General features: G+C 44.7%; 3 protein-coding genes across 14 annotated transcripts in view; all 3 read left to right on the plus strand.

Annotated features, from left to right (window-relative positions):
• The first annotated feature begins 9,418 nt into the window (after positions 1 to 9,418).
• ACSBG2 (acyl-CoA synthetase bubblegum family member 2) lies at positions 9,419 to 56,787 on the plus strand. 4 transcript variants are annotated; one of them, XM_068130080.2, is made up of 14 exons: positions 9,419 to 9,503; positions 24,673 to 24,749; positions 27,900 to 28,126; positions 28,247 to 28,335; positions 38,138 to 38,258; positions 38,493 to 38,573; positions 39,834 to 39,983; positions 40,598 to 40,771; positions 43,529 to 43,710; positions 43,828 to 44,061; positions 46,175 to 46,392; positions 47,282 to 47,421; positions 55,305 to 55,551; positions 56,454 to 56,787. In XM_068130080.2, the coding sequence occupies exons 2-14, from the start codon at positions 24,695 to 24,697 to the stop codon at positions 56,552 to 56,554; spliced, it is 2,019 nt and encodes a 672-aa protein (XP_067986181.2). In that variant the 5' UTR covers positions 9,419 to 9,503; positions 24,673 to 24,694; the 3' UTR covers positions 56,555 to 56,787. The 4 variants fall into 4 exon arrangements, with proteins under 4 accessions (XP_067986181.2, XP_067986182.2, XP_067986180.2 ...); XM_068130081.2 differs by having other exon boundaries at positions 9,459 to 9,533; XM_068130079.2 differs by having other exon boundaries at positions 9,475 to 9,575.
• Positions 56,788 to 64,777: 7,990 nt separating this feature from the next.
• On the plus strand, positions 64,778 to 178,846 carry PIK3C3 (phosphatidylinositol 3-kinase catalytic subunit type 3). 7 transcript variants are annotated; one of them, XM_068130082.2, is made up of 25 exons: positions 64,778 to 65,177; positions 70,711 to 70,899; positions 76,976 to 77,119; positions 81,117 to 81,270; positions 101,202 to 101,288; positions 106,903 to 106,998; positions 107,463 to 107,534; positions 111,910 to 112,014; positions 115,510 to 115,602; positions 119,691 to 119,876; positions 120,430 to 120,587; positions 127,331 to 127,406; positions 127,746 to 127,813; positions 129,852 to 129,957; positions 137,542 to 137,658; positions 137,833 to 137,970; positions 138,245 to 138,373; positions 140,089 to 140,158; positions 146,891 to 146,955; positions 149,550 to 149,634; positions 150,553 to 150,627; positions 153,277 to 153,445; positions 169,274 to 169,364; positions 173,075 to 173,200; positions 178,095 to 178,846. In XM_068130082.2, exons 1-25 carry the CDS (start codon positions 65,110 to 65,112, stop codon positions 178,107 to 178,109), a joined length of 2,682 nt encoding a protein of 893 aa, XP_067986183.1. In that variant the 5' UTR covers positions 64,778 to 65,109; the 3' UTR covers positions 178,110 to 178,846. The 7 variants fall into 7 exon arrangements, 5 of the variants coding, with proteins under 5 accessions (XP_067986183.1, XP_067986185.1, XP_067986184.1 ...); XM_068130083.2 differs by having other exon boundaries at positions 64,844 to 65,177; positions 127,334 to 127,406; XM_068130084.2 differs by lacking the exon at positions 173,075 to 173,200 and having other exon boundaries at positions 64,834 to 65,177.
• Positions 178,847 to 189,156: 10,310 nt separating this feature from the next.
• Positions 189,157 to 210,525, plus strand: part of LOC137436191 (uncharacterized) — a 153,582-nt gene continuing 132,213 nt past the window's right edge. For 2 of the 3 annotated variants that reach the window (XM_078765940.1, XM_078765942.1), the window contains exon 1: positions 189,157 to 189,326. The gene's annotated coding sequence lies outside the window, so the exon portion shown is untranslated. The remainder of the gene's footprint in view (positions 189,327 to 210,525) is intronic. The other variant, XM_078765941.1, reaches the window with a different exon arrangement.

Here is a 210,525-nt window from a genome sequence, read left to right on the forward strand (position 1 = left end):
CTCGGCGTGGAGCCATCCAATGTCCCGATCTCGACCTGCCGGCACGTCTCAACAAAACGTGGTCGCCATGACGACCCTTTCTATCGGGCTGCCAGCTCCGCCTAGTGGAGCCTGGACGCGGCCGTTCAAAGCGAGGCCCGGCACGCACCGAGGGCCCGCTTCGGCTAAAAGTCGACCTGACCTTTAACCCGTGTAACGTCGATGCTTCACCTGCATGCTTACACCCCGCAGCCCGTTCCTTGCTCATACATGCAGCTGTTCCCATTCTCCTTGTACCGTTCCTTACACACCCAGGTACACCCATTCCACTCACAGCCTTGGTCACACACCTGACCACCGAACACTTTGGCACACATTCGTTGGTCGCACACCTCACCAATACACCTCTTCGAGCCCCCTCCTCGGTCACCTCCTCTGTGACAATCACAGGTGTGCCCTCATTCGCACACCCAACCACGTGCCTCACCACCAACTCCAGCGTGCATTCCCACTCACGCTCTACCATTCCAGGTGTGCATCCTTCCATCCCAGGTGTACATCCTCGCTCACCTGTCACAACTAACTCACGCTCCTTGTCACTCTCACTACTCTCACCTCCATTCTTGACAGCGCACTCACCCTTACTCTTGACAGCGCACTCTTTCCCCAGGCACCTGTCCGTTACACACCTTTCTCGCGCACACTCTCCCGTTACACCCTCTGTAACACTCACCACAGGTGTGCATTCTTCCTTACTTTTGACAGCGCACTCTTTCCCCATGCACCTGTCCGTCACACACCTTTCTCGCGCACACTCTCCCGTTACACCCTCTGTAACACTCACCACAGGTGTGCATTCTTCCTTGCCTTTGACAGCGCACTCTTTCCCCATGCACCTGCCCGTCACACACCTTTCTCGCGCACACTCTCCCGTTACACCCTCTGTAACACTCACCACACCGCGCTTCCATGTGCTCCCTCGCACACGCGCTACGACCGACTCACTCTCGCCAGCACCCTCACTACTCCTTGGCACGCACTTTTTCCTCACACACCCCAGAGTCGGACTTTCTCGCACACCTCCTCTTTCGCACACCAGACCTGTCGCACACTTCACCAACGGCCTCTCACGAACACCCGGGTCCATCTCGACCCCCAAGCTCCTTAAATCCCCTGGCGCATCATACGCACGACCATATTGGTCACCACTTACACCGGGTCCTCTTCCTCTTCGCTTCTCCTCCATCACCTGCGAATCCCTCATCCGGTTAATGAGCACATCATCACGATCCAAACACAGACTTTGGACCAATTCTTTTATCTCCTCTTTTATCTCTTTCTTATCCCCTCTCCGTCGCTTCTTAATTTCGTTCATCCCTTCTTCCACTTCTTCTAATTTGTGCTTCACTTCTTTTATTCCCCGGTACGTCTCCTCAAGCTCGTCCTCCAAGGCTACCTTGACCGTTTCCATGTGCGTCCTCACCTGCCGGTCCTTCGTCTCCATTACCTCTATCACCTCGTCCAGCCTCGTTGTCAGTCCCTCACGTACCATCTGACATTCCCTCTTCGTCGCTACCAAGTCATCTTTTAGTTCTTTCTGTGTCGCCTTTAAACCTCCTAATACCGCAGTGTTCCTTTGAACCTGCTCCACTAACTCCGTTTGTCCCACCGTCAGCTGCTCCACCTCCTGCGTCAGGTCCTCTATGCCCCCTTGTAACTTTACAGTCCCCTTTCTCACCTCCTTCTCCATGTGCTCCTTACAGTGCCTCACCTCCTCGCGCACTCCTCCGACCTCCTCACTCACTCCTCTTCTGATCTCCTCTCCCATCACTTGCATCTCCTGCCCAGATGCCACCCTCATCTGCTCCATTTCCTCCCTGTGAGCATCCAGTTTGGTTTCTACCCCCATTCTGACCCCCTCTATCTGCTGCTCCATTTGTTTAACTTCCCTTTCCGCTTGGTCCCTCATGTCCCTCAATTTGCCTTCCATACTGTTTTCTAACCCCTCTAACCCATTTTTCACTCCCTCTATCTGATTCTCCTGGGCAGCCATTCTATTTTCTACCCCCATTAACCCATTTTTCACTTCTTTTATCCCGTTGTCTAACCCCTCAAAATTATTGTCTAACTTCCCAATTTTCTTGTCTAACTCCTCAAAATTATTGTCTAACTTCCCAATTTTCTTGTCTAACTCCTCAAAATTATTGTCTAACTTCTCACCGGTACCCCTCGCTTCGTCCCTCATTACCCCCATTTGGTTTCCCATTACCCCCAATTGCTCACTCTGAGCATCCATCCGGCCCTCCAATCGCTCACTATTCTGGGCCATAAGGGCCTTCATTTGTATAAAAAAAAGTTCCAATCTTCCCAGCGGCGCTACTTCGGTCGCGGGCACGGTGACCAGCGAGGCGCCTTTTTGCGCGCCCGAAGCATCGTGCGCGAGAGCGCCATTTTGTGCACCTGCTACCCCAGCTGTTTCGCTCTCCTCATGTCCCTCATGTCCCTCAATTTGGTCCTGGACCGACCCTGCTTCACTCTCCCCTACCGGACCCCAGCCGTCTTGATCCGCCATAGCGCGACTTGCAAAATTCGAGTTTCGTAAAACAAAACAAATTTCGGCCGCTCCAAATTTTGACCAAATTTTTTTTTTTTCCTCTATTCGTTTTTTTTTTTTTTTTTCAAAATTTGGTCGGGCCTCGAATCTCACTCCCGACACCAATTGTTACAGACACGACTTTGATGTTAAAGTGGGCCGAGCGGAATGGCCGTCGTGTCCGCACAAATTACCCGACTATACTCGACGTTGACGAAGTCGCGCGATGCTGACTCAATAAGAAAAAGAAGACACCCGGCTGGATCACAATAACACAATACGACACCAGGGGTTCAGTTCTCAAGACCTCCGGAGGAGGTTATATTAAGGCGGAAGGTTAGATTACAACTACAAGAGGGACAGCATAGAAAGACAAGCACTTAGACACAATCTTATATTATTCCCAACAGACGACAGATAAACGGGACAAGGCTGACTCACACGGGGATTGATGGCTAGGAAAGGCAGAATCGATCGCTCCAGGTGCACCTGGGCTCAGGGCAGGATCACGTACGGTCCAGTTTAAGAGATGCGGTGGAGGTATTGCAGCGCTCGAGGGGTGGCGACTTCTCTCTCCAGGCTGGGGGCGCATTTGACTCAGCGCTCGCAGGTGGCTTTCCTTCTCCAAGCTGGGTGCGCATCTGACTCAGCGCTCGCAGGTGGCTTTCCTTCTCCAAGCTGGGTGCGCATCTCCTCTCACATCCGGCGCGGGGCCGCGTATATCCGGCGGGGAGTGACACGCCCTCGGCTCGTTAGCTCCGCCTCGTGGAATCGGCACGTTGCTTCTCATTGGGTGCGTGCGGGGGGTTTACCAGGCTCCGCCCTTGACGAGGAGCTGACAAGGAGCCCCTTCGTGGTAACCCCGTGGAGCGCATGGTCTATGGCGCTAATCGAGCCGGTGTGAGGACGCATCCTCCCCCGCTCCGCCGCCATCTCCTCTGTTGTTGTTGTAATTGTTGGGGAAGAAGATGGAAGGAGGTATGGGAAAGGTCCTAAACTCACTACTGATGCCATATAATCACATTCTGGTGCAACGAAGAGTCATAATTAATGGAGACGAGGCCTTAACTGACATAGAATAAGAATAACTAGGAAGATGTCCGAAAGTTGTCTACGTGTGGTGCGGTGGACCTGGGCACGACATTTAATGGGGGAATAAGGGGAAGGTCGGCTCTACTGATTGTTATTTACATGCAATGGGACTAGGGAATGGGGGATCGGGGAAAGTTGGGGAGTATTGGAGAAAATAGGGGAATATTTACAAGCGGATATGGAGGCCAAATTCCATATTCGCAACAATATATATTTCTTAACAGCAAAAAAAAAATTCCAGGAAGAGTCGAGGTAGCGGTATATTGCCGATACACTGCCCAGTTTAATATGTTTTGTCTGATTAAAATGATTCCAATTTTCCTGTATGTTTGGATTCTTTTAAAGAGACTTACTTCATTTTTTTGTTTTAAGTGGTGAAGTTGCTTCAATATTTGGCTATGTCCGTCAAAAATGAAGAAACTTTCTAACCCACTATTTAATTCTAATGGGCTCTAAAGGGTAATGCTGATGGGTTTCATTCATTTCTAGGCTTTTCCTATTTAGTATTTAAAATGCCAAACAAACATTCCTTTGGATGCTGGCGTGATTTTCTTTCTCCGAGGAGCGTTTCCATGTTTTAGGGTGGGACAGACAGACAGCATTAGCCTGTTGTGTATACATTAGTGGGGCACCCGTCGGAACCAATGGGCAGAGACATGTATGACATTTGGACGTCTTGAGTTAGATGCTGCATGCAGAGTTTTACAAAATGGATACTGGCAACTCGTTAGATCCAGCAATGATGTGATCTACAAAGTTTATTTACTTTTGATAACGTGCATACATGTCCATGCACATGGGAAATACAGTGTGTCATGTGTAATTCCAAGTTCGGTGAAATATGACATCTCAAATCTCTACCACCTCAACCCCCAACCCCCCACCCATTGCACACAGTGCATATGGGAAAGGATCGAACACGGGGGGGAGAGAGAGGATCGCACACAGGGGGGGGGGGAGAGGAGGGAGAGTGACACTTCTACCTTGACTTGAGAGGAGAGAGGGGAGAACCCACCTTGACTGATTTACTGATGTTAATTTTTAAACTGAAACATCGAATACACTTCGCTTTACAAATTAAAAATTGATTACTATTTTTTATTTAATTCCATCGTTCGAAAAGAGTTAACTCACCTTTAATAAACGACATATATACCCTCGGAAAAAAAAAAAAAACGTTTAATTACACCGGTTGGATCCCGAAATTCAGTTTTCATTTGCTGTAGTTTTACTAAGTAATAAATAACATTCCCGAGTAGGGAACCCGACCCTCTCTCTCCTTTCCCACACTCTCTCGTCTCTCCGTCCTCATACCGTGGCCGACCAGATCTATTAAAAACAATTCGAATGGATTTTTTTGCCAATAAAATGCAGATATTCGTTCGATTTTTCTCACCTTTTGCTCCAACCGAGACTTAAACCATCTTAGCGACTGCAAAAAAAAATAATTAAATCAGATGGTGAATTAGAGTCCAGATAGGCTATGAGCCAAGGGGGTTGGTCGGTACCATACAGATGGAGTAAGGCTCATTGTGATTGTTAGCAAGATATATGTCCCTAGATATGAAAAAAAGTGATAGCAGTGTATAACTCTCGGCCATCTCTGTGTTATCACCTGAAATATTATTATACGCCCGCTTCGCTTCGCCAAAAAATGTGATATTTGCTAAAATTGGAATAAATATGTTTTTAAGGACCACAGAGTGCCAATAATTTGCATACTGGATGCCAACTAATATAGTAATAGAAAATAGAACATTTGTGGGGGTTATTTATCAAATTTTTGATATAATGACAAAAAATATGTTAAATTTAGTGAAAAAGTGGTCGAAATCGCTTCGAGTTCAGAATTCACATTGCACATTTTTGTCAATATTTCAAAAATGAAAACTCCCAGAGTAACATTTGACCCCTCAAAATCTTCGCAAAGAACCACTGCATTGGAATATATCATTACTTTGTAATATGGTGGTTGTTTGGGGCACATATTTTGGCAAAGTTCAAAATATGTTCAACCATACCCCCTAACCGTTCAACCAACCTGACTGAAGGTTCCTTGCGAAGATTTTGAGGGGTCAAATGTTACTCTGGGAGTTTTCATTTTTGAAATATTGACAAAAATGTGCAATGTGAATTCTGAACTCGAAGCGATTTCGACCACTTTTTCACTAAATTTAACATATTTTTTGTCATTATATCAAAAATTTGATAAATAACCCCCACAAATGTTCTATTTTCTATTACTATATTAGTTGGCGTCCAGTATGCAAATTATTGGCACTCTGTGGTCCTTAAAAACATATTTATTCCAATTTTAGCAAATATCACATTTTTTGGCGAAGCGAAGCGGGCGTATGATAATAATATTTCGGGTGATAACACAGAGATGGCCGAGAGTTATACACCGCTATCACTTTGTTTTCATATCTAGGGACATATATCTTGCTAACAATCACAATGAGCCTTACTCCATCTGTATGGTACCGACCGGTCAATTTGGGGGGTCTGGCTCATAGCCAAAGATAAAGCATTGAAAGGGTCTGAATGGACTTCATTAGCTCATCCCCAGCGCGAGACAGAGTTTTGTAATCGTGTGCGTGCGGCTGTCTCGAATAATTTTGTGAAAAGGTGAAAGGTCACCGACGCCTAAATTCAATTTCCATCCAATTGACCTGAAATTGTAATTTACCATTCGAGATTGTCATGAAATTTTCAGGAAAGATTTAATGAGAATATGGAAAAGAAAAATGAATATTGTCAAAAGGTTAAAGGTCAGCATCACCTAAAATCATCAATTTTCATCCAATTAACCTGAAAATTCAAAGATTTGCATATTGGGTCACAGAAATGGTTCACCAATCAAAAGGTCGAAGCTGATTTTTTTTTTTTGATCCAATGGACAAAGGTCAAGGCTGCATAAAATGGTCCATTTTCATCGAATCGATTTCAAATTTGAGCTGGGTTTGCATATTGGGTTACAGAAGCTTTTCAGGTGAAAAGGTCAAGGTCGCAAAATAGTAAAGCTTTCATTTATTTAAGTTTAGCTGTTTTTTAATGTTTAGCAGATGGAATAAGTAGTCTGAACACAGTGTATGCGGACGTGCTTTCCATTTTCAGATGTTTCATGTAAAATGCATTTTTGTCCAAAAACGCGAACTTTCATCCAATTTTCTTCCCGCTCTGTGCAACCAAGTGTTAAAAACTATCTTGACGACTGAAAAATGAAATCGGATATTTCATTGGAGTTTAGGTAAAGCTGTGAGAGTCAGAAAGTTCGAGCCCTTCGAAAGAAGCTTATAAGGCCTCAGCTATGCAGAGCAAACAAAATGGTGGAGATTTGTTTTGGTGAAGCCCCTACCCCGAACGGGTGAAGCCCTACCCCGAACGGGTGAAGCCCCTACCCCGAACGGGCGAAGCCCCTACCCCGAACGGGCGAAGCCCTACCCCGAACGGGTGAAGCCCCTACCCCGAACGGGTGAAGCCCTACCCCGAACGGGTGAAGCCCTACCCCGAACGGGTGAAGCCCCTACCCCGAACGGGTGAAGCCCCTCCCTGGACGGACAGACAGACAAACCGGAGGAGAGCATCATAGTGCAGTTACAATAGAATAGATCGCTTTGTTTTCCACAAAACAGCAAATTGAAATTTATGTAAAAGCTCCAATGTTTTCCAAATTAACAATAATGCTGAAAAATTAAACGTGTTTATCAACAATGCAGAGATAGGGATATAGGGAGGGATACACAGAAGGAGAGACAGGGATATAGGGAGGGATACACAGAGGGAGAGACAGGGATATAGGGAGGGAGAGACAGAGATATAGGGAGGGAGAGACAGAGGGAGACAGGGATATAGGGAGGGATAGACAGAGGGAGAGACAGGGATATAGGGAGGGATAGACAGAGGGAGAGACAGGGATATAGGGAGGGATAGACAGAGGGAGAGACAGGGATATAGGGAGGGATACACAGAGGGAGAGACAGGGATATAGGGAGGGATACACAGAGGGAGAGGCAGGGGTATAGGGAGGTAGAAACAGAGGGAGAGACAGGGATAGAGGGAGGGATACACAGAGGGAGAGACAGGGATATAGGGAGGGATACACAGAGAGAGAGACAGGGATATAGGGAGGGATACACAGAGGGAGAGACAGGGATATAGGGAGGGATACACAGAGGGAGAGACAGGGATATAGGGAGGGATACACAGAGGGAGAGGCAGGGGTATAGGGAGGTAGAAACAGAGGGAGAGACAGGGATAGAGGGAGGGATACACAGAGGGAGAGACAGGGATATAGGGAGGGATACACAGAGGGAGAGACAGGGATATAAGGAGGGATACACAGAGGGAGAGACAGGGATATAGGGAGGGATACACAGAGGGAGAGACAGGGATATAGGGAGGGATACACAGAGGGAGAGACAGGGATAGAGGGAGGGATACACAGAGGGAGAGACAGGGATATAGGGAGGGATACACAGAGGGAGAGACAGGGATATAGGGAGGGATACACAGAGGGAGAGACAGGGATAGAGGGAGGGATACACAGAGGGAGAGACAGGGATAGAGGGAGGGATACACAGAGGGAGAGACAGGGATAGAGGGAGGGATACACAGAGGGAGAGACAAGGATATAGGGAGGGATAGACAGAGGGAGAGACAGGGATATAGGGAGGTAGAAACAGAGGGTGAGGCAGGGATATAGGGAGGGAGAGACAGAGGGAGAGACAGAGATATAGGGAGGGAGAGACAGAGGGAGACAGGGATATAGGGAGGGATACACAGAGGGAGAGACAGGGATATAGGGAGGGATACACAGAGGGAGAGGCAGGGGTATAGGGAGGTAGAAACAGAGGGAGAGACAGGGATAGAGGGAGGGATACACAGAGGGAGAGACACACAGAGGGAGAGACAGGGATATAAGGAGGGATACACAGAGGGAGAGACAGGGATATAGGGAGGGATACACAGAGGGAGAGACAGGGATATAGGGAGGGATACACAGAGGGAGAGACAGGGATAGAGGGAGGGATACACAGAGGGAGAGACAGGGATATAGGGAGGGATACACAGAGGGAGAGACAGGGATATAGGGAGGGATACACAGAGGGAGAGACAGGGATAGAGGGAGGGATACACAGAGGGAGAGACAGGGATAGAGGGAGGGATACACAGAGGGAGAGACAGGGATAGAGGGAGGGATACACAGAGGGAGAGACAGGGATATAGGGAGGGATAGACAGAGGGAGAGACAGGGATATAGGGAGGTAGAAACAGAGGGTGAGGCAGGGATATAGGGAGGGAGAGACAGAGGGAGAGACAGAGATATAGGGAGGGAGAGACAGAGGGAGACAGGGATATAGGGAGGGATAGACAGAGGGAGAGACAGGGATATAGGGAGGGAGAGACAGAGATATAGGGAGGGAGAGACAGAAGGAGACAGGGATATAGGGAGGGATAGACAGGGATATAGGGAGGGATAGACAGAGGGAGACAGGGATATAGGGAGGGATAGACAGGGATATAGGGAGGGATAGACAGAGGGAGACAGGGATATAGGGAGGTATACACAGAGGGAGAGACAGGTATATGTTGAGAGAGACAGCCTCACCTTGACTCCTCACACACCTCTGATGTCGGTCAATAATGACGTTAGATTGAACGAACGTAAATAACGAATGAATGAATGAATGAATCGTATAATCTGACCCGATTTTACGGTTTAACTCATTCTCACCACGCACCTGACCAACCATTCAGGCAGGTAATTACAATTCGCTACACCTGTATGATCACGTGCTTCTGGCTTTATTGCTGTCGGTGAGAGATCTCGGTCCAGGTGAGAATCTTTGCTTGTCGTGGTGAACAGGTGGGCGATAGCGCGGTGTTGCATCGGTAAATCTTGTTGGAGGTAAATTTAGTAAATACTTTAACAAGTTTATCTTTGTTCGTGAATGTTCGTACGAGGTTATCGAACACGAGGTACCTGTGCTCGTAGGTATTGGAGTTATTCTTCAATGCAGGTGTCGTTTTCCTATCTTGGGGTTTTGTTTGTGCAACTTTGTACCAAAGCGATTTGGAGACACCTGGACCAAGTTTCCGTTTTCAAAGTTGTTTATCTTGAGTAACACCTGTATGGTGTATGTTCATGGTACCTTCGATGTGTTATTTATTTATTTTATTTGTTTGTGCGGATTTCGATCTTTGACCCTATTTTGTGGATTATTGTGTAGATTGTTCACCTTTGGTCCGATAGTCGAGGTTGCCTGTGGTTTACCTGTATTCTGATCGTGGTAATACACGAACCTGCTCGTCGGCTCCTTTGGAATTCTCTTGATGGGGGAAACTTTTGAGTAGAATTTGGGGATTTAAACTAGGTACAGTATTTTGGGTTGATATAAACTGGGTACAGTATTTTGGGTTTTAAACTGGGTACAGTATTTTGGGTTGATATAAACTGGGTACAGTATTTTGGGTTTTAAACTGGGTACAGTATTTTGGGTTGATATAAACTGGGTACAGTATTTTGGGCCGATTTAAACTAGGTACAGTATTTTGGGTTGATTTAAACCAGGTACAGTATTTTGGGTTGATATAAACTGGGTACAGTATTTTGGGTTGATATAAACTGGGTACAGTATTTTGGGCCGATTTAAACTGGGTACAGTATTTTGGGCCGATTTAAACTGGGTACAGTATTTTGGGCCGATTTAAACTGGGTACAGTATTTTGGGCCGATTTAAACCAGGTACAGTATTTTGGGCCGATTTAAACTAGGTACAGTATTTTGGGCCGATTTAAACTAGGTACAGTATTTTGGGTTGATTTAAACCAGGTACAGTATTTTGGGTTGATATAAACTGGGTACAGTATTTTGGGCCGATTTAAACTGGGTACAGTATTTTGGGCCGATTTAAACTGGGTACAGTATTTTGGGCCGATTTAAACCAGGTACAGTATTTTGGGTTGATATAAACTGGGTACAGTATTTTGGGCCGATTTAAACTGGGTGCAGTATTTTGGGCCGATTTAAACTGGGTACAGTATTTTGGGTTGATTTAAACCAGGTACAGTATTTTGGGTTGATATAAACTGGGTACAGTATTTTGGGCCGATTTAAACTGGGTACAGTATTTTGGGCCGATTTAAACCAGGTACAGTATTTTGGGTTGATATAAACTAGGTACAATATTTTGGGTTTTAAACTGGGTACAGTATTTTGGGCCGATTTAAACTGGGTACAGTATTTTGGGTTGATTGAAACTAGGTACAGTATTTTGGGTTTTAAACTGGGTACAGTATTTTGGGCCGATTTAAACTGGGTACAGTATTTTGGGTTTTAAACTGGGTACAGTATTTTGGGCCGATTTAAACTGGGTACAGTATTTTGGGCCGATTTAAACTGGGTACAGTATTTTGGGTTGATTGAAACTAGGTACAGTATTTTGGGTTTTAAACTAGGTACAGTATTTTGGGCCGATTTAAACTGGGTACAGTATTTTGGGTTGATTTAAACGAGGTACAGTATTTTGGGTTTTAAACTAGGTACAGTATTTTGGGTTTTAAACTAGGTACAGTATTTTGGGCCGATTTAAACTGGGTACAGTATTTTGGGTTGATTTAAACTAGGTACAGTATTTTGGGTTGATATAAACTGGGTACAGTATTTTGGGTTGATTTAAACTGGGTACAGTATTTTGGGTTGATTTAAACTAGGTACAGTATTTTGGGTTGATATAAAGTGGGTACAGTATTTTGGGCCGATTTAAACTGGGTACAGTGTTTTGGGATTTAAACTAGGTTCTGTGTTTTGGGATTTAAACTGGGCACGGTATTTTGGGTTTTAAACTAGGTACAGTATTTTGGGCCGATTTAAACTGGGTACAGTATTTTGGGTTGATTTAAACTGGGTACAGTATTTTGGGTTGATTTAAACTAGGTACAGTATTTTGGGTTGATTTAAACGGTACAGTATTTTGGGTTGATTTAAACTGGGTACAGTATTTTGGGTTGATTTAAACTAGGTACAGTATTTTGGGTTGATTTAAACTGGGTACAGTATTTTGGGTTGATTTAAACTGGGTACAGTATTTTGGGTTGATTTAAACTGGGTACAGTATTTTGGGTTGATTTAAACTGGGTACAGTATTTTGGGTTGATTTAAACTAGGTACAGTATTTTGGGTTTTAAACTAGGTACAGTATTTTGGGCCGATTTAAACTGGGTACAGTATTTTGGGCCGATTTAAACTGGGTACAGTATTTTGGGTTGATTTAAACTGGGTACAGTATTTTGGGTTGATATAAACTGGGTACAGTATTTTGGGTTGATATAAACTGGGTACAGTATTTTGGGTTGATTTAAACTGGGTACAGTATTTTGGGTTGATTTAAACTAGGTACAGTATTTTGGGTTGATTTAAACTAGGTACAGTATTTTGGGTTGATATAAAGTGGGTACAGTATTTTGGGCCGATTTAAACTGGGTACAGTATTTTGGGTTGATTTAAACTAGGTACAGTATTTTGGGTTGATTTAAACTAGGTACAGTATTTTGGGCCGATTTAAACTGGGTACAGTATTTTGGGATTTAAACTGGATGCTGTGTTTTATGATTTAAACTGGGTACAGTTTTGGGATTTAAACTGGGTACAGTGTTTTGGGATTTAAACTGGGTACAGTATTTTGGGCCGATTTAAACTGGGTACAGTATTTTGGGCCGATTTAAACTGGGCACGGTATTTTGGGCCGATTTAAACTGGGCACGGTATTTTGGGCCGATTTAAACTGGGCACGGTATTTTGGGCCGATTTAAACTGGGCACGGTATTTTGGGCCGATTTAAACTGGGTACGGTATTTTGGGCCGATTTAAACTGGGCACGGTATTTTGGGCCGATTTAAACTGGGTACGGTATTTTGGGCCGATTTAAACTGGGCACGGTATTTTGGGCCGATTTAAACTGGGCACGGTATTTTGGGCCGATTTAAACTGGGTACGGTATTTTGGGCCGATTTAAACTGGGCACGGTATTTTGGGCCGATTTAAACTGGGCACGGTATTTTGGGCCGATTTAAACTGGGCACGGTATTTTGGGCCGATTTAAACTGGGTACGGTATTTTGGGCCGATTTAAACTGGGCACGGTATTTTGGGCCGATTTAAACTGGGTACGGTATTTTGGGCCGATTTAAACTGGGTACGGTATTTTGGGCCGATTTAAACTGGGTACGGTATTTTGGGCCGATTTAAACTGGGTACGGTATTTTGGGCCGATTTAAACTGGGCACGGTATTTTGGGCCGATTTAAACTGGGTACGGTATTTTGGGCCGATTTATAATAATCTATCTATAATTCCAGTAATCTCTGTGTGTCTGTGTGTCTGTGTGTTTGTCTGTGACCGCTGTTTCTCGACAACCACGGGTCCGATATACTTGAAACTTGCCAGGTATATTGCTGGGGACCCGAGGATGTGCCTTTTCAAGGTTTGAAATTAATCGGACAAGTACCTACCGAGCTATGTCCAAAAAACGCTTCAACCAATCAGAGAGCAGCGAGCTATCACGTGTGCCGAACCGTTAATGCAATGCAAGCGTTAATGCGTTAATGCAAGGCTTTTCTTTTTTTCCCTCTTCTCTTTCTACTTTTCCTTGCGATTAAATTGCAAACAGCCAAAATACGTTGGCGCTAATTGAATAATTGGCCATTAACACTAAAATAATCGTAACTGCGATATGCCAACTTCCGGACAGTGCAGCCTTCCCTGTTGTTGTTGTTTGCAGCAGCTGTTTGCAGCAAGGCAAGGCTTTTCTTTTTTTCCCTCTTCTCTTTCTACTTTGCCTTGCGATTAAATTGCAAACAGCCAAAATACGTTGGCGCTAATTGAATAATTGGGCATTATGTTTTACAACTAATAAAAACGAATTTGCGATTCATTCGCTTTCCTGCGCGTTTGTGTACGCGATGGCGATTTCTTTACCAAACTCCGGAAGCCGTTCGCTTTGGACCGAACCATTGCATGTAAATAGAGGGGGGGGATTGTCACCACTCGCAAGCCGTTCGCTTTGGACCAAACCATTTCATGTAAATAGGGGGGGGGATATAATTTTAGATATATATATAGTACGGGCATGCCCTAGTAATAATAATTCATTTATTTTGTATAGCGCTTTTCCAGAAGCCCAAAGGCGCTTTGACAGAGTGGAAAACATAATGCATAACAATACATGAAAACAATACTTCCATTATACTTCCGGGCAAAAAGACAAGAATCAATAGGGAAATATTTAAAGCAAAAGGAGGGAGAAGGAGAAGAGATAGTCAGGGGTTAAATGCTGTGGGTTGAATGTTGAATGCAGCGTTGAACAGGTGGGTCTTTAGTGATGTTTTGAATGTGGTGAGTGAGGAGGAGTCTCTGATGGTGTGAGGTAGTGAGTTCCAGAGGGTGGGAGCAGCGATGGAGAAGGCCCTGTCCCCCCAGGATCTGAATTTGGTCCGGATGGAGGGGGTCAGGAGGTTGGTACCAGCAGAGCGGAGGTTGCGGGTGGGAGTGTGTCTGGAGAGGAGGTCAGCCAGGTAGGATGGGGCCAGGTTATGGAGGGCTTTGTATGTCAAGAGGAGGATTTTGTACTGGATTCTCTGGGGGATGGGGAGCCAGTGAAGCTTGTAAAGGACGGGGGTGATGTGGTCACGGGTCCGGGAATGAGTGAGTAGACGGGCAGCGGAGTTCTGAATGTATTGGAGTTTATTGGTGATTTTTGAGGGTGAACCATAGAGGAGGCTATTGCAGTAGTCCAGACGGGAGGTGATGAAGGCGTGGATGAGGGTTTCTGCAGCCGTGGAGGAGAGGGATGAGCGGAGACGGGCAATGTTTTTCAGGTGAAAGAAGGCTGACTTTGTGATCTGTTTAGTGTATTTGTCGAAGGAAAGGGTTTGGTCAAAGATGACGCCAAGATTCCGGATGTGAGGGGAGGTGGATACTGGGATACCGTCGATGTTGAGGGCAAAGTTATGGGTGGATTTTGTGAGCGTTTTTGGGCCAATGATTATTTCAGATTTATCACAGTTAAGCTTGAGGAAGTTGATTTGAAGCCAGGATTTTATTTCAGTGATGCAGTTTGTCAGGATAGAGTGGGTGTCGGTGGAGACGGACTTGGTGGAGATGAAAAGCTGGATGTCATCGGCGAAGCAGTGGAATTGGAGACCATGACGGCGGATTAAGTGACCGAGCGGGGACAGGTAAAGGATGAAGAGGAGGGGGCCAAGAACTGAACCTTGGGGGACACCTTGGGGGAGGGGAGCAGTGGGGGATTTGCAGTTATTGATGGAGATGAACTGGCATCTGTCAGAGAGGTATGATTTAATCCAAGAGAGGGCAGTGCCGGTGACGTTAAAGGTGGATTCAAGTCGGGTGAGGAGGATAGTGTGATCGATGGTGTCAAAGGCAGCGCTGAGGTCGAGGAGGACGAGAATGTTGAGGTTGCCAGCGTCAGAGGAGAGGAGAAGGTCGTTGGTGATTTTGAGGAGAGCAGTTTCAGTACTGTGGTTGGAGCGGAATCCGGATTGGAATGTTTCATACAGGTTATTGGCAGAGATGATGTTTGAGTTGAGTGGCTACAGCGCGTTCCAAAACTTTTGACAGAAAGGGTAGGTTGGAGATGGGTCTGAAGTTGTTTAGGGTGTCAGGGTTTAGACCAGGTTTTTTTAGAATGGGGGTAACAGCAGCAATTTTGAGGGAAGGTGGGACGATGCCTGTAGACAGGGAGGAGTTTATTGTTGCAATGATAAGTGGAGAGAGAGCAGGGAGGGAGGCTTTGACAAAGCTGGAGGGGATGGGGTCAAGAGTGCAGGTGGCAGTTTTCATTCCTATGAGGAGTTCAGAGAGGTCAGTAGGAGAGATTGGGGAGAACCGAGACAGGGGATGGCAGGACAAGGGGGGGCAGGTGGTTGGAGGGGGAGCGGGTGCGGCGGTGGTCAAGCTGTTGTAGATGTTGTCAATTTTGCGTTGGAAGAAAGAGAGGAAGGAGATGCAGTTGTCTACTGTGAATGACTGGGTGGTGGTGTTCAGGGGGCGGAGGAGTTTGTTTATTGTCGAGAAGAGTGCTTTTGGGTTTCCGGAGCCAGAGTGGATAATTTGAGAGTAGTAGGCAGAGCGGGCGTGGGAGAGGGCATCTTTGTAGTGTTGTATGTGGTCCTTGTAGGCTTGGGAGTGAACTGAGAGACCCGTTTTATTGCGGAGTCTTTCAAGTTGGCGAGCACGAGTTTTCATCAGGTGGAGTTCAGGGGTAAACCAGGGAGCAGAATGGGTGAAAGAAACTGTTTTGGTTTTTACAGGCGCAAGCTGGTCAAGGCAGGAGGAGAGAGTGTGGTTGTAGTAGTCAGTGAGGTCGGAAGGGGTGTGGAGGTCAATGAAGGGAGAAGTGGACATTTTTTCAGAGAGGGTGGATGAGAATGAGGTAGGTGAAAGAGCGTTTAGCTTACGGAAGTTGATTGTGCGATAATGCCTTGGTGTTGGGGCGGGGATGTTGATGGTCAGAGTGATGGCTAAGTGGTCAGAGGGTGAGGTCGGAGCCATAGAGATGGTGCAAATTTAATCCAGTGGAGCAGACAAGGTCCAAAATGTGACCATGGATATGGGTAGGAAAGTCGACATGTTGAGTGAGGTTAAAGCAGGTGAGTAAATCAGTGAAGTCAGTGGTTATTGTGGAGTCAGTGGAGTCCATGTGGATATTGAAATCACCAAGGAGGAGGATTGAGGGGGAGAGGGAACATAGCTGGGTCAGAAAGTAGGAGAAGTCAGACAGGAATGATGGGTGTGGTTTGGGAGGGCGGTAGACGACAGCCATGACTGACTGCGTGTGACCAGAGAGTTTTAAAGCCAGGTGTTCAAATGATGGAGCAGATGAGATGGAGATGAGGTTGGTCTTGATGTCTTGACGGTGGATAACGGCAATTCCACCACCTCGGCCCTCCGAGCGTGGTTTATTGACGTAGGAATATCCATTGGGTGTGGTGAGGTTGAGTGTGTAGTAGTCCAGAGGTTGTTGCCAGGTTTCGGTGAGACAGAGAAAGTCCAGTTTGTTATCCAGGATGTATTCGTTCAGGATGAGGCATTTATTGTTGAGGGACCGGGTGTTGAACAGGGTGAGCTTGATGTTGTTTTGAACAGCAGGGATGAATTCAGGTGATTTAGCCAGGGTTCGTAGGCAGGAGGTGCGATCGTGTGGGTTGCTGTGACCAGGTGCGCTGGGACGAAGAGTGAGAGTGCGCTGAGCTGACCAGAGGACGGGGATGGAGTGACCTGATTGCAAATAAACAAACTTGCGACCGGAGCCACGGTGAATGTACCTGGGTCGTCGGAGGAGTCCATTTGATTTGATGGCAGAGATGCATGATGGGGTGGAGCGGGTATTGAGCAGAAGAAGCCTTGCGGCGGAGTACTTCAGAGCCATGCCAGGCAGGAGCGATGGGACGAGTACGAGGCCAAGGTCGAGGAGGCAAAGCGGCAAACGCAGCGGCAAACGCAGCGGCAAACGACTGCAGCCGCTAATCAAGACCACAGCGGCAAACAAGGCCACAAGGCCACCAAGACCACAAGGCCACCGGCAAACAAGGCCACGGCCACAAACAACGGGAGCGGGCCTTTCGATTCCGTATTCCGTACCATCAAAAGCAGATTCCGTTATCCAGCCGGAGAACACGCGGCACGTGCGGGTGTGAAAAGGCAGGACAGGTGTGAGATGTCAGGTCAGAAAAGTAGAAGCAGACCCTGTACATCCATCCAGTCGGAGAAGCGGCGAATATGCAACGCCAGCGTACTCTCGCAACCGAACCCGGAAGTCGATTTAAACTGGGTACGGTATTTTGGGCCGATTTAAACTGGGCACGGTATTTTGGGCCGATTTAAACTGGGCACGGTATTTTGGGCCGATTTAAACTGGGTATGGTATTTTGGGCCGATTTAAACTGGGTACGGTATTTTGGGCCGATTTAAACTGATTCAGACACAAGGTTGCTGACTTCCCCCCACCCCCCCCCCCACTCCTCTCAGCAGATGTAGTCTAATATCTGCTCCAATTGAAACAGGTCCATCACATCTGTTCTTAAAATTGACTTCCTGTTTTTTTTTTTTTTTTGTTTTTTTTGTATACAAGATCGAGGCTCGTGAAAGAGCGAACATTAATCACACAGAAAGACAAACAGACACATAAAACAAATAACATCGGGAGCGGTAGACAAGATGGGGAGAGAGGGGGAAGGACACAAACACAACATTTGAGAGCAGGGACCGAGAGACATGGAGACATCGAGAGATCTGTGGGAGGGAGAGGGCTTTGGGGGGGAGGCATGTGAAGGGGGGGGAGGCATGTGAAGGGGGGGGGGGTGGGAGAGGTATAAACATATGGACACTGCCAGGATTTCCAGGAAATAAGTTGGAATTTCAAACAAGGTGGATCTGGGGTGAATTAGTGGGGGTAGAAAAGATCAAGGTTATGGATGGGGGAAGATAAGAGATGGTGGTGAACAGCTGTTTTAAAGACCTGGAGGGAGGAGAGGGATTGAAGGGAGTGTGGGAGTTTGTTCCACAGGCGGGAGAAAAGAGGAATGAAAGAGTGAAGGTGAGCAGAGAGCCGAGATTTCGGCAGTTTAACCATCAGAGGGTTGCAGGCAGATCTTGTGCGACCTGTAGGAATATTTGGGGGACAGAGCACAGAGAGCTGGGGGAGCAAGGCCGGAGAGGAGTCGGTAGAAGACAAAGACCACCTGCCTGCGGTGAGTGAGTGAAAGGCCCTCAGAGATAGCTTCATCGCGGGAGATTCCAATGATTTTGAAAGCTTTGGATTCAACAGCGTGAAGCCGAGCCAGGTGTGAGGCAGGAGCACCAGCCCATAGGGGAGAACAGTATTCCATTGAGCTGCGGATGAAAGCCTTGTAAGTGGTGAGGAGCTCAGGTGTGCCGAGGAAGGACTTCGCACGACGGAGGATGCCCAGTCGGCGACTGGCTTTGGAGGCCAGCTTGGAAATGTGGTTTTCCCAAGAAAGATCATGGCAGATAGTGAGACCCAAAAGCTTGAGTGACAGAACTTCTTGGAGAGGATTGTTGAGAAAGTAGATGGGAGTGTTGTCCAGTCGATCTTTTCGGAGAGACATAGTAAGAGAGTGAGATTTGGCAGGATTGAAAGACATGTTCCACTTGTTTGACCAGTCTGTGATTTTGTCCAGGTCTTCAGAGAGTGAGGAGGCTGCAGACTGCCGATCTGAGGGAAGAGGAATGGAGCGGCAGAGAGTGGAGTCATCAGCAAAGAGATAGAGAGGATTTTCCAGAGAGTCAGAGAGATCATTGATAAAGACCAGAAAAAGCACAGGGCCCAGCACACTTCCTTGGGGAACTCCAGCCTGAACAGGAAGGGGAGATGAGAGAAATCCATTCAGGGCCACACGTTGACTACGACCAGAGAGGAAGTCCGCAAGCCATGCATGGAGATTTCCATGGATACCATAGGAGGAGAGTTTGGTGAGCAGAGCTGGGTGCCAGACCGTATCAAAGGCCCTTGATATGTCAAGGGAGACAGCTCTGATTTCCTGTTTGGCATTGAGGACCTCCATCCATTGTTGAGACAGCAGAAGCAGCATGTCCAGAGTAGAGTGACCTGGTCTGAAACCAAATTGATGATCAGAGATCAAGCCATTGGAGAAGAGGAAAGATTTCATATCCGAAGCAATGATGGATTCCATGACTTTGCTGATAATTGGGAGCAGGCTGATTGGTCTGTCGTTGCAAGGATCTGTTTTTGCACCTTTTTTGTGTAAAGCGGTAATGTTAGCTGATTTCCAGGATGCTGGCAGATGACCTTGAGCAAAAGATAGGGTGAAAAGAACAGAGAGAGGGTGAGATAGAGCGGCAGAGCAGGATTTTAAGACCCGTGGGCTGATGCCGTCTGGTCCAGTTGCAGAATCAGAGTCGAGGTTTGACAAAAACTCCTCCACCTTGTCAGGAGAGAAGGACACAGAGTCCAGGAGCAGTTGGGTTCGACTGGGAAAGGTGGGAACAGGGAGAGATGGGTTTGGGACTAAGGATTTCGAGGCGAACACAGAGTTGAGGCATTCGGCTTTGTCACGTGCGATGTCAACTGTGTGGCCATTTGAGGTAAGGGAGGGGATGGAAGGGGAACAAACACCAAAAACGGATTTGACCAGATGCCACCAGGATTTGGAGGAAGGAGACAGGTTTGAGAGTTCATTCTTGAGTGAGGAGAGATAGTGCTTCCTGGCACTCCTGAGGGTAGACACACACACTTGTTCCGAGCTTGGTGGAAGGAACTGAGATTTCCTTCAGTTGGATTAGCCTTCCAAGAGGCAAAGGCAAGTTGCTTCAGGGCAACTGCCTCACCACAAGATTCAGTGTACCATGGACGGGAGGAAGGGTAAGACAATTGAAGGCGAGATGGGATAAATCTGTGCATGAGAGAGATCAGTTTGCTTTGGAAGAATTCCCAGGAAGAATTGATGTCAGAGGCAGTGGAGATGGGAGACCAATCCAGACGATTGATGGCTGCTTGAAGACCGTCGCAGTCGGCCTGAGTGAAATGCCAGACTCGTCGACGCTGTGGAGGCTCTCTGAGAATGGCCAGAGAGATGTCCACTTTGACAAGCACATGATCAGAAGAACCGATTGGAGCAGAAGAAGAGCAGCAGACATTAGCAGGGAAGTTTGTCATAACCAAGTCTAGAAGAGAAGATACTCCATTGGCTGAGATCCGGGTCGGGAAATTGACAGATTGTGTCAATCCCAGTGAGTCACAGAAGTCCTTTGCTGAGGTGCCATGACTAGTGAGAGAGGAACCCACACCCAACCAGGTGGCATGATGACAGTTGAAGTCACCACATATGAGGAAGAGAGACTTGGGATGAGTGGATAGAAGTTGGTCCATGTTGTCCGACATTGAAATGTAGATGGAGTCATCACTGTTTGGGGGACGGTACAGAACACATATGAACAAAAGGTGGGAGCGGAGAGGAAGCCGTAACCAGAGGTACTCCTGCGGGTGAGGAGGAAAGAGAGCAGTGCAAGGAGAGTGAGGAAGAGAGTTTTTGACAAAGATAGCCACCCCACCACCAGGCCGAGGCTCAGGTCTATCATACCGGAGGAGGGAGTAACCAGGAAGAGATATTAAGGAATCAGAGACATCTTGAAGGAGGAAAGTCTCTGTTAAGCAGATCAAGTCTGGATTGTCAGAAGCAACCTGTATGGAGAGATCAGTCAGGTTTGAGCGAAGGCCCCGGATGTTTGAGGTCCATACCGTTAATGAAGAGAGAGGGGGAGCATCGGGTACAGGTCGGGTACGGCATCGGTTTTCTACAATTAACTAATTTCTCTGTTTTTGAAACAAAAAAAAAGTTTATTCCATCCCCAAACCTTTGTCCATCTCAAAGCAGGTACTCTTGATGTAAGGTGAGACGAGCATGAAAACATCCTCATTGAAGGCAAACACTACCGGTACCTGCTGATTGTAAGGTACATTCTCTGCAGCTCAACCATTGTGCATTTGCCCGAAAAGGCCCAACATTGGTCACCAGTGATCCAACTTCTCTAGCGTCACCAACTTCCCAATCCTAGTGGAAGGTCGTCAGGTCTCTGGTACCGTTCACATTCCTCTTTCATTCCTTTCTTCCTGAACAACGATCTTGCGGATGCTTTGAGGAGGCAAAACCATTAATTTTTTTGGTCCTTTCACCGCCAAACGTGTCGGTGATCTCTCCATTCAAGAACAGTGGAGGCTATTGTCGCCGACTTGGATCACTACCTGCTCTGACTCGCTAATTCGAGCACTACCTGCTCTGACTCGCTAATTCGAGCACTACCTGCTCTGACTCGCTAATTCGAGCACTACCTGCTCTGACTCGCTAATTCGAGCACTACCTGCCCTGACTCGCTAATTCGAGCACTACCTGCCCTGACTCGCTAATTCGAGCGCTACCTGCCCTGACTCGCTAATTCGAGCGCTACCTGCCCTGACTCGCTAATTCGAGCACTACCTGACCTGACTCGCTAATTCGAGCGCTACCTGCCCTGACTCGCTAATTCGAGCGCTACCTGCCCTGACTCGCTAATTCGAGCACTACCTGCTGACTCGCTAATTCGACCACTACCTGCTGACTCGCTTATTCGAGCACTACCTGCTCCGACTCGCTAATTCGAGCACTACCTGCTCCGACTCGCTAATTCGAGCACTACCTGCTCCGACTCGCTAATTCGAGCACTACCTGCTCCGACTCGCTAATTCGAGCACTACCTGCTCCGACTCGCTAATTCGAGCACTACCTGCTCTGACTCGCTAATTCGAGCACTACCTGCCCTGACTCGCTAATTCGAGCACTACCTGCCCTGACTCGCTAATTCGAGCGCTACCTGCCCTGACTCGCTAATTCGAGCGCTACCTGCCCTGACTCGCTAATTCGAGCGCTACCTGCCCTGACTCGCTAATTCGAGCGCTACCTGCCCTGACTCGCTAATTCGAGCGCTACCTGCCCTGACTCGCTAATTCGAGCGCTACTTGCCCTGACTCGCTAATTCGAGCGCTACCTGCCCTGACTCGCTAATTCGAGCGCTACCTGCGCTGACTCGCTAATTCGAGCGCTACCTGCGCTGACTCGCTAATTCGAGCGCTACCTGCCCTGACTCGCTAATTCGAGCGCTACCTGCCCTGACTCGCTAATTCGAGCGCTACCTGCCCTGACTCGCTAATTCGAGCGCTACCTGCCCTGACTCGCTAATTCGAGCGCTACCTGCCCTGACTCGCTAATTCCAGCGCTACCTGCCCCGACTCGCTAATTCGAGCGCTACCTGCGCCGACTCGCTAATTCGAGCGCTACCTGCGCCGACTCGCTAATTCGAGCGCTACCTGCCCTGACTCGCTAATTCGAGCGCTACCTGCCCTGACTCGCTAATTCGAGCACTACCTGCTGACTCGCTAATTTGACCACTACCTGCTGACTCGCTTATTCGAGCACTACCTGCTCCGACTCGCTAATTCGAGCACTACCTGCTCCGACTCGCTAATTCGAGCACTACCTGCTCCGACTCGCTAATTCGAGCACTACCTGCTCCGACTCGCTAATTCGAGCACTACCTGCTCCGACTCGCTAATTCGAGCACTACCTGCTCCGACTCGCTAATTCGAGCACTACCTGCTCTGACTCGCTAATTCGAGCACTACCTGCTCTGACTCGCTAATTCGAGCACTACCTGCTCTGACTCGCTAATTCGAGCACTACCTGCTCTGACTCGCTAATTCGAGCACTACCTGCTCTGACTCGCTAATTCGAGCACTACCTGCTCTGACTCGCTAATTCGAGCACTACCTGCTCTGACTCGCTAATTCGAGCACACCATGGATAATTCTGCTCCTTCTGCAGCAGGGTGAATGGATGCCCTGCATCACGTGATTGGTTAAGGCCATTTCTTTGGAGATCTCGGGCCTTTAACGCTGTCTGCCATAAAGCTTTGTTTTCCCCATTTTGTTTGGGTCTAGTACAAGTGGTGGTGTTTGGGTCTAGTACAAGTGGTGGTGTTTGGGTCTAGTACAAGTGGTGGTGTTTGGGTCTAGTACAAGTGGTGGTGTTTGGGTCTAGTACAAGTGGTGGTGTTTGGGTCTAGTGCAAGTGGTGGTGTTTGGGTCTAGTACAAGTGGTGGTGTTTGGGTCTAGTACAAGTGGTGGTGTTTGGGTCTAGTACAAGTGGTGGTGTTTGGGTCTAGTACAAGTGGTGGTGTTTGGGTCTAGTACAAGTGGTGGTATTTGGGTCTAGTACAAGTGGTGGTGTTTGGGTCTAGTACAAGTGGTGGTGTTTGGGTCTAGTACAAGTGGTGGTGTTTGGGTCTAGTACAAGTGGTGGTGTTTGGGTCTCGTACAAGTGGTGGTGTGTTTGGGTCTCGTACAAGTGGTGGTGTGTTTGGGTCTCGTACAAGTGGTGGTGTGTTTGGGTCTAGTACAAGTGGTGGTGTGTTTGGGTCTAGTACAAGTGGTGGTGTGTTTGGGGTCTAGTACAAGTGGTGGTGTGTTTGGGGTCTAGTACAAGTGGTGGTGTGTTTGGGGTCTAGTACAAGTGGTGGTGTGTTTGGGGTCTAGTACAAGTGGTGGTGTGTTTGGGGTCTAGTACAAGTGGTGGTGTGTTTGGGGTCTAGTACAAGTGGTGGTGTGTTTGGGGTCTAGTACAAGTGGTGGTGTGTTTGGGGTCTAGTACAAGTGGTGGTGGTGTTTGGGTCTAGTACAAGTGGTGGTGGTGTTTGGGTCTAGTACAAGTGGTGGTGTGTTGGGGTCTAGTACAAGTGGTGGTGTTTGGGTCTACTACAAGTGGTGGTGTGTTTGGGTCTCGTACAAGTGCTGGTGTGTTTGGGGTCTAGTACAAGTGGTGGTCTGATTTTTCTGTATGACGAAGTCAGGTGTCCCTTGATGTCGCTTCCCTTCATGAGGTGTACAAGGCGCACCCATAGGCCCCATGTTGTGCTTTATCCGTAATCGGCCATGTCTGATTATTGTCTTGAAGACTTTATCTGACGTTTACATCACTTTGTGAAAGACCAGGTACCGTTGAATCCCTTTTGTCAGACGTGTCCAACATGAGCTGCTACTCAGTTACTCGACCTGAAGTCCCAGCTCTCGTTCGGATCCTTTCCTATTGGTCCCCTCCAGGCCATTGTTGGATTTTATTCATCTCTTCTTCCTGTATGCACACCTTGTTCTGTACACCTGGTGCACTTTCCCAGTTCTTCCGTGACCTGTTTACATATTTATTTATCTTTAATGATTTCGTATTTATTTATTTTTATACACGTTTTATTTATTTGTGGTTTGTGATTTCTGTGTAAATGAAAATTTGCTTCCCTGTGGTCATGTATGCAGTTTTTGATATATAAATATTGATGTATTTAATTTTTTTTCTTTTAATCTTCCTTCCCAATCCCCCTTCCCCTCCCTCCCCCCTCCCCCTCCCCACTCGTTGCCTTCCCAGGATTAAATATCCAAACCTTGGCATGAGCTTGAATGAACCTGTGAATGATTTTCACATGAATAAGGACGAGCAGTCAGGTGTGTGCGCACCATGACCACTGATGGTAACCTGTGCTGCATCGTGTACTCGCTATTTAATCCAAGTTCGCATCTTGTAAGGAATTGTTTTATTACACAATATTGTCCCCACGTGCTTTTTGGAGGGGAAAAAACAAAAACCGGGGGACATTGTAATGTTTGTGCCATCAGATGGCATGACGAACACTTATGGATCGATTTTGTTTATACTTTGCACAAAGACGATACATGGTGGTTTACGTACGCACATAATTTTGTTTAATGATGCAATCAAAGATGGCCGACTACAACGACACACAACAGGCATTTTAAGGCCATTTTCCCTGCTAGAGCAGGGGTTAGCCTTGCGGTCCCCATGACGATCTTCTCCATTTTGCCCTATTTTCTGCATCTCTCCTTGTTCACCCCCTTGCCCGCATTTCTTCTTCCACCATCTTTAGCCAAGTCTTTCTCGGTCTTCCCCGCCCTCAACTTCCTTCTACATTCATTTCCATCCTTCCTCAACACATGACCAAACCGACTGGCGGGAAAAAAAATTAATCCCCAATGTTGAACACGTTTTCAACCATTTCTCAGACATGCATTTACTGATCAAATTTGGCAAACAGATAATGAATCATGGCTTGCATATGCACGCAATTTTATTTTCCAGATCGGATCAAAGATTGCTGGCTGGTAGCCATTTTTGTTAAACATGTCCCATTTCTTGGACATGCATGGTCTGATTTTGTTCAAACTTGGCAAAAGGTGTGCGCTTGGCTCTGCCTGTGCGCTTGGCTCCGCCTGCGCGCCTTGCTCCGCCTGCGCGCCTTGCTCCGCCTGCGCGCCTTGCTCCGCCTGCGCGCCTTGCTCCGCCTGCGCGCCTTGCTCCGCCTGTTCTGACCAAAGGTTGCCAATTGGCGGCCTTTAACTCGGTACAGCAAAATTACTAAAACCACGGTGGCTGTGACCTTGTTGATGTGTTAATTGTAATTATACATGGTGAATTCTAAATTCCTGCTATAACTACTGCTGGGAGAACGATGGCAAAACCCCCAACAAACCCAGGCCGAGAAACAGTTTTGGCAGAATGAATGTTCTAAACCATTATATATACATATATTGTTGTGGATCTGTCGCCGGCCTTCTCCCCTTATCAAGGGGGGATTAGTCCCCTTGTCTTTACTAACCTGGTGCGACCCGAGACCTATTACGGCCCTTCCGGACAGCGCTAAATAGGGTTTCGGGACCAAATTCGCCGTTACCTAAATACTAGCGCTGCCCTGAAAGCGAGGAGACAAGCCTCGCACGAACCATGTGTGTTGATACACCGAGCGGTTGCGTACACACGATCCACTCCGTTTAGATGGTGGAACCCGATTCAAGCGGTTTTATTTGTACCACGCTTGGTCAATGGAGAAATCACGGGTAGATCGAATCAGAAAGGAAGAACAGGTTTATTTACACTATACACAATGATTCAAGAGCAGAGACAGAGCAAATCCTTAAACAGTCTTACTTGATACCCAAGGACATGGGCCCATCACACGCACACGCACACGCACACGCACACGCGCACGCACACCACACGGATGGCAGGACGATGTTCACCAGCACGTCCAGGGATGGCTTCCGTGCAGCTCTCTCTCCGATCCCCGCACGTCCCGTGTAGATGGAAGGAGAAGGCAGGAGCACGTAGTGTCGCCTGAACGGAGCGGGTTATCACGGGGCGAATGGTAGGGAGTGGACTTTGGCACGACTGGTGGTTATTCACTTGCGGCTATGGCTGCGCTTACTCGCGTGGCTGGGAATAGCGCAATATGCGTTACCGGCACGTCTGGCTGCGCCCACGTACTTTGTACAGTTTCAACGCCTCTTCTTCTCTCTCTCTGCGCAAGTCCACAAACAACGCGCGTATCCTTCTGCAAGTCCTTTGCAACGTGCTTATCCTCTGCAAGTCCTTTCCTTTCGCCACCGCCCGTTCAAGTCCTGCTGATAAGTCCTTCTCCCGACAAGTCCTTAAGCAAAACCCTTCAAGTCCTGTTCTGCTTCTAAGTCCTTTTGAGGGCTTTGCGCAGCGGCTTATATAGGCACGCCCCGCGAACCTTCTCAAACTCACCAGACGTGCCTCACCACGCCCTCTCATGCCATGCCGCTAGAGCCCTGATTGGCTGGTGGCTCTTACCGTCATCGCCTTCTGCCGCTCCCAATCTCAATGCAGCCACCACCCTTTTTAGGCCTACCTCGTGTTACTCGACTAGTGGGCAGCCAATGCTTAACAAACTGGATCAAACCCTAACCCTAACAACCTGGGAAATCGGTGCAAGTAAAGCCTATTTTCCTGTCTTTGCACAACGCAGGCACTAAGAGGGGAAATGGCCTATTCTTACACATACTAAGACATAACTATACTACAAATGGGCCTAGATGTTGCTCGTGTGACTAACTATGGGGGGGGGGCAAACCTTTAACCTTTAATGACTTCAATGTGCCAATCTCAAAACCGCAGCAAAATATATAATATCCAATCTCAAAACCGTAGCAATATGTGTATATATATATAATATTGTACTTATTTTGCACTTTGTTCCTTGGTTTTTTGTTGTTTTTTTTACGAGTTTTTTTTTCATTTTTTGGGGGGGAATGTTAATCTGTCTTTATAAAGCAACTTTTAGTGTATGTATTGTGAACAATTGTCAAGTTGTACAGTATTTTTAGTGTTTTTGAACAATTGTGAAGTTGTACAGTATTTTTAGTGTTTTGAACAATTGTGAAGTTGTACAGTATTTTTAGTGTTTTGAACAATTGTGAAGTTGTACAGTAGTTTGAGTAGGAGACCTTTAAGAGTGATTGATTGTGGTGAAGAGCAAAGGGTCCACATAGTATTAGAAATGGGGAATGTTTGGTGTGCACCATTCATGGTAAAATGAGGTTTTAAAAGTTGGGTGGAGATGAACTTTGAGGCGATAGTTTTCTTGCTTTGAAGTCTATCTCCAACTCTTAAACCTTATGCTTCCATTTACGATGAAGGTTTAATGATTTAAAGCTATTTTGGGCAATTCAAGAGGCAAGTTTTTACATTGATAGCATTGACCTTGAGGTATTGAAGGGGAAGATTTACTCGTTTGCTTCGATATGAAGAAGGAATCTAATTTATTGTTTGTTGTGTAGATTTGCCCTTGTGGACTTCGGCACCTCATGGAGCGGTTAAATTACGAATGGAGGAAAGTGGGCCCCGATCTATCACACCTGTGACTATTCATGAACTCTTTCAGCGAGCTGTGGATGCACATGGAGAAAGTGCTGCACTTGCTTGGTTGGAAAATGGTACCTGGGAGAATTTCTCTTTCCGGCAATACCAGCAGGAATGCAGGAAAGCAGCCAAGAGCTTCCTAAAGGTTGGAATCCTTGTTTTGACCCTGTATCCGCCTCGCATTGACCAAATGTTGGAGTTGACAATTTAGTAAACCATCTTGTACCCTCTTCCCCCCCCCCCCCCCCCCCCCCCCCCCCAACAGCTGGGGCTGGAACGCTGTCATGGTGTTGGCATTTTGGGATTCAATTCGCCCGAGTGGTTCATCGCAGCCATTGGAGCCATTATGGCCGGGTGAGATTTGGGGAATTTGTGTTAAATTGAGATTGACTCCAGAATGTCATTCCACTCTGACGTGTAGCACTTTGTATTTAAAATTAAATAAGCAAGTATAATAATTAATGGTGAGTTAATGGTTTTGCAATATAGAAGACTAGCAGAAGTACCCGGAAGGGAAGGGGAGGGAAAGGGGGGGGAAGGGAAGGGGGGGGGAAGGGAAGGGGGGGGGGGAAGGGAAGGGAAGGGGGGGAAGAAGGGAAGGGGGAAGGGAAGGGGGGGGGAAGAGGGAAGGAAATGGAGGAGAGAGAGAGGGAGAGAGGGAGAGAGGGAGGAGGGAGAGAGAGAGAGAGAGAGAGAGGGAGAGAGAGGGAGAGAGAGAGGGAGGGAGAGAGAGAGGGAGGGAGAGAGGGAGGGAGAGAGGGAGGGAGAGAGAGAGAGAGAGGGAGAGAGAGAGAGGGAGAGAGAGAGAGGGAGGGAGAGAGGGAGAGAGGGAGGGAGAGAGGGAGAGGGAGCTTGGTTAGCAAGACTCGACCGACTCGCTTCGCGGATCTCGTTTGTTTTGAACGTGTCCCAGATTTTAAAAGCCAGACAACTGTTAAAATGCCATTTTGTGCGGCAATAAACCTTCAATCGGTTACGGAAGGGTTGTGGAAAGACATTTCACAGACGTTTCCCAGCTGGTTCAAAGACGTTTAATTTGTATCGCACAAAACACGATCACAGAAAAGGTGAAAAAACGCAATCGCTTTTCACTCTGAATTACGTGCGACGGAAATCACCATCGAGTGCCAACCAAGATGGCACCCGGTAGCTGCATCTCCACCTATGTGGTGTGAATGGCAATGGTCATTGATTCGATATATTTTCCGTTCAATGGTCTGGCGGCGGGGATGGAACATCACGTGATCACTGAGCGAATCAGCGCGCTGCTCTGCCACCGGCTCAGATTCCGTGTATAATATTCCTCGCTGAAATGCGCTGAGGTAAATATGAATAAAAAAATATGGATCGTCAAATATTTTGAGGTAGGCCATGTTCGTCCCAGGCTCAATGTCTATGCCAAATATCAAGCATGTGAGCCTCTCCGTTTAGGAGTCTATCGGTGACATTGCACACACACACACACACAAACTGTGTTTTATATATATAGATTGTGGTCTTTTATGTCTGAAATCCCGTGGCTAAAAACACCATAACAGGAAAAATGATTCCTTTTTATTCTTGTGCTCTTTGAAAGGGCAAACGAGAACGGCATTCAACATTGATCAATCGGCCTCCACCCACATTATTACATCATTATAATACTTGTATCGAGTTTGATTTAAATCCATTCGGCTGTGCAAGTTCACGTTTTTACCTGACACCTTTGACCTTGGAACCCCCAAAATCTAAGTTTATCTTTACATTATATATATCTGTACAAAGTTTAAATTGCATACCTTTAGCCATTCTCAAGTTGTAGACTATTACAGATTTGACCTTTGAACTCATGACCCCAATATCTAATCTGTTCATCTTTACATCATTATGCATAAGTGTACCAAATTTGGTCAGAATCCCATCACTGGTTCATAAGTTATCGTGGTAACAGAATTTTTTTTTTAACCTAACATGACCTCTTTCCTGTGACCTCGTGACCTCAATCTAATCAGTTCATCTTTACCTCATTATACATACCTGCACCAAGTTTGACTAAGATCCCTTCAGCCGTTCTCAAGTTATCGCAGCAATGAAAACCTGAAAACGCAATGGCTCCGGCGGTGGAGGCATAAACACAAGATATTCCTTAACACCAAAGATATCGCAGAACATCCTCTGTTCAAGTTGGTACCTTGGATCATTTTTCACGATGGAAGTGCCGATCCTCGATTCAAATTGGATAAGAATGATTTTCCTACCGAGATGGACCAGATCCATATCGCCGTCTGAGACCCCACCCTCTCAGAACCCAACACCCCCCCCCCCCCCCCAGTCGGTTTGCTCTCTCGCCCCACAGATCCTTTTCATCTTACTGCTTTTTCTTTTCTCGATGTTGGCAACTTTGCAAATGGCTTGGTCCAAACAGAGTGGGTATGGGACGATTAGCGTCCGCACAGATAGCAACACGCGTCCCGTGTGGTGATTGCTTGGGCTCGAGCCGCCCCCTTACAAAAATGTCCTGTGGAAATTACAAAAAAAAAACCACAGGAACTTACCACACACAATTCTTGTGGTTTTTTTCGGACATTTTTACCACAGGAATTTCTGTGGTACATGTACTTTCTGTGGTAAACATTTGTGTGGTAAACATTTGTGTGGTACAATTGCTGTAGTAACATCGCTGTGCTATTTCTGTTGTAAAACAATTCCTGTGGTACTATTTGTACCACAGAAAATGTCGTGCAACTGCCGAAATTAATATCGGCGGTCGCGGATGCCGATCGCGAAGGCTTTAACTTCCGAGGCGAAAACTCGATGGTGGATTCCAAAACCAAAAGCACCCAAGCGTGCGGGATGGAGGGGAACGGCGCGATCCCTGCAGCCTTAACTGTTAAGATCAACCACCCGGAAAACTGCGTTCAGGAATATATAAAAATAATACAAGGGTTTATTGTGAAAAGCAAGGACAGGAAAATGCATGCGCCGGTAAATCTATATCCTAATCGGGATCCCGCACACCAGATATCAAATACAAGACGAGGGGGATGAAATACGAAAATAACACGTCTTTTATGTAAAGTGTATTCGCGGATGCGGCCTTATCTCGTCTTTGTCGTCTTGGGGGCTGCCATCCAACACCGCTCCGTTCGGCCTCGATCGCACACCACGAGGTCCCTCGCTCCAAGTGCACAAGGCCTCGCTCAAAGTGCCACGCGTCCAACGCAGGCCAGCGGCTCCACATGATGTAGATTCGAACCACAGTCCTCTCTGCAAACTCAACTCTCTGGATCAAAACCAACTGCCTCGTATCAAAACCAAATGCCCAAAAGGCATTCGGCGCTCGTTTATCGGATCTCGCTCGCTCAGGATCTCGACCGCGCTGCTCAACTCAACTCGGGCTCTCTATCAGGCTGTGAACTGCGAACCAACTCGTGCTGTGCAACTCGCTCTCCTGCACCAACTCGACTGCGCAACAACTGCTCAGGATCGCACCGGGACTGTCGCTCTTCTCAGGATCCAACTCGCAACTCACTGCCATGAATGTCACTCAACTGCCAGTCCTACTCAATCTACCTGTGGGCACTCCACGCTCACCTGTACACATGCCATTCCCGCTGCAATTCCCAATTTGCCTTCCCCCCATTCCGATTCGCATTCTGCCACCTTTGGCTTCTCCTGTGCCCTGGCAGCACCATTCGTTCATCCTTCCCTCAATTTATTTGTACATTCATCAATTATACTTCCCATTCCTTCAATTTGTCCCTCCAATTGATCACTCATACCTTTCATTCCTTACCTACATTCATTCCCCTGGGACTCCATCTTATTTTTCATTTCTCCCATCTTATCATTTATTCCCCGAATTTCGTCTAATTTCCCAACTGGCTATCGCTCACTGTTCTCCCTCATGTTATTTTCCATCCCACTTTTCATTCCCTGCATAAACTTCATTAAGGCCTGTAAATCCATCCGGGCCTCCTCCGTGGAGGGAATTCCTTAAGTTCCAACGCCATCCTCTAATTCCCCCATTTCCGGCTCACTCCCTATAAGCTGACAGAAGCCTCGCTATGCACCTCCATTTCGTCGACCTCCGACATCCGCTTTTCGGAAGGTCGTTTCCCGCGCATGTATTTTACTTCCAATACAAATTTAAGTTTGTCGAAGACGCGATATCGCGCTTCGTATGCCCAATCGGCTATACAAATGTCTCCGCCTCGACTACAAAAATTTAGGTTCCAAATGCTGGGTGGGGTTTTTCACCCAGCCGGCGTCGACTCGCTACCTCCGGACAAAAAAATTTGTCCGCTAGGTTCGAATCCCTAACTCCTGACACCAAATTCGACGTTCCTTTCCTGTAGTCATTTACCACAGGGAATCATGTGGTATTCCTGTCATACCGAGACCTTTTTCAAAATCTTGTGATTCATGTGGTAATTGGCAATACCACAGGACATTTTTGTAAGGGCCATTTGGGTAGCGGGTGAGTCCCAGCATGTCACATAGCCGGCTGATTTCCGCTGAAGCAGTGGTGCCTGCCTCAGCAATTTGCTTTATACCTGCCTCGGCAAATTTTATATACATACACACATGCATACACACATGCATACACACATGCATACACACATGCATACACACATGCATACACACATGCATACACACATGCATACACACATGCATACACACATGCATACACACATGCATACACACATGCATACACACATGCATACACACATGCATACACACATGCATACACACATGCATACACACATGCATACACACATGCATACACACATGCATACACACATGCATACACACATGCATACACACATGCATACACACATGCATACACACATACATACTGTCGTGCGACTCCGGTTAACACCAGAGACCGCAGATAGGCCGAAACGGTTTTATTGGCGGCGACGACCAACACGGACTCTACTATGGACGCGGGAGGAAGAAGGAAAATGGAAGGCTGCGGTAAAAGCACTTAACTTCAATGAACCCACGGTAGCTTCGATCCTGCAGGGAAATTAATTCAACAGGGGATGAAAAATAATACAAGGGTTTATTGCAAAGAAACATAGGGACAGGAAAACGCGATACTATTGTTACGGGGTCCCTCTCTTACCTCTGGTCTCGGTAGACCTCCGAACCCCGAGAGGGTCCCCAGCAGAAAGATGTTATCCTTGGTTGAAATCTAGCAAATAATGAAACCCTCAATGGAACCAGCAAATGAAAGTCAAATCAATAATGCAACCACACCCGGTTATAAACAAACAATAATATATTATAAATCACACCGAGCCATACCACAATGGGGGCAACCACCCCTACTTTCAAATCTTACGATGATATCCTTATCAAGCCCCTTAACCCCAAACTCACGGCACCTCCCCAATGGCTCTGCACCCCTCCAAGGTGAAGTCCCAATGTCTGTGCGCTCCCGCGATCAGGGAGTTGAGGCCCGATGGTCAATTGAGGCGCAGGCGAGCGAGACGACCCCGAGGTCACGTTGTTCAGCACCCAGCAACAGTGGTGGAAAGGAACCTCACCAAGACACGCTCCAACGTACACATTGCGGTTCAATCCGTGAGCCTCCGTATAATTCTCACGTGCCCGTTCTGGCACAGCCGTCCCCGGAAAACCACCGGGGAATAAGGTCCAGCCGACACGACCAAAACCGGTTCACTGCTGGTTGCTCGCGTGGCGAAGATGGCGGACGGCTTTCCTTCGAACCTGGGCTTTGAGGCCAGGATCCTCGAACCTCAATGAGGATACCCGACGACACAGGCTCCACGCACTCCGGCGATAACTCTCATCGCCCGAACTTCCCTTCAAGGACACAAAGTTCACTCACCCTGTACGTCGAACACTCGGTCCAGAGCTTCAACAACGTCTGTTTCACGATCTCCGACCGCCTCTTCTTCTTTGCTCCACCTCTTCCGGTCACGATCCGGATTTCCGGCCACATTTTACCAGCAGCGCTTTTAAATCTTTTAACTATAATAACCCTTTCCCTTCAACCACAATCACCAGAATACTTCGAATCAACAACAATAATCATAACAACCCTTAGGGCCGAATCCGTAACACTATATAAAGTTCCTAGATTGGGATCCCACACACCAGACAGACACAGGAATGGATTAAAGGAAAATAATTGTCGTGTAAAATGTAATGGGGATTGGCCTTATCTGTCCCTCGTCTTCAATCTCCGGCGTGGAGGAATCCTCCGCCCGCCTTACATGCGTCGCTAGGCCCGTTCACAGCACCGAGCCTCGCTCCCACACAAGCACCGCTCCAAGCACCACGAGGTCGATCTTCACACACGATCGATCTTCACACACGATCGATAAGCCGACGCAACCAGGGACAGGATTCTCCATTCAAGATCGCACCGGGACTGCCAGGGCCAGGAATCTGCCAGAGCAAGAGCCTCGATGTCCTTCGGCGTGCCCTTAAATAACCTTCCCGCGGTGGTGACCTCAGCCCTGGCGCACCACCCAATCATTGCCCTTCCCCGGCTGGAGGTCCGCACCTACTGCGCTGCCCCTTCACTCGTTCCCTGTTCCGTGGTCATAGCGCGTGGCACTCGATGTGGCTCGGCCTGTCGGAGGTGTAGTTGGTGGTGGCCATCATCGGCGGTGCCTCGGCCTGGTTTCCTTGCATGTTCGTCTTTCAATGTCAGGGAAGGGAATTATTTAGTGTTGCACTAGGGACCTAACTACATGTCTGTTGGTGTGCATTGCCCTAAGGGACAAAGGTTTGGCTACCAGGTGTGGACACACAGGGGCGCTACTCTTTAATCCCTACGCAATGTAGCACTCGAACATCCTGGTATGCTCACAGGTATACTCTTAACCGACAAAACGCCTACACATGAAACTTATTACAGGTCAGTTTCCTTACCGCGACAGACGAATACCTACCTACAGATCTAGCTGGCTCGACATATTGAACACACACACACACACACACACATGGCATTTAATATGGAATATTTTTTTTGTGGGGGTGAACTTACTTTTCAAGATGACTTAAAACCAAAAGTTCATTGGAATTATGTTGAAATTATTCTAGATTTTGTTAGTGACCTTTAAAAGAAACAAAAACCACATTTGACATTTCAAAGCAAATAAATTGATCCTTGAAAGTGATGTAAACCGATATCGAACTCTATTCACGGACAGTACTGTGTTAAACTTCTGTACGTTTTCCAGAAGTATCTCTATTTTGCACATTCGCCAAAAATTTTTTTAACAAAAACAAAAGTTAAATTACGACTGGGATTACGGACAGTAAAATTACAGTTCAGTACTTCGTGTAACCCCCACGAGCATTCAGGAGAGCACGTACACGTTGAGGCATGCTGTTCACGAGATTTGCCAAGGTTTGGACAGGAATCGCTTGCCATGCAGTTACAATAGCCTGCTGCAATTCACGCACAGAGGCAGGCTGCTGATCCAAGTTGTCGATTTGACGCGTTAATTCTGCCCACAAGTTCTCTATCGGATTCATATCCGGGGACATGGCAGGCCACTCCATATGCTCTACACCATGGTCAGCAAGAAAGTGTTGGATCATGCGAGCATGATGAGGCCATGCATTGTCATCTTGGAAGACAAAGTTTCCTCGAAAGGCTGCACGAACAAATGGAAGTAGTTTCTTCCAGAATGGCCCTGTGTTTGAACTGGTTCAGGTTTCCATTCAGAACAACCAGGTCAGTTTTGCCCCCTGCATGAAAAGCAGCCCAAACGGTCACCCCACCACCTCCAGCTTGGATTCTTGGCACTATACACTCTTCGTTGTAGGCTTCATGCACTTGTCAATATGGCCGCATCCGAGTGCGCAGACGATAGACCAGAAATCTAGACGTTTGACTGACGATCACGTGATTCCAGTGTCCTGGCTGCCATTGACGGTGCTCTGGCCCACTGCAATTGGTGCTGGCGGTGTTGGTTGGTCAGACGTGGCTTTCTCAGGGGACGACTGGCACTATAGCCTGCTTGAACCAGTCATTGGTTGACTAGTCTTCTGGATCCAGCCACATTTGTCAGTTGCTGCCGCTCAGCCTAAGCCGATTAGTTGACTTTGTACGGCCATTGCGGACTAACCGGTGCAGCTGGCGATCATTCCTCCTTGTGGTTCTGCGGGGATGTCCTGACCTTGGTGTTGGAGTAGGGACACCCCTCTGAGTATTTCGTTTCAGGATCTTTGACACCTGACCTTGAGTGATGCGATGCTGCTGAGCAATAGCACGCTGTTTCATGCCGGAATTTCGTAAAGCCACCACTAAATGACAAACAGCATTGTCGAGTTGACGGACCATCTCCAGGGGAAGTGGCAATAACTTTTGTCGACGTGCAGCAGTTGTTTTCCACTAATACAGAACGCAACAACCCTTATATACCCAATTGTGAAGCCAATCGTCAAATGTACCTGTCCGTACATTTTGTCACGCCACCTGTGATGTAATCCTGTTATTGACTTATTGCTGCGACAGACAATCAGTGACATGGTTCTTTTAACAAAAATCACTGAAGCGTAAAAGAAACTCACCAGATTGATATACTGCGTTCAGAAAGTAAACCCAAGTCAAGAAAAAAAGAAAAAAAAATTCCATATTAAATGCCAAGTCTGTGTATATATATATATATATATATATATATATATATATATATATATATATATATATATATATATATATATATATATATGGATGGGGGAAGATAGATGGTGGACAGCTGTTTTAAAGACCTGGAGGGAGGAGTGGGATTGAAGGGAGTGGGTGAGTTTGTTCCAGAGGCGGGAGAAAAGGGGAATGAAAGAGTGAAGTTGAGCAGAGAGCCTAGATTTTGGCACTTTAACCATAAGAGGGTTGCAGGCAGATCTTGTGCGACCTGAAGGAATATTGGGGGGGACAGAGCACAGAGAGCTGGGGGACCAAGGCCAGAGAGGGGATTCGGTAAAAGACAAAAGAGATTCCAATTATTCTGAAAGCTTTGGTTTCAACAGCGTGAAGCCGAGTTAGGTGTGAGGCAGGAGCACCAGCCCAGAGGGGGGCAACAGTATTCCATTGAGCTGCGGATGAAAGCCTTGTATGTGGTGAGCTCAGGTGTGCCAAGGAAGGACTTCGCATGACAGAGAATGCCCAGTTGGTGATTGGCTTTGGAGGCTAGCTTGGAAATGTGGTTTTCCCAAGAAAGATCATGGCAGATAGTGAGACCCAAAAGCTTGAGTGACAGAACTTCTTGGAGAGGGTTGTTGAGAAAGTAGATGGGAGGGTTTTCCAGTCGGTCCTTTCGGAGAGACATTGTAAGAGTGTGATTTGTCAGGATTGAAAGACATGTTCCACTTGTTTGTCCAGGTCTGCAGAGTGAGGAGGCTGCAGACTGCCGATCTGAGGGATGGGGAATGGAGCGGCATTGAGGAGTCATCAGCAAAGGGATGGAGGATTTTCCAGAGTCGGAGAGATCATTGATGAAGACCAGAAATAGCACAGGGCCCAGAACACTACCTTGGGGACCTCCAGCCAGAACAGGAAGGGGAGATGAGAGAAATCCATTCAGGGCCACACGTTGCCTACGACCAGAGGAAGTCCGCAAGCCATGAGTGGAGATTTCCATGGATACCATAGGAGGAGAGTTTGGTGAGCAGAGCTGGGTACCAGACCGTATCGAAGGCATGTGATATGTCAAGTGACACCTCTGATTTCCTGTTTGGCATTGAGGACCTCCATCCATTGTTGAGACAGCAGAAGCAACATGTCCAGAGTAGAATGACCTGGTCTGAATCCAAATTGATGATGAGATGAAGCCATTGGAGAAGAGGAAGGATTTGATGTCCGTATTTGATCATTTTACACTGAACGGAAAGGTTGTAGGGAGGGCATGGTAATTCGCATACGACTAATATGACGGCCCAGTGATGCCTTCAATGGTTGGAAGAAATATTGTTTTGTCCAAATGAAAATATAATTTTCCTTTACATTTGGATTAATTTGAAGCATCCCCCCCCCCCCACCCCAAGGAGTTTCCTGTGTTTCAGGGTGGGATAGACACAGATGGTATTAGCGATCTTGTGTATATGATTATTATGTTCAACATTGGGGGAGGCAGTGCCCGAGTTCTCGGCTTGTAAATGTTTGGGTCACGACGATGGATTTTTCTCTTAGGGGTTTTGCTGTTGGGATATACACGACCAATTCTCCAAATGCTTGCTTGTACATCGTTGATGACTGCCAGGCCAATGTGGTGGTCGTGGAAAATGACAAGCAGTTGAAGAAAATTCTCCAGGTGATTGTCACGAGTCTCGTTCACAAGCACCGACGGTATAATAAGCGTGCACTTGTAAATGAGGATAGGGCATCAGTTTGCTTCCAAAGGATGAATTTAAGGATGTTAGTATTTATTTACTTTCCCACACCGATCACTTTTCTCTTGGTCCTGAGCTTGATGGATTTGATTTCGGCATGAATTGTGCTTGTACTGACTTAATGAATTTTTCCATTGTGGCTAATTTATTTTCAGGTAAAAGATAAACTCCCACACCTCAAAGCAATTGTGCAATACAAGGATGAGTTGAAAGTTCAGGAACCAATTGTGTACACGGTACGTCAAACTCAAATATTGTTGCCATGGTAATGCAAAATGCCTTTGATGGGGGTGGGGGGTTGTTTGTAACAAAAATTTCGAAACCGATTTAGGGGAATAATTTCTAATCTCAGCCCATTTCTAATCAAACCATAATCTAATCCGTTTTAGGGGAATTATTTATAACTTGCTGAAACCCGTGGAACATCCACGGAAGGGAGGATGTGGTGTATGGATAGAGTGTACCATTATGGATGGCATAGGGGATTTGCTTGTCCGAGTAAGAGTTAGGAAGAAAGATGAGAATGAAGAGTGCGTATATGAACAACGTGTTTATTGCAATCTACTTAAATGACAACGCTACGATATACTTTTGAAAAATGAATGGATTCGTAATAGGAATCGGCATAGCACCACTCTGGGATTGTCCACTCAGTGGACGGCTTGCTGTCGCCTTCGACTGTCCAATCAGCGGACGGCTTGCTTCGCCTTCGCCCAGCAGACGCCAATACGATGGCGTCGTAAGATGGCGTCGTATCGGCAGTTAATCGGATGCTTTTGGGCCACAACGTCGGCTAATTCAGATTTTTCGAGTATGGCTGTACGTGATAAACAAAGAGCGTGGTTCGTAGATCGTAAATCCATTAGTGCCGTGGGGATCGGGTCACTGGGTGCGGCGTAAAAGGGATAACAAAGTCGAGTCCTTACGGTATTATTATATAGATCAAACCCTAATCTAAGCCGATTTAGGGGAATAATTTTTAATCCAAGCCAATTTCTAATCGAACTGATTTAGGGGAATAATTTTTAATCCAAGCCAATTTCTAATCGAATCGATTTTGGGGAATAATTTCTAATCTAAGCCCATTTCTAATCATACCCCAATCTAAGCCGATTTTGGGGAATAATTTTTAATCTAAGCCCATTTCTAATCAAACCCCAATCTAAGCCGATTTCGGGGAATTATTTCTCATCTAAACAGATTTCTAATCAAACGATAATCTAATCCGTTTTAGGGGAATTATTTATAATCGAACCCTAATCTAAGCCGATTTAGGGGAATAATTTTAAATCAAAGCCAATTTCTAATCAAACCGATTTAGGGGAATAATTTTTAATCTAAGCCGATTCAGGGGAATTATTTATAATCTAAGCCGATTTCTAATCAAACCCTAATCTAAGCCGATTTGGATTTAGGGGAATAATTTCCCTGAATATGGGACAAAGATTTATTATTATAAATATAATTTATTATTTGTTGTTTTTTGCCCTTTACAGTGGAAAGACTTTCTGAATCTCGGTGAAGATGTGCTTGACTTGAAGCTTGATGACATCATTTCCTCCCAGAAGGCCAATCATTGCTGCTCACTCATCTACACTTCTGGAACAACGGGCACCCCGAAAGGGGTCATGCTTAGTCATGATAATGTAGGTGTACTCCTGTTTGTGGGAAATGGAATTTTGATGTTTGTCGGAACAGTCGTTTTTGTTTGTATAACATGATCTCTGGTTCTTGGAGTAGCTGGTACATGACATCGGACAGACTCGTCAAACCGTCAGGTGAATTGTAGAATGACAGACGGAAACACGTGGCATCTCGACATGGGTTCTCCACAACCTTTCCCAGGAGTTCAGATGAGTGTGGTCTTTTTCCAAGGGTTGTGGAAAATCTAAGACAATTTGTTTTCCTCCCTCAAAATGGCTCTTTCCAATTTTGAACAAGAACAAACATCCTGCGCGTAAAAGCGAATTGTAGGAATGCGACCGACTCTGGACAAAGGTGTGAAATGTGATGTTTGAAGCTACTCGGCAGTCGAGCGATTACTCGTTTTGCAGGTTTGAGTCTCAGGAATACTTTTGTTCACTCGATTTTGAACATTCAGGGTGAAAGTTGACCTAAACTTCGAGGTCGAGGAAGCATGGTGACCGAAAGATGACCTTGGTTACCTGCATGGTTTAAAATAAATAAATGAAACACTTGCTCCACCAGCCTTCACGTTTGGGGGGGGTTACCTGCTCAAGTTTTTGATTTGTACATGCAGTTAACATGGACGGCAGAGATGGTTTGCAAGACCGCAGAATTCAGGGAAACCGAAGAGCCGGAGATCGTCGTGAGTTACCTTCCTCTGAGCCACATTGCAGCGCAGATGATCGACTTGTGGATCACGATGAAAGTCGGTGCTGTGGTGTACTTCGCTCAGCCTGATGCGCTGAAGGTGAGGCGGAGGACTATATTGGCGCAGGTCTTTTAAACAATCGGATTGTCCTATCGTTTTTTGAAGCTTTTATTTGCATGTCTGAAGTTTGAGGATGTGGTTGTACAAAGCTTGTACTGTTTGCAACTCTGACATTGTTTGGGTGCTCCTTTGATGGGTTCAAAATTGGAAATGAGGGAAATGTGTCAGAGGTGGATCTTAGATTATGTATAAGCACGGATTGTTGGTTTGTCGTACTCGTACAAAATCTTCATCCATGTGCAGCACAAGGCTGTGGGGAAGCATTATTGGCTGAGGACGCAGCTGTGCTGCAGTGTAATTTGTTCAGGATGCTGGTGATAGCTCGCCTACTTGTCACAAAGGTCACCGTGGGATCTTTAATGTACATCAACCCATGCTGGCAGACCCATGCTCCCAGTGTCATGTCCATCGATGGCACACATTGACAAATCACCGTGCCAGTGAAACTCGGACGACATTTTATAGCTGGGTTGATTCAAAGCCAGGCTAGACACCTTGAAGGTGACTGTACCTGTACAAAACACTAATATTACTTTTTTCTTTTTTGTATACATGATCGAGGCTCGTGTAAGGGCTAACGATCACAAAAAACCAACTGACACAAACTTATAATAAAGGGACTGGGAGACAAGATGGGGAGAGGGAAGCACACACGTACAACAGTAGAGAATGGAGATCTGGGGGGGGGGGGGGGGCGAGGAGGCATGGGAAGGGGGGGGGGGGAGGTAGGGTGTGACGTATAAAACAAATGGACACTGCTGGGACTTCCAGGAAAGAAGTTGGTATTTCAAAAAAGTAGATCTGGGGTGAATTAACAGGGGTAGAAAAGATCAAGGTTTTGGATGGGGGAAGATAAGAGATAGTGGTGAACAGCTGTTTTAAAGACCTGAAGGGAGGAGTGGGATTGAAGAGTGGGAGTTTGTTCCAGAGGTGGGAGAAAAGAGGAATGAAAGAGTGAAGGTGAGCAGAGTCTTGATTTTGGCAGTTTAACCATAAGAGGGTTGCTGGCAGATCTTGTGCGACCTGTAGGAATATTTGGGGGACAGAGCACAGATAGAGCTGAAGGAGCAAGGCCGGATAGAAGTCGATAGAAGACAAAGTCCACCAACCTGCCTGTGGTGAGTGAGTGGAAGGCCCTTGGAGTTGGCTTCATCGCAGGAGATTCCAATGATTCTGAAAGCTTTGGTTTCAACAGCGTGAAGCCGAGCAAGGTGTGAGGCAGGAGCACCAGCCCAGAGGGGAGAACAGTATTCCATTGCGCTGTGGATGAAAGCCTTGTATGTGGTGAGGAGCTCAGGTGTGCCAAGGAAGGATCTCGCACGACGGAGGATGCCCAGTCAGCGACTGGCTTTGGAGGCCAGCTTGGACATGTGGTTTTCCCAGGAAAGATCATGGCAGATGGTGAGACCCAAAAGCTTGAGTGACAGAACTTCTTGGAGAGGATTGTTGAGAAAGTAGATGGGAGGGTTGTCCAGACTTTTCGGAGAGACAAAGTCAGCGAGATTTGTCAGGATTGAAAGACGTGTTCCACTTGTTTGACCAGGCTGATTTTGTCCAGGTCTGCAGAGTGAGGAGGCTGCAGACTGCCGTTCTGAGGGTTGAGGAATGGAGCAGCAGAGTGGATTCATCAGAGGATTTTCCAGAGTCAGATCATTGATGAAGACCCGAAAAAACACAGGGCCCAGAACACTGCCTTGGGGAACTCCAGCCTGAACAGGAAGGGGAGATGAGAGAAACCCATTCAGGGCCACACGTTGACTATGACCAGAGGAAGTTCACAAGCCATGAGTGGAGGCTTCCATGGATACCATAGGAGGAGAGTTTGTTGAGCAGGGTGGGGTGCCATACCGTATCAAAGGCACGTGATTTCCTCTGTCGTTGAGGACCTCCATCCTTTGTTGAGATGGCAGAAGAAGCATGTCCAGAGTCGAGTGACCTGGTCTGAAACCCAATTGATCAGAGATAAAGCCATTGGAGAAGAGGGATTTGATATCCAAAGCAATGATAATTCCATGACTTTGCTGATTATTGGGAGCAGGCTGATTGGTGTGTAGTTGCAAGGATCTGTTTTTGCACCTTTTTGTGTGAACAGGTAATGTTGGCTGATTTCCAAGCAGATGGTAGATGACCTTGACCAAAACGGTGAAGAGAACGGAGAGAGGCTGTCAAAGTGGCAGAGCAGGATTTTAGGACCCGTGTGCTGATGCCGTCTGGTCCAGTTGCAGAATCAGTCGAGGTTTGACAAACTTCTCCACCTTCTCAGGAGAGAAGGACAGAGTCCAGGAGCTGCTGGGTTTGACTGGGTAAGGTGGGTACAGAGATGTGTTCGGGACACAAGATTTTGAGGCAAACAGAGTTTAGGCATTCAGCTTTTTCACGTGTGAAGTCACCTGTGCAGCCATTTGAGGTAAGGGAGGGGATGAAAGGAGAACAAATGCCAGAAACAGATTTGGAAGAGGGAGACAGGTTTGAGAGTTCAGTCGAGAGTAGAGAGATATTGTTTCCTGGCTCTCCTGAGGGTTGACACATGATGGAAATGTGGCATGTATAACAACGCAGGGGTGACCTTGAGGTTTTGGATTGGCACGGTGTTTTGTGCCCTTCTAGCTCGAGTAATGTTCCTGCGAGTAAAATTCCTGCAAGTTCCATGGCGGTTTGAAGGATAACTCGTGGGATGTTTTCATTCTCATTTGCTTTGTCATTGGTTGTCAATGATGTAACGTGCTTGTTCTGCAGGGGTCTTTGGTCACAACCTTGAGGGAGGTTCGTCCCACTGCATTCATGGGTGTTCCACGTGTCTGGGAGAAGATGATGGAGAAGATGAAAGCTGTCGGAGAGCAATCGGGTGTAGTCGTACGGCTCATGTCTGCATGGGCCCGAAATTTAGGACTTCAGGCGAATCTGAGTGCAATGGACGGGTATGAGATGCTGAGACGTGGTGGACGGGAGGTTTGGCATCGAAGGCTAACTGATGTTTGAATCGGTAATGGTGGATATTTGGCCATTCATCCCGCGTGTTTGTGGCCATTTTGCAGAAAGCCGTACACACCATGGGGTTGGACATTGGCGAGCTCACTGGTGTTCCGTAAGGTGCGTGAGGCACTTGGCTTGGACCACTGTACACGCTGCTACACAGGAGCCGCTCCCATTACGCGAGACACGTTGGAGTTCTTTTTGAGCCTGAACATTCCTGTGTACGAGCTTTATGGAATGAGTGAGAGTTCTGGGCCTCATGCTGTCTCCATTGACAAAGCTTACAAGATGGCAAGGTTGCATTTTTTTTTTTCCTACTTCACTTTTAAACGCTTTTGTTACTGACAAGGATTGAATGTTCCATTGTTCAACCAGTGATTGTAGTATGGAATTTCGACCATTCTGGGAGCACGTCTCTTTTGGATGAGGAATGCTTGACATTTTGTACCCAATTGTGAACCCTCCAAGGTACGATTTGGTGCTGTCGTCTTTCCCCCTCATCTGCCTGAGTTTAATTTGTTCCTGAATTTGAATGTACTGGGGTTGTGGGGTGGGGGACTTTTTATTTATCGCTCTGAATCTTCAGGAATTTAAATTTTGAGTTTCCTTTAAGTTCAATACCTGCAGAGAATAGTTTGAGTAGTGTTACCTTTGCCAATCATGGACTTTTGTACTCTCAGCTGTTCTGCTTTCGGTGCGTCCGTGCTCCACAATGTGCAGACCATGTTGCAGAATTTGATCTCGAAACCGAGTTTAATTCGTCATCTTACCTGAACTGCAGTGCCCCAGAGTCTCATATCGAAGGGTTCAAATTGTCGTAAAATATTCCTGTTGCCTTTGTTCCTTCCTTGAATATTGAATCCGCTTGGAGTAGGAGGAAGGTGTGTGTGTGTGATTTAAGAATGAAAAAAGTAGTTCTTCTGAAGGATTCGTATTGATGGGAGGTTTCCTTCAATGTTGGGGAAATGGGCCTGTATGATCAGGGTAAGGAAGTGTTTTTTTTTTGTTTTGTTTTTTAATAGTTAACTGTTGACAGAGCAGCAAGCAGCTGATGGTGATGTTTGTAAAACAGGTGGTTATCTACCTTTGTTTCACCATAAAGCAACATGTTTGGCAATTGTACCAATTAGTTCTCCTGAAAATTATCCATTAACAGCAGAAACCAAAGCTTTGCGCAATTTAACATTTCCCAATAATTAGTTTTATATTTGCTTTATGGAGATGCTTATATTATACATGACCCACTTTGATTTCAGGTTTCATTACAATTGCTGTGGAGTAGTGAAACAGGTATACACCACTAATAACCTCCATTCACCTTCGGTGGAGGTAGTTTTCATCCCTGTCTGGTTGTTGACGGATTTGGACGAAACTTGGACAGGTTAAGTCGGTCACACAGACGAAATGATTAGATTTTGGTGAATGTCTGAATCTGAGAATGAAGTGATTCGTCATCATTGAAAGAGGAGACTAAAACAGATTGTACAGCATGACGTCTCACGTTGTGGACGAAACCTGGTGGACAGGTTAGTTGTGTGCCGAAGATGAGAATATATATATTTTTTCAAGTGATTCTTCATTGAGTGAAAGGGCCAAAAACTATGTGCAGCACAATATTTGACAAAACTCAGTGCGCGAGTTGGGTAGGTGACGAGAACAAGCCGATCAGATTTTGGCATATATTGGCTCCATATTCGGCCTACAGGTGGATACAAAACGTAAATGTTCACCTGGCGGAGGTTTGTGCTGTACCGACCCTCGTTCCCCTCGCCAGAGGAGAGGGTATTGCATTCGAGTCAGTTTGGCCGTTTTTGTTTGTCCGCACAGAATAAATATGATTTTTCTCTGCAACCGTTGGTCCGATTGACAGGAAATTTTCACCATGGGTGCAACTCCACCTGTATAAATTTAATGATAATTATGATATGATATAGGTCACGTGGTTCGGCCGCCATCTTTGAAAATCGAAACTTTGCACCGCTATCTCGGAAAGCGCTGAATAGAAAAAATTGTGACATGGCTCATTGTAAAGAACACTCCATGGGGAATAAAATATGTTGTCATAGGTGCCTCCATTATGACGTCATAATTCGACAAGTACAAAACTTCATCTGATCAAGATAAAATTTCTTGAGCATAATCTCGGAATAGTTTAGAAAAAAAAATAGTCATCGTTTAAGTGGTTCGGCCGCCATATTTGTTTTAACACAAAAGCCTTAAAAACCACAAAATACATCCTGGCGAGGGTTTGCAATCTCCGATTGCTCTTTTTATTGTTCTTGTTTATATCTGTTACCTGCTTTTCAATTTGTGTTGCTTCCCATCTTTATGCAATAATGGAGTCCCAACCTTCTCGCATTGCTTGCTTATTGGTAACACGTGCCCACCTGTCGTGTGCCGCATCAGCAGCTGTGGAAGAGAGATGACTGGCTGCAGCACCAAAATTGCAAATTGTGATGGAGAGGGCAATGGAGAGGTGTGCTTTTGGGGCCGCCATGTCTTCATGGGCTATCTGAACAGGGAGCAAATGACGCAGGAGTCGTTGGATGCAGATGGATGGTTGCACTCTGGGGACATCGGCCGGCATGATGACCAAGGCTTCTTGTACATCACTGGCCGTCTCAAGGGTGAGCCGATGAATGTGTCTGTAAACCAAGAAGTCTGAGTTCGTTTATCAGGTGGGAAGTAGTTTTGTTACAATTTGGAATTTTAAATTTCTACTTCCTGTTGTATGCATGTTTTTAGCCTTCCGGTGAGGTTCTCAATGGAAGCCTATTGTTCTTGTAAGGATGATTATTCTCATTTTGTGGAGACTATTCCGAGAAAACCGTTACAGCTAAACTTTAACTCATAGATATCAATGCAACTTAATAAATCATTATTCTTTTTTTGTATTTTGACTTGCATTGGCTGCCATTGCCTATGACGTCATAAACTTTAATCATCTTCTCCAGAACCGCTGAATAAGTCGATGCGAAATTTTACAAATATGATTGCCGAGCCATGGGATAAGTTTGCAAAAAAACAAAACCCATCGGTCATGTGGTTTGGCGGCCATATTGGATTTAAAAATCTACTTCTCCCAAACTGCTTATCCGATGGATGAAAAACTTAACTCCTGTTAACGTTCCGAGGGGAATATTTGCAAACTATGACGTCAGTCATGTGGTTTGGCCATAATCTTGGATTTAAGGAAAATCTTTAAACATTGTTTTTTCTCCAGAACTGCTTGATGGATCAAAATGAAACGTCATACATAAGATGGACTACACATGAGTTTTTTTTTTTTGTTTTTTTTTTGCGCAAACAACGACAGTCATCTTGGATATAAGGAAAAAATATTTTGAAAATCTATCTCCAGAACCGCTTAACTGATCCAAACCAAAATATAGATATGATTGCCTACCCATGAGGAAATTTTTTGGAAAATATCAGTCAGATGGTATGGTGGCCATTTTGCCTGGAAGCCTATCACTGCTCGCCGTTCTAGTTTATTTTTATAATTTTTTTTTGCAGAAATCATTATCACAGCAGGTGGAGAGAACATTCCTCCTATTCCTCTTGAAGATGCAGTGAAAGAGGAACTTTCATTAGTGAGCAACGCCATGCTGGTTGGGGACAGGTGCAAGTTCCTATCCATGCTTCTCACGCCAAAGGTAAGCTTGCTTAGTGCTCCGAGCCCATTGATTTGAGAATACTGCATGGGCTTGGCTCGAGCAATAACAACATGCAGAGACTACTAGGCCCAGTAGGAGTTTTGTGCTCAACTTGCTCTACAGTTTTGGGGAAATGGACTCAAAGCTGCTGCCACAAACTCTCCCATTTGCTTTTGCTTGCTCGGTCCGGTTTTCTGCTGCTCTTCTTCTGCTTTTGAATTTTATTTGCTGCGAATGAGTTCATTTGGTTCATGTAGTTGTGTACTCCCTCGTGTTCGAGTTTTTCCTCACCGATAAATCTTTTTGTTGAGCTTACAAGAAATGACTCGTTTTTCACCACATGATTCATTTACCCTCATGCTTTTTGAAAAATAAACGGGGGTTAGGGGGCGGGTGGGGCATAATTGCAATTGGCGTCTGTCCGACTTGTCAGCCAAGCGGTTGTGGAGAAATTTACCCAATAATAGAGCAAACCTATATGGTTCGCTATGTATGTGTTTATATGTGATGAAAACGGCTTCTTCTTCAAATAAATTACCACCCTCTTAAATAACCCTCTTAATTGCGTTAAGACTGCTGAGACCCCTCAGACCTTTGACGACCCTTTAATTCCACGAAGACTCCCAAACCCAACATACCCTGAAGACCCAAAGCACCCCCAAAGCACCCCAAAAAGACCCCTGCAGACTCAAATGACCCTGAAGACCCAAAACACCATGAAGACCCAAGAGACACCGAAATGGTCAAAGCCTTCCCCTCTGAAACGATGTGTGGTGAGGAGTGCGGAGTGCCCTGAGTCACGCTAGTTTACCCAACTTGGTAGTTTTGATTGCCACATGGCAAGATGATGCAACAGCAGTTGTAATAACAGAATAAAAGAAATGCAATTGTGGGCACAAACTTTTTTGATGGAAATTTATATGCAATAAACATTGGGGAGGGGTTAGGGGGTTTATCATGAAATTTAACCTTCTTGGATTTTTCACAGGGGGTGGGGACATGGGATTACATGGTCAACCAAGCTGCTCCTAGACTGTCCTTCTCTCCTGACAAGGTGGAGAAGTTTGTCAAACCTCCACTCTGATTCTGCAACTAGACCAGACAGCATCAGCCCACGGGTCTTAAAATCCTTCTCTGCTGCTCTTTCACACCTTCTGTTCTCTTCACCCTCTTTTGCTCAAGGTAATCTTCCATCAATTTGGAAATCGGCCAATATTACCGCTTTACACAAAAAAAGAAGCACAGATCCTTGCAACTACAGACCAATTGGCAATTGGCCTGCTCCCAATAATCAGCAAGGTGATGGAATCCATCATTGCTTCTGACATCAAATCTTTCCTCTTCTCCAATTACCATCTTGGATCATCAATTTGGATTCAGACCAGGTCATTCTACTCTGGACATGTTGCTTCTGCTGTCTCAACAATGGATGGAGGTCCTCAATGCCAAACAGGAAATCAGAGCTGTCTCCCTTAACATATCACGTGCCTTTGATACGGTCTGGCGCTCTGCTCACCAAACTCTCCTCCTATGGTGTCCATGGAAATCTCCACGCATGGCTTGCGGACTTCCTCTCAGGTCATCGTCAACGTGTGGCCCTGAATGGAATTCTCTAATCTCCATTTCCTGTTAAGGCTGGAGTTCCCCAAGGCAATGTTCTGGGCCCTGTGCTTTCTGGTCTTCATCAATGATCTCTCCCACTCTCTTGAAAATCCTCTCCATCTCTTTGCTGATGACTCCCCACTCTGCTGCTCCATACTTCATCCCTCAGATCGGCAGTCTGCAGCCTCCTCACTCTCTGCAAACCTGGACAAAATCAGACTTGTCAAACAAGTGGAACATGTCTTTCAATTCTGGCAAATCTCAGTCTCTCTGGAAAGACCGTCTGGATAACCCTCCCATCTACTTTCTCAACAATCCTCTCCAAGAAGTTCTGTCGCTCAAGCTCTTGTGGCTCACTATCTGCCACGATCTTTCTTGGGAAAACCACATTGCCAAGCTGGCCTCCAAAGCCAATTGCCGACTGGGCATCCTCCGTCGTGCGAAGACCTTCCTTGGCACACCTGAGCTCCTCACCACATACAAGGCTTTCATCTGCAGCTCAATGGAATGCTGTTCTCCCCTCTGGGCTGATGCTCCTGCCTCACACCTAGCTCAGCTTCACGCTGTTGAAACAATCTTTCAGAATCATTGGAATCTCCGGCGATGAAGCTAACTCTGAGGGCCTTTCATTCACACTGCAGGCAGGTTGGTGGTCTTTGTCTTTGACCCACTCCTCTCTGGCCTTGCTCCCCCAGCTCTGTGCTCTGTCCCCCAAAAATTCCTCCAGGTTGCACAACATCTGGCTGCAAGCCTTATGGTTATAAAATAACCACCTTTAGAGGCCTTTTTTCCCCACAAAGCAGGGGTTGGCCTTTTTTGGGGACCGTGGTTGTTGTTTTTGGGTCCCCTTTTTGAAGCAAGGTTTTACGGCCGGATGCCCTTCCTGACGCCAACCCTTTTTGCCGCCTTTTTACGACACAGGAATTACCAGTGAACTGGTACTCAATTTGCCGACCTCGGAAGGATGACAGGCTGAGTCAACCCCCCTGGTGTTAATTCAGCGATTGACCGGGATTCGAACCCAGGATCCTAGGATCCTAAGCCGGCACCCTAGCCGCTCGCCCAACACCAGGTCCATTATGGTTAAACTGCCAAAATCAAGACTCTCTGCTCACCTTCACTCTTTCATTCCTCTTTACCTCCGCCTCTGGAACAAACTCCCTCACATTAATCCCTCTCCTCCCTCCCTCCAGGTCTTTAAAACAGCTGTTCACCACCATCTTATCGTCCCCTATCCAAAACCTCGCTCTTTTCTACCCCTGTTAATTCACCCCAGATCTGCTTTTTCATTTTAAAATATATAAATAGAGTTCTTTCCTGGAAGTCCTGGTCGTGTCCATGTTTTATACCTCTCCCACCCCCACCCCTTCCCATGCTTCCTGCTCTCAAATATTGTATTTGTGTGCTTCCCTCTTTCCCCATGTTGTCTGCTGCTCCCTTTATTATGTTAGTGTTTTTTGTGATTAATGTTAGCTCTTGCACGAGCCTCTATCTTGTATCCAAAATAAAAACAACAAACACAAAAAAAAAAAACTTTTTTTAATTTCAAAAATTAAACGAGTAAGTACTCGGCATTGCATGGTGGGCTGGGGGGGGGGGCGGTGGGAGGGAGGTGGAGTGGAAAGATATACTACATATGTTTTGGAGGGGGGGGGGGCTTTGACAGGCCCCTCCGTTTTGAGGGAGGGGGTGGAAGGGAAGGAGGAAATATTTACCTGTGCGTAGAGTGCTTCAACGTCTGTTCCCCAAGTGAAAATGGAAATTGTAATACTCTGGCACCAACACCAGGTGGCGCTACACATTTGCATCGACAATTTACACCCCCACATGAGGCCGGGTCCACATAGCCTATGTTCCTCCTCCACCCCCCCTCCCCCCAACACATTTGTATTTGTACCCCAAGTGAAGTATAAAAACGTTTATCGTTGAGTACCCAGCGTTTCTCAGGTGAAAAAGAAACATTAACATATTTGTAATGAGGGCAAATATAATGGAAAAGCAATTGAATCCAAATTGGAATCGATCACAAATATCAAATCATCATTTTATCTTTTCATTGAATATATGCTGCTGAATGTGCCGTTGATCACATTTGAGTTGAGTATGGTGTTATCCAGGTAAAGACTTGCCACCAACTAGGTAGAAGGTTTTTGTCGGCAACCGCCCAGGGTAGTAATACTCCCGTCCTGACTTGGGAGTGTTAGTGGTGCCCGGAACCATCTTGCACTCAATGTAAGGATTGCTGGGCTTGGTCTGTCTCGCACAAGCTAGAGCTACATCGGGCTAGCTTCAATCTTCTTCGCAAACAAACATCATACACTTTTCTTCTCTTATTTAAGGCCTGGCCTCTGAGGGCTATATAGTCTGGAGCCTCCAATAAAAAATAATAATAACAAGTACACATACATTCAAAGTACACCGCCCCATGCCAAATAATTAAATATCCTACAGCGCGGCATTGCCAGGGCGCCTCCGGCGCCCGGCAATACCGCAGTGCAGCTCATTGAGGCTGTATTGGGAGGGAGAGGTGTACACTAATTGATTGATTAATTGTATAATTAAAATCAATAAAATATTATCACAAAATATTTTCATAATCAATTGGCTAATCGCATAACTAAACCACTAGTGCTTCATCCGAAGGTGTATCTTTTAGAAATTTAATTAAGTCATTTATAAAAAATTAAATAATTAATTGATTACTCAATAAATAATTAATCGATTAATCAATAAATAATTAATAGATGAAATGATTAATCAATAAATCAAAAATATCCTTGATAGCCACATCACTTGGTCACTCATGTCCAAATATTAGCTTCCCAGCTCAAAAGGTGCCTGAGATATTGGCCAAATGAGAAAGACAATAAATAAATGATTAATAATGAAAATAAATAAATAATAATCATAAAAAAAATTAAATTATTAATCAATTTGGTCAGAGAACACATAAACTACCACTATTTCATCAGAATCTAACTTAAAAAAAATTTTTTTTTTTGTCATTAATCGAATAATTAAATAATTAATCGATTAATTAATTAATAAATCAAAAATATCCTTTGCAGCCAAATCACCTGGTCATTGACATGTCCAAATGTCAGCTTCCTAACTCAAAAGGTGCCTGAGTTAATGGTCAGAAGAGAAAGGAAATTTGATTAATTAAATAAGTACTTAATTAATCGCTAATAATTAAATAACTCCTCAATTTATTGATTAATCAAAAAACAAAAAATACCGTTTTTGACAAAGGACTTGCTCACTCTTGTGCCGAAATTTCAGCTTCCTAGCTCAAAGGATGGCTGAGATATTGCCCGGACAAACAAACAAGAAAGAAAACAAGTACACATACATTCAAAGTACACCGCCCCATGCCAAATAATTAAATATGCTGCAGCGCGGCATTGCCGGGGCGCCTCCGGCGCCCGGCAATACCGCAGTGCAGCTCATTGAGGCTGCATTGGGAGGGAGAGGTGTACACTAATTGATTGATTAATTGTATAATTAAAATCAATAAAAGATTATCACAAAATATTTTCATAATCAATTGGCTAATCGCATAACTAAACCAGTAGTGCTTCATCCGAAGATGTATCTTTTAGAAATTTAATTAAATAAGTCATTTATAAAAAATTAAATAATTAATTGATTACTCAATAAATAATTAATCGATTAATCAATAAATACTTAATAGATGAAATGATTAATCAATAAATCAAAAATATCCTTGATAGCCACATCACTTGGTCACTCATGTCCAAATATTAGCTTCCCAGCTCAAAAGGTGCCTGAGATATTGGCCAAATGAGAAAGAAAATAAATAAATGATTAATAATGAAAATAAATAAATAATAATCATAAAAAAATTAAATTATTAATCAATTTGGTCAGAGAACACATAAACTACCACTATTTCATCAGAATCTGTAACTTAAAAAAAAAAATTTTTTTTGTCATTAATCGAATAATTAAATAATTAATCGATTAATTGATTAATTAATAAATCAAAAATATCCTTTGCAGCCAAATCACCTGGTCATTGGCATGTCCAAATATCAGCTTCCTAACTCAAAAGGTGCCTGAGTTAATAATGGTCAGAAGATAAATGAAATTTAATTAAATAAGTACTTAATTAAACGCTAATAATTAAATAACTCCTCAATTAATTGATTATTCAAAAAACAAAAAATACCGTATTTGACAAAGGACTTGCTCACTACTGTGCCGAAATTTCAGCTTCCTAGCTCAAAGGATGGCTGAGATATCGTCCGGACAACCAAGAAAACAAACAAGAAACCAGAGTGAAAACTGAGTACTCTCTTTCAGCGTGCGTCACTGCCGAGCCCCCTTCGGTGCCCGGCAATGACGATTTGCAATGCCTGGAGGTGGCATAGGAAAGGAGCGGTGTACAACAAGTACACATACATTCAAAGTACACCGCCCCATGCCAAATAATTAAATATGCTGCAGCGCGGCATTGCCGGGGCGCCTCTGGCGCCCGGCAATACCGCAGTGCAGCTCATTAAGGCTGCATTGGGAGGGAGGGGTGTACACTAATTGATTGATTAATTGTATAATTAAAATCAATAAAAGATTATCACAAAATATTTTCATAATCAATTGGCTAATCGCATAACTAAACCACTAGTGCTTCATCCGAAGATGTATCTTTTAGAAATTTAATTAAATAAGTCATTTATAAAAAATTAAATAATTAATTGATTACTCAATAAATAATTAATCGATTAATCAATAAATAATTAATAGATGAAATGATTAATCAATAAATCAAAAATATCCTTGATAGCCACATCACTTGGTCACTCATGTCCAAATATTAGCTTTCCAGCTCAAAAGGTGCCTGAGATATTGGCCAAATGAGAAAGAAAATAAATAAATGATTAATAATGAAAATAAATAAATAATAATCATAAAAAAATTAAATTATTAATCAATTTGGTCAGAGAACACATAAACTACCACTATTTCTTCAGAATCTGTAACTTTAAAAAAAAAATTTTTTTTTGTCATTAATCGAATAATTAAATAATTAATCGATTAATTGATTAATTAATAAATCAAAAATATCCTTTGCAGCCAAATCACCTGGTCATTGGCATGTCCAAATATCAGCTTCCTAACTCAAAAGGTGCCTGAGTTAATAATGGTCAGAAGAGAAATGAAATTTAATTAATTAAATAAGTACTTAATTAAACGCTAATAATTAAATAACTCCTCAATTAATTGATTATTCAAAAAACAAAAAATACCGTATTTGACAAAGGACTTGCTCACTACTGTGCCGAAATTTCAGCTTCCTAGCTCAAAGGATGGCTGAGATATCGTCCGGACAACCAAGAAAGAAAACAAACAAACAAACAACCAAGAAAACAAACAAACAAGAAACCAGAGTGAAAACTGAGTACTCTCTTTCAGCGTGCGTCACTGCCGAGCCCCCTTCGGTGCCCAGCAATGACGATTTGCAATGCCTGGAGATGGCATAGGAAAGGAGCGGTGTACAACAAACAAGAAACCAGAGTGAAAACTGAGTACTCTCTTTCAGCGTGCGTCACTGCCGAGCCCCCTTTGGTGCCCGGCAATGACGATTTGCAATGCCTGGAGATGGCATAGGAAAGGAGCGGTGTACAACAAGAAAGAAAGCAAGAAAACAAAGTGAAAACTGAGTACTCCCTTTCAACGTGCGTCACTGCCGAGCCCCCTTCGGTGCCCGGCAATGACGATTTGCAATGCCTGGAGATGGCATAGGAAAGGAGTGGTGTACAATATACCAACCACTTCCGGAATTTTGATTGAATCTGATTTGTTTGATTTGTGTTTTTAAATGTCTAATTGTTTTATATTTATGCGTATGTGTACTTGTATATAACTGTCATTAATCAAAAGCTTCAGCACTTCAGTGATTTCTTATTATTATATAAAAAAAAAAAAAAAAAATTATACCCCCCCAATATATATATATATTTTTTCAAATGTTTCAAAAAACAAACACTCCCAAGCACTTACTGACACCCCTGAAAGTATGACGAAGATCCGTTCCGCCATCTGAGAAATGGCCACAGACAGACACCTGACTTTCATAACTTGCACGTACTAAATTAAATATCCTATGACTCTATCCTTGGGCAATTGAGTTAAATTTTATTTATGTACATCTTTGGGATGACGAATCATGACTTCATTTATTTTTTATTTATTTCAGCAGCAAGTTTGAAATGCTTTTTTTTTTTTTTTTTTTTTTTTTTTTTTCTCCTTTCTTTCAGTGCAAATTGTCCTCCGAGTCTGGAGAGCCTTTGGACGAGTTGAGTTCGGATGCTCTCCGATTCTGCCATGAGATTGGCAGCGGTGCAACGAAGCCTTCTCAGATCGCTTGGGGTTGTGACCAAGCGGTGAATTTTGCCATCAATCAGGGGATTGGTCAAGTGAATGAACGTTCCACTTCCCAGGCGCAGCGGATCCAAAAGTGGGCTTTGTTGGAAAAGGACTTCACTGTTGTTGGAGGAGAACTTGGTAAGAAGCTCCGATTGTTGACGTATTTTACTCCTAACTGCATTCGCATCGATTTGGGTGTACCCGTGGACTAAAGTTTACCTCTGGCTGTTTCCTTCACCATAGCGATAATGGAAGAAATTATTCAAATGAACATTTAACAAAAATAAAACTATTAGTGAAGTATTCACGTTTGACGAATAAGATTCAAATGTTAACGTTTTTAAAATGAATATTTCTAATGTCAGTTTAACCCCAAAATCAGACACTATAATGGGGCCGCATCCCTCAATTATGGGGCTCAAGACCATTGAATGATGACTTCCATTAATTTCTCAAAGTGAGCAATGTATAAACAATTTGAACATGACCTACAACGCTCATCCCCTGGAAAAGCTGCCAGACAGGAAACAAAATAATTTGCTGTCCACACCTGGTCCACACTAAATCTTCACCCAAGAATGTCTGAAACGTGCTCGTGGATTTGATGAGGGACTCTACTTGTCAGCATGTTGTGATGCCATCACTTATGGTGACTGCACAAGAACAGTGGGGGTTTGGAATTGTCATCCATGAATTCATGTCTTGAGTGTTTGTCAATATGTGACCTGAGGTCCCTGTGGTACATGTCATCTGTTGGGTTACTCTGTACAGTGATGGGGTAAAGTGGTGTGTGGTGTGTACGTACTTTATTATCTATACCACCTGTAATTTACCTGTATACTTTTCCATCTCCACAATCCACATGTATTTAAATGTAAAAGCTCCGTCCCATTTTAAGGGACTTGTCAGTTGTCTGAGGACTTGCATCCTTGTTTTAAGGTTTATTCACTCCGAGGCCTGCTCGAGTTTCAAAATGTCGGTTTTTGATTTCCACAAAGTTCGATTTGATGAAATATTTTAAAGTTGCCATTTTGTTTCAGGCCCCACGATGAAGCTGAAACGACCGGTTGTGCTCAAGATGTATCGAGATGTTGTCGACAAATTTTATGCCGAAGCAACTGCTCCGAGCACCCCCAACTAGCTTCTCCATTTGAAACGTCCATCTTTGTCCATCGACACCTGTGATTTGTCATGGTGACCTTTTGTTGCTCTGCCCTTTAAATCTGATATACTTGTGTTGAGGTTTCCGCAGCACATTTTGGTGTTTACGAGTGAATTTGAAGCTTGTTTGAGGATCTGTCCCTGGTTTGTGCTTTGACTTGTACCGGTACCGCACTGAGGCTTGAGCAAATAAAATGAGATTCCTGGAGTAAATCCCCACTTGTCATTCCATTGGCTTTGAGAATTTAATTTTTCTTTCCATTTAAGATTTCGTTTCCGTTGATCAATACATCTGACTGTCAATGTCCTGGTTCCATAGTTTGAGATGGAAGTGCATAAAATGCAGAATTTGAGGCCCAGTCATTGGACGGCTTGCGTTGCTCAGTTTGTGAGGCACAGAGTCTAACCCTGTGGAGGAATGACAAGTCAAAAGTGATGGAAATACAGATAAAGGTAGATGGTGAAGAGTAAGAGTTAAAACTGCATATACATTTAATTTTTGTCAAGAAGATCGGGTTAGTTTTCATTTTATCGCCAAAAGACCGTGCAATCATTTAATATGATTATTTCATTATTTAGTCAGATGGAGTGGACTGATAATGGTGTACATGGACCACGTGACCAGAATTTTGTGGAGCGTCATGTCGTAACTAAGGGGTATATAGGCCAGTGTAAAGGATTCAGGGTACGGCTTATTGTTGTGGTGTATTCGGGAGGTCAACGAGTTCCTCGTGTGTGGGGCCCCCCATATAATGTTGCGTGACCGAGCGGAGTTATCGTCCGAATCTTATTTTATAACGGCCACTATTCCACCTTGTCGGGTCGGCTGGAGGAATATTAATTGGAGGCTGGAGGAGTAAAAAAAACAAAATAATAATAATTGAAGGAACCGGCCTGGCGAGGCCCGACGTTCGCCTAGTTATGGCAGGAATTTGTCCATGGTGCTGGCAATAGCTCGCCTCTTTGAAGGACACCGTGGTATCTTTAACGTCCACCAACCCTTGCTGGCAGATGGGACTCCCAGTTTAACGTCCATCGGAAGGACGGCACCCACATCGAGATGGTCACCACTTTTCCTTGAATTCCCAATGCGGTCAAACCTGTCTGGGAACAGCCTTTTCAAATCGTCCACGGAATTCACCTTGTTGGGCTGTTATTTGTGGCCCAATAGTTTCGGAATCCTTGATGCTGGAGGTGCAGCCTTCAGCAATGTCTTCCGTTCAGCAATGCTGTTTATGGTGACGAAGTTGAGCCGTTCACATGCTGGTAGTCCAGGTACTTAAACAACATAGAACTTGTATTTGAACCAATCTGAGTTTATCGACACGAGCTTGAGGATTCCGTGACGCTTGATTTCACTGCCATTGTAAGCAGTGAGCTTGGTCCCACCAAGCGGAGTCAGTTTTGACATCCATTTGTTTCCATACATGGCCTCCACAATACGCGTTGGCAAAGTATTCCCTGACGCACCTGTATCCACTTTCAACTGCAGTTTGTATACACCTTTCATGTCGGGGCATACAATGTGTACACCATCCCTCGTCTCCATACATCGTGCAGATACCCTGATCACGTGAAACGGCTTGGTGTGCCCACGTGCGTCAATCACCTTCGTAACTCATCGCCTTCAGTAAAATACCCCAACACTTCATTCACCGAGGTCCCATTAATTATTGGTACTTCCCCGAAGCATACCTCTCAACTTGCTTCTGCTGACGTGATCCTCTTCCACCCACTGCAGGACGGCAGCTCCACTCGTATCCATCAGCGTATCTCGTGCTTCTTTTGGGATTTTCACAACAATGGGCCCAGTGTCCCAGTTCACCATAATACTTACAATAATCATTGTATGCTGGGCAGATGTGATAGTCCACACTTTTTGCACTTTTGTCGATGTGTCATGGCATTCACAGACGATGAAGGCCCTTCCATCTTCTGCAGGGCCTGCTTTCCGATTACCATTGCTTCGTACTTGCGTCCCTCACTTAATACCAGGTTCATGTCATACCGGACTTCCTGGTCGAGCAGATGCTTTTGAAAATCATGTGGGCTGCTCACAACAATCAACTCGATAATCCGTTCCGAGAGTTCTGCTTCGGAGAAATTGCACAACCTTCCCTTCTGTCACCACCGGTTGATGAAATCATCCATGGACTTCTTGCTGCCGGAATCTCATTTCCAGCCGGTGAATCAACGTTTACATGGATGTCCAACTGATCCTCGAATAATTTATATAATTTATTCGGATCCTTTTTGTCATCCTCACTCAGTCGATGCATTGATCCGCCGCAGTCTTTCGTCTCACACAGTAATCTGAATCTTGATGGCCTGCCTGGCTTTAGTATCGACGCCCTCGTCCGACAGAACCAAGTTCATTCGTTGCTTGAATAACTTGAAGGTCTCCGCCAACTCAGAGCTGGACCAGTCCATTGGCGGGAACTTCGCCATGTTGGAAAAAACCATGGAATGTGCTGCCGTGGTAATCCACCATGGTCCAAATTTGGGAAAGGAAACGAGACCGAATGTCAAATTGCTTGGAGGTCTTCAAGATCCTGCCGCTGTCACTATGCAGTCAGGTCAGGACACTGCTTTAATCAAGTTGTTTATTAGAGACGATGCCAAGCTATCATAGGCCTTGCCGCCATCATGGCTTCACACAACGGACCCCAAAGCCACGTCCCCAGCCGACACTCCGCCGTGTACAGAGCCAATCACAACAGAACTGCCGATGGCGTCACAGCTGACACATTTTTGCAAGGCCCCGGTACCTCAAAATGTGGCACAACACACCACACCACTGATTATAATTAACACTAAAATGAGGATAAGAACTGCAGCGGTCACAATTGTGAACAAATAAAACAAAATGGGGAAGACAATCTTGTGCACCTCAAATAAGAACCCTGACACGTGATACTGCAGTGTGGTGCTGGGCACACACGTAAAATAAAGGTAGGCCACAACGCTTTGGGTTAGGCCGAGCTCTTTATTGCTTGCTTACTAGTCAGCACTGCCGTGCTCGGCTGCGAGCATGTGTGTATATCCGGAGGCCACGCCTCACCTGGGGCGTGGCCGAAACCCACTGGTGCGCGGAATTACATCACTGCGCCAGCGAGCCATCGTGTCCGCCACACGCGCCCCCCCAGAATTCTCGCGCACCTGAAGGGTCAGTTTGCGGGGCAACCGGATGACCCTGCCGAAGCGCCCGCTGGTGGCACCGGGGATGCCGGGATGCCATCTGGGATGCTTCCGGCGGCATCCGGGATGGGTGCAGGGCAGGGGGGTGGCGTGACAGCGGTGTTGGGCGGTGCCGGGGGTCCGCCCACCGGGGGGCGGCCCCGACGTGGGGGCAGAGCCGCTGGCGGGGGGTGGTCCAAGTCCAGGTGGGCCGGCTTGAGGCGGTCCACAGAGACGCGGTCAGGAGTACCGCCGATGTCCAGGGTGAAATGCTTCGCCCCGGTCTCAAGCACGCGGAAGGGCCCGTCGTACGGGGGCCGCAGCGGTGTCTGGTGGGCGTCGTGGTGGACGAACACGTACTCCACCGTGCGAAGCTCCGGGGCGACGTGCGTTGGCGGGCAACCGTGGTGCGCCGTCGGCACCGGGGCGAACCTCCGGGCGGTCTCCTGCAGGGCGGAGCACTGCTGCGCCACGGCCCATGGTGCAGTGGAGTCGGGGAGGAACTCGCCCGGCACCCACAGCGGTTGTCCGAAGACCAACTCCGCCGCGGATGCGCGCAGGTCATCCTTGGGCGCCGTCCTGAGGCCCAGCAGGACCCAGGGGAGCCTGTCGACCCAGCCGCCGTCGCGGAGGCTGGCCCGGAGCGCGGCCTTCATGGCGCGATGGAAGCGCTCGCACAGGCCGTTGGCCTGGGGGTGGTAGGCCGTGGTGTGGTGCAGCTGGACGCCGAGCCCCCACGCTACCGCCCCCCAGAGCTCTGAGGTGAACTGGGGGCCGCGGTCGGACAAGATGTCTGAGGGGGCGCCGAACCGGGCAACCCAAGTGGCGATGAACGCCTGCGCGACGTCCGCCGCCGTCGTTGCTGCCAAAGGCACGGCCTCCGGCCACCGGGTGGTGCAGTCCACCATGGTGAGGACGTGGGTGAAACCCCGCGAGGGGGGCAGAGGTCCCACCAAGTCCACGTGAACGTGGTCGAACCGACGTTCGGGCACAGGAAACGGGGCCAGCGGGGCCTGGGTGTGGCGGTGAACCTTCGCGCGCTGGCACGCGAGGCACATCCTGGCCCAATCGCGGACGGCCTTCCGGAGGCCATGCCAGACGAACTTGTCGGCGACCAGCTTCTGGGAGGCCTTTGTGCCCGGGTGGGACAGGCCGTGGATGGCGTCAAAAACCCGGCGCTGCCAGCCAGCGGGCACGATGGGGCGAGGCCGGCCGAGGGAGACGTCGCACAAGAGGGCCGCGCCCGCGCCGGCGAACGGTACCTCAGTGACGCGGAGGTCCGTGACGGCAGTCCGAAAAGCCTGGATGGCGGGGTCGGCGGACTGGTCCGCCGCCATCCGGGCATAGTCGATCCCAAGGTAGACTGCGTGGGCGACGGACCGGGAAAGGCAATCCGCCACTGGGTTGTCCTTCCCCGCGACGTGCCGGATGTCTGTTGTGTACTCGGACACGGCCAAGAGGTGATGCTGCTGCCGGGCCGACCACGGCTCGGCGACCTTGGCCATCGCGAAGACCAGGGGCTTGTGGTCGACGAAGGCTGCGAACGGGCGGCCCTCGAGCAGATGGCGGAAGTGCCGGACCGCCAGGTGGAGCCCGAGCAGCTCGCGGTCGAAGGTACTGTACCGCCGTTTGTGCGGGCGGAGCTGCCGGCTAAAAAACGCCAGCGGCTGCCAAGCTCCCTTCACCCATTGCTCGTGCACCGCGCCCACCGCGTAGTCCGACGCGTCAGTGGTGAGGGCGATCGGTGCATCGGGCGCCGGGTGCGTGAGCATGGTGGCGTTAGCCAAGGCGAGCTTCGCGCCCACGAATGCTGCGTCCATCTGCTCGGTCCAGGCAACGTCGCCTTTGCCCGGCTTCCCCCGGAGGGCCTCGTGCAGGGGGCGCAGGAGCTGGGCGATGCGGGGCAGGAAACTGTGATAAAAGTTCACCATGCCCAGGAACTCCTGGAGCCCCTTGATCGTGCGGGGGCGCGGAAAACCCCTGACCGCCTCCACCTTGGCCGGTAAGGGGATGGCCCCGTGCCTGGTGACGCGGTGCCCCAAAAAGTCGATTTCGGTGACGCCGAACCGGCACTTGGCGGGGTTGATGATCAGGCCATGCCGGCCCAGGCGTTCGAAGAGCGTGCGGAGATGGCGGAGGTGCTCCTCACGGGACGCGTTGCGACGAGGATGTCGTCCAGGTAGACGTACACGAAGTCCAAGTCGCGCAAGACGCTGTCCATCAGCCGCTGGAACGCCTGGGCCGCATTCTTCAACCCGAAGGGCATCCGCAGAAACTCGAAGAGGCCGAATGGTGTGATGACGGCCGTCTTCGGTATGTCCTCCGGCCTGACGGGGACCTGGTGGTATCCGCGGATGAGGTCCACCTTGGAGAAGAGGGACATTTTCGCCAACCGGGCGGAAAAGTCCTGGATGTGAGGGACGGGGTAGCGGTCGGGGGTGGTAGCATCGTTGAGGCGGCGGTAGTCTCCGCATGGCCGCCACCCGCCGCCGAGCTTGGGCACAATGTGCAGTGGCGATGCCCATGCGCTGTTGGAGCGCTAGACGATGCACAGCCACTCCAGCATGGTGAACTCCTCCTGCGCCATGGCGAGCTTCGCCGGGTCGAGGCGGCGCGCCCGGGCGTAGACCGGTGGCCCGACGGTGGGGATGTGATGCTCCACCCCGTGCTTGATGGCCACCGCCAAGAAGGTGGGCCGCGTGAGGGTCGGGAAACTGGCGAGGAGGCGGGTGAACTCGTCCGCTGCCGGAAGCGTGCAGACCAACCTTGCCGGGACCGAACCGCTCAGCAAGCTGCTTGGCGAGCCGCTCGGTGAACCGCCCAGGGAGCTGCTCAACGAACTGCTCAGCGCGCAAGCGAGCGAGCTGAAGGTTTCGGCTTGAACAAGGCGTCTGTGCCTCACGTCCACCAGCAGCCCATGCGCACAGAGGAAGTCTGCTCCGAGTAGGCCCATGGGGACACTAGCGGTAACGAACGTCCACTGAAAGCGCTGCCTCCCGAACCGCAGCGAGAGACAACACTTCCCGAACGTGCGGATGGGCGTGCCGTTGGCGGCAAGCAAAGCGGGGCCCTGGCCCACAGCTTGCCTGTCGGACGCGGAGGCGGGGAGGACGCTCACCTGCGCTCCCGTGTCGCACAAGAAGCGACGACCCGAGGAGGTGTCTGTTATGAACAGAAGGCTGCCAGTATGGCCGACGCTCATGGCAGGAAGCGAGCGCCGGCCTGGCCATTTCCCGACCTGCCAAAAGTACAAGGCGGGCGGCAGGACCTGGCCTTGTGGCCGAACCTGGTATGGAACTGGCACCAGGTCTGGCCCGGTGGTGGTTGACGCGCCGGTCGTGACGTCGGTGGTGGGCGGGGCGTGGCGGCGGCCACGCGCGGATCTGCCAAACCTACGCCGTGTTCGGGAGGATCCGAACGCCATGCCACGCGGCGATCCGCCAAACCTACGCCGTATTCGGGAGGGTCCGAATGCCATGCGACGTGGCGATCCGAACCACTCGCGTCGTGCTCGGCGCCGGGATCCACGACGGCCGTGCTATATGCCGGCCGTGCGTCGTGGGCCGCAAAAAACGTGTCCGCCTCCCTGGCCGGGGCGCGCGGTTCCGTAATGGTCGAACCGGCGAGCGCGAGTCGCAACTGTACAGGTAGCTGGCGGAGGAAGAGAGCACGGAAGAAGAAATCCGCGTGGCCGTCGCCGAGCAGGGACAGCATGTAATCCATGCGGGCGGACGGTCGTGTGTCGCCGAGTACGGGAAGGTCCAAAAGACGTTCAGCGCGGTCGGCCTCTGTGAGGCCAAACGCGTCGAGGAGAAGCCGCTTGAGCGCCGCGTACTTGCTCTCCGGCGGGTGCTGGAGGAAGGACACGACTCGGGCGGCCACGCCGGATCCAAGGGCAGCGACCACGTAAAAGTACCTCGTGTCGTCCGACGTGACGCCCAGGAGCTGGAATTGGGCCTCGGCCTGTAGAAACCAGGTGTCGGCCTGCGCTTCCCAGAACTCCGGTAGCTTGATCGTGAAAGCGTTGGTGGCCATAGCGCGTTCGGGGAACAGCAACGGCTGAACTAGTCGGAGGTCACCAGTGTAGTGTGGTGCTGGGCACACACGTAAAATAAAGGTAGGCCACAACGCTTTGGGTTAGGCCAAGCTCTTTATTGCTTGCTCACTCGTCAGCACTGCCGTGCTCCGGGCTGCGAGCCCGCGTGTATATCCGGAGGCCACGCCTCACCTGGGGCGTGGCCGAGACCCACTGGTGCACGGAATTACGTCACTGCACCAGCGAGCCATCGTGTCCGCCACAATACCATTATTATTGCACTTCACCCGTTGTGGTTTATTTATGTCAGGAAGCTATGAATTAATCTTAAAAGATGAGTTCTGGCATCCAATCTCAGTAACTCGTCAATTCGGGACTTTCGAAATGACGTGTGAATGATAAACGAGGCGTTTCGCGCATGCGCTGTGTGTGCGCTTGAACAGCTTGCAAAGCGGTTGATACGGAACGACTGTTTGGAAATCGATAGCAAGCGGCTTGCTATCGGAACACATTTCATCGGTGAGGCAGCTGTTAGCGTCCAGCGACCAAGCATTTGGGCCCTCATGGGAGTGCAATGACGGCGGACAAATGGCTTCAATCATGGGAGCGCAAAGATGGCGGACAAATGGCTTCAACTCATGGGAGCGCAAAGATGGCGGACAAGTGGCTTCAACTCATGGGAGTGCAAAGATGGCGGACAAATGGCTTCAACTAATGGGAGCGCAAAGATGGCGAACAAATGGCTTCAGTATGTGGACGGTGTATTAAACATTAAGATTTTAAACAATTATGCAATGCCCATTGCAAGGGACACCGAGAGCACTGCTGTTTAACCTATGAGAGGAATCGGGATTTGTTGTTAAAATCTGCAGACATTTTATACAGGTACCCTCGACTCTGCAAATCCGTGATCAAATTCCCGGAACAAATTGTTCCGGCCCGGTGGTCTATTTGTTTCTTCGTTCTGAAAATTTGGTTTCGAAGCCTCGCAGCTCCAAAGACGTCATTATTAATGGAAGAAGAGGAAGAGTACGCCCTCAGCATGCAGTTGGCGGCATTCAAAACAGGAAGCTTTCGTCGCACAACTTCCGGATTCTGTGTTATTTGAGCTTCCGCCGATTACAGTGCTTGTAACATGCGGCTCTTTCGTTAAACTCATTATAGATTATAGGTGACCTCGTTTAGATGATTTAGTCGCTATCAGATGTGAGAAAGAGCTTGAACACCGTGAGGACGAATATGCATCGGGAGGGTGACGATGCCATTGTAATTACCAGATATTTGTGCCTGAAGTAATTGACGCATCTTTGAAAAGCGACATCATGGCGGAGTCGAACAAGTTTGTGTACGTGTACAGCTGTGATTTGGACCTGAATGTGCAGCTGAAGATGTGAGTAACGACGGGAGATGACGAGGATTGAATGAACAGCTTTGAACGCTCTTTGGCCGGATCCTTGGTGTAAAATATCATGATAATGATGATGATGATGATCCCTGCTCGTGATCGATCGATCTACATCTCGTGTGGTTTTGACCACTGAGTGCGTCGGTTGCTTTTAAACTGCTGTTCTGGTGACGTGGATGTTGTATCTCTGGAATGGCTGTCGCGGCTCGGTGTGTACTTGGTCGGTACCAGATAGACACGATCTACAGTATTACACGTCGATATGGTGTCTTGCAGCAGTTGCAGTATTGCAATGTTACATGTATGTTATGTATGAGAGAGGGTTTTAATCCGGAGTGGAGAGTGGAGAGTGGAGAGGAGAGTGGAGAGTGGAGAGTGGAGAGTGGAGAGTGGAGTGTGGAGAGTGGAGTGTGGAGAGTGGAGAGGAGAGTGGAGAGTGGAGAGTGGAGTGTGGAGAGTGGAGTGTGGAGAGTGGAGAGTGGAGAGTGGAGAGGAGTGTGGAGAGGAGTGTGGAGAGGAGAGTGGAGAGTGGAGAGTGGAGAGTGGAGAGTGGAGAGTGGAGAGTGGAGAGTGGAGTGGAGAGTGGGAGACAGAGACCGAAGTGGTGAAGACACGGGAGGGAGAGAAGAGTGGTAGGGAGAGGGGAGTGAGGGAGGAGAGAGGGAAGTTACTTTTAAAAGCTTTTCCCATCACTTGGGACAGGTACTCTTCCTAGTAATTATTTTGTGTGCTCCTTCCGTGTCCTTCTAAATTTTCGAATCTTAAGGATTCCTCTGTAGAATAATAAATGACACTTTTAATTGCCATATTAAGCTCCCATTCCCACCTAAATCTAGAAAGAGGGCTTTTAAGACCGGAATCCTTGGTTAAACGGACACAAATTTTTATTTTTTGCTCACCTGGAACGTAGTTCCGGGAGCTTATGGGATGGCACGTCCACTGTCTAGGTCGGCAGCCCAGAGCATTTTGGTCAAACGAACAAGGCACCAATATCCGAGTACAGAAACATTTATTGTGTAACCTAACATATTCAGATATGGATGTCTGCTGGGGACGCCCTGATGCGTGGGGCCCCTGGGGCCCAAAGAGGGTGGGCAAATAATGGGCTGGATCAAACATTTGGGGTACCACATGAAACCAAGTGGAAATCAACAGGTACATCTCACAGAGCACAGAGTGACCACCACCAGACAAATTTGCCTCTGCATCGGCCCCCCCCAGACCCCCCTTAAAGGGTCCCAAAATTTGGGCTGGATTAAACATAGGAGGTACCACATGAAACCAAGTTAAAATGAACAATTACACTCTACCAAGTATAAAAAACCCATCGCCAGACAGATTGTCTGCTGCATAAGGCCCGCCAGACACACCCCAAAAGTTGACCCTGGGTGCACTGTGGTAGAATTGGCCTAGAACATATATCAAAAGTACCACATGAAACCAAGTGGAAATCAACAGGTACATCTCACAGAGCACAGAGTGACCACTGCAAGAGACCCCCTAAAAAGGGTCCACAAGTTTGGGATGGATTAAACATTGGAGCTACGACATACTATACAACCAAGTTAAAATGATCAATTACAATCTACTATTAAGTACAATATATCTATCGATTGTCTGCCACATAAGGCCCGCCGGATCCCCCCCCCCCCCCCCCCCCCCCCACAAAAGGGTTACAAAATTTGGGCTAGATCAAACATACCACGTGAAATCTATTTTACATGACATCCAACAGAATTTACAATATATATGCTTAATGCATCCAATGAGTAGATCACTATCAGAAAATCCTTATGATTCTTGAGAGGGTTTGATCTCTGTTTCACTTTCCGAGTCATCACTCCAAGCATTTTCGGAATTTGAATCATCGTCAGACACATTAGCAATATCTTGTTGGTCACTCTCGAGATCCTCTATACTGTCCTCCTCTTGTTCCCCTTCCTGGAAAAGATAATCTGGCAGGGCAGGTCCCAAGAACCAGTCTGGGGTATAGCACCCGTTCTTTTCCTTCCATCCGTAGTTCACAGTCTTCCGTAGTTCACGTATGTGGGTGTATCTATCGCCTAAACTAGTGGCTATTGCCTGGGTTGGTACAGACTGGTTTGGGATGGAGCACTTTTCAACATATTCTCCCTTATCTGATCATGAGTGAATGACGTGTGAACAGGCAATTTATGCCACTGCCTGCAAGTTCACTGACAAAATTATGTACACAATTCTAAAATATTGGGAAGAGTATTGTTCCACCCAGAAAAATGGAACACTTCAATCGACCAAATAAAACTAAATGCTGGGGGAACTCGCTCAAGGCTCAACATCTGAGGATCGAATTACACGGGGAAGAAATAATAGGGACAATGGTATATAAGTAACCTCAAAAAAAAAACAAAAAAAAAACAAATTGCCAGAAAGGAACGATTTGAGAACTTTAAACAAAGAAACCCACGAATGGAATCAGCACAGCTAAACCAAAGCACGAAATATTGTCAAATGCAGTAACAAAAATAAAACTCTATAAATGTAAACTAAGCATGACTAAACCATGACTAAACACAGTACCAAAAAAAAAAAACAAAAAAAAAAAACCACCTTTAGAGGCCATTTTTCCCCGCAAGCGGGGGTTGGCCTTTTTCGGGAACTGTGGTTGTTGTTGTTTTTCGGTCCCCTTTTTGAAGCAATGTTTTACGGCCGGATGCCCTTCCTGACGCCAACCCTGTTTGTCGCCTTTAACGACAAGCAGGGAATTACCAGTGAACTGGTACTCAATTTGCCGACCTCGGAAGGATGACAGGCTGAGTCAACCCCCTGGCGTTAATTCAGCGATTGACCGGGATTCGAACCCAGGATCCTAGGCCGGCACCCTAGCCGCTAGCCCAACACCAAACACAGTACCAAAGATAGTTACAAATTAAAATCAAAACAGCATTAAAACCAAGTCCAAAACAGTAAAACCCACTTGAAACAACAGTTGAAGCTGAACAAATGTCTGTGGTAAAGCATACGAAACGATCCTTCCTTTGCATCGCCAAGCTGCTGTCTAAATGTATCTACACACACCGTGGAGGTGACTGATCACACTGCCTTGGCCAAGGTCACACAAGAGGCTCCATTGTTTATTGAGATTCCCAATGTGTGTAGATGCGATCAGTAATTGATTCAGGGCATTAAGCAAGCTCATGGTAACTGGCCTTCGGAAAGTGAAGGTGGCAGGGTGCGGTGTTTTCCTTATTTAACATTGTACTTTACTGGTAACAGCTGATAGGAGTCGGAATGAAACGTGTTTAGAATTCAGGATTTTTGGCTAATGGGAGTTTCATGTATTGCTGACCTATGAGACTTGATGACACATAAATGGTATTGGGACCTCCATCCACTCTCCAAATTATCATGAACCTACGAGAAAACCTGTAGTACAGTGTAACTTGCAAAGCTGATAATACCGCCCCGTCTTGGTTCATATTGTTTAGTCTTGTTGTTTGTTACAAAATAGCTGCTGTTGACTTTCAGTCACAAGCAGAATAAAAGAGTGTTGTGTTCCTGGAATATTTTGTCCAAGACTGGTTAAACAACCTAAGTCGACCAGGTAGCCTAATTGTGCAAAAGTGCACATGCCTAGCTGAGCATAGCCTAGCCTAGGCCTATATTATATAGTAGACCTAATTCTACCCCCGCTAATTTCGGTCCCCTTGTGTTTTATACCTCTCCCCCCCCCCCCCCCCCTTCCCACGCCTCCTCCCCCTAAGCCCTCTCCCTCCCACACATCTCCCTGCTCTCAAATGTTGTGTTTGTGTGCTTCCCCTTCTCTCCCCATCTTGTTTTCCGCTCCCTCTTTTTATATGTTTTGTTTGTCTGGTTGATTTGTTTGTGAAATAAATGTTAGCTCTTCCACGAGCCTCGATTCAGTATACAAAAAAATAAATAAATAACGACCTGCTTTCATTATCTGATCAGATACATTTAGTCACAAGAAACAGTTCCATGCCATTTCCATGACTTTTTAACAGTAGGCCGAATCTATTATGCCATTATTCTATTTTACATGTAAGTTCATAAGCCTCAATTTACTTACATTCATCTCGAAGAAGATCCTTCTATCTTTAACAACAAGACATGACCTTGACCATTGTTGACTCTCAAAGCAGACGTTAAAAGCTCTGCTGCCACCGATGTTTCATTACACATGCTGTGGCGGCCTCTTTGGAAGTGCAGACTCAGATTGTCTGGTACTCTCTATGCAGAGGCAAATTTGTCTGGTAGTGGGCATTCTGTACTCTGTGAGATGTACCTGTTTATTTAAACTTACTTGCAATTATACCATACCATAGTGTCCACGGGATCAACTTTTGGGGGTGTCTGGCGGGCCTTATGCAGCAGACAATCTGTCTGGCGATGGGTTTTTTATACTTGGTAGAGTGTAATTGTTCATTTTAACTTGGTTTCATGTGGTACCTCCTATGTTTAATCCAGCCCAAATTTCGGGACCCTTTGAGGGGGGTCTGGGGGGTCCTATGCAGAGGCAAATTTGTCTGGCGGTGGTCACTCTGTGCTCTGTGAGATGTACCTGTTGATTTCCACTTGGTTTCATGTGGTGCCCCCCTCTTTGGGCCCCAGGGGCCCCACGCAGCAGGGGGTCCCCGGCAGACATCCATATCTGAATATGTTAGGTTACACAATAAATGTTTCTGTACTCGGATATTGGTACCTTGTTCGTTTGACCAAAATGCTCTGGGCTGCCGGCATAGTCCGTCAGTCTGTAAACACTTGCAACTTCTCCGAAACTGCTGATGGGATTGTGACCAAACTTGGCAAAAATGATATTTATGTTGCAACTCAAATTTGTTCACATGAAAAAAAAATCGGGGTCAACGTGGATCCAGGTTTGACCCCCAAAATAGGAATTTGCTTTTTTCCCTGAAACTACACATACAATTCCAATGAAACTTGACCACAACATTCCGTTCATCACCCACGATGAACCAAAGTTTGTTAACAGCATTACAAAAATCTGTTTCTTAGGGGGCCAGATGGGGTTGTGGGTGGGGGGAGGAGAAAGAGAGGGTGAGTTGGGAGAAAGGGGGTGTTTGCCCCCCAAAATATGTATTTTTTAGTTTATTTGTTTAAAGTCTTATGATTATGTTGGTGTGATTCTACATGCCGTCCTGTCTTCGAGCAACCATTGACATAGGTTTAAAATACCTCTATGCAGTGTGGTATACTGCTTTATTGTACCAGGTGAGTGCCGAGGGGTATTGCCCCTATTTTTATTATATCACAGCAGGAACCGCTAAAGCTCGGTTGTGGTTTTTGTTGTTGTTCTTCTTCTTCTTCTTCTTCCTCTTCTTTTGTTCTTAGTCTTTTTCCTTTCCAACTTCTTTGTGTGTTACACACACACACACACACACACACACACACACACACACACACACACACACACACACACACACACGACGCATCTCCTAATATGTCACCCCTCGGTACACCTTTTCGACCTTGTTCATGATAAATTTATATTTTTCAGAGGGAGCTTGGAAGGAAAGCGTGAACAGCGGAGTTTCAAAGAGCTGCTTGAGGATCCAATGCTGAAATTCTCGGGCTTGTATCAAGAAGGATGCTCGGACCTCTATGTAACTTGCCAAGTGTATGGAGATGGTAAATCCCTGGGATTACCAATACGTACCTCTTACAAGGCCTTCAGCACACGATGGAAGTATGCTATAAGCACTTGATGTTAATCATAACAATTTCCTATATTGGTAATATTTATGTTCACCATATACGGACGCGTGATGATTCGACACCTGCCAATTCAAATTGATTTATTTGAATAAGGCTCTCTGTTCTCCCTGCTCACCAATTTGAATACCAAAACATTTGAAGAGGCCTGGCTTCTTTGTGTTTTTGTTTTTTTCCCTTTTTGTTGCAGCTATCACTTCGACTGTATACAGCATATGGTAAGTGACACCACATATATTCATGTATGCTACTTTACTGTGCATTCAAATCGGTGAGTCTCGGTATGGAACTCAAAGTAATTCATGACGACATGAATGAATGAACAAACTAATCGATCAATTTTGCAAATTCAAAGTAGTGCCCATTTTTTATATATTTTTTATTTTTATTTTTGTAAACAAAATTGAGGCTCCTGCAAGAGCTAACACATAAAGGCTCGTGTAAGAGCTAACACATAAAGGCTCGTGTAAGAGCCAACACATAAACGCTCGTGTCAGAGCTAACGCATAAACGCTCGTGTCAGAGCTAACGCATAAAGGCTCGTGTCAGAGCTCACACATAAACGCTTGTGTAAGATCTAACGCATAAAGGCTCGTGTCAGAGCTAACGCATAAAGGCTCGTGTAAGAGCTAACACATAAAGGCTCGTGTCAGAGCCAACGCATAAACGCTCGTGTCAGAGCTCACACATAAAGGCTCGTGTCAGAGCTAACGCATAAAGGCTCGTGTCAGAGCTCACACATAAACGCTTGTGTAAGATCTAACGCATAAAGGCTCGTGTCAGAGCTAACGCATAAAGGCTCGTGTAAGAGCTAACGCATAAAGGCTCGTGTCAGAGCTAACGCATAAACGCTCGTGTCAGAGCTCACGCATAAACGCTCGTGTCAGAGCTCACGCATAAAGGCTCGTGTCAGAGCCAACGCATAAAGGCTCGTGTCAGAGCTAACGCATAAAGGCTCGTGTCAGAGCTAACGCATAAACGCTCGTGCAAGAGCTAACGCATAAACGCTCGTGTAAGAGCTAACGCATAAAGGCTCGTGTCAGAGCTCACGCATAAATGCTCGTGTCAGAGCTCACACATAAAGGCTCGTGTCAGAGCCAACGCATAAAGGCTCGTGTCAGAGCTAACGCATAAAGGCTCGTGTCAGAGCTAACGCATAAACGCTCGTGTCAGAGCTCACACATAAAGGCTCGTGTCAGAGCTAACGCATAAAGGCTCGTGTCAGAGCTAACGCATAAAGGCTCGTGTAAGAGCCAACACACAAATGCTTGTGTAAGAGCTAACACATAAAGGCTCGTGTAAGAGCCAACACATAAAGGCTCGTGTAAGAGCCAACACATAAATGCTTGTGTAAGAGCCAACACATAAAGGCTCGTGTAAGATCTAACACATAAAGGCTCGTGTAAGAGCGAACACAGTAAGGGTTGTGTAAGAGCCAACACATAAAGGCTCGTGTAAGATCTAACACATAAAGGCTCATGTAAGAGCGAACACATTAAGGGTTGTGTAAGAGCTAACACAAAGGCTCGTGTAAGAGCTAACACATAAAGGCTCGTGCCAGAGCTCACACATAAAGGCCCGTGTCAGAGCTAACGCATAAAGGCTCATGTCAGAGCAACACATAAAGGCTCGTGTCAGAGCTTGCACATAAAGGCTCATGTAAGAGCAAGCACATAAAGGCTCGTGTAAGACCTTGCACATAAAGGCTTGTGTAAGAGCTAACACATAGTCACGTGAAAAAGTAAGTACACCCCATGTAAAGTTTTGACTATTTCAACATATTTCAACATACAGCTATTTGATCTTCATTTCAACAATATTGATAGATAAAGGTGATATAATATAACAAATATCATGAAACATTTACATTTTGTAGTCCATTGTATAATTTAAATAAACATAAATGCAAATTTCGCATGTGGAAAAAGTAAGTACACCCTTGGCTCTCATAAGTGGTATTGCCCCCTTTGGCAGAAACAACCTCAAGTAGGCGTTTCTTATAACTGTCTACCAGTCTCTGACATTGACTGGGAGAAATTTTTGCCCACTCCTCCATTCAGAATTCATTCAGCTGTGCGATGTTTGAGGGGTTCTTGCATGCACAGCTCGTTTCAAATCCCCCCACAACATCTCGATGGGATTTAGATCCGGGCTTTGACTTGGCCATTCCAGAACCCTCCATTTCTTTCTTTTCAGCCATTCCTTGGTGGATTTACTGGTATGTTTAGGGTCATTGTCATGTTGCAAGGTCCACCTTCGGTTGAGCTTCAACTTTTTGATAGATGGCCTCACATGATCCTCAAGCACCCTCTGGTACAATGAAGAATTCATAGTGGACTCTATGATGGTGAACTGCCCAGGCCCTGATGCAGCAAAGCTGCCCCAAACCACAATATTTCCACCACCATGCTTTACAGTTGGTATCAGGTTCTTGTGGTCAAATGCTGTCTTTGGTTTTCGCAAAACATGTCTTCTGGTACTGTGGCCAAATAGCTCTACCTTTGACTCATCTGTCCAGAGCACATTGTTCCAGAAGTGCTGGTCTTTGCTGAGGTGTTCACTGGCAAACTTTAGTCTTGCCCTGATGCTCTTTCTGGACAGCAAAGGTTTCGTCCTGGCACACACACCTCCATGTAGATCAAATTTGTGCAGCCTCTTTCTAAAGATAGACTCGTGCACTTTGACATCAACAGTGGCAAGAGCTACCTGTAGGTCCCGTGATGACATTCTGGGGTTCTTAGAGACTTCTTTCAGCATCTTGCGGTCTGCTCTCGGGCTGAACTTGCTGTGGCGGCCTGGCCTGAACAAGTTGGCAGTTGTTTGGAATCTTCTCCACTTGTAGATGATCTTCTGGACAGTCGAATGATTGATTTCAAATTGTTTGGAGATGTTTTACAATCCCTTCTCAGACTCGTAGGCATCTATAACCTTCTTTCTGAAGGCCGCACAGAGCTCTTTTGATCGAGGCATGGTGACGCCACACACTTCAACAACAAAGAGAAAACCAAACTAAATGTCTGAGGTTTAAATAAGACAGGTTCCTCCAAGATCCTCTCTAACGATGTTCGAATCATTTGCACCTGAGCTGGTGCACCTGATTCTAATTTTAGGTATTTGAAGTAGTGATAAATGTCGGGGTGTACTTACTTTTTCCACATGCGAAATTTGCATTTATGTTTATTTAAATTATAAAATGGACTACAAAATGTAAATGTTTAATGATATTTGTTATATTATATCACCTTTATCTATCAATATTGTTGAAATGAAGATCAAATAGCTGTATGTTGAAATATGTTGAAAAAGTCAAAACTTTACATGGGGTGTACTTACTTTTTCACGTGACTGTAAAGTCACCCACCTTCCTCTATTTTCTAGAAGCCCAGGAACCTAAACCCCTCATTACCACACAAAATTGGTGTTGACTATTGTGGTTTTAGTTATCGTGATATTTCCCAGGAATGTTACCCCCGCGATATTTTATGGTTTACTGTGTTGTAATTTTTAAATGCTAGTTATATTTAGTGTGTTGTAATTTTTAAACGCTATTAACATTTACTGTTATTTTTTAAACGGCAGTTACATTTGCTGTTTAATAATTTTTAAACGCTGGTTACATTTACTGTGTTGTAATTTTAAAATGCTAGTTATATTTAGTGTGTTGTAATTTCTAAACGCTATTAACATTTACTGTTATTTTTTAAACGGCAGTTACATTTACTGTTTAATAATTTTTAAACGCTAGTTGCATTTACTGTTTAATAATTTTTAAACGGCAGTTACATTTACTGTGTTGTAATTTTAAATGCTAGTTACATTTATTGTGTTGTAATTTTTAGACGCCAGTTACATTTACTGTGTTGTAATTTTTAGACGCCAGTTACATTTACTGTGTTGTAATTTTAAATGCTAGTTGCATTTGCTGTGTTGTAATTTTTAAGCGCCAGTTGCATTTACTGTGTTGTAATTTTAAATGCTAGTTACATTTACTGTGTTGTAATTTTTAGACGCCAGTTACATTTACTGTGTTGTAATTTTAAATGCTAGTTGCATTTGCTGTGTTGTAATTTTTAAACGCCAGTTACATTTACTGTGTTGGTGTTGGGCTAGCGGCTAGGGTGCCGGCTTAGGATCCTAGGATCCTGGGTTCGAATCCCGGTCAATCGCTGAATTAACACCAGGGGGGTTGACTCGGCCTGTCATCCTTCCGAGGTCGGCTAATTGAGTACCAGTTCACTGGTAATTCCCTGTTTGTCGTTAAAGGCGGCAAAAAGGGTTGGCGTCAGGAAGGGCATCCGGCCGTAAAACATTGCTTCAAAAAGGGGACCGAAAAACAACAACAACCATGGTTCCCGAAAAAGGCCAACCCCCGCTTTGCGGGGAAAAATGGCCTCTAAAAGTGGTTTTTTTTTTAGTTACATTTACTGTGTTGTAATTTTAAATGCTATTAACATTTACTGTGTTGTAATTTTTAGATGCCAGTTACATTTACTGTGTTGTAATTTTTATACGCCAGTTACATTTACTGTGTTGTAATTTTAAATGCTAGTTGCATTTACTGTGTTGTAATTTTAAAGCGCCAGTTACATTTACTGTGTTGTAATTTTTAAACGCTATTAAAATTTAGTTATTTTTTAAACGGCAGTTACATTTACTGTTTAATAATTTTTAAACGCTAGTTACATTTACTGTGTTGTAATTTTTAGACGCCAGTTACATTTACTGTGTTGTAATTTTTAGACGCCAGTTACATTTACTGTGTTGTAATTTTAAATGCTAGTTGCATTTACTGTGTTGTAATTTTTAAATGCCAGTTACATTTACTGTGTTGTAATTTTTAAACGCTATTAACATTTACTGTTATTTTTTAAACGGCAGTTACATTTACTGTTTAATAATTTTTAAACGCTAGTTACATTTACTGTGTTGTAATTTTTAGACGCCAGTTACATTTACTGTGTTGTAATTTTAAATGCTAGTTGCATTTACTGTGTTGTAATTTTTAAACGCCAGTTACATTTACTGTGTTGTAATTTTTAAACGCTATTAACATTTACTGTTATTTTTTAAACGGCAGTTACATTTACTGTTTAATAATTTTTAAACGCTAGTTACATTTACTGTGTTGTAATTTTTAGACGCCAGTTACATTTACTGTGTTGTAATTTTAAATGCTAGTTACATTTACTGTGTTGTAATTTTAAATGCTAGTTGCATTTACTGTGTTGTAATTTTTAAACGGCAGTTACATTTACTGTGTTGTAATTTTTAAACGGCAGTTACATTTACTGTGTTGTAATTTTAAATGCTAGTTGCATTTACTGTGTTGTAATTGTAATTAAACCCTAGTTGCATTTACTGTGTTGTAATTGTAATTAAACGCTTGTTACATTTATTGTGTTGTAATTTTTAAATGCCAGTTGCATTTACTCTGTTTTGTTTTTTTTGTTTGTTTGTTTTTGCGCTGTGCATAGGGCCAAACTATCAAACACATGACAAGTTTCCCTGTTTGTCTTTCTAACGACGTGAACTTATCAAAACGACCATTTTCTCATTCGATTCGATTCGATTCGATCACAGAGGAGATCACAAGATGCTGTGAATGCATAGCTGGAGTTTTCATTTTTGGAAATGTTATGAAAGTGCAGTCGAGGTTGAGCTGTTGTGATGTTGCAATTCATAGGTTTGTGGCATTCATTCTATTCTGAATGAGTGCTTGTTCATAAGGTTGACACGTATGTTAACTTCAGCTGACGGGTTACCAGCAAGATACCAAGAGCCAATTTGATGGTGTAATTTAAAATTTTAAAGCAAACGATGAATTATATTTTGTGTCAGTGACGGGGTTGGGAGTGACAGGAGGGGGGGGGGCCTTTGGACCTGCAGGTAAATGCTTACAAAGAAGTTGGAAGGTAATTTTGAGTCATCTTGTGTTGCATATTTTTAGGAAACCTTGTATGTGTGGCACTGTGACGATCATGCAGAGAACATATTAATTTGTTTGTGGCTGCAGAAAATTTTAATTCCCCATTCATAACTGTTGGCTGCAGCTGGAACGAGTGGATAAAACTGCCCGTGAGATATGCTGACTTGCCGAGGAATGCACAGTTGGGCCTGACAATATGGGACAGTTACGGACCAGGCAAAGCTGTGCCTGTGGGAGGAACAGCGGTTTCCCTTTTTGGCAATTTCGGGTTGGTTTCTGCGTCTTCTGGGGAATATGTTTAATGTGTATTTTAAAAAAAAATCTTTGCAAAGAACCTGCTCCTTCAAGATAGAAGCTGCTCTCACAGTAGCCTTATTTGCGAAACATTTATTTGACAAAGTTGTGATAAACTACTTTCCATGTTGGACTCTATTTGAAAAATGATTTTTGATGCAAATTTGATTCGAAAAGGTGAACTCAAGAATCGGAACAAAAATGAGGCTAAGAGAGAACAATTCAAAAGTAAAGTGTGAAATGGGGTCGTGGTTGATTGGTTGGTTAAGATTTTCCTTAACCCTGAGGTCTTTAATATTTTGGACTTCTTTATGGACCAATATGCCTCTTTCACATCTGAATTTCTTTGTACTTGGGATACGTTAGTAACCCATGGTACCAGAAAATTGTCGGTCTTTTTATTAAATGTTTAAAATGATGTGAATCGTTATTGGATTGGTGAAGTCAAGCAGAAAAACGATAATTAAGTAATCTATGCTATAAAAGTGAATTTGTGCATTTATATATTTGTTTGTTTATTTGTTTGTTTATATTTGCATACAAAAAATTATATATGTTTAAATAGTTTATATATGTTTATACATTTATTTCAAAAAATAAAAACGACTGAACCACATCCAGTATAAGGCTACCCCAAATATGGTGTCTGTCAGGGTAGCATACCTGTGCGAGGGGGTTCAGGGTGGGGGGAAGACCCCGATTCTCTCTTTGTAAATCTGCATTGTATAGCGCCATCTGGTGGTATTCGGTATTACAAATAATCTTGTATGAAGAAAGTTTAAACAACTTGATAACGTGTATTATGGTGATGTTGAAATGTCAATGAGAATAATTCGAAATTTTCAAAAAGTTTCATTTCACTCATTTTAAGCCGAGGTTCAAACCAAAGCGTCCAACATTGAACTTCTCAGCGAAGCGGAAGTGATTTTTAGCTCACCTGGAGCAAAGGTCAGGGGAGTTTAAGCAATGGCACGTCGTCAGTCCATCAGTCCGTCCATAAACACTTGAAACGTCTTCTCCGAAACCGCTGATGGGATTGCGACCAAATTTGGCACAAATTATATTTGTTGCATTGTGACTAAAGTTGTTCATGGCATTAAAAAAATCGGGGTCTAAGGGGGTTTACCGGGGTCAAAGTGGATCCAGGTTTGACCTCCCAAAATAGGAATTTGCTTTTTCTTCTGAAACTACACACACGATTTCGATAAAACTTTATCACAACCTTCATCACCCGTGATGTACCAAAGTTTGTTCACGGCAATAAAAAAAATCTGCCCCATTGGGGGTCTATGGCGGGGGGTGGGGCTGGGGGGGGAGTGGGTCCAGGTTTGACCCCCCCAAAATAGATATTTGCTTTCTTCTCTGAAACTACACACACGATTTTGATGAAACTTAACCACAGCCTTCACCACCCATGATGTACCAACTTTTGTTCACAGCATTAAAAAAATCTGCCCCTTTTGGGATCCACGATGGGTGGGGGGGAGGGGGGGGATTGCGTTGCCCCCAAAATAGGTATTTGCTTTCTTCTCAGAAACTACACATGCAATTCTGATGAAATTTCACCACAACCTTCATCATCAATGATGTACCAATGTTTGTTCAAGGCATTGGAAAAATTCGGGTCTGATCAGGTGCACGGGGTGGAAGGGTTGTCCCCCAAAATAGGTATTTTTTTTGTTTGTTTGTTTAAAGTCTTATGATGATGTTTATATGATTATGTTAATATGATTCTTCTAGCAAGCATTGAAATTGGTTTAATATACCTTTAGTCAGTGCAGTATACTGTTTATTCTACCAGATCAGCACCAGAGGAATTGCTACTATGTTTTTTTTTTTTCTCACGCCACGTATAAGCAGCAAGGATGGTTGAGTAAGGTGATGATGGCTAACTTCCAGGGAGATGGAAGATAACCTCTCATGTTATAGAATGAATAGAGCAGAATGTTTGTGAATTCCACCATGTCTTGTTTTGTTTCAATTCATCAGCAATGCAATGGGTAAAAATGCTGAGTCTCCTGTAAATATAAACAATATCTGAATAGTTTGTCACCAGGATGCCACATCAGCCATTGCTGCATGCATCCTGACCAACAGGAAATGCCTGTCACATTATTAACCTGTCTATGATGCACAAAAAGTTCTGGGATCTGGCAGGAAATTTAGGTTCAACAAGGAGCTGAAATTCTAGGTCTCCTGCCTGTTCGGTGGTTATGAGGAACAGATCTCTGTAACATGAAATTGAAATCTTAAATGTTTTTATTTTTGAAATACCACGTACACAAAAGTATATCATGTAACTCAAGAATCGTGTAACCTGTAACCTGTAATCCACATCGACCTGTAACCCACATCGACCTGTAACCCACATCGACCGGTAATCCCCATCGACCGGTAATCCCCATCGACCTGTAACCCGCATCGACCTGTAACCCGCATCGACCTGTAACCCGCATCGACCTGTAGCCCGCATCGACCTGTAGCCCGCATCGACCTGTAGCCCGCATCAACCTGTAGCCCGCATCGACCTGTAGCCCGCATCGACCTGTAGCCCGCATCGACCTGTAGCCCGCATCGACCTGTAGCCCGCATCGACCTGTAGCCCGCATCGACCTGTAGCCCGCATCGACCTGTAGCCCGCATCGACCTGTAGCCCGCATCGACCTGCAGCCCGCATCGACCTGTAACCCGTATCGACCTGTAACCCGCTGTTACGTGCTCCTCCCCAAACCCCGGTCACGGTGTACCTCCAAGCCCCGAGAGGAGTCACGGCAGAAATATGTGTTATACTGTATGTCAAAGATCAATGGTGAAACCACACAAATTGTTACCAACAAACAAGTATTGTATTAAGGTCACACAAGAATAACAGTACAATAACAATAATAATCAATTGTACAACCAATATATTATTCCTATGATGGTACCATAAGTTTCGTACAATATAACTCGCTGTGCTCCAAGTGAGCGAAAATAACATTCCCAATATCTCTGTCCCAGATTCAAACCAAAGTCGATCCACGCTCCAGTGATCGTCAGAACGATGTTGTATCGAGACCAGAATCCCGCTTGGTTGACAGTCACACTGCCAAAGATAGGCAAAAGTGTCCTCAAGAGGCGGCTGGGAAATCACACCTTCGGGTATGGACGTTCGACGGCTCCCAATCGGCGAACCGCAAATTCACACTCAAAATCCACGTTACACACACACACACCAGGTTAACGTCTGGATGCGGTGAAATGGTTGAAGCGAGGTGAAAAACCTGGAGCGATGCAAAATCAGGCGCAAGGCAAAATGGCCAACGGTACGTTCTCGAGACGTAACGGCACTCCAATGATTATCTTCGGAATCAACCGTAAAACCTGTCACGCAGGTTTATCTGTCACAGCGTTAACAACTCTGTCGCAGGAATCCCTTTCCCAGGAAACCCAAAGCTCACTCGTGACCCCCGTTCGCCAGCGTTTGTTCAAGACCTCCAAGCAGCTTGGCTTCTTCTCCACCTTGCTCGCTCCGCCTCCTTTTCCTCTTTTTTTTCTTCCTCGTCCGGTTCCCGATCCGGTTTCCGGTTTCTTTTAAAACACGAACTCTTTTTTTACCTTTTGTAAACAGTTATCTCTATTTCACCTAAACGATAACAATAATAGTACATGCAACCAAAAATGTTTGCAGTGGATGAGAACCACAACAACAGAAGTGACAAATCCGTAACACCCGCATCGACCTCTAACCCGCATCGACCTGTAACCCGCATCGACCTGTATCCCGCATCGACCTGTAATCCACATCAAATTGTATGGTTTATGGTGCTTTTATTTTGCTGTTGAAGTATTTATTTCTGATGTAAAAGAAAATCTAATGCAGTTTCATTTCGTGCCCTTTTAATTTCCTACTTTTATTTCCTTTTTTTTAGTTTTCTGCTTTATAGTAATCCATTACATTTTCTCCTGTTTCTTTATATGGCTCTGTCCAGGATGTTTCAACAAGGTATGCATGACCTGAAGGTGTGGCCAAGAGTCGCAGCAGATGGAGGAATTCCAACCCAAACTCCTGGGAAGCCAGAAAATGAATATCTGTCTGCTGAGAACCAAGGACCAGGACAAGGCCATATGAGCAGACTCGCTAAGGTAATGGCATTGTTGTAATATAGGTAACACTCCTCATTTGTTGGCTTGTTATGTTTGACCTTTAAAGGCTGCTACAATTGACTGTTAATGGTAGGATCAGCAATGAATGAACACTTGATAGTTACTGAAGATATTTTTTTTAAAGAGGGTGAAACGGATCAATTAATACAGGTAATATGTAGCTAAAAGTTTTATTTACTACTGTTTTTGCAACAGTTTGACATTTTTCAAATGTGACATTATAATACCTTTATAATACAGTCGTGGCCAAAAATATTGGCACCCTTGCACTTTAAAAAAATAACTCACAATTTTCTCTAAAATAAGTTGAAATTGATAAAAGTATTCGGTCTCCACAATTCTTTATTTCACTGTTAATGTTACAGAACCTTTGTTTTTGATTCAGAACTTAATATATCCTTTTAAATCAGAAAATAAATTGAAATGGCATTGACACAATTATTGACACCCAAGACTTAATATTTGGTAGCACGGACTTTGGACAAAATAACTGCAGTCAATCACTTCCTGTAGCCAGGAATGAGCTTCCTCCACCACTCCACTGGCAGTTTGGCCCACTCTTGTTGTGCAAACTGCTCCAGTTCTCCCAGATTTGAAGGGTGCCTTCTCCCAACTGCTGTTTTCAGATCTCCTCACAGGTGTTCAATGGGATTTAGATCTGGACTCATTGCTGGCCACTTCAGAACAGTCCAGCGTTTTGTCTTGAACCATTCCTGGGTGCTTTTTGTAGTGTGCTTGGAGTCATTGTCCTGCTGCAAGACCCATGACCTTCGACGGAGACCCAGCTTTCTGACACTGGGTTGAACATTGTGCTCCAAAATGCCTTGGTAATCTCCTGATTTCATGATTCCATGCACACATTCAAGGTACCCAGTACCAGAGGCAGCACAGCAACCCCAAAACATCACTGAACCTCCTCCATGTTTGACTGGAGGGAACGTTTTTTAAATTTTTTTTTAAAGGCTTCATATTATTTTCTGTAAACATAAAGATGATGTGCTTTACAAAAAAGCTCTAATTTGGTCTCAACTGTCCACAGGATATTCTCCCAGAAGGATTTTGGCTTATTCAGGTGTGTTTTGGAAAACTCCAGTTGGGCTTTTTTATGTCTCTCTCTCAGCAGTGAGGTCCTCCTTGGTCTCCTACCATAGAACCCCCTTTCATTGAGTTGGCGACGGATGGTGCGAGTTGAAACTGTCGTACCTTGTGTCTGAAGATCACCTTGAATCTGTCTGGCAGTTGATCGAGGTGCTTTATACACCATTCGAACAATCCTTCGCTGCAATGTTCAATCAAGTTTTCTCTTGCGGCCACATCCAATAGGGTGGTTTTTAGCAACAGGCAAAAAATTTTTAAAGTTATTTTACTCCTAACCTTTAATTTTTTTGTTATTGAGGTAACAGTTCTGCATGTGAAATATTTTTTCAATAGATCAGGTTTTAGGGGTTGCACAGTGACTCTTGGTTGCCAGCCACTCATTGTTGCCTGATGAGCGTTGATTTCCTGCAATCGGGAAACTTTTTGCGATGTTCTGTCACAACTTGAAGCAGATACTGGGTTTGCTGTTCATCCGTTGTCGGGAGACGATTGTACTCTTCAATGACAGCAACTGCATACACAAGAGTACAGCTGTGCTGTATTCAATTAATTTAAAAACAACTTCAAAATGTGCAATACATAGCAAGGTCATAGGTCAACTGTAATGATCAAAATCACAAGTATAGCAGTGGAGAATAAATATAATTAACTCCAAACATTTTTCGAGCCAAATATGTGAAATTGCAAAGTCCGTGTGCAACCCCGAAATTTAGTCCAAATGGCTTTAAAAAATGTTTTCATACATACAATTTTTTTTAAGTGTTAGGAGCATGACTTTTCTAACTTTCATTTTGAAGAACCATCCTAACGTCCAGGGAAGGTTGGCTGCAGTGCCATGGGCCTTAAACTTCCTTATATGGGAAGGGCCATGTGCCATGGGCCTCCTCACTCACCACATTCAAAACATCACTCAAGACCCACCTGTTCAACACTGCATTCAACATTTAACCCACAGCATTTAACCCCTGACTATCTCTTCTCCTTCTCCCTCCTTTTTGCTTTGAATATTTCCCTATTGATTCTTGTTTTTTGCAATTGTTTTTATGTTTTGCTATGCATTATGTTTTGCACTCTGTCAAAGCGTCTTTGGGCTCCCTGAAAAGCACTATATAAAATAAATGCATTATTATTATTATTATTATTATTATAACATTGTGTACGGTGGACACAGGAGCATCAAGGTCTCTGGAGATTAACTTGTAGCCTTGAGATTGTCCATTCTTGGCTACAATCTTGTGTCTGACCTCCTCAGACAATTCTCTGGTTTTCTTTCTTTTCTCCATGCTCATTGCGGTACACACAGTGACACAAAACAGCAGAATGACTCCTTTTCTCCATTCAAACTGGTTGAATGAGTGATTAGCTCACCTGAAATGAAGTTCAGGGGTCTGAATATTATTATTATTATGCGATAAATAATAATATTATGCGATGGCTCGTCGTCGTCCGTCCGTAAGTTCGTCAGTCCATCCGTCCATAAACACTTGAAACTTCTTCTCTGAAACCGCTGATGGGATTGCGACCATATTTAGCACAAATTAATTAGTTGTATTGTGACTAGAGTTTGTTCACGGCATTTAAAAAGTCGAGGTTTAAGGGGGTTTACCGGGGTCAAAGTGGATCCAGGTTTGATTCCCCAATATATGAATTTGCTTTTTTCCTCTGAAACTACACACACTATTTTGATGAAACTTGACCACAACCTTCATCACCCGTGATGTACCAATGTTTGTTCAAGGCATTAGAAAAATTGGGGTCTGAGGAGGTATATGGGGTTGGAGGAGGGGAGGTGTTTGCTCCCCAAAATAGGTATTTTTTTTTTGTTTGTTTAAAGTCTTATGATTATGTTAGTATGATTCTACATGTTGCCCTGTCTTCTAGCAAGCATTGAAATTGGTTTTAAACACCTTTAGTCAGTGCAGTATACTGTTTATTCTACCAGGTGAGTACCAGGGGTGTTGACCCTATGTTTTTGTTTTGTTTTGCTGCAAACCAAAGAAATACACACGTGGATACCAAAATATATATTTTCATTTCAACAATTTTTTGGAAGAAATGGTGCATTATTTGAAAAAAGTGCAAGGGTGCCAATATTTTTGGCCACGACTGTATAATTCCCGATAAAATGTGACATTATAATACCTTATTATATAATACCTTATAAAATGTGATATTTTAATACCTTGTAATATAATACCTTATAAAATGGACATTTTAATAACTTGCAATATAAGACTGTTGTGGTTCTGGAAGTGTACATATCTGATTAATAAAGGTTAAAGGTTCTGCCCCCATAGTTAGTCCACATGCAACACGTAGGTCACCTTAGAACGTTAGTTATTTCTTAGTATATGTGAGATAAGGCCATTTCCAATAGTTATCATCTGCGTTGTGTAAAACAAATAAGAGTAGGTCCCGTTTCATTGTGCCTCCACCCTCCAAATTCCACCTCGTTGGGCAGAATCCATCCCGCGCCCCATTTGACAACTCGCAGTTTGTTACGCTTGGGATGCTCGCAGTTGTTACGCTTTGGCTGCCAGCAGCGTTTGCTGCTCTTGGTTTGCTGGTTTGCTGGAACTAGCCCAGCCACGAGGTAAGGCCCAAAAAGGGGGTGGAGCGGCAGCGAGGCTGAGATCGGATCGGCAGCAGGAGGGACGGTAAGGGCCACCAGCCCATCAGGGCTGAGGCGACATCGCCTGACAGGGTGTGGCTAGAGGTTCGAGAGGGTTGGCTGAAGCGGCGCTATATAACCGTGAGCGCAAAGCCCTTCGAGAGAACTTGAGTTATGAGAAGTGAGAGGCGCTCGTGAGGTCACAGGACTTGAGTTATGAGGAGAGACGCGCTGTGACAAGTATTGAGAAGGGAGAGGTCTGAAGGACTGATGCGACTGCAATCATTGTGCAAGGTCGATTGGGAAAGGCATCTTGGTGACATCATTGTGAAAGCATTGCTGGAGCGGCGCATTGCAGAGGACTTGTGGAAGTGGCGCATTGTATCGAACTATACCGGGAGCGCGTATAAGGCGCCGGTACAACTATTACGTACCCCAGTGTAATCGCCCAGCTTACCGATCCTCCCTCCCTCCCCCCCCCCCACCCACGTAATTGTCTGATCCGCGCCACCGACACGCGGAGATCTTGCCTGCCGTCTACCATCTTCACTGCCGTACGAGTCGGGGACCGGAGCGAGCTGTGGACGCCATCGGTGGACCCTCAACCCGACCATCTACAACCCCCGTGTGAGTGAGTCTGAGAGTGTGACTGAGTGTGAACGGGCCCGTGTCCAGGGATAAGTTAAGACTGTTATAAGGCTGCCCTGTGTATCTGCTTCTTCTTCTTCACTGTACATTGCTTCTTCTTCTTCCATGTACAAAGTGTGTAATAAATTACTTGTTCTTCCTGTCTTTCCTGATTCGACCGTTTTCGTGATTTCTCAATTGGGTAAGCGTGGCACGATTAGGAACCGCTCCAATCGGGTTAGTTCCTGTTAACGGCCCGAATCGCGGCTCGCTATCGCTCGGCGTGTCCACTGAAACCGTGGTTTGGGTTATTTCCTTGCTTCACGGCCGGTGTTAGTACTTAGGTAATAAGAATTTGGCTTACAACCCTATTTAATGCCGACCGGAAGGAATGTGATAGCCCCGGATCGTGTCGGCTAGTAAAAAGACAAGGGGATTAATCCCCCCTTGGTAAGGGGAAGGCCGACGTTGGAGATCCGCAACAATACCTTATTAAATTTGACATTTTGTAATACCTTCTAATATAATACCTTCTAAAATGTGACATTATAATACCTTCTAATATAATACCTTATACAATAATATCTTACAAAATGTGACATTATATGCCTTATAATATAATACCTTACAATATAATACCTTATAAAATGTGACATTATGATACCTTCTAATATAATACCTTTTAAAATGTGACATTATAATACCTTATAATATAATACGTTATAAAATGTGACATTATAATACCTTATAATATAATACCTTATAAAATGTGACATTATAATACCTTATAATATAATACCTTATAAAATGTGACATTATTTTTCCTTATAATATAATACCTTATTAAAAGTGACATTTTATGATACCTTATAATATAATACCTTATAAAATGTGACATTATAATACATCTATATTATAATAGCCGTAGATGATTCTGTCTGTCTGTCTGTCTATCTGTTGGGTGTCTGTCCGGGGTGTGGCTTACTCGGTTTGCAGAGTAGCTCCACCCATAGCTCCACCCATTCTGGGAGTGGCTATAAACAAATATCCACCATTTTATTAACTCGCATAGCTTTGAGTCCTGTTTTGTAGGCCCGTGGTGTCTTGCTCTCCCCCAGTTTTATTTCAAATCAAATTCGATAAATCATTTCATTTTTCACAGTCGCTAACATAGTTTTAGACTCGGTTGAAAAAAAACGGGAAGAAAATCCGATGAAAGTTGCCGTTTATAGAACGAAATGAATTCTCAAAGGCCTGTAACTTCAAGGCCATTGAGTCTCTCTCACGCCTTTATCTCCAATCTAACTCACCATATGATTTCATTTTTATCGATGGTTTTACTTTTAGACTCGGTGTCAGCAATAATTGAGAACAATCCACACACGCGGGAAAATGCAGAGATATATTTTTTAAAATCGCGTCATGGTGTATCATACACCGCCCAACATGACACCGCCGGCAATGTGTCGATATATATTAAAAATTCGCTTTTGCTTTTCCGTTATGATATATTACTATTTCGTTTGATGATAGTCGTCACAAAAACGTCAACAATGATGCCGACATATATTTCTTCGTTTTTATTTCATTCAACATATTAGCCGGAAGTAAAATATGTTTCAGGAAATTACCGAGAGATATTTCTTCGTTTTTTTTATTAGTTATGTGCGCATACACTTTAAATAGGTTTATTTGAAATCTTTAATTTTCCACAAACATTCCACACACGCGGGAAAATGCAGAGATATATTTTTTAAAATCGCGTCATGGTGTATCATACACCGCCCAACATGACACCGACGGCAATGTGTCGATATCTATTTTAAATTCGATATATCATTTCATTTTTCACAGTCGCTAACATAGTTTTAGACTCGGTTGAAAAAAAACGAGAAGAAAATCCGATGAAAGTTGCCGTTTATAGAACGAAATGAATTCTCAAATGCCTGTAACTTCAAGGCCATTGAGTCTCTCTCACGCCTTTATCTCCAATCTAACTCACCATATGATTTCATTTTTATCGATGGTTTTAGAGTCGGTGTCAGCAATAATTGAGAACATTCCACACACGCGGGAAAATGCAGATATATTTTTTAAAATCGCGTCATGGTGTATCATACACCGCCTAACATGACACCGACGGCAACGTGTCGATACATATTAAAAATTCGATATATCATTTCATTTTTCACAGTCGCTAACATAGTTTTCGACTCGGTTGAAAAAAAACGGGAAGGAAATCCAAAGAAAGTTGCCGTTTATAGAACGAAATGAATTCTCAAACGCCTGTAACTTCAACTTCAAGGCCATTGAGTCTCTCTCACGCCTTTATCTCCAATCTAACTCACCATATGATTTCATTTTTATCGATGGTTTTGGACTCGGTGTCAGCAATAATTTAGAACATTCCACACACGCGGGAAAATGCAGAGATTTATTTTTAAAAATCGCGTCATGGTGTATCATACACCGCCCAACATGACACCGACGGCAACGTGTCGATATATATTAAAAATTCGCTTTTGCTTTTCCGTTAAGATATATTACTTTTTCGTTTGATGACAGTCGTCACAAAAACGTCAACAATGATGCCGACATATATGTCTTCGTTTTTATTTAATTCAACATTATTAGCCGGAAGTAAAATATGTTTCAGGAAATTACCGAGAGATATTTCTTCGTTTTTTAAAATTAGTTATGTGCGAATACACTTTAAATAGGTTTATTTGAAATCTTTAATTTTCCACAATATAATTTACTTGCCATTTATCATTTGATGATTACGAGACAAATTCCTCTTGAGGATCGTGACAATTCATGCGCTGCGTGGAAACTTCTATTTCCAAAATGAATGAGACGATCGATGAAGAACGCAGACTTGAACAGGATGCAGCAAGAAAACGAATGAGACGGGCGAACGAGTCCATCGACGAACGTCAATGCAAACTTGCGGGGTCACCCGTGGGAATCCCACGGGCATGGATGTGTGTGACATTTCGACATATTGAGTTAGATGCTGCACATTCATTTTTACAAAATGGTTACTGGCAAGTCATCAGATCCAGAAATGGTGTAAAAACCACCGTTTAGAGGCCATTTTTCCCCGCAAAGCGGGGGTTGGCCTTTTCGGGGACCGTGGTAGTTGTTGTTTTTTTGTCCCCTTTTTGAAGCAATGTTTTACGGCCGGATGCCCTTCCTGACGCCAACCCTTTTTGCCGCCTTCAACGACAAACAGGGAATTACCAGTGAACTGGTACTCAATTAGCCGACCTCGGAAGGATGACAGGCTGAGTCAACCCCCCTGGCATTAATTCGGCGATCGACCGAGATTCGAACCCAGGATCCTAAGCCGGCACCCTAGCCGCTAGCCCAACACCAGAAATGGTGTCATGAACACAATTTATTTACGCACAAGCACAAAAGCAAGACGGGCCGATTTCCGATTCCGACGGGCCGACGGGCGAGACGGGCCGATTTCCGATTCCGACGGGCCAATTTGGAGCAAGAAAAAGAACGAGACGGGAGAAAAAGGAGAGAAACGAGACGGGGAAAGCCGATTGGAGAGGCGAGTGAGGCGCGATTGGAGAGGAGTGTGAGGCGCGATTGGAGAGGAGTGTGAGGCACGATTGGAGAGGAGTGTGAGGCGTGATTGGAGAGGAGTGTGAGGCACGATTGGAGAGGAGTGATTGGAGGGGAGTGTGAGGCACGATTGGAGAGGAGTGTGAGGCACGATTGGAGAGGAGTGTGAGGCGCGATTGGAGAGGAGTGTGAGGCGCGATTGGAGAGGAGTGTGAGGCGCGATTGGAGAGGCGTGTGAAGGATTGGAGAGGAGAGGAGTGTGAGGGATTGGAGAGGTGAGGGATTGGAAAGGAGAGGGATGTGAGGGTTTGGAGAGGAGAGGAGTGCTAGGTGGAGAGAGGAGAGTGTCAGGTGGAGACAGGAGAGTGTCAGGTGGAGACAGGAGAGTGTCAGGTGGAGAGGAGTGAGGGGTCACATATTATGTGAAATAAATAAATTGTGTTCATCACACCATTTCTGGATCTGATGACTTGCCAGTAACCATTTTGTAAAAATGAATGTGCAGCATATAACTCAATATGTCGAAATGTCACACACATCCATGCCCGTGGGATTCCCACGGGTGACCCCGCTAGTTATAATATAATACATTATAAAATGTGACATTATAATACATTATAATATAATACCTTATAATATGTGAGATTATAATAACTTACAATATAATACCTTTTTCACATGTGACGTAATAATACCTTGTAATATAATACCTTAATAAATGTGACATTTTATAATACCTTATAAAATAATACTTTATAAAATGTGACATTATAATCTTACTACAATTCACCAAATGTCTGTCCGTTTGAAGGTACCGCAAAAACGGCTCAACCGATCGCAACGATATGTTGGGTGGGTAAGCCTAGTACCCCCTGGAGTAAAATAGGCTATATTGTTTTTCCAAGTTTTCCAATTTTACAGTTTTTCTAAACACTATGGAATAATATTTACCGATATGAACAGTGATGTGGCTTTTGTTGAAATTCTACGTGCCAGGAGAGAGTAGATCGACTCCTGACGAACTCTTCCTATATAAACGTGCGGCTTCGAAGTAACACAGCAGCGTGTGCAAAGCGACTGAGAAACAGGTGGAGCGGCCACTTCCGTGTTACAGATTCGGTGTGCACTCTTCACACATAAACGTGCGACTGAGAAAAATGTGTAGCGGCCGCTTCCGTTTTGCAGAATTCAATCGTTTTTCAAAATGGGTGCCATGTACTGTTTAGATTTTGATGACTTGCGTGTGATATGACTCAACGGATGTTTATATGAATCGTTTAAAATAAAAAAAGCCTTCAATTTCTGATATTTTGCCTTTTCATTTGGCCTTCCCAATTGAAGCCCCGCCCGTAGGGCGGGTACCGTTGCTAGTACCTTATAATATAATCATGTAACATTATAATACCTCGTCATATAATACCTTATAAAATGTGACATTATAATACCTCATATTATAACACCTTGATAAATGTGACATTATAATACCTTATCATATAATATCTTATTATATGACATTATAATTCGAACCCCTGGTGTTGGGCTAGCGGCTAGGGTGCCGGCTTAGGATCCTAGGATCCTGGGTTCGAATCCCGGTCAATCGCTGAATTAACGCCAGGGGGGTTGACTCAGCCTGTCATCCTTCCGAGGTCGGCTAATTGAGTACCAGTTCACTGGTAATTCCCTGTTTGTCGTTAAAGGCGGCAAAAAGGGTTGGCATCAGGAAGGGCATCTGGCCGTAAAACATTGCTTCAAAAAGGGGACCAAAAAACAACAACAACCACGGTTCCCGAAAAAGGCCAACCCCCGCTTTGCGGGGAAAAATGGCCTCTAAAGGTGGTTATATTTATTATATCATATAATATCTTATAAAATGTGACAAAATGTGACAATGAAATCCTGAATGGATTTCTCTCATCTCCCCTTCCTGTTCAGGCTGGAGTTCCCCAAGGAAGTGTGCTGGGCCCTGTGCTTTTTCTGGTCTTTATCAATGATCTCTCTGACTCTCTGGAAAATCCTCTCTATCTCTTTGCTGATGACTCCACTCTCTGCCGCTCCATTCCTCTTCCCTCAGATCGGCAGTCTGCAGCCTCCTCACTCTCTGAAGACCTGGACAAAATCACAGACTGGTCAAACAAGTGGAACATGTCTTTCAATCCTGCCAAATCTCACTCTCTTACTATGTCTCTCCGAAAAGATCGACTGGACAACCCTCCCATCTACTTTCTCAACAATCCTCTCCAAGAAGTTCTGTCACTCAAGCTTTTGGGTCTCACTATCTGCCATGATCTTTCTTGGGAAAACCACATTTCCAAGCTGGCCTCCAAAGCCAGTCGCCGACTGGGCATCCTCCGTCGTGCGAAGTCCTTCCTCGGCACACCTGAGCTCCTCACCACTTACAAGGCTTTCATCCGCAGCTCAATGGAATACTGTTCTCCCCTATGGGCTGGTGCTCCTGCCTCACACTTGGGTCGGCTTCACGCTGTTGAATCCAAAGCTTTCAAAATCATTGGAATCTCCCGCGATGAAGCTATCTCTGAGGGCCTTTCACTCACTCACCGCAGGCAGGTAGGTGGTCTTTCTGTCTTCTACCGACTCCTCTCCGGCCTTGCTCCCCCAGCTCTCTCTGTGCTCTGTCCCCCAAATATTCCTACAGGTCGCACAAGATCTGCCAGCAACCCTCTGATGGTTAAACTGCCGAAATCTCGGCTCTCTGCTCACCTTCACTCTTTCATTCCTCTTTTCTCCCGCCTGTGGAACAAACTCCCACACTCCCTTCAATCCCTCTCCTCCCTCCAGGTCTTTAAAACAGCTGTTCACCACCATCTCTTATCTTCCCCCATCCATAACCTTGATCTTTTCTACCCCCACTAATTCACCCCAGATCCACCTTGTTTGAAATTCCAACTTATTTCCTGGAAATCCTTGCAGTGTCCATATGTTTATACCTCTCCCACCCCCCCCCCCTTCACATGCCTCCCCCCCTTCACATGCCTCCCCCCCTTCACATGCCTCCCCCCCAAAGCCCTCTCCCTCCCACAGATCTCTCGATGTCTCCATGTCTCTCGGTCCCTGCTCTCAAATGTTGTGTTTGTGTCCTTCCCCCTCTCTCCCCATCTTGTCTACCGCTCCCGATGTTATTTGTTTTATGTGTCTGTTTGTCTTTCTGTGTGATTAATGTTCGCTCTTTCACGAGCCTCGATCTTGTATACAAAAAAAACAAAAAAAAAAAAAAAAAAAATTTTTTTTATAATACCTCATATTATAACACCTTGATAAATGTGACATTATAATACCTTATCATATAATACCTTATAAAATGTGACATTATAATACCTCATATTATAACACCTTGATAAATGTGATATTATAATACCTTATCATATAATATCTTATAAAATGTGACATTGCAATACCTTATAATATAACACCTTCTAAAATGTGACATTATAATACCTTATAATATAATACCTTCTTAAAAGTGACATTTTAATGCCTTGTAATATAATACCTTATAAAATGTGACATTATAATACCTCGTCATATAATACCTTATAAAATGTGACATTATAATACCTTATAATATAATACCTTATTAAAAGTGACATGCCTTATAATAGTGACATGCCTTATAATGCCTTATAATATTCTTGCGGATTTGAGAATCATGTGTAATTGTTGCAAATATCACTCTGTGTAAGTGTAATGATTCCTTGTAAATACCTCCGTAGTGTAAAGGTCAAAGGTCGTCCTCTTAGTTAATCCATCGCAAGCATGTAGGCCACCATATACCCTTCTAAATAGTTATTTCTTTATTCTATGTTAGTATAAGGCTCTGTTTCCCATTAGTTGACTCTGCATTGCATCGAATTGAAATAAGATAGATCCCCTGTCAATTGCCCAAAACCTCCATTGCCATTCGCATTGTCAGCGCCCTTGCCTCCATTACGCACGTGGTCAAGCCTCGGAGAAGAAGGGGGAGGAGCTACATTACGGGCGTGGCCCACACCTCGTCATCAGGAGGTGGAGCCAGGAAGCCCTTGCGCCCAACCAGGACTCGGTGGGCACGTCTTGGTAAGGTGTGGTCATGGCTTGGTAGGGCGTGGCTAGATAACCCCCAGCGCGACGCCACGACGAGGGTCGATTGAGGAAAAAGAGACTATTGAGGAAAGAGACGATTGAGGAAGCGGATGACCGAGGAAGCTTCCACGAACCACTGAGTAAGGAGTCCACCGCAGCGGAATCCACCGCAGCTTTTGACCACGGCAGCTTTGAGCGGTGACGGCAGTTGCGGCCACGAAGCAACGTCGCCGTGCGGAGACGATTGAGGAGGGTTGGCGGCTGCTCACCTCGAGCCGTGCGATCATACCAACCACCCGCATCCTTCCCGCCTTGTGATCCCACCTCCTCGTCCGTCCAGCCATCCACCTCCTGCCATTCATTCCTATCATTCCCCGTGTAAGTCTGATTGTCGTCCGTTCTTTATGTTGTCTGGGGTATAAGTTAAGCCTGTTTAGATAAGCTAGTATTGCACTGTGTCTTCTTCTTCTGTAAATTATTTTCGTATTTTTCCTCCTCCTTGGTTTCTTTTGACTTGTAAATATTAGTAATAAATTATATTTGTTCTTCCTTACCTTCTGATTTCCTCACATCCGTTTCGTTTTAGTGATTTCCCCATTGAATACCTGTGGCACGATTTGGCCAACGTTTAGAATCGGGTCGAGTGAATGCTAATGGTTCGAGCCGCGGCTGCTAATCCGCTCGGCAATTAACATCTTGTCTGCGGTCTCGGACGAGGTTGCTCACCTGCCTCCCTGGAGGGAGCTGGGCAGCTTCAGGACTCACGTCGGTCAGTCACAAACAAGGGGATTAATCCCCCCTTCTTAAGGGGAAAAGGGGCCTACGGTGAGATCCGCAACAATTGGTGTCAGGAGTGGGATTCGGACCTGAAGTGCGCTTAGCGCACTCAAAATTACGAGTGGCCCAAAATTATATTTTAAACACATCCAAATTTAAAATCATGCAATGGATGGTCAAGGCGATCGGGTGCCGGTGGGTGAGTTAGAAGAGGGGTTAGAGTCGACACAGGACCCCAGGGAAGTGTATATGGGGGAGAGAGAGAGGAGGAGAGCAATGGTGATGTGGTAGCAGAGGTTTCAGGTGCACAAGATGGCGCCCTCGTGCACGTGGTTGCAGAGGCACAAAATGGCGGCGCTGCGGCAGCCGAGCCCGCGGCACTGATGAAATTGGACCTCTTCATGGCGCAGATGATGGGGTATATGGCAAAAATGGCTGAAAAATCCAGCAGAGAAATGGAACAAATGATGGAAAGGAATAGTGAGCAATTGGGAAATCAAATCGGGGGATTAAAAACGGACATGGGAAATCGAATCGGGGGGCTAGGAGCCAAATTTGAGGGGCTAGGAAGCAAATTGGAGCGAATCGGTAAAGTTGGGGACAGAATGGGTGACAGCATACAAAAATGTGGGGAGAGCATACGGAAATGTGGGGAGAGCGCACAAAAATGTGGGGAGACCATGGATCGCATGTTGGGCGAGGGGGTCCCAAGGGTGCACGACGAGGTAAAGCAGGTCGAGAAGTGCTGGTTGAGCGAGGCGGAGAAAAGCGCGGGTAAAATGACTGGTATAGAGATCACGACCCGGGGTATGGAAAAGCCGGCGACCGCTGAAGTAGAGGGAATTTTAATACAGCCAGTGGTCGTCGAGGTGAGTAAAGAAAAAGTAGTGGGAATTGAAATTGGAGAGACCGGGGGCTTAGAAAAGCACTCGCGGCAGGGAGGAATGGATAATGTGCAAAGTCCGTGCTCACACCTTGATGCTGTGCTTAATCCTTGTAAAGATTTGCAGGTGTTGGTGCAGGGAGGAAGAAGAACCCCGAAGGTGAGTCGTGCTGTATATGGTGCTAAGAGGTTTTTCGGCAGAGTGTTTGGCGCGAAGAGAATTGTCGTGCGCTTGGGATCGCGAAAGCACCCGGGTGTTCGTGGAAGGTCCTTTGTGTGCTGTGTTAAAGCGAATGGCACGCGTGTGAGGAAAAAGTGTGCGTCAAAGAGTGAGTGTGTTATAAAGTGTACGGAGTGTGACACAGAGAGTGAGAGCGATACAGAGTGTACGTGCGAGGGTGAGAGTGACCCGGAGAGTGAGTTGGTGGAGGAGCGGGTGTGAGAATGCACGCTTGGAATGGTTGAGAGTGTGCGAAACGCACACCTGAGTTGGTTGTGGCGCGGGTGTGGGAGAGCCCATTGAAGCGCGTGAGTGGGTGGATGCAAGAGTGCACCCCCATGAGTGGTACGGAATACGTACCGAGGGAGAGTGCGCAAGACGGTGCTCGAGGTGTGTTAAGGAAGTGTGCGAACGGCGAGTGTGCGTGAGAGGTGTGGTGTGTAACAGGGAGTGCGGTGGTGAAATGGACGGAGTGTGTGGAATGTACGGGCGGCGTTGGAACGCCGGGTTTGGTGAGTGTGAAAAGGGTCGCGTGTGCGTGTGAGCATGTGAGTAAGGCATTGACGTGGACCGGAGCAGCGTTTAGGGCGACGGATAGCCGAGGCGAGCACTCGGGGTCGGGGCGCGGTGCGCTTTGTTGGATGCGAGGCCCGGCGCGGATCGGTGCCGCGTCGCTTCTCTTCGAAGCGTCGTTGCCGATTCAGGCCTGGCCCCGCCACGCACGGTCGAGTCCGGGCCTAGCCGGGCAAGGCGACCGGTCCGGTTCAAGGACAGATAAGAGGGATCGGAACGGCGCCCCCTTGCGGGGGCGGGGTTCCGACCGGGCGAGATTGAGCCATCGGGCCGGAGGCCGCAAGGATCCGCGTCGAGATGGTGCGTGGAATCTCGGCCCGACCAAACCGTCTCCCCTGAACCGAATGCCGGACGGATTCAACCTGCAGGCGACCAAACCACCCGAATTCATTGCTCGGCTTTGCGAAGCCGAGTTTTAATGATGTAACGACGCACCGAGGCTCAAGTTAAAGGACATTTGGTAGGGATAGGGAATTTGTGATTGGCAAAAATTTGATTGGCAACTGATTGGTAGAATGATTGGCAGTGATTGGCAAATTTTGATTGGTTGGTTTGATGGCAAAATTGGTAATGGGAGATGCCCGATGTGGTGGGATGGCAACTCTGCCATCCCTCACAACAATGGGGGCACATGAGCGCCAGCTATGGGGTTTGGCAGTGAAAACTCGCTGAGGGAGGGTTAGGATAATGTATAGGGACCGAGAGATGACCATAGGTAACGGTAGAGGTAAGTAGCGACATTGGACAGATAGTCGGGGACATAGAGAGGTTAGAATGGTTGTTAATGACGTGGGATGTGCTTAGTTTAAAGGGAAGACGGGGAGCACCAAGTTAGCAGGAAACCAGGTAGATCAGATGATGCCGTGTGTGTGTGTAAAAGTGTATTTAGAAGTGTATTGTGAAAAGTGTGAGGTGATTGTGAGTTGTATTGAGCGTGGAAGTGTATGGAGCAGTATATGAGGAATAATTGTGATTGTGCGTTTTATTGTATTGAATGAAGAAGCCTGGGAGGAAGGAGGGTGCAGGAAGCACCAGGTGTGATGGCACAGGTGTGCAAATACAGGTGTATGGAGAATGGTTGTGTGGAATACATGGAGTATGGAATATATGGAGTATGGAATGGATGGTGTGGAGTGAGTATGGTGGAAACTGTGGAGTGGAGTGGATGGTGCGGAGGTGTGAATGGGGGAAAAGTGGACCCCTATCACTAATACCCGGGGAGAGTAGTTTAAGAGTTGGGTAGAGGGAGTAGGTAAATTGTGGTTGGATATTGGCATCTGTGGTGCGTGTGGAAGAATGGTGTTTGGATGGGTGCATTAGTGTCATGGAAATGGCTGGGCGTGTGGCCTGTTAGTGTGTGTAGTTAAATGGGCACTCCGCCACTGTTAGGATGTCGGCCAGGTCAGGCCGCAGGTGGGCTCTGGGAGGCGGTAGAGTTGTGAATGGGGCCCGAGGATCCAGAGGACGGACCCGGGTAGCCCAGTGCCAGAGAGGGCACCGAGTGGGGAGAGCGCCAGAGGGCCTTCCCCAGGTAGATAGGTTAGGGTAAGGAGCAGGTAAGCTCGGAGGCAACTGCAGTGGTGGAGGTGTGCAGGTGGGTAGACCTGCTGGGAGAGCCACACAACCCAGTCCTGAAATTGTGCAAAGGCACAGGGAGTTGAATCGGGGGAGTGAGACCCCAAATTGAGGAAGCACCACAGTTTGGACAATGGGAATTTGGTTCTTAAAACCGCATAGAGTGTAAGATGGCCAATGGATTGGCAGGGAAAGACCCCGGGTAGTGTAAAGTGTGTTAATGTCATTTAGAAGGTAGATAGGATTGGAATCTCCTCGCACCATCTACATCCACTCACCTGAGGTGACAAAACTCCACACCGTGCCATGGTTTGTTGTTTTTATTATTTTGGTGCAAATGTTTTGGATTGTGAAACGCATCATGACGTGGGTGTGACATTGTGTTGATGTTCCATCTCTCCCTCCTTATGAGGGTTGATGATGAATTGGGGATGGCAAATTTTGGATTAATGGGATTGTGACGAATTTGGTATAGGGGAAATATGGGGAGGACGAGACGTAGTGACGGATTTGTAAAGGTGTAGATTTTTGTACATACGGGGGTAAGGGGCAAGGGTCGAACAGGTGACGGGTGGGGTGACGTACGATAGGGACGAGCTTTTCTCCGCTCGGTCTCCAGACGCACCTCACCTTGCATTGCCTTTATTGATGTGTACCCTTGTGACCTTACCCCTCGCTAACCTGACCTCTCTGTCTTCCTTCCCCGACCCATGGATCGTGCTCTCTGGGCACTAAGGGGAGCGTGCGGGAGTCCGCCATTGTGTGCCCGAACCCCCGCAACCAGCTGCTTGCATCGATGCACCACCTATGGACCACATGTCTGTGGCTGAGCACCACTCATGGACCCCACGGGTTGGGGCATGGCCCCTCTGCTGGGACCGGCCACGATGGCCCAAGATCTTGCTTGCGGACCTCGGTGACGTGGCACCTATGCCACACAGGTGAACCACTCATAGTCGGCCCCTGTGGGCCATAAATAAAAATGGACACCGTTCTGTGCTTTTTTTTACGTCCAAATAGGCCGCCAGCAAGAAGATGAAGTTGACAACATCAGGAAGAACAACGGCCAGCAGAGGGAGCCGAAGAGCAAAACCACCATCAGTTTGTTTGGTTTATTTATTATGGAACTGTAGTGACTGGTGCGTTTATGGTGCTGTATGGGGCTTTCTGGTGCTTTATGGTGCTCTTTATTGGTGCTGGTGCGTCGATGCAGCGCAGGCTGTCTCCTCACCCCCAAAAGAACAATCGCAGGTCCTGGGTTGCATTTTGTAAATACAATCAGCGTCACTTGTAAATAATGCTCCCCACCGTACATGTTTAGTTTGAGAACCATTCCGAAATTCGGTTATCCTGTGGGCGTGAATCTGTTAGGTAGGGTGCAATGCAGCAGAGGGACATACTTATTTGTGTTTTAAAACTGTCACACTCAGGGTCAGGTTAATTGTAGAGGGAACTACACCTACGTGCCACACTAAGTAAAGTTTTATAGGCCCGGGATGTGCCTCGAGGATGAGGGTGCAGTGTTGCGAATTTGAGAATCCTGTGTAATTGTTGTAAATATCACCCTGTGTAAGTGTAATGATTCCTTGTAAATACCTCTGTAGTGTAAAGGTCAAAGGTCGTCCTCTGAGTTAATCCATCGCAAGCACGTAGGCCACCATATACCCTTCTAAATAGTTATTTCTTTATTCTATGTTAGTATAAGGCTCTGTTTCCCATTAGTTGACTCTGCATTGCATCGAATTGAAATAAGATAGATCCCCTGTCAATTGCCCAAAACCTCCATTGCCATTCGCATTGTCAGCGCCCTTGCCTCCATTACGCACGTGGTCAAGCCTCGGGGAAGAAGGGGGAGGAGCTCCATTACGGGCGTGGCCCGCACCTCGTCGTCAGGAGGTGGAGCCAGGAAGCCCTTGCGCCCAACCAGGACTCGGTGGGCACGGCTTGGTAAGGTGTGGTCATGGCTTGGTAGGGCGTGGCTAGATAGCCCCTAGCGCGACGCCACGGCGAGGGTCGATTGAGGAAAAAGACGCTTGAGGAAAGAGACGAATGAGGAAGCGCATGACCGAGGAAGCTCTCACGAACCACTGAGTAAGGAGTCCACCGCAGCGGAATCCACCGCAGCTTTTGACCATGGCAGCTTTGAGCGGTGACGGCAGTTGCGGCCACGAAGCAACATCGCCGTGCGGAGACGATTGAGGAGGGTCGGCGGCTGCTCACCTCGAGCCGTGCGATCATACCAACCACCCGCATCCTTCCCGCCTTGTGATCCCACCTCCTCGTCCGTCCAGCCATCCACCTCCTGCCATTCATTCCTATCATCATTCCCCGTGTAAGTCTGATTGTCGTCCGTCCTTTATGTTGTCTGGGGTATAAGTTAAGCCTGTTTAGATAAGCTAGTATTGCACTGTCTTCTTCTTCTGTAAATTCTTTTCGTATTTTTCCTCCTCCTTGGTTTCTTTTGACTTGTAAATATTAGTAATAAATTATATTTGTTCTTCCTTTGTTCTTCCTTAAAATTTTTTTTTTTTTTCCTTACCTTCTGGTTTCCTCACATCCGTTTCGTTTTAGTGATTTCCCCATTGAATACCTGTGGCACGATTTGGCCAACGTTCAGAATCGGGTCGAGTGAATGCTAATGGTTCGAGCCGCGGCTGCTAATCCGCTCGGCAATTAACATCTTGTCCGCGGTCTCGGACGAGGTTGCTCACCTGCCTCCCTGGAGGGAGCTGGGCAGCTTCAGGACTCACGTCGGTCAGTCACAAACAAGGGGATTAATCCCCCCTTCTTAAGGGGAAAAGGGGCCGACGGTGAGATCCGCAACAATATAATACCTTATAAAATGTGACATTATAATATCTCGTCATATAATACCTTATAAAATGTGACATTATAATACCTCGTCATATAATACCTTATAAAATGTGACATTATAATACCTTATAATATAATATCTTATAAAATGTGACATTTAAGATGTTTGGGGGAAGTATGGGGTGAAAAAAATAAAGACAAGGAAAAAAGCAATACAGTGAAAGAACGAACGTAAATAACCAACGAAACGATCGCTGAGGAGACAGGGAAGCCTTGAGGGACCAGGCCCCAAACATGGCTCGAACAAAACGACTATTACATACAGGTATGCACGATTTACAAACAGATCTTACTAGAAACACAGTAGACATATACACAGTAAAATAAACAGTAGAGATTTGACAAAAACACAAACGGGAAAATACTTAACCTTGATGACGTGGAGAGCTTTGAAGAAGACTACACCTCCGGCGGAAGCGGAAGTGATGTGAGGTGGGAGAGATTTACCAGCGGTGAAGGGACTTTCAGGCCACCCTGTACAATAACAGGACATTTGGGAATATTGTGTTGGCCACTTGTCAAAGCGCCTTTTATTAATCCTTCTCTTTATGTTGCTGCTAATCTACGAGATGTATGAAGCAGGACCGGTTTCTTTGCAAAACAGATCTGAATATACAACTGTTGTCATTGTACCAGGTGGCCTGAAAGTTCCTTTACCCATCCCCAGTAAAGCATTCATTCTTAAACTATTTAAATTTCCAGGTTTTATTGTACAGTACTTATAATAATTAATCAGTCATCGTATCTTTCTGTATGTGCTCCATCATTCTCTTTGTACCACCAGTGAGGAGGGGAATACGGAGGGAGGTGCCAGAAATTTAGCAGGGGTAAAGTGACTTTCAGGCCACCCTGTACAATGCTGCAGGTGACCTTAAAGTAGTATTATCGAAGAACTACTCCTTTAAAATGCTACTGGTGTTGAAAACTGTTGTGTTTAGGAAAAATGTTTTGCATCACTAATGCTCCGTGAATGGCTCAACACGTGCATTGTGCTTTGTGAATGTGTTTATGTGCAGTTGACAAAGGCTCACAGACAAGGTCACATGGTGAAGGTGGATTGGTTGGACCGATTGACCTTCCGTGAAATTGAAATGATCAATGAGGTCAGATCTTACAATACGATATTGTTTACCAAAAGGAATTGGAGGTTAATGAAGGTGTTGATTCGTTAGTTATTTCATGATGAATGTTAGCATAAGCCATTTTGTATTGACAGCTCCAGCAAGACCCTAACAACTCACCCTAGTCCTCTGTGTCTGTCTCTTATCTACTTTTTCCCTCTGTATGTAATGTTGTTAATCCTTCTGTCCTCCTATTTTCTCACTTCCTAATGTGGCCTCGACACAAACATAGTGGGTCCACATGTAAAATGTTCAGTGTGCTGTACCAACATGGGGAGTCTGCCTGTCATCTGAGGAGAAACTGCGTTGTGCTGAGCGACCCATGCGAGTTGGGTGCGAAGCGCCGTGCAGTTTGGGAAAGGCAGGCAGGCAGGCCGGCAGGCCGGCCAAGCAGAAATAGGCAGGCAGGCAGGCTGGCCTCTGTTGGAGGACAAGGTTGCACAACACTACACGACACTGCGCTGCACTACGCATCACACCGTACCACACTATCATACTGACCATCCTCCCCCTTCTACTCTCCTACCTATATCAAAATCAGCACCTGTCCGTCGACGTTCGGCCCAAGCCAATTGGCTCCACAACATTAGTCGGTCCATACTCGGTAGTTTGCACGGCTGCCCCTGATTAGACAACATCAGGTGAGTATGAACCGAGGGCATGATCCCCGGTTAGGTTGGCAACGTCACCTCCAGGTAAACGGTGGCAGACAGTGGACCCTGTGAGATTTGGCCTTCTGATTGGCGTTCATGGCTTCAGGACCAGTAGTTGGGAGGTGCCTTCCCGGGCCCGAAAAGTCCCCTCATGGTGAACCCCGAAACCTGGGACCGTAACAATATGTTAGTTATTTCATCGTAAATGTAAGAATAAGACATGCTGAAATACCCCCTTCACCTTCTCCCCCATAATTATCCCTTGTGGATGCAGGTATCGCGGCATGTGGTTTGGCCTCTCACTCATGTCTCGTTCTGCAGAGTCTATCTCTGCTGGGTCACAGTTAACCTATTGGGGAGACTGACTCCCATTACAACAGAGACCACTGAATTTTGATATGAATTTGTAGGGTTTTTTGAAAGCATCTGCGTTGCCTTAAAATGGCTTAGGAAGAACAATATAAAATTAATTTAAACTAGAAAGCATATGAAAATGCAAAGCCCGTCCACTTTGTATTCGGAATACTTCTTCTGTATGTTAAACATGACAAAAACAGCTAAAAGAAAATACAAAAAGATTGACAAATTTAGGCGGCCATGACCTTTTGACCTCAAAAGCAATCGGCTTCAGTGACCCAAAATGCAACCCCTGCTCAAATTTCAAATCGATAAGATGGAAATTGACGATTTTGCGACCTTAACCTTTGACCTTTTGATCTAAAATAACAATCAGCTTCTCGCTTTTGATTGTTGAACCAATTTGGTGACCCCCATATGCAAATTTTTAACATTTCGCGTTGATTGGATGAAAATTGACGATTTTATGTGATATTGACCTTTGACCTTTTGACCAAATTATTAATTTGTCTTTATTCTCACAATAAGGCTTTGTTGAAAAATTGATGATAAAAGCTCTAATGGTAAAAAAGCTATGGCTCGAACAGACACAAGTGAATGCAAAACCCACGGGGGACAGGCTAGCAAGCAGCAGGTACTCTTGGTCCCTCACCTTTTGGGTGGTTTGAGGAATAGATCTGTGTAATATGAAAGCCAGTCTTTGAAAAAGACTTGTCAAAAGTCAAAGCTTGACCAGTCTTTGAAATATCCCATACACAAGCAAAGTTACCGAGATGTTTGCCATGGCAACAAAATTCAGCCAATCACAGCCATGATCTAGTCAGGTTGAGATAATGTCCTGAGGAATACATGTATGCAATATGAAAGCAAAATGTTCAACGGTTTTTGATATCGCGTACACAAGAAAGCATGGACGGATGACCGGCCATGGACGGATGAACGGCCATGGACGGATGAACGGCCATGGACGGATGACCGGCCATGGACGGATGACCGGCCATGGACGGATGACCGGCCATGGACGGATGATCGGTCGGATGGAGCTCATTTTAATGTCCTCCATCTCCGATCTTGTCCGAGGGGAAGGAAACAAAAATTACAGTCGTCTTCGGGCCATTGCTTTATCCCCATTCTTAATTATTTCCTTTAGCTTCTTTCCCCTTTTAGCATCTTTAGGATAGCAACACAGGGGTGCATAACACAAACTGGAATGTAGCTTGGCTGAATGGCATTCCCTTGGGTCCAAGGAACATAAAACACCAACCTGCCAGTTTGGAGCGGGTTTCGCTTTAAAAGTTCTCACTCTGCAGTGTCACAGGTATGTTGGATTTAGTTAAAGTTGCTTTTTTGATGCGAAATTTGAGAATTTATTTGATTGGGTTATAAATTCAGAACCCTCCTCATTAGAAATTTTTATCTTACAATATTTAATCTGCAAAGAAGGATGGTGGATGAAGGTATTGTACATGGCAGGTGAAGATAAAGAGAATAGTTGGGTGGACAAATAGTCTAGAAAATGTTTTATTTAGTTACGTTTCGTTTTTACCTCTGCTACCGAAGGTGGACGGAGGTTATGTATTCACCCTTCTCTGTCTCTCTGTCTGTCTGTCTGTCTGTGAGCAGGGTATCTCAAAAGGTTGTGGACAGATTCAGACGAAATTTGTTGGACAGGTTTGGTCTGTGATAAAAATGAAATGAATCGAGTTTGGTGAAGATCCGGATCTGGATCCGAGAATTTTTTAAAACTGATTCTTCACCATTGTGTGATCGGGCTAAAAACAATATATAACACATATCCCAAAAACTTTTTGACGGATTCGGATGTTACTTTGTGGACATGTTTTGTGGTGTGACAAAGATGCAAATATTTGATTTTGGTGAAGATCCGAATCCGCACCCGGATACGAGGATTTAAAAAAACTTTTAGTTGATCTCTCCTAATTGAGAGATGGGGCCAAAATCTTAGCTCTTAGCTCTTTCACGAGCCTCGATTCAGTATACAAAAAAAGAAAAGAAAAAAAAAGAAAAAGATATATAGAATGATACTTCAAAAGGTCGTGGATGACGTGATAAAACTAGGTGGACGAGTTGGTTAGGTGACAAGAATAAGCCGATTCGATTTTGGTTCAGGCCCGGATGCAGATCCAGCCTATCGGTGAGGTACAAAACACAAACTGTTCAACCTAGAGGAGGTGTATGATGCCTACCAAGTGGCCATTCTAGTTTGTTTGTTACTTGCGAAAATCGAAGATTTTTCAAGTATATTGGTTGGTGTTGTGCGTTGTTCTGCCTGCCTGATTGTCTGTTTGTCTATGTCTGCATGGCTGTATGTCTGTATGTTAGTCGCCTTCAGGTCACAATTTTCAACTGATCTTCACCAAACTTCACCAAATGGTAGAGTTTGTCATAAGCAAGACGCCTATTGTTTTTTGGATCAATAGGTCAACATAGGCCAAAGGTCACCATCTTTGTCAAATTTCTGAAATCCTCAATTTTCATCCGATTGACTTAAACACCAGTTATATTTAGGTCAACATAGGCCAAAAGGTCAACATAGGCCAAGTTTCTAAAATCCTCAATTTTCATCCAATTAACTTGAAATTTGAAGAGGATTTGCATATCTGGTCACTGAATTCAACCACCAAGTATTTTTGAGGTCATCATAGGCCAAGTTTCTAAAATCCTCAATTTCCATCCGATTGACTTGAAATCTGAAGAGGATTTGCATACCAGGTCACTGAATTCAACCACCGATTATTTTTGAGGTCATCATCGGCAACAACTTATTTTAGGGATTTCGCAAGTATCGTGGACATGTTGCTTCTGCTGTCTCAACAATGGATGGAGGCCCTCAATGCCAAACAGGAAATTAGAGCTGTCTCCCTTGACATATCTCGTGCCTTCAATACGGTGTGGCACCCCGCTCTGCTCACCAAACTCTCCTCTTATGGGATCCATGGAAATCTCCATGCATGGCTTGTGAATCTCCATGCATAGTTAACGTGTGGCCCTGAATGGAATTCTCTCATATCACCTTCCTGTTCAGGCTGGAGTTCCCCAAGGCAGTGTTCTGGGCCCTGTGCTTTTTCTGGTCCTCATCAATGATCTCTCCGACTCTCTAGAAAATCCTCTCTATCTCTTTGCTGATGACTCAACTCTCTGCTGATCAATATCTCATCCCTCAAATCGGCAGTCTGCAGCCTCCTCACTCTCTGCATACCTGGACAAAATCACAAACTGGTCAAACAAGTGGAACATGTCTTTCAATCCTGACAAATCTCATACTCTTGCTATGTCTCTCCATAAGGACCGTCTGGATAACCCTCCCATCTATTTTATCAACAATCCTCTCGAAGAAGTTCTGTCACAAGTTTTTTGGTCTCGCTATCTGCCATGATCTTTCCTGGGAAAACCACATTTCCAAGCTGGCCTCCAAAGCCAGTCGCTGCCTGGGCATCCTCCGTCTTGCAAAGTTCTTCGTTGGCACAACTGAGCTCCTCACCACATACAAGGCTTTCATCCGCAGCTTAATGGAATACTGCTCTCCCCTCTGGGCTGGTGCTCCTGCCTCACACCTAGCTCGGCTTCACGCTGTGGAAACCAAAGCTTTCAGAATCATTGCTATCTCCCGCGATGAAGCCGATTCTGAGGGCTTTTCACTCACTCACCGCACGCAGGTAGGTGGTCTTTCTTTCTTCTACCGACTCCTCTCCCGCCTAGTTTCCCCAGCTCTGTCTGTGCTGTGTCCCCCAAATATTCATCCATGTCTCACAAGAACTGCCAGCAACCCTCTTATGGTTAAACTGCCAAAATCAAGACTCTCTGCTCACCTTCACTCTTTCATTCCTCTTTTCTCCCACCTTTGGAACAAACTCCCTCACTCTCTTCAATCCCACTCCTCCCTCCAGGTCTTTAAAACAGCTGTTCACCACCATCTCTTATCTTCCCCCATCCAAAACCTTGATCTTTTCTACCCCCGCTAATTTACCCCAGATACACTTTTTTGAAATTCCAACTTCTTTCCTGGAAGTCCTTGCAGTGTCCATGTGTTTTATACCTCTCCCACCTCCCCCAAAGCCCTCTCCCTCCCACAGATCTCTCGATGTCACTGCTCTCAAATGTTGTGTTGGCTCCTTCCTCCTCTCTCCCCATCTTGTCTACCGCTCCCCTTATTATATGTTTTATGTGTCGGTTTGACTTTTTGTGTGATTAATTTGAGCTCTTTCACGAGTCTCGATCTTGTATATAAAAAAATAAAAAATGAAAATAAAACTTCAACAGACTGGAGAAACATTTCTATATGATGCATTGTGGAAGAAAAATTTTTTTGTTTGTTTTTTTTTGTCATTGTTTTGCCAAAGGCTGCCAAATTGTCGTTGTTTTTCCTCCACTATACTTGTGCAACCTCCATTGTATGGGAATTGTACGAGGAAATGCAACACAACCATGTTTAATTTGTCCTTTTGTCGTGTTTTTAATTTTGACATTCTGTCGTATTTCACGAGATAATTGTTGGAACTTTTTGTTCATGAATACAGCTACGGTTGCTGAGTTAAACTGACATGATGCCTTTGGTTGCATTACAGCGAGAGAAAAGAAATTCCAGCTACATGTACTTGATGGTCGAATTTCCAAGTGTGCGCTATGGGGATGTGGATTACTCGGTTGTTTATTATGAAAAGGTACTCATTATGTTGCGCCGCAATGACGTCATACTTTATTTCCACTTGTTCCTGTCCTTTCTTGCTGATCAATACTTTTGCGTAATTTGTTCTGATTCCCTTACACCATCTTGTTGTCTTCACAACGAAGTTCCAGCTCGGGAACATTTTACTTTATCCTTTCCTGCTTTCGTGTTGTGCTTGATCACCATTTTGCGTGCCCAGACTCCTTGCTAACCACATCCCTTTAAACATCACTTCATATTGCTCATGTTAGTTACATTTCTAACAGAATTCTCCGAGATGAATCAATCATGCTATTTAAAAGTATATTAGAAAATTTACCATGATAGGGCATTTCATTCAGCATTGTAGCATTTTGGCCTGCAATTCTGCACGTTATTGTCGTTTATACTTCAGTATTGCAATGACTTAGTAAATTCATTGTTTTGTATAAATGAGCCTGACTTGCATTTTCCTGGTAGGAAGGTGATGAGACCATTGAGATTCTTCTCAGTCCGGAGATTGTGAAGGTATCAGATCCGCAATTGGGCAAGGTATGTGACTTCCTCCCTTTTTTTTTTTTTACTGTATGTGATGCTTCTCATGTGCTCTTCCAAGGAACTTCAATGCAGGAGGAGGCCATTATGCCCATAAAATCCTGCACTATGATTGCCAACATATGGTTGTTTGTCCATGATCTTCTATCCTTATTTTAATGCTGAGCATAAACCAAGGAAGCAGCACATACTATTTCTTCAGTCTTTGGTATGACTCGGCCAGCGTTCTAACCTCTAACCTCCCAGATTTAGATCACACATGATCAAACCATTACACCGCTGAATTTGGGTTCCTTCACCTTTTGAGTTTCTTCTGTTTGCACAAGATACACATTAACAGGAGTATCTTTCCATGAAATTTGTCATTGACTACCATATTAAACATTGCTCACGAGCAGTATAATTTGGCCGAGGATGAGGCCGTTTATTCCTGATACGTGAAACACCCTGACCCCATACCTGCAGAAAATGCATTTTTTTTGGAACGCCGGCCGCGTTTTCCATCCAATCGTCATTGAACTTTGTTTGAAGCTGGTTTTTACCATTGCACACATTTCTCATTTGGTCAACTTGATTGTGGGATGGGTTTGAATGCCATTAAATACAAGTTGATGAGTCTTTCCTTCGTGTTGGGAAAGGAGGTGCACAGAGCACACTGCACAAGTGCAAGCACATCGTCGACACTTGCCACTAGAAATGGTTCGAGCAAAAATTTTCTGAACCCAAACCAAAAGAAGTAGGAAAAGGCAGGAATCCCAAATCGATTTCCTGAAATTTCCCAGAATTCCTGGGGAACGATTTACCAGGAAGTAACACCAACTTGGGCTCTATTTCTTTGAAAGCTTTTCTCAGCTGAGGCTGGAGAAAATGAGGCTTGCACCATCTCTAATTTCTATCATACATGGCGTGTCAGTGATGTGGCACAATTGCTGTAGGCGTGACGCAATAGACGACATAGAAGATAATGAACACTAAAATATTATCCTGAACTTTGTGTTAACCGGAACTTTCAGGAGAGTCCTTTCTCATCTCATTTGCACAAGAGCCTCGGCTGACGTTACACAACATGGTCAAGGATGGTTGTGAACACCTATTACTCATTTAATAGTGATTTATATGCATCTCAATGCCTGTTATCATTTGGGTAGGCGAATATAGTGAATTTCAGTATTACTGGTAGACTTCAGGCAATACTGCTTTAATTGTAGGACATTCTTCAGACATTAAGGGTGTAGTACTGGTGAAAAATTGAGAAAACTACATAGGTACCTTTGAGAGGCCTTTACACAAAAACAAAGTCAAGTTAATATCTAATTTTCAGTTTTTCTTGAAAGATATAATCTTGGCTTTAACTCAGACCAGTTTCAACGCTTCTTTGCCATATTACATGCATATAATTTGCATAAATTAGACCATCAATAAAAAACAAGGAAAAACAAAGAACACATTTCTACTTCTATCTTCTATGTCACCTGTCATTCTTTTCACACAAAACTTGGTACATGTATTATACATGTGTTACTCTACTACCTGATGAGAGGATTTTGTGAAATTATGTCAAATGTTCACTAATTAGCTAATTATGCCAATTACCAGATAAAACTTGGTTGTCCTTCAATAAATCCACAATGGCTACTCCTATAAACAAAAGCCTTCATCATTTTAAAGGAAGTGATATTCTGAATATCCTGTCCAAATTTCAGCCCAAAAGAATGATGCAAATTAAAGTTATAACAAATTTCATGCATGCAAAATGCAAAATATTATATTGAATTGAATTGAAATTTGAATTTTTCAATATTTAGGGGTACTTCTATGGCCTCTAATAGCATGATTCTTGTTTATAAGACGATAAGGAAACTGTTCAGCTAAAAAAAAAAATCAAAAAAAAAAATCACCTGTTCACCAGTACTACACCCAAGGGAAACTGAACCCAAAAAAAAAAAAAAAACGCTTTCATTTTCTGTGCATAAAGCATACAGTGCCTTCAGAAAGTATTCACACCCTTTGACTTTTCACATTTTGATGTTGCAGCCTGAATTTAAAGTGGTTTAAATTGAGATTTTTTTTATCACTGATAAAATTAATCTGATATCACTATAAATATCACTGATATCACTATAAATATCACTGATAAAACTGATGAAAAATAGTGATCACTGATACCACTCTATGGGGAAAAATGGCCTCTAAAGGTGGTTCTTCATACACATAATACCCTATAATGTCAGTGTATTTTCTTTCTTTAGACATTTTTACAAAATAATTGAAAACGAAAAGCTGAAATGTCTCGAGTCGATAAGTATTCAACCCCTTTGCTATGACACTCCAAATTGAGCTCAGGTGCATCAATTTCCTTTGATCATCCTTGAGATGTCTACAACTTGATTGGAGTCCACTTGTGCCCAATTCAATTGATTGGACATGATTTAGAAAGAAACCCCCCTTTCTATATAACGTCCCACAGTTGACCGTGAATGTCAGAACAGAAACTTTCCAAGGAACTGTTCATAGAACTCTGAGATAGAATTGTGAGAAGGCATAGATCTGGGGAAGGGTATAAAACAATTTTTATAGTGTTGAAAGTTCCCAAGTTCCCAAGATCACAGAGACCTCCATCATTAGGAAATAGAAAGAATATGGAACTAACTTGCCTCTTCCTAGAGCTGGCCGTCCAACCAAACTGAGAAACCAGGCAAGAAGGACTTTGGTCAGAGAGATGACAAAGAACCCAAATACCATTCTGACAGAATTAAACAGAGTTCCTTGGCTGAGATGGGAGAACCTGCGGGAAGGACAACAGTCTCTGCAGCACTTCACAAATCCAGACTTGCGGGAGAGTGGCCAGACGAAAGTCTCTCCTGAGAAAAAGGCACATGACAGCTTGCCTGGTGTTTGCAAAAACGCACATGAAAGACTGAGAGCATGAGGCAAAAGATTATGTGGTTTGATGAGACGAAAATTGAACTCTGTCCTGAACACAAAGCGCTATGTCGGGCAGAAACCTAGCACAGCTCATCACCCATCTATCACCATCCATACCCTGAAGCATGGGGGTGGCAGCATCATGCTATGAGGATGCTTTTCAGTGGTCGGGACTGGGAGACCTGTAAGAATAGAGGGAACAATGAATGGAGCCAAATATAGGGAAATTCTTGAGGAGAACCTGCTTCAGAGTGCAAAAGACCTAAGACTGTGGTGAAGATTTTTGTTCCAACAGGACAATGACCCCAAGCATATAGCGAAAGCAACACTGGAATGGCTTCAGACCAAGAACATGAAAGTCCTTGAGTGGCCCAGCCAAAACCCAGACTTGAATCCCATTGAGAATCTGTGCAAACACTTGAAGATTGCTGTTCACCGATGCTCCTCATCCAAACTGACAGAACTTGGCAAATCTGCAAGGAAGAATTGGAGAAACTCCCCAAATCAAAATATGCAAAGCTGATAGTCATAAGGGGTGTTGCAAAACATTTTACCTTTTTTCCCCCCGAGAACCCGTTACGTTTGCTATTTTAACGTGCATCAAAGGAAGCTTGCCAAAGGAAGGTAAAGGAAGGTAAAATGTTTTGCAACACCCCTTACCCAAGAAGACTCGAAGTCGAAGCTGTAATAGTTGCCAAAGGCATTTCTATGAAGTATTGACTTAGGGGGTTGAATACTTATGCAAATTAGATATTTCTGTATTCCATTTTTAATTATTTTGTAAAAAAATTATATAAATAAAATTCCAAATTCTAAAAATGACCTGTGATGAAACCGGTGTGGCAGCTGAGGGGAGCGGGTGGCATTGGGCTTTTCATGTATGTGTCATATGTAAGAATGTCTGCAGCTGTAGAGGAAAAAAATGGGGGGATATGGCACAGTAATCGTCTGCCACTGTCTGTCACGCTATCTCTCCTTAGCTATTGTGCAGAAATTCACCAAACTTGGTAGTTATGAATTATGATCACGACATGGCAAGAAGGTGCAATAACTATCATTTATCAGAATGGTGTCAAGGTACTTCTCATTGTATGTATCCCATATATATGCAATAAATTAATTATTATTATTATTATTATTATTATTATTATTTTTGGCTCCACCCCCTGGGGCATGGTCAATTTGTCAAATGCAATTACGGGTGCACTTTGAAACATTATTTATGAATTTTATGAATCTGTATGCAATCAACATTGGGGACGCATTAAGTATGTAACGATGGATTATTTGTTTCAATTTGATGGCGGTTCATCCTGGGGGGGACTTTTTGCCATGTTTCAACTTTTTTTTAGGTGGAAAGCGTGGGGATTTGCGATGGCGTGCCATCGACTTCACTGTAGTTTATGCTCTTATTCAAATTTACTTGATATATTTTTGTGCTTGACAGGAAAACCTTGTTGAAAGCAAACACCACAAGCTTGCGCGCAGCCTCCGTTCTGGCCCTTCTGACCATGATCTCAAGCCCAATGCTGCCACTCGTGACCAGCTCAATGTACGGCCTGCACATTCACCCCAGTCATGTCAATGGTTTTTATCATTTTATCAGAACCCCATTTTATTGTACAGTACACCTCCCCTCCCTATTCCATCTTGAGGCACTGTACAACGTCATCGCCAGGCCTCGAAGGGGGCCTGGCAATGACGTGCGTGCTGAAAGGGCATACTCGGTTTTCACTCAGTTTGTTTGTTTGTTCGGGTGATATCTCAGCAATCCTTTCAGCTTGGAAGCTGAAATTTGGTCACAATAGTGAACAAGTGCTTTAGAAAAAACTGTAATTTTTTTTTTGTTGACTTGTTTTTGTTGAAAAAACTTGTTTAGAAAAAACTAACAAGTGCCAGGAGGAAACCTTTGCTGTCCAGAAAGAACATCAGGGCAAGACTAAAGTTTGCCAATGAACACCTAGGCAAAGACCAGCACTTCTGGAACAATGTGCTCTGGACAGATGAGTCAAAGGTAGAGCTATTTGGCCACAGTACCAGAAGACATGTTTGGCGAAAACCAAAGACAGCATTTGACCACAAGAACCTGATACCAACTGTAAAGCATGGTGGTGGAAATATTATGGTTTGGGGCAGCTTTGCTGCATCAGGGCCTGGGCAGCTCACCATCATAGAATCCACTATGAATTCTTCATTGTACCAGAGGGTGCTTGAGGATAATGTGAGGCCATCTGTCGGGAAGTTGAAGCTCAACCGAAGGTGGACCTTGCAACATGACAATGACCCTAAACATACCAGTAAATCCACCAAGGAATGGCTGAAAAGAAAGAAATGGAGGGTTCTGGAATGGCCAAGTCAAAGTCCGGATCTAAATCCCATCGAGATGTTGTGGGGAGATTTGAAACGAGCTGTGCATGCAAAAAACCCCTCAAACATCGCACAGCTGAAAGAATTCTGCATGGAGGAGTGGGCAAAAATTTCTCCCAGTCGATGTCAGAGACTGGTAGACAGTTATAAGAAACGCCTACTTGAGGTTGTTTCTGCCAAAGGGGGCAATACCACCGATTAGAGCCAAGGGTGTGCCTACTTTTTCCACATGCGAAATTTGCATTTATGTTTATTTAAATTATACAATGGACTACAAAATGTAAATGTTTCATGATATTTGTTATGTTATATCACCTTTATCTGTCAATATTGTTTAAATGAAGATCAAATAGTGATCATTGAAGATCCTCAATGCCAAACAGGAAATTAGAGCTGTCTCCCTCGACATGTCCATATCTCCCTCGACATATTGAGTACCAGTTCACTGGTAATTCCCTGCTTGTCATAAAAAGGTGACAAAAAGGGTTGGTGGCAGGAAGGGCATCCGGCCGTAAAACATTGCTTCAAAAAGGGGACCAAAAAATAACAACAACCACGGTCCCCGAAAAAGGCCAATCCCCGCTTTGCGGGGAAAAATGGCCTCTAAAGGTGTTTTTTTTTGTTTTTTTTCCCCTCGACATATCACGTGCCTTCGATACGGTCTGGCACCCCGCTCTGCTCACCAAACTCTCCTCCTTTGGTATCCATGCAAATCTCCACGCATGGCTGGCGGACTTCCTCTCTAGTCGTAGTCAACCTGTGGCCCTGAATGGGTTTCTCTCATCTCCTCTTCCTGTTCAGGCTGGAGTTCCCCAAGGCAGTGTTCTGGGCCCTGTGCTTTTTCTGGTCTTCATCAATGATCTCTCTGACTCTCTTGAAAATCCTCTCTATCTTTTTGCTGATGACTCCACTCTCTGCCGCTCCATTCCTCATCCCTCAGATCGGCAGTCTGCAGCCTCCTCACTCTCTGCAGACCTGGACAAAATCACAGACTGGGCAAACAAGTAGAACATGTCTTTCAATCCTGACAAATCTCACACTCTTACGATGTCTCTCCGAAAAGACCGACTGGACAACCCTCCCATCTACTTTCTGAATAATCCTCTCCAAGAAGTTCTGTCACTCAAGCCTTTGGGTCTCACTATCTGCCATGATCTTTCCTGGGAAAACCACATTTCCAAGCTGGCCTCCAAAGCCAGTCGCCGACTGGGCATCCTCCGTCGTGCGAAGTCCTTCCTTGGCACACCTGAGCTCCTCACCACATACAAGGCTTTCATCCGCAGCTCAATGGAGTACTGCTCTCCCCTCTGGGCTGGTGCCCCTTCCTCACACCTAGCTCGTCTTCACGCTGTTGAAACCAAAGCGTTCAGAATCATTGGAATCTCCCGCGATGACGCTATCTCCGAGGGCCTTTCACTTAATCACCGCAGGCAGGTTGGTGGTCTTTCCGTCTTCTACCGACTCCTCTTCGGCCTTGCTCCCCCAGCTCTATCTGGGCTCTGTCCCCCAAATATTCCTGCAGGTCGCACAAGATCTGCCTGCAACCCTCTTATGGTTAAACTGCCAAAATCAAGACTCTCTGCTCACCTTCACTCCTTCATTCCTCTTTTCTCCCGCCTCTGGAACAAACTCCCTCACTCTCTTCAATCCCACTCCTCCCTCCAGGTCTTTAAAACGGCTGTTCACCACCATCTCTTATCTTCCCCAATCCAAAACCTTGATCTTTTCTACCCCCGCCAATTTCACCCCAAATCCACTTTTTTGAGGTGACTTTTGACTTCTTTCCTGGAAGTCCTTGGTGTCCTTGCGTTTTATACCTATCCTGCCTCCCCCCAGGCCCTCTCCCTCCAAAAACATCTCCCGATGTTCCTGCTCTCAAATGTTGTGTCTGTGTGCTTCCTCCCCTTCTCTCCCCTTCTCTCCCCATCTTGTCGACCGCTCCCCATTTTATATACTTTGTTTGCTTGTTTGTTTGCTTGTTTGTTTGATTTGTTTGTTTGATAAATGTTAGCTTTTTCACGAGCCTCGACTCTATTTATAAAAAAAAAAAAAAAAAAAAAAAATTTGCTGTATGTTGAAATATGTTGAAAAAGTCAAAGCTTTACATGGGGTGTACTTACTTTTTCACGTGACTGTATGTTATTAGCCGATTGATTAATAAATTAATTATTTTACGATTATTTTTTAAATTTTAATTACACATTTAATCAATAAATTAATAAATTATTGTACACCGCTTCCCAATGCCATGTCCATGTCCATGTGCTGCACTGCAGCATCGCCGGTGCCAAAGGCTCCCCGGCAATGTCGCGCACTGGAGGATACTAAAGCGCGGGGTTACGCGCGCTGCTTGCGAGCAAGGAGGAAGCGGACAAGCGGTAACACATAAACGTCTTTATTGCAAGACTACACTGTAACTCTGAACTCCTCCGGGCTGGCCGCCCGGTGTATATCATGAGGCCACGCCTACCCCTCGGGCGTGGCCACCGCCCACTTGGTGCGCGGAATGATGTCACCACGCCAGTGGGCTTTTGTGTCCGCCACAATACGTTATTTATTTATTTGGCATAGGGGTGGTGTACTTTGAATGTAGCTCTGCTTGTTTGCATTAATGTGATTGTCTGTATTCTGCATTCATACGGTCATTATTGTTGCCCAAGCAATTATTGTTTGTCTGTAGGTCATTGTTGGTTATCCACCAACCAAGCAGCTGATCTCTGAAGAGCAAGATTTGGTGTGGAAATTCCGATATTACCTGACCAACCAGGAAAAGGTAAGTGTTTGTTCCTTTCAGATTTTTCTGATTCAGTTTTAGGAAGTTATTATTATGATGCTTTATTAGTATGTGAGTTGGCTGGCTTAAGATGTTATGGTCTCGAGTTAGACTGTTAGAGCCTTTGTCTTGCCATTGAAATAACACCAAGTGGGTTGACTCAGCCTGTCATGCTTCTGAGGTCGGCAAAATGAGTACCAGCTTACTTGAAACAGGGGCAATACATCAGTAGCACAGCCACACTTCCAGAAATGATGCAACCAGCAGCCACAGGCTGCATAAGAAACATCAACATTATTCCAGTTGTGCTGAGTATTGAATAATTTCCATTTCTAATTTAAACGAACAAACCAATTTCACGTGCGTATTATCTGGATATTGAATCAGTACGGAAACAAGAATTCCCATCAGGAAGAATGATTGAAGGCAAAGGATGCATGATCAAGAATGAATAAATCTGTGAACCAGATTCAAATCCGACACACTGTGCTGAGTTCATTATCTACCGATGTTCCTTCACACAAAACAAGCGGAAACTTCCTTATGTTCTTTTAGAATTGGACAGTTGTAATAAGCTTTAAATGCTCTCCAACATTTGTATTGTGTGCAGTATATTCTGTCTGCGCAACCAGATCCTATCCTGCTGCTAAACACCAGTCCCGATGTGCCCAGCGAGCATTTTTCATGCAATTTCTCCACACTTGTTATCAATATGGCATCATTTGTTATCAATATGGCATCATTTGTTATCAATATGGCATCATTTGTTATCAATACGGCATCATTTGTTATCAATATGGCATCATTTGTTATCAATACGCGAAAGCATAATCTTTTTCTACACCCGTTAAACCACTCCCACCCTCCCAGAATTTTGCTTATGCATCCATCTTGTCCACCCCTTGCGTTCTCTCCTACCCTTCATTGTTACCGGCATCCCTTGTTTGTCTGTTGCCATCTGATTTATCTCTCCACCCTGCTGTTTCTCTCCACTCCTGGAAAAGTCCTGGAAATTTGGACTTCCAAGGCTGTGCAAGCCATGTAATTATAATGGCGAGTTTATTGAGTGCTCTTTTGCTCAAATTGGAACTTACAAAAGATGATAATGTAGATTTGTCAATCATTGTATCTATATTTATCACTATAGCAGTGGGCGGTGGGGTGAGGCGGGAGGGGCGGTTGGAGGGGGGGGGGGCAGAGACGGGGGAGGGTGGGAAAGCTACAAGCAAAATTTTGAGTTAATTATATTATCAGTCCACAGAAAGAGAATGTATTTGTTCATTATAATGAATCTGCAGCAAGGTAGCCATTTCACAAAATTATATTTATTTCCCCTTCCCCCCACCCCCCCTCCCAACCCTCTTCAAACTCTTGTTCTTAAGATGCCAACTTTCTCGGTCTCGGTCTTTCTCGGTTCTTCTTCTTCTTCTTCTACTACTACTACTACTACTACTACTACTACTACCACCACCTCCTCCGCTACTTCTTCTTCTTCTTCTTTCAATAAATAGCACCGCAAAGTGGGCGTAACCCCTCAGCCCATGCATGGTGGAAACCAATTTCAAGATGGCTGCCGTGGCGGCCATATTGAAAATCGCAGCGTGCCCATTTTCGAAAGGAACCTTCCTCTACTCAACCCCAACACACACTGCAAACATGAATTTAATTTGACAAGCCGTTCTGCTCGAAATTGACGGAAACCAAAAGTTGACGGATGCCCGGATGGCTGCCGTGGCGGCCATATTGAAAATCGCACCACGCCCATTTTCAAAAGGAACCTTCCTCTACTCAACCCCAACACACACTGCAAAAATGGATTTAATCGGACAAGCCGTTCTCCTTGAAATTGACGGAAACCAAAAGTTGACGGACGCCCGTGACGACAATACCGCTTAGCCCAATTTGGGCTGATGGGTGAAAACCGCAGTTAATCCCAGTTTATTGTGGAGTCGGCTGTGGTGGAAGTTATGAACCAAATCTTTCATGAACTGGCTCACTAGGCCTGACATTCAACTGGGGCTGGGTTTGGGCAGGAAATTGTAATTTGTTCAGGATGCTGGCAATAGCTCACCCACTGTTTACATGCGACACTGCGGGATCTTTAACATCCACCAACTAATGCTGCCAGATGGGACACCCAGCTAAACGTCCATCAGAGGGGCAACTCGCTTTGTGATACAATGCTCTTCCAGCATCTTTGAAGCAGCAATCCAACAGTTTATTATCACACCGAGAATCAAACTCAGCCTGGACAGCTCAAAAGTATTTGTGCTATCTCTGCACAATCCTGTTGGAATGTCTTACTTGGCAGCCATTTAATATTTATATTTGTTTTAAGATGATGTAACTAACACCCAATTGCCAAACCAGAGCAGTCCTAGGTTCATTAGTTTAAATGCTCATCTGTATTGCATCAGGTTAGTGCATTATTAATATTGTCGCGCAACTGCGATTAACATCAAAGTTGCGGAGGCCGATTACGAGGCTTTAACTCCTGAGGCGAAAACTCAATAGCGGATTCCAAAATCAAAGCTCGCGGAATGGAGGGAAACGGCAAGAGCCCCGCAGCCTTATCTATTAAAATCAAACAGGAAACTGCGTTCAGGTATATACAGAAAATAATACAACGATTTATTAAATGAAAAGCAAGGACAGGAAAATACGTGCCGGTAATGAGCTATTCTAAATTGGGATCCCGCACTCCAGACCTCAAATACAAAACGGGGGATTATGAATTACAAAAGAAACACGTCACGTCATGTACAGTGTACGCGGAGCTCGGGCTTATCTGTCTTTGTCGTCTTCTTGTAACACGGCCCCGCTCGGCCGCCACCAGGCCTTCTCCGACCGCCTCCGAGCACCACAGCAACGCAAAGGCCTGAGCCAACGCCCACTCCGTTCGCACACGAGGCCCCAAAAGCAGGACAGCAAGCTCCCCTCGCGCTCTGAACTCGTCTTCAGGATCTCCGATCTGAACTGCCTGAACTTGGTTATGGCACTCGTCAACGGCTCGTACGAACTGCACTCGTATCAACTCTCACTCCGGACTCCACTCAACTCAACTCGGTTCAGCACACCTCCGAACTGCACTCGTATCAACTCTCACTCCTCAACTCCTCCGGCTCAACTGAAGTCAACTCTCTACTCAGGTCGGGGCTCTGCTCTCATCTCAACAGGCTCATCCGAACTGCAGAACTCTTCCGAACTCATCTGCACTGCCGAAAATGGCATCCGACCCTCGCTAATATCTCCGGCCGATGACGTCACATTGGCGCACTGCTCTGCCAATCAGAGCCTCCCATGACTCGCCGGCTCGTCCAGGTCACGCCCACTGCGTCGCTCCAACTCCCCCCACTCCTGCTCCTCGGTGATAGCACGTGCTATGCGAGGTGGGTAGGCCTTTCGGAGGTGTAAATGGTGGTGGCCAATTGTGGTGGTGTTCCAGCCCGATTTCTTCCCAAGTCATGTCAGGAGGAAGGTGTCATTTTGTGTTTAACTAATGTTTATGTGGTCTGCAGTGCCATAATGGACAAAGGTTTGATGACCAGGTTGGACTCACAGGGGCGTTATCTTTAATCCCTAACTACTTAACACTCGAATCTCCTGGTAGATCCACAATCATACCTCTTATCCCGACAAACGCCTAAACATGAAGACCCTATTACAGGTAGATTCCCTATCGCGACAGTCGAATACCTACCTATACAGATCTACCTGGCTCTAGATATTGCTTTACCCCCCCAGACATAACAATATTCTTTTAATGAAACTTCAGTTGATAATGTTAGATCTTCTGGAATCTACACAATACATATGACATGTTGTTAGATCTACTTGGATTATGCGATGGTTGTAATACTTTTGCTGTGAATTTTTCCATATGATAGTATCAGGAGGTTAATTCTTCATTTTTCTCATATGAGAAGCAGCAAATGTATCGACAATGAATGATAGACAATGAATTAATAAAATTAGTGGATTGGTTTTTCATTTATGAGTAACAGTTTGAAATCTTATCCTGTCTTAGTCCTGGAAATTTTATTTTACCATAATTACATATAAATGTCATTCTTGTGTATTTTTAATAGGCACTAACGAAGTTCCTGAAGTGTGTAAACTGGTCACGAGCTCAAGAAGCCAAGCAGGCTGTGGAACTACTTGCCCGCTGGAGGCCTATGGATGTTGAAGATGCATTGGAGCTTCTCTCCCCACGGTACTCTAACACAAGTGTGCGCCGCTATGCTGTTACACGGCTGCAGCAAGCAGACGATGAGGTAACATTTGTCACTTTGAGCTTCTTGTTTTATTTGTATGTAAAATTTGGTTGACTAGCAAGTTGCCCGTGCCCGCACGGGATGCCAAACGGGGTAGGGATGGATCTCCGGGAAAAATGCAAATGGCGTATGCTGTCATCAAGCCGGCATGCTAGGAGCAACAATTCCCATTTGTTGCCACATCTAATACAATTTAAAAGCTCTAATGGTGACGAGGTACTCCACTTGAAACTACTTGTTCGGTATATGTTGCTTTTTGATGCTCAGGGCCCGAAATGCAAAATTGTAAAGGTGTCAAAGCGAGTGAGCAATTGCAAATTAATAGTAGGATCTCTACCTATTTTTTGTGTTCCTTTAAATTGATTGATGATTAACAATGATCCTGGTCTTTGAATCTACTTTCCTGCACGGGCTGACATTATGAGCTGAGCACTTTCATCCAATAAAGGATGATGCTTGCAATGATTTTCCTTGTTGAGAGAGGAAAAAAAAGTTCAACATAGCCAATCAGTGATTGTGATTAAAACGGAACACTTTGTTCTTTCTCTCACAGGATCTGCTGATGTATTTATTACAACTGGTTCAAGCTCTGAAATATGAAAACTTTGAGGAGATAAAAGCTGGTCTGGAGCCCAGCAGGAAGGAGAGCGGTCAGACGGTCATGGCAGAGACTGCTCCAGCCCCAGCTGTAAAGGAAAGCGATCAAGATACGTAAGAGATCATCATGTACCACCTTAATGGTGAAAGAATACCAAGATAATTTACTGGTGTTATTGGAACCTTTCGGGAATAATCGACACTTATGTCCTCATTTTGTTTGTATTTTTTTGTGTTTAATGATAAATATTATGAATTAATTAGCTTTTCAGTACATTTATCAACAACAACAACAACATGCATTTTAAGGCCATTTTCCCTGCTAGAGCGGGGGTTAGCCTTGTGGTCCCCATGACAATCTTCTCCATTTTGCCGTATTTTCTGCATCTCTCCTTGTTAGCCCCCTTGCTCGCATTTCTTCTTCCACCATCTTTAGCCAAGTCTTTCTCGGTCTTCCCCGTCCTCTACTTCCTTCTACATTCATTTCCATCACTCTTCTCAACCAGTCACTTTCATCCTTCCTCAACACATGACCAAACCATCTCAACCTGTTCCTCTTCACAGCATCAATCACAGGCTCTATTCCCATCATCTTTCGCAATTCATCATTTGTCTTCCTCTCTCTCAACGATACTCCGCACATCCATCGAACCATTCAGTAGATTTCAGTACATTTATCACAAACGTGAATTCGGCCCCCATTTTAATCACTCTTAATCACACATCACCATTCATTCAATAGCTTGCAATGCAGTACTATTCATTTAAGAACTGTCATTTAATGATCATGGTCGTAACAGTTTTGAGTTAATCTTGTGTCGTGGTAAATTCAGAAGTTTCAGCAAGAGCTTTGGAGGATCTAGCAAGCTCATCGGTGGAAGGGATAATGCTGTTCCAACTTTTTCTTTAGTTTTTCATGCCAAGTATTGACAAGTCGAGACCACGACCAAAAAGTCAGTCCATCAAAAAATGCGAACGCAAAAAAGTACAGTAAACCCTTAAATATCACGAGCGGTTGTGTTCATGGAAAATGCCACGAATAGCAAAACTACGTAAGCTAGAGCTAAGGGCCGATGGGAAAGAGGGGCTGTGTTCCTGGCATTCAGGAAAATGTGGAGGAAGTTGGGCGGCAGCCAAAAATAAACGTATCGCAATTTAAATAAACATTTTTATTTTTATACAGGATTGAAGACTCGTAATGGAGCTGCCACTCACACATCTCACACATAGACATGGACATACTTATGAGAGACAACACAGGACTATTAGACGACAGAAACACAGCCACTGAGTTTGGGAGAAGTGCCGTCACTTCTTGGGGCACTCTCGGTACGAGCGACGTCACAACAATGGCGCCGCTTTTCTCACCACACTCAGGGCATTTTCTCTCCATCGTTAACAACCGATGGGGACTGTCCGTGCTCTCTCCTTTTAAATGCTGAACGTCAAGCGAGGAAGCAGCACGTGCTATTTTTAATGTCTTTTTTATGTAAACATGTAAAATAAATATATTATACCACGTGCAAAATAAATATAAAACATGTAAACATTAAAATAACTATAAAACATGTAAACATTAAAATAAATATGAAACATGTAAACATTAAAATAACTATAAAACATGTAAACATTCAAATAAATATAAAACATGTAAACATTAAAATAAATATGAAACATGTAAACATTAAAATAAATATAAAACATGTAAACATTAAAATAACTATAAAACATGTAAACATTAAAATAAATATGAAACATGTAAACATTAAAATAACTATCAAACATGTAAACATTAAAATAACTATAAAACATGTAAACATTAAAATAAATATAAAACATGTAAACATTAAAATAAATATAAAACATGTAAACATTAAAATAACTATAAAACATGTAAACATTAAAATAAATATGAAACATGTAAACATTAAAATAACTATAAAACATGTAAACATTAAAATAACTATAAAACATGTAAACATTAAAATAAATATAAAACATGTAAACATTAAAATAACTATCAAACATGTAAGCATTAAAATAAATATGAAACATCTAAACATTAAAATAAATATGAAACATGTAAACATTAAAATAACTATAAAACATGTAAACATTAAAATAAATATGAAACATGTAAACATTAAAATAAACATGAAACATAAACGTTAAAATAACCTAAATCAAATCGATTCTTCCTTGTCACACACACAACCTGTCCACAAAGTTTCGTACAAATCCGTCCATAACCTTTTGAGATGTCCTGCTATTTGTTGGTTTTAGCCCCATCACTCAATGGTGAAGAATCACTTAAAAAAAAAAAAAAAAAATTCTCATATCTGAATCCATATTCAGATCTTCACCAAAATCGAATTGATTCTTCCTTGTCAGACACCCAACTGGTCCACCAAGTTTCGTCCAATTCTGTCCACAACTTTTTGATGTATCCTGTTATGTATAGTTTTTGGCCCTATCTCCCAATGGTGAAGAATCACTTAAACAATTCTACTAGCCGGATCCGAATCCGGATGTTCACCCAAATCTAATCATTTCGTCTTTGTCACATACGCTACATCTCTGCCAAATATCGTCTGAATCTGTCCACAACCTTTTGAGATATCTTGTTCACAAACAAACGGACAGACAGATAGGGGTGAAAACATAACCTCCATCCACCTTTGGTGGCGGAGGTAAATATAAAACATGTAAACATTAAAATGAATATAAAAACAAGACTTGTAGCTTTAAATTGATTCCAAGACAATGAGATTTTTTACAAAACACAGTGAGGTGAATGAGGTAAAAACATTACAGTAAATATAAAACACAAGACTTTCATGAGACTTAGATAAGGATAATGATAATGATAATGATAATAATGATGATGATGATGATAATGATGGTGAATGTTGATGAATGTTGGAAAGAGAGGATGGGAGTGGTATTAGATACATGTGGGGTCCACCCCAGACCATTCTTGGATGACGGGAACACAGAGGTAGCAGATGGATAACGCACGATGGCTGGTGGATCAGTGGGTGAATTGGTTGAGACACTGCCGATGGTTGGCATGGTGGTGGAGCTGTCAAGCAACACACAAACACAACAACATGCATTTTAAGGCCATTTTCCCTGCTAGAGCAGGGTTTAGCCTTGCGGTCCCCATGACAATCTTCTCCATTTTGCCCTATTTTCTGCATCTCTCCTTGTTAACCCCCTTGCCCACATTTCTTCTTCCACCATCTTTAGCCAAGTCTTTCTCGGTCTTCCCCGTCCTCTACTTCCTTCTACATTCATTTCCATCACTCTTCTCACCCAGTCACTTTCATCCTTCCTCAACACATGACCAAACCATCTCAACCTGTTCCTCTTCACAGCATCCATCACAGGCTCTATTCCCATCATCTTTCGCAATTCATCATTTGTCTTCCTCTCTCTCAACGATACTCCGCACATCCACCGAACCATTCGCATTTCCACCCTTTCCATCCTTCTTTGCTGCTCGACATTCATGACCCATGTCTCGCTCCCATAAATCATAACACTTCTCACACATGCAGCATACACCTTTCCCTTCAGCTTCAACGACACTCCCCTCCTCATCAGCACGCCACTCAGTTCCCGAAACTTCTTCCATGCACATCTCACTCTTGCAACCGTTGCCGAGTCTGATCCACCTTCTCCATTCAGCATGTCTCCGAGGTAGCAAAATGTTTTCACACCTTCCAGCTTCACGCCGTCTCCAAGATCCAACTCAACATTTCCTCCATCTGCAGCTCCCTCTGTGCACACCTAACATTTGAATGTAGCTGCCACACTGGTTAATGACCCTCTCAGACCACTACATTTTTGAGGAACCCACGCAGCGCACATTGTACATTGAATGGAGTTCACTCCGACACCCTTCCTGCACACAGCATATGGCCACTTCCCAGTTCTTTCCAACTCACCACATGCTTTACCACTTGCCATCACCTTCGTCTTTCCTATATTCACCTTCAGACCTTTTGTCTCCATACATTCCTTCCACTTGTTCATCTTTTCCTTCAGTCCATCCATACTTTCCGCAATCAACACCAGATCATCTGCACACAACAACTCCCACGGTAAACCCTCCTTTACGTTCTGAGCCAGCACCTCCATCACAGCTACAAATAGTAGTGGACTTAGTACCGACCCCTGATGCACTCCCACCTTCACCTCAAACTCACCACTGTTCCCGTCCTTCGTCCTTACAGCTGTGCGCGCTCTTTTTTACATTGCCATCACAACTCTGATCAACCATTCCTCCACTTCTAACTTCCTCAATGCCCATGTCAATACTTCGCGTGGAACCCTATTGAATGCTTTCTCCAGATCAACAAACCCAAGAAACAACTTCTTCCTCTTCTCCATGTACTTCTCCTGCAACTGCCTCACAATAAAGAGCGCATCTGTCGTTCCTCTTCCTGGCATAAATCCAAACTGCATTTCGTCGATCTTCACCTTCTTCCTTATCCTCCTCTCCAACACCTTCCAATACCTTCATTCCATGCTCCAATAACTTTATCGCTCCGAGCCACACTCCAGAGGGTCACCTTTCCCCTTGTATAGAGGGACGAGGGTACTCAGTTCCCAATCCACTGGAATGCGACCTTCTTTCACCACCAGATTACAGATCTCCGCCATTCTCTTCACACCCCAACTTCCTGCTGCCTTCAACATATCTCCCACAACTCCCGTCGGCCCTCCTGCTTTTATACTCTTCATTGCTTTTATCGCTTCCTCAACTTCCTTCTCGGTTATCTTCTCTGCCAGTCCTAAAACTGGGTTACTCTCTATGTTGCCATCCCATTCATTCTCTGTATTCAACAGCATTTCCATACATCTCTTCCATCTTCCTTTAATTCCATCTGGGTTCACAACGATTTGTTCCACTTTATCCTTCAAGCAACTCACCCCCAACACATCACACCTCTTTCGCTATCTGCTTTGCAATCCTGAATACAGCTCTCTGACCCTCTTCCGAATCCAAACGTTCTCCGAACATTTTCCTACATGCCTCCTGCGCCTTTGCTACCTCTTTCTTTGCAGCCTTCTTGGCTGCCTTATAACTTCCATGGTCTGCTTTTTTTGCTCCCGTACCCTTCGCCTTCTGCCACTCCTTGAACTTCTTTCTCTTCTCGTCAATCCTCTTTCCAACTTCATCATCCCACCACCATGTTTCCGAGTGCCTCGGTGGTCCTTTTGTCCATCCACATACCTCACCAACGGCTCTCAATAGACTATCTTTCATTGACATCCAACCACGTTCAAGCTCAACCACATCATGCTCTACCCTACTCAGCTTCTGTTTTAATGCCTCCCTTACTGTCACCTCTTTCAACCTCCACACCTTCATTCTCGGTTGGTACTTCACCCGCCAAGCTCTCCTCGCACCTTTCACCCTTATGTCGCAGACAACCAAGTGGTGCTGTGAAACAGCCTCCTCCCCCGGGATCACCTTTGTGTCCCGGAGGTGACCCCTATCTCGCCTACGCACCATAGCAACCTCCAAGTCTCCAAAATTTCATGTTTCTCTCCATGAATGGATCGATGGAAAACATATTGTCAGCCAGAGCCTTGCTCATCTGCAGCACATCCACCAGCATCTTGATCGTTCATGGTTTCGGCTCCTTCGCTTCCTCCTCATCACGCTTTTCACTTGAGCATATGAGCTCCTCCAGATCCTCCTGCGTTAACTCCTCTTGGTGGGATTCAAGGAGTTCCTCCACGTACTTCTCTCGGATTTATTCAAAGCCCTCTTCTCCAACATCACATGCCAACTTCACAATCCTCCACACTTCTTCATCCCCCAAGGGGAAGCTCTTGAAGTTGTGCGCCACTTTACTCACAACTTCCTCCTTCACACCATTTCAATACATTCAGCGATGTCGTAATTTTTCCAGCAATCACTGATTTTCAAAGAAGAGTTCTTCATTTGGTTCAGTATCCTTTCGAAGGTGCTGCGGGTGTCGTATGACCAGTGGTGTCGTGCCAAATTTTGAGGTACTTGAGCCATGCAAAAATGTATCGGCTGTGACGTCGCTCGATCTAATCTACCGTCACATCGAGTTTGAACATGGCACAAACCATTTGAGTCCCCAAAATAAGTGATAAATTAAATACACACACTTTCCCATGATAAACAAAAGATACACAGACACATGTGCGTGCACACACACACACACACACACACACACACACACACACACGGACACACACACACACCAGAATCCCGTTATAAAAAGTCACCGTTTTTCGACAATACTATTTTTGATGGAGTTGCCTGGTTTACGAAAACCTGGTTTCCGAACATCCGTTCATACGAACATAATAACGTTCATACGAACTCTATAATCATGTTTCTGTCTTTCCACCATTGATCCATCGACCCAAACAAAGCTTTTTTGAACATACTGCACGTGCCAAGTGCTAAATGCAGGAAGTCGGACATGGAGAGATAATTTCCCATTCACACCTCATTCACATGGTCTTCGCTCCATCATTCTTTTCCGTTAATTCACACGTCATCCTCTCCACAGGCACTTTACTTAAAGGGTATTCAAAGGTCTAAAGGGTTGAGAGGTATAGTCCAACAGTACTTAATTAACAGACATAATCACACGGCTTCACGGACAGCTTCATGGCTCGCTGCTTGCTGCTTGCTGCTTGCTGCTTGCACGGCAGATAGTTTATGACTATAATCAAACGGCTTCACGGACTATATATATACATATATGTGAATGTATGTATTCATACATAATGACGGAGCAAAATATTTAAAAAGAACTGTAATGCTCTCATTAATATCCTTCCACGTTCTGTATTCCCCTTAGCAGCCAGTCTTGTGTGGCCAGCCCAAGTGCATACCTGTCAAAAGGGAAGGAAACTGCAGAGGGAGAAAACTTCCAGGTAAGGTGCCCACAGCAATGTCAAGTTTGCAGTTTTAACGAAAGTCCAATATAAGGGCCTAGACTAAAGGCTTTACGAAATGTAAGGTTGACCATTTCACCATCGGTTACCTCATGTTGTACCTAGCTAATTGTTTTCTCAGCATTAGGTGAAACAGCTTTACCAATCTGAGAAACTGCAGATAACTACATTGTGATGAGCTCACTAACTCTGGAGAAAATGAATTTGGTAAATTTGGTTCCATGGAAATAACGCAACTGGTAATTCACTTCCATTTTTGTCCATTTCTCTGCCACTCCTCCTTCCCCTTTATCTTTCTTGCCACTCCCTCACTCCTAGTGCGACCTGTGCACTTTTTTGATATCACGTGCTTGCAAAAATGCAACTCTTGCAAACTACCTATATTGGTAAGTGAAGTAAGGTACTGTATTAATCTGTAAATTCAATGTTTTTATAACCTTTAATAGTGTGTGTGTGTGCATGCACCTGTCCGCGCACGTGCGTTATATTAATAATAGTATTTCATAACAGTTTGGGTAACTCCAGAAAGACATCATACAGTACTAGCAGGGTTGCGGGGAATATCCACGCAATATAGAATGTGACTTCAAGCCCTAAACTCTCTCCCCCAACCCCCTTACGTAACCCAAGCCATCAACCTCCACCTCCCAACCCCATGTCCTCACTCTCCCCATACCAACCCTAAGGTGTCAATCCCCTCCCCACTCCAAGCCTTCAAACCCCCTCCCACACACCCAACCCCCTGTAAAAGCTTCAGTCAACTCTGTCCCATTTTTGCTGTCCCCCCTTCCCAACTCCAACTCTGTCCTCCCGCTTGCTAAAGCATACAGGCATTCCCACATCGATCATGCGTATTTCTTCATTTGCTCATTGAAACAGCGGAATATTAAATGCTTTCACCTTCCTCATCATGCTATCACCGTCTTCACAGAAACCGTGACCGAAACAACTCCGACATATCATGGCCCATTACAGTCACATGTCCAACTCACTAACGAGCGAGATATGTGAAAACCCCATGCAATTGCAACTCTCAAGTGATCATGAGTTTGTGTGTATGTGTTTGCACACATGTCTGTCCCTCTTCATGAGGGTAGGCTTTAAAGGTCAATCTTTTAACACGAATGTGTGTTCACTACCGTCTATTTTTGAGGATAAAACAAACTTGAAAAACATTTTCCATAAAAGAATGATTATGTCTCTTCTATTGGAATTGTAGATGGTGGCTTGCAAACCGAGCCTCAAAGGCGGTGTACAGAACCGTTTTTTAGAAGTAACAATAAATACAAGACACAAGGAGGTGAAATTCGCTGCACGTGACGTGCAACACGTGTAGAGTAAACCGAGTGTTCATTTACGTCCCTAGGAGGTCTAAAACATAAAGAAGATATAAGCACCCCTGACTTTAGGCTGATGCTTCAGACTTTGGCACGCTCACGAGGCTGCACTGTGGAATAAACTGTTCCAACCCGTCATTTTTGTCGGGCTTTTTACGAGTACTTATATAAAACCAAAAAACACGGTCCATGAAGCCATGAAGAGGTGAGGCGGTGAAGCCGTATGACTATACATATCAATTAATTACGTACTGTTTGAACGTCAGTTGCACCTGTCTGTTCATTACATACGTCCATTAATTATGTACTGTTGGGAATATGCCTTTCGACCCTTTGGACTGCTGAGACCCCTCCGACATTTGAAGACCTAAAGACCCAAAATACCCTGATGGCCAAAAATTAACCGAAGACCCCGAACACCCAATTTTACCCTGACTACCAAAATGACCCAGAGGACCCAAAATACCCTCAAAGACCCTGACTACCCAAAATACCCTGAATACCCAATTAGACCCAGATGACCCAGAGGACCCAAAAGACCCTAAAGACGTAGAGAAAACAAAAGACTCTTTAGACCAGTAGGACATTTTTAGATTACCAATAACTTACAAATAAATAATATCACTAATATGACAAAAAAAATTTGTTCAAAATAAATATTTGTATCGTGATTGGTTTAAATCATGACAATACAGCAACTCACGTACAGTCATTATCCTCAGTTAATACAAGCCCACGCGTCTGTAGCGACGTGTGGTGAGGTGAGCGTAGGGAGTTGATCCACACTCGTCTAACCAATGGGTGGAATGGAATGATACACACAGACAGACAGATGGACGGATGAATGAACAACAAGCGTATTATTATATAGATTTGCCAGCATCATACATAGGCCAAAGAATGATAGAATAAACAACCCGAATAAAGAATGTTGAACAAATAAGGCATTATAGAATGAATAGGCTAAGGAGTGATAGAATTAATAGATCGAATGCCTGAAGTAGGAATGAATTACCAGAGAATGAATGATGAAATTGATTACCTGGTGTTTTTTGTCTCTGGAAAATGTCTTCCTGTTTGCTTGCAGGTATTTGATCGTAGAGTGTGAAGAACATGATATGGCACAGAGAGAACCAAACATCTCGGAGATGTATGTCAGCGTCATGAGAAGGTTCAGTCAAGCCCTACTCAAGGTGAAAATGCATTCAATGATAAATTGTAATGAGGAGGAAGAGGAGGAAAAGAGAGGGTATTGCATTAGTCGGGGAATGAAAGCAGGAACAAATGCTCTGACGTTAATTGGTTATTTTGTTTAGTTTGAGTTGCCTCACCAATTACGATGCGTAATTCAATGGTAATTGTTTTTCACATTCTTGATTTATTTTAACGACAGTATTTCACATATTTAACTGAATGTCTAAAATCATTCTGTTTGTCCCAGTATTAATGAACCGATACAAACCTATTAATCTAGACAATTTTTAGTAGTCCAAAAAGGATATTATTTTTATGAATCCTGCCAATCAGATCTTGGCATGATGAAAACCACCATGTATATGGTGAATGGTTGATTTGTCACCCACACCCTATCCCTCCCGAAAATGTACATCTCTACGTAACTAATACACTGTACAAAGTTTGCATTCGCCTTAGTTCAGATGTCTAATATATCAGCAAATGCCAACTAGAAATTAGAAGAGAAACATTGTTTGTAATAATTTATTAACCATTAATTAATAGCTTCTTGGTAGATGAATGGGTCTGGTGGTTGATTTTGGAGTTTAAGGTCCTGAGTACAAGCTCCATTCATGCCAAAATAACACCAAGCGGGTTGAATCAGGCCATCACCCTTTTGAGGTTGGCAAAATGAGTACTACCTTGTTGGGAAAGGTTAGCCAGTCGAGTATGCTGTCGGAGTGGCGACCCATCCAGGATTGTGCCCTCCAGCCAATGAATCTGCGTGGACAGCCTTGTGTGCTTCATGGTGTGAGAAGGATAATCCATCCACTATCTTAATCTATAATAGTAAAAGGCAGTGTCCGTCCGTCCGTCCGTCTGTCTCCTCCGTAACTCCAATACCATGAAACCTAGTAGCCCCAAACTTTGCATGCATATACCTGGACCTCCAACAGATTGCAAGGATGAAAACTGGGTGTTTGGGTGTGTTATAACACCCTTTTTGAACATGATTAACGAGGTGCTCATAAGAAGAAAAAAAACCTGACGTGGTGGCTTACCAATATGGCGACCCGCCATCTTGGTCAGCCCACTGCACCTCACTGGGTTCTTAAGCCACCATTTTGTTTTGGCCGACTCAAACGTGCCTTGCCTTGGAAACACGATTGATTATCATTACATAATATTGATGCATATCATCAAAATCTGGATTTGGATATGAGGATTGAATTCTGTTGACTAAATAATGTCCAAATCTGGAGTGAAATCTGACAAAATTTACCATATCTAGCGATTGGTGAATGCTATTCAGGCTGCTTTTGCAAGCCATGGCATTACATTAGACAGAGCTGCCTTTTTGTTTTCACTTCCCATTTTTTCATTGACTCACATTTTTGTGTGATTATAGTCACTCCTTCCCCCCTCTCCCTCCTTCCTCCTCTCCCCTCTCATTCATATTCCCGTCAGGAAGCGACTTATTGTTGCCTAGCAATGCCGGGTACTTTTGCTCGTGCTTAATAAATCTATATTTTTACTGTCTTTAAACAGAGATCTCCTAGCACCATTTAAAGTTGAGGCTCGTGTAAGAGCTAGCACATAAAACATATAATAAGCCACCACCACCAGGTAACGTTACGCGGTACACATTTACATAGACAATTTATGCCAACCCCTACCCCCCCCATCCCGCCAGCCCCAAACCCCCACGTGAGGTCGTGGCTGTAGGGGTAAAATTGGATAATTGTCATCTCTGGACCAATCAGAGACAGCCATGGCCAGGAGCATGTTGTCTAAATGCATCATGTGATCTAGTTGAGCTCGGCCGAGGGAAACCATTTCACAGTTGCTGGGCAGAACTGCTTCTTTGTGCTGAGCTGGCAAAAACATGTTTTTGTGAAGCCAAAGGTCGTTACATCAGCATTCCTGTGTTCTTTTCTGATGTTCAAGTTTTCACTTCTGCCTCCATGTGTAGTAAACAATTTGGATATATATTGAATGCAGTCTTGAGTGGGATTCAGAGATCTGCTTGCTGGTGTCAAACATTTCTCTCCGTACGTACATAATTAATAAATGTTCCTTTGCCAACAAAGTGAAAGTTGTCTGTTATTTTTGATACAGGACAACAATTCCCACACAGCCACAAAGCCGATGTTACCCACCTACCATCTCTCTCCCCTCCCCCCACAAAGTTGTATTTGTACCCCAAGTTTGGAGTTTGTAACTTAAAAGTTGAGGCCGTGCATATAACACAGAGATTTTATTTTTTTGTCTTTTATACGTATAGATTAAAAAAAAACAGGGAGTCTCGTACTTGACACTATGACTTTGCCCTTTCACATTTTGACACAATTTTAAATTATTTTCCCCCGTATTTTCATAATAAAGGTTTGTTGAAAATTTGATGACAAAGGCCCGAATGGTAAAAGCGTTAAGATATGGCGTGCGCACACACACACAAACACACATACACACATACTGTTACGTATTACCTCCCCAAACCACGGTTATGGTGCACCTCAAAGTCTGGAGTGGGAACACGGCAGAAAGATTTGTTATTTTGAGTGTTCTAACAAACCATGGTAAAACCACACCAATGCAATTTTAGAAGAAAACAAGTGATTATATTAAGAACTCTCACATACACAATAATAACACGATTAAAGAAAGTACAATGAAAATGTCACTTGCATCGAATGAACAATACATATGATGGTACCATCATTCCCCAATGCTCTCAAAGCAATAAACTCACGACACGCCAAACGTGAGTGAGATGTAACTTTCCCCAAAGTCCGTGCACGGATCCCCATGCTGGTTGAAGCCGTGCAGAACGACGAGAACGGGCAGGTATCGGCACGGCGGTGAACGAGGAGTTACGAGGTGAGAGGTCGATATGGGAATTGAGTCGATATGTAAACCAACGGCGCTCCACACAGTGAAGTCGATATGGAAATCCCAACGACAAAACAAGATGCACTAAGCGGACAGTCTCTTCGAGGACAAAATGGCGTATCGGCCTGTAATGGAGGCGCTTGCTCCCGCAAACAGTAACTCATACTTGGTGATCAAACCTGAGACGCAGGTTTAGTTGCAATCGCAATATATGACGGCGTCGCAGACAATCCCTCCCCCGGGGGCAGACAAGCCCCAACTCATTCGCGACCAATATCAAAAAAGTCCGCTCGCAGCCTCGATGTGACTCACAGCTGTCTTCTCCTCTCTCTCTGCCGATCTCGATCTCTCTTCTTCCGGTTTCTTTGCCGTGTTTTCCTTTTTCCTTCACAAACATTTATTTTTACCTTTTACTAAAGTCATCTCCATTTCACACAAAAATCATAACAATATTACCTGAAACTAAAAATCCTAACTATATAATAACAACAAAGGTGGAAGTGACGGATCCATAACACATACACACATACACACATACACATTTATACACATACACACACACACGCACACACATGCACACATGCACACATGCACACATACACACATGCACATATACATATGCATACACATATACGCATGCACATATACATATGCATACACATACGCATACACACGCATGCATACACACATGCATACACATACACACATGCACACACATATACACACATACACACACACACACACGCACACGCACACGCATACACACACGCATACACACACGCATACACACACGCATACACACACGCATACACACACGCATACACACACGCATACACACACATACACACACATACACACACACACACACACACAAAAACCCCGTCGACCACGCTAATAAATCTTGATTAATTATGGTTTACATGTATGCTCATTTACAATGGACATACGCAGACATAAGGTACACGGTGTAGTTTCCATGGTACCATTGGGAACATTCTATACTTGTGCATAAGGCGCAACATTTGCCCTCATTTTCTTGGGGTGGAGGGTGGAGGAAAGTGTCGTACATGGGGATTTACGGTAAATACAAACCAAACACGGATTTGTGGCAGAGCGAATTAAAGTAGTGGGAAGCTCTTAAGTATCACCGTGAAAGTGAGAACATCCTTATAAAAGTGTGATGTACGGTACTCCATGATGCAACATCATGTACAGTAATCCAGCCTGTTCACCAGCAGAATGAAAAAAATAGTGGTGGTGGTGGTAGTTGCAGTAGTAGTAGTAGTAGTAGTAGGTTTTTTTCAACCAATCATAAAACTTAAATTCATAGAAAACAGAAGTGGCATCAAAATAGTACATTATAATATAATTAAATTGCTGAAAATGGACATTACAACAAAAGACTGTGATGAAGGTGAAGATTGATTCACGAGATGAAGCTGATTATGAGCGTCTTTCTCTCTCTCACCACAGGCAGTTTGGTGGTCTTTCTGTCTTCTACCGACTCCTCTCCGGTCTTGCTCTCCCTGCTCTGTCTGTGTTCTGTCTCCTAAATATTCCTGCAGGATGCACAAGATCTGCCAGCAACCCTCTTATGGTGAAACTGCCAAAATCGAGACTCTCTGCTCACTTTCACAACTTCATTCCTCTTTCCTCCTGCCCCTGGAACAAACTCCCACACACTCTTCAATCCCACTCCTCCCTCCAGGTCTTTAAAACAGCTGTTCACCAGCATCTCTTGTCTTCCCCCATCCAAAGCTGTGCACCCCATTTAAAACAGCTGTTCACCAGCATCTCTTGTCTTCCCCCATCCAAAGCTGTTCACCCCATTTAAAACAGCTGTTCACCAGCATCTCTTGTCTTCCCCCATCCAAAACCTTGATCTTTTCTACCCCCGTTAAAACACTTCTTTCCTGAAATTCCTCGGAGTGAAATTCCTAGTAGTGTTCATTTGCTTTATACCGTGTACCCATCCCTCCTTCCCTAGCCCTCCCCCTTCCACAGATGTACCGACGTCCCTGTTCTCTTCTGTAGTTGTGCTTGTGTACTTCCTTCTCTCCCCCTCTTGTCTCCTGCTCCCTTCATTGTATGTTTTATGTGTTTGTGCATGTTGTCATGTTCAATGTGTTAGGTCTCACACGAGCCTCGATTCTGTATTTAAAAAAAAAAATAAAAAAAAATTTCATTTATATAAAAAAAGAAAGAAAAAAAAAGAAAAAAAAAGGACAAAGTCACAAACAGATTTGATAACTACAAGTCGACAAGGCTAAACGATCTATGTTATACATGTGGCAGTGTAAACGATTTAAAAAGGAAAGAACATTTGAATCGTTTGACATCGACACATACAGAGGAATGACAAGGAACACAAACAAATTTTGGGTTGTCATAAATCCTTTATAATTAATAATATAAACTCAGGAACATCAAGGAAAGGAATGCATACATTTTCTGATTCACAATTGGTGAGTAAGCGGCAGGGTTACACATTAAAAAAATTACTTTGGGTGTTCAGCCGGGCACCCAGTTTTTGTAATCTTGATATTTTTATTCCCCCTCCCCCCTACCCCCCCCCCCCCCAAAAGCCAAAAAAAAGCAATAAAAAGAAAACTGTAAAACTTGTTTTCTAAAATTATGAATGAAGGGGAGAAATAAAGTTTGATCTTGTAGTTTGACTGCTGATAATAAGCAATAGTTTAGTGATTTGCCACAACATGTGGTAATAGGCAGGAGAAGTACATGGAGAAGAGGAAGAAGTTGTTTCTTGGGTTTGTTGATCTGGAGAAAGCATTCGATAGGGTTCCACGTGAAGTATTGTCATGGGTATTGAGAAAGTTAGGAGTGGAGGAATGGTTGATCAGAGTAGTGATGGCAATGTACGAGAGAGCGCGCACAGCTGTAAGGACGAAGGACGGGAACAGTGGTGAGTTTGAGGTGAAGGTGGGAGTGCATCAGGGGTCGGTACTAAGTCCACTACTATTTGTAGCTGTGATGGAGGTGCTGGTTCAGAACGTAAAGGAGGGTTTACCGTGGGAGTTGTTGTATGCAGATGATCTGGTGTTGATTGGGGAGATTATGGATGGACTGAAGGAAAAGATGAACAAGTGGAAGGAATGTATGGAGGCGAAAGGTCTGAAGGTGAATATCGGAAAAGACGAAGGTGATGGCAAGTGGTAAAGCATGTGGTGAGGTGGAAAGAACTGAGAAGTGGCCGTGTGCTGTGTGCAGGAAGTTTGTCGGAGTGAACTCCATTCAATGTACAATGTGTGCTGAGTGGGTTCATCAAAAATGTAGTGGTCTGAGAGGGTCATTAACCAGTGTGGCAGCTACATTCAAGTGTGAGGTGTGCACACAGGGAGCTGCAGATGGAGGAAATGTTGAGTTGGATCTTGGAGACTGTGTGAAGCTGGAAGGTGTGAAAACATTTTGCTACTTCAGAGACATGCTGAATGGAGAAGGTGGATCAGACTCGGCAACGGTTGCTAGAGTGAGATGTGCATGGAAGAAGTTTCGGGAACTGAGTGGCGTGCTGATGAGGAGGGGAGTGTCGTTGAAGCTGAAAGGAAAGGTGTATGCTGCATGCGTGAGAAGTGTTATGATTTATGGGAGCGAGACATGGGTAATGAACCTAGAGCAGCAATGAAGGCTGGAAAGGGTGGAAATGCGAATGGTTTGGTGGATGTGCGGAGTATCGTTGAGAGAGAGGAAGACAAATGATGAATTGCGAAAGATGATGGGAATAGAGCCTGTGATGGATGCTGTGAAGAGGAACAGGTTGAGATGGTTTGGTCATGTGTTGAGGAAGGATGAAAGTGACTGGGTGAGAAGAGTGATGGAAATGAATGTAGAAGGAAGTAGAGGATGGGGAAGACCGAGAAAGACTTGGCTAAAGATGGTGGAAGAAGAAATGCGGGCAAGGGGGTTAACAATGGGAGATGCAGAAAATAGGGCAAAATGGAGAAGATTGTCATGGGGACCGCAAGGCTAACCCCCGCTCTAGCAGGGAAAATAGCCTTAAAATGCATGTTGTTGTTGTTGTTGTTTCCATAACATGTGGTAAAAATGAGAATATTTTTATATAAATTGCACATTTGCAAATTTTCCTCCAAATAATAAAATCAAAACAACAATGTCTTTTCGATCACTGGTGGGTTCCAGGTGTGCCAAGTTTTTAGAAACGGCCAGAGTTGTGTGTATAAGGCCTGTGTAGTGCTAAATACATTATTTTTGATAGAGCTGAGAGGTGATCATCGAATTGTGAATCATAGTCAACCGATCATCGTTCTCATGTCTCAGTGCATGTATTTACAAGATCACTGCGTCTTCCCGCAAACCATATGAGTGTAGTGCATTTGAGGATTATTAATAGGACCTCTACATTTGGCAATATTTAATCGTGCAAAGTGGATTTCAAAACAGTTGTCGCTTCGATCATGGCGATCGTACATTTGGGATCACAATTGATGTCCGTTATGCGATTTTGAGGGTGCCCGACAGGGCATCCAAAACCCGACCACTTGTAAAATTTGGGGGTCCGACACGGATTCCCATTAATATCGAGCTCTCAGTAAAGTGGAAGGTTCATGTGAAGATTATGATTATGGATGATAATAATCGATGATTTATCAACATCATTTTATGAGCTCCTTAATGCTGGCATCATAAATTTGCATAATGAGAATGTTGTTCCGCATGTAATTTGTTGTCAGGGTGGGAAAGAGACACGATTACGACGCTCTGTGCTGGCCGAGCAACAAAGATTTGTGAACCGCCTTGTGAACCTCATGAAGGCGGTGCAACGGGAAAGTGGGAACCGAAGGAAGAAGGTGATGTTCTGCGATTATCAAAACTGTAAAGTGTCGGCCCGTGTATTGCTTCTTAGTCAGAGTTGCATTTGCACCACATGCGAAGTGTTTTCTAAATCTCGTGCCTTGATATGAACGTTTTGTATTTCATGAGGTACTGGTACTGATGATGCCCACGCATGCCTTTATCCACAGATAGAGAGATTACAATGCTTGCTGGGAGAGATGGAGGTTGGAAAGTCAAACTTTGTCAACTTTGACCCGATTCCACTTCCACTGGACCCAGAGCTCAATATTGATTCCATGAAACCTGAGAAAGCAACACTCTTTAAAGTGAGGATAAGGAACGCAATATGGCTGTACATGTACGACATGCAAAGGCCCTGTACTTGTGCAACACTCCCAGCTCGATCGTTGTTGTAAGGGATTATTTCTCTTAAATGGAGTTCTTCTCGCTATTTCCTGATTATTTTGTTTTGTTTGTCATATATTTGTTTTTGACATTCAGAAATTATTTAAAAAAAAAAAAAACATTTCGAGAGTTGTTTCTATATCATTGGTCACATATATGTATGTATTTGTTGTTGTTGTTAACTCTTGTTATCAGAGTGCCCTCATGCCAGCCAAGCTGGTGTTTTGCACAGTGGATCGTGAGGAGTATCTGGTCATCTTCAAGCATGGAGATGATCTACGCCAAGACCAACTTATCCTGCAGATCATTTCGCTTATGGACAAGGTCGGCTTTCTACAAAAAAAATCTCTCATGGGTGGGAGTCAAAAATTACAAATCCCTCAATTGCGGAATGAAAGGCTTTTTCGATTTATTTGATAAAAGTCATGGAAGCTTTGTTTTAAGCAAATTCATTAAATCAGATTTAAATACATATATTGTATACCACTGGTGTTGGCTTAGCGGTTAGGGTGCCGGCTTGGGATCCCAGGATCCCGGGCTCGATTCCCGGTCGATCGCTGAATTAAAGCCAGGGGGGGTTGACTCAGCCCGTCATCCTTCCGAGGTCGGCAAATCGAGTACCAGTTCACTGGTAATTCCCTGTGTTTCGCAAGAGGCGACTAACAGGGTTGGCGGCAGGAAGGGCATCCGGCCATAAAACATTGCTTCAAAAAGGGGACCAAGTTGCCCGAAAAAGGCCAACCTCTGCTCTGCGGGGGAAAATGGCCTGTAAAGGTGGTTCAGTATACCAATGGATATTAAATCAGATGGGAACTGCCGATACAAAAACCACCGTTTAGAGGCCATTTTTCCCCGCAAAGCGGGGGTTGGCCTTTTCGGGGACCGTGGTAGTTGTTGTTTTTCGGTCCCCTTTTTGAAGCAATGTTTTACGGCCGGATGCCCTTCCTGCCGCCAACCCTTTTTGCCGCCTTCAACGACAAGCAGGGAATTACCAGTGAACTGGTACTCAATTTGCCGACCTCGGAAGGATGACAGGCTGAGTCAACCCCCCTGGCGTTAATTCAGCGATCGACCGGGATTCGAACCCAGGATCCTAGGATCCTAAGCCGGCACCCTAGTCGCTAGCCCAACACCAGGGATAGATGGGAACTGCCGATGTTGTGTCGAAACCTCACGATGCTGTAAGAAATGTGGTCCCCTATTGGTTAGCGACGTTGGAGTAAACCAACGTTGTAGGAGAACTTACTGTAAAAGGTTTGGGTATCCCAAAGCAATGTTCATTTTATATTGTTTATTTGCTTTTATAGTTTTTGCTACCACAACAGACGGATATGTGGAGATAAAGGTGGCGATTTGACATTGCACGAGGCACGAAAACAACACGGCATATGCACAGAGCAATCGCATGTAGGATTTCCATATATGAGACAGAGAGTTCCTGTTTGGCGTTACATGTGACACTAATCTCATGATATTGAAATCTCAGGTTAAAATCCCAGTCGGTTTTTATTTTCCTATTTCCTCTTGATTGTGCATGCTCATCCACATGCCTTGGATTACTGTTGACGTTCAAACTTCCAGTTTAATCTTGATGAGAATTTCAATGATTCTTTATTTCTTTTCCCCACTGTAACTGAAGCCTGAATCGATTGTCTTGTTAGAAATCAGAATTAGATTAATTTTTTTCTAACTGAAATGGAAGTTAATGCAAAAACCTTTTGTACTGTTTTCCCACTGAAATTTCTTGGATACAGTGGTGACATGTTGTGGGATGAGAGTTTATTGCCCAATTTAATAACTTTCCACTTATCTTTCACTTGTGGGCTCCAACCTCTCAGAACTTACATCATGCCAAGAGTACAACAAACATCAGGGCCAGGGTCTAGTTACAAGTCTGAAATGTTTTTTTTTATTGCATGGCAGATCGTGCTCTCATAGCCTGGCAACATGCCATAATTTCCTTGCCTCCTGTAACGTGTTCCTGACCGACCATTACAATGTTATCATGTTACCATTGCATGACTCTTTTTTTCTGGCAGCTCCTGCGCAAGGAAAACTTGGATCTGAAACTGACGCCGTACCGAGTTCTGGCAAGCAGCACGAAGCATGGTAGATGCCATACCTGTTGATGTGCAAAGCATCGATTACAGATTGTTTTCTCTACCTTATCCCTACCTCAAGCTCGAATAGCGATTTTTTTCGTGTGCAAGTCGATGTGCAGTACAAGTCAAATCTGCCAACTTTCCTATTTTCCTTTGCTTCATTCATACATCGATAACTTTATTTGGAGTATAAGATGAAGCAAAATAAACCATGGTAGTTAGCAAAACTGTGCATCGATCTGAACAATGGAGGCATTAATTCCTACCTGCCAATGTCACAACGCATCACTAGCTATGGTTCTTCCAAGGCCATGAATATTAATTAATGAGCTGTTTTATGCATATTTGAATTACTTTGTGGGACGGTCTTATGGATAAATTAGGAATGTGAATAGTTTGTTATCACATAGAGGTACAGTATTTAAAACGAGCTTACAGAATCTTGCACTGGCTAACAGCACATTACATTTTGCCAGTCTCAAACACATTTCTCCCTGGCACCATATTTCCTGTGCACGGCCATATTCCCACAATTTTCCTCAGCGAACTTGACCACTTCCAACTTAAAAGCTGCCGTGTGCGACTTGCGTGACTTTGCAGGAGGCATTTTGAGATGGCATAGTTGGGATGGATACACGTGAGAATTTGTACAATGTGATAATGACATTAGCAGCAGTAACTCAGTGCAATGGTGGCTGCTCCATTGTCCCTGCAATTGTCATTCAGTGTTGTAACTCATTTGGCTCCAAGTTATGGACATGGATCTTTACAGCGTAACAACAGTGGCAGACTTTTATAAAGTATTGTTACGTTTGTGGGGATAGGAAATGAAATGCCTTAGTTAAGTCAGGATTGTGTAAATTAGCATGGACCGTGTGACTTGAAGAATAAGCCCACCTCAATGTAAATAAGTAGGGAATCTGCATGGAATAATATCGTATATGTGTCTCCATACGAGGGGTGGAGCTATGCTAATTAGGTAGGGCTTAAGGATAATCCCCAGTGTGTAATGGCCCCTGTGATTCTTCCCTTCCGTTTCATCTCATCAAAACTCGGCCAGCCAAGCAATCGGCCCCATTGTTACAACAACGGCCATTCAACCGACATTGCCGACAGTACCCAGCACATTCCATCGGGAAATTAAACCCTGCCCCACGACCGCCGACATCATCCGAACATTCCCGAACGGCGGTTATACTCCGCATTGAGGACTCGTAATGGAGAAACCACGCCCCGAGCTTCCTGACTGGTTAAGGGGCCATGGGATGATGTAATGGGACGTCAGGATTGGTCGGGGAGTGACGTCAGCGAGGGTCAAAGGAGGGTGCATTGCATCCCTCTCCCTCGCTCTCTCACGTTCTGGCTTTCACCCCGGCCGCACTTTCACCCCGGCCGGTCGCATTTTATATCTGTCCTTGGCTGCATGGTGAGCGGGCGCATATTTCTGGCTTTCTCTCTGGTGCTGGCTTCGTGTGGGGTGGACGCTTTTGTGTCTGGCTGTCAGCTGCGGCTGGCTCGTGTGCTTTTTGGAGAGAACATTTCAGAGCTTTGAGGAACCTTTGCAATGTTGGAGGGGGTGTTGTTGATGGTGGTGCTCTTCGGAGACAGAGGAGGTCGCGAGCAGACCTAAGGAGGCTGTCCTGTCTGCTTGCCTCATGTCGGCGGCTGGCGATGGGCGCGACTCCGCGCCATCTTGTGCGTTTCCTGCGCAGTGACTCGGGTTCGACGACCACCGAGATCCTCAAAGTCCTCGTTGAGACGCAAAGCTGAGTACCTGCCAACTTAAAACATTTATTTTCTTTAATCATTCCCTGAATCTGGTGAGTCCCTGGTGTTGGGCTAGCGGCTAGGGTGCCGGCTTAGGATCCTAGGATCCTGGGTTCGAATCCCGGTCAATCGCTGAATTAACGCCAGGGGGGTTGACTCAGCCTGTCATCCTTCCGAGGTCGGCAAATTTGAGTACCAGTTCACTGGTAATTCCCTGCTTGTCGTTAAAGGCGGCAAAAAGGAAGGGCATCAGGAAGGGCATCCGGCCGTAAAACATTGCTTCAAAAAGGGGACCGAAAAACAACAACAACCACAGTTCCCGAAAAAGGCCAACCCCCGCTTGCGGGGAAAAATGGCCTCTAAAAGGTGGTTTTTAATCATTCCCCTGTCTGATTTTGTGTCTGAGTGGAGACGTCTCAAGTTAGGATTATAGATTTACTCCAACATTCATTTTATTTCCGTGCCTTCATTTCATTAAATTTATTATTGTGCATTTCATTTGTTGTATTGTGGATTTTACTTGTCGTGTGTGTTTATTTGTTAGTGGGTTCGAGGAACAAAAACCCCATGGCGACCGTCCAATCAGATAAGGCTTCGGGCCTCTCCTGCGCATGCCAAAGATAAGCCCGCCAAGTATCGAAATACGCCTCGGAGTTGAAACTCGTTTCGGCTATCCGTCATCGGGGATCTTAATCCCCAGCGACGTGACAGTATTGTTACGTTTATGGGGCTAGGTAAGAAAATACCATAGGAAAGGTCAGATTGAATTAGGTAGGATTTAAGGTCTTGTAGGTAGTAGGTTGTATACAGAAACTACCCAGGGTAGTACTACCGTCCTGACTTAGGAGCGTTAAGTGGTGCCCGGCACCATCTTACCCTCTCCGTGTCAGGATTGCTTGTCTTACTTTCCGTCTCGCTCAAACTAGAGCTACCGGACTAGCTTCAGTCTCTCTCTCTTGCTTACAAACAAACGTCATACACTTTTCATCATACTCTTTCCTTCTCTTTTATTTAAGGCTTGGCCTCAATGAGGGCTATATAGTTCATGCCTGGAGCTTCCAGCATAAAAAGAAAAAAGAAAAAAAAGAATGGAAATAGAATGGACTGTATGATGTGTAGGAGCATCTCGATGTAATAAGTAGGGAAAATGTAGCTTAAGGTTGTGTTTAAATGTCATCATACGAGGGATGATGCCGTGTGAATTAGTAGTAGGATTTCAGGATAATTCCCCCCGTTAGTAATATCCTCTGTGGCCATCCATAACATTTATAATAATCGCTGCCCAAGCAAAAAACATCAGTCTGCTAGTATTCAAACTCCATGGACATGATTTAGTGAAGACCCGCTCAGGAGAGGCGGAGCTACAGTGGTACGATGGGCGGGGGGAAACAGGGCCGGAAGGCCATGCACCCCCCCCAACCCCCCGCCCCGAGTGACGCGGTTGGATGACGTGGGCAGAGCGCGAGCAGCAAGAGGAGGCTTCGACATTTTGTGTTGTGCTGAGGAGAGCTCTTGCGTTGTTCTGTGGCAATCGTGAGGAGGCTTTGGGTGCTGAGCTCTACGGGGAGCTGAGGGCCGCGCTGTCCTTCCCCAAACAGAGGAGAAAATAACTAGGGCTGTGCTAACCACTCGCCTCACTCCTGAGTGCCCACAGCGCCTTTGACGCGCGGCGTTCGACATCGCCGCCATTTTGCCAGACTCCTGCCTGGTGGCTCCGGGCTTCGCCAACTGCCGATTGTACAACAGGATCCATATTGGCGCGAGATAAGTGCTGTAGGGGAATTTTCATTTTATTACTTTACCCTGTGTGTGTTTGTATGTGTGTGAGGTCTCTCAATTTAGCATTTTTTCCTCAGCATTTATTGTACACCACTCCTTTCCTATGCCATCTCCAGGAGCTGCACGACGTCATTGCTGGGCACCGAAGGGGGCCCGGCAATGACGGGCGCTGAAAGGGAGTACTCTGTTTTCACTCTGGTTTCTTTCTTGCTGTACACCGCTCCTTTCCTATGCCATCTCCAGGATCGGTGCCCGGCAATGACGGGCGCTGAAAGGGAGTACTCCGGTTTCACTCCGGTTTCTATCTTGTTTTCTTTTTTTGTTTTCTTGTTTGTTTGTTTGTCCGGGTGATATCTCAGCCATCCTTTGAGCTAGGAAGCTGAAATTTCGGCACAATTGTGAGCGAGTCCTTTGGCAAAAACGTATTTTTGGTTTTTTGATTAATCAATTAATTGATTCGTAATTTAATTATTATCGATTAATGAAGAATTTATTTATTTCCTTTCTTATCTGGGCAATATCTCAGGCACCTTTTGAGCTAGGAAGCTGATATTTGGACATGACAATGACCAAGTGATTTGGCTGTAAAGGCTATTTTTGATTTATTGATTAATCAATGAATCGATTAATTATTTAATTATTCGATCAATGACTTCATTAATTATTTTTTTTAAAGTTACAGATTCAGATGAAACGGTGGTGGTTTAGGTATTCTATTAGCCAATTGATTAATTATTTAATTATTTTATGATTATTATTATTTATTTATTTTCATTATTAATCATTTCTTTATTTTATTTTATTTCACATCTGGGCAATATCCCAGGTACCTTTTGAGCTAGGAAGCTGATATTTGGACATGACAGTAACCAAGTGATGTGGCTATAAAGGATATTTTTGATTTATTGATCAATTGATTAATTATTTATTGATTAATCAATTAATTATTTCATTTTTTCGATTAATTCCTTATTTAATTAATTTTCAAAAAGTTACAGCTTTGGAAGAAGCACTGGTGGTTTAGGTATGCTATTAGCCAATTGATTAAGAAAATATTTTATGATGATTGTTTATTGATTTTAATTATGCAATTAATCAATCAATTATTGTACACCTCTCCCTCCCAATACAGTCTCTATGAGCTGCAGGATATTTATTTATTTGGCATGGGGGCGGTGTACTTTGAATGTATCTGTACTTGTTTTCGTTATTTTCAATCCATGCCTTATTTTCTTATAAATCATTATTGTTACATTGTCGTTGTCGTGTTCTTGGTTGGGTTTCGGAATAAACCCTTGTCTTCGTGAAGTGTTAAACGCTTTGTGTTTCTTCCATCCTGCGCGCGTCATAACCGCCAGATTGGGAGATCGCCTTGGGAGTTAAAGCTGGTTCGGTTTATCCGTCCACGGCTGGTGATAACCAGCTGCAGATGCGACAGTTCCATCATGGCTCTTCCGATTTGCAAACCAGAAGCTGGGATAATGTCATTTTCTGTCATTTTCTGGGATATTGATTTGAAGTCAGACCCCATACCTTCATCCCAATAGTTTCATATTTGACAACTACATTCTCCAATAGCATTGGTGTTTGTTGTTGCACCTGTACTTGCATGCCATAGAGCGTTTCTGGTATCTGCTTCCACACTTGCTGATTGTGTCCTTCCGATTGTATGCTCTTGCTTTGCTGAGAAATTGATTTGCCGTGCCTCGTCGGTAATGTCTGCATATATTTTCTTACGTGAGCAGTACTAGGATCACATATTGATTTGGTGAAATCTAGGGTGTCTTCACTCTCGATTTACCCAACTAAACCATACCTACTTTGACTCTTCTCCTTTACTTTTTATGCCTCCACTGACGGAGTGACCAGAGGCATGATGTTTTTGGGTTGTGTGATGTGATACTTGAGAAATGTGATACTTGAGAAATGTGATACTTGAGAAATGTGATACTTGAGAAATGTGATACTTGAGGACAGCTGAAACTTGAAACTGAAACTTGAAACTGAAATCGAACTTGGTACAAGTATGTATATTTATTTAATAATGTCAGTTTATGTCTCTTTTTTTTCTCGTGTTCATCTTTTCCTTCAGTCCATCCATACTTTCCGCAATCAACACCAGATCATCTGTTGTATGCATATGATCTGGTGTTGATTGCGGAAAGTATGGATGGACTGAAGGAAAAGATGAACACGTGGAAGGAATGTATGGAGACAAAAGGTCTGAAGGTGAATATCGGAAAGACGAAGGTGATGGCAAGTGGTAAAGCATGTGGTGAGGTGGAAAGAACTGGGAAGTGGCGCTGTGCTGTGTGTAGGAAGGGTGTCAGAGTGAACTCCATTCGGTGTACAATGTGCGCTGAGTGGGTTCATCAAAAATGTAGTGGTCTGAGAGGGTCATTAACCAGTGTGGCAGCTACATTCAAATGTAAGGTGTGCACAGAGGGAGCTGCAGATGGAGGAAATGTTGAGTTGGATCTTGGAGACGGCGTGAAGCTGGAAGGTGTGAAAACATTTTGCTACCTCGGAGACATGCTGAATGGAGAAGGTGGATCAGACTCGGCAACGGTTGCTCGAGTGAGATGTGCATGGAAGAAGTTTCGGGAATTGAGTGGCGTGCTGATGATGAGGGGAGTGTCGTTGAAGCTGAAGGGAAAGGTGTATGCTGCATGTGTGAGAAGTGTTATGATTTATGGGAGCGAGACATGGGTAATGAACGTAGAGCAGCAACGAAGGTTGGAAAGGGTGGAAATGCGAATGGTTCGACGGATGTGCGGAGTATCGTTGAGAGAGAGGAAGACAAATGATGAATTGCGAAAGATGATGGGAATAGAGCCTGTGATTGATGCTGTGAAGAGGAACAGGTTGAGATGGTTTGGTCATGTGTTGAGCAAGGATGAAAGTGACTGGTTGAGAAGAGTGATGGAAATGAATGTAGAAGGAAGTAGAAGACGGGGAAGACCGAGAAAGACTTGGCTAAAGATGGTGGAAGAAGAAATGCGAGCAAGGGGGTTAACAAGGAGAGATGCAGAAAATAGGGCAAAATGGAGAAGATTGTCATGGGGACCGCAAGGCTAAACCCCGCTCTAGCAGGGAAAATGGCCTTTAAAATGCATGTTGTGTTGTTGTTGTATGTCTCTTTTTTTTGTTCTTTTCTTCCTGTTCATCTCCTCTTCACTTTCATGCCCCACAGGCTTCATGCAATATGTGGAGTCCGTATCTGTGGCAGAGGTTTTAGCCACCGAAGGCAGCATACAGGTGAGAATGGTCCATATACATTTGATAAACAAAATTATTGGGTAAAATGCCAGGGGCATAGAAAAAGACTCCTTTATATAAGGGTATGTGCCATGTGCCATGTGGCAAAGTAAAGAAAAGAATGGACATTCCATAGCTTGTATAAAATGCTAAACAATACAAAATAAGGGGCATTCAAAAAATATCGTGTGCACGATGGACTACCCATGTGTTCTGAGGAGGAACCAAGTAATGCTCTCGAAAAGTTCATATAAAGGGGTGCCAATTTGATTCATACACCTGCATGAAGAAGTAAATGTATTTTATTTGCCAGATGTAGGGCTCCCCTAATAACAATAACAATACAATGTTTTTATTATGTAACTAATGATGGCAGCAGTGGCAGAAGTGTACAAAAATATTTTGTCTGCCCATGTAGAAGAAAATGCCTCTAAACTCGTTGGACGGCACTTCACTGTGCAGCAAGACAATGACCCAAACACACACTGCCAATGCAACGAGTTCATAACGGGGAAAATGTGGAATGTTTTGCAGGTCTTCAGAAAGTATTCACACCCCTTGACGTTTTTCACATTTTGTTGTGTTACAGCCTGAATTAAAAATGGATTAGATTGAGTTTTTTATATCACCGATCTACACAAAATACCCCATAATTTTTGGAATTTGGAATTTTATTTATTCCAAATTCAAAGTCAAAGTGGAATTTTATTTATAGAAAATTTTTACAAAATAATTAAAAATTAATCCAGAAATATGTAATTTACCTAAGTATTCAACCACCTGAGTCAATACTCCACAGAAGTGCTTTTGGCAGCAATTACAGCCTCAAGTCTTCTTGTCTTCTTCGGTATGTTTGCACATCTGGATTTGTGGAGTTTCTTGCATTGCAGATTTGCTCAGGCTCTGTCAAGTTGGATGGGGAGCGTAAGTGAACGGCAATCTTCAAGCGTTTCCTCCATAGATTCGCAATGAGATTCAAGTCTGGGCTTTGGCTGGGCCACTCGGAGTTTCACATTCTTGTTCTGAAGCCATTCCAGTGTTGCTTTAGCTGTGTGCTTGGGGTCATTGTCCTGTTGGAATGTAAATCTTTGCCGTAGTCTGTTTTTTGCATTCTGAAGCAGGTTCCCCTCAAGGATTTCCTGCATTTGGCTCCATTAATTGTTCCCTTTATTCTTACAAGTCTCCCAGTTCCTGTCACTGAAAAGCATCCCCATAACATGATGTTGCCACCACCATGCTTCATGGTCGGGATGGTGTTAGATGGGTGATGATCTGTGCTCGGTTTCTGCCAGACATACCGCGCTTTGCATTCAGGCCAAAGAGTTCAATTTTCATCTCATCAGACCACAGAATCTTTGCCTCATGCTCTCTGAGTCTTTCACGTGCCTGTTTGCAAACTCCAGGTGTGTTGTCATGTGGCTTTTTCTCTGGAGTGGTTTCCATCTGGCCACTCTCCCATTAAGCATAGATTTGTGAAGTGCTGCAGAAACTGTTGTCTTTCCAGCAGGTTCTCCCATCTTACCCAAGGAACTCTGCAGTTCTGTCAGAGTGGTCTTTGGGTTCTTTGTCACATCCATGACCAAGTAGTCCATGAGCCAGCCATCGATATTTTGGAGTTGACTACCAAAATGGGGACTAAAAGCCACAGTATTTTTTAGTTAGGTTGATGTCTGTAGTCTTGATGACAATGACTACTGTGATTGTCTTGATGACGATGACCACTGTGATTGTCTTGATGATGATGACTACTGTGATTGTCTTGATGATGGTGACTACTGTAATTGTCTTGATGACAATGACTACTGTGATTGTCTTGATGACGATGACCACTGTGATTGTCTTGATGACGATGACTACTGTAATTGTCTTGATGACAATGACTACTGTGATTGTCTTGATGATGATGACTACTGTGATTGTCTTGATGATGATGACTACTGTAATTGTCTTGATGATGATGACTACTGTGATTGTCTTGATGATGATGACTACTCTAATTGTCTTGATGATGATGACTACTGTGATTGTCTTGATGACGATGACCACTGTGATTGTCTTGATGACGATGACTACTGTAATTGTCTTGATGATGATGACCACTGTGATTGTCTTGATGATGATGACTACTGTAATTGTCTTGATGATGATGACTACTGTAATTGTCTTGATGATGATGACTACTGTGATTGTCTTGATGACGATGACTACTGTGATTGTCTTGATGATGATGACTACTGTAATTGTCTTGATGATGATGACTACTGTAATTGTCTTGATGACGATGACTACTGTAATTGTCTTGATGATGATGACTACTGTAATTGTCTTGATGACGATGACTACTGTGATTGTATTGATGACGATGACCACTGTGATTGTCTTGATGACGATGACTACTGTGATTGTCTTGATGACGATGACTACTGTGATTGTCTTGATGACGATGACTACTGTGATTGTCTTGATGATGATGACTACTGTGATTGTCTTGATGATGATGACTACTGTAATTGTCTTGATGACGATGACTACTGTAATTGTTTTTGTTTTATGAAGAGTAGCACTGATCAGTGTGGTTTTGTTGATTCGCTCAGAATTTTTTCAGGAAGCATGCACCAAACGAGAAAGGACCCCATGGAATTAGTCCAGATGTCATGGACACTTATGTCAAGAGCTGTGGTGAGGATTTGTATTATGAGCCTTTTGTCAGACGCTCTGGAGGTGCCATGAGAAATGATTTGGAACAGGTGTGCTAAATCCAGCGAGCGGCCATCTGCAAATTGTATGGAATTTTCAATTAACTCCCTTGCCCCTCCTCTTGATTTCACTTTTGCATTCCCTTTCTTTTTCTCCCCCCCAACATTGTTTTCCTGTGTCATTGCTGCCTCCCCCTCCTTTTTCCCAATTTTCCCATTCCCCTTCCCTCCCACTGTAGGCATAACTAGAACAGCACTCGGTAGAGCGCATACCTCTGCCAGGCTGAACAGTTTACGTTTTCTATCCCACTGATAGGTGACAGATTTTAGCTCTTTCACGAGCCTCGACTCTGCATACAAAAATAAATAAATAAAACAATCTGGATCCGGATCTCAACCAAAATCTAATCTATGTGTTCTTGTCACCTACCCAACTCATCCACCAAGTTTATTATAACTCGTCCATACTTTTTGAGATATCGTGCTATAACTCGCTTTTTGCCCCATCTCTCAAGAGTGAAGAATCACTTTAAAAATAAAATAAGAACTCATATCTGGATCTTCACCAAAATCCAATAATTTTAGTCCTTGGCAGACATCGAACCTGTCCACCAAGTTTCGTCCAAATCAGTCCACAACTTTGAAATATCCTGCTCACAGACAGACAAATAAACAGACACACAGACCGGGGTGAAAACATAACCTCCGTCCACCTGTTGTGGCAGATGCAATTATTCAATGGATCCTGAAGGATATGGGAAATGTGTAATTTCTGCAATTTTACCAATCCTTCCTGTCGCCTAGTTGTTGACATAATGTATGTTGTAGACATTGGACAATGTGGTAATATGTGCTTCATCTAATAAATGCCGTATAATCATTTTACAATGATTTTGAACAGCTGGCTACTGTGTCATCACATACATCCTGGGAGTCGGAGACAGACACCTGGACAATCTTCTCTTGACTAAAACAGGTGATAATCGGTGAAGTTTTGCTTTGCTGTTAAATTAACTGATTGTCAACTATTACTTGTTGCCGATAACAATCAGAAACATATTTTTGTAATGCTTGGCATGTTATCCTTTGGTGAACATAGTCATTGTATTTACTTTGTGGCCTTGTATGTTTTTGAATTTGCTTTTCGTTTTCTTTAATACAATTGCTATTCGATGCATAGGACGATAAAAAAAATTTTGTCTACAAAGTCAATGCTCATGGAAGAGCCATAACACAGAACAGATCGCGATGCAACAAAACAAAAGGGACAGCAGAAAGAGAAGGGGAAACGCCAACAGCAGGTCCGAGGGACAAAATAGAAGGAGACGGACAAACAAGGGATGCAGGTAAAGATGAGTGGTCGGGTAAGATGCAGAGGGTGGACAAGACGGATACAGGAGCAAACTCTCAGGAAGGGAAAAACTGGAAACTTGGAAAAAGGTGAGCTTGGGGAGGGTTAACGGGAGCAGAAAAGATCATGGTTTTGGATGCGGGATGATCTGAGATGGTGATGAACAGCTGCTTTGAAGACCTGGAAGGAAAATTGCATAACACTGGCATTTTGTAGCTTTTAAGGGGAACCCAAACGCAAAAAATGTTTTTTCCTGTAAACCATTGAAAATCATTCATTGCAGTCTAATTTGAAGAAGAAAGGATTCCATTGAATGCCACACGTTGGCTGCAAGAGTAGAGGAAGTCAGTAAAGAATGTGTGGATGGCTTTGGATGCCATAGGCAGAGAGTTTGATACCAGAACATATCAAAAGCACGGGATATGTCCAGAGAGACGGTCCTGATTTCATATCTGACATTGAGGGCCTCCATCCAGTGTTGGGAGAGGAGAAGCAGCATGTCCAAGGCGGAGTGACATGGACTCTAACCTAATTGGTGATCTGAGATGAGGTTGTTGGAGAAAAGGAAGGGTTTCATATCATCTGTGATGATGGATTCCATAACCATGCTGATGATTGAAAGTAAGCTGATTGGTCTGTCGTTAAGGGGATCAGTTTATGCACCTTTTATATAATGCAGTGATGTTGGTGGATTTCCAAGCAGATGTAAGATGACTTGGCGCAAATGACAGAGTGAAAAAGGAAAAGAGAGGATGTTTTAGGAATCGTGAGCTGATGCCACCCGGTCCTGTAGCAGTCAAAGGTGAGGGTTGAAAGAACGCTCTCCACAGTCCATCTTCTCAGGTACAAAATAGAGTCCAGGAGCAGTTGGGTACAACAGGGAAAGAATGGGGATCAAAAGTGTGAGGGGTTCGGGACAAGATTTGGAAGCAAACACAAAATTGTGGCATTCGGCCTTCTCAAGAGTGGAGTTAGCTGTGGTGCCATTTGAAGAGAGGGACGTGATGTAAGGAGAACATACACCAGATACAGACTTAACAAAGCACCACCAGGTATGAGAGGAGTAAAACAAGTTTGAAAGTTCCTTCTTGAGGTTGGGGAGATGTTGTTTTCTGGCTCTCCTGAGAGTGGACAAACGCTTGTTGCAGATTTTTTGGAGAGCACCGAGTTTGCCTTTGGTCAGATTTTCCTCACAGGAAGAGAAGACAAGTTGTTTCAGGGTAACCGCTTCACCACGAGATTCAGTGTACCATGGCGGTAAGAAGGGTAGGATAATTGAAGACGAGATTGGATGAATCTGTGCAAGAGAGAGAGCAGGTTTCTGTGGAATAATTCGAAGGCTGAGATCACATCAGGGGCAGTAGATATGGGAGACCAATCGTGGAGAGAGATGGCTGCTTGCATTCCCTTCCAATCTGCTTGAGTACAATGAGATACTACTTGCCGGCATTGAGGCAGCTCTCTGAGAATAGCCAGAGAGATGTTGACTTTCACAAGCACATGATCGGATGAAGCAATTGGAGCAGAGGAAGAGCAGGTGACATCTGCGGGAAAGTTAGTCATCACCAAGTCCAGAAGGGAGGTTTGCCATTTTGAGAAATCCGGGTTTGAAAGTTCACAGATCGAGTCAGCCCCATGGAGTCACAGAAGTCTCTTGCTAAAGTGCCATGGCTGAAGCCTTTAAAAGCCACCAAGAGGGCACGCCATAGACAGTCTGCGCATTATTTGAGGAATTAAAGTTTGGGAATTGGGGTCCGGAGGTAGTGCTGGACTGCGCGAGTTTAGAGTGTGGAGTCGAGGTTGAGCCAAAGTTGGAGTGCGCCAGTGAGCCAGGCCCAGCATTTGTTTGAAACAGTCAGGGATCCCAAGCATGAGTGCATCGAGCTGCCAGTGGGAGTGCAGTCTGGTGCGCCGCGCTGCACTGCACCCCATCATCCTCCACATCACACCACTCACTCACATTTCCAAATCTTCCAGTGCCCCCAAAGACGAAAGGACAAACCCCTTTGCCTCCATGTTTTCTCTTTCCCTTTTTTGTCATGTCTCAGTGTGATTCTGCATTGTAACGCTTCTTTTAAGGCGAGGCATCGAGGTGTATTTGTTTGGGATAGGTGGTCCATTGGGTTCGCCTATCCTCCTTCAGAAAGACCGGTCTCCGTTGCAGTATTATTTCTTGTACATTCAAGTGACAAGGCACAGTGGATACCTTGTAATTTGACACCACTTATACCACAAGTTGGATTTTTCACTAGAATGTATGTACGCTTTTGGCAGGAAAACTTTTTCACGTCGATTTTGGCTACATTCTGGGTCGTGACCCCAAGCCTTTGCCTCCTCCAATGAAGCTGAGCCGTGAGATGGTTGAGGCCATGGGGGGCACCCAAAGCGAGCAGTACCAGGAGTTTCGTAAACAATGCTACACTGCCTTCCTGCACCTTCGCAGGTACAACCTCATTCATCCTCATGCTTTACTCCGCTGGTTTTCTTATATCCAAATGTAATAGGCAGGAACATATTAGGGTTTGGTTGGTTGGGAAACTTTTTTTATTTTTATTTTTGAGAGAAAAATTGATGCCAGAGAAATAAAATTCAAGAAATGTTTTGTTGTTAAATATTGGCATTTGGTAACGTCACATGTACCTGCCTAGGTAAACATGTGTATGCTGTCGTCATCAATAAAAACACGGGATGTCTACCACTGATCATAAGTGAGCTCACCCTTGAAGCTCCTCATCGTTTCATCATGCTTCCTTTCCCCCTTCCTCTGTGTCCACGAACCTCCATATTTTCAAATTCACCTCTTGAAACACAAGCTTGTTCCGCGTTCCGTCTTTATGGCGATGCTTTGGGGCGGGCAGTTCAGTGCAGTTCCTCTTACTTTCTCAAATAAAAGATTAAAGGAATAATAATTCACCCACATGTCACTTTCTATGACATTATCATCTTGCTCCTGTGTCCTCACTTCCTGCCATTCCCCATTCAGTTTGTAGTTTCATACAACGTGAAATGCTGCACGATCTGAAAATCAAACTTATTGTGCACTTTATTTATATATTTATTCCTTATGTAAGATTTGATCCAATTTATAGAAGCTATCTTTCAATAATGACTAGTTCTCTGATTATCTGGTACACCATGTCAGAACATCTCTTTTGTGTCCATCTTGTTTATCCCGTGTACCCCGTCCCCAGCCCTCTCCCTTCCACAGATCTCCCAATGTCCCTCCCTGTTCTCTCCTGTTATTGTGTTTCCCTCTCTCTCCCCCTCTGGTCTCCCACCCCGTTTATTTATATGCTTGTGTGTTAGCTCTTACACGAGCCTCAACTTGGTATACCAAATAAAAAAATAAAAATAACCATGTTTCCTTTGTTCGATGAAGCATACTTTCATCAAACATTAGTTGGTCAAAAATCGGAAACAGTTTTTTGTTTGTTTGCATTACAAAGTCCACTCTATTTAACAAAAAGGCAAGTCACGAGTGCTGCATCTACTTTATCTTTGGCAATTTTGTGTTTGCATTGATATGGATTATGAATACCAAAGTGGAAATTTTATGCGTTTGGAGAAATGTACAGTAATTGGACATGATACAACAACAACAACATGCATTTTAAGGCCATTTTCCCTGCTAGAGCGGGGGTTAGCCTTGCGGTCCCCATGACAATCTTCTCCATTTTGCCATATTTTCTGCATCTCTCCTTGTTAACCCCCTTGCCCGCATTTCTTCTTCCACCATATTTAGCCAAGTCTTTCTCGGTCTTCCCCGTCCTCTACTTCCTTCTACATTAGTTTCCATCACTCTTCTCAACCAGTCACTTTCATCCTTCCTCAACACATGACCAAACCATCTCAACCTGTTCCTCTTTACAGCATCAATCACAGGCAATATTCCCATCATCTTTCGCAATTCATCATTTGTCTTCCTCTCTCTCAACGATACTCCACACATCCATCGAACCATTCGCATCTCCACCCTTTCCAGCCTTCGTTGCTGCTCTACGTTCATTACCCATGTCTCGCTCCCATAAATCATAACACTTCTCACACATGCAGCATATACCTTTCCCTTCAGCTTCAGCGACACTCTCCTCCTCATCAGCACGCCACTCAGTTCCCGAAACTTCTTCCATGCACATCTCACTCGAGCAACCGTTGCCGAGTCTGATCCACCTTCTCCATTCAGCATGTCTCCGAGGTAGCAAAATGTTTTCACACCTTCCAGCTTCACGCCGTCTCCAAGATCCAACTCAACATTTCCTCCATCTGCAGCTCCCTCTGTGCACACCTTACATTTGAATGTAGCTGCCACACTGGTAAATGACCCTCTCAGACCACTACATTTTTGATGAACCCACTCAGCGCACATTGTACATTGAATGGAGTTCACTCCGACACCCTTCCTGCACACAGCACACGGCCACTTCCCAGTTCTTTCCACCTCACCACATGCTTTACCACTTGCCATCACCTTCGTCTTTCCGATATTCACCTTCAGACCTTTTGTCTCCATACATTCCTTCCACTTGTTCATCTTTTCCTTCAGTCCATCCATACTTTCCGACATGATATGGCACTTAATTTATAATGTGATAAAACATTATGGCATTTTACTCGATGATACACAATTGTTTGGCCTGCCTGACAGACATGCAAGACTTTGGTCATTTGAGTGTGAGTGTGAGAAACTGAGACTATCCCGGAGACTCAAATGGATCAGTAGGTAGTCACCGCGCTAACGATGAGTACCTGGGTTTGAGTCGAGGGTTGAGTCAGGACTTTTTCACACAAGCTGTATGCGGGAATTTATTCCCTCTCGTTAAATACAGTGAGTTGACATGATATGGTGCTTCATTACCCTGCATGTGAAGCGAAAAGCTGGACAAGCAATTGATTCACTTTGTCCGTCTGTCCTGTCTACAAACATCAATTTATGTTCGAAGAACAATTTGATTTCAATAGAATGTTATATTTTGAACAAGGATCAGAACACAAATTTGCAGTTTAGCAATGCTTAGTCAAGGCCCGTATAAGAGTTAACACATCAAACATAATAAAGGGAAAGGGAGACAAGAGGGAGAAAGACGGAAGCACAACAAGAGGAGAGAACAGGCACATCGGGATATCTGTGGAAGGGAGAGGGCTGGGGCGGGTGGGGGTGGGGGGTGGGGATGCGGGATAAACAAGATGGACACTACAGGGCCTATGACTATGAATTTGGCAAATTATAAGGAATATTGTCCCAATCGCACATGCGCAGAGAGGAGTATGGTGATTTTGTTTTACTCTGTGTGTCTGGCATTGAAACAAATTTGAAAATCACTCCAAACAGGAAACTTATTGTTTTTAAAGGACGTCATAAAGGACACAAACAACAAGCACGAAACTAATGTAACATGTTAAATAAGGAAGTTGATGGGCTGCCTGGCCCATCCATATCTCCTTGAGATGCCAATCAACCTGCTGCAACCACGCGGTCAGGCCGTTGGCCTCCTCCACTCACGAGGCTCCCAAGCTGAGTGTATCTGGTGCGCTGGATCAGTGTCCGGAAGATGGGCCACATGTCCATACAGCCGCAGCTGACGCTCACAGACCATACAGGAAACAAATCTCATCTGAGTCTCTCTCAGCAACCGCTCGTTGGACACAAAGTCCGAACAGCGATAGCCAAGGATTCTCCAAAGAGACTTTGTTCCAAAGGAGTTAAGTCTCATTATCTGGCCCTTGGTAAGGGTCCAAGTCTCGCATCCGTACAGCAAGACTGGAAGCACCAAGGACTTAAAGACTCTGACTTTCGTCCTCCTACATAGATACCGACAGCGCCACACCCCATGATCCAGTGAATCCATGACTCCCCGGGCCTGACCCTCATGTCTATCGACCTTTGGTTCGCAACATGCGGAGCCATGAATAACACTGCTAAGGTAAGTGAATCTCTTTGTGACCTCAACATCTTCACCACAAACAGGCACAGACAAGACAGCAGCATCCAATATGTCATTGAAAGTCTGGATATTATTGACCCAGGAAATCCGTAATCCCAGCGGCTCCGCCTCCACATCCAGTGCCTGGAGAGCCCCGTAAGAATATCCAGCGTCTCTGCAAAGACGACTGCATAATCTGCAAAATCAAGGTCAGAGATCTTGACACTTCCAAACGATGCACCGCAGCCTGACCTCTCTGACATCCTTCCCAGAATCCAGTCCATACAAGCGCTGAAGAGTTTGGGAGCCAGTACACACCACTGGCGAACTCCACTAACAACTGGAAATACGCCAGAGATGGAGCCACCACACCTCACAGCACTCTCAGTACAAGAGTATAGTTCAGAGATCAGATTGATCAGCATTGGTGGCACCCAACGAAGACCAAGAATCCTCCAGAGGGCATCCCGATTCACCAAATCGAACACTTTGCGGAGATCAACATAGGCTGCAAGCAGCCCCTGATCAAACTCTCACTTGCGTTCGGTGAGGACCTGAAGCGCAAGGATACAGTCAATCGTTGACCTCTTTGGTGTAAAGCCAGACTGCTCTGGTTGCTGGTGCTCGAGCAGATGGCGGCAAACCCTCTCAAGAATGATCCAAGCAAAGACCTTGCCCAGCACCTAGAGTAGCATCACCCCTCGGTAGTTGTTGCAGTCCTGGTGATCACCCTTCCCTTTCCAGAGGGGGACAACAAGGCCCCTCTTCCAGTCAGTTGGGATGATGCCTGTGCTCCAAACAGAACACAGAACTGCATGCAACGACTCAAATACATCATTTCCACCAGCCTTGAGAAGCTCAGCATGGATGCCACAAATCCCAGGAGGTTTTCCCCCTTTCAGCTGATTCACCACCGCTTGTATTTCCACAAGTGAAGGCGGTTCACAGTTAATTGTGGGGTCAGCATTTGGGATAGCAACACCCCTGACATCCAACTCAACAGCCGGTGGGTCAGCCTGGTACAGCCGCTCAAAGCAACCGGCCCAGCAGGCCTTCACTTCAGACTCCTCTGTCAAGAGGCCACCTCTGCTCTAACCGCAGTACACCTAGGGACAGGCTTAGAGGAACATAATGCACGGATTCCTCTGTAAGCAGGACAATAATTGCATGTCCACAAGTGATGCTCTACCCTTTCACAGATTCCTCGCACATAGGCCTCCTTGTCCGCCCTCAGCGAGCATACAGTTTTACGCCTCAGCTCCCGGAACAGTTCAGCTTTGCCATCGAACCTGGCCCTGCGACTCTGGTCGATGGTATCAAGCGTGTCCTGAGAGACAAAGTTCTTCTTCACCTGATGGTGGGATCCACACCAGCCACCGGCAACATCCAGTATGGTGGTCTTGAAGGCACTCCTCAGGGTCCCCCGAAGCATCCAGACCCTCCAAAACCCTGAAGGATGAGGAATGTCACGGCAGAGAGTGGAGTCATCAGCAAATGGATAGAGAGGATTTTCCAGGTAGTCAGAGATCATTGATGAAGATCAGGAATAGGACTGGGCCCAAAACACTGCTTTGGGGCAATCCAGGCTTGATGGGGACAGGTGACCTAAATTTAACCTAAAATCTTTTTTAAAACATCTCCCAAACCATGGAAGTGATCAACTCGAAACTTTACGTGTGCCATTGACTCGGCATAATGATCAATAGTTGATCACAAAAACGTCATCAGTCACATGGTATGGCAGCCATATTGGATTGAAGGAAAATATTAAATAATTCTATCTCGGAAACCGCTTACCGTATTGATGCGAAACTTTGCTAATGTCATCTAACACCATTGCTGCATATAGTTTGAAAATGACGATTTTGTAGGTCATGTGGTTTGGCACCCATCTTGGATAGAAAAACGAACCTTATCCAATCAACACGAAACATCACAAATGTGATCTCCTACCCATGCATATGCAGAGTGTACATTTTATGCCATATGTCACGTTCATTTTTTGATGGCAGCCATATTAGCTTGAAAGCCGATATTTCAAAAACCACCTACTCCGAATCCGCTTCACCGATCGATGTGAAACCTGTCATGTCTGGTAAAAATGTGATACTTGAGAACAGCTGAAGGGATTTAAGTCAAAGTTGTTTATATTTAGGACAGTCAACTGGTGGTGAAAGAAGGCCGCATTCCAGTGGATTGGGAACTGAGTACCCTCGTCCCTCTATACAAGGGGAAAGGTGACCCTCTGGACTGTGGCTCGTATCGAGCGATAAAGTTATTTGAGCATGGAATGAAGGTATTGGAAAGGGTGTTGGAGAGGAGGATAAGGAAGAAAGTGAAGATTGATGAAATGCAGTTTGGATTTATGCCAGGAAGAGGAATGACAGATGCGCTTTTTATTGTGAAGCAGTTGCAGGAGAAGTACATGGAGAATAGGAAGAAGTTGTTTCTTGGGTTTGTTGATCTGGAGAAAGCATTCGATAGGGTTCCACGTGAAGTAGTGACATGGGCATTGAGGAAGTTAGGAGTGGAGGATTGGTTGATCAGAGTAGTGATGACAATGTGCAAAAGAGCGTGCACAGCTGTAAGGACGAAGGACGGGAACAGTGGTGAGTTTGAGGTGAAGGTGGGAGTGCATCGGGGGTCGGTACTAAGTCCACTACTATTTGTAGCTGTGATGGAGGTGCTGGCTCGGAACGTAAAGGAGGGTTTACCATGGGAGTTGTTGTATGCAGATGATCTGGTGTTGATTGCAGAAAGTATGGATGGACTGAAGGAGAAGATGAACAAGTGGAAGGAATGTATGGAGACAAAAGGTCTGAAGGTGAATATCGGAAAAACGAAGGTGATGGCAAGTGGTAAAGCATGTGGTGAGGTGGAAAGAACTAGGAAGTGGCCGTGTGCTGTGTGCAGGAAGGGTGTCGGAGTGAATTCCATTCAATGTACAATGTGCGCTGAGTGGGTTCATCAAAAGTGTAGTGGTTTGAGAGGGTCATTAACCAGTGTGGCAGCTACATTCAAGTGTAAGGTGTGCACAGAGGGAGTTGCAGATGGAGGAAATGTTGAGTTGAATCTTGGAGCCGACGTGAAGCTGGAAGGTGTGAAAACATTTTGTTACCTAGGAGACATGCTGAATGGAGAAGGTGGATCAGACTCGGCAACGGTTGCTCGAGTGAGATGTGCATGGAAGAAGTTTCGGGAACTGAGTGGCGTGCTGACGAGGAGGGGAGTGTCGTTGAAGCTGAAGGGAAAGGTGTATGCTGCATGTGTGAGAAGTGTTATGATTTATGGGAGCGAGACGTGGGTAATGAACGTAGAGCAGCAACGAAGGCTGGAAAGGGTGGAAATGCGAATGGTTCGGTGGATGTGCGGAGTATCGTTGAGAGAGAGGAAGACAAATGATGATTGCGAAAGATGATGGGAATAGAGCCTGTGATGGATGCTGTGAAGAGAAACAGGTTGAGATGGTTTGGTCATGTGTTGAGGAAGGATGAAAGTGACTGGTTGAGAAGAGTGATGGAAATGAATGTAGAAGGAAGTAGAGGACGGGGAAGACCAAGAAAGACTTGGCTAAAGATGGTCGAAGAAGAAATGCGGGCAAGGGGGTTAACAAGGGGAGATGCAGAAAATAGGGCAAAATGGAGAAGATTGTCATGGGGACCGCAAGGCTAACCCCCGCTCTAGCAGGGAAAATGGCCTTAAAATGCCTGTTGGTTGTTGTTGGTAGTCAACGAGGGCATCTACCTGTTGTCACGGGTATGGACTGCATAGAGGCATAATGGCGACGCAGTCAAATTGCTCTAGTTTATGTAATACATTGATGGTTGCTGTTGTTATTGTATAGTCCCAGACAGTTCTCTCAAACAAGCTCGCTGCACAGAGACAGCCGATCGATCTCCCAGGAGCAATCCAGAGATCCTCCACATCCAAAATGGTGTTCCCCCACCTTCACAAAGTCAGGGACATGACATTGTTAGAGAGTGTGAGAGTGTGAGTGTGAGTGTGAGTGAGAGTGAGAGTGTGAGTGAGAGTGTGAGTGTGAGTGTGAGTGAGAGTGAGAGTGAGAGTGAGAGTGAGAGTGAGAGTGAGAGTGAGAGTGAGAGTGAGAGTGAGAGTGAGACAGAGACAGACACAAAAAAAAAAAAAAGAGACGAGGGGGAAAGGGCCTGTCCATTGGGACTGATCGGCTCTCTAACCGTGACTGTGCTGCCCTGACCCTCCAGAAAGCAGGAAGAATGGGGAAGATTTGACCCCCGACTTGTGGTGCTGTACGTGCCGGAGGATGGTTGGTGGACCGAGTGCTTTGCTGACAGTTTTCTAAAATAATATTTGTGAAGAAGAGAAATAGATTATGGCAAGAAGGAGAAAAAAATGTAGAATTATGACCAAATCTCTTTGGGCTGATGGTATGTAGTTCTTCATCTCCTTGCCTTGGCAATAGATACTTCACAGAAGTTCTGTATATTAACAAATTTAGAAATCTTTGTTCGACTTGTGTACCAGTTTATCCATAGAACCAAATTTTCATTGGTCTTCACGGCCTTGTACACCACATGACCAAAAGTACACTACTCACAATAAGTTAGGGATATTGGCAGGTTCTTCGGTGTGGTTGATTTTGTGTATTAATTATGTTGAAAAAAGTTGTTGGTCCTAATTCTATGGTTATTAATGAGTGTGAAAAAACACAGCATTCTTGATTTCAATACCCTAAGCCTAACCCCTATAAAAATAAAAATAAACTCACTCCCACAATATCCCTAACTTATTGTGAGTAGTGTACGTGGACATCTGAACATCGAACATCTCATTCCAAAATCATGGGCATTAATATGGAGTTGGTTCCCCCCCCCCCCCCTTTGCTGCTATAACAGCCTCCACTCTTCTGGGAAGGCATTCTACTAGATGTTGGAACATTGCTGTGGGGATTTGCTTCCATTCAGCCACAAGAGCATTAGTGAGGTTGGGCACTGATGTTGGGCGATTAGGCCTGGCTCGCAGTCGGCGTTCCATTTCATCCCAAAGGTGTTCGATGGGGTTGACGCCAGGGCTCTGTGCAGGCCAGTCAAGTTCTTCCACACCGATGTCAACAAACCATTTTTGTATGGACCTCGCTTTGTGCACGGGGGTATTGTCATGCTGAAATAGGAAAGGGCCTTCCTCAAACTGTTGCCACAAAGTTGAAGCACACAATTGTCTTGAATGTCATTGTATGCTGTAGCATTGAGATTTCCCTTCACTGGAAATAAGGGGCCTAGCCCGAACCATGAAAAACAGCCCAGACCATTATTCCTCCTCGACCAAACTTTACAGTTGACACTATGCATTCGGGCAGGTAGCATTCTCCTGGTATCCGCCAAACCCAGATTCGTCCGTCGGACTGCCAGATGGTGAAGCGTGATTCATCACTCCAGAGTCTGTGTTTCCACTGTCTCAGAGTCCAATGGCGGCGAGCTTTACGCCACTCCAGCTGATGCTTGGCATTGTGCATGGTGATCTTAGGCTTGATCTTAGGATCTTAGGCTTGATCTTAGGCCTCAAAATAGTGCTCAGGATTATAGAAAAGCAACAAACAAAGGCAATTGAAAGCCATTGTCTTTATATTTGTGATATAACTGCATTACATAATACATGATATTGCAAGTCCATTGAAGTTATAGGTATGGGTTTATAATGGACAAAATGTACGGACAGGTGCATTTGATGATTGGCCTCACAGTCGGGTATACAAGGGTTGTTGCGTTCTGTATTAGTGGAAAACAACTGCTGCACGTCTCCAAAAGTTATTGCCGCTTCCTCTGGAGATGGTCCGTCAACTCGACAATGCTGTTTGTCATGGAGTGGTGGCTTTACTAAATTACGGCATGAAACAGCCGGAGACAGCCTGAGAGAGCCTGAGAGAGCCGGAGAGAGCCTGAGAGAGCTCGGCCATGGAAACCCATTTCATGAAGCTCCTGACAAACAGTTGTTGTGCTAACGTTGCTTCCAGAGGCAGTTTGGAACTCGGCAGTGAGTGTTGCAACCGAGGACAGACGATTTTTATGTGCTATACGCTTCAGCTCTCGGCAGTCCCGTTCTGTGAGCTTGTGTGGCCTACCACTTCGGGTCTGAGCTGTTGTTGCTCCTAGACGTTTCCACTCCACAATAACAGCACTTACAGTTGACTGGGGCAGCTCTAGCAGGGCCGAAATTTGACGAACTGACTTGTTGGAAAGATGACATCCTATGACGGTGCTACGTTGAAGTCACTGAGCTCTTCAGTACGGCCCATTCTACTGCCAAGGTTTGTCTATGGAGATTGCATGGCTGTGTGCTTGATTATATATACCTGTCAGCAATGGGTGTGGCTGAAACAGCCTAATCCACTAATTATAAGGGGTGTCCGCATGCTTCTGGTCATGTAGTGTAGCATACCTTCCTGCTGATGTGGTTGAGCATTACCTTTTGTTGATGCTGATGTGGTTGAGCATAGAAAACAAAGCATTGCATCCGGACATTGTACGCAGGATCAAAAACGAAAAGACAGCATTCATGATTGAGATATCAGTACCCAGCGATTTTGGCCTAAACAACGCAGAAATCAAGAAAATGACCAAATACCAGAACCTCAAAAATGAGGTCAAGAGATCTTGGAAGCTGAAGAGCATCACAATTGTACCAGTGATAATTGGAGCAACATGAATGATGAAGAAGAATCTTACTGAGATTTAAAAAACCACCCCAGGAATATTTCCACAAAGGAACTACAACTGGAGGCGATCCGGGGTTCGGTGATGATCCTGAAAAGAGCCCTTGGAACAAAACTCTGAAAAAGTTAAACAGCTTGATCCATGAACCGTGATCCCTTACCGAAGAGGAGGTGGATACTTTGGGTCCTGGGAGGACTCCGTTCCACCTCCTGAAACCCGCAAATGGAGATAACAACACACAGACACCTCATCCATTTATAGTCGATGATTTTATAACCAGTGGTCATGTTATTTATTTTACAGTTTTCCTCAAACATTGTTGTTGCTGGCATATGTTGGACATATGTTGTGTGCAAGAGACGAGATGGAAGGGAAGTGGTGTGAGAATGGTGAAGGGTAGGCAGGGACAGAAATACAAGTTTGTGTGGCAAGGGTGCCTGGAGGGCGTGAATGGTGTTGGTGTCCTGTTTTCTGAGGAGTTTGTAGACAGTGTGGTGAGTGTGACTAGAGTGAGTGATAGGTTGATGATGGTGAAAATGATGATTGGAAAGCTCTTGGTGAACGTCATCTCGGGATATGCTCCGCAGGTTGGTCGAAGCGATGAAGAGAAGGACAAGTTCTGGTGTGCGATAGAGAAGCTGATGGAAAACGTGAAAGATGAGGAAGTTGTTGTGGTAGGAGGAGACCTAAATGGACATGTGGGAAGGAGTATGGATGGTTTTGACGGAGTTCATGGGGGTTACGGATATGGTGTGAGAAATGGAGAAGGTGAAAGGATTTTGGAGTTTGCTGATGGAGCTGATTTGTTGATTTGTAATACTCAGTTCCAGAAAGAGGATAATAAGCTCGTTACATACACGTCAGGTGGGTCGACGACAACCGTTGACTACCTGATGGTGCGTAGGCGAGATAGGGGGCACCTCCGGGACACAAAGGTGATCCCGGGGGAGGAGGCTGTTTCACAGCACCACTTGGTTGTCTGCGACGTAAGGGTGAAAGGTGCGAGGAGAGCTCGGCGGGTGAAGTACCAACCGAGAATGTAGGTGTGGAACTTGAAAGAGGTGACAGTAAGGGAGGCATTAAAAGAGAGGCTGAGTAGGGTCGAGGATGATGTGGTTGAGCTTGAAAGTGGTTGGATGTCAATGAAAGCTAGTCTGTTGGGAGCCGTTGGTGAGGTATGTGGATGGACAAAAGGACCACCGAGGCACTCGGAAACATGGTGGTGGGATGATGAAGTTGGAAAGAGGATTGACGAGAAGAGGAAGAAGTTCAAGGAGTGGCAGAAGGCGAAGGGTACGGGAGCAGAAACAGCAGAGCATGAAAGTTATAAGGCAGCCAGGAAGGCTGCAAAGAAAGAGGTAGCAAAGGCGCAGGAGGCATGTAGGAAAATGTTCGGAGAACGCTTGGATTCGGAAGAGGGTCAGAAAGCAGTATTCAGGATTGCAAAGCAGATAGCGAAAGAGAGGTGTGATGTGATGGGGGTGAGTTGCTTGAGGGATGAAGTGGGACAAATCGTTGTCGACCCAGATGGAATTAAAGGAAGATGGAAAAGATATATGGAAATGCTGTTGAATACAGAGAATGAATGGGATGGCAACATAGAGAGTAACCCAGTTTTAGGACCGGCAGAGAAGATAACTGAGAAGGAAGTTGAGGAAGCGATAAAAGCAATGAAGGTTAGAAAAGCGGGAGGGCCGACGGGAGTTGTGGGAGATATGTTGAAGGCAGCAGGAAGTTGGGGTGTGAAGAGAATGACAGAGATCTGTAATCTGGTGGTGAAAGAAGGCCGCATTCCAGTGGATTGGGAACTGAGTACCCTCGTCCCTCTATACAAGGGGAAAGGTGACCCTCTGGAGTGTGGCTCGTACCGAGCGATAAAGTTATTGGAGCATGGAATGAAGGTATTGGAAAGGGTGTTGGAGAGGAGGATAAGGAAGAAAGTGTAGATCGACGAAATGCAGTTTGGATTCATGCCAGGAAGAGGAACGACAGACGCGCTTTTCATTGTGAGGCAGTTGTAGGAGAAGTACATGGAGAAGAGGAAGAAGTTGTTTCTTGGGTTTGTTGATCTGGAGAAAGTATTCGATCGGGTGCCACGCAAAGTATTGACATTGGCATTGAGGAAGTTAGGAGTGGAGGAATGGTTGATCAGAGTAGTGATGGCAATGTACAAAAGAGCGCGCACAGCTGTAAGGACGAAGGACGGGAACAGTGGTGAGTTTGAGGTGAAGGTGGGAGTGCATCAGGGGTCGGTACTAAGTCCACTACTATTTGTAGCTGTGATGGAGGTGCTGGCTCAGAACGTAAAGGAGGGTTTACCGTGGGAGTTGTTGTATGCAGATGATCTGGTGTTGATTGCGGAAAGTATGGATGGACTGAAGGAAAAGATGAACACGTGGAAGGAATGTATGGAGACAAAAGGTCTGAAGGTGAATATCGGAAAGACGAAGGTGATGGCAAGTGGTAAAGCATGTGGTGAGGTGGAAAGAACTGGGAAGTGGCCCTGTGCTGTGTGTAGGAAGGGTGTCGGAGTGAACTCCATTCAGTGTACAATGTGCGCTGAGTGGGGTGTTTTTGGGGTTTTTTTGTATACAAGATCGAGGCTCGTGAAGGAGCGAACATTTATCACACAGAAAGACAAACCGACAAACCGACACATAACCGACAAACCGACACATAAAACAAAAAGCATCGGGAGCGGTAGACAAGATGGGGAGAGAGGGGGAAGGACACAAACACAACATTTGAGAGCAGGAACCGAGAGACATGGAGACATCGAGAGAACTGTGGGAGGGAGAGGGCTTTGGGGGGGGGGAGGCATGGGAAAGGGGGTGGGAGAGGCATAAAACATATGGACACTGCCAGGACTACCAGGAAAGAAGTTGGAATTACAAACAAGGTGGATCTGGGGTGAATTAGTGGGGGTAGAAAAGATCAAGGTTTTGGATGGGGCAAGATAAGAGATGGTGGTGAACAGCTGTTTTAATGACCTGGAGGGAGGAGTGGGATTGAAGGGAGTGTGGGAGTTTGTTCCAGAGGCGGGAGAAAAGAGGAATGAAGGAGTGAAGGTGAGCAGAGAGCCGAGATTTTGGCAGTTTAACCATTAGAGGCTTGCTGGCAGATCTTGTGCGACCTGTAGGAATATTTGGGGGACAGAGCACAGAGAGAGCTGGGGGAGCAAGGCCGGAGAGGAGTCGGTAGAAGACAGAAAGACCACCTACCTGCCTGCGGTGAGTGAGTGAAAGGCCCTCAGAGATAGCTTCATCGCGGGAGATTCCAATGATTCTGAAAGCTTTGGTTTCAACAGCGTGAAGCCGAGCTAGGTGTGAGGCAGGAGCACCAGCCCATAGGGGAGAACAGTATTCCATTGAGCTGTGGATGAAAGCCTTGTATGTGGTGAGGAGCTCAGGTGTGCCTAGGAAGGACTTCGCACGACGGAGGATGCCCAGTCGGCGACTGGCTTTGCAGGCCAGCTTGGAAATGTGGTTTTCCCAAGAAAGATCATGGCAGATAGTGAGACCCAAAAGCTTGAGCGACAGAACTTCTTGGAGAGGATTGTTGAGAAAGTAGATGGGAGGGTTGTCCAGTCGATCTTTTCGGAGAGACATAGTAAGAGTGTGAGATTTGTCAGGATTGAAAGACATGTTCCACTTGTTTGACCAGTCTGTGATTTTGTCCAGGTCTTCAGAGAGTGAGGAGGCTGCAGACTGCAGATCTGAGGGAAGAGGAATGGAGTGGCAGAGAGTGGAGTCATCAGCAAAGAGATAGAGAGGATTTTCCAGAGAGTCGGAGAGATCATTGATAAAGACCAGAAAAAGCACAGGGCCCAGCACACTGCCTTGGGAACTCCAGCCTGAACAGGAAGGGGAGATGAGAGAAATCCATTCAGGGCCACACGTTGACTACGACCAGAGAGGAAGTCCGCAAGCCATGCATGGAGATTTCCATGGATACCATAGGAGTAGAGTTTGGTGAGCAGAGCTGGGTGCCAGACCGTATTGAAGGCACGTGATATGTTGAGGGAGACAGCTCTGATTTCCTGTTTGGTATTGAGGACCTCCATCCATTGTTGAGACAGGAGAAGCAGCATGTCCAGAGTAGAGTGACCTGGTCTGAATCCAAATTGATGATCAGAGATCAAGCCATTGGAGAAGAGGAAAGATTTCATATCCGAAGCAATGATGGATTCCATGACTTTGCTGATAATTGGGAGCAGGCTGATTGGTCTGTAGTTAAAAGGATCTGTTTTTGCACCTTTTTTGTGTAAAGCGGTAATGTTAGCTGATTTCCAGGATGCTGGCAGATGACCTTGGGCAAAAGATAGGGTGAAAAGAACAGAGAGAGGGTGAGATAGAGCGGCAGAGCAGGATTTTAGGACCCGTGGGCTGATGCCGTCTGGTCCAGTTGCAGAATCAGAGTCGAGGTTAGACAAAAACTCCTCCACCTTGTCAGGAGAGAAGGACACAGAGTCCAGGAGCAGTTGGGTTCGACTGGGAAAGGTGGGAACAGAGAGAGATGGGTTTGGGACTAAAGATTTTGAGGCAAACACAGAGTTGAGGCATTCGGCTTTGTCACGTGCGATGTCAACTGTGTGGCCATTTGAGGTAAGGGAGGGGATGGAGGGGGAACAAACACCAGAAACGGGTTCATCAAAAATGTAGTGGTCTGAGAGGGTCATTAACCAGTGTGGCAGCTACATTCAAATGTAAGGTGTGCACAGAGGGAGCTGCAGATGGAGGAAATGTTGAGTTGGATCTTGGAGACGGCGTGAACCTGGAAGGTGTGAAAACATTTTGCTACCTCGGAGACATGCTGAATGGAGAAGGTGGATCAGACTCGGCAACGGTTGCTCGAGTGAGATGTGCATCGAAGACGTTTCGGGAATTGAGTGGCGTGCTGATGATGAGGGGAGTGTCGTTGAAGCTGAAGGGAAAGGTGTATGCTGCATGTGTGAGAAGTGTTATGATTTATGGGAGCGAGACATGGGTAATGAACGTAGAGCAGCAACGAAGGTTGGAAAGGGTGGAAATGCGAATGGTTCGACGGATGTGCGGAGTATCGTTGAGAGAGAGGAAGACAAATGATGAATTGCGAAAGATGATGGGAATAGAGCCTGTGATTGATGCTGTGAAGAGGAACAGGTTGAGATGGTTTGGTCATGTGTTGAGGAAGGATGAAAGTGACTGGTTGAGAAGAGTGATGGAAATGAATGTAGAAGGAAGTAGAAGATGGGGAAGACCGAGAAAGACTTGGCTAAAGATGGTGGAAGAAGAAATGCGGGCAAGGGGGTTAACAAGGAGAGATGCAGAAAATAGGGCAAAATGGAGAAGATTGTCATGGGGACCGCAAGGCTAACCCCCGCTCTAGCAGGGAAAATGGCCTTTTAAAATGCATGTTGTTGTTGTGTTGTTGTTGCTGGCACTCTTTTTGTAAAAACATTGTTTTTCAGAGGAGCAAGGGATGAATTTTTTTCTTGGATTTTCTTGCAACCTTTTTAGTTTAAGTTTCTAGCACAGTTTGAAATGTGTGTATTTGTGCAGTGTTATTGGCACGTGTTCAAGTGGTGTGCACAATGCATCTGTTCAGTTCACATCAATCAGAATGCTGTTCCTTCAAAGAGAGAACGGTCCTGTTTACTGCCAATGGCTTTCATTTTTTCAGGTATGCCAACCTCATCCTGAACCTCTTCAGCCTCATGGTTGATGCCAACATCCCTGACATTGCCTTGGAACCTGACAAGACTGTGAAAAAGGTAGCTACGTCTGGATTTTGTAATAACTGACACCTTAAAAGTATGTCACGACCTTTTTAACTTCCCCCACAAAGATGGCTCATGGTGCATTTATTTATTTCGTACAACTGCAAAATTGTTCCATGCCCCGAACGCTTGCATCACCAGTTGGTGAATATCGTCAGGTAAATCAATCGCTTAATCTCCAAAATCTTAACTTTCAAATTTCAAACTTCCTTGAAATTAGAACTCCTTGCAGCTCACAAGGCATTTGTCTGCAGTGCAGTTGGGCACACTGTTCTCCCCTCTGGGCTGGTGCCCCAGCATCACATCTGTCTCTCCTGGATTGTGTGGAATTGACACCCCGTGACATTAAATTGGAGTCTCCCACAATGGCTGTTGCGAAGCCCAAGGGATATGCTCTCATGTCACAAACAGCTTGGTGGCCTCTTTTATAAAAAATGTTTTAACCATATTGTATTATGTTTCTCTTTTCACTTTGGGGAAATTCCTTCCGGGGATTATTCAATAGCACTACTTTGTATTCCTCCTCTCCCCTCTCTACTCTGTATTCCTCCTCTCCCCTCTCCACTCTGTATTCCTCCTCTCCCCTCTCCACTCTGTATTCCTCCTCTCCCCTCTCTACTCTGTATTCCTCCTCTCCCCTCTCTACTCTGTATTCCTCCTCTCCCCTCTCCACTCTGTATTCCTCCTCTCCCCTCTCCACTCTGTATTCCTCCTCTCCCCTCTCGACTCTGTATTCCTCCTCTCCCCTCTCTATTCCTCCTCTCCCCTCGCTACTCTGTATTCCTCCTCTCCCCTCTCGACTCTGTATTCCTCCTCTCCCCTCTCCACTCTGTATTCCTCCTCTCCCCTCTCCACTCTGTATTCCTCCTCTCCCCTCTCTACTCTGTATTCCTCCTCTCCCCTCTCTACTCTGTATTCCTCCTCTCCCCTCTCGACTCTGTATTCCTCCTCTCCCCTCTCGACTCTGTATTCCTCCTCTCCCCTCACTACTCTGTATTCCTCCTCCTCCCCTCTCGACTCTGTATTCCTCCTCTCCCCTCGCTACTCTGTATTCCCCCTCTCCCCTCTCTACTCTGTATTCCTCCTCTCCCCTCTCTACTCTGTATTCCTCCTCTCCCCTCTCGACTCTGCATTCCTCCTCTCCCCTCGCTACTCTGTATTTCTCCTCTCTCCTCTCCACTCTGTATTCCTCCTCTCCCCTCTCGACTCTGCATTCCTCCTCTCCCCTGTCTATTCTGTATTCCTCCTCTCTCCTCTCCACTCTGTATTTCTCCTCTCTCCTCTCCACTCTGTATTCCTCCTCTCCCCTCTCCACTCTGTATTCCTCCTCTCCCCTCTCCACTCTGTATTCCTCCTCTCCCCTCTCCACTCTGTATTCCTCTTCTCCCCTCTCCACTCTGTATTTCTCCTCTCCACTCTGTATTTCTCCTCTCCACTCTCCTCACTTCACTTCACTCCCCATCTTTCGTAACCCCATCTTCGTCTGAATCGCTCACACAGTGTTCAAAATTATTTGGATCTACAATACCTCCGAAAGCATTTCCATCATTAATTTTGTCTTCAATCGTTTCTTCATAATCCTCTTGATCAGTTTCAACATGTGGCTATCCCAACAACGTCCTGAGAAACTTCAATTGTGTTTATTGTGTTTGTCTTGTCGAATACCTTCCTGCTGAAAGAATATTGTGTTTGTCAAGGAATTTGAAATAACCGCGTATAAGGATTTTTCTCCAATATTTTGGGAAACGTTGGAACATCTGACATGGTCCTGTAATTTGTGAGGTCTCTTTTGTCCACACTTCAAATGAAGCCATTTTCCCAAACAAATTGAAACTCGCTTAGGTCACACTGGGTTCTTGAAGATAAATTGAAGACATGACGTAATGGTTAACTAACATGCACGGTAACTGATTTATTTACTTTCAGACTCTGCTAATCCAAACCCGGGGCTTTACTATTTTTAGATGAACAAACAATATCACAGACTTGCACTTCGGTTGCGGGGTAAAACTATAGAGAATTCAGTGCGCGTTGTTCAAATAACAGTGAAAATCACCTTTAACTTGGTGAAATTGAGATATCTCGCGAAGAACCTATTTCCGTGCAAAACAAACTCATTAAGAGCACCAGAAATTGTTTCAATATTTGTTGGATTTTCTCCATTGCAATTCATTATAATCAAATCTTCATGTTTCTTTTTATCTGCGACAAGCAGCTCTTTGAGAGGACCGCGTTGTTGTTCTTGTTGTTGGGGTGCCTTTTTGAATAGCGCATGCGCATACACTCGGACGTGCGTTGGTATGAGGTAAGAACATATTGCAACGGATATCCTCATGATTCTACACGTCGCAGCTGGTGACCACACTGTGGTCATTTTTCTCTTGTTGTTAATCTATGAATTGATTATAGACCAGGTTCCCTTAATAATACTGGGAGAACTTCTCTTTGTAGTAATTTTGTGTTACTTGTCTCATCAACAACTTATTCTTATTTCGAAATTGTTTAAGCTATTTATACACGTTATCTCTGCAGGAAAAACGCCTTGATGAAGTGGGACATTATTAGTATTAATATTGTTTTGTAATAACATTAACAATATGCGATTATCATTAATTTTGTTATTAAAAGCGTCTGGAAAAACGCTACGATAAATCTTCTTTGGAAAAACGCCACGATAAAGCTAATTTAACATTTATATACACCTCAACGTGCAACCCCATTGACGACAATGGCAGGCAAACTCTCTTGGGGAGGGGGGAGGGAGGGGAAGTGAAAGCGTTACAACCTTCATTGTGTAACCCTTCGTCATCTTGTCAGGTTTGGTTGAGATTGGATAAGTAACGACAGAATGTATTGGCGTCAAAAATTCATCAGACAGACACAAATGGCGTATTTTAGTATGATTGTAATAGCCCGCCGGTCGTCATTGGTTTTACTTTTTCCACTTTTGTTTTGAGAATTACAAATTGGGAAACGTTTATCATACAATTCTCATAATCATAATTTAAAAGTATTATTAGCTTAATTTGGGTTCTCAAGTGACAAAATATCTTCCCAGTTTGTTGTCCCCCGTCGCACCGCGGAGCAAAAGGGGGACTATGGTTTTCCCCTTCGTCCGTGTGTGCGTCCGTCCGTGCGTGCATGCGTGCGTGCGTGCATAAGCGAAGGACCGAATTCAAATTTGGTGTGTGGGTGCAACCCATGTCAAAATCCAAGATGGCCGCCGCCATGTATGTCTGAACCTTGTGAGCGGAATATCTTGAAAAATAAGCGAAGTACCAACTTCTAATCTGGTGTGTGGGTGTATCTACACATAAGGAAGAACGCTATTGAAAATTGGGTCGCCACGTCAAAATCCAAGATGGCCGCCTTGCGTCTTCCACTTTGTCAACTCACATCACTTCACCGACGGGGACCTAGGCGTAACGCTTGTTTCTTATAACCTCATCTTCAATTGATCAGAATTTGTACAATTAATGAATCTATATGAAGTGAAAGTCGTGACGTCAAATTATGTTTATTTTTTTTCTTTTTAATCTTAAGGTGCTTCTGTGGTGTACCAAGATACTCTTGTGTTCACTTCCTGGTTTTATGGATTTCAACAAAAGGAGTTTGACAAACACTTGTTTGTACATAGCTCCAGTTCACTTGGATAGGATTTTATGAAAGTATAACTTATGTTATCATATTTAATTATGCTACAGGTGCAAGACAAGTTCCGCCTGGACCTGTCTGACGAAGAAGCAGTGCTGTACATGCAAAACCTCATCGACGATAGCGTTGGAGCTTTATTTGCTGCCGTCGTTGAGCAGATTCATAAGTTTGCACAGGTCAGTCTTTCAAGATTACCGTACTCTTACGTCACCGTACTGGTGGGGATAAATGAAGTGACTCGTTTCTATTGCACCTCGTCTCATCTCCCACACCCATGATCGTTCGTTATCCTTACCCCTTTGTTGGCTATCAACTTTATTTACTTGATTTGATATTATGTGTCTATATGTTGTTACCTCCACCACTGAAGATGGACGGAGGTTATGTTTTCACCCCTGTCTGACTGTTTGATTGTTTTTCTGTCTGTCTGTGAGCAGGATATCTCAAAAAGTTATGGACTGATTCGGACAAAACTTAGTGGACAGGTTGAGTGTGTGACAATAATAAATAAATAAAACACCTTTAGAGGCCATTTTTCCCCGCAAAGCGGGGGTTGGCCTTTTTCGGGGACCGTGGTTGTTGTTCTTTTTCGGTCCCCTTTTTTAAGCAATGTTTTTTACAGCCGGATGCCCTTCCTGACGCCAACCCTGTTAGTCGCCTTTTACGACAAACAGGGAATTACCAGTGAACTGGTACTCAATTAGCCGACCTCGGAAGGATGACAGGCTCAGTCAACCCCCCTGGCGTTAATTCAGCGATGACGAAATGATTAAATTTTGGTGAAGATCCAAGGCGTGGGCATGTTTAAGAATGCGTTTAAGGCCTTGAAGGAAGCATTAGGCAAAAAAACAAATTTTTTGGGGGTTTGGTTTTTTGTATACTGAATCGAGGCTCGTGAAAGAGCTGACATTTACTTCACAAACAAATCAACCAGACACACAAAATATATAAAAAGAGGGAGCGGAAGACAAGAGAATGGGAAGCACGCAAACACTTGAGAGTGTTTTAGACAGTGTTTTAGAGAAACATTTAGACACGCAACATTTAAGAGCAGGGAGATGTGTGGAAGGGAGAGGGTTGGCCTTTGGTATCGTTGTAACTGCAGTTGTACTCTCATATATTTTCTGGCAGTTAACTTAACTTTAGAATAACTATAGGGGTATGGGAGGAGTGGCAAAACATCACCAGATCTGCATACATAATAAATAGATAGCCCTTTATTGTCCCCCGTCGCACCGCAGAGCGAAAGGGGGACGATGGTTTCCCCTCCGTCCGTGTGTGCGTCTGTGCGTGCGTGCGTTGAACCTTGTGAGCGGAATATCTTGAAAAATAAACGAACTACTAACTTCTAATCTGGTGTGTCGGTATATCTACGCATAAGGAAGAACGCTATTGAAAATTGGGTCGCCACGTCAAAATCCAAGATGGCCGCCGCCATGTATGTCTGAACCTTTTGCTGTTTAGACACGCACAACTAATCAGCTGTTTATACACGCACAACTAATCAGCTGTTTATACACGCACAACTAATCAGCTGTTTAGACACGCACAACTATTTTGCTGTTTAGACACGCACATCTACTGTAATCGGTTGTTTATACACGCACAACGAATCGGCTGTTTAGACACGCACAACTAATCGGCTGTTTATACACGCACAACTAATCGGCTGTTTATACACGCACAACTAATCGGCTGTTTATACACGCACAACTAATCGGCTGTTTATACACGCACAACTAATCGGCTGTTTATACACGCACAACTAATCGGCTGTTTATACATGCACAACTAATCGGCTGTTTATACATGCACAACTAATCGGCTGTTTAGACACGCACAACTATTTGGCTGTTTATCCACGCACAACTAATCGGCTGTTTAGACACACACAACTGATCGGCTGTTTAGACACGTACAACTAATCGGCTGTTTAGACACGCACAACTAATTGGCTGTTTAGACACGCACAACTAATCGTCTGTTTAGACACGCACAACTAATTGGCTGTTTAGACACGCACAACTAATCAGCTGTTTATACACGCACAACTCATCGGCTGTTTAGACACACACAACTAATCGGCTGTTTAGACACGCACAACTAACGGGCTGTTTAGACACGCACAACTAATGGGCTGTTTAGACACGCACAACTAACGGGCTGTTTAGACACGCACAACTAATTGGCTGTTTAGACACGCACAACTAATCCGTTATTTAGATACGCACAACTAATCCGCTGTTTAGACACGTACAACTAATCGGCTCTTTAGACACGCACAACTAATCGGCTCTTTAGATACGCACAACTAATCGGCTGTTTAGATACGCACAACTCATCGGCTGTTTAGACACACACAACTAATCGGCTGTTTAGACACGCACAACTAACGGGCTGTTTAGACACGCACAACTAATGGGCTGTTTAGACACGCACAACTAATCCGTTATTTAGATACGCACAACTAATCCGCTGTTTAGACACGTACAACTAATCGGCTCTTTAGACACGCACAACTAATCGGCTCTTTAGATACGCACAACTAATCAGCTGTTTATACACGCACAACTCATCGGCTGTTTAGACACACACAACTAATCGGCTGTTTAGACACGCACAACTAACGGGCTGTTTAGACACGCACAACTAATGGGCTGTTTAGACACGCACAACTAACGGGCTGTTTAGACACGCACAACTAATTGGCTGTTTAGACACGCACAACTAATCCGTTATTTAGATACGCACAACTAATCCGCTGTTTAGACACGTACAACTAATCGGCTCTTTAGACACGCACAACTAATCGGCTCTTTAGATACGCACAACTAATCGGCTGTTTAGATACGCACAACTAATCGGCTGTTTAGACACGTACAACTAATCGGCTCTTTAGACACGCACAACTAATCAGCTGTTTAGATACGCACAACTAATCGGCTGTTGAGACACGTACAACTAATCGGCTCTTTAGATACGCACAACTAATCGGCTGTTTAGACACGCACAACAAATCGGCTCTTTAGACACGCACAACTAATCAGCTATTTAGATACCACAACTAATCGGCTGTTTAGATACACACAACTAATCGGCTCTTTAGACACGCACAACTAAACGGCTCTTTAGATACGTACAACTAATCGGCTGTTTAGACCCGTACAACTAATCGGCTCTTTAGACACGCACAACTAATCAGCTATTTAGATACCACAACTAATCGGCTGTTTAGATACGCACAACTAATCGGCTGTTGAGACACGTACAACTAATCGGCTCTTTAGATACGCACAACTAATCGGCTGTTTAGACACGCACAACAAATCGGCTCTTTAGACACGCACAACTAATCAGCTATTTAGATACCACAACTAATCGGCTCTTTAGATACACACAACTAATCGGCTCTTTAGACACGCACAACTAATCGGCTGTTTAGACACGCACAACTAATCGGCTGTTTAGACACGTACAACTAATCGGCTGTTTAGATACGCACAACTAATCGGCTCTTTAGACACGCACAACTAAACGGCTCTTTAGATACGTACAACTAATCGGCTGTTTAGACCCGTACAACTAATCGGCTCTTTAGACACGCACAACTAATCGGCTCTTTAGATACGCACAACTAATCGGCTCTTTAGATACGCACAACTAATCGGCTCTTTAGATACGCACAACTAATCGGCTGTTTAGACACGTACAACTAATCGGCTCTTTAGACACGCACAATTAATCGGCTCTTTAGATACACACAACTAATCGGCTGTTTAGATACGCACAACTAATCGGCTGTTTAGACACGTACAACTAATCGGCTCTTTAGATACGCACAACCAATCGGCTCTTTAGACACGCACAACTAATCGGCTGTTTAGACACGCACAACTAATCGGCTGTTTAGACACGCACAACAAATCGGCTCTTTAGACACGCACAACTAATCGGCTATTTAGATATGCACAACTAATCGGCTGTTTAGATACGCACAACTAATCGGCTGTTTAGACACGTACAACTAATCGGCTGTTTAGATACGCACAACTAATGGGCTGTTTAGACACGCACAACTAATCGGCTCTTTAGATACGCACAACTAATCGGCTGTTTAGACACGCACAACAAATCGGCTCTTTAGACACGCACAAGTAATCAGCTATTTAGATACGCACAACTAATCGGCTGTTTAGACACGTATAACTAATCGGCTGTTTATCTCTCTTCGTAATTTGTTGTTTAGACGTGCGTTTTGCTGTGCGTGTATAATGATGTTTTTTGTCAGTGTTTAAGTGTTAGGCGTGTGTTAACAAGATGCTTGTTTAAACGCCTTTTGTAAATTCGGCCCAACGTGATTCTAAGATGTACTTAAACTGCCAGGAAGTATTTGAGAGTACAACTGCAGTGCTATCTATACCATTTCTTTCCTCATGCTTGCCTCAAGGCCTTAAACGCATTCTTAAACATTCCCTCACCGGCATGTAAAGTTTCTTTTGTTATTTAAACGTTTGTGATTAGGTTTTGATCGTGCATTAGATAATCTCTATTCAGCGATTGGTGATTAACTATGAACGGGAGATCATCTCACAATTAGCAATTCTACACGCGTCTAACTCTTCAACGGCTTTCGTAAATTTGACCCGAAGTGTTTAGTGTCGGTTTCCGTGGTGCCCCTCGTTTGGGGGGATTGTGAGGAGGGGGTGGAGGGGGTAGGAGGGAGGGAGTTTGGGTGGTGGGGAAAGTTTTTCATTATTGGGCAGAATTTCAAATGCTACCAATTGGCTAATATTACGAGTTGGCTATACCTGGAACCATCAGTGATCGTCAATCGCAGCCCTCTATCTCATGTAGCTTTCTCTGTCTCTTTTTTTTTACTATGCGATATTGTCTGCCACAAAGCCTCTAAGGCCACTCGAGCTGGGGGCTACATGCATGCCCGTTAGTAAAATGAGACATTTAGTGACCCCGGTTTTGTCATGGCTGGTTGTGAATATGCTCTTTGTTATTAAACATCTGATCATGTATTGTGTTGTGCTTTTTAAATTAACCTTTATATTTTCTTTGCAGTATTGGCGAAGATGATGTCAGCGAATCTACACCAATGAAGGCAGCAGTTTCATCCTCAAGCGGTTACGGGAGGCTGCATGATGTCAGCACCGTACAGTCTATAAAAAGTTGAATTGTAAATTCTGCTGATTTAAAGAGAAATACCTGTATAGTTGTTAGCTGTGTGCTCACCTGTCAGTTAGCTGGAACGTTCTGAGCTATAATAAACAAGTTAGAAACCTTGCTTCTGATTTTGTGCACAGGTAGTGCAGCATCTATGAGCACATGTTTAGTTGGAAGATCCATGGAGCCAGTAATAGTAAATGATAACCTTGCTTTCTGCTTTTCATCTTGATTCTGATTTGCTGTGCATGTTGGCCCCTCAGTGAATGCTTGATTCTGATTTGCTGTGCATGTTGGTTCATCAATGTCTGTGCTTGATAGACATCCCTCGGATGGACGTTAAACGGGCATCCTGTCTGCCAGCATTAGTTGGTGGACGCTAAAGATCTCACGGTGTCCTTCACGGCTGTCTCCGGGAACATGACCAAATTACAAATTCCTGCCCCGACTTCCTGAGTCGTAGTGACTGACACAACCAGGATTGCAGCTCAGTAGCTGCTTCGGCAGCATCAACGCTCTACCTTCGGCATGGTACATGACGATGTTTATTTCCAAGGGCATACACGGTGCTGATAGAAAGTCTACACCCCCTTTCAAATTTTTCACCTTTTGTTACCTTATAGCCTGGAATTAAAATGCATTAAATCAGACTTTTTCCACCTTTATTTACACATCGCAATCCACACCTTCCAAGGGAAAAACAAATTCTACAAATTTCAGAAAATTAATTAAAAATTACAAAACTAGAATATCTTGGTTGGATAAGCCAATTAATCCCCTGTATGTAATTGCCTCTCTAATCTTTAACTGTGTTCCTTATGACACCGCACTAAACACCTGGTAAGAGGTCGGCCATGAACCACACGAATTGGGAACCGGCCGGAAACCAGGCATCGGGCACTGCCGTTGATAACACCGACTTGGTGAGCGTAGAGGACAGCCAGGTTCATGAGGCCACGCCTAGAAGAGCAGTGATTGGTCAGGGATTTGATTGGCACAGAGACTGGTAAGATGGGACTATGGGATTGGTGAAGCAGGCACAGATGACATCAGAGCGGCGCGTACAAAATAGGTGGAATGGCGCACATCTGCCCGTCTCACTCCTTCTCGTTTTGTAGCTGGTGGTGAACGGTCATGTGCCGACATTTTCTCTTATCTGCTCGGTCCGGACTTTGTTGGTGAACAGTCGCCATAAAGCTCTCTCAGCATCGACATTTTATCTCTCTCAGCATCGTCGTCCTTTTGGTTCTTGTCGTTTCTTCCGATTCTGGATCCCATAGCGAACAGCTGCATTTTCCTCTCTTGCACAAAGAGGCTTCATCGCGAACGGCCATGTTCCGAGTTCTTGCTGGTGGTCGTGAGGAGGAAGAGCTGCGACCGAGGACCGCGGTTTTCAATGACGACGAAGAGAAGCATGGCTGGAAGAGCGAACTGTGCACGGAGGCTTGGTTTTCCCACCCACGAGCTGCGCGGCAAAGGTGTGGTTCCCGCCAAGGCCTCAGACGATCTTTGTCGATTCCTGACTCGATACACCAGCCAATTTGAGCCAAGTGCCCACTAAATAACACGTATTTATATCCAGTTAATTTATCCCATTGTTTTGTATTCTAGTCTGTGTATGGGAGCACTCCAATGAGGAATTTGCTTTGTTGTGCATTTTCTTTGTTACCGGCATTTCTTTCATTATACCTGTTTATTTGTACATTTGAATTCCCTCTTGGTTCGAGTTAATTTATCCAGGTGTGAAGACGTCGGTGGAGGCCGTCCAGGTAAGTTCGTCATCTCCCTTTCCCGCACGTATAACGAATACCGTCATATTGAATTGAACACCTCGGAGTGTTAATCTCGTTTGGTCATCTGTGGCACCTTGCGGTGTCCACCACACAGGGTCGTCACACGACAGTATTTAGCTCTTTCACGAGCCTCGATTCAGTATACAAAAAAAAAAAAAAAAAATCCCCTGAGTCAATACTTCATAGAAGCGCCATTGATAGCGATTACAGCTTCCAGTCTTCTTGGGTTTGTCTGTATCAGCTTTGCACATCTGGAATTGTGGAGTTTTCCTTGAAGACCCTTTAAAATCCTAAAACCCTTTTAGACCCCCATAGAGCATAAAAACCCTTTAAGATATATAAGAACCCTTTTATTTGTTAAGGTTCGCTAATACTCATAAGCCTTGTTCGTTAAGGTACTGTAAGCTTTGTTCGGCAATCTGCCTCGGAGGATAACAACTCTGATGTAAACCCCAAGTAGGTGGTACTCTCTGCTATGCGCTAATATTAAGGGGGGTTTGTGGCAATTTCTCTGCCATCCAATCCTTGAAACGGAATTCTCCGGATCTGCTTGCTCTTTGTGAAACTCGTCTTCACGCTGAGGTGTTACCTGAGTCTTTTGCAGTGCCTGTCTACATCCTCCATATTTTCCACCTTCACGTGGTATGTTTTTATGCAAAGGCCTCTCTACCACTTGGCCGTGAGGTCTCCCTTGAGGATTCGACACGAGTTTATGTGCTTTCACTTTGCACTTTTGCATTCCACTGGCTACCTATAATTTTTGTACCGCTCTCCATCATCGCCCAATTGTGCTATTTTCGATACTATCGCTGATAGTATTGATTTGGCACTGTTTCGACACCCAACTGCTGATATTCTGGTCTTTGGAGACTTTAACGTTCATCACAAAGAATGGTTAGTTCACTCTCGCAGCACAAATGCTCCCGATGTCTGTGCATTTAACTTTGCTGTGTCACATGACCTTACTCAGATCATCTCAGCTCCGACAAACACCTGATCGAGTTACTGACAACAGGTATCTTATTGATCTGTTTTGTGTTCAAATCCTGGGGATGGTTCTGCAAAGATTCTCCCCCCTCTCGGAAATTCTGATCAGGTCAACATCCAAGTTCAGGTTTCTTATTCTTCACCATCAACTGTTGTCCATCTTGTCCATCGAACTGTCTTCCAATATAGCAAGGCTGATTGGGATGTCTTGCGTTCTTTTCTTGCCGATGTTCACTGGAACAAAATCCATTGTCACGACCCATTAGTCAGGTTCACCATGTTTTTTTCGTTCAAAATCATGGTAGATTAGCAAACATACATTTTTGGAAACGTTATTACATGGAAAATCTGAAAATCAATGTTTACATTTGCCAATTCCGACCAATTCGATTCGACCAATTCGACCAATCGCTTCGATCGATTCGATTCGATTCATCGAATTTGATTCGATCGACCATTCGACCAATTCGATTTGCCAATCAATTTGACCGACCTTTGCTTGTGTGGAACGGACTGTGAAAACGATGCGGACTATACACAAAGAATTAAGTTAAGCACCCCCCCCGTTTTTTTACAACCTCGCACATTACAAGTTTGTTGTCGTCAAAACAGTGTAATATACCCATGATATTGCTATATTTTCTGGAGAAGTGATATTATGGTCACATAAAAACATAACAATCATGCCGTTTTCAATATTTTATTCTGAATAATTTAAGGTGAAATTTTTTGGGAATTTTAGGCATATTTTCACCTCAATTTAAGTATGGAGCTATAGGTCCATCACGGACAGTGTGGATGACGTTTATGTTTTCTAACGTACAGTCATTGTTCTGAGAAGACCTCTAGCGATCTTTGCGTCAATAACGTGTGTAGGACCCACGTGATCGGATCACTGACTCAACCCTACGTCTCATAGACCCTGTAAGCCGTCGTATGCGTTGCTGTGGCAGGTTGTTCCATTCCCGATGTAATGCACGTTCCAATTCATCCAGATTGGCTATTGGAGGGACCATCTTCGCAATTTGTCGTCCCAACATGTCCCAAACGTGCTCGAGGGGGTTCAACCTGCCACAGCAACGCATACGACGGCTTACAGGGTCTATGAGACGTAGGGTTGAGTCAGTGATCCGATCACGTGGGTCCTACACACGTTATTGACGCAAAGATCGCTAGAGGTCTTCTCAGAACAATGACTGTACGTTAGAAAACATAAACGTCATCCACACTGTCCGTGATGGACCTATAGCTCCATACTTAAATTGAGGTGAAAATATGCCTAAAATTCCCAAAAAATTTCACCTTAAATTATTCAGAATAAAATATTGAAAACGGCATGATTGTTATGTTTTTATGTGACCATAATATCACTTCTCCAGAAAATATAGCAATATCATGGGTATATTACACTGTTTTGACGACAACAAACTTGTAATGTGCGAGGTTGTAAAAAAACGGGGGGGGTGCTTAACTTAATTCTTTGTGTATATATTGTCGGATACGACACACAGGACAGTGATGACGAACTCTAAATGGCATATTCTGTAATCGTGTATGTTTGATGCCATTGACTGCCTGTGTAGATGTGAAGTTATACTGACTGCATGTGTATATATGATTTTGCTGACTGCCTGTGTATGTTTGGTGATATGAATTATTGTGACACATTTTGATGTTATTAACTGCCTGTACAAAATGATAACATGTATTTGATTATGCAACTTATCGTGAATATAAAGACAGTATTTTGCAATTCAAAACCTTTGATTCGTGTCTTACCATTCCCCATAGCACTAATTTGACACTTTCATTGGATTCCTTGTCCCTGAAAATATAGGTTTAGTATATTTTAAAAAGTTTTTAGGGTAATTAGAGGCAGAAATAGAACAAAATATGTATTTTACAGTGGCCATTTTGAAAATCCAAAATGGCCGCCATACAGGTATCTCTCCAAATGTAAACATTGATTTTTAGTTTCCTTATGCTATAACCTTTCCAAAAATGTATAGGTTTGCTAATCTACCATGATTTTGAACGAAATATACTTTATTGACATAGTGAACCTGACTACATCTGAAGCTACCAAGGAAGTTACTGAGTGGATCCGTGTTGGTATGGACCTCTTTATCCCTTCTTGGACCTACCAAGTGAAACCACACTCGCAGCCATGGTTCACCCCGGCTAGTTCTGCTGTTATCGCCCATCGCAACCACTTTTTCAAATAATATCATCGTGTTGGCTCGAGTGAGGCACATCATTTGTTTCTTCTTGCGAGCAACTACTGTGAACAAGTATTAGAGAATACCTAGAAGATCCAAAATACCCTTTAAGACCCAAAAGACGTAAAAAAAAATCCCCAATGGACCCAAAAGACCCAGAGGACTCTTAAAGACCCTTAAAGGCCCCGTGCAAAGACCAAAAAGACCCAGAGAACCCAGAGCCCCAAAAGACCCCCAAGGGCCCAGAGGACCTAAACGACAAAACCACACATGTCCTGGCGAGATTCTACAATCTCTGATTGCTCTTTGTCGTTGTATCTCTTGGTTTGGTTGTACAATAATAGAATTAGCTCACCTGGAACTAAGTTCAGTTGAGCTTACGCGATGGCGCGTCGTCAGTCTGTCAGTCAGTCCGTAAACGCTTGAAACTTCTTCTCCGAAACCGCTGATGGGATTGCGACCCAAATTTGGCACAAATAATATTTGTTGTGTTGTGACTCAAGCTTGTTCACGGTATTAAAAAAAAATCGGTTTACAGGGGTCAAAGTGGATCCATGTTTGACATTCCCCCCACCCCCTGCCCCACCCTCCCCCCACCAAAATGGGAATTTGCTTTCTTCTCAGAAACTACACCTGTAATTCTGATGAAACTTGACCACAACCTTAATCACCCGTGTTGTACCCAAAGTTTTTTCCTGGCATTTAAAAAATCGGGGTCTAAGGTGGTCGATGGGGAGTCTTGCCCCCCAAAATAGGTAATTGCTTTTTTCTCAGAACCTACACACAAGATTTTGATAAAACTTCACCACAACCTTCATCATCCGTGATGTAGCAAAGTTTGTTCCTGGCATTTAAAAAAATCTGGGTCTGAGGTGGTCTATGGGGGGGGGCGGGGGCTTGCTTTTTTCTCAGACCATACACACACGAATGAAGGCATTCGAAAAATTGGGGTCTTAGGAGAGGTACACGGGGTGGGAGCGGTGGGGCGGGGGGGGGGGGTAGTTGCCCCCAAAATCGGTATTTTTTTTGTTTGTTTATTTAAAGTATTATGATTATGTTAGTATGATTGTACATTCTGCTCTATCTTCGAGCAACCATTGAAATTGGTTTAAAATGCATTCAGTCAGTGCAGTATACTGTTAGTGCAGTATATATTTAAGCCAGAACACGACTTTATGGACAGCCTGTACTTTGTTCACAAGCGTAAAATTATCTTCATATAATCCATGCTAAGTTTACCCAATCAAATGTTTTGAATAAATCAATAAGTTGTTAAAATCATTTTACTCTCGTCTTTTCTTGAAGTGGTGGCTCTGCATACAATAAACACATCAATAAACACATCAACACTCTGCATACAATAAACACATCAATACTCTGCATACAATAAACACATCAATACTCTGCATACATTAAACACATCAATACTCTGCATACAATAAACACATCAACACTCTGCATACAATAAACACATCAACACTCTGCATACAATAAACACATCAACACTCTGCATACAATAAACACATCAATACTCTGCATACAATAAACACATCAATAAACACATCAACACTCTGCATACAATAAACACATCAATACTCTGCATACAATAACCACATCAACACTCTGCATACAATAAACACATCAATACTCTGCATACAATAAACACATCAATACTCTGCATACAATAAACACATCAACACCCTGCATACAATAAACACATTAGTAACTCTGCATACAATAAACACATCAACACTCTGCATACAATAAACACATCAATACTCTGCATACAATAAACACATCAACACTCTGCATACAATAAACACACTTTGGACCTCCGTTTCCGGTTTTGCCGGTCTCCCCATGCCACCAAAGTTAATAAATTTTCCCATTTGTATTTTTGTCAAAACAGTATTTTTATTTTACGGTGTGAGTGCCTACTGTGTGTTTCGAGTTGTATCTCGGTGTAAATCGTGCATACCTGTGTATAATAGTCGGTTGGTACCCACCGTGTTTTTCAGGCCTGGTTTTCCAGGCCTCGAGGCTTTGTTGTCTCCTCTGGCGGTCGTTTGTGGTCCATTTACTTTCGTTCTCTCGCTGTTTTTTCAGTCTTCTTTTCACCCCATACTTCCTCCCCGAACATCTTACCCTTTGTTTTTTAAGTCTTAATACAAATTATATATATATATGTATATATGTATATATGTATATATATATATATATATATATATATATATATACTGTATATATATACATATATATATATATATATATATATATATATACATATATATATATATATATATATATATATACATATATATATACATATATATATATATATATATATATATATATATATATATATATATGTATATATATATATGTATATATATATATATATATATATGTATATATATATATATATATATATATATATATGTATATATATATATATATATATATATATATATATATGTATATGTATATATATATATATATATATGTATATATATATATATATATATATATATATATATATATATATATATATATATATATATATATATGTATATATACACACACACACACACACAGTGCATTCAGAAAGTATTCAGACCCATTCACTTTTTGCACATTCTGTTATGTTGCAGCCTTATACTGAAATCGTTTAAATTCATTTTTTCCCCTCATCAATCTACACACAATACCCCATAATGACTGGACTACCCTTGTGTTCTTAGGAGGAACCAAGTAATGCTCCAGAAAAGTTCCTATAAAGGGGCGCCCTACATCTGGCAAATAAAAAACATTTACTTCTTCATGCAGGTGTTTGAATCAAATTGACGCCCCTTTATATGAATTTTTCTAGAGCATTACTCTGATCTAAATTATATATATTGTTACGACGCGGCTAGGATGTTAATTGGCCGAGCGGATGGCCGCCGCACCCGAACAGTTACCCCGACTAACCCGATTCCTGAACGTTGGCCAAATCGTGCCACAGATATTCAATGAGGAAAAGACAAAGACGACACGGATGTGAAGAAGAAGAAGAAGAAGACAAAAAAAAGGTTTGCAATACGAATATAATTTATTACTATGTACAGGACCAAAGAAACCAAGGAAGAAGGAAAGATAATAAAATAAAGCAGAAAGAGGGACGGACCAGGACACAGTGAAAATTCTAGCTTACCTACAGTCTTAATTAATACCCTGGACAGAACAAACAAAGACGGACTCACACGGGGAATTGCAGAGTGGATTGGCTGGAAGGAGGAATGGGAAGGCCCAGGCCACTGCAGGCATCGAGGTCCCGCTCCAGGAGTCGACTCGCGTTCTTGGCGGGAAAGCCTTCGTGTGCAGCGGCGCGTATTGTTCACCGCGAGCGGATGGGCGCTTCGTGCTGGACTCCGGGCTCTTCAGCTCCACTTTAATGCCACTTAACGCCACACTCAACTCGTCCTCCTCCAACGCCACTCTCTTTCTTCATCAACCCTTCCTCCTTCAACAACAACTGTACTTTTCAGCCACCAACCACCAACCAACTCCTCACCACCGACAACCACTACTAACCACCGTCCTGATGCATGCGCACGCACTTTATATCGCCCCCCGGTAATCCAGCCGCCGGCCGCTAGGACACGCCCATCGGTGAGCTCGCCTCGGCCCTGATTGGTCGCGAGGGCTCACCGACCCCGCCCTTAGAGGGGGCGTTGGCTAGACCACGCCTTGTCCCCGGTGCTGGGCCGACTCCTCCCACCTTTGGCTCCGAGACGACCTCGTGGCTCATGGAGTCTTGGAGCGAAAACAACAACCCACAGCTGCAGCAGAATTCAGCGAACCGCTCAATGCAGTTGGCAATTGAGGAAAGGGGGATGTGCAGGGAATCTACCTTGTCTGAATTCGGTGCAATGGAGTATTAATTAATGGAAGACAAATCCTTAGCCTAATACACAGAATAGGGAAATAACTACCAACAAGGAGGAAATCTATGATTGGCTAACCGTGATTGTTTATGACCTAATTACGGGACGCACTTTGACCTTTATACACAACTGGAGGAAGGAGGGCGATATTTTTACAATGTACTTATACAATAAAAAAACAATAAAAAAAACACCATTCTCATATCCACAACAATATACTGAGGCTGAGGTGTTGGATGAAGATGCCCTTCGGAAAATCCCTCGGTCAGACTTGGACTGTGTGCCAAATTTTGTGGTTGTCGGTTGAGCGGTCTTTACAAAAAACGTGAACAGACAAACAGACATCGGATGAATTTTATTGATTACATTTTATCTTTCATGTTTAAATGGTTTCTGTACTTTGTCCATTATTACAATCCATATGTATTGCTAGGAACCTGTTGATAAAGTTCAAATTGCTGCCACTGATAAGTAATTTGTTTTCACAACAAACTGACATTCCTCTTCCTAATCAGTGGTTTAATTCATACAATCTAGATTGTCGAGTGTCATGGTAACCTTTTAATTGGTATGATCTAGATTGTAGTGTCATGGTAACCTATTAATTGGTATGATCTAGATTGTAGAGTGTCATGGTAACCTATTAATTGGTATGATCTAGATTGTAGAGTGTCATGATAACCTTTTAATTAGTATGATCTAGATTGTCGAGTGTCATGGTAACCTATTAAATGGTATGATCTAGATTGTCGAGTGTCATGGTAACCTATTAATTGGTATGATCTAGATTGTCGAGTGTCATGTTAACCTTTTAATGCTATGATCTAGATTGTCGAGTGTCATGGTAACCTATTAATTGGTATGATCTAGATTGTGGAGTGTCAGTGACATGGTAACCTTTTAATTAGTATGATCTAGATTGTAGAGTGTTGTGGTAACCTTTTAATTCCTATCATCTAGATTGTATAGTGTCATGGTAGCCTTTTAATTCGTATGATCTCCATTGTAGTGTTGTGGTAATCTTTTAATTAGTATGATCTAGATTGCAGTGTCATGGTAACCTTTTTAATTAGTATGATCTACATTGTAGTGTGTTGTGGTAACCTTTTAATTAGTATGATATACATTGCAGAGTGTCATGGTAAGCTTTTAATTGGTATGATCGAGATTGTAGAGTGTCATGGTAACCTATTAATTGGTATGATCTAGATTGTCGAGTGTCATGGTAACCTATTAATTGGTATGACCTAGATTGTAGAGTGTCTTGATAACCTTTTAATTAGTATGATCTAGATTGTTGAGTGTCATGGTAACCTATTAATTGGTATGATCTAGATTGTCGGGTGTCATGGTAACCTATGAATTGGTATGATCTAGATTGTCGAGTGTCATGTTAACCTTTTAATTGCTATGATCTAGATTGTCGAGTGTCATGGTAACCTATTAATTGGTATGATCTAGATTGTAGAGTGTCAGTGACATGGTAACCTTTTAATTAGTATGATCTAGATTGTAGAGTGTTGTGGTAACCTTTTAATTCCTATCATCGAGATTGTATAGTGTCATGGTAACCTTTTAATTCGTATGATCTCCATTGTAGAGTGTTGTGGTAATCTTTTAATTAGTATGATCTACATTGCAGAGTGTCATGGTAAGCTTTTAATTGGTATGATATACATTGTAGAGTGTCATGGTAACCTTTTAATTAGTATGATCTAGATTGCAGTGTCATGGTAACCTTTTTAATTAGTATGATCTACATTGTAGTGTGTTGTGGTAACCTTTTAATTAGTATGATATACATTGCAGAGTGTCATGGTAAGCTTTTAATTGGTATGATCTAGATTGTAGAGTGTCATGGTAACCTTTTAATTAATATGATCTACATTGTCGAGTGTTGTGGTAACCTTTAGTCAGATTTTCTCGAGTTCCATCTTCTGCCAGGTCCTTCAAGTCTCATTTCTGTCCCTCTCCCCTCCTCGCTGCCCACATTCCCCCAGGGGTTATTTTGAGAAACCATTTCTGCTGAACCTGTCTTGCCATGTGGCACTTTTGCTTTATAAGCTACAGAGACGTCTTGGTGAGGTCGACAAGGCCCTGATATCGACGGTCTTTTCACCCAAGGTGGCCAGCATAGGACCAGGACCAGGACCAGGACCAGGAGCCGCCCACCGAGGTCGTTTGTAAACAAGCTTCCTCATAATTGTAAGTTATAACGTTGTAAACATGACAATGGTGGTCAAGTTAATATGACTGCAATAACTACTGTAATTAAACCTCTATAATAACTATTGTAAATACACCTCCAATCTCTAATAACTATTGTAATTACACCTCTGTAATAACTATTGTAATTACACCTCTGTAATAACTATTGTAATTACACCTCTATAATAACTATTGTAATTACACCTCCAATCTCTAATAACTACTGTAATTACACCTCTATAATAACTATTGTAATTACACCTCTATAATAACTGTTGTATTTACACCTCCAATCTCTAATAACTACTGTAATTACAACTCTGTAATAACTATTGTAATTACACCTCCAATCTCTAATAACTACTGTAATTACACCTCTGTAATAACTATTGTAATTACACCTCTAATAACTACTGTAATTACACCTCTAATAACTACTGTAATTACACCTCTAATAACTACTGTAATTACACCTCCAATAACTACTGTAATTACACCTCCAATAACTACTGCAATTACACCTCTAATAACTACTGTAATTACACCTCTAATAACTAGTGTAATTACACCTCTAATAACTACTGTAATTACACCTCTAATAACTAGTGTAATTACACCTCTAATAACTACTGTAATGACACCTCTAATACCGACTGTAATTACACCTCCAATAACTACTGTAATTACACCTCTAATAAGTACTGTAATTACACCTCTAATAAGTACTGTAATGACACCTCCAATAACTACTGTAATTACACCTCCAATAACTACTGTAATTACACCTCTAATAACTACTGTAATTACACCTCCAATAACTACTGTAATTACACCTCAAATAACTACTGTAATTACACCTCAAATAACTACTGTAATTACACCTCCAATAACTACTGTAATTACACCTCTAATAACTACTGTAATTACACCTCTAATAAGTACTGTAATTACACCTCTAATAACTACTGTAATGACACCTCTAATACCTACTGTAATTACACCTCTAATAACTACTGTAATTACACCTCTAATAACTACTGTAATTACACCTCCAATAACTACTGTAATTACACCTCTAATAACTACTGTAATGACACCTCTAATACCTACTGTAATTACACCTCTAATAACTACTGTAATTACACCTCCAATAACTACTGTAATTACACCTCTAATAACTACTGTAATTACACCTCCAATAACTACTGTAATTACACCTCTAATAACTACTGTAATTACACCTCTAATAAGTACTGTAATTACACCTCTAATAACTACTGTAATGACACCTCTAATACCTACTGTAATTACACCTCCAATAACTACTGTAATTACACCTCTAATAACTACTGTAATTACACCTCTAATAACTACTGTAATTACACCTCCAATAACTACTGTAATTACACCTCTAATAACTACTGTAATGACACCTCTAATACCTACTGTAATTACACCTCTAATAACTACTGTAATTACACCTCCAATAACTACTGTAATTACACCTCTAATAACTACTGTAATTACACCTCCAATAACTACTGTAATTACACCTCTAATAACTACTGTAATTACACCTCTAATAAGTACTGTAATTACACCTCTAATAACTACTGTAATGACACCTCTAATACCTACTGTAATTACACCTCCAATAACTACTGTAATTACACCTCTAATACCTACTGTAATTACACCTCCAATAACTACTGTAATTACACCTCTAATACCTACTGTAATGACACCTCTAATACCTACTGTAATTACACCTCTAATAACTACTGTAATGACACCTCTAATACCTACTGTAATTACACCTCTAATAACTACTGTAATTACACCTCCAATAACTACTGTAATTACACCTCTAATAACTACTGTAATTACACCTCCAATAACTACTGTAATTACACCTCTAATAACTACTGTAATTACACCTCTAATAAGTACTGTAATTACACCTCTAATAACTACTGTAATGACACCTCTAATACCTACTGTAATTACACCTCCAATAACTACTGTAATTACACCTCTAATAAGTACTGTAATTACACCTCTAATAAGTACTGTAATGACACCTCCAATAACTACTGTAATTACACCTCCAATAACTACTGTAATTACACCTCTAATAACTACTGTAATTACACCTCCAATAACTACTGTAATTACACCTCTAATAACTACTGTAATTACACCTCCAATAACTACTGTAATTACACCTCTAATAACTACTGTAATTACACCTCTAATAAGTACTGTAATTACACCTCTAATAACTACTGTAATTACACCTCTAATAACTACTGTAATTACACCTCTAATAACTACTGTAATTACACCTCTAATAAGTACTGTAATGACACCTCCAATAACTACTGTAATTACACCTCCAATAACTACTGTAATTATATGTCGAATAACTACTGTAATTACACCTCTAATAACTACTGTAATGACACCTCTAATAACTACTGTAATTACACCTCTAATGACTACTGTAATTATACCTCTAATAACTACTGTAATTACACCTCTAATAACTACTGTAATTAAACCTCTAATAACTACTGTAATTATACCTCGAATAACTACTGGAATTACACCTCTAATAACGACTGTAATTACACCTCTAATAACTACTGTAATTACTCCTCTAATAACTACTGTAATTACACCTCTAATAACTACTGTAATTACACCTCTAATAACTACTGTAATTACACCTCTAATAACTACTGTAATTACACCTCTAATAACTACTGTAATTAAACCTCTAATAACTACTGTAATTAAACCTCTAATAACTACTGTAATTACACCTCTAATAACTACTGTAATTACACCTCTAATAACTACTGTAATTACACCTCTAATAACTACTGTAATTACACCTCTAATAACTACTGTAATTACACCTCTAATAACTACTGTAATTACACCTCTAATAACTACTGTAATTACACTTCCACTAACTATTGTAATTACACCTCCAATAGCTATTGTAATTACACCTCTAATAGCTATTGTAATTACACCTCTAATAGCTATTGTAATTACACCTCTAATAGCTATTGTAATTACACCTCAATTAGCTATTGTAATTACACCTCGAATAGCTATTGTAATTACACCTCTAATAGCTATTGTAATTACACGTCCAATAACTACTGTAATTACACCTCTAATAGCTATTGTAATTACACCTCTAATAGCTATTGTAATTACACCTCTAATAGCTATTGTAATTACATGTCCAATAACTACTGTAATTACACCTCAAATAGCTATTGTAATTACACCTCTCATAGCTATTGTAATTATACCTTTAATAACTATGGTCATTACACCTCTAATAGCTATTGTAATTACACCTCTAATAGCTATTGTAATTACACCTCTAATAGCTATGGTCATTACACCTCTAATAGCTATTGTAATTACACCTCTAATAGCTAATGTAATTACACCTCAAATAGCTATGGTCATTACACCTCTAATAGCTATTTTAATTACACCTCTAACAGCTATTGTAATTACACCTCTAATAGCTATGGTCATTACACCTCTAATAGCTATTGTAATTACACCTCTAATAGCTATTGTAATTACACCTCTAATAGCTATGGTCATTACACCTCTAATAGCTATTTTAATTACACCTCTAACAGCTATTGTAATTACACCTCCACTAACTATTGTAATTACACCTCTAATAACTATTGTAATTACACCTCAAATAGCTATTGTAATTACACCTCTAATAGCTATTACAATTACACCTCCACTAACTATTGTAATTACACCTCTAATAACTATTGTAATTACACCTCCACTAACTACTGTAATTACACCTCTCATAACTACTGTAATTACACCTCTCATAACTACTGTAATTATAGCTTTGATAACCATGGTCATTACACCTCTAATAACTATTATATGGGCCTAGCTATAGCTGGCCAAGCTTGAATTTACTTCATCTTGCAAAGAGCTTTCGTCATGCGGAGTGACGACTAAGTCATGTGCACCTTGTTAATTTACCTGTCCCATTATTATTGTCGCATGACTCCCCTTGGTAAATACCGGTTTAGTCATGGAGAGCCAAAGCAAGCTTTTAAACTCCGAAGGCGATGCTCAAATGCGGATTTCTATATACGTATATGCGCGGAGAAACAAAGAGGAGGGGAGTAGGCTGAAGAGTTTATCTTCACGGATCCCAAAGCAGTCCTCAAACCTGCAGAAAATAACTCGAGCAAACAAGGACTTAAAATGTACAAAAATAAACAGGTTTATGAAACGGAATGCCGGTAACAAAAAACGCGACGGTAAAACTAAATTTCCGAATCGGGACGTCCCCACACCAGACTTATAACACAGACGAAGGGAGAAAAGAACGTTGGAAAATAATGGTGTGATTTATCGTGCACTTAGCTCAACTCGCTCGGTACGTCATCAGCAATCGTCCAGGCCCAGCGCGCAGTCCCGACGCGGCTCCGGTGTTGGCGGGAAACCATCTCAACCCTCAGATTGGCAGGCAGCAGCCTCTTCACTCTCTGCAGACCTGGACAATATCTCAAACTGGTCAAACAAGTGGAACATGTCCTTCAATCCTGACAAATCTCACACTGTTACTATGTCTCTCCGAAAAGACCGTCTGGAAAACCCTCCCATCTACTTTCTCAACAATCCTCTCAAAGAAGTTCTGTCACTCAAGCTTTTGGGTCTCACTATCTGCCATGATCTTTCCTGGGAAAACCACATTTCAAATCTGGCCTCCAAAGCCAGTCTGGGCATCCTCTGTCGTGCGAAGTCCTTCCTTGGCATTTCTGAGCTCCTCACCACATACAAGGCTTTCATCCACAGCTCAATGGAATACTGCTCTCCCCTCTGGGTGGTGCACCTGCCTCACACCGAGCTCGGCTTCACACTACAACAACAACAACAACAACAACAACATGCATTTTAAGCCATTTTCCCTGCTAGAGCGAGGGTTAGCCTTGCGGTCCCCATGACAATCTTCTCCATATTGCCCTATTTTCTGCATCTCTCCTTGTTAACCCCCTTGCCCGCATTTCTTCTTCCACCGTCTTTAGCTAAGTCTTTCTCGGTCTTCCCCGTCCTCAACTTCCTTCTACATTCATTTCCATCACTCTTCTCACCCAGTCACTTTCATCCTTCCTCAACACATGACCAAACCATCTCAACCTGTTCCTCTTCACAGCATCAATCACAGGCTCTATTCCCATCATCTTTCGCAATTCATCATTTGTCTTCCTCTCTCTCAACGATACTCCGCACATCCACCGAACCATTTGCATTTCCACCCTTTCCAGCCTTCGTTGCTGCTCTACATTCATGACCCATGTCTCGCTCCCATAAATCATAACACTTCTCACACATGCAGCATACACCTTTCCCTTCAGCTTCAACAACACTCCCCTCCTCATCAGCACGCCACTCAGTTCCCGAAACGTCTTCCATGCACATCTCACTCGAGCAACCGTTGCCGTGTCTGATCCACCTTCTCCATTCAGCAGGTCTCCGAGGTAGCAAAATGTTTTCACACCTTCCAGCTTCACGCCGTCTCCAAGATCCAACTCAACATTTCCTCCATCTGCAGCTCCCGCTGTGCACACCTAACATTTGAATGTAGCTGCCACACTGGTTAATGACCCTCTCAGACCACTACATTTTTGATGAACCCACTCAGCGCACATTGTACATTGAATGGAGTTCACTCCGACACCCTTCCTGCACACAGCACATGGCCACTTCCCAGTTCTTTCCACCTCACCACATGCTTTACCACTTGCCATCACCTTCGTCTTTCCTATATTCACCCTCAGACCTTTTGTCGCCATACATTCCTTCCACTTGTTCATCTTTTCCTTCAGTCCATCCATACTTTCCGCAATCAACACCAGATCATCTGCATACAACAACTCCCACGGTAAACTCTCCTTTACGTTCTGAGCCAGCACCTCCTTCACAGCTACAAATAGTAGTGGACTTAGTACCGATCCCTGATGCACTCCCACCTTCACCTCAAACTCACCACTGTTCCCGTCCTTCGTCCTTCCAGCTGTGCGCGCTCTTTTGTACATTGCCATCACTACTCTGATCAACCATTCCTCCACTCCTAACTTCCTCAATGCCCATGTCAATACTTTACGTGGAACCCTATCGAATGCTTTCTCCAGATCAACAAACCCAAGAAACAACTTCTTCCTCTTCTCTATGTACTTCTCCTGCCACTGCCTCACAATAAAGAGCGTGTCTGTCATTCCTCTTCCTGGCATAAATCCAAACTGCATTTCATCGATCTTCACCTTATTCCTTTTCCTCCTCTCCAACACCCTTTCCAATACCTTCATTCCATGCTCCAATAACTTTATCGCTCGGTACGAGCCACACTCCAGAGGGTCACCTTTCCCCTTGTATAGAGGGACGAGGGTACTCAGTTCTCAATCCACTGGAATGCGGCCTTCTTTCACCACCAGATTACAGATCTCTGTCATTCTCTTCACACCCCAACTTCCTGCTGCCTTCAACATAACTCCCACAACGCCCGTCGGCCCTCCCGCTTTTCTACTCTTCATTGCTATTATCGCTTCCTCAACTTCCTTCTCAGTTATCTTCTCTGCCGGTCCTAAAACTGGGTTACTCTCTATGTTGCCATCCCATTCATTCTCTGTATTCAACAGCATTTCCATATATCTTTTCCATCTTCCTTTAATTCCATCTGGGTCCACAACGTTTTGTCCCACTTCATCCTTCAAGCAACTCACCCCCATCACATCACACCTCTCTTTCGCTATCTGCTTTGCAATCCTGAATACCGCTCTCTGACCCTCTTCCGAATCCAAGCGTTCTCCGAACATTTTCCTGTATGCCTCTTGCGCCTTTGCTACCTCTTTCTTTGCAGCCTTCTTGGCTGCCTTATAACTTTCATGCTCTGCTTTTTCTGCTCCCGTACCCTTCGCCTTCTGCCACTCCTTGAACTTCTTCCTCTTTTCGTCAATCCTCTTTCCAACTTCATCATCCCACCACCATGTTTCCGAGTGCCTCGGTGGTCCTTTTGTCCATCCACATACCTCACCAACGGCTCCCAACAGACTATCTTTCATTGACATCCAACCACTTTCAAGCTCAACCACATCATCCTCGACCCTACTCAGCCTCTCTTTTAATGCCTCCCTTACTGTCACCTCTTTCAACTTCCACACCTTCATTCTCGGTTGGTACTTCACCCGCCGAGCTCTCCTCGCACCTTTCACCCTTATGTCGCAGACAACCAGGTGGTGCTGTGAAACAGCCTCCTCCCCCGGGATCTCCTTTGTGTCCCGGAGGTGCCCCCTATCTCGCTTACGCACCATCAGGTAGTCAACGGCTTCACACTGTAGAAAGCAAAGCTTTCAGAATCATTGGAATCTCCCACGATGAAGCTGATTGTGACGGCCTTTCTCTCTTTCACCACAGGCAGGTTGGTGGACTTTGTCTTCTACCGACTCCTCTCCGGTCTTGCTCCGCCAGCTCTCTCTGTGCTTTGTCCCCAAATCTTCCTACAGGTCGCACATCTTCCAGCAACCCTCTTATGGTTAAATTGCCAAAATCAAGACTCTCTGCTCACCTTCACTCTTTCATGCCTCTTTTCTCCCGCCTCTGGTACAAACTCCCTCACTCTATTCAATCCCACTCCTCCCTCCAGGTCTTCAAAACAGCTGTTCACCACCATCTCTTAACTTCCCCCATCCAAAACCTTGATCTTTTCTACCCCGTTAATACACCCCAAATCCACCCCTTCAAATTTACTGTTTTCCTTGCTGAAAGTCCTGTGCACCCCACCCAGCCTTCTCCCTTCCACAGATCTCCTGATGTCCCTGTTCTCCACTGTTGTTGTGCTCCCCTCTCTTTCACCCTCTTGCCTCCCGTTCCCTTTATTATACGTTTCATGTGTGTTTCTGTTTGTTTTTATGTTTTTACGTCTTGTCTCTTACACGAGCCTCGACTTTGTATACAAAATGTAACATTCAATTTAAATCAAGTTTTTCCTCGATCATAAACTGACGTTTGTGGACAGACAGACAGACAGACAGACAGAAGTTAACCAATTGTTTCACCCGACTTTCACTTTACGTGTGTTGGATGATAAATATTTTATACCTGTGGAGTCTCTATTAAATGTCCAACCACAAACCGATCACTAATCTCTCCCATACTTGCTAAGAACAAGACCTCCAACAACGAGGTTGATTGTTTTTCGCTCCAGTTGTATCTTGCACGGCCATGATGGGTCAAATGGCTTAAACTAACCGAGCAAAAACTGCAAGATAATGAACGTTGTGACCCCTCCCTACCTGCCTTATATGCACACCTGGAGAAGAGGTGAGCATGGACTGATTTTTATGGCATATCCCAAAGAGAAATGCCATCTGGAACAGTGTTTGTCCATCCGGTGAATGTATGTATGTATGTATGTATGTATGTATGTATGTATGTATGTACAGTCACGTGAAAAAGTAAGTACACCCCATGTAAAGTTTTGACTTTTTCAACATATAGCTATTTGATCTTCATTTCAACAATATTGATAGATAAAGGTGATATAATATAACAAATATCATGAAACATTTACATTTTGTAGTCCATTGTATAATTTAAATAAACATAAATGCAAACTTCACATGTGGAAAAAGTAAGTACACCCTTAGCTCTTATAGGTGGTATTGCCCCCTTTGGCAGAAACAACCTCAAGTAGGCGTTTCTTATAACTGTCTACCAGCCTCTGACATCGACTGGGAGAAATTTTTTCCCACTCCTCCATGCAGAATTATTTCAGCTGTGCGATGTTTGAGGGGTTTCTTGCATGCACACAACAACAACAACAACATGCATTTTAAAGGCCATTTTCCCTACTTGAGCGGGGCTACTAGGTCTTGCATGCACAGCTCGTTTCAAATCCCCCCACAACATCTCAATGGGATTTAGATCCGGGCTTTGACTTGGCCATTCCAGAACCCTCCATTTCTTTCTTTTCAGCCATTCCTGGGTGGATTTACTGGTATGTTTAGGGTCATTGTCGTGTTGCAAGGTACACCTTCGGTTGAGCTTCAACACTCCGACAGATGGCCTCACTTTATCCTCAAGCACCCTCTGGTACAATGAATAATTCATGGTGGATTCTATGATGGTGAGCTGCCCAGGCCCGGATGCAGCGAAGCTGCCCCAAACCACAATATTTCCACCACCATGCTTTACAGTTGGTATCAGGTTCTTGTGGTCAAATGCTGTCTTTGGTTTTCGCCAAACATGTCTTCTGGTACTGTGGCCAAATAGCTCTACCTTTGACTCATCTGTCCAGAGCACATTGTTCCAGAAGTGCTGGTCTTTGCCGAGGTGTTCATTGGCAAACTTTAGTCTTGCCCTGATGTTCTTTCTGGACAGCAAAGGTTTCCTCCTGGCACACGTCCCATGTAGATCAAATTTGTGCAGCCTCTTTCTAATGGTAGACTCGTGCACTTTGACATCACCAGTGGAAAGAGCTACCTGTAGGTCCCGTGATGACGTTCTGGGGTTCTTGGAGACTTCTTTCAGCATCTTGCGGTCTGCTCTCAGGCTGAATTTGCTGGGGCGGCCTGGCCTGAACAAGATGGCAGTTGTTTGGAATCTTCTCCACTTGTAGATGATCTTCCGGACAGTCAAATGATTGATTTCAAATTGTTTGGAGAGCTTTTTAAATCCCTTCCCAGACTCGTAGGCATCTATAACCTTCTTTCTGAAGGCCTCAGAGAGCTCTTTTGATCTAGGCATGGTGACGCCGCACACTTCAACAACAAAGAGCAAACCAAACGAAATGTCTGAGGTTTAAATAAGACAGGTTCGTCCAACATCCTCTCTGACGATGTTCTAAACATTTGCACCTGAGCTGGTGCACCTGATTCTAATTTTAGGTATTTGAAGTAGTGATAAATGTAGGGGTGTACTTACTTTTTCCACATGCGAAATTTGCATTTATGTTTATTTAAATTATACAATGGACTACAAAATGTAAATGTTTCATGATATTTGTTATATTTTATCACCTTTATCTATCAATATTGTTGAAATAAAGATCAAATAGCTGTATGTTGAAATATGTTGAAAAAGTCAAAACTTTACATGGGGTGTACTTACTTTTTCACGTGACTGTATGTATGTATGTATGTATGTATGTATGCATGTATGCTTCTCACAAACGTCCACCAATCAGAGCTGGGGATCTGGTCACATGACAGAGGGACAGCCAATCCTCCACTCAACAGCTCCAAGCCCTGCTACGCCGTTGTTAGACTATCGGACTTGTTTCCTGGATCGTCACAATAACCGAGAAATGTTTTTCAAAAACCATAACGTTGCTCAAAAAGAAACCATGCATGAATTGGTGAAGTTTACATGTTCGACAAATTACTTGAAACAATTTCAGAGAATTATTCTTTTTATTATTATCACAAAATGAGGCTGTCTGTCATGGCACAGTTTACACCAAAAAATAGGATTTCTGGGAACACTGTCACCGTGTGGTGGAGGGTTGAAACCAGTGGATAATGACATCCAATGATGTGACAATCATAAAAAAACAAGTAACTCGTACAACCTTCATTTTCATCCTCTGAGGAAGCTGCTGGGTGGAATTCAAAGGAGGTTCAATGCTCCTCTAACTGCGCCGGAGTCTGCCCAGATGGGGCCATTTTCTCAATGCTAGACCCATAAATGTCCCAAACGTGCTCCATTGGTTTAACTCAAGGCACCTGTAGGTGATGGCAATGCTTCGTAAGAGAGCAGGGTCACTGGATGAGAACAGTGGGGTCTGGCAGTCAGTGATGATAGTGTGTTTATACTGTATAGTCTGATAATACAGTGTGTTTGTACTGTATAGTCAGTGATGATAGTGTGTTTATACTGTATAGTCTGATAATACAGTGTGTTTGTACTGTATAGTCAGTGATGATACAGTGTGTTTATACTGTATAGTCTGATAATACAGTGTGTTTGTACTGTATAGTCAGTGATGATACAGTGTGTTTATACTGTATAGTCTGATAATACAGTGTGTTTGTACTGTATAGTCAGTGATGATAGTGTGTTTATACTGTATAGTCTGATAATAGTGTGTTTGTACTGTATAGTCAGTGATGATACAGTGTGTTTATACTGTATAGTCTGATAATACAGTGTGTTTGTACTGTATAGTCAGTGATGATACAGTGTGTTTATACTGTATAGTCTGATAATAGTGTGTTTGTACTGTATAGTCAATGATGATAGTGTGTTTGTACTGTATAGTCAGTGATGATAATGTGTTTGTACTGTATAGTCATTGATGATACAGTGTGTTTGTACTGTATAGTCATTAATGATAGTGTATTTCTACTGTTTTGTCAGTGATACATTGTACTGTATAGTCAGTGATGATACAGTGTGTTTGTACTGTATAGTCAGTGATGATACAGTGTGTTTGTACTGTATAGTACAACTACTAACAACTCAAGACGAGGTTGACTCGCTCCCGCGATCGCTAGAACAATGTCCAATCGAGACCAGAATCCCATGCGGATGGCAAGGGCAGTCGCACCGCCGAAGCAGCTCTCAGACGTAGGCGGTCGAAGCGACGCAAAAAGTCACGTGGTCCAAAACCAAAAGCGAACTCGCGGCGGAATGGGAAATCCCAAAGTTCCTCCAGGTATGAACGTTCCCTGGTTCAGTCGGCGAACCGCCACTTAATCTTCAAACTCAGCGTTGCGCACACACATCCCCGACAGACGACAGGATGGTGAAAAAAGCTGATGCATAGCCACGACCTTTTATTGAACAAAGCGCGAGTGTCAAAATGGCCGACGGCTCTTACTTGAGTCGACACGACCCGGCGATGACTTCAGAATCGCAACGCCCAAACCTGACCACGCAGGTTTTTCAATCCCCCAGCGATAACACCCATCGCCGGAACTCCTTCCAAGGAAACTCAAAGTTTACTCGCGACTTTCGTTCGACAACGCTCGCTACGGAGCTGGAAGCTACTCGGAACTCGCTTCTTGTCCGAGTCCGAGTTCACTCGCCACGCCCTCGCCATCTTCTTCTTCCTCCGGTTCCCGAGCCGGTTTCCTGTTTCATTTAAAGTTAACCCTTTTACATTTTGATAATACCAATGGCCATTTCACTTAAACAATGATAATAATAATACATAGAACCAGAAGTGTTTCAAGTGGATGAAAACCACACCAGCGGAAGTGACGAATCCGTAACATTTATCAAGCATTTCGTGGAAAACCTTCACAGTTTAGCAGAAGTCAAAAAAACTGCTGTTTGCTGCTGTAACTGCTAATGCTGTTTAACACTAAACTGAAAGAAATTTGGAGTAATCCCAACATCCGTGAGGCAATCTCTGCTTATTGCGTCAACGAACGGACCTGAGCATAGAGCTACTATCGTCTATATAACTCACAAAGGTTAATAACACAACCCTTCCTGCTGCTTCCATGGCGTTTTTGCAAGGCCGCTTCTAATAACAAAAGTAACTAGAATGGCAGTCAGAAGAGAGCAGACCTCCACCTGGTTGGCCATATCTCCCAATGGTGAAGAATCACTTAAAAAATTCTAGTAGCCGGATCCGGATCTTCACAAAAATCTAATAATTTCGTCATTGTTACATACTGTCGCGCAGACCCTTCCGGTTAAGACCAGGGGTCGCGGATGGACCAGAACGGATTTACTTGAGGCGACGACCAAACACGGATTTGGCTATAAAACACGGGAGGAAGAAGGGAAGTGGAAGCTGTGGCAAAAGCGCTTCTCTTCAGCGAACCGACGGCAGCTGCAGGGAAATTAATGTACTCGACACCAAATTAGAATGTACAAAAATACACGTTTATTCCGGAACCCGAGACTGAAACGCGACGGTAATCAAAAGAGAGCCTAAGTTGGGATCCCACACACCTCACTTCAGAAACGAGACACAGGTAGGAATTAATAAAAGAAAACGTTCGTTATGGTGTTTAAGTGGTGTGCGGTCTTATCTGTCCATAGTCTTGTCCCTATGTGGCTCCAACACCAAGCTCCGCTGCACACCACGAGGTCCCTCGCTCCAGCACCAGAGCACCGCGAAGACCCGAGCCAATGCCTACTCCAGGCTCCTCATCGACCGCCCACGAGGTCCGTGCACCACTCTAAGCACAAGCACTGAGCACCGCTCCATGCACCACCCAGATGGCGAGCCAACGACCACCAGGACCTCTCAAGACCAAGAAGAAACGCAAGAGCTTCAAGCACGTCCAGACAGTCAGAGAGCACCAGGGCAAGAGCTGCGCAAGAGCTAGAGCGAAAATGTCATTCGGTGCGCCCATATATAACCTGGGTTACGACGTCAGCCTTGGTGCGCCACCCAATCAGCGCCTTCCACCGAACCTCCCAGCTCCTTCCCTCCAATCACAGGCCCCTGTGGCGTGGTCTTGCAATGTTGCTCGGCAAGTTCGTGATGCGACCGGCGGCAGCCACCATCGGCGGTGTCCTGGCCTGGTTTCCTGTCCGTTTTCTTCCAAAGTCATTGTCAGGGAAGGGGATTTAGTTACTGTGTGCACTACAGGGCCTGTCTAAGTGTTTATATGGGTATGCATTGCCATAAGGGACAAAGGTTTGGCTACCAGGTTTGACACACAGGGGTTTATCTTAATCCCAACACTATCTAACCCCCAAACATCCTGGTATGTTCACAGGTATACTCTTACCCAACAACCTGCCTAGAACACAGAACTTGTTACAGGGTTGATTCCCTACTGCGGCAGGCGAAGCATGTTACCTATTCAGATCTACCTGACTCTAGATATTCCTTTACCCCACTGACATAACAATACGCTACATCGCTGCCAAATGTAGTCCAAATCAGTCTACAACTTTTCGAGATATTTTGTTCACAGACAAACGGACAGACAGACAGACAGACAGACAGACAGGGAGAAAACATAAGCTCCATCCACCTTTGGTGGCAGAGGTAATAACAACATTGATGATAATAGCATCTATCTATAATTCCAGTAATCTCTGTGTGTGTGTCTGTGTGTGTGTGTGTGTGTGTGTGTGTGTGTGTGTGTGTGTGTGTGTGTGTGTGTGTGTGTGTGTGTGTTTGTCTGTGACCGCTGTTTCTCGACAACCACGGGTCCGATATACTTGAAACTTGCCAGGTATATTGCTGGGGACCCGAGGATGTGCCTTTTCAAGGTTTCATATTAATCGGAGAAGTAGTTACCGAGCTATGGCGATTTATTTACCAAACTCCGCAAGCCGTTCGCTTTGGACCAAACCATTTCATGTAAATAGAGGGGGGGGATTGTCACCGTACTCGCAAGCCGTTCGCTTTCCGTTCACGCAAGCCGTTCGCTGGACCAAACCATTTCATGTAAATAGAGGGGGGGGGATATAATTTTAGATATATATATAGTACGGGCATGCCCTAGTAATATTAATGGTACTACACAACAATTACCCCCCTCCCCAAGGGGTTTTGTGACTCACGATATTGCTTGGGGGGGGGGGGGAGGGGGAGGGGAAGGGGGTAGGGAGGAGGTGGAGGACTTTAGGAGAGTTGGAGTGGAGGAATGGTTGTGGGGGGAAATTGAGTTGTGGTGGAGGTGGGAGGGGGTTGTGGGGGGAAAGGAGGAGTGTGGGGAGAGTTTTGAAGGTTGAGGTGGGGAGGGTTTGATGCCTTATGGTTGTGAGGGGAAGGGTGCGGAATTGTGGCTGGAGGGGGCGGGAAGCAAAAATGGGACAGAGTCGGGAGAGTGAGGGTGAGGATGAGGCTGTGTGTGTGTGTGTGTGTGTGTGTGTGTGTGTGTGTGTGTGTGTGTGTGTGTGTGTGTGTGTGTGTGTGTGTGTGTGTGTGTGTGTGTGTGTGTGTGTGTGTGTGTGTGTGTGTGTGTGTGTGTGTGTGTGTATCACTGTAGGAGGGTGATGCAATCACTCCACGGGTATAGCGCTGGTTACGTTGAAAGAAGGGTCGTGATTTCTAAATATAATTGAGTGGTTGTGTCGAAGCTGTGATGATGATGCCAGTTGTTTATGCACCAGCCATGCACATGGTCAACATATTGGGAAACATCAGTATTAATCTATCTATAATTCCAGTAATCTCTGTGTGTATGTGTGTGTGTCTGTGTGTGTGTGTGTGTGTGTGTGTGTGTGTTTGTCTGTGACCGCTGTTTCTCGACAACTACCGGTCCGATATACTTGAAACTTGCCAGGTATATTGCTGGGGACCCGAGGATGTGCCTTTTCAAGGTTTGAAATTAATCGGACAAGTGGTTCCCAAGGTATGGTCACCGTACTCGCAAGCCGTTCGCTTTGGCTTTGCGAATGGACCAAACCATTTCATGTAAATAGAGGGGGGGTTCTGTGGTCGTTACTGCCACGTGGTTTCAAAGTTTTTTTTTTGTTGTTGTTGTTTGCACGCATGTTTTTTTGCACCCACGTACGGGCACGCCCTAGTTACTTAAATAACTAGAAAGTTCATAGAACACGATACCCCGTGTCGTGTTGAAGTATATACAGGAGGGCCTTGCCATTCGCAGGGGTTACATCCTTTGAAATACCTGTGAACTGCAAATCCGCAAACTTGGGGGTTAATGGGGAAAATTGGGTTAGGAGTCAAATTGTCCGAACTGTACCGTTTATTAACATGTTTGTGCATTGTTTTGTCATATTTATTTTCATGAATAAAAGGGATATTAAGAGCATAAAATAAAGTTATTTTATTGCATTATTAAGATCATAAAACTTACCTTTAATAATAATGATGATAAACCTGATCCATTAAGGTGATGGCGATGTTGATGATGGTGACGACTTGATGGTGATGATGATGTTGGAGCGTTTGAGGGAGTTATTGTGTTGACGCCCATGTTAATGAGGTGAATAAATGTGGAAAATAGTGTGAAAACCAACACAAGATTATTCTAGCCCATCGAACATTGTCTCAATAAATTCATTGTGATCGAGCGAATTCGCGAAGGGGAAACCCGCGAATGGCAAGGCCCTCCGTCCTGTACTAAACAGTTTTAATAAAATAATGATTTTAATGATAGTTTTTTAAAATCTGGAAGTTTAGCGCTACTGAAGCAGTGTTATACACCGTCCACCCTTACACGCTGCGTCCTCCGCGCCGGGACGCTGTAATACGATGACGTTGAGTCACTATTTAGGAGATGGAGGCTTTATCGATTGGTGCACAGCCATTATGGCGGCCTCTTCTTCACCCCAATACACATGCTATATCTATATATATATAAAACACAGTTTGTGTGTGTGTGTGTGTGTGTGTGTGTGTGTGTGTGTGTGTGTGTGTGTGTGTGTAATGTTACCGATAGACTCCTAAACGGAGAGGCTCACGTGCTTGTTATTTGGCATAGACATGGCCATTGAGCCTGGGAAGAACATGGCCGACCTATAAAAAATTATTTCATAATATTTTTTTACCATATTTTTACCTCAGTGCATTTCAGCGAGGAATATAAGACACGGAATCTGAGCCAGTGGCAGAGCAGCGCGCTGATTCGCTCAGAGCGATCACGTGATGTTCCAACCTTGCCGCCATAATCTCACAGTTACGCCTTCGCACGTAATTCAGAGCGAAAAGCGATTGCGTTTTTTCACATTTCAGCGAGGAACATTGCCATTCACACCACATAGGTTTTTTTTCTTTCATCTTTAGATCCATATTTTTTGCCATAACGTAGCGCATTATGGCTCGCTCGAGCTCGAGTTAGCCAATCACCTGGGTACATGAGGCCACGTTGGCTACGCCCACGACACGACGCAGAGTTGCAATCTTGACGAAGACTGACTGTGATAAAGGCAATGGCACCGAAGAAAAGAAATTTGTCGCGTTCAACCTCCCGAGCAAGGAAAATCGCTGATCAGAGACTCCATGAAACCGATGAAGATACTTTTCACCATCGACAAGCCAATCAAGAACGTGTCTCTAGATTCAGACAGCAAGGGACAGAAGATGAGAGAACGGCACGTATAAACGCCAATCAACAACGTCTGGCGAGGGCCAGACAGCGAGAGAGAGAAGATGAGACAAACTGTATTTCAAACAAACTGTTTTTCCCATCTACACGGCCATGTATTCCTATTAACGTTATGTAAAGTACATAAATTGTGTGGATTACATCATTTGTGGATGTTGTGGTGCTGTGCATACACGACTCGATTGCCAGAGAGGTAAGCCACAACGCGTTGACACAACAAGTCTTTATTCAGAGCTCGCACCTCAGCACTGGGCGGGCTCGAGCTTAGAGCCCGCATATATGTCCAGAGGCCATGCCTTGCCCCCGGACGTGGCCGATTGGTCGAAAGGCGGGGCATGTATTTTAGTTCCCCGCCTGGACGCTCGCGCCACCCACTGGTGCGCGGAATTATTGCCCCCTGTGCCCACCACACGCGCCCCCCCCCAGAATTCCCGCGCACCTGAAGGGTGAGCTTGCGGGGAAGCCGGATGACCCGGCCGAAATGCCCCCTGGCGATGCGTGCAGGGCTGGGGGGTAGCGGGATGGCGGGGCTGGGGGGTGCAGGGGGTCTGACCGCCGGGGGGTGGCCTCGACGCGGAGGCAGAGCTGCTTGCGGGGGGTGGTCCAGATAGAGGTGGGCCGGCTTGAGGTGGTCCACTGAGATACGATCCGGGGCACCACCGATGGCAACGGTGAAATATTTGTGCCCGGTCTCCAGCCCGCGGAAGGGCCCGCCGTACGGGGGCTGTAGCGGTGCCCGGTGGGCGTCGTGCCGGACGAAGACGTACTCCGCCGTGCGAAGCTCCTGGGCGACGTGGGAGGACGGGCAACCGTGGTGTGCCTTCGGCACCGGGGCGAACCTCTGGGCGGTCTCCTGCAGGGTGGAGCGCTGTTGCGCCGCGGACCAAGGAGCCGTGGAGTCGGGGATAAATTCGCCCGGTATCTGCAGTGGTGGCCCGAAGACCAGCTCCGCTGAGGACGTGCGCAGGTCGTCCTTGGGCACCGTCCTGAGGCCCAGCAGGACCAAGGGGAGCCTGTCGGCCCAGCTGCCGTCGTGGAGGCTGGCCCGGAGCACGGCCTTCATCGAGCGATGAAAGCGCTCGCACAGGCCATTGGCCTGGGGTGGTAGGCCGTGGTGCGGTGCAGTTGGACGCCGAGCCCGTGCACCACCGCGCCCCAGAGCTCCGAGGTGAACTGGGGGCCGCGGTCGGACGAGATGTCCGAGGGGGCACCGAACCGGGCAACCCAAGTGGCGATGAAGGCTTGCGCCACATCAGCCGCAGACGTCGCCGCCAATGGCACAGCCTCCGGCCACCGTGTGGTGCGGTCCACCATGGTGAGGAGGTGAGTGAACCCCCGCGAAGGGGGCAGAGGTCCCACCAAGTCGACGTGGACATGGTCGAACCGACGCTCGGGCACCGCAAATGGGGCCAACGGGGCCTGGGTGTGGCGGTGGACCTTTGCGCGCTGGCACGCGAGGCACGTCCTGGCCCAGTCGCGGACGTCCTTCCTGAGGCCATGCCAGACGAACTTCGCCACGACGAGCTTCTGGGAGGCCTTCGTGCCCGGGTGGGACAGGCCGTGGATGGCATCGAAAACTGTGCGCTGCCAGCCAGCGGGCACGATGGGGCGAGGCCGGCCGAGGGAGACGTCGCACAGGAGGGCCGCGCCCGCGACATCGAACGGCACCTCGGTGACGCGGAGGCCCGTGACGGCGGCCTCCGCCATCCGGGCATAGTCGATCCTGAGGTGGACCGCGTGCGCGACGGACCGGGAAAGGCAATCCGCCACCGGGTTGTCTTTACCCGCGACGTGACGGATGTCCGTCGTGTACTCGGACACGGCAGAGAGGTGACGCTGCTGCCGTGCCGACCATGGCTCAGCGACCTTGGCCATCCCGAACACAAGGGGCTTGTGGTCGACGAAAGCCGTGAACGGGCGGCCCTCGAGCAGATGGCGGAAGTGTCGGACCGCCAGGTGGAGCCCGAGCAGCTCGCGGTCGAAGGTGCTATAGCGGCGTTCGTGCGGGCGAAGCTGCCGGCTAAAAAATGCCAGCGGCTGCCAAGCACCACTCACCCACTGCTCATGCACCGCGCCCACCGCGTAGTCCGACACGTCGGTGGTGAGGGCGATCGGTGCATCGGGCGCCAGGTACGCCAGCATGGTGGCGTTGGCCAGGGCCAGCTTTGCGCCTGCAAACGCCACGGCCATCGGCTCCGACCAGGCGATGTCACCTTTGCCCGGCTTGCCCCAGAGGGCCTCGTGCAGGGGGTGGAGGAGCTGGGCGACGTGGGGCACGAAGCGGTGGTAAAATTTTACCATGCCCAGGAACTCCTGGAGCCCCTTGATCGTGTGGGGGCACGGGAAATCCCTGACCGCCTCCACCTTGGCCGGTAAAGGGATGGCCCCGTGCCTGGTGATGCATTGCCCCAAGAAGTCGATAGCGGCGACGCCGAAACGGCACTTTGCGGTGTTGATGATCAGGCCATGCTGGCCCAGGCGTTCGAAAAGTGTGCGGAGGTGGAGCAGGTGCTCCTCCCAGGACGCGCTCGCGACTAGGATGTCGTCCAGGTAGACATAGATGAAAGGTAAGTCGCGCAAGATGCCGTCCATGAGCCGTTCGAACGCCTGGGCCGCATTCTTCAACCCAAAAGGCATTCGCAGGAACTCAAAGAGGCCGAAAGGGGTGATGACGAGCGTCTTTGGGACATCGTCCGGTTGGATGGGGACCTGGTGGTAGCCCCGGATGAGGTCCACCTTGGAGAACACTGTCGTGTTCGCCAACCGGGCGGAAAAGTCCTGGATATGCGGGACCGGGTAGCGGTCGGGGGTGGTGGCATCATTGAGCCGGCGGTAGTCACCGCACGGCCGCCATCCTCCGCCGGGCTTCGGCACAATGTGCAGAGGAGAAGCCCAAGCGCTGTTGGAGCGCCGTACGATCCCCAGCCGTTCCAGCATGGCGAACTCCGCTTTCGCCATGGCGAGCTTCGTGGGGTCGAGTTGGCGTGCCCGGGCGTAGACCGGCGGCCCAACTGTGGGGATATGGTGCTCCACCCCGTGTTTGACAGCCACCGCTGAGAAGGTGGGCCGCGTGAGGGCCGGGAAACTGGCGAGGAGGTGGGTAAACCCGTCCGCTGCCGGAAGCGTGCAGACTAACCTCGCCGGGACGGAACCTTTCAGCAAGCCGCTCGGTGAGCCGCTCAGCGAGCTGCTCAACGAGCCGCTCAGCGAACAAGTGAGCGAGCTGAAAGTCTGCGTTTAACGTCGACCAACAGCCCATGCGCACATAGGAAGTCCGCGCCGAGCAGGGCCATTGGCACGCTGGCGGTAACGAATGACTATTGAAAGCGCTGCCCTCCGAACCGCAGTGAGAGGCAACGCTTCCCGAATGTGCGGATGGGTGTACCGTTGGCGGCAAGCAAAGCGGGGCCCCGGCTGCGGCTTGCTTGTCGGACGTGGAGGCAGGGAGGATGCTTACCTGCGCTCCCGTGTCGCAAAGAAAACGGCGCCCGGACAAGGTGTCCGTGATGAACAGGAGGCTGCTGGAATGGCCGACGCTCATGGCCGCAAGTGAGCGCCGGCCCAACCCGTCAAAAGCATACGGCGGGCGGCACGTTTTAGCCTTGTGGCCGAACCTGGCATGGTAGTAGCATCAGGTTTGTGGCGGTGGCCCCCGCGGCGGCCGTGCCGGCGGCGGTGGTGGTGGCGGCGGGGCGTAGCAGCGGCCATGAGGGAAGCAGGGGGCGCTGTAGCCTCCACGCCGGGATCCACTACTGCAGCACCATACACCGACCGTGTGTCGCAGGCCGCGAAATACTTGTCGGCCTCTCCAGCCAGGGCGCGGGGTTCCGTTATGTTGGAACCGGCCAGCGCGAGACGCACCTGTACAGGTAGCTGGCGTAGGAAGAGTGCTCGGAATAAGAAATCCGGGCGCCGGTCTCCAAGCAGCGACAGCATGAAATCCATCCGGACGGATGGTCATGTGTCGCGACGGCGGGAAGGTCCAGGAGGCGGTCGGCACGTTCGATCTCTGTGAGCCCGAACGTGGCGAGGAGGAGACGTTTGAGCGCCTCGTACTTGTGGTCGCCCGGTGGGCGCCGAAGAATGGACACGACTCGGGCGGCAGTGCTGGGCCCGAGGGCGGCAACCACGTGGTA

Source organism: Myxine glutinosa, chromosome 11 (assembly GCF_964187855.1).
Source record: "Myxine glutinosa chromosome 11, kmMyxGlut1.1, whole genome shotgun sequence".
Taxonomy (NCBI): domain Eukaryota; kingdom Metazoa; phylum Chordata; class Myxini; order Myxiniformes; family Myxinidae; genus Myxine; species Myxine glutinosa.

What these genes read in the sequence shown, in the direction of transcription:
- ACSBG2 (XM_068130080.2), top strand. Translation starts at nt 24,695, where the DNA reads ATGAGCTTGAATGAACCTGTGAATGATTTTCACATGAATAAGGACGAG. An exon ending in CAGCCAAGAGCTTCCTAAAG is followed by an intron (nt 28,127 to 28,246) that starts GTTGGAATCCTT and finishes CCCCCCCAACAG; the next exon opens with CTGGGGCTGGAACGCTGTCA. An exon ending in AGGAACCAATTGTGTACACG is followed by an intron (nt 38,574 to 39,833) that starts GTACGTCAAACT and finishes TGCCCTTTACAG; the next exon opens with TGGAAAGACTTTCTGAATCT.
- PIK3C3 (XM_068130082.2), top strand. Translation starts at nt 65,110, where the DNA reads ATGGCGGAGTCGAACAAGTTTGTGTACGTGTACAGCTGTGATTTGGAC. An exon ending in TCCCTTTTTGGCAATTTCGG is followed by an intron (nt 77,120 to 81,116) that starts GTTGGTTTCTGC and finishes GGCTCTGTCCAG; the next exon opens with GATGTTTCAACAAGGTATGC. An exon ending in CACTTATGTCAAGAGCTGTG is followed by an intron (nt 149,635 to 150,552) that starts GTGAGGATTTGT and finishes GATTTTGAACAG; the next exon opens with CTGGCTACTGTGTCATCACA.